This window comes from Eretmochelys imbricata, chromosome 2 (genome assembly GCF_965152235.1).
Source record: "Eretmochelys imbricata isolate rEreImb1 chromosome 2, rEreImb1.hap1, whole genome shotgun sequence".
NCBI classification, from domain to species: domain Eukaryota; kingdom Metazoa; phylum Chordata; order Testudines; family Cheloniidae; genus Eretmochelys; species Eretmochelys imbricata.
In genome coordinates, this window is record NC_135573.1 from 233,048,749 (window position 1) to 233,329,293 (window position 280,545).

The following is a 280,545-nucleotide window of genomic DNA, read 5'->3' on the forward strand; positions in this document are numbered from 1 at the left end:
GGAGGATTTTAGGGATCCAAACTCAGAAATGAGCTCCCCAAAACCTTCTTTGGTGACAGGTATTCCTCTCTCCTGCTCCCTTCCTCCTCTGTGGAGTATGGGCCTGGGCCTGGGCCCAGCAATCACTATCTTTGATTTCTCCAGCTCAGCCTGCTCTGCAATCTTGCTGCCTTGTGAGTTCCTTTTGTGGAAATAATTCTTCATAGTGGTCTCTTCATATGCAGCACCAACCTAAAAATTAGGGCACGTCTTCACAGGCAATGTTAAAGCGCTGCCATGGCAACGCTTTAATGTGGCTTGTGTGGTCACAGCATAGCGCTGGGAGAGAGCTCTCCCAGCACGCTGAAAAACCCACCTCCACGAAGGGCATAGCTACTGGGAGCGCGGCTCCTAGGGCTGGTGCACTGTCTACACTGGCACTTTGCAGCGCTCATGGGGGTGTTTTTTCACACCCCTGAGCGAGACAGTTGCATTGCTGTAACGTGGCTGTGCAGACCAGCCCTGAGATGTTTTTGTGGGAGTTGCCGGGAGCTGGGGTTTGGTTGTGCCAGCTTCAACGCAATGCTAAAGGCTCAAGCAGCTGTTCAGCTCTGGTGATGTGAGTTCCCACAGTGCTTCTTTTAAAATCCTCTGCATTCTGTAAGTATGCAATTGAATTCTTCTTGACGGAAAATAGGTTTAAAGTTGGGAAGATTTTATTGAAAAGAAATCTGAACTGAGCAGCAATCTCTTGGAAACCAGGTGTTACTGAATGGAGAGAAAAAAAGAAACAGTTCTGACTGAGGTAGACTTTCACTGGGGGGGCTACACTTCTGCTCTGTGTGCTGCCTGCCACACACAGAGAGAGAGAGGGATTTCCCAAAAGGCCCCATCTCCTGTCTGCTCTACCAGGTATCTCTGAAAATAAACCCCAATAAAGTACTATATCGCTTTTTATCTAACAGCAACCTATGTTTTTTTTGCACCAACATATTTTATAAATGCAGTTGGATAATGGCACAATGTTTGAAAGGGGAGACATGCTTGAAAACTATTAAGAGGAAGTGAGAAGTGGAAAAGGAGCTGGAGACTTGAGTCTGGACTAGAGCTCTGTTTGATGGACTGACTTGGGTCCTTTTGGCTGGGTCTCCCTAGAATTTTGCCCAACATATCTGACTCCTGTCCACCAGGAGCCTGGAAAGTATGCACGGTGGGGTAGCTAGCATAAAGACTTCTGGGGAGGCTGAGCAAGACTATTCTTTGACAGCCTATCTGTCCCCAAACTTAACCGACCCTTATAAACAGAGCGAGTGCAGTCTTTACATCCTCCTCACCCTCCTGTTAACATTGGGGGCTGGGAATAGTTGCTTAGATTTAAAAGTCTGGCAAGAGACAATTATCCAAATGAACTCTGAGCTGGTAGAGTCCCATCTGCTAAAGGCTTTTACAAATGGTCACTACTATGGGTTCAGTTTATATTGGTATTTGTTAATTTCTATACATGTTTAGGTGTGGGATAGGGGTGACTGTAAAACAAGCCTTGTTCATTCATGATGGGAAGATGAATACTTTGTTCTATACAACTGAATTTGTGATTTAACCAGATGGTTTCACTGAAACCATCTTCAGTATATTTTCTATCTGGTCTAGTAATTGCACTTAGAGTAAACCTATTACTGGGGTATCTGAACACCTCTGTAACTCTCTATAGATTCAATCACCGCACTTTGTCAACTCCTCCCTCCTGGCTGTGAAAGTTGAGAGTCCTGGATGTGGTTTGGTATTTATTTGTGCTGAAAATTGTGTGTTGCCATTTCTTAAATTTTATTCCGAGTCTCATATTTATTGGGATTTTTTTCCGCTTAAAGCCCTGGCTCCTGCCGTACCGTGATTCTGCAAGAATCTGTTCTCACTTCTTTTTTTCTAGTCCTTGTGATTGGGGACAAAAGTCTGAACACTAAAGGCTCAAAACTAACTTGAAAACAGAAGGCAAACTATAAAGAAATCCCTAAAATTTATTTGGAGAAAGAAAAACATCATAATTTTAAAGCTAATCTCTGAACTTTTTTTTGGTTTTGGGGGTCCTGACTCAAATGCCTGGAGCTGGCAAAACTGAATGAATAAGCTACCTTTGACTGCCAGTATGTAGTATGCATCTTTTATTCTTGAGGACATTCTGCACCAAAAAATTCTGCAAATTTTATTTGTCAAATAAACGTGGAGACTCCAGCATGGCGTTGAGGAGCACAGGCCACTGGCTGCACAGAGGTGGGAGATCACGGTGCAGCTCCCCCCGGGACACGGACTCAGCAGGGAGGCTATACCCAACCCTGACACAGTGCAAGGACGGGGCCTGCCCCAGAACCACTCCGGGGCCCATGCCAGGTGCGGTCAGGCAGGCTCAGCAAGGCAGGATCCAAGTGTGGAGGGGCTTAGTGTGTGTGATCCAGGGGTGGGTTAAGAGGGTTCTGTGGGGGCACTCTGTGTGGAAGGCTTAGTGGGGGATCTAGGTGTGTGGGGGATCTGGATGTACAGGGGCAATGGTAATGGGACTCTGTTGGGGGTCCATGTGAAAGTGGTTGGGGCTCTATAGGGGGATGACAACTGTGTGTGTGAGGATAGAGCTTGGCAGGAGGGTCTGGATGTGAGGGACTGATGCTGGGAGGGTGGGGATCCAGGTGCAGATGGCTGGGGCTTGGTAGGGTGGGGATCTGGGTGGCTTATGGGTGTGTGTGTGCAGGGGGAATAGGTACTAGGGGATCTGGATGCATGGGGGTTGGGTGGGTGGATAAGCACCTCCCTGTATAGGGATCCCTTCCCCTGCAGCTGAGGAGCAATGGGTGCAGGAAGCAGGGGAGAGGGGGGAAGAGTTTGCAGAGCTTTCTGCAGCTGGGGGAGAAATCTGGGTGTGGGTCAGACCTGTCCCCAGATGCCGTGCAGGGGAAGAGGAAGTCCCCTCCTCCCCAGCCCAGCCGGGACTAGCAGCTGAGCCTGGTGCAGTGTAGGAGCCACCAGCCAGGTCTTCCTCAGTCCTGCCCCACAGTGATTTACCTTTCTACTGACTGCACAGGGCACCCGAACAATACTGCTGGGGAGGGTTGCATGACTCTTATGGCTTCCCTGTCAGTCATTTTTCTGCAGGGAAGCAAACAAATCTGCAGGGGACGCACAGTGGTGCAGAATTCCCCCAGAAATAGAATCCCTTAACATTACTTTAACATAGACAGATAACAGTGTTAGTTTCTCTTGCTTGTGCTTCAGAGCTGTCTATTTTAGGCTGGGGAAATCCAGTTAAAAAGGTAACTTAAAAAGAGAGATTGTACATAGAATATCAAGGTTGGGAGGGACCTCCGGAGGTCATTTAGTCCAACCCCCTGCTCAAAGCAGGACAATCCCCAACTATCAGTCTTAATACCAGATCTTTCTTGTCCTTGGTGTCTGACATGAATCCTGTGAGAAAATGGATTGGGGTAATTTGATAAGAGGGTGAATGGATTCTTTAAGACTTTTTCTAACTTTTTTTATTAAAAGGGCTAACCCTCTAATTTGTTTAACGCTTAAAGAGAGAAGTTCTTGTCTGCATAGTAGTTTCCTCTGAAACTTTACATTCAAACTGTCCTGCCACAGGGTTTAAAGGGCTAGTATAATCTCGCAAATACTATATTCAAAATGCAGATTGGATGCTCTTACACAAATTTATGCCAACAGAAGTCATTTCAGGTTTTTGGTGTGGCAGTCAGGGAGGAGAGAGGTATTAAAATGCATAGAACACCTTTGAATAAGTCATAAGAAAGCTCTCATTGTTTACAGAATATAACTTCCACGACACAATGAAGGGAAGAGAAATCACACACTGGCATTTACAGTAACATAGACCTGTCCTGACTGACAGCCATGTTTTTAAGCAGTGACATGAACTACAGATTCAGAACCATTCAGTTAGATAAAGGCCATTCTAAAGCATTGCACATTTGGGCTGGGAGGATGCTTTTGTTTAGCACGTCTGTTTTTTGGACAAAGAACTCTGTCATAAATGAAAATGTGTCCTCTTTCTTCATTACAGAAAGTGACCTTTATCAAAAGATAGGAAGGGAAATGCATCCCTTTCATGGATGTCATTTATTACACTAATTATTACTTATTTAGGTTCTATATTAAAAACAGAGAAACAACCCATTACTCAGATGTGCCATCCAGCAGCTGCACCCTTATCATACATACTCTCTAAAGGGTGGCACTGTTGTTTAGGGGATAGAGTCCTGGATTGGAACTCAGGACACTAAGTTCTGTTCTTGGCTCCACCACAGACCTCTTGTCTGACCTTGGGCACGTCACCAAACTACACCATAGTGTTAGTTGACAGAGCTCAAAGTATGTTAGTGTGTGGCAAACTCATATACTGTAGACTTTGTGTATAGGAAAACATAACCTTCTGGTAGCAGATTATGAGATCAAGAAAAATGATTTTTAATTTTTTGTAAATATGGCTGTACATTGCCTTGTAATTCGCTGTCTGACAATTATGTATGCAGCCGGTTGTAGAATATTTAGACAGGCAGCACTACCATGAAGATGTCTGGGGCAGTGCAGCCCAAGTATGATTCTGAACGTGCACATCCTATGTATTAAGCAGTTATAAAAAAAAAAGTGCAGTTAAAAACAAAACAGATAACAGATCTTATTTTTAACTGATTGGGAAATGCTTTTTCCACTTTTGAATCTTCTACTACTCTTAAAATTAAGATGCTCTATCTCCAGAGGCTTTCCTAATTAAATAACCTAAACTGGCACAGAAAGAGGCTGCAGAGTAATAGCCTGATGCAGCATGTTCTCATTCCAGGTCTCACTACTGTATATTCCAGAGTAGTGACAGAAATGGGAAACACTGTACAAACGTTTACTCCTATTATAGAGCTATAGATCTGTTTCCTGCCTGCTGTATGTCTAAATGTGGTTTCAAATGCTACATTCCAAATTATGTGCCATAGGACACTTAAATTACATTACCTTCTAGGGGACAGCGTGGGTTGTAACTCTATGTAGGTTTTGACTCTACAGATAATTCACATATTTTGCATGTAGAAGCCCAGGATTCCAAAAGCAGCCCAGCCTGAAGGCCAGCGAGCCTGAAGAGGACAGGATGAGATCTGACTATGGCCTCAGCACCACGCTGAAGATTGGGCTAAAACACAGTTAAAAACAAGAGAGTGGAAAGAACGCCACCAAGCAGTGATAGCCTTATAGTGGTGCTGCAGGCAATTCATACATAATATCTGGTAGCTGTTCCAGGACAAATGCAATCCCTGCTGTTGCCCTACAAAAAGCTCATCCTAGAGTGATGGACTTGCCCCTGTAGTAAGATGAGGCCCTGAAACATAAACCCTTGTATCAGAGGCCTGGTATGAGGCCTAAGGCCTGAGCTAAAGTAATGGTCAAGACTTTGCTTTATATTAGCAAAGTTAAGCTGTGAGCCAGAAGCAGGCCCTGCTCAGCAAGGAAAGAACGGATGTTGCAAAAATATACATACTTTAAAGGTACCGGACACGAGATATCAGAACACTCCAATACACACATAACAAGGAACAAGCTGACCCATCCTAAAGACGGGCAAAAGGGTAATATGGTGGCTAGAGTTGTTTTGTTTGAACTAACGTGTACAAGGTGAGAGGCAGCACCTTGTTACATAGAGGGGTTACGCCTCAATATGTCAGGAGTGATGTGTAACTTGTTTGTACCCGTGTATAAGAATGCATCCCTGGGGCAGTGTCTCTGTCCAGCCTAGGGGGCAGTGGTAAATCCCGCCACTGACTGAGCTGTGTCCATTGTCAGGGAGCACATATGTACTAGCAGAACTGTCAATGTCTGATCCAGGGAGCTAGAGACTGTGTTTTGTTTGGCAATAAACCTGGCCGGGTGCCTTCATACCTTATCAAAGTCTGTGGCCATTGGGGGTTCTCTCGGGATCTGCTGTGTCAGCTATCTGTGCAGAGCTGGGGCAGCACACAGAGGGAAAACGCACGCAGCCGACTGTTATCAACATTGGATAGAGCAGAGCACCACACCAGTGGCATCTGACAACATTGGTGACCCCAACTGTTGATGTGGTAAGTAAGTGAGCTGTCCTCTGTAGAAATCGCTATTTAACATGACAAAATCACGAGCTAGAAAACCCCCTTATCTCCTCCCTTCAAATCCCCACAGAGTTTGATAACTCATAGACCTGCTGCATTGCTAGTTAAGACTGGTAATGGACCCCTAATTTGCTTGCCCTTCCCTTACCAGGGATCACAAAGTTTTGGTTTTTTTTTTAACAATTCAGTATATCTCAAATTTGTATCATGGTTTCTCCTTAGAGGAGGTGCTTCTGAATAGGGCAGTGCAGGAAGAGTGAATAAAGGCATGTCAGATTGATAGGTTTCAAACTGCAGCCTTGGCTTGATGCAGAAAAAGTACAATGTGGGGATTCCTCCCCACCACCCCATTCCCCAGGCTTCAGAGCCCAAGTTCAAGCCTGAATGTCTGCACATCTGTTAGCACCAGAACATGGACCCAGGTTGGGAGATTCGCTGCCATGGGTTTTGAAACACAGCATAGGCATACCCTTTGAGACTATAGATTTTAACATTGAGTGGGAAGAAAATGAATTAAGAAAGGATACAGCTGTGGGTAGGAAAATGGACATAAGGAGGAAGGGCAGTGTGGATACCAATAATAGATTATACTGGCTGTAGAATGACCGTGCCTAAATCAGGTGAAGAAAACGCTTGAGGCCAAACAGCAAAAATTAAGATGTTTGTACACCAGTGCGAGGAGCCTACGTAACAAAACGGAGGAACAAGAGCTACTGGTGCAGGAAGTGAAACCAGATGTTATAAGGATAACAGAAACATGGTGGAATAGTAGTCACGACTGGAGTACAGGTATTGAAGGGTATGTGCTGTTTAGGAAAGACGGAAATAAAGGTAAAGGTGGTGGAGTAGCATTGTATATCAATGATGAGGTAGAATGTAAAGAAATAAGAAGTGACGGAATGGATAAGACAGAGTCTGTCTGGGCAAAAATCACGAGGAAGAAAGCTACTAGAGCCTCCCCTGGGATAGTGCTTGGGGTGTGCTATAGACTGCCAGGATCTAATTTGGATATGGATAGAGACCTCTTTAATGTTTTTAATGAAGTAAATACTAATGGGAACTGCATGATCATGGGAGATTAATTTCCCAGATATAGACTGGAGGACAAGTGCTAGTAATAATCCTAGGGCTCAGATTTTTCTAGATGCGATAGCTGATGGATTCCTTCACCAAGTAGTTGCTGAACCAACTAGAAGGGATGCCATTTTAGATTTGGTTTTGGTGAGTAGTGAGGACCTCATAGAAGAAATGGTTGTAGGGGACAGCCTTGGCTCGAGTGATCATGAGCTAATTCAGTTCAGACTGAATGGAAGGATAAACAAAAATAAATCTGCGACTAGGGTTTTTGATTTCAAAAGGGCTGACTTTCAAAAATTAAGGAAATTGGTTAGGGAAGTGGATTGGACTGAAGTACTTATGGATCTAAAGGTGGAGGAGGCCTGGGATTACTTCAAGTCAAAGTTGCAGACGCTATCGGAAGCCTGCATCCCAAAAAAAAGGGGAAAAAATTCATAGGCAGGAGTTGTAAGCCAAGCTGGATGAGCAGGAATCTCAGAGAGGTGATTAAGAAAAAGCAGAAAACATACAAGGAGTGGAAGATGGGAGGGATCAGCAAGGAAAAGTATTTTACTGAGGTCAGAACATGTAGGGATAAAGTGAGAAAGGCCAGAAGTCATGTAGAGTTGAACCTTGCAAAGGGAATTAAAACCAATAGTAAAAGGTTCTATAGCCATATAAATAAGAAGGAAAAAAAGGAAAGAAGAGGTGGGACCACTAAACACAGAGGATGGAGTGGAGGTTAAGGATAATCTAGGCATGGCCCAATATCTAAACAAATACTTTGCCTCAGTCTTTAATGAGGCTAATGAGGAGCTTAGGGATAATGGTAGGATGACAAATGGGAATGAGGATATGGAGGTAGATATTATCATATCCGAGGTAGAAGCTAAACTTGAACAGCTTAATGGGACTAAATCGGGGGGCCCAGATAATCTTCATCCAAGAATATTAAAGGAACTGGCACATGAAATTGCAAGCCCATTAGCAAGAATTTTTAATGAATCTGTAAACTCAGGGGTTGTACCGCATGACTGAAGAATTGCTAACATAGTTCCTATTTTTAAGAAAGGGGAAAAAAAAGCGAGCCGGGTAACTACAGGCCTGTTAGTTTGACATCTGTAGTATGCAAGGTCTTGGAAAAAATTTTGAAGGAGAAAGTAGTTAAGGACATTGAGGTCAATGGTAATTGGGACAAAATACAACATGGTTTTACAAAAGGTAGATTGTGCCAAACCAACCTGATCTCCTTCTTTGAGAAAGGAACAGATTTTTTTAGACAAAGGAAACACAGTGGATCTAATTTACCTTAATTTTAGTAAGGCATTTGATACGGTGCCACATGGGGAATTAGTTAAATTGGAAAAGATGGGGATCAATATGAAAAATGAAAGGTGGATAAGGAACTGGTTAAAGGGGAGACTACAGTGGGTCATACTGAAAGGTGAACTGTCAGGCTAGAGGGAGGTTACCAGTGGAGTTCCTCAGGGATCGGTTTTGGAACCAATCTTTTATTACTGACATAGGCACAAAGAGTGGGAGTGTGCTAATAAAGTTTGCGGATGACACAAAGTTAGGAGGTATTGCCAACTCAGAGTAGGACCGGGATATCATACAGGATGACCTTGTAAACTGGAGTAATAGTAATAGAATGAAATTTAATAGTGAGAATTGTAGGGTCATGCATTTAGGGATTAACAACAAGAATTTTAGTTATAAGCTTGGGACGCATCAATTGGAAGTAACAGAGGAGGAGAAGGACCTTGGAGTATTGGTTGATCACAGGATGACTATGAGCCGCCAATAAAGCTAATGCGGTCTTGGGATGCATCAGGTGAGGAATTTCCAGTAAAGATAAGGAGGTGTTAATACCGTTCTACAAGGCACTGGTGAGACCTCATCTGGAATACTGTGTGCAGTTCTGGTCTCCTATGTTTAAGAAGGAAGAATTCAAATTGGAACAGGTACAGAGAAGAGCTACTAGGATGAGCCGAGGAATGGAAAACCTGTCTTATGAAAGGAGACTCAAGGAGTTTGGCTTGTTTAGCCTAACCAAAAGAAGGGTGAGGGGAGATATGATTGCTCTCTATAAATATATCGGAGGGATAAATACCAGGGAGGGAGAGGAATTATTTAAGCTCAGTACCAATATGGACACAAGAACATATGGATATAAACTGGCCATCAGGAAGTCTAGACTTGAAATTAGATGAAGGTTTCTAACCATCAGAGGAGTGAAGTTCTGGAACAGCCTTCCAAGGGAAGCAGTGGGGGCAAAAGACCTATCTGGCTTCAAGATTAAGCTCAATAAGTTTATGGAGGAGATGGTATGATGGGATAACATGATTTTGGCAATTAATTGATCTTTAAACTATTAGTGGTAAATAGGCCCAATGGCCTATGATGGGATGTTAGATGGGGTGGGATCTAAGTTACTACAGATAATTCTTTCCTGGATATCTGGCTGGTGAATCTTGCCTACATGCTCAGGGTTCAGCTGATCACCATATTTGGGGTCGGGAAGGAATTTTCCTCCAGGACAGATTGGCAGAGGCCCTGGGGGTTTTACGCCTTCCCCTGCTGCGTGGGGCACAGATCACTTGCTGGAGGATTCTCTGCACCTTGAAGTCTTTAAACCACGATTTGAGGACTTCAATAGCTCAGACATAGGTTAGGGGTTTGTTACAGGAGTGGGTGGGTGAGATTCTGTTGCCTGCGTTGTGCAGGAGGTCAGACTAGATTATCATAATGGTCCCTTCTGAAGTCTATGAGTCTATAGAAGGGTAGACTCTGTGCACTGCACAGGCGTCCCTCAGTTCCCCCTCACCACCCGTGGCCTGAGTTGGCTCTCCCCATGTAGTTTATCTCAGGTTTGGTTTTGTTTCTACTTCATAGTGAGTCTAGCTTCTGCCTATTTTTTCAATAGTTAACATTTAGCACCCAGCAGTTAGGCCTCCTTTTGTTTTATTTTTTTTCGAGTCCAGTTGTGTTTTCTAGCTGGTTTTCGATGCTGACCTCTGGTGGTCTGTATGACTCCTGGGCTTTAACAATGGCCTGTTGCGTGGGGTCGCTAACCGAAGAAGTGACCCCCACACAGGCTGCTTGTTGTCTCTCAGCAAAGCACACAGTGTCGACTGTTCCTTCAGGAAAAGAATGCAGATAGCTAGAGATCTGTACCCAAAGCAAAACCTCATGCAGTGGGCAATGCCTTGGCCCCAGGGCCCTCCACCAAATGCCCTGCTGTCTCATGCCATCAGCAGCTGAGGCTGCAGGGGTTTCTAACATACCCTTAGACTCAGACTCTTCTCCCTGGAGAAAGAGGGATCTTTGTCTCTGGGGGTTTCCTGTAAAAGAACCCATAAAATGGACTGGAGCCGCTCAAAGTCAATGAGAGGTGATTCTTCTTCTTCAAGAAGAACTTATCACTGGGATTCTTCAGGTACACAGGGTAGAGCTGGGCTGTTGACCTGTGTCTCTCTGGTACTGCACTGGGAAGATTCTGGTACGATGCCACTGAATCCAGTACCATCTGTAGGACGGCTGTTGAGACTGGTACCAACAGATGCTGTTTCAGTGCTGACTTTATTGGTACTGACAATCCCACAAGCTTATGACACGGCAAAGGATGTGCTTTGCCTCTCCATTCTGGACATTCCTATGCAGCAGGAATTTTGCTAGCAATGCTTCCAGCAGTTCCTGGCCCCTCCAGCCCTTCTCAGCTCCGGTGCAGAGACAGTTGGCTGGCACCAAGGCTGGTACCATTAAAATACATGGTAGAAACTCGACCTGGCACTGTCTTTGATACTTGTGGATACTCTGTCAGTACCAGAATGTCCTTCAGCCTTCACACCAATTGTGCCTCCTATCTCGTTGCCTATGGCATTGGTACCAATATGATTGTCAGAGTGGGGGACAATCCCAGCTTATACCTCAGCACCAGCTATAAAATCTTTCCTGGTACCGAATCTCAATGTGACACTGTCTATAGGTTTGCAGTACTGAGTACCATGCCTGAATTGCTACCAATATTGCCCTCTTTGAGGTGGGCTACAGATAAGTCAGGTCACCTAGTGGCCTCATCAGGCTTTGCACCCCCAATCCTACTGATTAGGCAGATGGCTCCTTGAAGTTTGGTTCCAGGTCCTCCAGCTCGTCACCATCTCCTCCTAGGCAAAGTCAGTCTAGAAAAAATTTCAGACCGTACAAAGAGGAGAGCATAGGTCCCAGGAGAGGGGCTGATTATACAGCAGAGAAGATCCTTGTGGCCTGATCTGTATTGACTGTCTATGCCCTATCCATCCCTCAGTGGCCTTCTTGGAACCCCTAAGGTGTTTTCCAGTCCTCCAGATCTCAATCTCCAGCCCAGTCGAGAGGAAGGTCACCAGACAAATCCACAAAGCCACTTCCAGAGCCATGTGAATTGGAGGCGTGCACAGATACTGGTCTCACTGAGTAACCAGTCTGTCAGGATGACCTCTTGGTAGAGGAGTGGGGTTTACCTCAGGAGGATACATTGGCTCCTGTTAACCTGTTGTTCTCCTCACCTGATGATTCTATGATCCTAAACTCCTCCTGTCTGTTTCCAGAAGATTTTGAATCGTATCTGTGGCTTTAGGCATACAAACTGAGCTTGTGTAAGAGAATACCTACAAGCTGTTGGACATTCTTCCAGGCACTGGCCCATGGCAGGGTAGCCCTTCCTTTTAACGAGGCTCTTTTGGATGTTAAATGCATGGATGAATAATGCCATGTCTCAGTGCAAGACTTTGAGGCTTTTATTTCCATCCTGCCCCAAACTCCCTAGTGGCTACAACTGCCAATGAGAGATCTCATCAGATCTCATATATATAAACTTCTTCCAAAGAATAAGGGCGTAAGAGACTTGATTTATTGGGGGGAAAATCTGATGGTTCAATATATCTGTAGCTAAATATGCTTTTTGTGAACTGGGATATGATGGACAAATTGTCTGAAGATGCAAGGGAAGAGTTTAAGGCTTTCCTGAGAGAAGATTGTTTGGTGGCCAAGACATCACTCCAGTCTGAGCTTGATGTGTCAGATACTTCTAGGGTGATGGCCTCTGCAATAAAAATGAGGACGGCCTTATGGTAAAATAACTCAGGTATAGAATTAGACATATAGCAAACCATAAAAGATCTCCCTCCTTGGGAGGTCAACTTCCTCATTTGTGAAAACCAGACACTGAGTGCAGGAACCTTCCCTGCCCCCTGCTCTGCCTCTTCCCCCGAGGCCCAGGGATTCAACTGTTTTCCATCCACTGAGGGATGGATAGGGCATAGACGGTCAATACAGATCAGGCCACAAGGATCTTCTCTGCTGTATAATCAGCCCCTCTCCTGGGACCTATGCTCTCCTCTTTGTACAGTCTAATTCAAGTGTTTCCTATTCTGCTCATTCCTCAAGTCATACTCACATTGAAACGAGATTGTGCCAAGATAATAATCACACTAGCATGGTTGAAACTGTGCAGGTCCTCTGAACTTCACAGTCTCTCGATTCAAATCCCGTGGCCTCTGCCTCCCCTTTCAGACCTGCCATGCCAGCAGCATAGACAAATGTGGCACCCAGATCAGAGCAGCCTGCACCTAATGGCATGGCTGTTAAGTGGTTAGATCAAGTGGACACCAATTGCTCAATGGTGGTTCAGGAGATACTACGTAATAGTAGGAAACAGTCTACCTACTTAGCTAGATGGAAGTGTTTCTGGATCTGGCCCACCAGTTTGAAAAGGTAGCCAACAGATGCTAAGTTGGACTCGGGAACCAGGGGTCAGAGCCAAAGTTAGGAACCAAGCAGGGGAGTTGGGCTGGAGCACGGCAGGAACAAGACAGACACAGAAATGATCATCGCTGTGGGCATAAGCACTGAGCAGCCACGGGCTTAGTGCTGCTGCTGGAGTTAGGAGCTGGTCTTAGGATGCCTCTCAGCCAGTTGGGTGGTTTGATCAATTGGTGTTCATCTGCATGGCAGTTAGCTGGTCCCAGGCTCAGCTGCAGGTCCTGACTCTTGACATTCCCCTCTCCCTTCTTTGACGGCTCCGCGGCCTGGCTTCTTGGGATACATTTGATGGAAGTCCCATAGCAGGTCCGGCGTGTGAATGTTTTCCTCTGGCTCCCAGGACTAGTCATCTGGGCTGTAGCCACCCAGTCCACCAGGTACTGGAGTTTCCACCTAACTCACCAGGAGTCAAGAATTCATCAGGGGAAACCAGTTGTCCTGGTGGTAGTTAAAAAAAATGAAGATACTGTTCCAGAATCTGGTTGACTCGTTCTATTTGCCAATTGGTTTGCAGGTGATAGGTGGACGAGGTCGGGGACTGTAACAGGGTCACTGTGAGTGTGCCTTCTTGTGTCTAGCTCTACCTATCACTGCATTGGGTGCTCCCTTGTAGCTTGTTGCTTGCTCTGCAATAATTTTTTGTTTGGTAACTTGGCTCTCCACCCCCTTTTGGGGTTACAAAGTTCAACTGGACCCGTGTCCAAATACTATCTCCAGATGATGTTCATCCCCATCTTGGGGCTCTATGCCACTGTTACCAGTGGCTAGCAGGGAACCCAAGCCTGCCTGGTACATTGGGTTGCAGCTCAAGGACCCTATAACCTACAATCTAGGCTTGCTCAGTTCCCATTCCTGTTGCTGTTTCCCTGGGCTCCTTCCTACCAATCCTCTCTCTTTCTTGCCTGCTTCTGGATTTATCACTGGTGGTTACTTTATTCCCCATGGCTATTTCACTCCCTTCTAGCCTCTTGCCAGACTTCTTATTCCAGGGTTGGATCCTAGGGTTTACTCTCCCCCTGGACTTCCTCCTTGTTTCTGATGGTCTCTCTCCTCTCATGAAGCAAGTGTAGACTCCATCCCCCGAAGCCCCCTTCTACTCTCAACTTCTTGGTTTTATAGTGCTGTTCCAGACCTTCCCCAGCTGGGCTTCATTCTCAATTAACATCTCTCTCTCCTGTGACACCAGGTAACCCAATTGGCTTCTCAGGCCCTCGTTAACCCTATTAGGGCTGGTGTGGGATACACCCCCCATCCTAGGGACTCTACATTGAGTCATCGTAGAAACTCCCACCAAAAATAGGAGATGAACTGGACACCCTGGTCCCACACAATGGTTGGTAACTCATGGTAACAGAAGACATACTCTAGGAAAAAGAGTGCTGTTTCTGGGGAAGGAGGGATGGTATGACATGGAACAAAATGCGCCATCATAGTTGAAAGATCAACCATGACTAGATTGTCATATACCCGAGAGTGGGGCAGATCCATGAAGAAGTCTATAGATCTGGTAGACCAAGACTGGGTGGAACAGGCAAGGGCCGGAGAAAGCGGAGTGGCTCCGAGCATGGGCTCTTGGGTTGAGAGCAGAGATTGTATGACTTTACATATTCCTTGACATAAGCACATAGACCCAGCCACCAGAAACTCTGCAAAACCAGTCTTGGCCAAAGTGACCTGCAAGTGGCATATTGAGACATAACTTGAAGTACAGACTGCCCCTCTAGAAAATAAATGCAATCCCCATGATAGCGGATAGTATCCATTTACTCACAAAGAAAATCCCAGCCCCAGTCAGGGATGTAGCAGCTAATGCCTTTTTGCAGGTTTTCTTGGAGTTAGCCCCAGATAGCCTGTAATTCAGTTTCTGAGAGGGAACAAACAAAGAAACCCAAAAGGGACTTCTGCTCCAGGCTGGAGGTTGCTGGGGCAGTCACAGTTACGATAGGAAAGCAAGATGTTGGCTTTCTTTTTGTAGAATACATTGGTGAAGTTTTGGTATTTTGTGAGCACCACTGAGGGTATTTGGGAGGCTGCTGGGGTTGCTGAGGGTCTCTTTAGGTTAACTCTTCTGTCTTGGACTCCCCTGTGAGGCAAGCAGAGCTGCAGAGGACTTCTGGTCTTTGGTTGGAATTTAGGAGGCAAGATTGCTGGCAGTATGACAAACTAAAAGGCATTGAGCCTGTCTGCCATAGCATATGTTATTCCTGAGGGCATTCTGCGCCAAAAAATTAAAAATTCTGTGCATAATATTTTAAAATTCTGCAAATGGTATTTGTCAAATAAATGTGGAGGCTCCAGCATGGCATTGGGGAGCACAGGCCACTGGCTGCACAAAGGTGGGAGATCATTGTGCAGCTCTCCCCTCCCCTCTCCAGGGACACAGACTCAGCAGTGAGGGTGCACCCAACCCTGACACAGCAAAAGGACTGGGCCTGCCCCAGAAACACCCCAGGGCCCTGCTCCTTCATGCCAGGTGCACCAGGTGTGGGCAGGCAGGTTCAACAAGGCAGGATCCAAGTGTGGAGGGGCTTAGTGTGTGGGGGGATCCAGGTGTGGGTTGAGAGGGTTCTGGGTTGGGTAATCTGGCTGCAAGGGTCTCAGTGGGGGATCCGGGTGTGGGGGCTTGTTGGGGGGTTCTGGGTGCAATGACAATGGGACTCTGAAGGGGGGTCCAGGTGAAGGTGGTTAGGGCTCAGCAGGGGGGGTCTGGGTGGGGGGATAGAGCTTGGCAGGGGAGTCTGAGTGTGGGGGGGGTTCAGTGGGGGGGTCCAGATGCTGGGGGAGTAGGGCTCAGGTGGGTGGGGATACAGGTGTGGATGGCTCGTCAGGGTGGTCTGGGTGCAGAGGGAGTGGGGCTCATCAGGGAGGTGGTTCTGCGTATGTGTGTGGGGGGGATGAGGCTCACCAGGAGGGTCTGGGTATGAGGGGGTCTGGATGCACGGGGGTTGGGTGGATGGGGAAGCAACTCCCTGTACAGGGATCCTTCCCCCTGCAGCTAAGGAGCAATGGGAGCAAGAAGCTGTGGGGGGAGGGGGGAGATTTGCAGATCTTCCTGCAGCTGGGGGAGAAATCTGGGGGTGGGTTTGACCCAGTCCTAGATGCCATACAGGGGAAGAGGAAGTCCTGTTCTCCCCAGCCCAGCTGGGACTAGCAGCTGAGCCCGCCACAGGATAGGAGCTACCAGCTGGGTCTTCCTCAGTCCTGCCCCCCCGCACCCACAGTGATCTACCTCTCTGCCGGCTGCCCAGGGCACCTGTAACATACTGGTGGAGAGGGTCACCTGACCGTTCTTGTGGCTTCTCTGTCAGAAAGTCATTTTTCTGCAGGGAAGCAAAGAAATCTGCAGGGGACATAAATTCTGTGCATGTGTAGTGACACAGAATTCCCCAAGGAATAATATGTGGGTTGTGGGCAATGAATGAGGGAATACAGAGGACAGCTGGAGAACGTGTTGTGTGGATCAATCCGAACTGAAGGATTTCTTGATGACTTTGGTGGGTAGCAACTTCTAAAGCATCAAGTTGGTGAGTGACCAGGCCAGAAGAGAGGAGTGATCTGCCAATGGACTCTACCAAATTGGGATAAATCTTGCGTTGGGTGGAGACATCATACTACCAAGCAAAGTCCAAATCCATGAAATCCATGAAATTACCTGATGTACCAGAGTCCTCTAGTTCTTATCACAAACTTATCAATGGTTGTTTCTGGATGATGGAGATTTTTTTTCTTCTTGCTACAGGTGATATACTGTGGCTACATGACATACATGATGTGACTGAAACACTATCATTGGCAGATAACTCAAACTATGAAAATGATGGTGATATTGAAGGTGGAAAGTCTTCAGAATCCTTATGTTGAGAATGGATTCTCCTAAACAAAATAAGTCAATGCAGTTATTTAATTATTACCATACTGCTCATTTAGTATTACTCATTGCATTCACTGACAGTACTATTTTAAAGGTGAAATTTTAAAAGGAAGATCTGCCTGTTTTAGCTATTTATTTTTTATCACAGCTATATCTAAAATGATACCACCATAGTGTAACAACTATATTTTTTGCTCAAACATGAGAATTCAAGAATAGTCCAGAAGGAAGATAGGTAGTCCTTAAGAAAGAAGTATGAAATAAAAAAGTTTACCAACCTGAAAATCCTGCATGTTCAGACATGTTCTGTTCATCATCTTCAACGCAGCTTCCTCCTGAGAAGGAACACTTCTCATGATGTTATTTCATTCAGGCAACCAGGCCTTGCATTTTTTGTTGCGCTGTTTGCATTTTGCACACATGCCTTTCTTACCCAGAGGTAGAGGAACTTCATTAAAATATTCCCAAACTGGGTCTCTTTTATGGCCTGCTGCCACTATAGGCTTTCCCTTTTAGTGAGAGAATAGTGTGGTAGATCCCAAATCAATGAAGGCTACATTCAGAAAGACCTCAAGACTTCTGGAATATGCTGCTCAAACAGTTTCACTTTTGTTTCTACAGCCTGTCCCTCCCTTCTCACATTTATCTCCAGACTTCTTCTCCTTGTCCAGATCTATTCCACCCCTAACAATCTTCTATTCACTGAACTTTTTGAAACTTTGCACTTTTAGAGAGAGGTAAGGGATTGACTCTGTGTACACAAATTTGCAGAGGGACAATAGGGTTGAGGTCTATTATTTCTCACCTCTATATATTATTTACTTAAAAACATTTTTGCTGTTAACAAGCATAATCCACAGTTTGAGAACTGCAAAACTAAGCATCTCCGATGGTATCTTCTAGACTGAGCACTGAATCCCATTGGGTTGATAGAAAGATTAACCTAAAAAAAAAAAAAAATCTATACAGAAGCCCCTGGAGCCTCATCAGATTGGGTCCCTAATCCACTAACTATTGGAACTCATTTTCAAAATTTTTCTTAAACATTACATGAATACATGGTCTCATACTATAGAATTAGAATTTATAATCCCTATTCCATGATGAGATATCTTTGAGCTATAATGTATCTTTAAATGTTTTTTTTTCCTCAAAAAGCATTTTATCAAAAAATCCGATTTAAAAAAAATAACTGATTTTTATCCACCCTGGTTCCCACTTTGGATGTTAGTAGGGCTGCCACCTTGTTCTCCTTACATACTTCACTCACCATTAGGCTATCACAACTGCTTCAAGATGGGATGCAAATTTTGGGAAAGCAATCCAGCAGTCTCCATTTAAATAGACTCTGACTCCCACCTCCTAATGATACTACTTGTATGTTCCACTCAAGTGACTCACATGTGAACCACTCTAAGAAAAAAAAAGTTCCTTTTCCGGTTTCACATGTGTATTCCCTGATCCACCTTCTGCATCGGAGTCTTGAGTCACATTTCTGGTGAGAGAGGTGGTTGGGGCAGAGGTGCCGTTATATAGCCTCTGGAGTGTCCCTGAGGAGGCACAAGGTGTGTGCCCCAGCCTGATGGCTACTGCTACAGAAAGCTCTCTAGCTCTGATGTGCTGCGTGCACACACATCTGAGCAGAATACACACGTGAGCCACATCTCAAAGATCAACAGTTATAATACAGGTAAATCATCATTTTTTCCTCTGACAATACACAGCAAACCAATTACTAGAGCAGCTCCACTTGGCACTAACAACCCTGGGATATACCCCGACAAGTCGTAGAGCTGGGCACGTGCAACTGTAGAGCCAGTGTGGCTATGAATGTGTGTGGCATGGATTCTCGGAGGTGGGTTTCGCTAATACATGAGAGTCAGAACGCTGATACACACTGCTGTATAGACATAGCCTAAGGGTATGAGACAACCTGACCAGTGCTCCCCAGTATCACGCACGAGAAACATCTCTCATTCTGTTACTTTTGTGACACTGATTCTCCCACACCCTCCTCTTTCTTTGTCATCCCCTTCTGCATCAGGTCCAAAGCAGATTGTAAGTTTCTGGTTTCAGGGACCTCACTTCTTACTGGTGTATAAAAGCACCATGCACACCTATGGCTCATACAAATAATGACACATTAATAACCCATACTTGGCCATCTTTTAAATTTTGCTTCCAAATTCATGTGAACAGAATGAAACATTCAACTTTGGCAATGCAAAGCTCATGACTTTAAGACCAGTCATGAGTTTTGAGGGGAATAGGGGGTTTTCTTTGCTTTCTCTTGATGTATTTGAACTGCAAAGTTTGTCACTGCTGCAAAAATGGCAGTTAATTATCACTTTCTTCCTCTCTCCAGCCCAGAAGATTGTATTATCAAAAGGTAAATCAACAACTGTCATAGTTTCCTTTTGTCTTCTCTGTATTCTCCCCTCCCACTTAATTAATTTACATGCTGCAACTTTGTGGGTTAAAATGTTTAACTCTGATCCAATTTATCTTTATTTTCAGTTTGTAAAAGGTTATTCTTGCATGTCTGTTGAAAAATATTCCACTGGCACTGCACTAAATTGCACTGGATCAGGACCATGGATTTGACTCAAAGCAGTTAAGCACATGCTGAAATCCACCTCTGTTCAGCACACTATCTGAACATGTGTTTAAATGCGTAAATAATGAAGAGGACAGGTCACTGATTCAGTGCAATCTGGCTTGCTCGGTAAACTGGGTGCAAGCAAACAACGTGTGTTTAATATGGCTACATGTATACATCAAGAAACAGAATGTAGGCCATACTTACTGTTATAGCCACCAGGAATGCAGTCTTTTGACACAGACTAGGAAGAGAAGATGCCAAAAGCTCAAACGGAGGCCCCATCAGATCCATTAAGACCATATTGAAGTCCCACAAAGGAACCGGTTCTCTTGCTGGAAGGTGGAGGTGGATTCCCTTCAAGAACCTTGCTACCATGGCACTCGAAAATGCCAACCTCTCCTGGATGGGTGGATGACATGCTAAAACAAACTGAGTGCAAGACCTGAAGATGTAACAAGTTCTCCAAGATGTCCTGAATCTCAATCAATGTCGGTTGAAGCCCGAGCTGAGTGTGGGATGTAAGATCTGACTGTGATACTGGGTTGGGATGAAGAGGAAGAGATATGGGAGGCTGAATTGATAACTCCAGAAGGTTGGAGAACCATCATGCTCTTGGCTATCCTGGAGCAATGAGGATGACCTTGGCATGGCCCAAGTTGAGTTTGAAGATTACTTATGGGATGATTGAAATCGGAGGGAAAGCATTCAGAAGTGTGGATTCCTAACCTAAGTGAAAGCAAAACAGATGGTATTTCTTATGGCAAACAGATTGTAGGGATGCCCCCATTGCAAAGATGGACTGTGGGACTCTGGGCTTCAGAGACCCGTTGTGACTCGGACAAATTCCTGCAGAGGTGATCCATAAGTTGATTCTGGGCTGCAGGTAAGTGATTGGCCACCAGAATCACCAGTTCTGATGCAAAACTGCGAAAGCTTGATTACTTCCTGACAGAGCACTCTTGAGTGTGCTCCTCTTTGTCTGTTCACAGTTTGTAAGAATGTGAACTCCTGATGCGATCTTGAAAGGCATGACATGCATTGTAAATGGACCGGAGCTCCAGAATTTCAATATGAAATATAGATTCCTGTTCTGACCATAGACCCTGAACTCTCAGCAACCCCAGATGCGCGCCCCAGCCTCTCAAGGAGGTTGGTGACAACAGTCCTGGTCAGTGGGGGCCGAGCAAAGGGAAGGCTCTGGCATATATTGCCCTTAACTGTCACCACCGTAAGGAGTCCAGGATCAGTGGAGGGAGCCAAACCAATCTGTCCAAGGGGTGATGGGTTGGATTATAAACTATACTTCTCCACATTTGGAGGACAAAAGATGCAACCTGTCATATTAGAGCCTCTGTGTGCACGTAGCCAGGTGACCCAACAGCCTTAGGGATACTCAAGCTGTAGATGAAGGCTGAGAGTGCAGCTCCAGGCACAGATGACAAATTGCCTGAAAATGGTCTGTTGGCAGAAGTGCTCTCAAACGTATAGTGTGTCTGAGAATGAGAGCTAGGCGACCGAGTAAGCATAATGAGACAAGTCACCATTGGTATAGTGGGGACTGCGACTCAAAGAATCAAATTAATTGGGACCCTAATAGATACTATACTTACCTGACATAAGAGTTCCACAAAGTCAATCAATTCCTAGACGTAATAAAAAACCAAATAAAATGAGTCCGTGCAAGCCATTTGACTCTAGCAGAATGGAAGAGAAAGAAATTTGGGGTATTTTATCCATTCATAGCAGGTTAGAAGACAATAACCCTGGAGTGTGGACAAATAAGTCTGTCTTCAAAATGTAGGGAACAAAACTGTGTTCTAGACACCTGTTAAATTCATGCCAAAAATCACTGACAAGCATTTCTGATACAGTGACTGCCTACCAGAAAATTAATTCATACCATATTAGTGGTTCTACAATGAAAAAACAAGCCACAAACTGGAAATGTAATTCAAAATGTTAGAGGTTAGAGCATTTACTTCAGGAAAGGAGAAAACCGAATAGAGTCAAAAAGAAAAGGAGTACTAGTGGCACTTTAGAGATTAACAAATTTATTTGAGCTGTAGCTCATGAAAGCTTATGCTCAAATAAATGGGTTAGTCTCTAAGATGCCACTAGTACTCCTTTTCTTTTTGCGGATACAGACTAACACGGCTGCTACTCTGAAATCAACCGAATAGAGTCAGAAACAGCACTCAAAAAAGATTGTGGCATGCCTGGAAATGCAACTACAATTAAGCAGGAATTAGCACTCCTATTTTAAAATCACATTCTGCTCATCTATTCATTTTGCACTTGTTTAAAATCTCTTAGTACATGAATTTGACTCTGAGAAATTATTTAATTAAATGTTGTGTAAATCCATGTATAAATGTGCTAGAGAGACAAGAAACACCATTTTAATAGGTTTAATAGGTTTTCATCTGTGCTTTCAGAAAAGCAAAGGTTACTTAGCTGTAACCGGAGTTCTTTGAGACACTGCAATTCTATCCAGATCAACCATTTTGATGTCAAATAATGTGTTTGAAAATGAACACTTTGGTTTGCACAAAAGCAAATGTTTACACTGTTCAGTACATACAGTAAGATCAATTACTGGAAGTTTTCACAGTCCTTTTCTCCATCCATCAGGAAAAAAAATGTAAACCCTACCATAGGAGGTAAAAAGATAACTCCTCCCACTTGAGTCAGCAGCTCCCTTCCCCCCACCCTCAAACTTAAGTAAACTTCAGAAGAATCCAGAAAAAAGGAGGGAAAGAACAGATAAGGGAAGAATGTGAGAGGTACCATTACCAGAAAGTAACTGTTCTTTTTGGTACAGGCGCCTGCTCACTCATCTTGTATTTGGAAAAGAGGTAAATGCTAGAGTTGAGCTGAATTTCAGATAATAAACTTGGATTAAGTTTGGCACTATTGGTTTCCAATAACCTCTTGTGACTTGGAAAACATATTTCTGTTCCTTTGGCTGTAGAACTTGCATTCATGTGGCAAATACAAACATAAATTTTGGATATAATCAACATTCACACAGGTTCAGATCAGCAAATTAAAGTCAAAACAAAAAATGTAATTGAAAATCTATAGATATGACTTTCTGCCCCTCCCCATATGATACAGTACCATGTGGGCATGTACTGATGATCCATGCCTTCTTCAGATGCTAGAAGAAGTTAGCGGCAGCTGCCAGCCAGGGGTCTAGATGGTGGAGCCCTCCATACCCATAAGGGTTAGTCACCCTCAGACTGTGAGGATCTGTTAGAGACGGTGGGGTCAAGGACTGGTCCATGGGTGGGGGTGAGACAGATTAGTGGGGTGCACTTTGTTCAGAGTTTGTGGTGGCAGCCTAGAGGGGACTGAAGAAAGGAGGTTTGACCAGAGAGATTGCAGTGTGGTCATTAAAATACTAAATGCAGACTGGTGTCCTTGGGGCCTGCTGGAGTAACTGGACTGAGCCCTCTATTCTATAGGCAACCCTTCTAGGGACCTATAAAGGGCTTGAATGCATGATACTTCTTGGAAAGACCAGCTGGATGAAGTCCAGAAGCTCTGGAGAAAGTGTAAAGCACCACTTAGAAGTAATGGAAGAGGCCCTGACTGTTCAGTATTTAATTGAAAAGTCTGCTGAAGTAACCTCATTGAGGCAAGGACTGTTTCTTTCTGTGTAGTTGGACAGCCAGTACCTTCCTCACTGTAGATGCTAGTACTATAAGAAACTAGTGCCTTTCACCATTGGGTGCAAATCTTATTGCATGTTGCCAGTGAAATTACATTTGGAGGTCTCCTCCCACAGAACAGCTATGAGTCCACTTTCGAAAACTAGCACACAATTTGGCCCAGCTGGCACCCTGCTCAAGAGATGGCTGTTAAAATACAGGTTAGAACTGAGGCACAATCTCAGAGCTGGCTGGGGACACTTGCATACCACCTTCCCATACTAGTTGGGCTCTAGCCTGTGCTGAGCTTCTTTGAGCACCAAATTCACATTAAAAACCAAACACTTGTAGGAGTGACTATGTCAAGGGCATGTGCAGAGGTGCTAGTGGGGACCCAGCAGGGCCTGTGATGACTGGAGAGTACATTAAGACGCTCACTGGATCACTAGAGAGATGATCCTCTCCTCTCTCTCCCCTCCTGCTTTTAAGATGACTATGTTACAAGAGTTGTTCCCTATGAAGAAAATGAACAACTTCTACCATGTACATTCTTTGGGTAAAAGGCTCATTATATTGTTATAGTTCCACGATAAAATAAGGAAATTCAAACAGAAAATAATATTGAAACAACACTAAGACTCCCAGTCAAAATGGAAGAAAGGACAGCATGAATTAGACTTGGGCTCTGGCATTGTCATCCCAAGAGTATTGTTAAAGAAACACAGCACAGGCAACATCATGTGCGGACAGCGCTGACAATCAAAGCACTGTAATGCCAGAACACAAAGGGTTTTTTGGTCTACAAACTCCAGAATTATTCTATCCTGCTTCTGAGTACTTTTTAATAACTGATTTGGTTGGGGGTGTTATATTATTTGTCAATCCCCTCTTTCAGTAAGCCACTGTGGAGGAAGTTTCAATTTTGTACTAAACCTTAATGTTACTCCATAGAATTGCTACTAACAAATCTTCATATCTGCTCTCAGAGCACAGGTTGAGTTACCTAAGAAATTACATTCAAGCACGAAGAGACAAAGGCAAAAACTTTCAAGCCACTTGGAGCAAATATGGAAAAAAAAGAGGCTGTAAGTCTAATGAAAAATCTTCAGTTTCATATTTTTCTTTGATACACACATATGAATTACACTTTCGCTTTAGTATCCAAAATTCAATCTACAGGTGATCAAACGTGCGGTGGAAATACAGGGACAAAGGATTTACCTAGTGAGTCATCAAAGTGCTTTATTTTATAAAGCCCTGCTCATGTCTGGAGTGTAGTCTTAGCACTAGGAGATACAATGTGAATCTTCCTTACCCTGGCCAGATAAACAGTTTATCAGAAATAAGGAGTGACAAAGACTGTTACAGACAAAAAGAACGCTTTGAGGTAAGCTTCTAAAAAGCAAACGCTAATTAGCCACAATTAAGTATTTACTCAGATCATGTATGTGTACCTTGTTTTACTTCAGGGCCTCTCTGCAGTCTCATAACTTTAGGAGCCACAGTATACTTCAGAAAAGGAACATTCATGAGATGCCACAGTTAACTGGGGTCATGAAGAGGGGACAAAAAAAAAACCAAGCCACAGTATCAATGTATTTAAATACAATACAGAAGTGCACACATACATTATTACAGTGCTGTTAACATCCCTAAGTTAAGGGTAACAAAACCATGTTTTTAAAAAAAAATCAGTACACAGCAATAGGGATGGTATTGCCTTTGGCTGCCGAAGATTCAGTTCTGCTGCTTTTTTAATAGGTTTTTCTGAAGTAAACACTACATACATTATGCATGGTTGCAGTCTTAACAGCACTGACATTAAGTTATTGGAGAAGGCATCCTGGCACTCCTGGGTTTGTTAAGTTATAAGTTACGGTGGGAGGGTGGGAGTTTGTTTTCTAAATTGCCTATAAAAACAACTGTTTCAATGAAGAGCTTTAAAGGCACAGCTTTAGCACAGTGTATAAGTAGATAAACTTTAAGCACGTCTAATTTTGTGTCTCACTTTTTAAGCTTGGAACCTGTCAGAAAAAAATACAGGAAAGAAGGAAAATAAATACAGTATCATTGTTTAAAATTTTTAACAGGTTAAACATGATCAGCACAGTTTTAGGCAATGTTTTATACAACCAAATTTGGGAAGTACTAAAACAAGTCATTTAAGATGATATAGAACTTTTGAAAAAAAACCCCTCAAAAACAACCTTTCTCCGTTTATTGTAAAGGAGACTCTACCGTGGAGGTGAATGAGACATTACTTTAGTACACTTCTGCAAGTTACACCTCGAGAGATGACAAAGATTACTTCATCTGTACTGCAAAATAACTTTACATGTAAACTTCAAAATCACATACTGTACACAAACACTGAAATTCAAAAGTATCCCTGTTTTCCTAATAATGTAAACAGTAAAATTCAGGATTGATTTTTAGGGGGATAATTTATAATAAAATACCACTGTTTAAACAGTACAATATAAGCATTTAAAATTCGGTCCTCATTAGATTACAGGAGAATGGAGATTTCTATCACTTTGCTCACCTTCCTGGGCTGGAAGATGTAGCTACTATTGCCCAAAACTATGCACTTCTTCAAATAAGCTTTTTTTCCCCCTTGTAGCATTATTAGCTCATATATTGCAAGAATATAACAGTATAACAATGAAAAAAAATTCAGGTAATAAAAGTGAAATAAACAGGTTTTCCTCCTGACAAATTCGCTATAGCAAAAACATATATGCAGCATGAATATGGCATTAGCTCTTTGTAAAACAAGAGACATTAGCTGTTGGACTCTTGGGAGTCTGGACTTCCTGATGCAATGTGTGGATGGGGAAAGAAAAAAAAAAAAGCAATGGAGCTAACAGAAAAGCTTCCAGCACCAAGGGTTTAATGTTGCTGCTATTTTTAAGGAGTGCCAGCGTGCAGGGTATAAGTGTAACATTCGCAGTAAAGGTTTTTTTATTATTATTATTATCATCATCATGAATACTGTCTTGCATCCTTTCATTCAAAAAATAAACTGATCCACAGTTTACAATTTGATACCAATATTGTAGATTTAACATGCATTTACTCCTCTCCCACCCTCACACCTCTGCTCATTCATTCCATTTCAGCTAGTAGCATCGGAGTGTTGCCATTGCAATGCACTCTGAGTAAAGCTGATCTTTTCAATTAATTTATATATATATTTTTGCACACACAAAAAAAGTCAGAAATAGCTAGAACTATGCTGGGAATATCAGGCAGCTGTTAAAGCGAGTATTCCACCCCAAATTATTCATCTTTGCCAGCAGATGTAAACAAGGGGGTTGCTTTCTGCAAGATGAGCACTTCTCTGAGTTCCTTTCTTTTCCCTACACTTGTAGCCACCGATGCTGTCCCCAGGTCTTGTGTCTGTCCTATGTCACATGATAGGTTACGTCAAGATGTTGGCAATAAAGTCCAAGAAGCGCTTTGAATACTGTTCAGGGTTAACGGTTGAAATCTCTGCACCTGCCTATACAGGGAAGAAGTAAAAAGGGGAGGAAAAGCAGCTTTAATTGAATATTTTTGTCTGGAAACCATTCCTTAAAACTCCCTTGCCATTTTCAGTCCCAGGTCCCAATCCTGCAAACAGGATAGCAGACAAAGGTAGTAAATCCCATGCAGAATCCCATGCGGTTTGACACTGGAGTAACTGTACTCACTGGCGTAACGACAGGAGCAGTCTCCTCCTTTTAAAAATGTAACATTCTCTCTACCCTAACTACCCCTCTGAAACCTTTAAGCTCCCTTGTAATTTCTAGCATTTAATTACCATGATACAGACAGAATCATCAGGTTTTCTTCAAACAGGTATCTTCAGATGGAAGATGACTCCAGATTAGAACGAACATCTAGTAATCACTGTTTGTTAATATATGGCAATCTGATAGGGTTTTTTATCTTGAAAAGGCAAATCAGACTATTTTTGGATTGGGTGATAATAACTAATAATTTTGCACTTCTACATAAGCTTAAATCCTGACTAAATTGAAGTCAATGGCAAAACTCCCATTGACTTCAATGGAACCAAGATTTCACCCACAGTAGTTTTCATCTCAGGTTTTCAAAGCCCTTGACATAGATGGGGAAAACTTGAGGCAGTGAATGGAAAGAGTCCCATTGACTTCAATAAAAGCTGGATCAGGACTTGAGCAGTGAAATTGAATACACATTAACTGTTGTCCAATGAAGAAAGTAAAAAAAAAAACACCTTCCAAAAGAGAAAAATACATTTCCTAATCTTTCAGTTTTTGTAATCCTAGGCATTGCTTGCAATGATAGTAGATAAAATATTTCTGAGAGAAGCAAGTGGGTATTTTAAAAGATGATTCAATTTAAATCTTGTTAGTAATCATCAGCTGATGACTGTACAAAGGCTGCCTCCACTTTCAGATGCGTTTATAGTGTATGACAGAAATGATCTTTATAAATTCATAACTGGGATTTATTGCTGAGAATTTAAAGCAACTGATACTATCAACAATGATGTTCTTCAGTTTTTGTTTTTTATAAAAAGGATAGCTAAGGGCCCGATATGGCAAATACTTACTGTATGTGTGCATTTTTACTGACATGAGCAATCTCGCTGAGTATTCAACAGGACCGCTCAGCTGGACAAAGTTACTCATGTTTACAGGATCAAGACCTAAAATGGTGGCCCACAGTGACAGAATCATAGAGATGTAGGGCTGGAAGGGACCTTGGGAAGTCATCAAGTCCAGCTTCCTGTGCTGTGGCAGGACCAAGTAAACATAGACTATCCTTCACAGGAGTTTGTCCAACCTGTTTTTAAAAACTTCCCGTGGTGGGGATTCCACAACCTCCCTTGAAAGTTTATTCCAGAGCTTAACTACCTTTATAGTCAAATAGTGATAGTCATATTGCCTTGTCTGTATTTACAACAACACATATCCTTCAGACAAGGGATTTTAAGGTAGTAAAGCAATACATTTGAGTTTTGATGCTTCCCCCCACCCCAACTGTATTTTACTAAAAGCCTTACAGAGTAAGCCATATTATACATTTTGGAGTAAACTCTCAGCGGATTGGGCCAACAAATGCACAACATAGTCATTACGTTCTTTATCATTCAATCTAATTCATAAGTGACTTCTGTGGCGCTGCATATGAGCATAAGGGTCTTCCATACAGATGTTTGTAGGATCAAGGCCTAAATGAAGACTTCCGCACTCAGAGTTCTCTTTATATTGAACCATTTAAAAAAAAAAAGAGAGATGAATGACTTCTAGGTAAAACCACTGCTCAAATCAACAAAATATTAAAGGGTTCAGCTATTTTTTGTTAAAGATGTGCCTTGCTCTGTGGATCATTTGCAATGGTAAGAGGCTATTTCGCTCCTGAGATTTGCTCTTTAACTTGGTTACAAAGTTTTAAGTGTTGGCTATTTTGAAAAATAATTCAGTACACTATAAATTATGTATTTATCTGCATCTGGCATAGTATTTTTAAGATTCTTTCCTAATACAATCACAGGGTGAAAGAGTTTTCACTTTGTGGGACTTTGAGACTACGGGGTGGGGGGGGAGGCTATTTAAAGTGCAACAATCACTTTCTAGTTTTGTATCACAGTTATTTAAAGATTTAATTAACAAAATTAAAAAGAAAACTTTACTTATTCTGCATCCTTCCATAAATCCCAAAAACTATGCTACAGCTAGGCATTAAATAGCAAATATTCAGAAGCAGCAATGGAATTAGAGAAAAACAGATACTTACACCATGTTTAACAGTTTTTGCAGCATGGGCAGCTTTCTTTTTTGCATCATAATGAGTAAGAATGTCAATAATGGCCATAAAGTATACCTCCTTCCTAGGTGCATCTGCAGAATGACAAATGTATTGCAGTCAGAATGACTTTACAAGTATTTTTATCAAGATTCTTTCTTTTGACATGTGACTAAAATGAAGTCAAACTTCAGGAAAGGGAGAGAGCTCAGTCAGAGCTTTAGGTGTTTAAAGAGTGTAGGCTCAGGCCCTTTTCATTTCTAGTTTAGCTGCATTCATACATATGAAATAAAAGATAATGCAAAGTGCAACATTAGTAGACATAAGCCAATATTCCTTGTTAAAACCAACATGTATTTTCATTTCATCCACAATTATTTCTGAGATATAAATATGGAAAAATGGCCAAGTACACCTCTACCCCGATATAACACGGGTTCGCATACAATGCAGTAAAGCAGGCCTCCCCCTGGCCAGGGTCTGGGAGGCAGGAGCTGTGTGGGGGCACTTTTGGGGGGCCCACAGGCCCAGAGTGGCTCAGGTGATTAGCGGGGGGGCAGGAGCAGCCCGCTCTGCTTCCCTCACCCCAGCCCCAGCCGTGTCGCTCGGGGGAGGGGGGTTGGGGGAAGGGAACTCCTCCTGCACTCACCGGCAGCAGCGGAAGCGGAGCAACTTGGCCCCAGCCCACTCCACTCTGCCAGCTCTCAGCTGCAGCGCTCTGCTTCCCGCCACCGGTGAGCGTCCTTTCCCCAGCCTCCCTGCACTCACCGGTGGCAGGAAGTGGAGCGCTGCGGCTGGGAGCTGGCGGAGTGGAGCGGGCTGGGGCCACGTGGCTCTGCTTCCTGCCACTGTCAGTGAGTGCCTGTCAGAGGGTAGGGGTGTGGATAGCGGTTGGGGCAGTCAGGGGACAGGGATTGGGTAGGGGGTGGGGTCCTGGGGCTGATTAGGGACAGGGGTCTCTGCAGGGGGCGGTCAGGGGACAAGGAGCAGAGGGACCAAAGCAAGTTCAATATAACACAGTTTCACTTATAACGCGGTAAGATTTTTTGGCTCCCGTGGACCGCGTTACATTGGGGTAGAGGTGTATATACAGTATATATTTTGTGGACAGTGCTTGTGTTTCAACAATTAAGATCACATTTCATTTATGAATGGTAGAAAAATGGATTTACCAATATGTTTACAAAGCAGGGACTCGATGTTCAAAGCAGACAAAGTATCTGCTTTCCAATCCATGGTAACTTTAAATAGAAAGCATGCCTGCTCAGTGCTATGGACTACCCTAAAGCTCACTTGCTTCTTGTACAGAACAGTCTTCCTGATGAGATTTTCTTATAAGTAGTACAAAACTGGGATCAAAGTCTACAAATATTTTTTAGAAGTAAAGAAGTCTTTGAGATATAGGTCAAAGCAGTGATTTGCTCCTTTTTCTGAACCACTGCTAACAGTACTGGCTTATCTATCAGCGTAAAAAACAGTTATGTACAGCAAATAGATTTCCACCCCTCCTCACAAAGGAGCTTTTCTCCTGGATTCTAAGACACACAGGATGCAGCAGTGTAAATAGCTGAGCAAGTACATTAGCTGCTTGGGCTGTACATAAACTGTTTTACTGTGTTTCCAGACATTACAATAGCCAAGAAATAAATTATATTAAGTATCATAGCCAAGCAATATAGGTGCCTTCAACTTTCTGTTGCACCAAAAATGAACTAATTTCCTTTTTTACAGAATGGATTATACTGTGCAATATAATTTTGCCTTTATGTGGTTATGAAGGCTTTGAGATTTTGATGCAAAAATAAAAACATCTCATACATAAAAAATATTCACAGCAATACTGCTTACTTTCATGGCATTTTATTCCATAAACATCAATGGCTGGATCAAATTCCCCTGGAGCCAAAGGCTGTGAGCTGTTCAGTGTATTTCCTGGACTGTCTGGAGGTGTTCCAACAGGGTGGGTCCCATCACTTTCCCCTTCATCTTCTCCATCGTTTTCCTCACACTCTACCTCTTCCTGTTCAGCTCTCTCAACATCATGAATTCCAAGCAGCAAGCTGTAGTCCATGAGTTTTAACTGAGCAAGGAACTAGAAGGTGATAATAAGCAATGTCAATATCACAGTGAAGTCAGATCTGACTGTGAACATAGGAAAGTATGTAAAGATAAATGTCTATAAAGAAGAGCAAATATCTCTAATAGAGGGTGGCTGGGATAGGGGCTAAGACTGGATTTAAAATAAGGGATATCTTCAGGATTGTTGTGCCAGGTACAGAGGGAACAACCTGAAGTGTGGGAAGAGGCAGTGGGAGTAGACGAAAATGTCCATTTTAAATGTATTTTATTATTTTGCTATCTGAAACTCACTATTACACATTATAACATCATTAGCATTGAGGGCTCCAGGGAGGTCAGGGACACAGATGCTATAGATCAACACTAAGATGCACAAGCAGAGTCGTTCTGGGCACCTTGCACAATGCCTGTATCATGCTTTTCTGTAGTCACTCTCATAAGCACCCACAATTATTAGCCGTCAGGAACAGTAACCCCGATAATGTCACGGCAAACCTGGTGGCTGAACTTTGTGACTTTGTCCTCACCCATAACTATTTCACATTTGGGGACAATTTATACCTTCAAATCAGCGGCACTGCTATGGGTACCCACATGGCCCCACAGTATGCCAACATTTTTACGGCTGACTTAGAACAACGCTTCCTCAGCTCTTGTCCCCTAATGTCCCTATTCTACTTGCGCTACATTGATGACATCATCATCATCTGGACCCATGGAAGAGAAGCCCTTGAGGAATTCCACCATGATTTCAATAATTTCCATCCCACCATCAACCTCAGCCTGGAGCAGACCACACAAGAGATCCACTTCCTGGACACTACGGTGCTAATAACCGATGGTCACATAAACACCACCCTATACCGGAAACCTACTGACCGCTATTCCTACCTACATGCCTCCAACTTTCATCCAGACTACACCACACGATCCATTGTCCACAGCCAAGCTCTACGATACCACTGCATTTGCTCCAACCTCTGAGACAGAGACAAACACCTACAAGATCTCTATCAAGCTTTTTTACAACTAAAATACCCACCTGCTGAAGTGAAGGAACAGATGGACAGAGCCAGAAGAGTAGCCAGAAGTTACCTACTACAGGACAGGCCCAACAAAGGAAGTAACAGAACGCCACTAGCCATCACCTTCAGCCCCCAACTAAAACCTCTCCAACGCATCATCAAGGATCTACAACCTATCCTGAAGGACGACCCATCACTCTCACAGATCTTGGGAGACAGGCCAGGCCTTGCTTATAGACAGCTCCCCCAACCTGAAGCAAATACTCACCAGGAACCACACACCACACAACAGAACCACTAACCCAGGAACCTATCCTTGCAACAAAGCCCGTTGCCAACTGTATCCACATATCTATTCAGGGGACACCATCATAGGGCCTAATCACATCAGTCACACTATCAGAGGCTCCTTCACCTGCACATCTACCAATGTGATATATGCCATCATGTGCCAGCAATGCCCCTCTGCCATGTACATTGGTCAAACTGGACAGTCTCTATGTAAAAGAATAAATGGACACAAATCAGACATCAAGAATTATGACATTCAAAAACCAGTTGGAAAACACTTCAGTCTCTTTGGTCACTCGATTACAGACCTAAAAGTTGCAATTCTTCAACAAAAAAACTTCAAAAACAGACTCCAACGAGAGACTACTGAATTGGAATTAATTTGCAAACTGGATACAATTAACTTAGGCTTGAATAGAGACTGGGAGTGGATGGGTCATTACACAAAGTAAACTATTTCCCCCGTTTATTCCCCCCCCTCCAGCCCCCCACTGTTCCTCACACGTTCTTGTCAACTGCTGGAAATGGCCCACCTTGATTACCACTACAAAAGGTCAACCCCCCCCCCCCGCCCGCTCCCCTGCTGGTAATTGCTCACCTTAAGTGATCACTCTCATTACAGTGTGTATGGTAACACCCATTGTTTCATGTTCTCTATGTATATAAATCTCCCCACTGTATTTTCCACTGCATGCATACGATGAAGTGAGCTGTAGCTCACGAAAGCTTATGCTCAAATAAATTTGTTAGTCTCTAAGGTGCCACAAGTACTCCTTGTCTTTTTAGATAATACCATGTTATCAGCTGTACTTTTGTTTCATAGGATAGTTCATTAAGGCCTGACCACAACATTCCTTTCTCTTTGGACTTCAGGCACAATTCAAGAATCACACAGAGAGAAATGTGTTAAATGCTGTGTCCACTGAAAGTGGACAATGTAGCTTTTGGACCTACAGTTTGCTAAGTTCTACACAGCGTAGGACTAGAACCAGGTCACATTCTCTTCATGACCACCAACCTGAGTGGCTCACAATCTAAATGAAACATTAACATACTAGTTTTTGTATTTTTCAGTAGAGATGGAGAATGAGAGGCATATGTTGCATGGAAGAGGAAGTCAACAGTGGAAAGCAAGGTGAAAAAAATGGGTTTGAGGAAAAAATTGAAAGAGAACGAAAACACCTGCCATACAGGAAGATATGAGGGTATCTTGGTAGAGGCAGACCCACCATGACTCCAGCTCCCTCTCAACTGCCTGTGGCTTGAGATGGCGCATCACAGCATTCTGTTAGCTGAGCCATGCAGCTTGCTACACCTCACTTTCTTGTACCGTTTTTTCTTTTAGTTTGTTCTTTGTTATATATATATATATATTAGCATGAGTTCATGCTTTGAGCAAGTTTTCTGCCCTCTTTTCTTGTTTGCCCATTTTGGACTCTTGGTTTTTTTCCCCCCCAGGCCACATTCCTGGCCTCAAGTGCAGGTTATGCCCTATATCCTGGGCTTCAATCCTTGCCAGACCTGCCACAGATCCTTTTCCCTCAGCCACGGACATTCAAGCTGCCTCTGCTGTTTGGGAGAAACCCATATTCCCTTTAAATGTAAAATATGTTTAGGATTTAAAAACAGATCTGAAAAATTGAGGGAGGACAGATGAACTCCTACTCATGGAGCACTCTCTGAGCTCCACAGGGTCCAAGTCTCCACCTAGTACATTGGGTCTACCAATCACCTCTGCTTCTGCAGTGAGCAAAGATCCTGGAGGCTCAGGGATATTCCCCAGACCTTCCAAGAAGAAAATACTTCATTCTCTGAAACAAGAAAAGAAAAGAAACTAAAAGAAACAAAATGAAACGAAAAGACATCTCCTTGATCTTGGTCTCAGGAGACCATGACCCAATATGGAGCTGAGGCTCCCATCCCTCTGGTACTATGGCCACAGTATCCGACTAAGACCACCACATCACATACCAAAAAGCCATCTAGCACAGCACTGACATCGGCACCTGACTTAGTACCTCCAAAAGCCAGAACCCAGGGCAAAGTCCTTATTGGTACCAACTTCCATAGCCAGAAGCAAAAAACATACTGTACCTATTTAGGTGCAATCTCCGGGACCACCTAATATTTTACTGCATCCAGGCTCTCATCTCATGAGAACCTCCAAATCCTCAAAGATCCCAATCACCATTATGAAGAGGTAATGAGAAGTACTCCCTGCTGATACTGACCCAACTTCATGAAACCTACTTACCCTCTGTCCATTTCTTCAACAGTGACTCACCCTTCAGTACCAACACAGTCCCTCTGCAGACTTTCTGAGGACTCCAAGAGATACTTCCAGCTGTTACTGTAACGACTTTCTCTAACATGGCTTCACAAGCCTCCCTTTCTAACCTCAGTACCATTCAACTGCAGGTCTCTTCCCAGGGCTAGGTACTGACCTATCCACCAATACAGACTCACCTCTGCCCCAAAGGTGTAAGGGATGACACCTCATCTGACTCAGAGGTATCTGTACTTGGTTCCTCCACCTTCCAACCTCCTCCCTAGAAATTCACACTGAAGAAGGAGCTCATAGCAGGAAATATGCCCTGATACCATGGCAAGGACAATCTTGCACCATTCCCTTATGCCCCACCAGAATGGGCGTGCTGCAATGGTGTTCAACCTGTGGTCAGACTATGTCTAAAGGGTCCACAAAAGACTGTCATTACCATAAAACAGTGGTTTTCAATCTGTGGTTTGTGGACCCTTCGAGGTCTGCAGACTATGTGTGAGATTCCAAAGGAGTCTGCACCTCCATTCAAAATTTTTTAGGGGTCTGCAATCAAAGAAGGTTCAAAACAACAGGCTTACTGGAATCGCTTTCTACAGGGAGCCATCTCGAAAGAGGTCATTCATGTCAGGAACATCAACCAACACCCATAGATCTTGCCCCATGGATACATCCTCCAGAGCAGGAACTAGTGGAAGAGGAAAAAACTCCATCTTCTAAAAAAAACCTCATCAACAGACAAGGCTGTCATGCCTCCCCTGCCATTCTATCCCGATTACTTCGAGGCCTTTCAAGAACTCATAAAAAGGGTAACAGACACCTTACAAGTCCCATTAGAGGAGATTCAGGGAACACAACACACCTTGTTCAATATCCTTCATTCACTTCCTCGGGGCAAGATTGCCTTGCCTATCAATGACTCTGCTTATTCCAACACACACAATGTGGCAAACTCCGACCACTGTCCCACATATGTGTAAATGAGCTAACTTCCCCCCCACCAGAGGCTCAGTATTTCTTCCCTCACACCCTACTCCCAACTCTCTGATAGTGGAGGCTGTTTGAACAGAACAGGTAACGTCAGTCCCGTTCAACACCATCTGATAAGGAGTGAAAACAGTTGGACCTTCTGGGCTGTAAAATCATCTCTCCCATTTCCTGCCTTCCTGGGAGCTCATCACCTCAGACAGATGGTTCCTAGAAGTAATTTCCACTGGCTATTCCATCCCGTTCAGTTCCTTACCATCTACCAGCACCTTTCATGCCCCTCTTCAGGGACCCCTCTCTTGAAGACCTATAGAAACACTGAAAAGGGAGAAATGACAAGATTTGTCAAGATCCTGGTTGTGAGGAGAGAAGGAAAAGGAGGAATCAAAGATAATACCATGATTGCATGCTCAAGTGACAGGGAGGAGGATAAAGTTGTCAATGTTGCCGAAGAAAGGGAGCAGGAGGAAGGACTAGGGGGAAGTTTAAGGAAGTGACAGAACATCCATGAGGTGATGCTAGCAACAGGAAGAGATGTGAGCCTGGAGAGAGGGGGAGAAGTGGATTTGAGTGTTAACACAGAGGTGATGAGATACCACAGGAGTGGATGAGGTCAGTTGCAGGAGGAGGGGACCAAGGACAGATCTTTGAGAAACCCCAGCAAAGAAAAAGGATTGAGCTATTGATGGTCAGGCTGAAAGAGCAACCAGGAAGGTAACAGTAGAATCAGGAAAGGACAGTTTTAATGGACACTCACAGAGGGTCTCAATAAGAAGTGTAAAAAGGCAGTAGAAATTGAAGAAACTCAGTATGGAGAAGAGATCCTCATACATTTAAGGGAAGAAGAGTTCCTTAGTGTCTTTTGTGGGGACAGTTTCAGTAGAGTGAGAAGCCAAATAGGCGGGAATTTAATAGGGAGCTTGATTAGAGGACATCAGTACAATGGGAACAAACAGCTGGCTCAAGGAGTTTGGAAATTAAGGGGAGGTGGGATGTAAACTCAGAGTTACAGAGAAGTGGGGTCAGTACTCACTGAGAAAGGGGGAAAGCTAAACTGTACAGCCTGAAGACTGTTACACTTTGTGTATTTAACTGTAAATATTGTGGAATAAAATTTTATTATACATTATTCATTTGTTTAAAATATATTCTCAAACTTGAGAGTTTATGCATTGGGTAGAAATTGCACTCACTTTTTTTGAGCAGTTAAGCAGAACTGCCTATCTAAATAAGAACAGGGTAACTGATAAAAGAAAAATAAGGTTAAATTTTGTTCTCCCATTATTGGGATCAGATGTCAAGTCACTTCACCATAGTTGTCTGCATACAAATTTAATGATCCTTCTGTATGGATTTCAAAACTGTGTAAACAGTATAAAAGTCACTCAGAATATGACTAAGACTGACCTTCTAAAGTCTGCCATCATATTTAAAATCTAGTAAATGAAAGCTATGTAGCAGACCACACTCAGTCCATATTTTAGAGATAAAACAGCTACTGTATTCATTGCATTTCTTTATATCTTGTGTGCAAAATTTAGTCAGCGAAAATGTTACGTTCTTAAAGAAAGGCTCAAGAATTTAAGTCTAAAATTTGACCTATCCTAAAGATGCTAAAAATTGGAGGACAAATCCTTTGGATTAATATATTTTATAGAAAATTATATATACACATGACTATAGGAACGTGCATGAATTATAACAAAATCTACCACTCCACTGATGAGAAATTAACCTCCAGACCATTCTGTAAATGTTACACAAAAAATATTCTGTGCTGCTTTGCAACAGCTTTTAACTGGTATTAGCACAGCTCTGGGATTTGTGTTTATCAGACAATTATGTCAATATAAAAAGCTGAAGGCCCGATTAAACCTGAGTTATCAGTTCTATTCTAAAGATGTGGAAATACCTCTTAACTTTATTTCCTGAATAGATAGCTATGATAAAATTATTTTACTCTGAGCCAAATCAGTATTTTAAGAATTAGGATTAAAAAAATAGCACAAACCAGTATTTTTGTATTGAATGTTGACTATGTGTTCAATATAACAGAAGCACACAGTATGAGAATAATGAAAGGAAGTTTATACAAATACCTAAGGTACTCATACTACTGTAATCAGGATGGTATAAAACTACATGATTGACAGATAAACAGAACAACAAGGAATAAGCACAGGAATGGGAGTTGGGAGACGTGCGTTCTCTGCCGCTGACTCAATGTATGGCCTTGGGTAAGCCACAACTTCTCTGTGACTCAAGTTTCCCCATCTGTAAAATATAACTAACGATACTTAGCTCACTCCATGTGCTATTATGCCTGTAAAGCATTTTAAGTACAAGCACATCATCAGGACATGGGCAATGTATGACAACCATCTATGGCAGAAGGGATCTTTATTAAGTGATCACTCCTGAAAGCTTAGATAGTGTGTCATTTAAAGAAGTCTGTGCTGACAAGTTTATTTTTACCTAATTAATTTATGATTTATGAACTACAAAATTTTTTTGCACAGCTGTACATATGACTTGCTGCACAGTGTGGTATAATTATATAAAAATTGAGCAGATTACATTCTTACCTCCACATCCTTTTTGAGCTTTTCAAGGAACACCTTTTTGTTGTTTTCATCAATATAAATCTTTTGGCCATCATTAATAAAATCATTGTCTTTGAATGTTGGCAGCTCTTTGGCCTAAAACAAATGCAAAACCCAAAACCAATTAATAAGAACCAGAACACAAATATGAGTACATTGAAATTGCTTCTTAAATCTGGATCCATAGAAAAAGGTTGCTCAGATCACACACAGCAGGACTGAATATACACAGCATCCCAAATGCAAGATGTCACTAATGACCAAAAGAGGGCACTAGTGAGCTATGACAATTGAAAGCACTGACACATCAAATGCAGATATGTAAAGCTTCATTCAGTGTATCAAATACACCTGCATCATATTCACTTGTTCACAAATTGAACAGAATTCTAATTTGCTTTCACAATTCACCAATGTTTAGCTAATTACCAAACTCACTCTCAGTAAATTTAACTACGAAGGAACTATTATCCATCCAGTGGAACAGCTTCAATGGGAGGGGGAGCCCCACATCAGAATTCCATTACCCAAGTGGTTCGAGCACTCTCCTGATAGGTGTGGGAGACCCCAGTTCAAAACCTCTCCCCCCCTTCAGGCAGAGGGGGGAACTGAACCCAACTCTTCCATATCCCAGGTGAGTGCACTAACAACTAGTCTAAATATTATAAGGTGGGCAGTGGGAACAGCAGCACCGCCTCCTTCTCTGATCACATTTTGAATCAGACTCAATCTAACAGGTAGCCCCGAGTGTGCCTAGTTGATTGGGCACCCTTCTACTTATCTTTCCCCAGTTTGTGGTCTGCCCTGGTGCTTAGATGAGAAGTAGCTGTTTGGACAGTGGAGTGAGGCAGCAATGTGCATGCCCAGAGGCTGAAGCTTAGACACCAAGAAAAAACTTTTACTGAGAAAATTTAGGCACTGAGTGAGTTTAGGCATCTACAGGGTTAGGAGTCAGCCTAGCATGAGTTTTGTGGATTGCACTGGTGCCTAAAACAGTAACTTAGACACCTAAGTCTGGCATTTAGGTTCCTAAGCAACTTTGTGGATCTGAGCCTTTGTGACTAACTTCAGTAGAGCCAAGATTTCACCCCCAGTCTGCAAGTCTTTCTAGTGAGAGTAAATAAAGGGGGGGAACACCCCCCAATTTCCTAAAAAGCAAACAGAAACGCCCCCCCCAGTAATTAACAATGGCCAACTGGAATGTTTCCTGTAGCTTCAAGAAAAATATGCCAACACATTGCTTATAAACCTTATTGAATACAGTACTTTCCAATGTACCACTTTATTTTGTTCTTCATAAACCCAAGAAGGAAAAGGTGACCTTGAGGTTCTTTTCCTCTATTCCCCCCTCCCACCGATACACAAAAAGGAAAGGATTCAAAGGGACAGTGTCATAGCAGACAGGCACCAAAATTTAACCTACACACATATTTTTATATACCCCTCTAATATTGAAAAACTCTTTTGCCTCCAAACAAAAGAGGGGATGGGATGCTGATTCCACAATAGCAACAAACTCCTTTCCTTGGGTTTGTTCATGTGGATTGTGTGTTATTCACCCTGGTGTGAATTACATAGTTGCCCTTGTACAGAAAATGACTCCCCCTTTCTGCATACCAAGAGTATATTAAAAAAAACAAAGATTTTATATAGAGATAGGCCCAAACTGAACCCTTAGATCCCGACAACCGTGAACTTTGGGAAAGTTGAGCTTTGAACTTGGCAGCCTTTGGATACATTACTTTCTGCCTTGTTAAAATGTCCTATAACTTTGTTCTAAGAGTCCCTCCCATTTTGTTTGTTTTTTTTTTAAAAAAAGACATTTGAGAAGGAATTATAGGTTCCCATCCATCCATCACCAGATTTCAGAGAGGAAAAATTCAGTCTGACGCACTCTGGTGTTTAACCCAAAGGCGTTAGGGTAGTATCTGGAAGGTTTCTTAGAAGCAAATAGTGGGTTGCTGTTTACTATAATGTGACAGCATACATCAATTATCTCCTTGGCCAGCTTGGATAAGTAGTTTGGGATGGAAAAGAAGAAGAAAAAGCAGATAAAATATTCAGGACTAGCAGCTGTAAAGCTTATTGCTCTCCATCTAGGAAATTATCACATAACTCTGTAGGCTGACTTGGCAGATGGGGATGGAGGGACGCTGCCAAAGCCAGAAGGATCCAGTGAGTGGGATGTTTAAGACTGGAGGAAGGAGACTGATATAGAATTAGATGAAGACTTGAGACAAAGCAATGAAAAAATAAAAGCAACCAAACTCCCTTTCCTTCTAGCACAGAAGTCACTATAAAATTCTGATTTTAGAATATTGTTATATTTAGAAAGCCATAGCTAATTTAGAATGACACTTAACAAACAGGGACTATTAACACATTAAATAAATGCTACGGAAGCAGAGGAAGGATGGCCTTACAGTTAAGACCAAACTCAGTTCTGTGCTGTGCCACAGACTTCCTGAATGACACTGGGGGAGTCATTTAGGCCTAGTCTTGATGGGTTAAAAGGGGTGGGTCTTTCACTCAAGTTTTAGCTTACCGTGACAGACAAGCCTTCAGAATGCTTATTTAAATACAGGCTAAAACATTTGAAGACATATTAGCTATCCATGTCGTAGCCTAGGCATCCCTCCCCCTACTACAACACTGCCAATTCAATCATGTTTAAAGACATATTGGCTAACACAAATGAAAAACATACCCTTTTAGCCTTCAATACAAGGCCTTAGGGGGAGATTTTCAAAGGCACATAGTGCAGGGAACAGTCCAACTCTCAGAGACTTTCAGTGGGAGTTGGGTGTCTAGCTTCTCTTTGTGCCTTTGAACGTCTCTCCTTAACCATTCTGTGCCTCAGTCCCCATCTTTAAATGTGGGATAACAACACTTCCCTACCTTACAGGGTTGCTGTTAAATCATTAATGCTTGTGAAGCACTGAGATGCTATGGTGATGAAAGCCATATAAATAACTAAATTCATAGATTAAACACCAAATAAAACTATAAATGAGGTATTTAAAAAATAAGCAAAAAAAACAAACAAACCCCAAACCCTAACAATGGCTAGGAAGAGGAATAGCTGAGCACAATTTATAGGCACTTCAAATAAACCTGGAACAAATATCTTCATGCCAGTTGTCACATTGACCATGTTTGCGGTTTCTCTTGCCTGAACACTTAATTTCCTGATCTTGGTATTTTTAAACCATAAGCTTTTTTAGCTGGGCCATGTCTTCCTATAGGTTTGTACAGAACTTGGCAAGATGGGGTACTGTTGTAATACAAAATTAGTATTAACCACCATTACCCCATCGACAAAGTTACTGAATTAATGTCCGTGAAAGTGATGGGTCATTACAGATTTAGGAATTTAAACAAAACAGATTAATTACTGGAATGGGGTTTTAATCATTATTTAAAAACCTATACTGTATGAAGTGATAGGCAAAGATTTAGGGATATGTGTGTTCTACCAGTGCACAATGGCAATTGAAGTGGGTACCATTTAGACATGGGAAAAAGCACCTCCTCCTTTCATGTGACCATTTAAAACTCTATTCACGTGAAAAATTACAGAGACTTTGCTTTAGTGAAATAATTGACAATTTTTGATGAAGTCTCAAATATTTCCAGTGAAGAAAAACCCTTGGTAGAGAAAGAACCACTGTAATTCATTATAATGAACATTCACTATCATTAAAGAACTAAATATTTGAAAAGCTGCACAGGAGATGAACACAACTACTCCTACTTAATTAATAATGGATTTCACTCTGAGCCTTTGCTCTCATTTTAATCCTCCGTTTAAGAATGCAAGAAGAGCATAGTGGATTTTACAAATAAATGTATGTGTTTCTAAAAGACACATACTCATCCTTTCCACAATTCAAGTTGAATTTCTAAAGCCTTTGTTACATTTTCAGCAAAAACCTGAAGTTTTACCATGAGTGGGTCATTGTGGCACAGAGTTTCTCAGTGCAAAGGATAAAAAGCTTTTCCTGGCTAATCTTCACCTTTTCAGGAATATTAATTAAGTAGGTACATTGTTTAGAAATTAAGGCTACCAAATGATTAAAAAACAACATTAATTGCGGTTAATCACGAGATTAAAAAAGTCACGATTAATCGCAGTTTTAATTGCACTGTTAAACAATAACAGAATACCATTTATTTAAATATTTTGGATGTTTTCTACATTTTTATATATATTGATTTCAGTTACAACACAGACTACAAAATGTACAGTGCTCACTTTATATTATTTTTATTACAAATATTTGCACCATAAAAAAATAAAAGAAATAGTGTTTTTCAATTAACCTCATTCAAGTACTGTAGTGCAATCTCTATCGTGAAAGTGCAACTTAGAAAAGTAGTTTTCCATAACTACACTTAAAAATAAAACAATGTAAAACTTTAGAGTCTACAGGTCCACCCAGTCCTACTTCTTGTTCAGCCAATTGCTAAGACACACAAGTTTGTTTACTTTTACAGGAGATAATGCTGCCCATTTCTTATTTACAATGTCACTTGAAAGTAAGAACAGGCGTTCGCATGGCACTGGTATAGCTGGTGTTTCAAGGTATTTACATGCCAGATATGCTAAACATTGTTATGCCCTTTCATGCTTTGACCACCATTCCAGAGAACATGCTGATTATGATCCAAAGCAGTGAGGACTGACAGACATTCATTTTCATCATCCGAGTCAGACGCCATGGACAGAAGGCTAATTTTCTTTTTTGGTGGTTCATGTTCTGTAATTTCAGAATCGGAGTGTTGCTATTTTAAGATTTCTGGCAGATATGTTCCACACCTCGTCCCTCTCAGATTCTGGAAGGCACTTCAGATTCTTAAACCTTGGGTCTCGTGCTGTAGCTATTTTTAGAAATCTCATATTGGGACCTTCTTTGCATTTTGTCAAATCGGCAGTGGAAGTGTTCTTAAATTGAACAACATGTGCTGAGTCATCATCCGAGACTGCTATAACATGAAATATATGGCAGAATGCGGGTAAAACCATGGAGCAGGAGACATACAATTCTCCCCCAAGGAGTTCAGTCACAAATTTAATTAACGCACACTGAAATGTTAATTTATGCTGGTTTTATAATAAACAATGTTCCTGGTCCATTTCTCATTGAAAGCTCATTAAATTTGCTGAAATTACAGAAGAAAATGTAAAAAGTGAATTCTGGCAATTAACAAAACTTACCCAGATCTTTAATAAAAATCATTGTGTACTGAGTAATAAAACAATTGTACAATTATTAAAATAACGACAGGTTAATTCAATACCACTTGTACTTTTATGTAACATCAGTCTCTGATTTTATAATATGCTTTCACAGTATCAATTTTAAAATACATTAGGGCCTTTTATAATATCCAGGTAAAGCTCAAGAGAAATGACTTAGCTGACCACATAATATATCAGATTCCTATTAACTATGAAAGTAGCAAATATGCAAGAAGTTTAATCTATAGTGCTTAAGATAATAGGTTTCAAATAAAATCTATTAATTCAGATATTAGAGGTTTTATATACCAAGATGCAAACATGTTTAGGTCTTAGAGGGCTTGATCCTGCCAAGTGATGTACATCCACAATTCCAATCAAAGGAACCAGGAACTGAAGGTGCTCTGTACTTTGCAGGATAGGGCCAAAGTGCATTTCTACTGGGAAGAGTGATTACTTAAAAATGGAATTGTGGAAACAGAGCTAAGCTGAATTTTTCATTCTCTTGCATCACCACGAATAATGAGAGCTCTGTAGGCCAAAATAGGAGTTGAAGTACTCTAGTGCCACCCCATTCTCTTCAAATTATGGGCTCAGTGGTACAAGTCTAACATTGAAATATAGTAAGCAATTCTGCTTGTGATGAACACAAGGGAAAAGAATCCAATTCACACTCCTTTTAGCTGTGTGAACTGTAATGCTAAGAGGTGGAAAAAATACTGAAATCTAAATTTTGTCATTAAAGTTAAAGTTATGACTCTAAATACACATAGGAGAAGATCTACCAAATATGAAGGTGCCATTTTTACATAATCACTTTTCAGAGTTGAGCAATAAAAAGAAAATTAAAAGATCACTTATTCGTATAATTTTGTGCTAATAACTGCAGTATTTTTCACATGCATATGCAACAGAATTAGATAGTCAATGCCAGAATCTGGATAACTTGTGAGTCATTTTCATTGCAATTCCTATTTAATTTCCTAAAAAGTACATTTTCTGAGTTAAAAAAAACTATATACTTAAGGATATAAACAATGACTTGTGCCTCTTACCAACCCCAATGCTTGAGATCATTTAATTGTTTCTATATAGCCTTTTTGCATTTAATCAGAGAAAAATAATACAACATTTCCACGGTACTTTCTGAATGAACAAGAGTTTGTACCTAGGTGCAACAGGCCAAACTTTACCCTCTCTTTATTGCTGTTAAGTGCGCTGTCTGACAATTAGTTGTTGCCTTCCACTCCAAAGGGGGCTGGATTTCAATGCGCTGTATGCATATAGGGCCTCATGTTGCCCACACTTAGGCATGTGAGTAATTTTACTGACTTTGTGGACTATTAAAATGAGCAAAGTTACTCTCATGTCTAAATGTTTGCAGGATTGGGCCCATAGTTCATCAACTGCTTTGGTTTCCAAGTTGTTATAAATATGCCTGTTATCAGAAGGTATGCATCAGTTTCATTTGCACATAATTTTCTTGTTCTATACATTAATTATAAATGTTATAAACTTCAGCCTTTGTTACTTTTGGCTGCTTTGCTACATTGTGTTCACTAAGGACAGAAGATTGTATCCTGAAAAAGAAATGCTGGGTATTAATTAAATATATTTTGAATGGTTTGGAGTGTCTTGGATGGGTTCTGCAGCTGGACAGAAGGGTCTGCACCAAACAATCATCATAGAGGAAAGTGGAATCATTTGGGCATTTGTCTGGGCTTTTTTTCAGGCTATTGGTTGTCTCCACCAGCTGTGAATATGGGAAGTTGAATTTAAGATCTTGTCTGCATTGCTCTGTCTAAGAGGAGGGCTTTAGCAGCTGGGACAGGAAGTTGCAGACAGGTAAGGAAGTTGGGAGGCAACGATGGGCACTGCACGAATGAGTGCACTCCTTTTCAATACTCAGAGAAGTTAATTCAGGATGAGTTCTAATGGTTAACGTCTTCCTGCAAGTTGAACGTGCAGGACTGAACATAGAAGTGCCCCTGTTTTATCAATTTTTAACTGAGCTGGACACCTGGAATAAATTAAAAGCCACACTTGAATCCTTCTGATTTAACTGAGAATTATTTATTTGAGGTAACTATTAACTGAAAAGCAACCACATCATAAGAAATTTCAAAATACAGTTTACCACAAGCATACCTGACATCAATTATAATTATGTGACACATCAAAGAAATATTTTAGGGAGATGAGGAAAAGACTATAAGCACCAATTTTAATGGAAAGTGATTGCATGGGTGGAAAAGAAAACGTACTTCCCTTACAATAACTGGAGGTTCTTCAATATGTGTAGTCCCAATCTATATTCCACTGTGCATATGCGTGTGCTCCATGCACCCGGAGTTGGAGAATTCTCACAAGCAGCGACTGTTGGTCCTCTCACGTGCCCTTGCCCTCCTTGCATTTCTGACTGAGGGCATAAAGGGTGGAGAGGACCAAACACCTCTCCTGTTCCTTCTCTACCACAAATCCAGTAAAGATCTGAAGCAGAGGGGAAAGAGGGCAGGTAGTAGAATACAGATAGGGACCATAAGTCTCAAAAAGCCTCCAGTTACTACAAGGTAAGTAACTTTCTCTTCTTCCATGCTGATCCCTGGGTGTATTCCAATATAGGTGACTGACAAGCCGTACTCAAGGAGGAGGAGGGTGCAGGGATGCTGACAGCAGAGCCATTTGGAGGACCATTGTCCCAAAGAATGTGTCAGCAAAGGAGTTCTGCCCCTGAGCATACCGTCTCCTGAACATGTGGATGGAACTCCACATAGCTGCTCTGCAAATGTCAAGTACAAGCACTTTCTAAAGTGATGCCACTGAAGTTGCTTGTGCTCTTGTAAACTCCTGGAGGGATTCTGCGTGACTGCGCACGCACAGAAAACACCCCTGCACCCCTCGAATTTCGGTGATTCTCTACAGAAAATGGCAGGGAAGTAAAGGGAAGCCACTTGCGGGGGCTGGGGGGGAGGGAGATGGGCGACCATGCCCCAGTGTTTTGTGGGGGACCGCCTCCTCCAAACAGAGGCAAGGCATGGGGGGCACATGGGGTTACGTGCAACTGCCCCCCCCCTCATTTCTGCAAGCACACAGCTGCCCAACTGAAGGAGGCTGCCTATTAGCTCCGTTGACCCTGCAGCTGAATGCTGCCTTCTGGGTCCTAGTGCCAGTTGTTCTCCCCTTCTGTGTGCTGGGAGCCTTCCTATTTTCTGTGCAACAGTGAGTGCCCGTGGTGGGGCTGGGGAAATGAGGGAAGAGGGGGTGGGGGAAAGAGGCAGTGGGGAAGGAAGGGGGGTGGAATAGGGCAGGGAAAGGGGAATGGAGAAAAGGGGATAAGGGAATCATGGGTGGAAGCGGGAGCCCGGCATGTGGCATCCCCTTGGCAGCAGCTGGGGCTCCTCTGTTAAGCAGACCTCTTAAACCCTCACGCTGACAAGCCCTACTCTCTCCCACACCTGGAGCCCTCTGATGAGCCCCACACCCCGAGACCCCAACCCCACTGATTCTCAACCAGTTGCACCTGGACCCCCATTCCATCAAGCCCCATTCCCCAAGCACCCAGAGCCCCCACTGGGCCTCCCCCGAGCCCCAACCACCTTCACCTGGATCCCCTGCAGAGTCCCATTGCCCCTGCATCCAGAACTCCCCTAACGAGCCCCTGTGCAGTCAGATTTCCCACTGAGCTACTCACATGCAGCTTGCCCCACACAGAAACCTTTCAGCCAACACCTGGATCCCCCACACTAAGCCCTTCCACACTTGGATTCTGCTGGGCTGAGCCTGTACACCCACACCTGGTGCACCTGGCACAGAGCCCCAGAGTGTTTCTGGTGCAGGCCTGGCCCTTGCACTGTGTCAGGGTCAGATGCAGGTTCACAGCCGAGTCCCTGTACCAGGGGAGCTGGGGGCTTCAGGGTGATCTCCCACCTCAATGCAGCCAGTGGCCTGCACTCCCCACTGCCAGCTGGAGCCACATTTATTTATTGATAAATAAAATTTGCAGAATTTTGCAGAGTTTTAAAATATTGTGTGCATAATTTTTTGGTACAGAATTCCCTCAGGAGTATCTTGTAGAATAAGCCCTTACCCCATGAAAGGAAGAAAGATGCGACAACTGGCAAGAGAGAAGGATACAGTCTGAGCTTCATTTAGAGATAGTCTGGGAGGATATAGTTTGATCTTGGACTCATTCTACTATATCGAGAAGCAGTCTATGTTATTTTCTGACTGGTATTGTACTTTGCAGTTAGAAGGAAAGAGCACCTCATATGTCAAGGGAATGAAGTCTCAGTTTCAGAAAAACACTGGTAAGTGGTTTATGGGAAATTCTGAAACTACCTTGGGAGTGAATTTTGAATGTAGTCATGAAGAGACTGGCCTTATGGAATACAGTGTATGGCAGATCCTTCATTAGTGCTCTCAACTGACATACTCTGCTGGTTGAGGTGATGGCCACAAGGAATGCAACTTTCATCGATAGATGAGACAGGGTGCAGCTAGTGGTTTGAAGGAACACTTAGTGAGTGCTGAAAGTACAAGGTTCAAATCCAACGAGGAGTAGGCTTCTTTCTTGGTGGGAAGATTCTGATTAGGCCCTTCAAGAATCTGTTAGTCAATGGGCGAGTGAAAACTGAATAACCATCTGATGGTGGATGGTTCGCACTGATTGCTGCCAATTGGACTCATATAAAACTAAGGGAGAACCCAGTCATTTTGAGAGAAAGAAGACAGTCCAAAATAAGAGGAATATCTACTGACTCAGGAGATGTAAGTTTCTGCTGTGCCCAAATGGAAAAACGTTTCCACCTGGCTGAATAGCATTTCCTAGTAGAGTCTTTTATGCTATTATTAAGAATGCTTTGTATGTCCTCAGAGCAGGAGCCTTCTAGGGTTGATGTCTATCCAAAAACCAAGCCAGAAGTGTTTTGGGGTTGGGAGGCTCCATCCTGTTCTTCTGGGTCAAGATAATCGGGAAAGGACTGGGTGCTGATTGGGGGACAAGATGACATTTGCGAACCAAAATTGTCTGGGCCTATTGGGGGCAATGAGGATGATTCATGACTTGTCATGATGAATCTTCTGTAAGACCAGAGGTAGGAAGAGAATGCCCATACATACCTGATGAGGATCCTTCCATCGTATTAGAGATGTTACTCAAGAAGGAACTGTCCCTATGGTATTCATGCTTTTTTGGTTGGTGAGTATGCTGTTTAGATCCATGCCTGAAGGTAACAAAGGTGGCATCTGGTGAAAGGGTAATGTAAGTGCATGAAGCCATGTGCCCCAGGAAGGAAAGACAAGTTCTGACTGAAGCTTGAGGGTTGCGCATAACTTGGTCTATCAGGTCATTTTTTGTTGTGACTGAATGTAGGGTGGTGCCTATGAAGTCTATAGTCTGCATCAGAGTGAGGATGCACTCTATAGTCTGCATAGAGTGAGGATAGACTTTTCCAAGTTCACACTGACACAGAGAGGAAAGTAGCTGAAGCATTAGTGAGGTTGACACACATGCTTCTTAATGTGTCGTTGCAATGAGAAGCCATTTGTTGAGATAGGAGAAGACGGTGAAGCCATTCCGCCTGAAATGAGTTGTTACTACCAGAAGGACCTTGGTAAAGACCCTGGGCAAGGCCAACTGGGAGCACCCTGTATTCGAAGTGGCCATGAATCTGAGAAAATGCCTGTGGGAGGGGTGAATATCCATGAAAGTAAGTGTGCTTCATATCGAGAGCTGTAAACCAAATGTCCTTTTCCAAGGATGGGATTATTGATGCCAGAGTGACCATGCAAAATTTTAGCCTGCAAATAGAAGTGTTGGAGATTGCAGAGATTGAGACTAGGTCTCCAATCGCCTTACTTTTTCAGGACTAGGAAGTATCTTGAGTAAAAAAAATTTTCCTTGGTATTGCACAGGTACTTGCTTTATAGCTTCTCACTGGAGGATGGATTCCACTTCCTGCCTGTGAATCCCTTCAAAAAGATGGTCCCTGAAAAGGGACCGGGATGGGGTTATGGAGGAGGTAGGGAAAGAAACTCGATCACATGGCCAGATTAGATGATATCGGATACCCTCTGTGGGGCATATTGAACTTCAAAATAGTACCCTGAAACCCACATATTCACCACTGTCATATAATTATGATATGTTTTGTACAAAGTATGCCTTGTAAGGTATCATTTTAAAAGTCTTGATCTGTTGAACACTAATATCCTGTTGTATTGTATATGCTATTATATGATGACATTATGAAGCACTGCTATATGTGTTACTGAAATAATTTGTGAGGTTGAGGATGCCCACAGGCAACATTTCAGCTGCAACAAAGGACCAGCCACACATGTGCTGATGGCCATTAAAGGGAATGCACTCTTCCAGCAGCCACCCCAGAGACCTCAGAGAGAGCATGTATGCAATGTACCATCCGTCAGGGTAAGACATTGTTTGATTCAACTCTTACTTAGACTACAAGTTTAGGATTTAGAATGCATGTTTACTTTTCATTTTCTTAAGTAACTATCTCTGACATTTATGCTTACCATTTATAAACACTTAAAATCTATTTTTCTGTATTTAATAAATCTGTTTTATATTTTACCTAAAACAGTGTTTTGGTTGAAGTGCTTGGGAAATCTCAGCTCAGTTTACATAGGTTAGTGTGTGTCCACTCCACATTGGGGGCGTGGCAATCTACTTAATAAACTTGCACTGCCCAAGGGAGTCTTGAATAATGTAAGTTGGTACAGTTCTGGGGTGCAAGACTGGGGAGCTGGAGTGAATTGGCTGGAGCTTCTCTATTGTTGGTTCATGAGAGGCTAGGAGGTCATTCATGTAACTCAGTTCGGTGTGTCCCTGCCTGTAGATGTTGCTGTAAGTGAAGTACCTGCCAGAGGTTTGTAGCTTGACATCAGCATCAGTGTGATAGGCAACCTAGGTTGGTCGGTTTTGGAGGGCTCAGGATCCCACAGTTCAGGTTGCACCCTGGGAACCCCATCACACTGTACAGAAATTTAGTTGTGGAAACAGAGTGTAAACAACGCCTGAAGTGTATGTGGTGATCGGATAGAGATGGCACCATCACTGGTTTTCACGTCTCAAACTTCTATTAAAAATATCTTTTAGCCAGGGGTTGGACTTGAGATGGGCTGAGGACATGGGAGGTGGAGAGAAATTATGCTTCTCTACACTTTGTCTCTTATGAGGAAGATCGTAAGATTGTTGGTGATAAAACTGTAGTCGCCAGTCTAGGTTTGTAAGGCTACCTGTGATATTTCCTCGTTGGGACAAGTGTACATATTCCCAGTGAGTGGAAGGTGGTCCTGGAGTCCTTTAAAGTATCTAACGACTCATCTATCTTCTCACTGAAAAGATGGGTTTCACTGAAGGGCAAGTCCTCCTATTTTGGACCTCTTTGGGAAATCCCATGTAGCCATGACCCAGTGGCCATTGCTGCTGCCTTAGATGATGTATCTGATGCATCAATCACTGATTGATGTAGTTCTGGGCACCAGCTTGTCCTCTTGAATAAGAGTCTGGAAGTAAGCTCTATCCTGCTGTGGTAGCTTGTCTACAAAGTCTGTGAATTTGAAATAGTTTAGATAGTTGTACTTCGCCAACAGCACTTGACAATTCACTATACAAAACTGAAGACAGTTAGATGTGAAGACCTTTCTTCCTAATAAGTCTTCCTTGTCAGAAGGAATGGATTTAGGAGACTTGTCTAGATCTGTCTCATGACAGCCAAGATGACCAGAGTTCAGCACAGGGTGGTTTGAGAGAAATTCCATTCCCTTGGCTGAAATGCAGTAGCATTTCTTTGCCCTCCTGGGGGTAAGGGCACATGTGTATGCCACTCACTCTAGCAGATTCTAGAATAGCTTCATTAACTGGAAGTGCTATTTGACTGGACCCAGTGGACTGCAGGATTGAGGGGCCTGGATCTCCTCTAGGGAGATCTGGAGTTCCTCTGGCACCCTGAGCAATACATCTTGAAATTGTTTATGGTCGTCAGGGTGACTGGTTCATCAGGAGATGAAGACTATCTTGTCGGTACTGGCAAAACCAGTTCGTAGTCCTCCTCTTCCATGAGGTCAGGAGGAAATTCTGACAGCTCTCTCAGAGGGAAATGGAGTGACTCCCTAGCAGTCCCTTTATACCTGGCATAGGGGTCCCATGTTCCCCAGTATGGTCAGTAAGCAGGGTCAGGAGCGCGTTGTGGAGGTCTGCGAAACATGCTGTACCACTAGTCCTGAGATAAATATTGAGGTGGAAGTTGGTATTAAGAGGCTCGATCTCCTGTGTGGACTAACATTTCTTGGAGGCGGAGATGATGGCGGTTTGAATTCTCCTAAGAAAGAGAAAAAAGGGTCTGGATCCAATGGTGGTATGATGGTTCCGATGGAGGAAAGGTTCAGTGGTAGATGGAAGAGGGGCTAGGCTTCTGTCACAGGTAACATCCCATGGGGTGTCAAAATCTCTGTAGTGAAAGAAAGTCCTGATGATGGGGGAAACTGAGGCTCAGGAAGAGGCAGGATGTCTTCCTGTGTAGCATAAGTATCTGAACTCCTGTTCATGCTGAAGGGACTGGAGGAGAGAAGATGTGTGGCTGGTGCATGAGACACTGACGGTACCACCATCGGTTCAAATTTTGATTGTGCTGGAACCGACAGATCCCCGACTTTTTGATTTGGACAGTACCAGTGGAACTGGCAGATAGAGCCCTAGTTTTATAGGCTCAAGAGTCATGGCCCTGGGACTTAGTATATCCTAAGTCCTATGGGTTGAATGAGCAGGTGTTTTTAATTAAGGCAGAGCTGTATCAGTCATTTTCAAAGCAGACTTAAAGGGAGACCTGCTTTTATGCTTGTGAGAGTGTTCTCTGCCTTCCCAACGAGACCCTGATGGGGGGTTTGTGGGTATGGACTCCCTTACACCAGAGTCGGACCTTGTGGTGGTAGGTGCATGCTGTATCGCTTCATGCTGATGTACTGTGCGGGGTCCCTGGGCGTGACTCCGACTTCATGGCCTTCTCCATTAGGTGCTTTCTAAGCTACAGTGCTGATGGTTGTCACAGACTGAGAAGGAATGGGGGCAGGACACACAATTTTTGAAACCTAGAGTTCTGGGCATAGTCCAGTACCCATAACAGGGTATGTGTGTGTGTGGGGAGGGGGGAAGATAAGGGTAAGGGAATTCCCTAGGGCAGGGAATATAACTAGAAAAAACTGCTAAAAAGAGACGTTACTCACCCTGTGCAGTAACTGAGGTTCTTTGAGATGGAGGGAAGTTGTTTGGGCCTTCGACCAAACCCTCAAAATTGTTGTTTTGCTGAGGGTTATTGGGACACAGACAACTGAGGTGGAGGTGGTTGATGCCTTGGAGATCTCTGCCTCTGCCATTGTGTATCATATTGCCTCAGCTGTGTGTAGGGGGAAGATATTGTGCCCTGGGAAGAACAGTATCTATCCTGTTCTCTTCTCGTTGCAGGTGTATATATACCCAAAGTACAAAGGGTTGCCCAAGATTCCCTCCAGGTGTGGAGGGTCTCATCCCTCTTTGTGGCGAACAGCTCAAAGGGGAGGTCCTCCATCATAGATTGCACCTCCCTGGGGAAGCCAGAGAGGTGGAACCATGATGCTTAGCGCACAACTAGAACAGTGGCGGTGGAGCAAGCAGCCATGTCTGCTGCATTTAAGGATGCCTGTAAGGTTGTTCTGGCAAGAAGATGACCCTCAGACATGATGGTTTTGAATTGTTCCCTTTTGTCTTCTGGGACGTAATCAATAAAGTCCATGAATTTAGAATAATCTGAGTGGTCATATTTAGCCATCAACGCAGCGTAATTGGAAATCCAGAATTGCAGAGTTGCTTCTGAGTAGGCCTTGTGGCCAAAAAGGTCGAGTCACTTCCATTCTTTGTCATATGGCGTGGATCAGAAACGATGTTGTTTACCATGCTGACTGACTGCATCAACAACGAGAAAGTTTGGTGCTGGGTGAGAAAATAAAAAGTTCATTCCCTTTGAGGGGACACAGTACTTTTTATCCACTCTCTTACAGATGAGGAGTATAGTTGCCGGGGTCTGCCTTACGTCTTTGACTGGTTCCATCAGCACGTCGTTTACAGGAAGTGCTATTTTTGAAGCAGATGAGGTATGTAGAATACCTAGTAGTTTACGTTGTGACTCTGGGATGTCTTCTATAGGGCTCTCTAGGGAATCTGTGATTCTCTTGAACAGCTCCTGGAAGTGTTTGAAATGAGCAGCAGCTCTGGGCACTGGAGGCATTACGGTCTCATTCGGGGAGAAGAGGAAATGTTGGCTGGGGGCCATCGTCTCCTGTTCCAAGGCTTCCTCATGTACCTCAAAGTTCTCCTCAGGGGGCTCTGATGGTGCTGCCACTGAGCATGGTGGGGAAGACCTGATCCTCTCCCTGTAGGAATTAAAGGGCCTAGGGTATTGTCCCCTGTATGCTGCCCAGGGGGTCCCAGTAAGGCCACTGCGTGGGAAAGGGCATAGGTGGTGATAGACAAGGGTGACCATACCAGGAATGGGTGCCCATCCTGTGTAAAGATTTAGTTCGCACAGCGGAGCCTAATGTGTAGTAGTTTGAATGGGAAACTAGAATGGGAATGGTCTCCTGGCCAGGATCAGATGCTGGGCGCAGAGATTTCTCCATGAAAATAGGTTTCAGATGCAACTCTCTGTCCCTTCTGGCTCGAGCTTTTAGGTTGCTGTAGTGAGAACACTTCTGAGGTATGTTTCTCTCACCTAAGCAGTGGACACATTGAGAGTGTCTGTTTAACATCAGCATTGCCTCCCAGCAGGAATGGCAACACTGGAAGCCCGGTGAAGCGGGCATACTGGAACTATGGCGGTTCAACCATATGGGTGAATGATAACTATTCTAACAGGCAAAAACAGAGGTATAAAAAGAATTTTTTTCTAACAGAAAATAAACGGGGAAAGAAAGGGAAAGTAACCATAACTAATCTACTAAAACTATTCTAAGAAATTATTCTAAGCACTTAGAAAGTATCTGTTTTTGCACTGCTTGGAGCTCTGTCTCAGGCCAAGGACAGTTGAGAAGGAACTGAGAGGGGTCAGGTCATACATGCTAAATAGGTGCTGACAACAGCGTGAGACAGGGATCGTGCATGCACAACCCAGATGAGCACTGCTGCTGAAACTCTCTGATCAAAGGTGCAGGGGCGGACATTCACCTGAAGTGGAGCACCCACAGAGACACGCCTCAAAGAAGAACTATTAACTATGAAGAACTATAAACAAAATGCATTAACGGCAATCTTTGAAATATTTATAGATTCAAGGAAACCAAAGGACAGCTACAGACACTGGAGGTTCTGATCCAAGCCATGCAGCAATAAGCAGTAACTGGAAAGCTGGCCGATTTCCTCCGCCCTTTATGCCCTCGGCTGGAAATGCAAGGAGGGCAAGGGCGTATGCATGGACCAATGGACACTGCTTGCAAGAATGTCTGACTCTGTGTGCATGGAGAGCATGCATACCCCATAGTGAAATACAGATAAGGACCAGCACTCAAAGAACACCTGTTTGATTCCATTTTATATTAAATTTAATTTTTAAATCAATATGGGTGTCAGTAATTTTACACCCCTGGGGAAAAAATAACATCAAATTAATAAATTCATAGATATTAAGGCCAGAAGGGACCATTATGATCATCTAGTCTGACCTCCTGCACAACACAGGCCACAGAATCTCACCCACCCACTCCTGCGATAATAAACCTCTCACCTATGTCTGAGCTATTGAAGTCCTCAAACCATGGTTTAAAGACTTCAAAGTGCAGAGAATTCTCCAACTAAATTGCTAGATAGGGACACTTTTTTCCTGAAAAAATGCTGCTAAAATTAACAGGAAAGATTCTTTCTGCACAGCCTGGCCCCTGGAAGCAGCTGTGGCAGCGTAAAAGGACAGGAGAATCCCTGGATCTGGATAGGGGAGAATTCTCCTGGCACAAACACTGCAAAAGCAGGGCTCTCACAGGTGGGGCCAATGGTGGGAAAGATGGGGCTCCAAGACATAGCACTACCAAGTTTTTGGGCAGGATTGCCAGCCATATGCAGTTTACTTTGGATTGACATAATGTAGGCAAGTTTAACTTGTTTAACTTTACTGTGATTAGTCCCACTGAAGTCCCACAATGCATAAAGTCAAGTAGGTCCATAAGTCTTAGCTGGATCAGGCTCTGAGGTTATTCATTTTTAATTCAAAGAATTAGTCATTAGAACATTTTACAGGTATTAGATTTAGTAAATCATATACTACATTCTAATTACTTCAGAATTTCTGAAGCCACGAGTAACCATTTAATTACCTGGGATTTTCATCTTTACAATCATCTGGTGTTTTAAAAATAAGCACTACCTCTTTTGTGGTATGAAAATGAAGGCATAGTTCCGGAGATTCTGCATATCCAGACTTACTTCAAATCTTTGCTCTATATAGTCTCCCTTTACTATTTTTTACTTTTTTAAACAAATGACTGAAGTGCAGTGGCATGGATACGTAATTGTCATAATAGCAATTTCTAGTTTTTCTTTTCCTTTTCTACATTTTATAATCAAGATATAATTCAAATTTTTTTAGTCATTTTTTACTTAAGAAAACAGTTTCTTGATATTGGACTTGATTTTTCTTGCTATTTTGTCCCTTCATTTTGTGCACAGGTACATGTACACACACACACACAAAATGAGTGCTGGGCTCCCAGCATAGTCTTTAAAAAAAACTGTCTAAGCAAAAAGCTTTTAAAATAATTTGCTTTGTAAAGAATCATAGGATAGTGTAATCTAGTTTTTGGAGTAGGGGAATGGGACTCATTTTAATTGTAACTTTGCCACTGCTTTGCTGTGTGACCCTGGGCAAATTACAACCTTACTGTGCCTCAGTTTGGTACCCATCTATAAAATGGGTCTAAGACATACTTCAGAGGTATGTTGAGAGGCTTAATTAATGTCTGTAAAGCACTTTGAAATCCTCAGATGAAATAAGTAATGTTACTATGGAATTACAAAGACTTTGAATTGAAATAATGAAAAAGTAGGTCAAATTTTGGAACTTGATGAAGTCCCTTTAACTAAAAAAAAAAAGGAGTACTTGTGGCACCTTAGAGACTAACCAATTTATTTTAGCATGAGCTTTCGTGAGCTACAGCTCAAAGTGAGCTGTAGCTCACGAAAGCTCATGCTAAAATAAATTGGTTAGTCTCTAAGGTGCCACAAGTACTCCTTTTCTTTTTGCGAATACAGACTAACACGGCTGTTACTCTGAAACCTCCCTTTAACTATTCATCTACTGACCGCAAAAGACAAAAATACCCTTTAATTGAAGAGTTATTGCTGAGCTATTGTGCTAAAATGATCTGATATTACAATCCCTCCTACCTCATTTATAACTGTGGCCTCAGGAACCAGATAAAAATAGTAATTAATTATAATATGCTGTAATTTAAAGGGTGCAAAAGAAATGCTGGAAAGCAGGTACAGAAGGTATTTCTAGATGTAATAACTTAACTGTAATACCGAGACATTAATTCTCATGTAACCCTCAAATTGTCATAGGTAAAGTGCCCAGCCTCAGAGAATTGCTTGTGCATGGGTGCCATGTACAATTCCCCGAGAATCACCAGATCTTTTGTGTACTGAGTTAGAACTGTCAACAGTAATAATAGCTGAGAAACATCCACAACTGCCAACAGCACCTTTGTTTTTTTCAAAACCAGCATCAATGGAAAAGTTTAGGTTAAAGCAAACCCATAGTCATTTTAATTAGTACATTTATGCTTTCATGATCTAGTTACTGTATTATGAATAAAAGTATATATTAGTTCAAGCAGTGATACAGTGATTTTAGAAGATTAAGCATAAAAATGCATATTAACCTCTAGTTCTAATATTGTTTGAAGGTTGTCTAGCAAGAATGGAACATAGGATGTTAAGATAATCACTTCAACCTCCTTAGGAAAAAAAAAGACAGTCCAGTTATGTTTTCTTTTTCTTCTCCAAATTCCCTGCTGAGCCGCTCACTTGCTGGCAGTGTGCTCAGACTGCCAGAAGAACTACACTCAGCTATAATTACTAATTTAATGTCATACTGGAAGTGCAGCACAGCTGTGAAAAAGAGAGACCACCAGGGAGTTCCACATTATCCCTTTCTCACTTAGAGAGGGCAAAACTGTTCAAGGCATGAATAGGAAATGCCCTCTATTAAAAAAAGGACGAATTAAGGAATAAAAAAGTAAAGAAGCAGCTGTCAGAATCTGACAACTATTGAAATGTACTGTTCTTTAAAAATTCAAGACATCTATAAATGTATGTTATGATACCTGTTGCCATGAAAGCAATGATGTTATTGTTAAAATATGTCTCCTAATATAAATCACAAGAATTGTGTGTCAAGGTGAAATCTAAGGGGTGGGATTGGATCACCAAAATATTTAAAATGACAACTTCAGAGCTTATCATTAACATATCAGGAGATTAAACAGGTGTGACAAGTCAAATGAAAGAAAAATTGAGAATGGTGCAGAACAATAAAATTCTCAAAAATTAGTCATTCCAGTTGGCCCCTCTTCCAGAAAAAAATAATTTTTGACTCATGATGACTATTTTATAGTAGAAAATCAGAGACAGAGGCAGAGATTGAATATGCTTTTCTTACTGATTTATTAATTTCCTGGTGCATTAAAGTTCTTGGCATAAAATTACCTCTTACTTAAGGCATTGTAATTGCTGAAGAAAGATGTACAGAAAAAGATATTGAGCATCACCACCATTTTGGTCAACATTTTTGAGGTAGGATGTCTAAAATTTTGAATCCCCAGTAAGATCTAGCTCTCCTGATTTTCAGAGGTGCTGAACACACCCAGTTCTGAATGATGTTGACCTAGAGTTCCCATTGAAATTGCATTTGAAATTATTTCAATTGGAGCTGTTAGTACTCAGCAACTCTCAAAATCAGACTCCTCATTTGAGTGCCTCAAATGTGAATTTAGGAGCCTATTTTTAGTCATCAACATTTGAAAATTTTAGTTTCCTAAAGATCACATAATAAATCTGTAGCAAGGCCTGATTTCTTTGTCCTAAGTCTTCATCATAAAAAACTCTTGCCTCTCTCTAATACTTCCCTGTTCCTCAGATACAATACCTATGGATGGATTAAAAATACATTATTAATTGTGAGTCTTTCATTCTGAATGTAGTTTCAGGGCTTTATTACTGCAGAAGGTGATTTTAATTAGCATCAGGATAAAACTTGACAAATAAGTTAGCACACCAGATAAGGGTGTGAGATACTTTTATTTTTTGGTTGAATCAGTTAAGCAACTTCTTTAAAGATACTTAACAGGAGAGGGCGACACATTTTGGTGATGTCAGAGGCTTCCATGAGAACTAACTAAAAATGGCTCACTTTTATTTTTAAACTATAATTTTTCAGACACTTCTACATTTTTCAAGAGTGGTTTGAGACTCTGCTCCCACCGAAGATGCAACCTTTGAAAATGTGGATGTAAATTTAGTTTTTAAAAAGGTATCATTTTTAGTTAAACTCTCTTGAAGAAGCATCTGACATCACCAAACATTTGTTTTCTTCCCCACTCAGCATCATTACAATTTTTCTAACATACCTTCTATTTTGTGGCAAAACAGAAAATAAGTAATGTTGTGTAATGTTTGCATTTTTCACTCATGAGTAATGTAGCCTTCACAAACTCATGCCAATATAATCTTTATACTACACCCAGGCTTTGATCCTGCAATAATATCCACATAGGTCAACCTTATAATCCTGCTGGGTTCCATACACACGTGGGGTTCACCCACATATAATCCAGATTCTACTACTCTACTTAAAGATACAGCACAAATATTTTGTGTAAAACACAGAGATTTAAAAGATTGCTCTTTAAATAGTAACCTTCAAGTATGACTAAAATTACTTTGGGTTAAAACACTGCAGGACGTTAATGCATGAAGCAGAAGATACTGTCATTTAGATACCACAGTGATTGGATCCTATAAGAATCTATGGTAAAGATCAATAGAAGATTGCAGTATACTCTCCTGGCCCTTTTAATTGATACAGCTCAGGCAGACTCTGGTGTTCATAGAAAAAAGGGTAACAGAATTTTCCCATTGATCAGAATAGTTTGCAAAACTTGGATCCATTTTAAAAAAAAGTTTAAGAAATGCTGTTCTTTCTGCGAAGCTTGGATTCTGCCTGAGCCATGCCAATTATTTTTTAAAATGTACACAGAGTGCTAATCTGACATTTTATCAGTGCATCACATTGCCTTTGAGGGTGTTGTAGCTGCAGAATATTTGGTCTCAGGCCCTGATGCTGCAGGTGCTCTCTGCTCACAACACCCACTGAATTGGCTGAAACACGAGGCCTGCTTTGATCTATAAATCGACAAATCAAATTTCCTTTTGTGTTTTCCAAAAATACCATTTCAGCCATTCAAATGGTAACTGCAGGTTTTTTGGGCAGCATTTTTATTTGTATTTTTCAGGTTATCATCAAAGAAGGAAAAACTATTAGAAATCAATGGTGAAATCCTAGTGTTACTGAAATCAATGAGAGTTTTACGACAAACTTCAATGGGGCCAGGATTTCACCCTACATTAAAATAAGGATTATGGGCGGGATTTTTGAAAGTGCTCAGCATTGGTCTAATTCCACTCCCATTAATATCAATTACCATGGACTTCAGTGGGAGCAGAGTGAGGTCAATGCTTAGTGTTTTTGAGAGTCCTAACAGATACTAACTGTATTTGTACCAACAGGATATAGTATACATCACATGGGGGAATAAGACTCTCTACAACATGAGGGCACTCAGACTCCACTGAAATCTGAATATCCTTGATATTGTCTGATTTTATATTATCTCAGGTGTTATTTTAACACGCTGGGATGTTGTGTTTTTTTGCATTTATATTAAATTATCACAGTGCTGACAGCAGATGTCTTCAATGTGCACTAGCTGCCATTCCAAAACAGCGGAGGGTTAATCACTCAGGTTTGAAAACACGAGTGGTTGTGCTATAAAAATAAAAATAGACCAGAAAAATGAAGATAGTTCAAGCTGTGGTCTTGAGCGATCTCCTGCAGAAGAGAGATAAATGCAGATATTGGCTGTCATGATCATTCCAATTCACATTTGGGAGCTGCTAGATGGATGATGCTGAAAGAAAATGCATGAGGATCTGAACTGTCCAGTCATTTCCTCTTGGAAGGAAGAGAAAAATAATACTTAGCAGGGAGTTTCTCATGGGTCTAAAACAAAAGCCCCTATTTGAGTCATGACATGCCATTAGTAGCTTTCACCGCTACAGCAGCTGATCATGTCTGTCTCCAACTCATCAGTGCTGTCAGTGTGATTTACACAGGAGGGCTCCAAAGCCCAGAGAGGACACTGTAACTAATGCTCCATTTAAACAAAATACCTAAGTGGGTCCTGGGACAAAGAAAAACAAGGTCTTTGACCCCATGCTGCTATGTGATCCCACACAATGATATAATTCAGGAATTCCTTACAACTGGGGGAAGGGGAAGTTTAGAGCTTAAGTATGAAAACAAGAAAATAAGCAGATTGTATTCTTAATCTTTTCCAGTATTTTGAAATTCAAATGGCTAGGAATCAATTTACTAGGTCATAGATAATATATAGCACAATATTCAGTTTCCTGTATATACCTGCAGCAATTGCGCCTATATCTATTCTATTCTATTCAATCAAGGCATTTGATTATAGATGTGAAACCATTAACAAAATGTGGATCAAAAATTTGTTTTGTAATTTAAAAAAGATATGAATTAAGTTTATTTTAAAACCAATAAGACTGAAGTGCCCAAATGAATTGAGAAGACACTGATGGGGAGAGAGAATAGAAGGTGGAGATCTTACTTTTAGAGAAACTTTTTCAGTAGCTGATGCCTAACTTGTACCCACAAAAAAATGAGTGGGAACCTGTCCTGTGGGTAACGGCTATAATTGTATATGCATACAAGTCTGTCATAGGATCACAGTTATCCACCTTGAACACAGAAATACAGGCTTTACTTGTAATGCTGAGGTGCCCACATTTAGTCTCTTAATGTTACAGTCACACGAGAAAGGATGTCATTTCCATCAAATGGATTATCCATAAGGCTACAGCATGAAAAGTGGCAAGAAAAAGACAGGGGAAGAAGCAAGAGAAAACTTTCTGATACCACAGTCACAACAATAAGCTTTTCACATGGCAGGAACAGAAGGAGCTGGGAAAAGGAGAGGAAAAAGGGAGGATAGGTGGAGAAGAGTAGGTGGGTTAGTTCACTTACCTCTGATGTCATAATCTCACCACAGAACACTGAACTGTTTGTATGGCTTCAGTAGATGAAACAGAGTTGAGAAAAGAGGAGGAAAGAGCAGTAGAACAACAGAAGGGAAAGAAAGGTTAGGTGCACAAGAGCACCAATCATACTCGTCCTAAAATTGGTTAGCAGCTAGGTAACTGGACAAGAAATGCAAATTCACCATACCTTTTCTTTGTCACTGGCTTCTCTAGCCACAGTAGAGCCCTGAAACAGAAAGACTGGATCTAAAAATGTGCACATTACAGGAAATAAATTTAAAACTTTTAAGATAATGGACAAGAACTGGACACAGAATGGGTTGGCAACACTATGTCCTGAACTTGAGGACTATTTGGCAGAGACGTAGTAAAGTGGTAGTTTGGTAGTTCAGATAGTTTGGCCTGCTGCAATATTTTGAAGAGGATAGAGGAGGACACATATGAAGGGGAGGAAGTACGTTTAAATCACTGAGTGTTCTACAGCCATTCTCTTCCTCCTGTTGTGTTTTCTCTCCTCAGATCTCATCCTACTGCATCTTAGCAGGACAACATCTGGGAGGCTCATTTTCTCTGATAGATTTCTAATAGATTTCTAATTTTCTCTGATAGATTTTTGTATGCCTATATTGCCGTGTTGCCATGGGATGGAGAATATGTGATAACTATACTATTTTAAACACACTTTGTTAAGACATGCAGGATGCTGTACAAAGTGAATTACCGTGTAGTATTTAAAATATTAGAAAGTACAAACAAAAGCAAGAAAAGCACCCTACAGCAGTACTATGAAATATAAAACTAGAGGGGCTCTAAAACTAAAAAGAAAAGCAAAAAAATATGGGATCAGCAGTGGTTTTACCAGGACTTTACCAGTGGGATTTAACTATGTATGATGAAAGGGTTTTGAATGCTGTTTTAAAATTGTCTTTGCTCAAACTAATGAGCAAAAATGCTTGTGCATTCTGAGTAAGCAGCAAGTGACAAAAAAGGGATGTTCCCTGAATTGTGAGCTCCTTGGATCAAGGATTGTCCTTCTGTAGTGTTTTGAATGTACCTCCCACACAGAAGGCAATGCTGGAAATAATGATAAGGATAACAAAGAATGAATGTGTTGCTATAGCAGGCAAAAAACAGCCCCACAAGATCTATAAAGCGTACACTGGCTATATTTTTGTTGCATTGTGTATACAGCGTGGAGAAATGCTGAAAAGGAGGATACTATCTCCAGTGATCCTAAAAATTCATAGCCTTACCTTTCTCTACACACATTTTAAATCCAAATGTTTTATCTGAGAGATATCTGGGGCGCTGGATGCACAAAACAGATGTATGGACAGTGGCCATTAGCTATATTATATGGCAACTCAGCAGGGATTTCATTATACTACATCATAAGCTGCCAAAATAGTGAAAAAAGGCCCTTTGAATTAGTTACACACATTTTATTTTGTGTCATATCACTCCCACCCATTTCCAGGGGCTACTTGTCAGAAAGAAAGGTCAGTTAAGAACCAAACAAATAAAAAAGGAAAATTGTAAAAGCTAAAGTTAGAGGGACACTTGAAATCAAGCTAATTGCAACAATATCAATTAAATGTAGTTTTAGATACTGCCCTTGCCCCTTAATCTTGCCATTTTTTGTGATTTTACAATCACACTTTCGTACTTATAAAAAATATTTGTCTTTTCCCTCTTGCTGTGCAAAAGGCATTCACAAACAACTGGGGACACTGACTATATGCTGAATGTGGTCAAATGCATGAAGCAATCAAACTGGAAAAAATTTTACACCAAATTTTTGGGTTCAGTTTTCAAAAGCACTCAGTGTTGGCCTAACTGCTCCAACAGATGTCAATGGGAGTCACGAATTAGATGTCACTAATTTCAACAGGAGCAGAATTAGGCCAATGCTGAGTACTTTTGAAAATCCCACCCCTTGTCTCTAAGCTCTTTTAGCTATAGTAATCTTAGACGTCCCTTGTAACCCCAGGCAGAAAAATAGAAGTGTAAATTCTAAATTGACGTGTCTTGAAAGCTTTCAGCTACTACAGTGGACTCTGCTCCCATAGACACTGCAGGCATTGTAACATTAAACGAAGATAGAAAACAATGATTATTTTCTCTCTACTACTACTATGTCCAATGTTGCTATAAATCTGTCTGGAGAAAATTCATCCTGACAAATAAACCTAGCCTCTGAAACAAGAATTTTCCCATCACCACCAAGGCACTTTTGGCCTCTCCTCTTTCAACTGGACAAATTAATAGAAATACAGAGGTAACTGGAAAGATAACTAGCAACAAATGCTATTTATAGAAATGCTAAATGTGACTGATTTTTCTTTAGATTTCTTTTTGTTGTGTGTGTTTGTATATTGAGTTTGTATAAAACTAGGGTGCCCACATGCTCCTGCAATACAAATAAACAACACATTTATACAATAATAGGAGGTTCCTATCGGAGCACTCTAGGTAACTCTACAAACACTTAAAAAATGCAATAAATCAAAGAAGAAACACCAGTCCCATAATACATATACATAATATTAAATAACCAAGCAGCACACAAACAAACCAAATTCCCCATCTATGGAACAAAGCTGATTATGGCACGTTGACTGCATGTCAACCCTAACCCTTACCCATAACTGAGATTGTTTTGTCTAAAATTAGACAAACTTGGTGAGTCATGAGAGAGGGAGGCATTCCAACTACTTGTTTGACAAGGAAGGTGATAGTTACAGATGAGCAAACCAGCTCAAATAGAATAAGTAATGACCTCAAACTTGAAATGCCTCTGTATTTCCAAGTTTTGACCAAGACAAGAATATAAAATGAGGAGAGCATTTCTCTTGGTATTTCCAACATGGACAAGCCAACAAGTATTGGAAATCTTATGATAAAATCTACTTTGAACTGATCAAAGATCATTGGTTAAGCATCTGGACTTTTGCATGTTTCTCTAAATTGAATCCTCCCCTAAATCTTTTATAAATCATCCATCTCTAATTCAGCCAATAGATTACTGACTCATTCTTTAAAATATCTTTGGAGGGCTCCCAGAACATGTGCGCTTTTGGTTAAGTACAAACTCCCATACCTCTGCTGATCAAGATATGGCATGTGTTGGTTGGTTAACTTAAGATGGGCTAAAGGGCAGCATGAATGTGCATCTCCATTAGAGAGAGAGCACGAGTGCATCCATAGCACAATTAAGAAGTATTCCCATTCTCCCCTTGTAATCTCCTCTCATGTTTTACTCTCTCCCACAGAGACCATAATGCTAGACACTGATAAGTCTTCAACAACTGTTAGTTCTGAGAAATCAGCTTGGACGAAACATCTGAAGGCCACCTTTTCTAGGTAGCTATTTGTCTGCAGTAGGTCTGGGCGTAAGGTATAATGCATTATGCAATATGACACTTCTCTCAGTAATATATAGTACTAAGTAACAATCTTTGAATAAGCTTGCAGACATACTTACGTAGTCAAATGTGTGGGGAAAAAAAAGTTACCCACCTTTTGTAACTCCTGTTCTTCGAGGTGTGTTGCTCATGTCCATTCCATTCTAGGTGTGTGCACACCCACGGGTGCAGTCATTGGAAATTTTTGCCTTAACGGTATCTGTCGGGTCGGCTATGGTGCCCCCTTGAGTGCTGCACCCATGCGCTGGTATATCAGGCGCTGCTGGCCCTACACCCTCTTGGTTCCTTCTTGGCCTTCTTCTTCGGTACCGGCGACAGTGAATGCTGTAGAATGGAACTCGGTGCTGGGGGTGCACTTTGCTCCAATGCTGAAGTGCTTGGCAAATCATGCCGGGATGACTTGGAGGCCGGGTGGAGGGCAGACTCCATCAGGAAGGCCCTAAGTCAAATGTCCCGCTCCTTCTGTGTGAGGGGCCGAAAGCTTTTGCAGATACAGCCCTTGTCTTTTACATGTACCTCCCCCAAGCACTTGAGACAGCTGCCGTGGGGGTCATTAAGAGGGACTGGTCTGTTACAGTCTGTGCAGGGCTTAAACCCCAGAGACTGGGGCATGCCCCGCTAGGGGCAAAGTTCCTGCTGGGACTCTAACTACTAACAACTAAACACTGAACAGGTACTTAACACTAACTACTGAAGAATCAACTATATACAAGGCCTAAGGCACCAAGTCCAAAGAAGGAAAAAACAGCTGTCCCTTACTAAGCAAGGAAAGGTGCGCGGACTAAACATCACGGGCGATAAGGAGGAACTGAGAGGGCATACGGCCAGCGGCGCCTGATATACCAGTGCATGGGCATGGCACTCAAGGAGGTGCCACAGCCAGCCCTAGGGATACCACTAAGGCAAAAATCTCTGATGACTGCGCACATGGGCGTCCGCACACCTAGAATGGAATGGACATAAGCAAGCACTCAAGGAAGAATGACATTTACTACAAATAATGTTTAGAAATATAAGGGGAGACTTTGGGAAGGGAATTAAAATAAAAATCCCTTAAGATATTGAAAAATATATTAGGGGAATTCATTTTAAGTATTATATATTAAATATTGGCTGAATTAGCAATAGTAGCCAAACATTTTAGAAAACAGGCGAAACATATCTGGTAGAGGTACCAGGCACCAAAAATTATGTACTGTAGCATTCAGTCCAACTCTTCTACCTTAATTTCTTTTAAATATCAAAAGAACTATCACAGTGAAAACTATGTAAGTGATAGAGATTTCAATTTGAAAAGTATTAAAGTGGTGCTAGCCAATTACATCTCTTAAAATGTTACAAAAAGCCCTATACAAAATAAGCAGTGGTCCCCCACAAAGTTGATCAAGGGAGTACAGGAAACAGAGATTTCAATTTGAAAAGTATTAAAGTGGTGCTAGTCAATTACATCTCTTAAAATGTTACAAAAAGCCCTATACAAAATAAGCAGTGGTCCCCCACAAAGTTGATCAAGGGAGTATAGGAAACAGAAGGACTACATTATTATTATTACATTTTCACAGTGGTTTTTAAGTTCAGCCATTAACAATTAGTTACATTTAGCAAACACTCTGTTAAACCACTTCCCTTAAAGCACATATGATACAGCTTAAATAGCGTTACTTGTATAAAAATGTTTTCCGGTTTAGCTAACCACACATTTTCTTTATTTTAGAAGTAACCAACATAACTGATGAATAATATTCATTTAATAGATTGGATTGTTCTTTGCAACAACCGACGTCTAAAACACTCAACAGAATAGTTAACATTTACTTTAGTGATTTTAATTATTTTAACAATTATTTAGAACCAAAGTTATTTCTTACCTTTAAATCGTATTTTCTATAAACAGACAAACGATGGCTAAACACATTTCTTGTTACAATCATATACATCTCAACTCCATCAACGGTAAGCCGGTACATGCCAAAAAACTGGGGAAGAAGCGTAATCCCATGACACTCTACAATATACTGCGAAGGACAGAAGAAAAAAAAAATTAATAAAGCTTTTAAAAAACTCAGATCCAGAGAGACAAATACATATACAGCATGTGTGTCGTGGGTGGATACACAAACCATTGAAAAACCAAAGTCTCCAAACACAATGCATCCCCACAAAAACCACTGTCATTGGCAAACCTTTCAAAAGGTTATTATACTTTCAGACCAGTGTCAAAAACAAAATCCTTTTTGTATTAACAGCATTCCTTATAACATTCAGTTTCCTTGGCTTTTCAGAATAGGGTAGACTCTCTTTGTGTTTGTTGACAACACTGTGTGTTTTATTAGTCCAAAGGACACCAAAATCAGCACAATTTGATCTCACACAAAGGAGAAATTGTCCTTTCAAACACTACCCCACTTTGTTTTATTCTCTTGTACTGGATTTTGCCTTTAGTCTGTAGATACTTTGGTACAATTTTCCCAATACTTGTTTAGTATAGTGTATACTTACAGTGTATATAAAAAACAAATAATATCTGTCAATTCCTTTGTGCTAGTTCTCATGTTAAGTCGGCACCTCAGGATTACACAATCCACTTCCAGCAGGCAGAAAAAAAAATGTAGAATACATGTGCTTTTTATTTAGAGAACATTTCATCTCCCCACGTTCCTTCACAGATGGGATATTACCCCTGAAGAGAATCTGTCACCCTATGGACATAGGGTGCTCCACCACAGTTCTGATATCACCTGCCTTCCAACTAGTAATTAAGAAATATTGTAGAAACAGTATTAAAGGAAGCATAAAAAATACAGAATTCATCAAGAAAAAAAGTTATTTAAGAAGGAATGATAATTTATTGTGAAAATATATTATCAAGTATCCAAACTAGAATAATCCAAACATTAATTCAAATACCTCCACCCTATTGCGTAGGAAAAAAGATATGAAGAAAGTTAGGCCAGTCTGGTATGAGACAACAAAAAAGGAGCTGTTCACGTTCCTCTATCTTATTCCCATATAAGTCTCAATCAGAGGGGCCTAAAAAATAAATAAATAAAAAAATCCCTTATAGATGGGGAACCAGAGTGCTACCAAAAGCTTCTACTAAAAGCAGAAACAGCTACAGAATAATGAGTAACTTTCACCAAATACTAAAGCCTCTGCTTTTTGCAACAAAATAATCATCGTTGTCGGAGCATGGTCTTTTGAAATGTATGTGATTTTACACCAAGTTTCTATGGCCATGTCTACACTAGCGAGCTTACAGGTTACCAATGTAAGATAGCTCATATAGCTGTTTTATGCCAACGGGAGAGAGTTCTACCGTCGACATAATAAAACCACCTCAATAAGCAGCGGTAGCTACACCAGTTGGAGAAGCTCTCTCATCAACATAGCACTCCGCACACTACCACCTATGCTGGCAAAACTTATGTCGTTCAGGGGAGTGTTTTTTCACATCCCTGAGCAATATAAGTTTTGCCAACATAAGTGATAATTTAGACATAGCCTAAAACATTGCAGTTTAAGCCATTTGACAATTCTAAAATTCAGACTACAATTAGATTTGAAATTATGTCAAATATGCTTCTTATTAGAAATATGCTAAGTGCAGTTTTCTAGGAAAGTTCTTATCAGATTTCAAATCAATAAGGCCAAACAGATTGGTGCCTTTCTCGTGGAGCTCTGCAGATTTTCCAATTCATGAGTGCTCTGCTAAAATCTAGGGAATGTCTCTCACTCATTCTCACTAATTTGATATTAGGTTTTGGAGACACTGAAGAAAGAAACAAAGAGTACTTGTGGCACCTTAGAGACTAACAAATGTATTTGAGCACAAGCTTTCATGAGCTAAAGAAAAATTCTGTTTACATTAAAATTTTAGTTAACTTTTAGGAAAAATTTCAAATGGTTCTGAAAACAATCCTATCCATCAAAAACTGAAGAAAAATAAGGAAACAGCAGAGCTGGAAACTTACTATGAGCTGAACAAATTATGTCTTAGAAACTGAATCACTTTACGTGCCAGACACTACAAGGAGACTGAAGATAAAGGCTCAAAAGATGATTTAATCAGTGCACAGTGTCTAATATCTCAAATTCTGTATCCACTTGATCAAAGGTCCTGAGTTATAGAGGAAAAATTGTTGATTACAGGATTGTCATTAGCCTTGTAAGCATGCTACACCTATTATTGGGCATATCACTCATTTTAGCCACAAATATATCTGTTACACACAAACCTAGTATTATCTTCCAGATTTTAACACCACAAATCAACATTAGAAATACTAAAATTGAGGTAATAGAAAACTTTAGCCTATTTAAAAGTCAAGTCCACATCATCAAGCAGCATCTTCTATTATTATGTTATGTTCATCATTATGTGCCCAATATATATTGTAAAGGCTAATGTCATATTTGTGCTTTATCAAGTTGGGAGTTGTGCTCATAAAAACATTTTCTAGATGCTGCCTCCACTGGGATGATTGTTTTCCATGATGAACCTAAAAATGAAATATCCACTTGCAGAAGAATTTCTGTGCTGGAGAAACTGTTCATGGGCTGTTCAACTGTTTAAAGGGAGAGTGGTCAATCCATCTGAAGTACTTATGGCCCATATTACTATGGTATCTGAGAGCCTGTGTGGTAGGGAAGTGCTATTATCCACAGTTTACAGATGGGGAATTGACAATTAAGGGCTATATCCACAAAGGTATTTAGGCACCACTGATGTTCCCAAAATACCTGTTCAGCTGCCGCCTATCACTGCAGACACACCTAAGTTTCTGCTGATAAAGTCCCAGAGGCACCCAAGTTTCCACTGGTGGGCATGCACAAAACTGCTTAAGTTCTGACTGTGCAGAGCATGCCCCAGTACTGGTGGGATTCTCAGGTCAGGTAAATGCCTAGTTTATCTAACATGAGGGACATGATCCTCTAGGCATATGCTGAGCAGGCCTAGTCCGTATGTAAGACAACAAAGGACTTTTTGGGGCATGCTGGCTAGCAAATGTCCCCAAATAGCCCAGTTGTTAAAGCAGTCACCTAAGATGTGGGACACCCAGGTTCAAATCCCTACTCTGCCTAATTTGAAGCAGGGACTTGTACCCAAGTCAACCATCTCATGGTGAGTTCCCTAACCACGGGGCTACTGAGTCAACCTCTCACTTTTGTTCTCTCTCTGGCCAAATTAATATTTAATTATTTATACAAAGTGGAACTGCTTCAGTAGAAGAGACTGAGAAAGACTACCCACGAATATCCAATAGTCTGGTCGTTATGCTACTCAACTGGACTGTGGGAAATCTGAGTTCAAGTCCCTGCTTCAAATCAGGTGGAGATTTGAAAACAGGTCTCCTCACCGCCCAGGTGAGTGCCATAACCTCTGGGCTACTGGCACAACGGGGTCTTTCTCCCATATAGTCTGAGCTTCTGTATAACACAGGGCATTGAACTTCCCCCTAATAATTCCTATAGATACATTTTAGAAAAACATCCAGTCTTGATTTTTAAGTGCCATTGCCAGCAATAGAGAATCCACCATGACCCTTAACAAATTGTTCTAATGGTTAGGGCTGTCATGGATTCTCTATTACCAGCAATCTTTAAATCAAGATTGGATGATTTCTAGAAGATGCACTGTAGGAATTATTTTGTGGAAGATCTATAGCCTGTGTTATGCAAAACATCAGATTAGATTATCACAGTGGTCTCTTCTGGCCTTGGACTCTATTGAGAAAGGGCTGACCTGATTTAGGTACCTAAATCCAGGAAAGGATTAACAGTTGTGAATCCCAAGTGGTGATCGGTACCTTCCTCCAGCCTGGAGTTAGGGGCCTAACTTCCTCTGAGAGGCTGAGTGTAGACCACACCCCTTTCCTCAGCATTTCCTACTAGCTAGTTTAGGTAGCTCCCCACTCAGCTTCCCAACTTCCGTGAATCCTTTTAGAAACCTAACTTTCTCCAAACAACGTATGTGGAGCATGGGTGCCTAGCTCAGGGCTGTCAATTCTACTGGGAGGAAGGGTACCTAGGAATGAGGTGTTGCAGCACCTAATCCCTTTGTGTACCTTGCCCTAAGTGATTTGCCCAAGGTCATACAAGAAGTCCACAACAGAACAGGGACTTGAACCTGGGTATCTGGAGTCCCAGGCTACTGCTCTAACCACTGGAAAATCCTTCCTCTCCTAGCTGTTAGGGCATGGTTTGAGAGTCAAGAGACCTGTGTTCAAGCCCAGCTCTGTTACTCGCTGTGTGACCTGAACAAGTCACAAACTTTCTGTGCCTTAGCAACCCCATCTGTAAAATAAAGTTAACACTGCCTACATGCAAAGTATTCATGGTAGGACTGCTTAATTTCAGTGAAACAGAAGACCTTCACTCCTTTAACAATAAAGGCTAATTCTTTTTTTAAAGAACATTAAAAAAATTACATCAAGTAGCCTTGCTAAAATATTGATAATACTTAGCTAATAACACAATTACAAGTCCTTATGTGTATAAAATCCATTTTCTTATATGGATGTTGCATGAAACAACCTACTATCCATTTTTCTTATTACTTTGGATAGATGATTTTTCTCCTAGACTTTCTTCACAGCAGAAGGGTTGTATTACATTTAACAAAATAAAGTACCATCAACATAGGGGCACCTTTGATCTTCAACTTTGAACTTCCAAGTATAGTTTTCAAATAAGCAATTATATGACCTTTTTCTTGAACACAAATCTTAAAGGTGAAATGAGTAGCAAATGTTTGTGATCTTAAATTCTCCTTTCTGAGCTATATAAACTAAGTCTCTACGTTCTTCTCGATCTAAAATCTTTCTCTGACTCTTTTTGCATTAGAAAAAAAAAAGAGATCCTGGCTCTCACCCTTCTTTAAGGATGACTTTGGTGAGCTCTTAGGTGGACTGGAGTGGTGACACAGGATATATAATTGCAACGGTGACACAGGAAGAATAAATCGAGCCCTTTCCAGATCTTTTCTAATATATAAAGAATGCCTCAAAAAAAAAAAGTTTTCTGCAGGACGACTTTGGCAAAACCAGCCTGATATCACAGGTGGCTGAATCCTGATCCCTCAGTGCCTGAGTGGGGAAGAGCTGTTGATTCCTCCGCAATCTAAGATTCAACATCCCCTTCTCACTTAATTATGTATTCTGCAAATGCTAATTCTGAATGTACTCTGTATTTTCTATTTCTACCTTGTTATCCCTTTAAAATAATTATATTTACAAAAAGGCAGTCAGCAAAATGACCAAAGTTATAGTGGTCTTAAATTATAAATTGCTTAAATAGCAATAGTGCAGATTAAAGCAGCCATAGGAGGATAGGGGGAGGTGTAAGTTGATTAATGATGTAACTTAAAAAATATTTTGAAAACATTAAAGAAGCAACGGTAGACATTGCTCCTTTGTGCTCATCCTTCGCTTTCATTTCCTGTTCCTAGACAGCAGAAAACAGATCATTGTATGGGGGGGAAAACAGGTTAAAAATCCTAATCTTGGAAAATTTAGATCAGAAAATTATGTTATAACAAATTACTGTCTCTAAATTAAAAAAGGAACCTTACACAAGTTTACAGATTTGCTCAGGATACAGTTGAGTACTATTCTTTTATCAAGCCCTAGTGTGATAGAATTTATTCCACTGATGAACTATTTAACAGGAAAATTATCTGATGGGCATGTAGCTGAGCCAGGGAAGGGTTTCATTAGCTGAATTACAAGACAAACACAGAAAGCAATGAAAAGTTAAATGCAAGAGTTATCTGCTATTCATCATGGGTCTTGTAAAAGCTGTGAAAGATGCTTCTCACTGCTAAATCATTTGAGATTTAAATGAAATTGCACTCATTTAACTCAATTTTTCATGAACAGTTCTGAGGCACAAGTCCATGACTCTCAGTCCTAAATCTCAGGTTGTTACAGATACGAGGCCTCAAGAGAACACAATATTTAGTTTTACATATCAATTTGAAAGTCTGGCTAGAGAACCATCAACTTTTGTGTCTGTCCAGGACTCAGATCTGATAGCAGGAGCCTACACCCTAACATAAAACACTGATTTATGATAAATGAGCTGCAGGTTTAATACCTCTGGAATGTACAACATTCAGGGTAAATATTTAACTACGGGTGAAATCCCGGTCCTGTGGAAGTTAATGGGAATTTAGCCATTGACTTCAATGGGGCCATGATAGAATCCCAAGTATTTAAACTAAATGAAGTAACATAACAGATGTTAACTGTTCAAATGTTCTTTAAAGCTCTTCTGTGGTCTTTTTTTTCCTTCCCTCTCAGAAACAAGAATTCCAGTCCAGTAAGTAGTAATTAGGCTTAGCCTTACTTTTCTGGTTCTCCTGATTTTCTGTAGCAAGGCCATTTTTACAGAACAGGAATTTTAGTGTAAGCACAAAGGGCCACATTTTATGTGGAAAACATCCTGTGCAACCTCATGATTTGCATGGTGTTCAGGCAGCACAGAATTTGGTCCAAAGTCTTTAGTCTTTTCTCTACTTCATGCAAAGCCCCCACCAATGGTCCTTCATGGCAGAACACCTATGAACCGTTTCCCTTTGAAAGATTATAAAACACACACAGAATCACACTAATATTCTAAAGAATTTAAGATTCTTGACTTAAATTTTGGATATAAGTAACTCAGCACATTGTATTCCTCATTTTACTATTTTGCTCCAAAAATTACCCTTATCTGCTCTGTGCTTCTCCAATATGTTGGTTACTCCGTCAAGAACTACCCATCTTGGGTTTGTCGAATAGTGGGGTAATTCACTCTATGGGGAGTGACTTCTAAAGTGCACTAACATGTTGCACATTAACTGGTCAGCATAGATGCTACAAGTGCACTCTGAATGTTCCCTAGTATGCTTTACTGAAGTGCTGTTTGAAATAGTACTATGTTAAGCGCACTAAGGAATTTTTAGTGTGCACCAACAGGGTCTACATTGACGAATTCATGTGCAACACATCAGTGCACTTTAGAAAGCACACACTACAGTGCACATTAAATCCTCATTGTGTTGACAAGCCCTCAGAGTGATATCAGAATACCCTTTTTACACTTACAGTAGGACATACACAAAAATCAAGTACAATTTGAATGAAGATTTCTCTTTTCTTTTCCAGCCTCCTATTTTACAAGTGGCTTATCCCAATTCCTTGGCTGCTAATCATCATCATCCTTTAGTTGAAAAATTTTCTCCATCTCCAGTTTCCCTCATCTGTGCTAAAAAATTCCTCCTCCATCACCACCAGCAATGCCTCTCAAGCTTGGACTCAAATCCTCGATTCCACCTCCAACACAATGAATTCATGCTAGCTCCTGAACTCCAAACAATCTTGCACCATGCCCTGGTGTGGTTTGCCTTCTCTCACCTATTTTCTTTCACCTACCTTTCTATCATCTTTTTTCTTTTCTAACCTCTGTCTGACTTTGTGCATGTTTCTGCTTTTATTTTCTATTTTTTTTGCTGTTGCTTTTTATCTGGTTTCTTTGTTCTCCTTCCACCCACATCCAGTCTTTTCCACTCTTCCATACCACTGCTGCTGGGCATTCTCCCTCCCTCTCCACTGCACTGCACAGTGCTGTTCACTACAGGCTGTCTGTTGCCATAGAGACATCAGGCAGTGTAGCAGGTACCACTGGTATGTACAGTTACCTGGGGAAAGAGAGAAAATATGCAGTCAGCAGAGGCAGCTACTCATGACGAGGCCAGAAGGGTGGGTATACCATAGAGTAATCTTGTGCGCCTTTATCCCAGAGGCTTGGAATCCCTATCCATAAGATATCTTATCTGCTTCTTGTGCTCTGAGCTGGCTTCTAAGTTTCTGTCATAGTGACTTCACTAAAATCTCCTCCATTCTTAGCACCAGCTGTCATTAGGTCCCTTCATGGACCTCATTTTATAGAAAATCTCAATGTACAAGCAGTGTTAGTTCACCTTACACACTCCAGTGTCACTCCTGACCTACTTCTGCAATTATGTCATCACCCCAGTCCTTCATTCACCCTCACGGAGCCTGGGTGTTTACTACTCCTACACCACTGGCCGGTAGCAATTTAATCTTTGGAGTAATCCTGGTACATCTGGAGGAAGATGATGTCTGGGTTCAGTCATATTTAGAAAACTGCCTCTGGTAGGTCCAGTCCTAGCAATTTATTCCACTTGACACTGTCTATCTGCCCTTGGAAACTATGGTCATTGCTATATCACTTGATAAACCCAGCCAACTGCTCCCTCTCTCAATCTCACAGAACTTAAAATACTGCAATCAACTCCAAGTCTCTCTTCTAGTTATGGAGCCATCTCTTTTTATGTCATCACAATGCTTCCAGAAGCTTCTCATGTGTTCCTCCGGCCTTCCTTCTTATTCAGCCAATCTACAGTCACATTCCCAAGTAACATTTTTTCCTCCTTGTACTTTTTATTCTGTGTTGGCTTTTGAATGAGCCTCAGGGATCATTCTGAATCTATGTGCTGAGCTAGTTAATGACTCACACTATGCACAAGTTTAACAAACTATTTTTAAAAAAAGATTCTATGCTAATACATTCAATTAGAATTTGACCATCTTTTGTTCTGTGTTCCTACAGAACCTAGCACAATGGGATCATGGTCCACAACTAGGGCTCCTCGGTTCTACAGTAATACAAATAATAAACTATTGTTTTTCAGTACTCCGACAGAGGGGCAGAAGGGAAGGTAATGGAATGGACATGAGCAACACATCTCGAAGAACAACAGTTATGAAAAGGTAGGTAACCATTTTTTCTTCCAGTGCTTGCTCACGTTGATTCCATTCTAGGTGACTCGGAAGCAGCATCCTCAGAGATGGGCTCAGAGTTCATAGTCTAGTGGCTTGCAGTACTGCTCTACCAAAGCCAGCATTGTCCCGGGCCTGCTGGGTAAGTGCGTAATGGGACATGAATGTGTGGATGGACGACCAAGGGGCCACTCTACAGATGTTTGATAGGCACTTGAGCTAGGAAAGCTGCCGAAGAGGCTTACACCCTGGTTGAGTGCGCAGTGACAATCACTGAAGGTGGCACCTTTGCCTGATCGTAGCAACAGTGAATGCAGCCAGTGATCCACGAAGAAATTATTTGAGCGGACACTGGACGACCTTTAATCCTGTCGGCAACCGTGACGAACAATTGCGTTGACTTGCAGAATGGCTTGGTCCTTTCAATGTAGAAGGCTAGCACCCTCCTGACATCTAGGTAATGCAAGCTATGCTCCTCCTCCGACTTATGCGGCTTTGGAGAAAAGACAGGCAAGTAAATGTCCTGGCCCTGTATGAAACTGTGGGACCACCTTGGGCAGGAAAGCTGGGTGAGGCCACAGCTGGACCCTGTCTTTGTAAAAGACTGTATAGGGTAGTTCCAAGGTAAACGCCCTCAGCCGGCAGGCAGATGTTATTGCAACCAAGAACACGACCTTCCAGGAAAGGAGAAGGAGAGAGCAGGAGGCCAGAGTCTCGAAGGGGGACCCCATGAGCTGCGACAGAACAAGATTCAGGTCCCACAGAAGGACGGGGTCCCTAACATATGGATAGAGGCGCTCAAGGCCCTTGAGGAACCTGGCAGCCATGTCCTGGGCGAAAACTGACCTACTCTCAAGAGGTGGATGGAAGGCTGAGAGAGCAGCCAAGTGGACCTTGATAGATAAAAGGGACAGACCTTGGAGCTTGAGATGCAGAAGGTAGTCCAGGATTAACTGCAGCAAGGCCCATTTGGGCCAAATACCTTTATCCGAGGTCCAACAAGTGAACCGTTTCCATTTGGCCAGGTAGGTCACTCTGGTGGAGGGGTTTCAGCTGCCCAACAGGACCTGTTGGACACCGGCTGAGCACTCCTGCTCCTCCACATTTACCCATGCAGCAGCCAAGCCATCAGGTGTGGCGCTGCCAGGTTCAGATGCAGAAGACTGCCATGGTTTTCGGACAGCAGGTCCGGCCTGACAGATAGCTGTAACGGAGCAGCCACCGAGAGGTCCAGAAACATGCTGAACCAGTGCTGGCACAGCCAAGTAGGCCATGTCTTGCTTGATCTTCATAAGGACGCTGTGAATTAATGACACAGGGGGAAGTCATACAACAGAGCCCCCGATCACGGGAGTAGAAGAGCATCTGACAGGGAGCCTCTGTCGATCCTCCAAATCGAACAGAAAATTGGGCATTTCCTGTTCTGCTTGGACACAAATAGGTCCACCTGGGGCGTCCCCCATCTCTGGAAGATGATGCTGACCACTTGCGGATGGAGGGATCAGTTGTGGAGAGACAAGACTGTCCTGCTGAGGCCATCGTCCAAAGTGTTCCTGGCCCTGGCTATGAGATGGATGTCATGTTGTACATAGAAGTCTCAGAGCCTGAGGGCTTCTTGGCAAAGGGCAGACTATCTGGCTCCACCTTGCTTGTTGATATAGAACATAGCCGCTGTATTCTCTGTCAGGACCTGGACCACCCTGCTTTCTATGTGAGGGAGGAAGGCTCGGCAGGCCAGACGAACCACCCTGAGCTCCCTGACGTTGATGCGTAGGGAGCAATCATGACTCGACCAATGGCCTTGCGTGCTGAAATCGCCCACGTGGGCTCCCCACCCCAGGTCCGAAGCATTGGAGACTAGGGTCACTGATGGGGACAGAGCCGTGAAGGGAACGCCCTTTAACACCCATGCAGGATTCTGCCACCAGGTGAGTGACGACAGCACTTGGTCTGGGACCCTGATCACCTGGTCCATGCTGTGTCTGTTGGGGACGTAGACCGAGGCCAGCCATGCCTGCAGGGGCCTCAGAGTGAGCTGCACATGTTGGACCACATAAGTGCAGGCCGCCATATGGCCCAACAATCACAAGCACATGTGAGCGGTGGTGAGAGGGTGGCTTTGCATGCAAGAGATGAGGTCCGCCATGGCTTGGAACTGAGCCTCAGGGAAGAAGGCTCTGGCCTGAGTAGAGTCGAAGACTGCTCTAATGAACGCTATGCATTGCACTGGACTGTTCCCTCCACCTGGCTACGTGGCTGCTTCTAGGTTCAGACACTGGGCAGCTATATGCCCTATCTCACCACATGCATAACATCTGTACCCTGCTCAGGGAAGCCCCCTATTTTTTGGGCTGTTGGGCCTTACCCCCCAGTCCCCAACTCTCCCTGCAATCTCTGGCCGCTCTTCAGCCTCCTTCCTCCCCTCCATAGTTCTGCCCGGGTCTATGGCAACTCGGGCCCTCGGCACAGAGGCTTGCCTCCTATTTCAGCGCATTCCTTCCCTGGTGGTCTGAGAAAGTTCTTGGGCCGCTAGGTGTCTCTCTACAAGGGCAACTAGCTCATCATAGGAGGAGGAATCATTTTCACTGACCCACCCTTATATGTCAGGTGGTAGCCCTATCATGTACCTGTCCAAAACTATGGACTTCCACAATTTTCTCCTGGCCATGGGTCTCGGGGCACAGCCACTTTCAGGTTAGGTGGATCAGGTCAAACAGCTGGGACCTCAGTGCTTTGCTGTCCCGGTATTCTCACTCGTGGAATCGCTCGGCCCTTATAGCTGTCATCATGCCAGACCTCGCCAGGATCTCCTCCTTCAGCTAGGGGTAATCTGTAGCTGCTTCTGTTGTCATGTCAAAATACGCCTTTTGGGCCTCCCCACACAGAAAAGGAGCCAGAATACTGGCCCAGTAGTCTTGGGGCTAAGCCTCCTGCAGGGCTGTTCTCTCAAACATGAGGAGATACGCCTCTATATCATCGTCCATCATCATCTTCTGCAAGTAGCTGCTGACCAGCAGGGGCTGGGTCCCATGGGACCCATGCGTCAGGGTGGTCAGGGCCTTTAGCTGGTTCACAACCTTATGCAGGATGGCTCGATCCTGGGCCGCCTGGCTCACCAGTAATTGATTAGTCTCCTGCTGTATTTGCACTGACTCCTGCTGGGTAGCCATCTGAATCCTGGTAGCCTCTTGTTGGGCTGCGGTGGCCTGCACCAATGCCTTCAATACATCCTCCATTTTTTCCTTCTAGTTGGGGTTGATTTACTCTGCCGTGAGATGGTTCGCCAAGAAGTCTCACTCAGAGGATCCCACCCCTGGCACCACGTGTGGCACAGCACCTTCTCGGTCTCACCAGCCTCAGCTGTTTTTAGCCTTGGTGAGATGGCCTTGGGGTAAAAAGTCCCACTTGGCTGCCCAGGGGCAGTCTGCTCCTTCTCTCAGCCAGTCTTTTAGGGTGTTTTTTCTCCCTTATGGGAGGGAATGCAGCCTCCCTTCCTGGTGAGGCTTGCTGTTTTGCTGCTCTTCACCTCCTGGCAGCTTGACCCAACCCCCCCAAAACAGGGGAGGGTTAAAAAAGGTCTCATGAAGACCTTAGTTGGAATCAGCTGATCCTAATTGCCCTCAGGTAACTAACTCTCTCTCAGCTGAGCCTAACTGATCTCTGGTAACCCCTTCTCAGCTGAACCTGTAGTCACCCCTCTTCAGTTGATAAGGAGGAGGGACTTTTACCCTTCTGGGACTTTTCTACCCCACCCTTGCAGCAGTCTGTCCTGAGTTTATCACAGTACATTTTGATTGAGGGTTTGCATTTTCCTGCAAGCTCTAAAGTTTTTTCTATACTAGAAAAATTACACTTTTAACTAAAATGATTTAAAAAATGATCAAGTTAAACTGGTGTAACCCTCTAATGAGACACACAAACTAAATCAATTTAAAAATAAATACGGTGCAACTTTTCTAGACTAGATGAGGCTTAACACCTCATGGCTGCTGCAGCGTCTCGTGTTTTTTTAAACTCTGAAGTTCTTGCTACCCCACAAATAAAATGCGTGTTTACCTTTTCCTTACTCACTTGGTATTTTTTCACTTTTAAAATTAACAGAACATCAAATTGCCTTTTTGTAGAATTATACCGCAGTGATAAATGAGAATGCTGGAACTTACACTGCATCTTTTGAAAATGGATGAACTGTAGCCATCACAAGACTTCAGCTTTAATGTGCTTAGTCATGAAAGAGTGACTTCTACTGAAAAGCATCAGTTCTCTACATTTTCCACAAGTACACCTTAGTTTTTTAAAATCCTATCCCAAGGAGGTTTAAAACAGGAGACTGCATTTACACAATGCATTATATTAAGGAACCTTTTTCTTTTGTAGTACAGTATTGTGAAAATTCTGCTATAATTAGGAGGTGGAATTTTCAGACGCTTCTCAAACATTTAAAATTATGACAAACTAGAAAATTTGACATACATGTCTTGCTAAATGTACCCCTAAAATAGTTTATCCTCAATGAAAAATAAAAACCTTATAGTTAAAATGACTCTTTAAATTTAGGTTAAAGCCTAATGTCAATATAAATGTTTTCCTTTACAATTTTAAAAAATTCAGACTAAGGGCTTGTCTAGACAGTTACTGTGCAGCAAGACGGATTGTACATCTATAGATCTCACGCATTCTGCGCACTAATTTTCCACTGGACCCTGATGCTGTGCACTAAATGCTCCCTAGTGTATTTGCATACTGCTCTTATTCTCCATTCTCCTGATACAAAACAGAATTTTAAATGTTGACAGTATGCACTTAACCAACTGCCACTTGAGGTGGCAAAGTCCAACACTTAGACACCATTGAGAGCTTCAAAACTGCCTAAAAGTCCTGATGCTGCTGAGCTTCTTGGAGCTCTAGCACACACCTACGTCCTGGCAGGATCCTCAAATTAGGTATTTCTACTGGATCAGGCCCTCCACAAAATATAATCAGTGAGGAGCAGGCTGGGAATTTTTGGGCCAGGCTATTGGGTATTCTGGGGTGAGTCTCTCTCAGTCTCTCCTGTTGGAGGTATTCCACTTCATATAAATAAACATTTCTTAGAGCAAAGACATAAACCTAATTCTCCCATATCCCAGGTGAGTGCTCTCACCACTGGGCTACCGGGTTTTTGTTGTTGTTGTTTTATAGGAAACAAAGCAAAGTCCCAGGCTCATCTGATCAGTTGACTAGAGGCTTTAGTAAGTCAGATTAAAGCTTCAATCACCCCCCCCCCTTTTTTTTTTTTTTTTTTTTTTTTTTACAGTGACCCTTCTTGTTTTTATAGTAATTTTTCATGTAATACTTTCAAGACTAGTTCAGTTTAACTTTTTAATTGTGGATACTTGTATATAACTAGTTTCTAATATTAGAGTCTAATTAAATTTGATCTTTTCATCTATTTCCTGCTACTTTATGGAAAGTCTTATGTAAAATAGCAATAATAAGCTTGTAAATGGGGAAAAGTCTAACATGACAGGTTTTGAAAAATGCTACTCAACACTATATTAGAAATACACCATCCAGGGAGACCGCTGTGAGCCCTGGAAAATTTAAACACAAAAGGATATTTATCTGGTAGAAGTGAAAACCTAGTTTTATCTTCTATGTATTGGAAAAATCCACCAACATGCATTGTGTAGAAGATTAACTGGTTAGGGACTAGTGGTCATCATACACTATATGAATATTGATTGTCCCATTGACAAATTACTAAAAAGCAGTCCAAGACCAGCCACAGTACTTCTAAAGACTTTGATTGTTTTTTTTCTAGTGGCAGTTTCATATAGTATATGTGCACTGATATAACCACTCCAATACAAATGCCATTGCAACAAGGTTTATTTTAGTTATCGGGATTTAACTTTTTCTTTCAGCTTTATCACAATCACTTTGTTCTTTTAACAGCAGGTTGTCAAAAACACCTAAGGAAAAATACCATACATTGAAACTGCTCTGTTCATCTGGTTTATGAAGCTTAGTTAACATTTGTTAAGTGCATTGAAATTCTCCAGCAGAAAGTATTTTTATATCTACTTCTTAATACTATATCCAAAGATTATACCAGCCCACACCTGACTCAAGTTACTAAAGAATCAACAATATTAAGGACAGAATACATATTAATAATAACTAATTCACTGGAGCAGAGACTTGAACTTGCATCTCCCACCTCCAGGTGAGTACCTAAACAACCAGGCTAAAATCATTCTCAAGTATGTATAGTACATGTTCCCCATTCTTATGATATTTGGTTCTCTTTAATTGGTGTAAAGTCCACCGATGTACCCCTGGTGCAGACATCTTATTAATTACTATTACTGTAGGTATTAACTTAGAGCTTGACATTTTAAAAATGCCATAGAAGCATTAAACACCATCAAGGATTTTTCATTCATGTTAGACTCGTCCTTCAGTCAAACTCTTGAAAGGAGTGATTGTTTATTCTGAAAGTTAACCTGAATTTTAACTAGTTCAACCATCTCAAAATTTGTATAATTAACTTCACAGATAATAAGGATTACCATTAATTACCTGGACAAATAAACTGGGTAACACTGTTTGCTGCACTGATTTACAGATCAAATGCCTTTGAGATCAAAGCTATGATTCAAAGATTGGAAACTTTATCAACTAAGAAAAGCTCAAGTTACAATTAGAGAATAATTTTAACTGCTAAATTGTCACTAAGAAGTTTTCAAAGTATCGTCTTTTTACTAAAATGACAGCGTATATCTCCAGCAAAATAAAAATACATTAATCTTATATTGCATTTATACAGAGGGAGAGAAACAAAGAAAATATAGCCAGGTAACTGTGAAGTAATACACAAACCAACAGATTGTGATGACATGAAAGTAATGTATGAGTGGTTTGTGATGTCAGATCCTGAGATATGTGACAGCCTTCCTAGTTTGCTTGTGCTGTGTTTGAAGGAAGATTTTCACAAGTATGAATATTTTGACTAAAACAGTAAGTAAAACTGTTCATTTCATCTGACCTCTCCTGCATTCTATTTTTTGTAAGTTTATGTTTCTCTAAGAAACAGAATATCAGAAGGAACAGGTTTTTTAGATGTTACATAAACTTACAGTTTGATTTCAAGTGAAGACCAGTAATAAGAGGCAGGGCCTGCAAATCAGATATTTACTAGTCAGAAGAATAAATCTACTAGCTAAAAGCAGCAATGAGGGTCTTTGAGTGGGGTTTGATGAGGGTACCCAAGTGAGCAGCACTCCCAAATGCTTGGAAATGGGGTACTCGGTACTTCTCAGAGTGCTGACCCTGGAATCTGCTACAGGACCCAAATGCTCCTATGGCCTTGGCTTACAGATGTGATAAATCTGAAAGGTGGGGGAGTAGCACTGTATGTAAGGGAGCAGTACGACTGCTCAGAGCTCCGGTACGAAACTGCAGAAAAACCTGAGTGTCTCTGGATTAAGTTTAGAAGTGTGAGCAACAGGAGTGATGTAGTGGTGGGAGTCTGCTATAGACCACCGGACCAGGGGGATGAGGTGGATGAGGCTTTCTTCCGGCAGCTCGCGGAAGCTACTAGGTCTCATGCCCTGGTTCTCATGGGTGACTTTAATCTTCCTGATATCTGCTGGGAGAGCAATACAGCGGTGCATAGACAATCCAGGAAGTTTTTGGAAAGTGTAGGGGACAATTTCCTGGTGCAAGTGCTAGAGGAGCCAACTGGGGGGTGGGGGGAGCTTTTCTTGACCTGCTGCTCACAAACCGGGAAGAATTAGTAGGGGAAGCAAAAGTGGATGGGAATCTAGGAGGCAGTGACCATGAGTTGGTTGAGTTCAGGATCCTGACACAGGGAAGAAAGGTAAGCAGCAGGATACGGACCCTGGACTTCAGGAAAGCAGACTTCGACTCCCTCAGGGAACGGATGGGTAGGATCCCCTGGGGGTCTAACATGAAGGGGAAAGGAGTCCAGGAGAGCTGGCTGTATTTCAAGGAATCCCTGTTGAGGTTAAAGGGACAAACCATCCCGATGTGTCGAAAGAATAGTAAATATGGCAGGCGACCAGCTTGGCTTAATGGTGAAATCCTAGCGGATCTTAAGCATAAAAAAGAAGCTTACAAGAAGTGAAAGGTTGGACATATGACCAGGGAAGAGTATAAAAATATTGCTCGGGCATGTAGGAATGAAATTAGGAGGGCCAAATCGCACCTGGAGCTGCAGCTAGCGAGAGATGTTAAGAGTAATAAGAAGGGTTTCTTCAGGTATGTTGGCAACAAGAAGAAAGCCAAGGAAAGTGTGGGCCCCTTAATGAATGAGGGAAGCAACCTAGTGACAGAGGATGTGGAAAAAGCTAATGTACTCAATGCTTTTTTTGCCTCTGTCTTCACGAACAAGGTCAGCTCCAAGACTGCTGTGCTGGGCATCACAACATGGGGAATAGATGGCCAGCCCTCTGTGGAGAAAGAGGTGGTTAGGGACTATTTAGAAAAGCTGGACGTGCACAAGTCCATGGGGCCGGACGAGTTGCATCCGAGAGTGCTAAAGGAACTGGCAGCTGTGATTGCAGAGCCATTGGCCATTATCTTTGAAAACTCGTGGCGAACGGGGGAAGTCCCGGATGACTGGAAAAAGGCTAATGTAGTGCCAATCTTTAAAAAAGGGAAGAAGGAGGATCCTGGGAACTACAGGCCAGTGAGCCTCACTTCAGTCCCCGGAAAAATCATGGAGCAGGTCCTCAAAGAATTAATCCTGAAGCACTTACATGAGAGGAAAGTGATCAGGAACAGTCAGCATGGATTCACCAAGGGAAGGTCATGCCTGACTAATCTAATCGCCTTCCATGATGAGATTACTGGTTCTGTGGATGAAGGGAAAGCAGTGGATGTATTGTTTCTTGACTTTAGCAAAGCTTTTGACACGGTCTCCCACAGTATTCTTGTCAGCAAGTTAAAGAAGTATGGGCTGGATGAATGCACTATAAGGTGGGTAGAAAGTTGGCTAGATTGTCGGGCTCAATGGGTAGTGATCAATGGCTCCATGTCTAGTTGGCAGCCGGTGTCAAGTGGAGTGCCCCAGGGGTCGGTCCTGGGGCAGGTTTTGTTCAATATCTTCATAAATGATCTGGAGGATGGTGTGGATTGCACTCTCAGCAAATTTGCGGATGATACTAAACTGGGAGGAGTGGTAGATACGCTGGAGGGCAGGGATAGGATACAGAGGGACCTAGACAAATTGGAGGATTGGGCCAAAAGAAATTTGATGAGGTTCAATAAGGATAAGTGCAGGGTCCTGCACTTAGGACGGAAGAACCCAATGCACAGCTATAGACTAGGGACCGAATGGCTAGGCAGCAGTTCTGCGGAAAAGGACCTAGGGGTGACAGTGGACGAGAAGCTGGATATGAGTCAACAGTGTGTCCTTGTTGCCAAGAAGGCCAATGGCATTTTGGGATGTATAAGTAGGGGCATAGCGAGCAGATCGAGGGACGTGATCGTCCCCCTCTATTCGACATTGGTGAGGCCTCATCTGGAGTACTGTGTCCAGTTTGGGGCCCCACACTACAAGAAGGATGTGGATAAATTGGAGAGAGTCCAGCGAAGGGCAACAAAAATGATTAGGGGTCTGGAACACATGAGTTATGAGGAGAGGCTGAGGGAACTGGGATTGTTTAGTCTGCGGAAGAGAAGAATGAGGGGGGATTTGATAGCTGCTTTCAACTACCTGAGAGGTAGTTCCAGAGAGGATGGTTCTAGACTATTCTCAGTGGTGGAAGAGGACAGGACAAGGAGTAATGGTCTCAAGTTGCAGTGGGGGAGGTTTAGGTTGGATATTAGGAAAAACTTTTTCACTAGGAGGGTGGTGAAACACTGGAATGCGTTGCCTAGGGAGGTGGTGGAATCTCCTTCCTTAGAAGTTTTTAAGGTCAGGCTTGACAAAGCCCTGGCTGGGATGATTTAATTGGGGATGGGTCCTGCTTTTGAGCAGGGGTTGGACTAGATGACCTCCTGAGGTCCCTTCCAACCCTGATATTCTATGATTCTATGAAGCCTCCTCTCCCACATACCAAAGGTTGGGGGGACTGAGCAAAAGCCTTGTTCTCTTTCCTCCTCTTTCCCTGCCCCAAGCTGCTAAGAGCGAGGGGGAGCTTCATTCTTTCTTTCAGCCTCTCCTCTACACCCCTCTGGCTGCTGGAAGGAAGGAGCATCACTCTTTCCCTATTTTCCCTCAGATGCTGCAAAGCAGAAACTTTTCTCTTTTCTTCCTAATGAGAAAGGAGTTTAAACATTCCTCTCCACTCCCATTCCTAGAAGTTGAAAAAAAGGACAAAGCTCTGCATTCTCTTCATTTGCTCCCTCCCTGACACAAAGTCACCTGCATACCACTGCAGTTGCTCACACCTTTTATTTTGAGCTTCAGGATTAATAAAATTATCATAATCTCACACACCATCACTGGTATTATGTAATAAGCACCATAAACATGCTTGGCACTAAAGAAACAGAGGAAAATGCTGTCTTCTTGCAGCATCAATCAATATAGCAAGGAAGTTCAAATAAATGATATCAGGCCTGACTTCCAGTAACTTTGTAGGTCTGCACTGTGTGTCAGATCCAGCAGTACATACACACAGTACTCTTGCATTTGTGCATAGTTATGCATATCTATAAACATTTGAAAAGAAGGCCCATAAACCAGTGTTTGAAGGGTCAATTGTGAAGCAAGAAAAGATTTTTGGTTTTTTGTAAGTGACCTATATTTGATGAATTGTCACTGATATACTTTGCAGAAGTTTTAAGGAGGCTATGAATCAAGAAAGAGAGATCATGATACCTTTATCCTGTTGCTCAGCATCATCGTTTGCCTTCTTCTGTCTGTGCCTCTGATTCTGTATCTCCTTTGCTGCCTCACCCAACCTCTTCTATTCCTGCTCCCTGGTCTCTCTTTCCTTTCCTATGTAATACTCTCCTCACTGTGTCCCACTTCACTGATACTATATAAGGCTCTTCTACTCCAATTTCAGGAATTTCCAATTCATAACACATGCCTATTCTCATAGTGTAACACTGACAGACCCCAGTCATCAGGAGGCAGGATCGAATCTGGGACTTCTGAAGCTTAGTGTATGAGCCTCTATAGCAAGAGCTAAAGTCACATGGCTCTTTTAGATAAGGTTGTAGCTGACTCAAACTCTAGATCAGGTGTTCTCAAACTGGGGGTCGGGACCCCTTAGGGGGGTTGCAAGGTAATTACATGGGGGGGGGGGGAGAGGATTGCAAACTGTCAGCCTCCACTACAAACCCCGATTTGCCTCTAGCATTTATAATGGTGTTAAATATATTAAAAATTTTTTTTTTTTTTATTTTTTATTTTTTTTTTGTTTTTAATTTATAGGGGGGGTGTCACACTCAGAGGCTTGCTATGTGAAAGAAGTCACCAGCATACAAGTTTGAGAATCACTGCTCTAGATGGTCTAGGTGCCACTAGAGGGGGGACACAGCACCACACCAAGTAAGCATTGGTTACATACCTCATCTAGCTGTGGAAGCGTGTTCTGAGCTCAAGAGACTTCCCAGTTTGCAACCCCACTTGTAACACTGACAGAGTCTGGTCGTCAACAGTTGGGATCAAACCTAGAACCTCCAGAGTTAAATGCATGAGCCTCTACTGCATGATCTAAAAGCCACATGGCTCTTAGCTAAGACTGTAGCAGACTCATTAATCTCTAGATGGTCTAGGTGCTACTGGATGGGGATAGAGTGCCACACCAAGCAGGCAGGGGTTACAAAAGCACAACATTTACATTTATCAGCACTCATCTGAGATGACTTATATTACCCGCTCATGGCTTTGTCACACGAGTAGCAAAAATTTGAGAAGTACCTCAAATTCATACTGATAAAACCTATTTATCCAGCAGTATTCTCCATATGCGTGCACACACACACACACACTTTATTTTCATTTTTATATATAAATGCGATATTCATCACTTGCAATCAGTATTACTAAAATATATAAGCAGCATTTAGTCAATGACAGTAAGTGACACACAAAAGGAAAATGAACTAAATGATCTGAACTGATCCTATTTTCACAATCACTTACCAAGATCTTTTGCCATACCAAAGAAAAAATAACCTGAAATTAACTGACAACACATTAATAATGCAGCATCTCTATAGCCAAAATAGCACACATTTAAAACGCTTCCTTTATCACAGAGGATTTCATTTAAATTTTTCCAAATTAAATTTAATACTTTTCATATCCTGATAGTAACGAAAATATTACCTGATGATATTTCTTCAGAATGTTGTGCATTTCTGCTACATCTTCACTTGTTATAGTTTTGATAACATATCTTTTGTCATATGAGGTGTGAAAACGGGCACCACATCGTGCTTGAGAATCATTAGCAAGTGGAGCACTTCTTGTCAAGGAATTCTGCCACATTAATTACAAAAAGGAAAACATGTCAGACAAAAATACACAGTGTAGTTGAAATGCGTGCAGTACATTAAAATTTGTTTTCTAGTCTCTTACAAAACATTTGCACCTTGCTCAATTCTACCAAAATAACTGTCTGCTGCTAGCTTGGCTGAATGGTCAATTTACTTCACAAAATATTTTGCAAAGATAAAAATATCAGCATCCACCAATGTTTAAATGATCTTTCTGAAGTTAATTTACATTGATCTCGTACTCTATTTTAAGAACAGTTTTTGGAAGAAAATTAAATAGGGAATAAAACAGTTGAAATACAATAGTACACCACAATAATTGCACATACAAGATGAATCAGATAGAGCAGTGTCATATTAATATTAATTAATGCCTGAGTCAGTGTAATCTAGCACACAAAGCATGAGATGAGAGTCAGAATTCCTTGGTTCTAATCCCACCTCTACCACTGATTTGATGCATGGCCTTGGGCAAGTTATGTGCAGTCTGTTTCCTCTTCTGTAAAATGAGGGTACCTACCTACCTCAAAGGGGGACTCAGAGAATTAGTTAATTTTGTATAATGCTTTGACGATACAAAGTGCGACAGGATTAGCAGGTGTTAGATTGATGCTTGTGTGACCTCAAGCTACTTCTCTTGCATTTTAGGGAAAACCAATGAGTACTCAGATCAGCATTACTTTTACCATTAAGACTGGCAAAATGAAAATTACATAGTAAAGTTCAACAAATATAGCGTACCATTGGCTGAAAATAACTTTAATTAGATATAAATGTTTACACCGGTTGGTATACACCAGGCATAGTACCTAACAATTTTTAACAGTTATGTAAATAATGATAATAGTGATAATGAAATTGAAACATGTAGTAAGAACATACAATACCACTCTTACACCCTATTTAAATCTCCACAAAATTAGACTTTACTCCAAAAAGACTAATCAAGTTAGGTATGAATTCTTGGAATATATTCAGAGACTATAACACTTCTGGTTTTATAGAGCCTTCAGTCCAGTCCCCACTTTGCTTACCATTGGCTACAATGGAAAGTAATCCAACCTCTACCTCACCGCACATAATGCCATTCTACTCAAACAAATGCTGCTACAAACAAAACCCCCATTCCCTTTAAATATATGATGAATTCTTACAATATATTGTTTTTCTGGGGGAAAAAAGCCATTTACATAGAAAATTATATTAAAACTTCGTATACAATATAAATTTATGCTTTGCAACTTTCAACTGCAAATCCTTAAATGGTGATAGTCCCAGCAAATATCTTGCCCTAGTACTCTTAAAACAAGCAGAATAATTACAGTAGCAACACAGTACAATGTACTTTAATCTTTCAATATAGCACATTGTTGAAAGAGTCAGAGATAGATGCAGAATCACACTGCAAGCATAAGAACATTTTCAGAAAGTTATTATAAACATATTCATTCCATGCGAACAAGGGGCCAGAACCACAAAGGTTTATTTTAACAGAATCATCTTCTATTTGGCACGGAGGTCCCTTTAGTGGGGCAATTATCTCTGCTTCTTTCTTCATTAAATACACAATATACTGTGTGCCAGAAATAATATATCAATTGCTCAGCACAGCAAAATACAACTACTGGTAGAAATATAACAGCTGTTTATGCCAGACCTATTGTTGAAGCTGTACACAGCAATGACAATGCAAATGAAAGACATTTCTTTTTCTAATTTACTGCAGAAACCACCAAAAAGGAACAAACTTTCCAGTCTTACTGAAACACTGAGGAATATGTACTGTACATTTTAGTGAAACTGTGATTTATATATCAGTGTGTTTAAGCACTGCAAGGATCCAAATCTGCTCTTAGGAGAAACACATACAAGTCCCTTGGACCTTGGAGCCATGCATATTCTGCATGGCTCCAGAGGTAGTATTTGGCTCCCAAGTTAGAAGTGCTCAGTGAAGACGGCATATGTTAGCCAGGTTATGTAACTTGTAATGAGGCATGGGAATTATGATGGTGCTGATTCAGGACAGCACTTGAGCACATGCTTAACTTTAAGAAGGGTGCATAAATCCCATTGACTTCAATGGGCCTTAAACGCACACTTAAATTCTGTCCTGAACTGAGGTGGCTTTCCTGAATCAGGGCCTAAATACTAAGTGAAAAGGTTTTCCACAAGGTTTCTTTATTCAGCCCAGTAAGGACCAGCAAGAACAGTGAGATACCAAATATACATGTAATGCTCAACTGGAATGAAAAGTACTTATAACATGGAGTGTGGGAGAAAAATAGAAAAACTTTGCGGGGTTCTGGGTTTTACTTTTTTTTTTTTAAAAATAGGCAGACACGGTCAGCTGGGGTTATCCTGACATATGTGATGAAACAGCTGTATGGTGATTCCTTCTACTGTCTTCTTCATACATATTTAGGATGCTTATGATATGCTAGGGCATTGAATGTCCCTTTCTCTCCTGTGATCCAAAGAGACCTTTGGGGCAGCCACTGATGGTTCAGTTCCTTCTCTGCAGTGGGAAGGATCTCGAAGACCCACTTCCCCAAGAGGAGATTCCTCAGAACAGGCAGGATAGGCTTTGCACACCATGTTCTGAGTCACTATTTTAAATAGAACGGAAGCCTGCAAGTTTATGTATCATCATCCACTTTCAGATGTTCCATCCTCTGCACTTCCCTCCCTGTTCCTCGCTCCACACTGGAAAGATGACCAAGGGAATGTACTCCGTTCTGCCACTGGGGTGTTACTTTTTGTTTACAATTGTGGTCTTTATTTGTGAGACACTGGACCAACCACCTTAACACTACATTTGATGCTCAGCATTCAATTCATTTTATAATTAAAGATTAATTTTCAACTAAGTTGATGATCTTAGAAATTCTCAGTACAACTCCACTCCTCCCCCAAAACGCTGCAGTGTAACGGTTTTGTTTCCATAGCTCTTTGTAATGGGTTAAAATGTAGCTTTATATAATAGAAGCTTTTCAGATCCTGGAGACAGTAGCAGTCAGCTTCATTACCACCTCCAGAAAAATGTTAGGACTTAAAAATGTCAAAGATTAAATATTTAATATAATAAATTATTTCTTAGAAAAGTAAATTACAGGTTATTGTTGCATGTACAGTAGTCACATGAACGCTTGCTCAGTTATTAGGATATAATTTAGTTAGCAACAACAGGAGTTACTGGGTAATTAATTACAACTGTTCCCAGAAGAAAAAGGTGTCTTATTCTCTGGTAACTATATAAATAAAACTAGGTTATTTGTCAATAACTGCAGTTCTCTGAATACATTACTCCTGATGAACCCTAACCTTGGACTTGCGAGCCACGTGGCATAAATCTTGAAAACAATTAACTGAGGAGCAGGACATGAGTTGTTACGCATTCATATTTTTTATGAAGAACTGCAAAGAGGTGTGGTCCACACCGCCACTACTGAAACAGGGAAGAGGAAAGGTGAGTGAAGGTGAATGCGTGAAGGCATATTCTGAAATTTTCAGTTCCTACTAAGTAATCTACAGCATCATTTTCCATCACAATATTTGGAGATTAAGGGCCAGATTCAGATTACTTTCCTACACTGAGGGCCACTTATTACAGCAGAGTCACATTAAAGGGAGAAGGGTCTACTTGCAAAGAAAGGTGCTACTACAACACTTGAGTAAGGATATCAGAATTTGTCCCCACATACAAAACGTACAAGGCTCTTCATCACTGAAACTTCTTGCTAGTGTTTCTGAAACTCTATTGTTTTTGTAGGTGCTTTTGTATAAAAAAAGAGACATTAAATGTACCAGGGAAAAAAAAAGGGCAAATCAGCAATCAAAGAGGTTTGTGGCCCATGTTTACGCCAGAACCTTTCACAAAAGATCATTTTGAACAAGGATTTTCAAACCTAATCAAAGTAGGTTTTTTGTTGTTGATTAATTTCAGCCCATGAAGAAAGCTTCTAAGATGGCCTCTTTTCCCGCAATCAAAGTGCTTGAGAGAGAAATCCTGTGTGAAACTCACAGATTTGGCTGGTCTTCCTTTGTTGAAAATAAATAAGGACACTTACAATTTCCATAAACATTTGCTCACTTAGACTCTGATCCTGCCACTGGATTCATGCAGAAAGACCCTTGTGCATCATGTAGGTCCCTTTGCGAGACTGGGGCCTTGCTTTTCAGGAAACAGTTGGCTCTGTAAATGTGAACTACAGATTTTGCAGAATTCCCTTATTTTTATTTCCAGCCATAAAGGCATTGCACAATAATATCTTCACATATTTTCTTCCCCTTTCTTGTTTTTTTAAAATTGAGGTCCTCACAAGAAAACATCACGATTAATCAGGGTTAAATGAACACTAAATAAAGTGAGAAGCCAGAGGAAGATGAAAGTGCCTTTAAAGTAAAATGCCTTCACTGGATTGTGCGGAAAATATATATATATATATATTTGGCGTGTGTGGGGAAAAAAATATATCTATATATACACACACACGTATACACACGCCAAATTTCTCAATGTACAGAATATTAATATTTATCCCCCCCACTTACTCTACTCCAGCTACTATTCTAATTCCTTTGCACAACTCAACAGGATTCTGCAAGGCTCATAGCCAATATGTGTGAAAACTATCCTCTGATCCCCAGTCAAAACTCACATGCTAAGGAATTAGAAAGTTTGATGTGAATGAAAAATTCCAAATACTTCAGTCCATAAGTATTGAAGAAAAGGAACCTTAAAATCCCTCCAACCCAAAACAGACAAAGTGAGAGGATGTTTGGTTTTGGAGTTTTTTAAAAACCTCAGTTGAGAGTTAACTATTGCTCACGGGCTTTCACACTGGGTTCAAAGACCACTGGTGGTCTGCAAGGCTCTGGAGAGTTGCCTGGGTCAAATGGTGCTGGGTTTCCCTGTTTCTAGCTGCTGAAATGCATTAAGAGATAGCTAAAAATATATTAAACACTTTCTTGGCATTAACTTTCTATGTAAGAAACTGCTGTGGTTGCCACTGGTATGCTATGTGATTGCAAATGGGAGAGGATATGGTCCACACAATTGTGAATGGAAGGGGACAAGATCCAGGAATTAATTATCTCTCAAGATATGGGTCACATTATGCAAATGAATCCTTGCTAGAGCTAGTTGTGAGGAGCAATAGCCACCCTTTGGGAGCCACATCCTGTAGTTACAAGGCCTGGTCTACACTACACAGTTAGGTCAATGTAAGGCAGCTTATGTCGACCTATGTCAGTGTACACGCTACAGCCTTGCTCCCGCCGATGTAAGTGCCCTACTACACCGACATAACTCCACCTCTATGAAAGGCGTAGGGCTTATGTTGCTGTAGTTAGGATGACGCAGCATCCATGTCTCTGCAGAGCCATGAAATTAACAAGGAAGTCCTCCCTGCTCCCAGCTGGGGTACTTCCCATTACCCTAACTCCCCTCAGAGCCAAACTGCCCCTGGCTTCCAGCCAGGCTGCTGCCCAGGCTCCCAGCTCAACTGCCCCCAGGGTCCTGGCTTCCCACTCCCAGCCGGGCTGCTGCCCAGGCTGCCCACTTTCAGATGGACTGTGCCTGCCTGGCTCCGCACTGGGAGACCAGCTGCACTGAGGTTCATGCTCCCTGCTGAGAATCAGGGCAGCTGGCTCACTCCTGGTAGGTAGTGCAGAGTTCAGAGCCTGGGTGGCTGCCCTGCTCTTGGTGAGGAGCAGGGAGCTCAGAGCTGGGGGGCAGCCCTGATCCCAGAAGAGAGCTGGGAGCCTGGGGGGCAGTTGTGCTCCCCGAGGGGTACAGGGAGCCAGGAAACCAGGCAGAGCCAGGCTCCTAGCGGGGAGCTACATGGAACTGAGAGCCTAGGGTCTCACCTCCCCCCCACCCCACCAGCTCTCTTAAGTTGGTGGAAGCGTTCCTGGTGAGGATGTGCACCACCAACAGAAGGAGAGCAATGTGGACATGAACCACTGCAGTAATTACAGTCTGTAAGTCGACCTACCTCTAGTATTGTAGACATATCCTAGGTAAGACACGTTTTGATCACAAATGTAGTTTGAAATAATGGCAGGCACTGAAGAATACAATTCCCCTTAAGCCTTAGAAGAAGGGCTACAAGTAAAGAGTATTATTTAATTCTAATACTACTAGCAAATTGTTTACTGTGATTTTTCTTTGTATTTGGATTAGGAGATCATTCAAACAAATTAATTTGTTTTTCAGTTTATAGAAAGTTCTGTCTTCGTATTGTGCCGATTACAATATTTGCTTGGAAAAGGCTACCACTTTCTGGTCGTTCCAATGTAGTACTGAGTTTTGTACTGGTAGATGTTTGCAGACAATTTAATCTCCCTGGTCCTTTCAAGCAGAAACAAAGGATTTACTAAGGGAAAACTTCCACACAGCATGTGAAATTTTTCATTTCACAACTATACTAGCTACATTTATCACCCAGTTACAAATTTTCAAAGCTAGGCTTCATTAGAACATGTAGCCCTGTTGCCTGGACATCAGAGCAATCATCTTTAAATAAAGGGAGGAAAACTTGTCCAAATGTGCCAACATTTGTAAATGATAGGGTACACAAACTGGAAATATACTGGACTAGAAAAGTTTTAGGGAGCCACATAGTGAAAACAGCTGTTTTGCTCAACATTAAATGCATTTTAAAAATAAGAAACCTTCCCACCTAGAGGCAGTTAGCATATATGCTTTGCCTGATTCATGGTTTAATAACAGACACCATCAACCAAAACCTTTGTGCCCCTGCATTTCCAAATTATACTAAAGATATGTAGCACGTGTATTGATGATGCAGAAGGAAGAGACTGTTGGGTAGGAAAGGGAAGTAAAGAATAGTTTAAATGGGGCAATTGGCATTTTTGTGTTTCGTGTCAGTTTCACACAAGTCCTTGCCAATTTTCATTAAGGAATTGTACAGAATAGACAAGGGGATCCTGATAGAAGCTGGGTCTGGTACAGTAACTGATGAACTGACAGCTGGTAAGAGAAGACCCAGACATGAAAATAACAGTAAAATAATGTGGCATTCAGTGCACAGCATGTGTCACAAAATGGGTGCAATTTTTTGGACTTCTCTTTAGATTAGATACTAACCTCAGGGGATAAGTCTAGACTAGAACAAACATTTTTTTTAAAAGCACCATCTTATTTCAGTGTAGATGGACCCAAAAAGGTGTATACGTTACAGTGATTAACAGGCAGACTGAAAAATACTGTTGTACTCCCTGAACTGTGTTGCACTTTAGCAGTCAGCTTAAAAACAGCCCTAATTCTGATTTTCTGAGATAAAATGTATCACACTGCTTTCTGTGATGGAAAGTGGTAAAACAGCAGTGCTGTATCTAGACTTTGGTGGCAACATTGAGTACCTGGATGATTTTTATTATAGCATGCTAGTGAAAGTGAACAAACAGGACATAAGATAAACTGAATATGTATCAATATACATAAAGATAACTGGATTTGACCTCCTTAAAGAAAGCAGCATAGGTCTCTTCAGCTCATCTCTCTTCTAGATCTAGCTGCAATCATTGCCAGGGCCTTGTATATATGGGCACTAGCACACCCTAATTGTCATAACTCTTCCTGTACATGGGATTTTATAAATAGATTGTCAGTCTTTTCTTATTTCTTTCCCAATCTCAGAGGTAACCCAGATAAAAGGAGCTCCCAGACACGAGGTAACTTAAAAAAAAAAAAAAAAAAGAGAAAGAGAAAGAATAGTGGAAGGGAAGGAACAGACAGAAAGGGATGAGCGATGGCAAGTGCCGGACAGTGTGCACCCCTTCTCAAAACTGCTCATTCTCTAAACAAGAAAAAAAAATTAGAGTAAGAAAAGGGAAAGAAACCAAACCAGTTGCATTTTAGAAATGTATAGACTGGGAAGGGGAGGTCAAGGATTTATCCTTTAAATGCATTTAAGAGTGGCCCTATAAAGCAGCTGTGTTCTGCCCTTGCAAGGGGATAGATTAAATGTTTTAATAGCCCTTTCATGTCTATCACTACGAACCAAAAGCACACTCCTATTATGCAGCTACTGTACACAGTGACATGTTGACATAACAGTGAAGCATTAGTCATACTAACCACAAACAAGTCATTTTATTAACTCTGTTGTCAGTAAAAGCAGTACTGGTATGTAGTCTCCAAAGAGTATTACAGAACAAGGAAAGATCACATGAGGTCACAAAACCCTGTCCCCTTTAGAAAAAAGAAAAGGAGTACTTGTGGCATCTTAGAGACTAACAAATTTATTTGAGCATAACCTTTTGTGAGCTACAGCTCACTTCATCAGATGCATGCAGTGGAAAATACAGTGGACAGATTTTATATACACAGAGAACATGAAACAATGGGTGTTACCATACACACTGTAATGAGAGTGATCAGGTAAGGTGAGCTATTATCAGCAGGAGAGGAAAAAAACCTTTTGTAGTGATAAGCAAGGTGGGCCATTTCCAGCAGTTGACAAGAACATGTGAGGAACAGTAAGGGGGGAAAATAAACATGGGGAAATAGTTTTGTGTAATGACACATCTACTCACAGTCTTTATTCAAGCCTAAGTTAATGGTGTCCAGTTTGCAAATTAATTCCAATTCAGCAGTCTCTCACTGGAGTCTGTTTTTGAAGTTTTTTTGTTGAAGACTTGCCACTTTTAGGTCTGTAATCGAGTGACCAGAGAGGTTGAAGTGTTCTCCGACTGGTTTTTTAATGTTTTAATTCTTGACATCTGATTTGTGTCCATTTTATTCTTTTATGTAGAGACTGTCCAGTTTGGCCAATGTACATGGTAGAGGGGCACTGCTGGCACATAATGGCATATATCACATTGGTAGATGTGAAGGTTAACAAGCCTCTGATAGTGTGGCTGATGTGATTAGGCCCTATGATGGTGTCCCCTGAATAGATGTGCGGACATAGTTTGCAACGGGCTTTGTTGCAAGGATAAGTTCCTGGGTTAGTATTTTTGTTGTGTCGTGTGTGGTTGCTGACAAGTTGGAGCAACCGCATTTGCTCCAACCCCTCAGACAGAGACAAACACCTACAAGATCTCGATCAAGCGTTCTTACAACTACAATACCCACCTGCTGAAGTGAAGAAACAGATAGACAGAGCCCGAAGAGTACCCAGAAGTGACCTACTACAGGACAGGCCCAACAAAGAAAATAACAGAACGCCACTAGCCATCACCTTCAGCCCCCAACTAAAACCTCTCCAATGCATCATCAAGGATCTACAACCTATCCTGAAGGACGACCCATCACTCTCACAGATCTTGGGAGACAGGCCAGTCCTTGCTTACAGACAGCCCTCTCAACCTGAAGCAAATACTCACCAGGAACCACACAACAAAAACACTAACCCAGGAACCTATCCTTGCAACAAAGCCCCTTGCCAATTGTGTCCACAAATCTATTCGGGGACACCATCATAGGGCCTAATCACATCAGCCACACTATCAGAGGCTCGTTCACCTGCATATCTACCAATGTGATATATGCCATCATGTGCCAGCAATGCCCCTCTACCATGCACATTGGCCAAACTGGACAGTCTCTACATAAAAGAATAAAATGGACACATCAGACGTATAGAATTATAACATTCAAAAACCAGTCGGAGAACACTTCAACCTCTCTGGTCACTCGATTACAGACCTAAAAGTGGCAAGTCTTCAACAAAAAAACTTCAAAAACAGACTCCAATGAGAGACTGCTGAATTGGAATTAATTTGCAAACTGGACACCATTAACTTAGGCTTGAATAAAGACTGCGAGTGGATGTGTCATTACACAAAGTAAAACTATTTCCCCACGTTTATTTTCCCCCCTTACTGTTCCTCACACGTTCTTGTCAACTGCTGGAAATGGCCCACCTTGCTTAACACTACAAAAGGTTTTTTTCTCTCTCCTGCTGGTAATAGCTCACCTTACCTGATAACTCTCGTTACAGTGTGTATGGTAACACCCATTGTTTCATGTTCTCTGTGTATATAAAATCTGTCCACTGTATTTTCCACTGCATGCATCCGATGAAGTGAGCTGTAGCTCACGAAAGACTATGCTTCAATAAATTTGTTAGTCTCTAAGATGCCACAAGTACTCCTTTTCTTTTTGCAGATACAGACTAACACAGCTGCTACTCTGAAACCTGTGCCCTTTAGGTTTATCCCAGCTTTCTCTATTTTATTACCATGTGCCTCAATCCCCTCTCTCATGATTAAAATGTCTGTCAACCTCATGTATACTACTCCACTTAATAGCTTGATTTAGCAACTTATTCCATGTCTATTATTCTGAGTGAAATAGTCCTGCATGAATTCCCTGTTCACTTTTAATTTGTGAAATTTTAAGCCTGTGCATACTGGGTTTTGATCTCAGGAGAGTGAACAGCTTTTCGACTGTGTAAATGTGAATACTTATGAGGTCACCTTAAGAATACGCTGAACTTCTGTACAGTAATTACTTAAACAAATAAAGCCATTTAGTATGACAAGCTTGAAGAGGCTTCTAATAACATCTTTTCATTTACGCACAGTCCACAGCATAGTTTTCTTGCGAGGAATCTTGGTTGAAATGTCATATTGCCTTTGCACAGGTCAATAAAAAGATCACCTACATGTGCACTGAGTAACAGATTTCATTTAAGGTCATGACATTAATCTGACCTTCAACATCTAAAGGTTACAATCATAGCCAATGTGTCTCATACCGCAGAACTACTTGATAGTTAAATATGAGTTCATTAATTCTACAGTATTAAATATAACCTGCTGAAAGCCGTACTGATTTTTATTAGTAATTCATTCCCTAAAGCGTTCTTGATGCAGATTAACTTTATCTGCAAAACTACATTACATATATTTGTTTCATCTGCACTGCAATAGGCAGTGCAAGCACTTTAGTAAATGAAAGGTCGTTCCGTTCTACTACAGCTTAGAGTCCAGTGAAATAATATATACTTTTTCATCTTATTTTTAGGGAATTTCTTATTTCATTTTATTAATTCTGACCACGTTGGGATGTAGGAGAAAGTGGATCAGGTTCTGCCCCTAAGGGGCAGGAAGACCCACGAGGGTGAGCTGCAGATGGAACACACCCTGCACTCATCCCACAGAGGCGACTCCCATGGCTCCTGTTCTATGGGGCTGAGGCCGGCTCTCTGCTCCAATTTTTGCCTCGGTTTGGCCCAGATACCCCCCCTCCCATCACGTACTAGGTGCTGTACAAACACAGAACAAAAAGACAGGCCCTGCCCAAAAGTGCTTACAATCTAAGTACAAGATAAGAGATGGCTACAGAGACAGGGGAGTACAAGGAAACAATGAGACAATATTGTCTAAATAGACACACGTTGGGAAAGGGGAACAGCACGTAAGGAGAGTGAACAATGTGATTGCAGCAAATGCCATGTAAGTTCCAAAATTTTTTGAGGTATATGTGCACACCTCCTGGGTCCTAGTGCCCCCAGAGTGGGGGCCCTCCCCCTACATAGTTCTAGGTCCAGAGAGGTGCACTGGGACCGAAGCCCATTTTAAACTGTTACCAACAGGTCCTGCATTTGGGGCCTGATTCAATACCCAGTGAAGTCCATTGGAGCCTCTCTTTGGACTTCAGTGAGTTTTTTCATAGAGTTTAAGGCCATAAGGGACCATTACACAGGCCCACCAACAGCAATTCTGGGCCCGAGGGCAGAACAGTCAATGGACCACCACGCCCATGTGGATGTGGTCTGCCTGACATTTGAGCAGTGCTGCATCATTTCCAGTTTTTCAACATCTTCTCTAAAATTTAGATACCAGAATTATATGCAGTATTCCACTATCGGTATCACCAATGCCATATATAGAGGTGAAATCACCTCCATGCTCTTACTTACTACATCCTCTATATCCAAGGAATGTAATACCTCTTTTTGTCACAGCATCACACTAGCAGCTAATATTGAGTTGTTTGTCCACTATGACACGTAAATCCTTTTCAGAGATACTGCTTTCCAGGATATCGTCTCCCATTCTGTACATGCGGCCTGCATTCTTTGTTTCTATATATCTACTTTTGCATTTGGCTGTATTAAAACACATTTTGCTTGAATCGGCCCAGATTACTACGTGATCCAAATCACTCTGTATGACAGCCTTGTCCTTATTAGTTACCACTCTGCCAATCTTTGTCTCATTCACAAATTTTATCAGCAGTGATTTTATATTTTCTTCCAGATCATTGATGAAAATGTCGAATAGCATCAGGCCTAATACCAATCCTTGCGGAACAGACTATGAACATCCCCATTCAAAGACGATTCCTCATTGACAAATACTTTTTGAGATCTGTCAGTTCTCAAGCCATTTAATACACTCTATTGTATACTGCTAAATTTTTAATCAGAATGCCATGTGGTACAGAAAATAGCCTTACAAAAGCCTAAGTATATTACATCTATGGAGTTACTTTTATCTACCAAATTTATTACCTCATCAAGAATGAAATTAGGTTTGACAAGATCAACTTTCCATCAAACCATGTCTACTGGCATTAATTATATTCTTATCCTTTATCAACTGAAGCCAGTATCAACTTTTACATTATTTTGCCCAGGGTGGCAACACTGGCATTATTTTGCCTTCTTAAAATGGTTTTGAATTAGGCTCTAAAAACACAGATACACTACCACATAGTTCTTGAAAACCCTGTTAAATACGGCAACAAGCAGGTCTCTGAAGCACTCATTTTACCTTTTGCAGCTTTCATACAATATCAGGGTTGGAAGGGACCACAGGAGGTCATCTAGTCAACCCCCTGCTCAAAGCAGAACCAATCCCCAACTAAATCATCCCAGCCAGGGCTTTGTTAAGCCTGACCTTAAAAACCTCTAAGGAAGGAGATTCCACCACCTCCCTAGGTAACCCATTCCAGTGTTTCACCACGCTTCCAATGAAAAAGTTTTTCCTAATATCCAACCTAAACCCCACCCCACTGCAACTTGAGATCATTACTCCTCGTTCTGTCATCTGCTACAACTGAGAACAGTGTAGATCCATCCTCTTTGGAACCCCCTTTCAGGTAGTTGAAAGCCGCTATCAAATCCCCCCTCATTCTTCTCTTCTGCAGACTAAACAATCCCAGTTCCCTCAGCCTCTCCCCGTAAGTCATGTGTTCCAGTCCCCTAATCATTTTTGTTGCCCTCCGCTGGACATTTTCCAATTTTTCCACATCCTTCTTGTAGTGTGGGACCCAAAACTGGACACAGTACTCCAGATGAGGCCTCACCAATGTTGAATAGAGGGGAACGATCACGTTCCTCGATCTGCTGGCAATGCCCCTATACATCCCAAAATGCCATTGGCTTTCTTGGCAACAACGGCACACTACTGACTGTTGACTCATATCCAGCTTCTCGTCCACTGTAACCCCTAGGTCCTTTTCTGCAGAACTGCTGCCGAGCCATTCGGTCCCTAGTCTGTAGCAGTGCATGGGATTGTTCCGTCTTAAGTGCAGGACTCTGCACTTGTCCTTTAATTCTCTACTCCTATATTTTACATTAGTAAGGCTTTCAAATACAGCAGGTGCCACAAGAGTTAGTCAATAAATGGAAGCAGCAGATACTTCCTTCTTTATTATCTGGAATTAACTCTTCAACACCTCAAAAAACGTTTTGGTTCTGTTGCCTACACTGAAGAATTTTAGGCCACACGAGTTAGATATTTCTTTGGAGTCACTTGTTCAGAATAAAGTTCTTATTCTTGTGGGGGGGGGGGGAGAGAATGGAACCCCTATTCCCTCCCCCATAAAAGGATAGGAGAGCTGAGGTTTACTCTACACGGGAAAGTTACATTTATAACTGGCAAAATGCTATCTTAATTGTCTTTTTTAAATGGAACTGCCAGTACAGCTCCCACTACCCCTAAAGTTCACAGTGAGGATGTTTAACTCCACATTGGGAGGTCTAGGATTAGCCAGAGACTCAAAGTGAGGCAATTTAAAGGTCAATTTAATTAGCTCATTCTAATCTTTAATCTTTTATACATCTCATGTAAATGTCATTGTTTAATAATTGCTACTTCCGTAACAGACTCAAGATTATGTATCTCAACACTTAAATGTTTAAAGCTACATTCTGGATACAGTACAAATACTTTATTAATTTCCTCTAAAAGTCAAAAATTATCACAGAAAAGCAGCTTTTTCTACAAAGAGAAAAGGTCACAAAATTCTAGTTTGTTGTGATAAAACATGGAGAGATTTAGAAAAATAGTAAGACATTAATCTTTCAAACAGAATTGACTGAATGGCACTGTACTCACTAGGATCTAAATCTCACTTTCAGTGGAATTTCACACGAGGTGTGGCAAGAAGTAAGTGTACTGAGAAGAAATGCTCGTCTCTATAGTTTAATCTCATTCAAGCACACGTTATGCTAAACTGAATAAACAGGAAAACTAACTTTACAAGATATTCTGTGATATGCAGCTATGTATCTGAAATAAAAATCAAGGCATGAGAGTTTGTATATTGTTTTTGGAGTCCATATGGGTCAGCTTTGCTCAGGAAATGTACCTGCAATTACCCACTGTTGTACTCAAAACATGACGACTAAAACTGAAGCTCACTGTGTCAGCCTAGTGATTTAACAGCATTATAGTTCATGGGCATGAGGAGAATCAGGCATGGGTTCTGAGATCAGTCCTTTGCTCCCTATCAGTCAGCACTCTGAATGCTGCAGGATCAGTGTGTGCAAGACTGGCCCCATTTAAGTCAATAGGATTTTTGCCATTGACTTTAGTGGAGCCAGAATTTTACCCAATGTGTTTATCTTATAAGTAAACTTCCTATCTCCTTTGGCAGATGTCTTCAGCACTCATTGCCTATGAAGATGACAAAATGAAGCTCACTGTAATGGCGAGAGAAGGATGGAAATGAAGGAGGAAAATGGGAGAAAGTTCAGTGATTTAGAGGATGGCACTGACAATAAATTACATTATTAGATGTAGGTTCGGTAATTCAGAGGTGGAATTCCTTTTCAATTCAGCGAGGCTCAGAGGGTACTGAGCTGCTGAAAGAGCAGGTCTATTATGCATGAGCTAGGAATAGTGACTAAATAGTCTATCGTCTGTTGCAGCTTGTATTGGAGACTGAGCACTGAAAGCCATCATAGGGTGCTCTCTGAGCAAAGATGCAGGCTGCCTGCTTGCTTCTGCTCCAGATCTTCCTTTGCTGTGAAGCCTAGACTCTGGCTTCTCACCCCAGTTCATCCCTGACTCCGCTATTTGTCTCCTGTCTGCATCCTGGTGCCCGACCCTGACTTCCTGGTATCCTGACCTGGCTCGACCCTGATCCCACTGTGTGTCTCCTGACCGTAACTTGGTAATCAACTGGTACACAAAGGCCACGACAACCATATTTGTCAAGTGTCATCTCACTTCACGCTCTGTAGTTATTGTTCTCATTCTGGTATTAGTGAAATAAGGATGAAGTCTGAGGGCAAAGGAGGAGACGGTGACAAGCTCAACCTCTATCTTCCTCCAAAATAACACTAATATCGCTGGACTGCCAGACCCACTGATGATGTCGGGAACACAGCACCACCACTCAGAAATTAAACACTGTGCTGTGGTCCAGAGTTGAGTACTTCCTATTCTACTACAGGAGGCTCTTGGAGTACAGCCGCACTGCCTCAGAGGGAACAGACAATGAGGACAGTACTTGAACTGACAGTTGCAAAGGGGACAAGAGAAGAAAAACAGGAGAATCCATTTGTGGTGCTGACGGAGAGAGAGGAGAAGTGAAAGCCAATTATTAAGATTCAGAGAAAATCACATTCCTTTATTGCTCATATTTCTCCATTATCCCGACGAGTTAGGAATAAGTACTTCAGATGCTCCCTTTCAGAGATATGGCAACACCAGCTGAAATTAAATCATTATTTAAGCTTCCAAATAGGAAAAAAAAATCAGCCACTAAAGCATAAATTGTAATCTGAAGTAGCAGGAGGCAGAGTTAGTCAAAAAGGAGAGGAGCAGGGCATAATTATATTTATACATTTAAAGTTATGTTGAAAATTTCTAATAAAATATCTCTCAATAGTTATCTTAACTGAGCCAAAAAGCTACACAGTAATTACATACCAACATAATTCAAGTTTCTTATCCTAGGGTAGACAACTTCATTCATCATAACAGCTCCACATATTCATTATGCCTTTTTCTTAAGGTCTTGACAATTTCATCCAATATTTCATATTGTTTTTCCCCAAAGGTCAAGGAAGTATCAATCTGACAAGTTCACTTACACAGTGAGGAGGGTATCAAAAGTGTGTACCAATGATCCATGATACAAAGTGTGACTATGTAGAATGCAACTCCTAGAAACTTTCTCTGATACCTTAATTTGGATAAGTAATTCAAAAGACATATCTGAAGCAGCATTAAAGTCCTCACTTTCCGTATCCCCCCAACTGACGTGAGACTGTGCTCCAGAACAGTTGGACTTTTCTATATTCTGTTTTCCTTCCATTTAGTTTTAGTTCTCCTCTCTAGGCCTTTGTTTATAATAAATTAATAACTTTTTAAAAACTAGAACCATCAGCTATGGAACTATGGGTTAAAATTTTGGCTCATCAGAAAACGTGGAATTCATCTCTTCCATATTAAAATGTCTAAGTTGGAGAAACCTGTGAAAAAGATCTAGGGACATGATAGTTGGCTTTGGTTGCCTCAAGGAAAGAGAAGTCTGTTATACAGATCCTGAACTGTCATAATTCCAAGCTCATCCTACTGCCAAAAATAACTGCCTTCAGGATTTACACACACATGGGGATTGTGAACCAGGATCCACAGGGGAGACACTCCCTGAGACTTTAAGGCTTTAAATTCAGATAGACTGGGTTGTGTGAATAGCACTGTATTTTATGAGGCTTCAATTCTTCCTTAGGGATCAAATAAAAAGATATGTCTCAGTGCCTATGGGTTAATCAGTTCACAAACTATTTTATGAAGTGGAGAATCCTTGTTCTTCTGAAGCCACATTGTCACAAGCATTATAATTTGGCCACAGTAAGCGTAAGAGATGGCACTTCCAAACCCCTCTTGTCATGAGGTACAAAATTTATTTTTAAGACTTACTCTGGGTGTTTTATCTTTCCTTATGAATAAATTCTATCTATCCTCTGGATATCAAGGATATCTGCAGAAGACTGAAAACAAAGACATTTGGGAAGAACATTCATTTTAATTACCCTGATATCTGATTAATGAAAGAGGTAAGTGGGACAATTTGTCTATATTAGTCCTATCTTGCTCTGTAATGGGGATGACATTGTTCAAAGTTAATTGGGATTCCTTTCTTGTGACTCATATTCCAAATATTTAAACTTATCTACTGTAAATTACTCATCTGTTCCATAATCCTCTCTCTCAATGAAAATACTAGACTTCTCTAAATTTATTCTCAGACCTGAATACAGGACACTCATTATAAGCAAAAATGCTCATTGGAGCACTTTGCTGAAGCATAAAGCAGAAAATCTGCAAAAAGATATTACATCCCTTTCTTTATCAAGTTGGAATTACCCTTTCAATGGGACATTTCACATTAAGTGAGCCAAGGAACAGAAGGGGTGAAACAGAATGACCCTGGAGTGTAGCCTTAAGAGAGAAAATGCCTCTAATACTAATGAACTAGTAGACGCTTGCTTGTCTTCATTGTACAATTTCCTCAGCTAGTGAACAGGACCACACCAACAAGATGAAACAGCCTTTTCAAATTCTCAGCCCTGGACAAATCCTGATAGGTCACAGTGGATTATTCCTGAAAGAAGTCTCTTAACCTACCAGGATTTTAGCTACTTTTGGAAGCCATTATTTAGAAGAGAAAACAGGTAATAAAATGACAAAGTGGAGATCTCTCTCAGGTTTAAAAACAAATTATATGGATCCCCTTAGGAAGTGAATCTTTCTCAAAGGCTTCACAATATGTTTCTGAAAGTAAAAGTGTCAGTTTGTGTTTTAAAAACAATTCAATCATGTCAGCTTAGGCCTGAGGCTTTTTCTCCTTCCATTGGGAATATGGTATCCCTGAACTCACTTTCTTTGGCTGGCCAAAGCCTCTTATTGCCTAGCTAATTAGGTGGGGACAATTTAATTAGTTAATATATATTTGAATTCCTAGCACTGCAATTGTTCAAGCTCACAGATCATTATAACAAACAATAATATTGCATACATCTTGGTGGGATCTGCGGTCAGTATTTTAAATTTGAAGTATTAGCTTAGCTACTTTATCTCTATTTATGAAACACTTTGGCCAGGACCAAACTTTATTTCTGTATTCATATACCTTCTACCTCATGATCCTTCCCAACCCTTCAGGTTAACATGAGATTTAATTCTGTCCTGGTTTTACAGAATTCTCTCATACTCTGCATTGACCCAATTTAGATTTAAAGTACAAAGAAGCTTCGCAAATATTTTTAAATTGGTTAGTCTCTAAGGTGCCACTGGTAGTACTCTTCTTTTTGCGAATACAGACTAACACGGCTGCTACTCTGAAAACTCAATAGTGATTCTCCTACAGAAAACTTAAATACCTCCTAGCATATGCCCCTGGTACAAATCTCCTAAGTAGTTTGCCTGCATGAAGATTTCACTATGCTTCTTTAATGATGTAAGGAAATTCTCCTTCTTTAAAAAAGTTGTACCCCACTGCAGAAAAGTTTGGGGAACATTTAGATTACCATCATTTATCATTTGTTTAGCACCAATTATGTGTTCAGTTCTGGACAGTACAATAAAAATTCTGCCCTGAAAAACCTAGGATCTGAAAAATCTCAATCGAAAATGATTTGAAATAATACTATAGTATACTGGACAGTTTATTGGGACTATTCACCCTGTACATTTCCTTTTGGATTATCATAAGCAATTTATGTGCTGGAGAAAAAACCCAACAACCTATATTCTCTTACAGTGGGATCTTATATTAGGACACAACAGACACCAGACACCCATGACAGTAAGCTCTGAGGGGCAGGTACAGTCTCTTTGTTATGTGTTTGCAGAGCGAGTAGCACAACGGGTAGTCCATGACTGGTGCTCTTAGGTGCAAATAATACAAAAATAAGAATAAGTAAATAAGCCAATCTCCTCTGCATTCAATTTGAGGGCGTTACCTTTCTTTGAAGTTCTATATATTTTATTATTGTGTCTTATACAATTAAAATCTCCAGTGTACAAATGATGATTCTGAAGAGTGACTAAAGTGAAGATTTTCTATATAAAAATCACAATTCAGCATATAAATGCCAGCAAAGTCTTTTCTCAATACAAATGTCATAGGTTATAACCCTCAAACATCTACTATCAATTCTAGTTTGTTTTCACACACTGTGAGCAATACAGTAACTCCTCTCGAAGAAAGAGACATACAGGCGCCATCCAAGACTCTTTGAAGGAGGAAGTCTCATGGTCAAATAGATGAGTTTCCCAGAGGACAATAACCTTCTCTTGTTTAGTATATATTTTTTAACTCATCTGGGTTGAAGCATTAAAACCATCACATCCTCATTTTACTGCAACTGGCCCAGTGTTCCATATGATGTCCTGGTGTCCCGGGAAATTCCTGCAGCACACCTGAAATGTCCTGGGCTTTTATTTTATCAAAAATATTTTAACTGCCAACTGTTTGTTCAATATGAACGGTTATATTGAGTAAGCCCTTCTCTGCGTTTACTAGGAACAAACAATCCAATGGAATGAATGTTCAGTGTGATAAACTGTGTTTGGAGTGGAGTGAAAAAAAAAAGTTGAGTAAGTGTATATACCATTAAAGCTCTTCTTTTGATCAAAGTGAATGTTAATGACACTTGTTCAGTGTTTCACTATAAATGCATTCAGAGCACTTAGAGAGAAGTTGGGCCAACAAAAGATATTACTTCACCCACCTTGTCTCTCAAATATCCTGGGACTGACATGGCTACAACAACACTGCATACACTAAGTAAAAGGAAAAAGGTCTTCCATTTCAAGTAATATGCTTGTCAGAAGCTGGCATACTGACACTAGTTGCATTTTTTAAAAAGACTTTTGTACAACTATTTTGCAACTCTAAAAAATGTTGCCACAAAAGCATCCTGGTTTTTGATTTTGAAAATTTGGTCATTTTGCACCTTGTTAAATCTTTTGTTATCATTACATACATATTGCTATGACAACTTTGTCACCTTGAATACCCATAGATTTCATCTCAATTTTCCAAAGCATTTCAAACATTAGTCTATGCCATTTATTAAACTGTAACAACCATCCCACCTTTTTTTCCTGGCACACCAACCTCTCTCCATCTCTGCTGAAGAGCAAGGGGAAAAAAAACCCCAAATTCTCCAAAACCTTAATTTAAAGGGGCCAAATATCTTCCCAAATGGAGCCTGCATTAAGTCGTCCCCTATCTACTCTCCTATGATAGAAATGTCACACTTAGGAGTGGAATTTGCCGTTTTGGTCTCAAGTTTATTAGCTAGTGACTTGGAACTTAATGATCATGATGGTCAATTTACTTCCTCTCTCCATTAAGAATGATAGCTCATAACTTTGCATAACCATATAATAAATATGCCAAAAAACGATACTTGTGAAGCATTTAGGATTGTCACATACACAGTATACATGACAAAAAGCCATAACATCAAAGAAATAAATTCACACAGCTAACAGGACATACCTTCTTCTCCTTCATCCACTGGCACAAACCTTAACAATATCACTAAACTACTGTTCACCACCACAGACTGCATACCACAACCTCAGTCTGACCTCTTGCACACATGCCTTTAACAAACTATTCCCTCCCAACACTATGAGTTGTGGATGTTTGGTGTAGTAGTAGTTGTATTAGGAGGGGGTAGTTTGGCAAAGGGAGTAATAGAAAGCTGGCAACCCAAGAGAGCAGAGTGAAGGCTGCAGTGCATAGTATGTGGTGCATGGGAGTTATGGTAACGTTAAGGTGTGTGCATTTTCTCAGGTGGGAGGGAGAAAGGATGACGTTTCTAAGTAATATACAGCTTGACTGGCATTTGTGAACACACCTTCCCCTTCAATATCAATTGGAAATTGTCAAAAACATGGTGAATATATCCTCTCTTATAATCTATTTCCATTAAGGGTTTTCAATTTTTTTTTTTTTAAACTTCCACATAGAAGTCAGAGGTTATGGGGCACAGTGGAAAAGCCATGTGGGACTGATTCTGTAGTAGGAGGAAGCTATTAAAACCAATTCCCAAAGCTATGAACATTTCCAGTGACTTCAATGTTGCTGCTTCCGCTGCACAAACAAGTAGTAAATGAAATGAAGCTGTCTCAGTGTGAGCTTCTTTGTGGATGAGGGACAGGATAACCATATTTGAAAATGAAATGTGAGAAGGGCACAATCAGCAGAGAGAACTTTCTATCTTTAAAATTCTAAGAATGCAGTTATTTGATAATTTAATACAAACAAGTAGCACTATATGAATAATTCACAGTACATAACTTGACTCAGCCTTTCTGTTCAAGAATCCTCCAAAAGCATCTTATAATTTTATTGATTTTATTAATTGCTTGAAATTATACACCAAATACTTTCTAACGTTTCCTCTTCTATAGATTGCTGGCGATCAGTTAATTGCATGAGTTCAAAATACTAAATGCAGCATGTTCTGGTTAATTTGGACTGGACCCTAGGTTGCACATAGTAATGTTTCACCTGGGTCATAGAACAGAGGCTGTACGTTTTGTGATGGCTGATTATCTTTAGTAATGATCAAGACAAGGTCAGCTTTGCTCCAAAACTAGTGAACGAGGTGACTAAGTAGAATATCTCATTTCAAGCACATGATACAGGTGCTCCATGATCTACATCGACTGTCTACCGCCTTCAAGTGAGTTTAAGATGTAGCTTTTAACTTATAAAGTCTTAAATGGCCTGGGACCTGCCTAATTAATAAATCACCTCTGTCCTGTAGAATGTACATAGCTGTGGTCACTGGAGGTGTATGAGCTAGATTCCTTCCAATTTAAATGTGAGAGAGCTCCTGGCAGAGTATTTTCCATGCAAGTCCCTCAGCCACAGAATCCACTTTCCTCTTGGTTAAGAGGAACATCATTAGTCCATCTTCCCTGTTGAAGGAAAAGGCCCAGGTAGGGACCATGAAATTGTGGAGGTAAATGCATGGTTACGCAGGTAGAGTTGGAGAGAGGGCTTTGGATTCTTCGACCATGTGATGTTGTTCCACGAAGAAGGATTGCTTGGAAGAGATGGAATCCACCTAACAAAGAGAGGGAAGAGCATCTTCACAGGGAGGCTTGCTAACCTAGAGAGGAGGGCTTTAAACTAGGTTTGCCGGGGGATGGTGACCTAAGCCTGGAGGTAAATGGGGAACAGGATATTGGGAGGAAACACAAGGAGGAGGGTGCCACAGGGGAGGCCTCTTGAGTCATACTGAGAAAGTAGGGCAATCGGCTAGTTATCTCAGGTGCCTGTACACAAACGCAAGAAGCCTGTGAAAGAAGCAGGAAGAAATGGAAGCCGTGGCAGAGTCAAGGAACTTTCATGTGACTGGAACAACAGAGACTTGGTGGGGTAACTCACATGACTGGAGAGCTGTCATGGATGGGTACAAACTGTTCAGGAAGGACAGGTCGGGGAGAAAAGGTGGATGAGTTGCACTGTATGTAAGGGTGCAGTATGATTGCTCAAAGCTACAATATGAAACTGGAGAAAAGCCTGTTGAGTGTCTTTGGGTTAAGTTTAGAGGCAAGAGCAACAAGGGTGATGTCAAAGTGGGTGTCTGCTATAGACCACCAGGCCAGGAAGATGAGGTAGACCAGGCTCTCTTTGGACAACTAACAGAAGTTTCCAGATCACAGGCCTTGGTTCTCATGGGGGACTTCAATCACCCTGACATCTGCTGGGAGAGCAATACAGCAGTGCACAGACAATCGAGGAAGCTTTTGGAGAGTGCTGGGGACAATTTCCTGGTGCAAGCGTTGGGGCCATGATCCTCTTGACCTGCTGCTCACAAACAGGGAAGAACTGGTAGGGGAAGTAGAAGTGGGTGGCAACCTGGGTAGCAGTGATCATGAGATGGTCGAGTTCAGGATCCTGACAAAAGGAAGAAAGGAGAGCAACAGAATATGGACCCTGTACTTTCGAAAAGCAGGCTGACTCCCTCAGGGAACTGATGGGCAGGATCCCGTGGGAGGCTAATATGAGGGGGAAAGGAGTCCAGGAGAGCTGGCTGTATTTTAAAGAAGCCTTATTGAGGGTGCAGGAACAAACCATCCCGATGTGCAGAAAGAATAGCAAATACGGCAGACAACCAGCTTGGCTTAACAGAGAAATCTTTGGTGAGCTTAAACACAAAAAGGAAGCTTACAAGAAGTGGAAACTTGGACAGATGACTAGGGAGGAGTATAAAAATATTGCTCAAGCATGCAAGGGTGTAATCAGGAAGGCCAAGGCAAAATTAGAGTCGCAGCTAGCAAGAGATGTAAAGGGTAACAAGAAGGTTTCTACAGGTATGTTAGCAACAAGGTGGTCAGGGAAAGTGTGGAACCCTTACTGAATGGGGGAGGCAACCTAGTAACTGATGATGTGGAAAAAGCTGAAGTACTCAATGCTTTTTTTGCCTCAGTCTTCACAGACAAGATCAGCTCCCAAACTGCTGCACTGGGCAGTATGGGGAGAAGGTAAGCAGCCCTCAGTGGTGAAAGAACAGGTTAAGGACCATTTAAAAAAGCTAGACATGCACAAGTCCATGGGTCCGGATCTAATGCATCCGAGGGTGCTGATGGAGTTGGCTGACTTGATTGCAGAGCCATTGGCCATTATCTTTGAAAACTTGTGGTAATCGGGGGAGATCCCGGACGATTGGAAAAGGACAAATATAGTGCCCCTCTTTAAAAAAGGGAAGAAGGAGAATCCGGGGAACTACAGACCAGTCAGCCTCACCTCAGTTCTCGGAAAAATCACAGAGCAGGTCCTCAAGCACTTGGAGGAGAGGAAGGTGATCAGGAACAGTCAACATGGATTCACCAAGGGCAAGTCATGCATGACTAACCTGACTGCCTTCTATGATGAGATAACTGGCTCTGTGAATATGGGGAAAGCGGTGGACATGATATATCTTTACTTTAGCAAAGCTTTTGATACAGTCTCCCAAAGTATTCTTGCCAGTAAGTTAAAAATGTATGGATTGGATGAATGGGCTATAAGGTGGATAGAAAGCTGGCTAGATCGTTGGGGTCAACAGGTAGTGATCAACTGCTTGATGTGTAGTTGGCACCCGGTATCAAGCGGGTCTGTCCCTGGGCCGGTTTTGTTCAATATCTTCATTAATGATCTGGATGATGGGATGGATTGCACCCTCAGCAAGTTCGTGGATGACACTAAGCTGCGGGGAGAGGTAGATAGGCTGGAGGGTAGGGATAGGGTCCAGAGTGACCTAGATAAATTGGAAGATTGGGCCAAAAGAAATCTGATGAGGTTCAACAAGGACAAGTGCAGAATCCTGCACTTAGGACGGACGAATCCCATGCACTGCTACAGGCTGGGGACCTACTGGCTAAGCGGCAGTTCTGCAGAAAATGACCTGGGGATTATAGTGGATGAGAAGCTGGATATGAGTCAAACAGTGTGCTCTTTTTGCCAAGAAGGCTAACGGCATATTGGGCTGATTAGTAGGAGCACTGCCAGCAGATCAAGGGATGTGATTATTTGCCTCTATTCTGCACTGGTAGGGCAACATCTGGAGTACTGTGTCCAGTTTTGGGCCCCCCCACTACAGAAAGAATGTGGACAAAGGTGGAGAGAGTTCAATGGAGGTGGAGGGCAACGGAAATGATTAGGGGACTGGGGCACATGATTTATGAGAAGAGGCTGATGGAACTGGGCTTATTTAATCTGCAGAAGAGAAGAATGAGGGGAGATTTGATAGCAGCCTTCAACTACCTGAAGGGGTGTTCCAAAGAGGATGGAGCTTGGTTGTTCTCAGTGGTGGCAGATGACAGAATAAGGAGCAATGGTCTCAAGTTGCTGTGGGGGAGGTCTAGGTTGGATATTAGGAAAAAACTATTTCACTAGGAGGGTGGTGAAGCACTGGAATGGGTTAAGTAGGGAGGTGGTGGAATCTCCATCCTTAGAGGTTTTTAAGGCCCTGATTCACAAAGCCCCGGCTGGGATGATTTAACTGGGGTTGGTCCTGCTTTGAGAAGGAGGTTGGACTAGATCAGGAGTTGGCAACCTTTCAGAATTGGTGTTCCGAGTCTTCATTTATTCACCCTAATTTAAGGTTTCGCATGCCAGTAATACACTTTAACATTTTTAGAAGGTCTCTTTCTATAAAAGTCTATAATATATACCTAAACTATTTTTGCATGTAAAGTAAATAAGGTTTTTAAAATGTTTAAGAAGCTTAATTTAATATTAAATTAAAATGCAGAGCCCCCCGGAACTGTCGCCAGGACCCGGGCAGTGTGAGTGCCACTGAAAATCAGCTCCCGAGCCGCCTTTGGCACGCGTGCCATACGTTGCCTACCCCTGGACCAGACGACCTCCTGAGGTCTCTTCCAACCCTAATCTTCTATGATTAGTCAAATTTGATCCAGAAACCTACAGGTGGAAGGATCTGTTAAAATTTTGAGGAAACATTCTGAACGTAAATGTTAACTCAAATATGTTATAGAATATCTTCCTCCTTCGGGAGCTGGTTGAAAAATGGGAAGTTTGTTTTGATTCTTTTAAAATCAGAATTCAGAAAAATTTGACAAGCTCTGGAGCAGATTGAGAAACAGGCTGAATTTTTTGAGAAAATGCTTGCAAAAACGTTATCCCAATCTTCTCGTTTAAATTTCAAGTTTCAATGAAAAGTTTTGCTTAAAAACAAATTCAGAAAGTGTCAATCAGTTCTGCTTTCTTAATTTCAATCAGCAATTCTAAAACAAGGTGCAGAAGTTTAGCAGGCCCCAAATAGACGGGAATGGCTTGTATCATCATTTCACCAGGCTACAAATCTAAGGTCCAGGTCTGGCGAGTGGAAGTTCAGCAGGATACGTCAGAGTATGTCAGATGAGATGAAAAATGCAGCTGAATGATGTTGGGGTGGTAACAGTGAAGGGGAGAAAAAAACGATAATCTCTATTGGAAGAGTGCAAAATAAGAGGACAGGACTGGGACACCATCAGGGAAGGTGAAAATATTGGGTTCACAATAAGTATTGGATAGAAAAAGGATAGAACCATTTGTAGTGTCATGGCAGAAGGAGGTGGGTAGCTGGAACAGCGTGTGGAGGAAACACAGCCATAAGTGATGATGAGGGGAATGGCAATAGATAAGAGTAAGGTTACGCTGGAACAGAATGCAGCTACTTTCTTTTCCTATAGTGGTACAGTACTCTGGCCATTCTTTTTTGTGAGGACAGAAAGCCAAGCAGCCAGAGTTATCAGGCTGGGAGAGCTTCTTCTAATGCTACCAGGCCCTGCAGTGTTCGCTTAGCTTGCCAAATCAGCTTTTTCTTCTGTTCCAATGCTCTGCATGTGTTTCTGTTCTCAGATCATGACAATTGAAAGATCAGAAAGAGTACTAGGGTGGTACTCTTTCTGGTTAGTAAAACAGGGGGTGAGAAGGAAAAAGAGACAGAAGTACTGACACACGCAGCGAGACTATGTTCAAGCAACACTTTTGTTACTGATGTGCCTTGCTAAAGTGGCTCAGTGTATACAGCATCTCCCATCGGTACTGTCCAGACATACCTCTTTCCTTTTACTGCAAGAGGCACTATACCCAGCCTCAACAACTTAACTGTGGCAGGTATGTGCACCACTAGGAAACAGAATAAGTAGAAAGAGTCATGGACCGTGAAACAAGCCATTCTTCTGTGCTGCTGGGAGGGCTCCAGGCAGGGGCTCCAAGCTGTAAGTCCCAGTTGGGCTGGGGAGGGACAGGAATTGTTTTTCCCCTGCATGGCTGCTCGGGGGGGGTGGGCAGGGAGGGCGGAAGAGACCAGACCCACCTGCGGGTACCTTTTGGATTGGACCCCCACGGTTACAGCACGTGAAATTTCAGATGTAAGCATCTGAAAACCTGAAATTGACCAATTTTAAAACCCTCTGGCCATGAAATTAATCAAAATGGACTATGAATTTGATAGGGCCCTAGTGATGCAACAATAGGAGGAGAACACACAGACAAGTATTGAGGACACAGAGACAAGAAAAAGCTAAGGACAGAGATACTGAAAATTGCAAGAAATAAGAAAAAATAGGAAAGAGGCAGAAAACTCTCTTGCTGCCTCAACATAGTCTACATCAGATGAAGAGCCAGGAGGCATCTCCCTACTAGGGCTTCCTGGATCCCTTATTAAATGCCTAAGCAGACTCCAAACCCCTCCCCCAGTTTATAATTAAAAAACCACCCCCTCCGAAAACAAAAAACCCACCTTCATGTGGGTCTACAGCTCCTGCACAATCTCAACTACACCACTGACAATCTTAGAATCAGTATACTCCTGTCCTGTTCCTTCTTTATCATAACTAAGGGTGGGAGAAGCCCATTTTCTCACTGAATGAGTAGACAGACTCTCGAAGTATAAGCCAATGATGATTGTTGGCAGACTTCTACACAAACTGAGATTTTCCTGCTTATAGCCAGAGGAGCTATGAATAGTTCTTCACATGTATTTTGATAGTGAACCTACCTGAAAGTCCTGATCATCTATGCCAAATCTCTCTCTCAGATTGCGGAATACCATTGGACAATATTCCTTAAATTTGAAATGACTTGGCATGTTTTCTCTGAAATAGAATGAAAAACAGTGAAAATCACATGCATGTTCAATTAAATAACTCAGGACAATAACATCTTAAAAACTTTTGTACAAAATAGAGACAAAGCAGACTTAGAGTCCATCTACTCCAATCTCTATCAGGTCAGGATTGACCACAAACTATTTTCTCTCTTTTATAAACATACACATAGGGGTTGGTAATCAGCTATATAAGAACTGGATGAAGTCCTTACATACTAAATTTTGACAAGTCTTCACATCTAGACTCAAAAAACAGTGAAATAATTTTCCCTTTGCCCTACTAATGCTCTGAAGGAGAAACCTTAAATTGGATTATACAAGGGTTCAACGATGACACCAAAAAACTCCAAAAAACATCAAAGCTTTTATAAAACATGGACTCCTTTAATGATGGATTAGTTTTAAAATCCTATAATTAACCTCACTGTTATACTCAGAAACAGTAATTGCTACGTCTTCTACTTGAACTTTGCCACAGATTAGAAAGTACAAAATAATGGAATCATTCCATTTTCTAGAATATTTTAACCTTCATTTTATCTTTATAAAAGTGCACGTTATTGTTTTGTACCTGAAACACTACGACTAATGTACATTGTTGAAAATAAATGCCTGAAGTCATTATTTTGCTAAATCATTCTAATATATGATAAACTATGGAATTAGTTGGAAATTTAACATAATGGGGTAATACTGTCAACATTTTATATGATTTCATATCAGAGATTATGAAAAGGTGTACATTCCTTATTTGGCTTTGAAATACTCCTTATCCCACTGTTTATTCTGATTTATAACTTTTTTTTTGTTTAAGATATCAAAAATAACTGTACGAAGATGTATGCATTTAAAATACCTAAACAAAAATTTCCATCATAAACAGAACAATCATTTTCTATGTAAAAGATATTCATGGGTAATAATATACCATATGGCCAAAGAGTACTACCCAGTAGGCCCTGCTGTTGCTTTTTAGAATGTAACAGATGGTTATGTTTATCACAGGATTAACTTAATCAGAAAAACTACTCCTATTCATTGAAAAATACCAGAGAGTTTACAGAATTTTGTAAAATATCACTGCCAGAAGCTTTATCCCCCTCTACAAAGGGTTGTTACTTGCACTTACTTGTTGAAAAGGTGATTGTCCACTTTTATCTTTGAATATGCTTTGAAATCATCTGGCATCAACATAATAGGGATTTGAACATGGCTCAGTTCATTGATCTAGAGGAGAGGAAAAAAAACATTTAACAATTTAGCTTTGCTGACACTTTACAAATACCCTCTACACATGACTTAAAGGCAAAGATGGTATGTTTAGTTTGTTTTAAAACTTGTTAAATTCAGGGGAACAAATCCTAAAGCAATTTCAATTTTTCTGGATGAAAAATGCAATGACATTTTAAAGTTACTAGTCCAGTTTTATCAGTAAATGTGGCACATTTACTTTGAATTATTGTTAGAATGACCGATGTCATCAGTTGCCACTTCAGTAATTTTTTTAAAATGTTGCTTTGGTCAGGGGGCTGGCTATGATGGAGAGAGTAGGAAAAGCATTCCTAATCTATATTGTAGTAAGTGCCAAGAACCTCCAAAGTACTCTTGGAAAGTACTTCTCAGGAATGTTAATCAGGATGTGAAATCAGAGTAGAAATTGTGTTTTACCCTGAAAATGCTGCTCCTGTTTATTGGACAGAGTTACTTTTCTACTCCAGATCATTTGTCAAAATTTTGCCACATTTCATACACTAATTACTACTTGCCCTTACAGCCTATGAACCAGAGTCTCTTCCCTCTCCTCTCGGTCGGTATGTGCTTGAGTCCTACTACTGCAACTGTACTGAAAATAGATGCCTTGATTTAAACATTTCTTCATACACATCTTCTCACACTCCACCTTTTAAACACCTCAGAGTAAGTATTATTTGCAATGATTTTAAGGACTGTAACAGATTAATGGGAATTGCATTCAAACCATTGTCTGATGGGTGCAGTACTATCACCACCATAGTGGATGAGGAGTTGAAAGAGCTAAGAACACAGATAATTAGATGGCAATAATATTGATTTGAGCTGAGGGCATGGCCTAGCAATAGCACATCAAGCTGCCATGGAGGTAACTTGGCCCTGTGCTTCTGGGTTAACAGAGCCTGGAAATGCCATGGAGGCAACGTGCTCAGCTATGGACCTGAAGAAAAGTAGGACAGAGAAGTGTTTTGAGTAGCTTCCTGAAGTCATCTTCAGTCATATCAGGAGTGACAGAGATTGAATAGGTACCATACTAAAAAGTGACCCCTTAAGTTCTAAGGGTATCCAGGGATCCGGAAAGTCTTTAAAAACAAAACAAAAAAAACCCACTTGTATTTAGATTTTGCTTTTGTTTCAACGATAATGGTTACTTATAGGGCAGCTATAAAATGTAATTCAATGAAAGCCCTTGTTACAATGAAGAATTGTATCTGGCTGATGAATCTTGCCCATATGCTCAGGGTTTAGCTATTCGCCATATTTGGGGTCGGGAAGGAATTTTCCTCCAGGGCAGATTGGAAGAGGCCCTGGAGATTTTTCACCTTCCTCTGTAGCATGGGGCACGGGTCACTTGCTGGAGGATTCTCTGCTCCTTGAAGTCTTTAAACTACAATTTGAGGACTTCAATAGCACAGACATAGATGAGAGGTTTTTTACAGGAGTGGTGGGTGAAATTCTGTGGCCTGCATTGTGCAGGAGGTCAGACTAGATGATCATAATGGTCCCTTCTGACCTAAATATCTATGAATCTATGAATTTCATGGTAATGTATCACATTAAATGAGTGTAATATAATAATGATTACAATTAGGTCCCAGTTTAATTCCTGTATTAAATCTGCATTGGCAGATTCATTAACAATTAACAATTCTACCAGATTTTATTGTCAGATTTCAGAGGAGTAACCTACTGATGGTAGTAATAATAATTCCAAGTAAAAATAAAATGTGTAATATTTTTCACATAAAATCATAGTAATAACGGAACCAGACATATTACCAATGAATAATATCACTAATGATCTCATTTACATTTCTTGCACTTTTTAACTGAGAAGACATTTGGTTTTTATGAGGTATAATGTGTCTCACTGATACGTCTTTTTTTGTCGAAAGCTGTGGTAGAAGGGAAAAGTGCAGAGAAACTAGGGACAGATAAGATACTTTTTGATACTAGCCAAACAGATTTAAAAGAGCAACTGCTTAGAAGAACATTGTCAGGTTAAAAGTGTTAGAAACAAAACAAAAAACAATGAATTTCTTTGCCCATGTTCCATTTATTATTAAAACATAGAATTTTAATTTTTATATATATTTCATTTAGGCTCCTATCCTGCACAGGACATATGCAATATATGTAACTTAGGCCTTGATTAACATGAGGGCAAATACTTGAATCTGCATGGAGCCTCACTAACTTGGGGTAAATTGGAGAATTAGGGCTTTACTTTTTGCACTGCCTATCTGGACAACAAAAATCAATTAGTTTCTAGTTAATTTCAAGTTCTTGTTCATGCACAATGCTGCTATGTCTGGGATGCAAACACTGAGGAAGAATGTTTGGGTTATCCTGTTTCCACCGGAATTTTATTTCTTAAATTAATAGAAAGATTTACTCGCCTTAATTTTGGAATACTGTAAGCTTGTTTTAATAAAGCCTAAATTCTGGGCAAACCTGACTTGACAGTATCCCTTTAAACTATGGAATGTTTTAGGATATTTAAAATTTCAAAAATGACCACTTACGTCACACCTTTAAGTTCATTACTAATATTATGTTAAAAAAAATGCAATTGTTTTCATACGCCACAAAGAAACTTCATAGGTACTTCACCTCTTTTGCAAACAAACACATTTTTGTTGTTGTATTTATTAATCTCTTAAATTTTCCAGCACAGGACTTGAACCACAGTTTAACAAACACAATAATTAGCACTGGTTGCTCTCAGTGGACTACAGCAAGTTTTAACTTGGTAACAGTGGAAAAACAATTTCAATCTCTAATGACTGCTCGGCATAAACTACTACCTGAAAATGGGCTATTTTTGTTTAGGAATCAAGTGCTCAATCCTTTCAAACCATTAGTGAAAAATCCATGAGAAAGACCACCAAATACCCAGGAAGTATTTTTAGTCATGGCTCTTGCAGGCTTCTGGATCCTGGTCCTGAAATTGATTTGCACTGGCAGATCTTTGTGCTCATGCAGAGAACCCTGTGAGCTTCAGTGAGGTTTTAAACATGGGAAAGCTTCCCTCTATGTGGAGCCAAATGCAGAGTGAGAGCTTTAGTTTGCCCACCAGGGAAGAGTCCTGCACTGGCAAGGATATGGGGTAGAGATGACCTAATATGTAGGATTCTAATTTCCTGAAGTTTCATTGTAAATATTACACAGACAGAGAGGTACAGGAAGGTTTCACTGAGTCAGAGTAGTGGTTTGTGAGTGGTTTGAAAAATCTACTTACCATGAACTTTTGGAGAAACCGATCTTTCTCTCGAAATAAAAATTAAGACTGTAGCCCTTACAAATGTGAAGTGAGTGTAAACCAATGCAATGCTGCCTTCCTAAATCTGCAGCCAGACAGCTCCATTGCCATCTCTGCTACTTACAACTTTCCCCAGTGACAGCAGGGCTCCTCAAAGTTTCATTGCAGTTACTCAGATCCTTACAGGGAGCAGTGAAATTGATAAGAATCAATCAATTTTACTTCAGTGCTGTTTTGGAAAGCTCTGAGCAACTACAGACAGAGGCACTGGAGTTATTTAACAGGGCCCAAAAGCAAAGTCTTAGGGGATGGGCAAAGTGGTGCACCGTTCTGCATATATCACAGTATCCAAACAGTTCTAGGAAGAATGCTCCTTCCTCCCAGAAGTCCAAGCAGCCTTAGAATCTCTGGATTAGTAGGTGTTTGATAATTTTTTCAAGACCTACTTGTAAAAGCATCTACAGAACCTAATAAATCACTGACACATTCTCATTAAATACAATGAACAGTAAAAGCAGCAAGAACTGTTCACTGAGCACTCACTACCATCTAAAATATGCAGTCTTTGGTTGATTGCACTGTACTTCATAAATTCATACTGGAACAACCTGCACTGATGATTCAGTAATGATATAGGACCATATTTAACCATCATACAAAAAGCTGAATGATATAAGAGAGAAGCATATTGATATCTTATAGTATAACAGTTTGTTATAACAGATAAACATGGATGTTTAGATTTTCTTGCATAAAATTACCTACTCTTTTAGGTAGCTTTAATTATATTTAAAAGTGTCCTGTGCTTTCAAGTAGCGGACAGGCACTCTACACATCAAATTCTGGCTGCTTCCTGGAATGAAGGAGAACAGATCTTCAAGTAGGCACAACCACATGTTGCCAAAGCAACACCAATGTGTGTCTGTATTCTGGTCACAAGCAATCTCAAACACACACTCAATTTTTCTTGATACTTGTGTGTTTTAAGTATTAAAATAAAAACTACTAATTATGTTTAATTCACACATCTTAAAAAGGTAACCCATTTAATGTAAATTAAATTTATTCAGCAAATTTAGGATTTTATATGCATTAATATCTGAACACCAGATTTTCTTAAATCTGTTTACTGTTGTTGTCATAAATATAAAGGGAAGGGTAAACCCCTTTGAAATCCCTCCTGGCCAGGGGAAAGCTCCTCTCACCTGTAAAGGGTTAAGAAGCTAAAGGTAACCTCGCTGGCACCTGACCAAAATGACCAATGAGGAGACAAGATACTTTCAAAAGCTGGGAGGAGGGAGAGAAACAAAGGGTCTGTGTCTGTCTGTATGCTGGTCTTGGCCGGGGATAGACCAGGAATGGAGTCTTAGAACTTTTAGTAAGTAATCTAGCTAGGTATGTGTTAGATTATGATTTCTTTACATGGCTGAGAAAAGAATTGTGATGAATAGAATAACTATTTCTGTCTGTGTATCTTTTTTGTAACTTAAGGTTTTGCCTAGAGGGGTTCTCTATGTTTTTGAATCTAATTACCCTGTAAGATATCTACCATCCTGATTTTACAGGGGGGATTTCTTTATTTCTATTTACTTCTATTTTTATTAAAAGTCTTCTTGTAAAAAACTGAATGCTTTTTCATTGTTCTCAGATCCAAGGGTTTGGGTCTGTGGTCACCTATGCAAATTGGTGAGGCTTTTTATCCAACATTTCCCAGGAAAGGGGGGGTGCAAGTGTTGGGAGGATTGGTCATTGTTCTTAAGATCCAAGGGTCTGGGTCTGTAGTCACCTAGGCAAATTGGTGAGGCTTTTTACCAAACCTTGTCCAGGAAGTGGGGTGCAAGGTTTTGGGAAGTATTTTGGGGGGAAGGACGCGTCCAAACAGCTCTTCCCCAGTAACCAGTATTAGTTTGGTGGTGGTAGCGGCCAGTCCAAGGACAACGGGGGGAATATTTTGTACCTTGGGGAAGTTTTGACCTAAGCTGGTAAAGATAAGCTTAGGAGGTTTTTCATGCAGGTCCCCACATCTGTACCCTAGAGTTCAGAGTGTGGGAGGAACCTTGACAGTTGTAATTTGCTGAAAAATTTCTATGGCTATAGATTGTCCATGAGCAGTATGGTGTGAATTTAATAACTGAAGTTCAAGCTGTGTTGCTTAGTTTTAATTGGACCCATAGTCATGTGCTATCATTTTTGTTCCCTGATTGAATAAATGTAACTAAGAATCAGATGTATGGTGGAAATATTTGTATTTACATATCCAAAATTTGCTTTCTCCAGAATTCACATAAAATTCACTGTTTTCCACAAACATTCCTTCCAGCAAGCTCTTTTGCTAGAGTATGAAGAAGAATACATCAGAAAGGAAAGGAGTACTTGTGGCACCTTAGAGACTAACAAATTTATTTGAACGTAAGCTTTCATGAGCTACAGCTCACTTCATCGGATGCATGCAGTGGAAAATACAGTAGGGGGATTTTATATATACAGAGAACATGAAACAATGGGTGTTACCATACATACTGTAACAAGAGTGATCAGGTAAGGTGAGCTATTACCAGCAAGAGAGAAAAAAACCTTTTGTAGTGCTAATCACAAAAGCTTATGCTAAAATAAATTTGTTAGTCTCTAAGGTGCCACAAGTACTCCTTTTCTTTTTGCGGATACAGACTAACACAGCTGCTACTCTGAAACCTGACATCAGAAAGAGGCATGAATGCATCCTAATGGGATTTAACTTTTCGTTCGAGAAAAAACAGATTGTTTTAAGGTATTCACTCAGTCTTAGACTATATGACAGTCAGTTCTCAATCTTTGTCTCTTCTAGAACAAAAAAATACCACATAAAACTAAATGTGACCTTTAATGCCTCAGCTGAGGAATGACACCTCCTAGCAGTACAGACCATCAATTAACTTAAACCTTTCAAACACAAGGTCTAATTCTTCAGACACTGCTACAAAAACCTTCTAGCTCCAGCATGGTGTTCATGCATACCATGCTTGGAATATATATAGGGACTGTCACTCAAAGAAGGTTGACTTCATGTGCTAATATTTTCTGTAGGCTAGTTTTAACCTGACTAGTTTTGTAGCTCTTTGCAACAAAGAAAGGGATACCAGGTCATCATCTCACTGTGGAAACTGTAACCATACAGATAAAGCAGCTTTAGATACAAGAGGGGGGGGAGCAGGGGTCAAAGGGCCTGATTCTCCACTTCATTACCCCTGTTTTATGCTGATGTAATTCACTTCAGAGGCCAAAATAAAACCAGTGCTATGGAATGGAGAATCAGGCCAGGTCTACACCAGAAATGTTTTGCTGGTATAACTATGTCCGTATACTGTACCAGCAAAACATTCCTAGCATGGATGTTGTTGTACGAGCAAAACTGCACTTTTACTGGTATAGCTTATTCCACCACCACCAGCCCCCACCCTGTGAAACAAGCTACACTAGCAAAAGAACAGTTTTGCTAGTATAACTGCATCTACTCTCTGGGCTTTTACTGGCAGAGCTTCAGGGATTACATGTCATCATATCCCTGACCAACAGAGCGATCCTGGCAGAAAGCTGTGGTGTAGTGTAACCTCAGGCTCATATGAACACATAATCATCATATCTCAAACATTAACACTGTAATTTTTAGTCTTATGTCACAATGAGGGCTGTTAACTTTTTCACTTACTACCAATAAGTAAATAAAACAAGTAATCTTTTAAAGAGTAAGCCACATATCAGATATTTTATACCTTTTAAGTGTTTTAAACCAATGACAAATCTGTGCTTTGGGATAACATTCATCCTCATGCTCTTTGTTTTAAGGCCTCCTCTGACACAGAACTTAAAGTACGTAATATTTATATGAAATCTGACAAAGTATTTTGTGCATGCCTTCACACAGAAGTTAAGCATACATGCCTCTCAGAATAGCGCTTATACCAATGCTGCTTGTTCACAAGAGTAAAGAAAAGTTATTGATTTAAATTCCATTAGAGAAAGGGAGGAGGGAAAACAAAACAAAATTGTTAATAAATGGAATGTCATTTTCAAGGTTAAGAGTGTAACACCAACAGCTATAAATGAAAACTGCATTACAACAGCTATAACTCAAAAGTTTAAAAAAATAGTTGAACTGTTTTATTGGCAAAACTCATGAAATAAAACTGCTGAAACATTCATTTTCTTCTTAGCTGTTGCTCTTGAGTGCAATGAAGTCTATAATGATTTCCCACAATAGCTGATTAATATGCACCAAGTATAAGGCTTCATGCATGGAGAAAAATAAAGAAGTGATTCCTGTTTGCAAAGGACTCGAAACCAAGTATATTAATTTAATTACAATTAGTCAAGAGAATTATCACTTACAGCATAAATGAAATAAAATTATACCCATTTGCAGTGAAATGGGAAAGGTACTTTCAGTGCAATCTCTGGTACCAGCCCCTCTCTCTCAAAATTAAGCACGTCCGGACTTTTTTTTTTTAGTCACATAAGGGTGGATTTGTCATCTTTCAATTCATGATTTAAAATAGGACACTATTAACCTACTCAGTAACAAAGAGGTACTTTCTTTAGGGAAAATAAGTCCACATTTGTTATATGTCAGTAATAGTTTGCAAAAGAAAAACTCTACAGCAGGGGTCCCCAACGCGGTGCCTGCAGGCACCATGGCGCCCGTCGGGGCATTTTGTGCGCCCGCAGGACACCTCCCCGCTGCCATCTCCCGGCAGCATTTCGGTGGCGACACTTCTTGCCGCCTTTTGGTGGCGGCATTTCGGTGGCAGGGTGTGAAGTGTGCTATTGCCACAAGAAAGGTTGGGAACACTGGCCTACAGGAATCCTCTCACCTGGAATTTGAAACAGTGAAAAAGTTTGGAAAGGGAGCTGAGGACATTTTGTGCTGTAAACCCGAAATATAGAGAAAGACAAATCATAATGCTGAACATCTCAACAGTAAGTCTCACCTGAAATTAAAAGAAAGTCAAGGAAAGGTACCAGGTTTGTAAAACAGTTTGGGAAGAAAGAGACAAAAGCAGCAGCTGTGGATTTTCCATTTTCTGTGTTTTGAAGAGATTCCAAATAATGTTGTCTGTGGTTCGAACTTATCAGCTCTGCTTCATGTGTATGTACATCAGATGCATATTCCATATATTGCTCATCTTTTGCACGTAGCCATTGACTATGCAATCAAAACTGATGCGTTGTGTGGTCAACACATTTGTGCTACATTTTCCAGTAATATATAAATATGAAAACAAGCAAAAAAAAAAAAAGCTCGCCTTAAGTCTGATGGCAACAATGTGAGCCTAAGAAATCTACATGTGCTCCCTTGTGTTGTGCCATCATTCTGGTTTTCCTGGATCCAGGCAGCAAGATTCATTCCTGGCCACTGGGACAGCATAACAGACTTTCTCTTTAAAGAAGATGATGCAGTACCTCAAAGAAGACAATGAAACTAAAATGGATGATAGAGGACAATGGAAACCAGTGAGAACGGTAATGCAAGTTATCTTTTCTGTGTGTATTTTTTGGAAAAATCTATGGGGTTCATTTGCAATTAGAAACAAATCTACCTCAGACATCAAAATAATATGCTGCTTTACTGCAATTTACAAGTTGCTGCTTATGTACATGGTACCTTAAAAGAAGTGAAACCTCAAGTCAGTGGGCTCCAAAAGGCAACTCCTTTCATCTGCAATGCATGCTTTCACACCAGAATTTCAAAGCAAACTAAAGCAAACTATACCCCACAATATATTTGATGGACGCTATGGATCAGGATCTCTTTTTGCCAACTGTAAAGCGTTTGATCCATTTGTCAAGCTCCAATGTCACACAATTTTAGCAACTATGAAAATATGCTGTGTATTTTCCCATGAAAGACAGAAGAGTTCAAGAACGATTCTGATTATACATGGCATGTGAAGTACCCTGTAATGACAGTGTACTAGTACTTTAATATTGGAGAAGTAAAAAAAAAAAAAATTAAAAAAAATCATTGCCTGTCATGTGCACTGCGGAATTTTGTGCATTTGGAGTATCAGTAACTTCAGAGTCTGCGGAAAGATTATTCAGTCTGTTCAGACAGCCAAGTGCTGCAATGCGTCTCCTAAGACCAACTTGGGAAGCTAAATGTTTTGTACTACAATAATTACATGAGTTCAAAATTGGACAGTCCTCTCAATTTCCCGCAACTGTGAAAACTCAATAGATAAAAACAGGAAAAAATGTTTAAATCTCATAATTTCATGCAACCAAGAAAATTAAAAGATTTTAAAAAAATGCTTAATGTAAAATACGTATCTGCCAAAATGACCATTTAAAAAAAAAACCCACCACCAGCACCACCTAATTCTGCCAAACCAAAGTATAAACATATGCACTACAACCTTGAGTTTCTGAACTTTAGCTATCCAGAACACTCTATGATCTGGAGCAGTCCTGCAGCAAAGGTTGTCTATTAATTACTAACGCTATAAATTAATCACAGTTAACTAAAGCAATTAACTCAGAACAAATTAACTTGATTTAAAAAATTAATCCCGAATAATGGCAGTTTTAATTTCACTTAAACAATAGAACAGATCAGGGATTCTCAAACTTCACTGCACTGTGACCCCTTTCTGACAATAAAAATTACTACACAACCCCAGGAGGGGGGACTGAAGCCTGAGCCCCACTGCCCCTGGTGCAGAGGGCCCCCACCCCCAAGCCCAAAGGCTTCAGAGTGGCACTGTCAATCTAAAGTACCAAAATTTGCCTCTCTTAAAAAGATAAATGCTTGAGTGTGCCTTTTACATACAGCATATATGCAGTACAACCTTGCTTAGGTAAATACCTTGGGAGATGAACTAAGGGAACGTTTCCTGGGCCACTTGTCACTATGTGCAGATATATTATTTTTTATTACAAATATTTCCTCTGTAAAAAAGATAAAAGTGCAATCTACAAGTCAAAGCATGAAGAGGGATACGAATGTTTAGCATTTCTGGCACGTAAATATCTTCGGCCCTGGGCAATGGGGCTCAGGTTTTGGCTTCAGCCCTGGGCCACAGCAAATATAAGTCAGCTTTGGCGACCCCATTAAAACAGGGTCATGACCCACTTTGGGGTTCTGCCCCACAGTTTGAGAACCCCTGGAATATATAAACAGAATAGCATTTTTCAATTCACCTCATACAAGTACTGTAGTGAAATCTCTATTGTGAAAGTGCAACTTACGACTGTAGAATTTTTTTTTAAATAATTGCACTCAAAAACAAAACTAAAACTTTAGCGCCTACAAGTCCACTCAGTCCTACTTCCTGTTCAGCCAGTCACTGATACAAACAAGTTTGTTTACATTTACGGGCAATAATGCTGCCCGCTTCTTATTTATGTCACTTGAAAGTGAGAACAAGAGTTTGCATAGCACTGTTAAAGCCAGTGTTGCAAGATATTTACATGCCAGATATGCTAAACATTCGTATCCCTCTTCATGCTTTGACTTGTAGATTGCACTTATCTTTTTTACAGAGGAAATATCTGTAATAAAAATAATATAAAGTAAGCTCTACACTTTGTATTCTGCGTTGTAATTGAAATCAACATATTTGAAAATGTAGAAAAACATCCCAAAGTATTCATAATAAATTTAAATTGGTATTCTATCAATGTTTAATAGTACGATTAAAACTGTGATTAATTGTGATCAATTTTTTTAATCTCGCAATTAATCACAATTAAATTTAATGGTTTGACAGCCCTATTATTACATTAGGTAAATAAATATCTGCACAATAGCGACAAGTGGCCCAGAAAACGTTCCCTTAGTTCATCCCCCATGGTATTTACCTAAGCAAGGTTGTACTGCATAAACACTGTATGTAAAAGGCACACTCAAACATTTATCTTTTTAAGAAAGGCAAATTTTGGCACTTTAGATTGACAGTGCCACGCTAAATAGATGGCTCAGTTTGAAAACATATCAGACTTCCAGTCTCCACAGACCTACAGTTCAGTAGCAGGGAGAGGGGAGCTTGCAGGCAAAATTTGTGTTTGCAACTCATTTTGCTCCTGCAGGTTTAGGAATGACTTCACTCTGGCAGGAAAATAGAGGTCGCAGTTAACTGCAAATAAGGGAATAATAAAAGCCTACTGGACATTGAATAAATAGTAAGGCTTAGCTGGTAATGGTTCTGAAATTAGCACACAGGTTTTCCCAAAAAGCCATCTTACACTGTGACATTTTAAAATAAGCTTAACTAATTTTATATGATTTCAAATCAAGCAATGAATATACTCAAGTTGTTAGGCATTATTAATGGCCCTTATTTAATTCAGATACATTTCCCCCTAAATACTAGATTACCAGTGCAATGCCTAATTAAGCATTAGGTTTCATTCTGTCAGAACACAAGCAGCAATAAATTACTTGTATGCAAAGCAGACAGATATCTAAGCTGCATACAATAAAAGCAGTTGACTGCAGATATTGCATATTTAGCTGGAGTGGACAGAGAACAATTAGTCTGTTCTCTAACAGTCCAGTGTGTATCTTCTTTTTACACTGCAGCTAGGAGCTTGCATAACATGTCACAGAAGTTGTGGCTGGCTAGAAACTTTGAAGAGGAAAGGACCCAAGTCCACTAATGTCTGTGTGTCCACCCCAGTGAAATCACAAAATCACCAAGTGATCCCTAATGGGTGCTTCTGGTGCAAGTTATCTTTCCATTTAAATTCCATTCATTTTATTTGTATATGCAATACATTAAATATCTGATATCTCATCTTTGATAAGAATGTAAGTATTAACAATCACAAAACATTTCTGCCTTCCTTTCAAATGACATGTCCTTTTTCACATCAACCTCCCAGGGCTGAAGCTAGAATGGTACTGGATGTTTTGTGCTAAACGCTGCACAAAGTCCCAATTACAGCCCTTAGTGGTTTCAACAAACTAAACCTAGGTTGCTGTTCTCTTGGCAGATGCAGATGGCTGCGGTTGTACAAGTTGCACTTTATTTCCAGATCTTTGTGAATGGGTAGACATTTCTCTACTATCTGACTACCTGGGCCTAGCAAGGTACAAGTGAACTGATTTGTTTATTATAAGAGGGGTAGCCGTGTTAGTCTGGATCTGTAAAAGTGGTAAAGAGTCCTGTGGCATCTTACAGACTAACAGACTTATTGGAGCACAAGCTTTTGCGGATGAATACCCACTTAGACAGATGCATGTAGTGGAAATTTCCAGAGGCAGGTATAAATATGCAAGCAAGAAACAGGCTATGGATAACAAGCTTAGTTCAATACAGGAGGATGAGGCCCTTTTCTAGCAGTCGAGGTGTGAACACCAAGGGAGGAGAAACTGCTTTTGTAGTTGGCTAGCCATTCATAGTCTTTGTTTGATCCTGAGCTGAGAGAAAGACACGCATGGTCTTTTTTGTTCTTTGCATTTTAAACAAAATTTATGTATTTAAATAGAGTGACCATATTTCCCTATGCTGAATATGGGACAGCTGGTAAAATTACTTATATTCAAGTGCGTTCACTGGCAACAATCAGAACTATGCAGTACAAACGTTCAAATTAATATCAAGTTGACTAAGCCTCCGTTAAAAAGAAATACTGCGTAGTTGGATTATTTTTATTTACCTTCTCATCCTTAAGGTTTTAGGGTTCACAGAGTGAGGGGTGAAACACACATCCCTATCTTTTCACCCCCCTCCCCCCACTCCTGTACACCTCTCTCACACCAGGGTTTGACCAATCAACCAATCCTCCCTGCCCAGCACTCTACGCCCTCCATGCCTGGCTGGGCCCCTGGGCTGGACATGTCTTCCCGAGGCAACACATGGAGGGGAGGCACGCAGGGTCACTTGCCCCCCCCCCCCCCCCACGATTTCTGCCAGGGTTCACACCAGAATGTGGCCAGCATCAGCCTTTTGGCACCGTTCTGGAGAGAAGCGACGGGAGCTGCTTCAAGTGGGGGGAGGGAGGGGGGCAAGAAATGGATGTCCTGGCCCATGTCTTTGCAGAGCTCATCTCTTCTTCTTCCCCCCGCCCCTGTGGCTGGAAGCAGCTTGTCCCTTCTTGCCCGCACAGTGTTGAAAGGCAGCTAACACCTCCAGGCTGCTGCTGGCCACTGACATAACCCAGATGCCTCCTGTCTCCCCTTCACCCCCATCCCGGCTACAGTGTGGGCAGAAAGGAGTTAAGCCCTAAAGACACACTGTGCACCAGGGCCTAGGGAACCTGACTCCGGGGGCTTCAGCTAACTGGCCAGAGAGGTGGCTCAAGAGGGGAGGGTGCCTTGGGGATGGAGCAGCCCCAAGCTCCCTGGGGGCAGGACCTAGGGCAGGGAGGTGCGGGGTGAAGAGGATGCTAAGCCCCTGACCAGGGGGCTGCTGTGGAGCCTCAGGTTCGGGGCATGAACAGGCTGGAAATCACTTCCCCTCATCCCCACTCCAGAGCTTAGCTGAGGGGCAGAGGGGCTTCCCTGTGCCAGTGTTGTGCAGGGCTTTGGCACACACAGGTCCCAGTACCTTATGGTTTTCCCGGGGCACCTGCCCAGCCAGAGACGGGAGGGGAGGGGGAGGGAGGGAAGAAAGGAGCCTGCCGGCTAGGTAGCTGGTGAGCTGAGTGCTCTAACCAGGGATTGGTTCTCCACACAGTGCTGGAAGCAGGACGAGCCCCACCAGTGGGGATATGGAGAAGCAGCAGGGATGGAGGGCGGAGGGGGGGGAGAAAAGCAGGGAGAGGACAGTGAGAGGGGGAGCATGTGAAGGGCTAATGGGTGGACAACAGAGGTGACATGGCCAGAAACGGGACCACGGGGGCAGAAACGGGACCAGTGCTGGCCAGAAACGGGACCACGGGGGCAGGGCCCTGCTGGCCGAGAGCCAGCACACAGCGGGGGCTGAGCTGACGGACCAGCAGGGAGAGCGGCCGGCCCTGCATGCTGCATCTTCACCCCACCACCAGCTTTGAACACCCACCCCCATTGTCGGCCACTGGACCCCCCCGCTGGTGGGAGGGCAGCTGGTAAGCAGGGATCCAGCCAGCAGCAGGACCCACCAATACTGGGAGGAGAGAGAGAGAAAATACAGGACAATTTGCCAGTTTTTAAGAAAAAGTCAGGACACCTGCAAGAGGGCTTAAATATGGGACTGTCCCTTTAAAAATTGGACATTTGATCACCCTATATTTAAACATATTTTAAACATTGGGGCTCATTGAGTTTGGGCTAGAAGGTGGGAGAGACGCAGAGAAGAGACTCCAGAAAAGTAGTGTGTCCTGGTCTAAATACAGGACTGAACACCAGGAATCCCTAAATTCTGACACAGACATTAACACCAATTTTCCCCTGTGGCTTTGTGCAAATAATTTACTCTATCTCAGTTTTCTCTTCCGAAGAATGGGACAGAAATAGTTACCTGCCATTTGGTGTGCTATGAGGATTACTGTTTGAACAGAACTTTGAAGATGAAAAATACAGCCATGAAGAGCAGCTCTGTGTAAGCTCGAGTGCTTGTCTCTCTCACCAACAGAAATTCGTCCAATAAGATAGTTCCTCACCCACCTTGTCTTTTAAGATGAAAAATACTTAGTAGCAGCATTTTTAAGGTGGGAAAGGTGGGTCCAACAGTTTGACCTATTGTCCTTGATAAATCTCTCTTTGAAAGGCACAAAATACAGACACACAGGAAGAGACAAAACAGGCCTGATCTGCAACTGAATAATCCTTATTCAAGCAGCTCATTGACTTCCATAGTGTTAAAGGACGATTACGTCCGAAGAGAGAGAGTGTTTGTGGAAATTCATTATTTGAAGAGTGAAACTGAGAGGAAGTTTCATTATAAATGGGTCTAATAAGTCCTATTTGTTCAACTGATGTGTGTCATTCTTCCAGAGCCTTCTTGGCAAGTCTGGAAACTAGGAAGGTCTGACCAAATAGTAAAAAGAAAAGGAGTACTTGTGGCACCTTAGAGACTAACCAATTTATTTGAGCATAAGCTTTCGTGAGCTACAGCTCACTTCATCGGATGCATACTGTGGAAAATACAGAAGATATTTTTATACACACAGACCATGAAAAAATGGGTGTTTATCACTACAAAAGGTTCTCTCTTCCCCCCACCCCACTCTCCTGCTGGTAATAGCTTATCTAAAGTGATCACTCTCCTTACAATGTGTATGATAATCAAGGTGGGCCATTTCCAGCACAAATCCAGGTTTCTGTATTTTCCACAGTATGCATCCGATGAAGTGAGCTGTAGCTCACAAAAGCTTATGCTCAAATAAATTGGCTAGTCTCTAAGGTGCCACAAGTACTCCTTTTGTTTTTGTGAATACAGACTAACACGGCTGTTACTCTGAAACCTGACCAAATAGTAGTTACACTTGGGTGACAACATTTTCACATGTTAATCACTGGTAATATTCTACTACTATCTTGTACAGTTAGTAAATTCTAGTCCTGTTTTGCTGTGGTTATCAGCTTGTCTTAAAACATAATGGATCTTGCTGGGACAAGGCAGGCCGCTGAGTAGTCTCATTCCCAAATATGGTACAAGCCACAGTATTGCTACTGGGACAGTGTATGTCTCCTATTAAAATACAAAGTGAAAGTGAGGTAATTATTTTGAAACCTTTGCAGTCTCACTTCAAGGGCTTGGAAAAGGTGGAAGAGGTCAGCAGATAATAAATTTTTGTGGAAAACATTTGTTTGTCGCAGACCAACACAGTCATTTTGTAAATATCATTTGACAGTTTAAGACGCACTCAAAAGCATTTTTGCAAGAAAAGGTTCTGTTACTCAGTAGGAAAACCATGAGCTACAAAAATATAAAATAAAGTGTATTATGCTGAAATATGAGACATTCACAATTGCTAGGAGTCAAATATGCTGATCTTTGACGGTCCCGTCCCCCCCGCAAAGCACAAAGTAAAAATAACTATTCACACTTTTGTCAGAAACTACAGAATACAGTAGGAGTTAAAATTCCATAAGAGACAGTTCTGCTGAATAAATAATTCCCTAAATCAGCCTCTAAATTAACACCTACTATTTGACTCTGAGGAAAATATAATGTATTTAATTTTAACTGATATTTTGGGATCTATTTTAATTTAAATGTACGGAGAAAAAACCTTACTTACCTAACAATTTAATATGCTTTGAAGTTTTACCTGTCTGCTAATGCCCACCAGTAACCATAGTTTTAGCCTTATTTTCAGGGCATACCTATCAGTGGACTGGATTACTCAGCTTCATCAAAAGCCACCAATGCTAGAAAAGTTGATCTGGTGAAGCCAAGGATTTCTGAAACTATATGAATATAGAAAGGCATACATTTCACAGAATGCTAGGTCCTCAACATCTTAAACCTTGTTTTATATTGCATCAAATATTTTTACATATTTAGGTATTCTAACTGAAGCATCAATAGAAGGTGACTTATTTTTGAAGGAAAAAAATGTGCTACTTTTTAATTCTTGGGATTGGACCCTGAACTACTGTACAAAATAATCAAATAAAACACCTAATAAAAGATCTATTCATTCATGCTAAGAAACAGATGTTCTCATTAAAGAATTTTTAGTTGTCGTTTTCAGCAGTATGAACGTAATGAAGCATCTCAGAGGTGAAAGAAGTTCATAGTTCATGGATCCATTATGGAAAACAGGATACGGTGACATAAATGGGAGAGAAGGAAAGTGTTCAAAAGAGAATTAGTTGTAACAAATACTGGTTCCTTGTTGTCTTATATACATCCAACTTATCATTTACAGATTTGTCCCAATCTATTTATTGAAGAGACTGCTTTTTACATCATGTGGTCAGATGTATACATATTAAGACATGGAGCTAAAGAGACTATTTGGGTATTTATCAAAACTTACTAATATAACCATCTTTAAATTAAGACTATCCAGACCCAAAAACATCCAACTGAACATTTTATAATTTGGCAATCGTTACTTTTTCATGTAATTTTAAGCTGACGTTCTCTTTCAAGAAAGTTTACAGAGCAAACTATATCAAAATCAAGTCACACTAAACCCTAATGTTAAGAAATGAAATCCAAAAAACCTTTAAGGAATCAAAACACAGGATATTTCCATACTCTAGAAAATCCAGTGCATCTGCTGTACGTAGACAAGTGTAATGCCACATTTTTGCTAATGTAGTTAGTTTTAAAAAAAACCTTCTGTGCATCAGCATGTACCTTTCATTTTAGTGCAAAAATTTACACCTTGTATGTGCCAAATACTCTTAGCTTTTACACAAGTCTACAAAATAGAAACTGAGAAACCCAGATTAAATGTCACCATGCTCTGATACTCTAGAAAAGCTAGAACAGAAACGACATGCATAAATTATACTAATGTCAATGAGGGAATCTGTTCAATAACAAGGATAAATACGTCTGTTAGTCTATAAGGTGCCACCGGACTTTTTGCCGCTTTTCCAATGAATGAAGATTGCATCTCAAGTTTCTCTCATACCTGAATATGCAAAGGTGTTTACAAAGTGCCAAGTGGCTTTTGAAAGCCAAACAATGTCCTTCACAAACAATCTCAGTCTGAAAGAGAAATCGCAAATAGCCAAATCATTGTGGTTTTGGATGAATGGCAATACACACAACAAACATGAGCTCATCTGTTTTTCTAATTTAGCATTTAGAAAGAAAACAGAACATGGAATATAGTTCAAACAACTTAGCACCATTTTCAAGTTATACTCCAATGAACACCCCACAAAACTGATAAAACAGTATTTTACTTTTGGAGCAGAAATAGCTGAACACACAAATTTTCCTTACTGTGGTTTGCATAATAACAAGAAGTTGCATCACTACTATATCTTTCACAACAGCTGATATCTTCATCCTCCATTTGAAACACTTTGCATTATTATTTACACTTGTCAGAAGTGATTATCGATAGCAAATCCAACTTCATTTTTTAAATTACTTTAAAGAAACAAGCTCCTATAGGTTAAAAGGATGTGCTCTAGTTTACCAGTTTTGCCTTGAAAACCTCACAAGAGAACATCTAAAAAGGAGAGGATGTAAAAGGCACCATGATGATAATGCAAATATTCACCTTTGCAAAAAGGAAAAGGCACCCAGTTTAAGAAATACCATATTGCACCAGGTCAGACAGTAGTGAGAACCTCTAAAAAGGTCTCAATTCTTCTCTCAAAATACAGAAATATCTTGCTACTTTCCTAGATATTCTACTGTAGATTCTACAAAAAAAAAAAATCAGTCCAACAGACACATGAACACAATACCAAGGTACAATCACACAAAAAGAGCCGGTGATATGCCAACTACATTCTATAGAGCACTCAGGGGCTGCTCAAGCTTATGCACTGAACCTGTTCTGAGTGCACGTCAGCCTTGATCTGTACCTTGATAGCTCATTCTTCATTCATTCTAAGCAGACTGTCATATAGTGCTTCTCTACCTTTTTTTTTTTTTTTTGGAATTGTGACAACTGCCAACCAGAAACTTAAGATTAAACAACCCATACAGTCAAAGAATTCAAGATCTGAACTGATAATACATTAGATTCACTACACTGCCAGTTCACATCCATAAAGCTTTTTTTAAAAAAAAAATATTTCCCCTAAATCACTGTTATCTGGCTATTCTGATCACTAGTGCTCATCTAATAATGTTTATTGCACACAGACTTAACTGGCAGGTTTGTAACCCCAATTCTGCCATACAATGTATTTATACAATATATCCTGGGTCTCTAAATACTTGAAATGTAATGATAAGCTCAAAAGGTGTGTAAGCATATTGAATAAAAAGCAAACATTAACAAGTCAGCAAAACAAGCTCTGCCTAGAGAAGTAATAAAATAAGTGTTCTGAAAACAATATTTGAAAGCTAATTTACACAGAACAAAAGGATTCTGTTTGTAGCACATTCCACTCTACATTTTTTCTTCACTTCCCATTTTTATTGAAAATGTCTCAAGGCCAGGGATCCACTAAACATACTTGTTAGAGGATTTATCTTTCCACTCATGGGAAAAGTCAATGTATATTATACAGTCTGATTTCCAAAACCTATGTGACCATAGCTAAACAGGCAGCTAGCTGTGACTACTGCTCATAGCATAAAATTCATTCATGTCACTGTTACTACTTTCACCTTCTCCTTCACTTACCATGTGTTTATTTTGTCCACATGTTGTGTTTTGTCGCAAGAGACTGAACTCTTTGGGGCAGGAAATGTCTGAGTGCTTAACATTTTTCACAATGGGACCTTCATTGAGGCCTCTACGTGCAAAAACCATAAATAATAAAAAGTACTATAGGAATTATGTACGCAGTGTTGTTGTAGCTGTGTTGTTCCCAGTACATTAGAGAGAGAATGTGGGTGAGGTAAGGTAATATCTTTTATTGGACCAGCTGTAAAAGATATTACCTCACCCACCTTGTCTCAATAGGAACTATGTACAGTTAACAATGTCATATAATGAGTGTTCAATGTTACTATGCATGCAAGTTATACTGATTGTACACTTAAAAAAAATAAACTAAGGAAGTATACACAGTGCAAGTCTGATGGCAAGCAATATCCCCCTTAAACAAATTTTCTATTGGTTGGGGGTAGAAGGACCTTAATAGTGAAGGGTTCATTTTCATCAGCATTTTAAAAAGTATAAAGGGAGTATTAAGGGATGGAGAAGGATACTGTGGCTCCCAGTGTAATAATGATAATTCTGTTGCATCAAGTACCCTCTTTTCCCTCCAAGGTGCACTGGGCATCTGCTCACACTATTAACATATATTAATAAAGGAGTCATAAAACAATATAAATCCCCACCCAAAATACAATTAGATATAAAATTACAATGAAAAATAATTTTGGGTGGGAGGCAGTTAGCAAAAGAATACCACGACCAACTGAGGACACTTGAAGAATAGGGAGTAAAATCCTGGCCCCACTGAAAGCAAAACTCCCACTGAATTTAATAAAAAGGAGTATTTGGGGCACCTTAGAGACTAACAAATTTATTTGAGCATAAGCTTTCGTGAACTACAGCTCACTTCATCGGATGCATTCAGTGGAAAATACAGTGGGGAGATTTATATACATAGAGAACATGAAACAATGGGTGTTACCATACACACTGTAAGGAGAGTGATCACTTAAGGTGAGCTGTTACCAGCAGGGGGGCGGGAGGGGGAAAACCTTTTGTAGTGATAATCAAGGTGGACCATTTCCAGCAGTTGACAAGAATATGTGAGGAACAGTGGCGGGGGGGGGGGGGGTGGTGGTGGTGGTGGTGGTGAATAAACATGGGGAAATAGTTTTACTTTGTGTAATGACCCATCCACTCCCAGTCTTTATTCAAGCCTAAGTTAATTGTATCCAGTCTGCAAATTAATTCCAATTCAGCAGGTGAACGAGCCTCTGATATTGTGGCTGAATAGGGGACACCATCATAGGGCCTAATCACATCAACCATAATATCAGAGGCTCGTTCACCTGCACATCTACCATCTACCAATGTGATGTATGCCATCATGTGCCAGCAATGCCCCTCTGCCATGTACATTGGTCAAACTGGACAGTCTCAACGTAACAGAATAAATGGACACAAATCAGACGTCAAGAATTATAACATTCAAAAACCAGTTGGAGAACACTTCAGTCTCTCTGGGCACTTGATTACAGACCTAAAAGTTGCAATTCTTCAACAAAAAAACCCTTCAAAACAGACTCCAACGAGAGACTGCTGAACTGGAATTAATTTGCAAAGTGAATACAATTAATTTAGGCTTGAATAGAGACTGGGAGTGGATGGGTCATTACACAAAGTAAAACTATTTCCCCATGTTTATCCCCCCGCCCCTTCCTCAGACGCTCTTGTCAACTGCTGGAAATGGTCCACCTTGATTATCACTACAAAAGGTTTTCCCCCTCCCGCCCCCCTGCTGGTAACAGCTCACCTTAAGTGATCACTCTCCTTACAGTGTGTATGGTAACACCCATTGTTTCATGTTCTCTATGTATATAAATCTCCCCACTGTATTTTCCACTGAATGCATCTGATGAAGTGAGCTGTAGCTCACGAAAGCTTATGCTCAAATAAATTTGTTAGTCTCTAAGGTGCCACAAGTACTCCTTTTCTTTTTGTAAATACAGACTAACACGGCTGCTACTCTGAAAACTGAATTTAATGGGTCCAGGATTTCACCCCAGATCTTTAAAAGACTTAGGCCATGTCTACACGACAAAATTATGTCAACCTAACGTACGTCAACAAACAGCCACTACAGTTTAATTGCTTTGTGTGCACACGCATACTTGGCTCCTTGTATTGGTGGTGCTCGTTCTCACCAGGAGCACTTGTTTTGATTGTATGGGCATTGTGGGATGGCTTCTGAAAGTCAGTAACAGTTGATGCAAGCAACACAATGTCCACCGCTGCGTCAACCTAATTATATCAACCATGACTCTACGCCGCTCGGGGAGGTGGTGTTACTAAATCGGCATAGAGAGGCACTTACATCATCAGTAGCCAAATTTAAGCAAAAACACTTCCACAGCTAGGTTAACACAAAGCAGCTTATGTTGACCCAACCATGTAGTATAGACCAGGCCAAATTTAAAAGGTGGGTATATGGGCCTGAGGTGGTGTAATAAGTGAAAGCACTAGCCCTTGCTTCTGGAGACTTAATATCTGAATCTAAGTCACAGACTAAAGAAGTCTGATGGTTTTATCTGTAGTGGAAGTTTGTATAGCCAGTACATTGTATAGATTCAACATAACATTTCAAAGAAGCTCCTTTCAGAACAACTTTTCTAAGCAATCAGGAAGCAAGACCCATGAAATTTCGCAACAGGTGTCAGAAATTTCTGCCAAACATGATTTTATTGTTTCATACAAATTTCAAGCTGTACCACAGTGAGAGGAAAACATTTGCATCAACTCAGCCATCTTAAAAAGAGATAATTAGTTAAATACAATCTGTGTTAGCTATTGCACCTAATGGGAGCAGATAATTCAAAACTACTCTTGCTTCCTAATTAAAAGGAAATTCTAAATTTGTAGAAATTCTTATTTCTCTCACTCGAGAGTATTTAGAACGCAAATTACTATTTATTTGAGAAAATCAGGGCAAGTACATATTCTGGCACCAGTGTCATACACGAAAAACATTCATGTCTTGATTATCATTATAAACATTTTTCAGATACTAAGTATCCAGAAATAATACCCACTAAGTTAATTTTGCCATTCTGCTACAGGCTAAATATTTGATTCACTTTATGTTGTTTGATAGCTCCAGCAAGTTTTCATGATCTTGTGGAACAGCAGATGCTTTACAGAGTAATCGTGAAGCAGTGAGATGATCTCATGTGTAAAAGGGAAAAGATTAAAAAAAACCTAATGCCTGTAAGAGGGAATGAGCAAACCACTGATTCTAAGGCAATGCTACATTAGCACTTTTGTCAGTAAAACTTATGTTGATCGGGGTGTGAAAAAACACACCCCTAACCAACATAAGTTACAACAACAGAAGCACTGGTGTGGACAGTGCTATGTTGGCAGGAGATGCTCTCCCGTTGGCATAATTAAACCATTAAGCTCTGGAATGAACTCACACAGGAAAATGATAAGAGACAAAGACACCATATCACCTCTGGGTGGACACCTCACAAAGCACTCTGCATTTGACCTATCAGTCCTCATCCTTAAAGGAAACCTGCACAACACTTTCAAAAGATGAGCCTGTGAGCTTAAATTCATAACTTTGCTAGACTCATAAAATCATGGTCTTAATAAAGACACTGGATGATAGCTTATTACAACAATCTAACCCACTAAGCCCACCTTTTGTCCAATAACTACAGGAGCGTTAATGGGCCACTTCACCTTGAATGTCCCTTAGAATACGTGCTAGCTACTTATGCTCGAAACTATCTGTTCAATCTTGTATTTAGCTGTGACATGCTTAGTACCTTTCCCAAACCAGAAGAAGAGCTTTGCATAGCTTGAAACCTTGTCTCTCACCAACAGAAGTTGGTCCAATAAAAAATTATTATCTCACTCACCTTGTCTCAGGAAAAGGGAGAGACACATACACTTTTGTAAAATAAGATATAAATAAACATAGCCACAGAGTATCCTACAAGACCCCTGTCTTAAATACAAAGGGAAGGGTAAGCACCTTTAAATCCCTCCTGGCCAGAGGAAAAACCCTTTCACCTGTAAAGGGTTAAGAAGCTAAGATAACCTCGCTGGCACCTGACCAAAATGACCAATGAGGAGATAAGATACTTTCAAAGCTGTGGGGGGGGGGATGACAAAGGGTCCTCTCTGTCTATGTGATGCTTTTGCTGGGACCAGAGCAGGAATGCAGGTCAGAACTCCTGTAAAGAGTTAATAAGCAATCTAGTTAGATATGTGCTAGATTCTGTTTTGTTTAAATGGCTGATAAAATAAGTTGTGCTGAATGGGAAGCATATTCCTGTTTGTGTGTCTTTTTGTAACTTAAGGTTTTGCTTAGAGGGATTCTCTCTATGTTTTGAATCTGATTACCTTGTAAGGTATTTACCATCCTGATTTTACAGAGGTGATTCTTTTACATTCATTAAAATTCTCTTTTAAGAACCTGATTGTTTTTTCATTGTTCTTAAGATTCAAGGGTTTGGGTCTGTGTTCACCTATGCAAATTGGTGAGGATTTTTATCAAGCCTTCCCCAGGAATGGGGGTGTAGTGCTTGGGGGGATACTGAGGGTGGGGGAGAGACATTTCCAAGTGGGCACTTCTCCTGTTCTTTGTGTAACACTTTGGTGGTGGCAGCATTTAACCTAAGCTGGTAAATATAAGCTTAGGGGGTCTTTCATGCAGGTCTCCACATCTGTACCCTAGAGTTCAGAGTGGGGAAGGAACCTTGACAACCCCTTTCTCATGTGTTAACAGATTTCACAGGTCAGACTTTAATGTCAGAGGATTCCATGGCCTTTATGTAATTAGGCTGACATTCCCAATCATTTGCCTATTAAACGTACATATCATCTAACCCAGGGGCGGGCAAGCTTTTTGGCCCAAGGGTCACATCGGGGAATAGAAATTGTATGGTGGGCAATGAATGCTCACAAAATTGGGGTCGAGGTGTGGGGGGCTGAGAGCTCTGGTTGGGGGTGCGGGCTCTGGGGTGGGGCTGGGAATGAGGAGCTCACCACTCATGCACACCTCTTCATCCCCCCCGCAAGGTCCCCATGAGAGCGGAGTGGGGGAAGTTCGGAGGAAGAGGATGAGCAGGAGTGGAGCCTCAGGGTGGAGCGTGGGCGGAACCTCAGTTGGGGTGCCCACTCTTTCGGTGGCAGCATGGTCCAAAGGCGGTGGGCCAGCTGTTTGGGGGGGCTTAGCCTCCCCTGGCCTCTTATACCCGCCACCTATGAATGCACCTACTAAATTACATGCCATCAACCTGCCAGTAATGAAAACAATGCTGCAGGAGAGGTATGCTGGCACATCTTTACTGACATTGACAAACAGTTTAAGAATTTCCAGGGACAGACAAAGATGAGCTCATTGGTATCACCCTTCTGTTAAATCTGGTTTGTTTTTGTTTAGCATTTTCGCACATGCTCCATCTCATAACAACCAAAAACGCATTGGCTAGAAAATGAAAAGTCACAACCCTTTCCATCACGCAAAAATGGCCTAACAGCACGGTTTAACCTTGTGGGGAAAAAATATACAGATGCTGTCATGGCTGCTTCCCAACTCTGTCAATTTGAGTGCAGAAGGTGCGGGCCTATAAAGATTCTAAAAATTAATACCAGCCACCCCAGGCTTGTATTAAATTCCCAAGGTTACAGCTTTTCTCTGACCTTGGATGGGTAGATGCTGCCACCACCCAAGTGCAAAAACCCCTTTGAGAAACCAGAAAGGTGCACTTGGGAATTTCCTTTCTGTGGGGTACCCTCAAGTCCTTTCACCTCCCCCACTCTGGAGAAGAACTGAGAAAGAAAAAAAAAGGAAATCAGCTGTTGCCACCAGCTAATTAAACAACATATGCACAAACCTCTTCGGATATAAAAATCCAACCCTTTTAAAAAAGGTAAATTTTATTAAAAAACAAAAAGAAAGAAAATACATTTGAAATTTAGGCTTTTTGATAGATTAAAAAAATTCAAGGATTAAGCATCAGGATAGCTCTCTTGAGGTCCAGCTTCAAGGTTACAAGCAAAACAAAAGCACCTGGGGCTAGCACAGCCATAAAGAAATAAAAGAGATAGACCTAATCATATCTTCCTAGACATTTCCTGATCTACTTACATATCTGGGGTTTCAAATGAGTAGTTTCTAGGTATGATCAGATTATTTTTTATACCAGGCCCAAAGCTTTTTACAGCATAGTTCCAGCCCTGTCTCTGCTCCCCGGGAGAACAGACAAAGGGGAAGCTTTTTCCCAATTTTAAAAAGTTCTAGCGTTCTCATTGGCTCTTTTGGTCAGGTGCCCACTCCCTTCCTTTTACCTATGGGCTTCTTAACCCTTTACTGGTAAAGCAAGTAGAGAACAGTTACGAACAGAGATTTTACAACTAACTGGCTCTCCATAAAAAGGAGCTACCTCCTCCCCTTCATTTATCACAGAAGCAGAGACAACAACTATCTTCATTATATTACATGATGGATTGCATTTTGAGAGTATGTGAAGAACAAAGACAAAAGTAATTTCTCATCAATGTCTCTTTTATATTTAGCTGACTGTTCCCTATCTGGAACCATGTCACCCTTGTTTGCATGACTATCTCAACTCAGATGAATCCAAAATACTAACATATGACTCATCCTGGAATAGATCTTGTAATTGTTTATAGCAGGTTTGTTTTCTTGATGTTATTTTATGAATCTCATCAACACCACTGATATTTGAATTTGCATTTTATGCATAAAAGTTGTTCATCTCGTTCAGTTTTGGGCTTGATTATGAAACAACAACCTACATTGCAGGGGAAATTCAATTCGGATTTTCTTTTTTTCTCCCTTTCAAAATCACAGAGCATTCTTTATATCATGTGTCCCTAGTATAATTACGCACTGCAACTTAACAGTTCAACTAATGAAATAAACCAATAAAAATGCTTGACATTATCTTCCTTTACCTCAACTCTCTACTGTGGAGACAGACGAAAGTACACACATTATCAAAGAATCACAAAGCCTTCATGTTAAAGCCACAAATTAAATTACTTTTATCCTTACTTTTCCTAACTCCCCCACATTTTGTCAATTAGTGTTTTTCATGTTATGTCTAAACTTAGACAAAGGTTTTCAAGGCAAGGGTTGAATCCTTTTGTTCTGTAAAATGCTGCAGACCTTTACAGTGCTATATAAATGAACAACATTGGTTTTGGAGTGGGAGAAAGTGAATTTGTTTCAAAGGTAAGATTATTCTTTTCTTTGCAAGGAATTATTTTTACATGTATTCCTTTTCACTTCTTTCCCCATTGTAGAGAAGAGAGACTGAACAGAGAAATATGGGAACTAGCCTACCCCATCCCCCACTGAAGTTTCCCATTCTCTGATGGGCAGTTGACCAGGTCCATCAAGACCATGTTTTCATTTTATTCAGTAATACGGTGTAATTTTTATTATTAATCTTTTGCACTAAAATAGCACCTATAGGCCCCAGCCAGATAAGAGGTCCCACTCTGACAAGCACTGTACAGACAAGAGTAAGAGTCTCTGCTGTAAGAAGCTTATAATTCACCCCCATGACTCCCCCCAAATCATTTCCATATAGCCTCATACTGAGGACTATTCTACATCAGTCACTTGAGACCTGAACCTGCTAACCTCCTCCTCCAAGATGCTGAGCATCCTCAACTCCCCCTGATATCTATGCGAGTTGAGGGCACTCAGCACCTTGCAAGATCAGATACTTGAAGATAATTCCCTTGTGCTATGTTTAACACACATGAAACCATAAACCATAGTATTCAGTTATTAAATAGTGTTTTGTCTAGTTTTGCAATGTGGAAATTAAATTTTATTGCTAGTCTCACTAATGTGACCATTTTACTTTTATCTAGATATTAAGGCCAGTTCTCCATTTGGAAGGCTTTGCCGGTATAGCTATACTGGTATACCACATGAGCAAAGCACTCCCAGTGGGGCCACTGTTAGGATGGCAAAACTACGCTTTAACTGGCATAGCTTATTCCAGCCCCCTTGGGCAAAACAACCTATTCTGGCAAAAACGCATTTTTGCTTATATAACTAACTGTGTCTACACTAGTGGCTTTTGCTGGTATAATTATGTTAGTCAGGGATCACAGCTCATCACATTTCTGACCAACATAACTATGCCAGCAAAAGTTTGTAGTGTAGAACTGTCTTAAGTCCCAATGTTTCAATAGTTGCCAGTGATTTTGGGTACCCAACTGATGACACATTGGAACTGATTTTCAGAGTTGCTGAATCTGCAGCTCCTGCTAGCTTTTGCTGTAGTTGTGGAAACTCAGCTCATCTGAGAACTAGGCCCAAGGTTTCTCAGATTGGGCACCCAAATATAGAGGTTCCCAAAATCATTGGCCATTTTTGAAAATTCTGATCTAAATAAATCTCCTGTTAAAAAAATATTAACTGCTGTTAAGATTATTTTCTAAGTAAACTGTCAATTGCAGTCAGGATAGAAATCCACAGCAGCTTTCTAAGGCAAAGACTTTTGTAAATAAGTCAACATTAAATGATGAATTCATAGTTGACTAGTTTTACCATGTAAGCCCATAATCCTGTTTTCCCATAAAGATATGGGTCACAGGACTGACAGCATGAAAAAGACTATTAAAAGCTGGAGACAGAAAACAGGATGAACTTAACATTAAAGTATGAATTTTGTTATATTTAGACAAACTACTTCTTTGGAAGAGAAATCTCACTAAAAGAAGACCCTGACAATTGTAAAAAGAAAAAGGAGTACTTGTGGCACCTTAGAGACTAACAAATTTATTTGAACATAAGTTTTCATGAGCTACAGCTCACTTCATCGGACGCATTCAGTGGAAAATACAGTGGGGAGATTTATATACACAGAGAACATGAAACAATGGGTGTTACCATACACTCTAACGAGAGTGATCAGGTAAGATGAGCTATTACCAGCAGGAGAGCGGGGGCGGGTGGGGAGGAGAACCTTTTGTAGCGATAATCAAGGTGGGCCATTTCCAGCAGTTGACAAGAATGTGTGAGGAACAGTGGGGGGGGGGAGGGGGGAATAAAACATGGGGAAATAGTTTTACTTTGTGTAATGACCCATCCACTCCCAGTCTTTATTCAAGCCTAAGTTAATTGTATCCAGTTTGCAAATTAATTCCAATTCAGCAGTCTCTCGGAGTCTGTTTTTGGAGTTTTTCTTGTTGAAGAATTGCCACTTTTAGGTCTGTAATCGAGTGACCAGAGAGATTGAAGTGTTCTCCAAGTGGTTTTTGAATGTTATAATTCTTGACGTCTGATTTGTGTCCATTTATTCTTTTACATAGAGACTGTCCAGTTTGGCCAATGTACATGGCAGAGGGGCATTGCTGGCACACGATGGCATATATCACATTGGTAGATGTGCAGGTGAATGAGCCTCTGATAGTGTGGCTGATGTGATTAGGCCCTATGAGGGTGTCCCCTGAATAGATATGTGGACACAGTTGGCAACGGGCTTTGTTGCAAGGATAGGTTCCTGGGTTAGTGGTTCTGTTGTGTGGTTTGTGGTTCCTGGTGAGTATTTGCTTCAGGTTGGGGGGCTGTCTGTAAGCAAGGACTGGCCTGTCTCCCAAGATCTGGGAGAGTGATGGGTCGTCCTTCAGGACAGGTTGTAGATCCTTGATGATGCATTGGAGAGGTTTCAGTTGGGGGCTGAAGGTGATGGCTAGTGGCGTTCTGTTATTTTCTTTGTTGGGCCTGTCCTGTAGTAGATCACTTCTGGGTACTCTTCTGGCTCTGTCAAGTGTGTTTGTTAAAATAAAAATACTGCTGCCCAGTTTCTTTTTCATCCCGTAATTTGAAAATTGTACTCAACTCTATAAATTAAGTCTGTGAGACTGCTTAAAAAAACCAAAACCACCAACCAACCAAAAAAAACACTTAAAACTATCACCACCACAATAATCCCTGTCTTCCATTCATGAGACTATCTCAGCAAGCTTAAGACTTTGAACTCTGATCTAACCAGTGCCCTGGAAGAAATGAAAAGTCCAAACTCAGCAGGCTTTAAAAAAAAATTTTAAAAAAAATTACAAATTGTTATGTTTTAACTGAAAAGTATCAAAATTCTCCTCATATCCTGCAGCACATATTTCTAAAATTGCTGGTATTAAATGTTTTTCTCAGGTCACCTTCAAAAGGGGAGTATTTTAAACACATGAATTACTATCTGAATACAATAATTCCATAAAACTAGAGACTTAGAAACACAAATCCAATTTACCCTTAAAAGATTAGTTTTATGTTAACATTTAAAAAGTATATTGCAGATTTGGTGCAATGACAAGAGCAATAATATCCAGAACACACTAAATTTATTGCTTCAATAGAGTAGATTTATTTTTACATGTCTTTAATTCGTCTGAGGGAACCGATCTCTCCTGCATAAAAAATGGTTACTCACCTTCTTTAACTGTTGTTCTTCGAGATGTGTTGCTCATATCGATTCCAATTAGGTGTGCAAGCCCTGGAAACCAGGGGAAGGGATCGGGGGTGACCCCCCACTCCCAATATCTACAACTACGTACACAAACTAAACAACTAACTTCAACTACAGGTAACAGCTACTAAGCACGCTGAGAGAAGCACTTGCTACGCAAGCAACCACATTTCCAATTACCTGTCACTGGTGGTAAGAAGGAATTGGGGAAGGGTCGGGTCAGCAGGGTCCTATATTCAGTGCCATAAAGGCGCCACTCCAAGGGGCTCCACAGTCAACCCAACGGGAGCTGTTAAAGGAAAATCTTTCCGACGACTGTGCACACAGTACACGCACACCTAATTGGAACGGATATGAGCGATCACTCAAAGAAAAACTTACTGTCTCAGAGGAAATCAACACATCATATTATAATTTGGCTACAACGTGCTCTCCTCACTGTAAACATTAATGTATTGTACACATCATATCACTTTTGCAAAGAACTGCCAAATTATGCACAGAAAGTTGATTTGATATAGCTGAAAATTTTAGGCCTGATCTACACTAAGAAATTAGGTCGGTATAACTACATAGCTCAGGGGTGTGAAAAATACACACCCTGAGCGATGCAGTCAAACTTACCTAATTTCCGAGCATAGACAGCGCTTGGTCGATGGGAGAGCTCTCAAGAAGCCCTCGGCGGCTTAGGTAATTTAAGTGTAAACAAGACCAAAGAGTTGTTCAATACTGTTTAAACGAAGTGGAAACTTGAATTCCATTAAATATATATATGAACAAACATACATAAATATAAAAGTGTGTAGGGGATAGTGAGGGGTGGGGTTAGGTATCAGGGCTTGACAGATCCGCAAGCAGAGCAATTTCCAAGGCAAGTGCCCTCTCCTAGGCATCAATAAACCCACACATGAGTAATCTGAACTGGTGGTGGCACTGGTGGGGGAGAGAGAGAAGCTTAGCCTTAATTACGTCCTGTGGAATTATTTAAATGTCTCTTTTTCAACATAGGTGTGTGAACACCTGTGATTTCAGTAAAAATAATTTTATATTTTAAAATGTTAAAATTTGTATGATGACAGCAAAAAGTATACTAAAATGGTGCTAACCAATGAATTTAATAGCAAAAGGTTTTGAAAACGTACAAGTGTATTAAACATGTATACTAATTTTTAATCATAATTACTAGGGATGCCAATTAATCGCATCAGTTAACTGCGATTAACTCAAAAAAGTTAACTAGGATTAAAAAAATTTATCGCAATTAATCGCACTGTTGAACAATAGAATACCAATTGAAATTTATTAAGTATTTTTGGATGTTTTTCTACATTTTCAAATATATTGATTTCTATTACAACACAGAATACAAAGTGTACAGTGTTTATTTTATATTATTTTGATTACAAACATTTTCACTGTAAAAATGATAAACAAAAGAAACTATTTTTCAGTTCACCTCATACAAGTACTGTAGTGCAATCTCTTTATTGTGAAAGTGTAACTTACAAATGTAGATTTTTTGTTATATAACTGCACTCAAAAACAAAACAATGTAAAACTTTAGAGCCTACAAGTCCACTCAGTCCTACTTCTTGTTCAGCCAATTGCTAAGACAAACAAGTTTGTTTACCTTTATGGGAGATACTACTGACTGCTTCTTATTTACAATGGCGCCTGAAAAGTCAGAACAGGCATTCACATGGCACTTTTGTAGCCAGCATTGCAAGGTATTTAGGTGCCAGATATGGTAAACATTCATATGTCCCTTCATGCTTTGGCCACCATTCCAGAGGACATGCTTCCATGCTGATGATGCTTGTTAAAAAATAATGCATTAATTACGTTTGTGACTGAACTCCTTGGGGGAGAACTGTATGTCTCCTGTTCTGTTTTACCTGCATTCTGCCATATATTTCATGTTATAGCAGTCTCAGATGATGACCCAGCACACGTTCGTCTTAAGAACACTTTCACAGCAGATCTGACAAAACGCGAAGAATGTAAATCTGAAGTGCCTTCCAAAATCTGAGAGGGACGAGGTGTGGAGAATGCTTTCAGAAGTCTTAAAAGAGCAATACTCCGATGCAGAAACTACAGAACCCGAACCACCAAAAAAGAAAATCAACCTTCTGCTAGTGGCATCTGATTCAGATTATGAAAGTGAACATGCATCGGTCTGCACTGCTTTGGATTGTTATCAAGTAGAACATGTCATTATCATCGATGCATGTTTTCTGGAATGGTGGTTGAAGCATGAAGGGACATATGAATCTTTAGCCCATCTGGCACATAAATATCTTGCGATGTCGGCTACAACAGGGCCATGAGAACGCCTGTTCTCACATTTCAGAGTGGTAGCCGTGTTAGTCTGTATCAGCACAAAAAAAAAAAAAAAAGAATACTTGTGGCACCTTAGAGACAAATTTATTTGGGCATATGTTTTCGTGGGCTAAACCCCACCTCATCGGATGCATGCAGTGGAAAATACAGTAGGAAGATGAGACCAATCCATTAAGGTGAGCTATAATCAGCAGGAGGGGGGATGGGGGAAAACCCCCCCACCTTTTGTAGTTTCTCACATTGTAAACAAGATGTTGGCAGCATTATCTCCTGCAAATTGTAACCAAATTTGTTTGTCTGAGCAATTGGCTGAAGCAGGACTGAGTGGACTTCTGGGTTCTAAAATTTTACACTGTTTTATTTTTGAATGCAGTCATTTTTTGTACATAACTACATTGTAAGTTCAACTTTCATTATAAAGAGATTGCACTACAGTACTTGTTTTAGGTGAATATAATATTTCTTTTGTTTTTTACAGTGCAAATATTTGTAATAAATAATAAATATGAAGTGAGCACTGTACACTTTGTATTCTGTGTTGTAATTTAAATTAACATATTTGAAAATGTAGAAAACATCCAAAAACATTTAACGTGGTATTCTATTATTGTAAAAAGAAAAGGAGTACTTGTGGCACCTTAGAGACTAACCAATTTATTTGAGCATGAGCTTTCGTGAGCTGTGCCACAAGTACTCCTTTTCTTTTTGCGAATACAGACTAACACGGCTGTTACTCTGAAACCTTCTATTATTGTGTAATCGCACAATTAATCAAGATTAAAAAAATTAATCCCTTGACAACCCTAATTACTGAATTACTCCTGGCAGAAAACTTTTCCCCTGGTCATTACATATGCATTTAATTGATTTATTTACCAGTTGTTTATGTTGAAGTTATCTTGAGATATAAAATCTGCTTTAAAAGTAAAGGTATGAGGTTCTCTGATATATTTTGGAAGCTAGCTTACAGCTCCATCTGTTAATATACTAATTAATTTTTTTAAAACGCTGAAGTGAGAAACTAAAAAACACATTTATACTATTGATAAAGATTTCTTCACTTTAGAAATCTTAACAGACTCAAAATATTTGCCTGCCTGAATTGAAAAGAAATTTCTGCTTCTTTGCAAAGCCAGTAACAATATTCCTACAAAACATGCTTGGATGTATAAACAAAGGACTATCAAATAGGAGTACGGAGGTCATATTACCTCTGTATTTGGCACTGGTGTGACCACTACTTGAATACTGTGTCTAGTTCTGGTGTCCATGCTTCAAAAAGGATATTGATAAATTGGAGAGGGTTCAGAGAAGAACCACAAGAATGATTAAAGAATTGGAAAATATGCCTCATAGTGCAACACTCCAGGAGCTGAATCTATTTTGTTTATGAAAGAGAAGATTAAGGAGTAACTTGATCATAGTCCATGAGCATCTACATGGGGAACAGAGATTTGATAACCATCTACCAGAAAATGGTACAGTAGAACAAAAATTAATACCTGGAAGCTGAAAGTAGACAATTCAGACTAGAAGTAAGTACCTTTTTAACCTTGAGGCTAATCAATCATTGGAACAATTTATCAAGGTTGTGGTGGATTTTCCATCGTTTGGATTTTTTTTTTTTTTTAATATGTGCTCTAGTCCAAGCACAGAAATTGTACTTCAAGCAGTAATTAATTCAGGGAAGTCTTATCACCAGTGCTGTGCAGCAGATGAGACTAGAAGATCAAACTATTCCCTTCTGGCCTTAAACAACTATGAATCTATGAATGCTTAAGGGGGAACTTTTTTGATTCATGCGCTAACAAACATGTTCTCCCCCCCACCCCCATAGGAGGGAGTTCTTCTGGGTATTCTGAGTATAAGGAGCTGTAGGAGTGCAGTTAATCCTAGAACCTAGTCAACAACTGGATTTACATAAGTGAGAGCTGATGCAAGAATTTACTAGTGAGGAAAGCTGAGCTACTGAAAAATAAAGAATGCTGCCATTTTATAAGGAGCCAAACTTTGTTTATTTCTACCTGTGTGTGTGTCTAGATGAAAACAAGTTTACTTGCAATGAAAATGTAGCAGTGTGAAAAGACTACTACTTCGTACTGAAAGCACCTTCAGAACCTCTTCATCAGAGAAACTTGATGTGCCTCATATCAACTCCTATGCAAGAGAGCCAACCTCACTAGGCTAACAGCGTATGGTTTGCTGCTACATATGTGAGAAAACACTGAAAAGAGACGGAGGTGGAGAGGCAGGGAGAGAAAGTTGTTGAAAAAAAGAGCTAATATTCCACTACACCAAAAACACACACACTCTAGAAGAAAACCTTTGTTGGAACCAGTTTCTTAGTTAATATGTATTTGTGAGTGAGTGTTGGTGAGGGGAATCCAAAGAATATTTATAGTGTAACATGAACAAGTAAGTCTGATTCTGAATTGAATTTACTCTTGTGAAAGACAAGAGCGACCCTGAGAGAGAGAATAAGAGGTCATTCATAAGTTGTGAATGAACTTAGTTTCCACTTTGGGCCCCACAGGTGTCAAGTTTAGCATAGAGCAACAACTGAAGTAAATGTTACATGCTGAGAAACCACTCCAAAATTTGCCCCTCCCCCAAGCTCTGGACCTAGCTGTGTTGCAAAAATTGTCTTGGATATTGAGCAAATAATCAGGATCACAGTGTGTGAATAGTGTGAGGAAATGTGTAGTCAGAGGAAAAATTCTTAAATTCCACAATGATCCCTGATTTCTCAGGTAACCAGCCCTTACAGTACATCTTTTATGGTATGTCAGGGTTTCCTTCTCAGATATTTTTTGATGTTCTAATAAAACACCACAAGACATGTGAGTAAGTGAGAGAGAGAGATGTAAATTAAACAAAATGTCAGAACAATTTTTATGGGTAATCTTTCCTCCACATATACACACACTCCAACAAATATTCTGATGAAGACAAAGTAAGTTAGAAATTGTTTTATATATATATATATATATATATATAAGAAAAAAAAAGTAAATGCCTTTGTCTGTAGGAAATCACTTTTTTCTTTGTGAAGTATGGAATAAAAGTTGATTTCTATGTTGAATTTTAAGAAAAACTTTCAGTAGCACGCAAGCAGTATAAAAGGAACATATCTGTCTGAAACTTTAAAGTCAGGATGTCCCAGTAAAGGACAGAAGTTATGAGCTCAAGCTTGTGATTTCATTACTACTTTTATTAAAAAATAAACAATCCTTTATATGATATTCTTTAAAGTTTTTTATTGGCTCGAGCACATTAAAGAAAGTGTTTAAAGTAATTAATGCTCATAGGTACCATAATCAAAATAGACAGGCATCCACGTTGGAGACGTGACGGAGGAAAGCATTTTAAATATCAGCTATACAACAGCGCAATCTTTGTAAAAATATATATAAATAAGCAATGGACAGAAACAAATTATCTATAAATAGAGTACGTCTTTTGTTTAATATTTCACCATGGAAATATGTGAAATAAGATTAGCTCAGAAGAGGTTTTTACAGCTTTTTAAAAATAGGAATTATTTCAATATAGGTGGAATGTAACATCATATTATGATAGGAATTACGGAATATTGGAGTGGACCAGAAGAACAGACGCTGTATAACAATGCTAATATCTCGTGCCTGACTGTTCTCTCACTTATGACGTTGAGAATCATGAGTATCAGCACTGATGTCTATGGAGTTGCATCACTGTAAAACCAGCATAACTGAGAGGAGAATGAGTTTTTCTTCCCTTCATCCAAGAGAATGAGGTCCAGGCTGAGTTATGGTATCACTTCTCTAACTGGTAATTCCAACTGAGATAGGTAACAGAAAAGGAAGCCAAGTATCACAAAGATAAAGATTAAAGGAGAGTGAGAGAAGTACTCTAATATTCAAGGTAAGAGGAACTGTAGCCAGGTGAAATCTAGAAAAACAAGAAGTCAGAGGGATACCAACAACTTGAAATATCAATTGTAGAAGAGAATTAAACTATTTTGGATATTATGCCTACCCGAATACCTGCACCAATCTTTGTGACTGCACACATTTTCCCAATTTTTAAAATGGTTTCTCTTCTGTGTTGCTGTATAAAAGACCCACACTCACAAAAGAGAAACTGACTGACTAAACAGGTAAAATAGTGAACCTAATAAAACATCAAGAACTGTCAAATTAAACTGAGAGGAACTTTATTTTTCCTTCCCTCTTTTTATAGTTGTTGTAATCTTAGGTGTTCCTTGCAATAACAATAGATAAAAAAAAGTTTAGAAAGAAGCATTATTCAAATGGACGGTGTTCCTATAAGTTGAACAAGCAAATTCTGGAAGCCTAAATGGGAGGAAAATACAGAGGGCATTCACAGCAGCTTACTTCTAATATTCAAACAAGCAATCAATTACATATTGACTGATCAGTCCACACCATAGCTACGTAAGCTGCCAAGCCTAAAACTAGATCCTAGTTACCAGGGTGGATTTGATTTAAATCACTAGTCAGGAAGACTCAATTTAATCATGGTTTTCTACAAAAAGGTGTATTCTTGTTGGTTATTATAACCTTAATACATATTCTTCACAACTCAGAGATAGATGTAAGTTTCATTTTTAGAAGGTACACACTATAAATTTTTAAACAGTGATTTATTTTGAAAAACTTTTCAGATTAGTTTTACAGCTATATCAGAAAATGAATGATTGGTTATTTTATTTACCAAAGGTAATTGAAGCAGATATTTATGAAGTCATTGGGAGGTGAACTATCTCCAATTCAACAGGTTAATCATTAATATTTGGAGGATTTTCTTGCCATGCTGTATTAGGAGGCGATCACCACCAGAGAGACATTTAAATTGTTTTAGTTAACTAAAACAACATTATGTATTCTGGATTTTTTTCTTCAACAGCAAACATAATAATTTAACAAAACGAGCATGTGTCTCTCGCTTCTCACGTTTATCTCCAGACTTCTTCTCCTTGTCTAGATCTATTCCACCCCCAACAATCTTCTGTTCATTGAACTTTTTGAAACTTTGCACTTTTAGAGAGAGGTAAGGGATTGACTGTGTACACAATTTGCAGAGGGACAACAGAGTTGAGGTCTGTTATTTCTCATCTCTATATATTATTTATTTATTTTAAAACATTTTTGCTGTTAACAAGCATGTTACCTCTGGAGACACAAATCCAGAGTTTGAGAACTGCAAAAACTAAGCAGTTGATGATGATATCTTCTAGACTGATGATATCTTCTAGACTGAGCATTGAGTCCCATTGGGTAGATAGAAAGAGTTACCTAAATAATCTATACAGAAGCCTGTGGAACCCCGTAAGATTGGGTCCCTAATGCATGAACTATTGGAACTCGTTTACAAAACTTTTCTTAAACATTACATGAATATATTGTCTCATACTATAGAATTAGAATTTATAATCCCTATTCCATGATGAAATAGCTTTGAGCTATAATGTATCTTAATTAAAACTATCTTTAGATAGGTTTTTCCCCTCAAAAAGCATTTTATTAAAAAAATCAGATTTAAATAAAAATCCGATTTTTAAATTTTTTTTTAAAAAGTCATTGATTTTTATGCACCCTGCTAGCTATCTAAGGCCCTGAGCCTGCAACTGGATCCAGGTAGACAGCCTCTTACCTTGAAGTCAATGGGGCTCCCCAAGAGGTGAAAGGGGCTGCATGCGCAGATACTATTGTATTATAAGGGCCCAAATGCACAAGTGATTTTAAGTGGAATTCATGCACTTTCTGAAGGCCAGAACTTTGCTTGGATTTGTAGTTTTAGGTTCCAATCACTGAATCTGACTGTGAACTTCATTCCTCTTACAAGACCTGACAATTTTATCTGAAAACCGAACAGGATCAGTAGCAGATATTTTTGACTTAATGAAATGACATTCTCAGATGCTTTCTGTGAACCAGGAAGTACCAAGAGGATTTTCCCTTAAAAAATACATAAAAACAATAGTTAATTAATTTTTCCATGAAATGCCTCCCCACAACCTGCTCAGCAGGGGCATTCAATACTCATACCTGGGCTTTATTCGATTTTTGACTTTTGCTTTGTCTCTCACCATGAAGATAATATATTTTGTCATTTTCCCCAAACTCATTTTGAAATTAAATGCAAAAAAAAAAATTCCCTGTGTGCAATCTGCAATATAACTGAAGCACTCATAGTATTAAGTGGAAATTATTATGTTAATATACAAACAGTTTATTGCGTTAAAGTGCAGCATAAGAAGTTATATATTTTAAGACAATATACATCTGACCACTATATGAATTTCAAACTTATCTATCCACCACTTCCCTGGAAAATTCTTGAAAAACCACCCAGTGTCAGTTGGAAACTTAGTAATTTAATTATGGCACTAACCTTCCTGAAAACTTTAAAAAATATGGAAAAACTAAAAAGCTGCTGTACGAGGATATTTTTAGACCAGAAAATGTCCCAGCAGACTCTGAGATATTATGTACATCAATTCAAAGCAAATAGGCTAGTTCATATAGAGTCCTGAGCCAGCTATATAGAACAAGAAACTTCACATTGTGATATTCCTCTCTGGTGTTACCTGGAACGGTGACATGCTAGATCACTCCAATCCTTGACTCTAGGAGCCAGCCTTACCCTGCTCTGCTGTGAGAACCCCCACTCCTGGGCTGTTCACACACAGTCTCCAGCATGTAAGCTGCTCCCAGCTACTTGCAACCGAATGACACTAGCCAAATATCTCCAGTCCCAAACACAACCCTAGGAACCTCCATCTTGCAATGTCCAGTTATTCCTGTTGGATGCTGCAAGCTTATATGAGTTCGTCAATTTAACAAAGAAATGGATATGTACCAGGCTTGTTATCCCAAAGGGAGTCTCTGACATGCACCAAAACAAATGCACTGCTTCAGGTAGAACAAACAAACAGATTTATTAACTACAAAGATAAATTAAGTGATTATAAGTCAAAGCATAAACAAATCAGACTTGGTCAAATGAAATAAAAGCAAAACGCATTCTAAGCTGAACTTAACACTTTCAATACCCGTACAAACTTAGATGCTTCTCACCACAGGATGGCTGGTTGCTCTTCAGCCAGACTCTCCCCTTTGTTCAGCACTTCAGTCGCTTGGTGTAGTGTCTGTAGATGTAGGTGGGAGAGAGAGAGAGCACGGCAAATGCCTCTCCTGGCTGGGATGATTTAACTGGGAATTGGTCCTGCTTCGAGCAGGGGGTTGGACTAGATGACCTTCAGGGGTCCCTTCCAACCCTGATATTCTATGATTCTATGATTCCTTTTTATCATGTTCTTTCTTCCCTCTTGGCTTTGTGGCCCCCCCGCCCCCGCCCCTTTCAGAGTCAGGTGAGCATTACCTCATCACAGCCCCATACTGACCAAAGGAAGGAGTGTGACTCACTGAAACAGACTCTTTTGTTGCTGCCTAGGCCAGTGTCCTTTGTTCCTGTAAGGCTGGGAGTGTCCCATGATGAGGTGTGAACTGCCTCTCTGCTCTTGGAGAGTTTTTGCCTGGGCTTATTTTAAAGCCACGAGGATACATTTTCAGCCTCATAACTACATACATGAAATTATAACCTACAACAACGCTCAGTGCATCATGAGCCTTCCGAAGACACCCAACATAACAAACTTTGCATTGGATGCCACACAATCATTTTACAAGGATGAACATGGGGGTGCTGGGTGTTCCCCCGAGGTACAGCGCATCACACATACAACGATGAATTCCCAAACAGGCTTCAGTGTCTAGGAACCAGCCCAGTGTGGGAAGAACATACTTGAAGATGACCTTAATCTTTATTAGCATAGGTGATCAAGTCTCATCAAACCCCATGCTTATACCAAGACATCCTTAAACAGGGAAGAAATGCATCCAGCACTCTGACCTAAAGATTACACATTTCTACTACTGCTGCAGTCAATGGAAGGTAAAACCAGAATAAACTGAGGGGACAGGAAATCTCATTTCACTAGTGATGTTTATATACTTTTAGCAAAACAAAACAAAAACAAAAACCCAAAACAGATGTCCTTTTAAATATAGCATCTGTTCCCATATCAGCATACAAGACCTTATAATAACCTTAACAAGCTCATTTAATATTTCACTTAATATTCCTTGTATTCATCCAATAGGCTTTTTTTCATAGTAACATGGATGTGTTACAAATACCACTGACCTATTTGGAGGCCAGCAAAGGTTTAGCTTGAATAGCAAGAATTCAAGACCACTCCTACTTCCTGTTCAGAATTACCGGAGAAGATACCAATCCTCATTTGTCATTCTAAAGGACTGTGGGAGAGTACATTGTACACAATTTTTAAACGCAACACTCTTCCCTGTCCATGATTCACAGGGCCTCTATAGGGATTTAGAGAACTACAGAGTACTACCACTACATGTTCACAATTGACAATTTTAAGAACATTCTAGGACAAATACCAAGTTTTATCATTTGTTTTCCCAACAGTTTCAAATTTAACCTTACAAAAGATCTACCAAAATAAACAGAGATTCATCATACCAAAAAGATATTGTCTTGTGTCCATGTCCACCAACCAAAAAAAAAAAAAAAAAATTGAAACATTACTGGGAGAAGCAATGGAAAAAAAATAATAGTTCTGTATGTCATTTGACCCTATTTCACCAAATGAATTCTGATAAGCTAAATTCCAATAAAAATGAGAAATGATAACTCTGAAGAACCTATTTCACATTGTAACAGAGTGGCTCACCCCTTAAAGGCTGGGGCTAGCAGCCCAGATTACAGAATAAGGTACACACAAGGGAAGATCAGGAAATTCCCTATAAAGGACAGCAGTTGGCTGCAGCGAAGGGGGAAGCTGTGGAAGTATAGCAGAGTCAGCAGAGAGTAAAGAAAGGCTCCTGCAGAGAATGACCCTGAGATCAGGCAGAGAGGTCTGGGAGAGACTGTATATCTCTCTGGGCAGGGAGATCTGGAAGGAGGAAGACATTTGTTTTGGACAGATCTGTGAATGGACTGTTTGGGATTCTGTTTTATATTTGAAGTTTATTTTATATTAATAAACACAGCCCTTAAGTAGAGGAATTTTTCACTAAGAAAAACCTGACGTGAAGTTTTATTTGAACACTACAAGAGTGAAAACTGAGTCAGGCTGCCAGTAGCATGACCCTAGGCCACAAGGGAGCCAGCCACACAGGAGATGGCTGGCCTGTTTAAACAGACTTTTTAGGAATTAATTTCCCCTATTTCATGAACTGCAACAAATATAGTAAATCTCCAGGTACATTTTCCCTGCTTTGTCTTTGTATTACCAACTGCTTAATGAAACTCCACCTTTAGTGCTATAACTAAGCAATGAACCTCATTACAGGAAGGAAATTTCCCTCTGAGGCTTTGAATTGTGCTTCCTCCCAAAAACACAGGAACAGTATAGTTGATGCAATGCAACTTGATAGGCTGGTGGAGCTGCTGAAACACTCAACTAAAGTTTCATAGATTCTGAGGCCAGATCATCTAGTCTGAGCTCCTATATACACAGGCCATCAGCCCATAAAACTTCCCCAAAAACTATTCCTAGAGTACATTTTTTTAGAAAATCATCCAATCTGGATTTTAAAATGGTCAATGATGGAGAATCTACCATGACTGATGATCAATTATTCCAATGGTTAATCACTCTCAATGTTAAAAATTTTCACCTTATTTTTATTCTGAATTTGTCTAGTTTCAACTTTCAGCCATTGAACCTTGTTATACCTTTCTCTGCTAGAGTGAAGAGTCCATTATGAAATATTTGTTTCTCATGTAGATACTTATAGACTGTAATCAAGTCATCCCTTAACCTTCTTTTTGTTAAATTAAATAGATTGAGTTCCTTGAATCTATCACTATGAGGCATGTTTTCTAATCCTTTAATCATTCTCGTGGTTCTTCTTTGAACCCCCTCCAATTTGTCAACATCCTTCTTGAATTGTGAACACCAGAACTGGTCAGGATCCCAGCAGTGGTCACACCAGTACCAGATACAGAGGTAAAATAACCTCTCTGATCCTACTTGGGATGCATAAACAGGGGAATACAAGGAGTGCATCAGCCCTTTTGGCCACAGCGTCATACTGGGAGCTAATGTTCAGCTGATTATTCACCATGACCCCTAGATCTTTTTCAGAGTCACTGGTTCCTAGGATAGAGTACCCCAGCCTGTAAGTATGGCCTACATTCTTTGTTCCTAGATGTAAGACTTGCTTTTAACCATATTAAAACACACACAGTTTGCTTGAGCCCAGCTTACCATGCGATCCAGATTCCTTGGTATCAGAGACCCTTCCTCTACATTATTTACCCCTCTTCCAAACTTTGGGTTATCTGAAAACTCTATCAGTGATGATTTTATGTTTTCTTCAAGGCCATTCATAAAAAAAGGTTGAATAGCACAGGCCCAAGAAGGAATTGTGGGAGGACCCCGCTTCCCCACTAGAAACACACCCATTCAATTATGATTCCCCATTTACGATTACATTTTGAAACAACTAGTCAGCTTTTAAGCCATTTAATGTGTGCCATATTAATCGTATATCTTTGTAATCAAAATACCGTTCAATACCAAGTCAAATATCTTACAGAAGTCTATTACATCAACACTAATACCTTTTATCAACCAAACTTGTAATCTCAAAAAAAATCAAGTTAATTTGACAGGTTCTATTTTCCTGTAAACCCATGTTTATTTTCATTAATTATATTACTTTCCTTTCATTTTTTATTATACGAGTCCTGTATCAGCTGCACCATTATCTTACTCGGGATCAATGTTAGACTGATAGGCCTATAATTACCCAAGTCATCCCATTTATCCTTTTTAAATATTGCAAGAAAGCTAATGTGCCAGTCTTCTGGAACTTCCCTGGTGTTCCAAGTCTTATAGAAATGTACAGTCTACATAGTATAAACCACTGCTTAGGGAAAAGAGACATCTTTAAGTAAAGAACAGACTGCCAGGGAGGTGATGGAGTCTAAAAATCTCTTCCTCTATTAGATTAGAACTGCAGAAATTGATTCATACACAAAACGAGCTCTGATTTTTGCCTTTTCAACAGTTTCCAAACATGAAGCAACAAAATGTAAAAATACTGTTGGTTGTTTTTTGACAACCAAATGCTCACTGTTTCACCTTCCATAGAGAACATGCTCTAGGCCTGACCCTTGTCTGAATATTGCTGAAGGAAGACTAGTCCATCTCAACTGTGTTTTTCCTTTTGCTTCATCGGGGCCTTTGGAATGTTTAATCAGGCAAGGTGGGAAGGAGGAGGGACATTTTTCCCTCAGTTCTTCTGACCCCCGTGCCACCTCCAGCCATGCCAGCTTGTTTTTTAACAAGGTTTGTGAGACAATAACCAAATATTATGGCTCTCTGATTCATTTGGATGGGAGAAGGGTAATTCAAAACCACTTATTTCTGTAGCTGTTTCATACCATTAAAACAATGTGGATCAAATATTGGATACTTAAATTAAAAAAAGGTGATTTTCTAAAACAAAATTGCAGTACGGAAGGAACCAACTAAATAAATGAAGAGCATATTGTGTCATGGAAATGAAAGGGGGATTGTGTCAATGAATAATACATGATAACTTATGTGGGGGGCAAGGGAGAAGAGTTGGAGGGTTACGATTAGCTGATTTATCTTTAATCTCAGGCCCAGCACCCAATACTGACTCTTAATAGACCACTAGCAGAGGGATGGGCAGAGGAGAGGATGGTGCAGAAACAGTTGAGCAGCACAGATCTTGCCCTTTCCGGTACAAGCTATTAAATAAATTAGTATGCAAATGAACTTAGGACAACTGTGGAAGACCATGGGCTGAATTATGGCTAACGTAAGTGCAGAAATAATCAAACTCTCCTTGGATCAACAGCAGAGGGTTGGAATCAGGAGAGGAGAGAAAAGAGAAGAGAACAAAGCTGTACAGGTCATGCTACTCTTGGGATATACTACCGCATAGCAGAAATAGCCAATACAATTAATCTTTAAACAAATACAGACCAAATGGGAATTAGATATTTTAAATAAGAAACAAAAACCATGTAGTTAGAACTTTTTTCCAACTGTTCTAAAGGCTCTTAGCTCACAGTGTCTTTATCATCAAAGTCTGACTTTAGAACCCTTTGTGAAAAACCCACCTATTAATGATTCATAAATGAAAAAATAAGTTTTACTTTGAAAAGTTACCCTCACTTAACCACGGATAGCAACAACACAGCCATCACTTTTTACTTGCAATGCACATTTAGGGCTCAATTGCGCAAACCTTGACTCTAGGGAGGAGTCCTTTCTCACACAAGTAGTTCCACTGACTTTAAATGGGACTCCTCATGTGAGTAAAGACTACTCTTCTCATGAAACGGTTTGCAAAGTGAGGCCCTTAATTGGCAACAGCTTGTTCTTTTTACTTGGAAAGATCACTAACAGCTGTAGTTTTCAGAGTCTGCTTCCCCACAGTTGTCATTATCCAGTACCTATTGTACAAGTCAGAAACCTTACAGTATTCCCATATGCACTTGTCACAGCAATTTCATTTTCTGCTGTGAGATTCCACACTTTTGCACTACAAAAACTGCATCTTATTTACCATTCAATTCTAGTGGGGATGAAATCCATTCTTCAAAACAATCAATATGAAATGCTCCATTCCAGTCCTTTCAGCAGACAACAAATCTTTGTTGTCTATTACTTTAAGGGATTATCCATAGATGGCTTTAGCCCTAGATCTAAGAATTTTATCATCTCTTGTTTTTAGTCAGTTTCCATAAAACTTTGGAATATATTCATTCTTCACATCTGTGATAATTAAATTATCCACTAAATATTCTACTGCGCTGCTTCTCTATCATTTATTCTCCGGCCCTGATTTGATCATTTTAAATCAAATTTCAGTCAAGACTATTGGCTGTTTGACTTCCCATGTGAACAGCTTTAATTACCTCCCTCCACAAGGAGGTTTTATCATTGTAACCGGATCTGCGCCAGTCATTCCTGGCTCTGGAAGAACATGTTATTAGTAACTCTCTCACACAGCACTTGGAAGCTTTAAAAAATAAAATAATAAAAAAAAGCCATGCTTGTCCAGTTCCTGCTCCCCCTCCACTCTACCCCAATCACTGCAGAGCAACTCAGTCATTTAGGCTAATTTGAGTCTCTGAAGAAGAAATCTCTCAGAATAGTTTTCTTCAGATCAAATCCCTTAAACCAAAAATTATCTGGTTACCCCACCAAAAGAAGATACTGCTCAAAATACTCATTGGTTTCACAAAAGCACTAGACCTGAACACTGACCAGCCTAGAGTTTTTAATATTTTCCCTTTTTCAACAGCTGAATTCCTTCCTCCTGCTCAGTATTTTGGGGGTTATTACAATCTGGGCCATGATGTTATTTTAATCCAGGGGTTCTCAAACTGGGGGTCAGGACCCCTCAGTGGGTCACAAGGTTATTTCATGGGGGGGTCACGAGCGGTCAGCCTCCACCCCAAACTCCGCTTTGCCTCCAGCATTTATAACAGTGTTAAATATATTAAGAAGTGTTTTTAATTTGTAAGGGGGTTGCACTCAGAGACTTGCTAAGTGAAAGGGGACACCAGTACAAAAGTTTGATAACTAATTTGTCTATCTATAGAAAATATGCCTAGATCAACATTTTATTTGGCTCACAAAACATGAAAGGTAAACAATGCAGAGGAATCACTAACAAAATACAAAAATGTTAAAATGCTTTAAGAGCAAATATAAAGCACCCACATTCATCAGTTTAGAAGGGTAAATTCGCAGTATAAAGTAGCTGTAATCTGCCATAGAACAATGGTACATTCTGACCTTTTATCGCCTAAGAAAACAAGCAACACAAAGTCACATGTCAGAAAAACTGTCTCATATGGACACAAACTTCCTTGTAAGACCAGCTCAGAGAACAAAACAGAATATGATGCTGACATTACAGTATAACCCTGTTCAGGATTATCTTCTGTTTTTAGGCCATTAGACTCCTAAATAGTAATTTGCATTTTTCATAATTATTTTATTATTTTAGGCCCTGGTCTTAAACTAGCTCTAGAAGAGCAGACTCTGTGGGGTATGTGGTCCACCCAATGAAAGCCAGTTGCAGGATCAGGGCTTATATGTTCCTTTTGTAGCAACCACAATGAATCCATTCTATCGGTTGGTGAGTTTATGTTTATGAGTCACAAGACAGAAACGCAAGCTACACCAAGGAAATTTTTTGTACAAGTTTCATTTTATGGAGCACACACCATTGTTAAGAATTACTAGAATTTCTCCTCCTAGAAATCTTTGTTGAAATGGCACATTCTGTGGAATTACTGCATCCTCAACTAAGCCATGTAGGCTTCCCTCATTTGGAAGTGTGTAAGGCAGTCATCTGGCCCACCACGGCACAAGAACAATCTTTTTAACTGATCTACTTCTGAAGCTGCAGCTTGTGATTCACATGGGCTGTTAGCCGATAATTTTATGGTTTTCTTGCAATACATTGTTGATATAGTAACGGTCTTGTCAATCAACATTTTGTACAGCTGTTATTTAAGGTCTCAACTATCCTCATATTTTTAAGAGAAAATCAGGTAAAGTTTTATTAACTGTAATGATCATCTTCTAGGACAGCAGGATGGAGAATTAGTTTTTAAATTTCAAGTAATCAGTTCTGATGAAATAAAATTAATACACATTTTAATTCACTGTATGCTGATTTTCTCTTCAGTCACAATTGTCATCAGGTCTTGAAAGCTTCTTTAATGGACTAGCATTTATGATTCAAAAATGTAACATGCACCACAATATTTGTTTAAGCGAACTCAGTATTAGGTAGAGAAGAGATTATATGCACTTTCTTCTATGTTAAATAGATTTGAAAAGAAAAATATATTAACAAATTTCACCCTATCTCCCAGAAACTTGACTTGAGTGTCACAGTAGTATAGCATACCAGTAATTTTTCCTTCTGACATAGTGTTCTCCAGATTCTCCATTTGACCAGATCAGAAACCCAGCTACACCTTCAGCAGCAGTTTGTGAGCCAATAGCCACTCTGAACTCATTTTCTTTACCTTTTTAAGAAAGAAAAATCAGATAGTTCCTAGTTAGGTTTTACCCCCTAAATTAGTTGAAAGTGGCCCAAAGGGTCACAATCTTTCTGAAATGGCAGCCTGGTACTTTGAAGGAGACTAGGCAGTTTAACAATTAGCACTTTTCCTCCTTCAACTCACTTCCCCCTTTCCAGCTTCCCCAACTGCCTCTTTTCATCCCTCTCATCCTCAATTTGCCTTACCTTACTGCCTTAACAATTCCCACACCTAATTAACAGAGACTGGGATTTTATGTGAATGTTTTTAAATTTAAGTAAGAGATCCAAGTCATGCACAACTGCATTATGACACTCCTAAAAAGGCCCAATTGGCCCATCAGAATATGACTTTGGACAATCAGCAGCCCCAGCCATATTCTATTTATCCCCAGACTAGATACTTATGTTTAATAGCAACAGAACCTTCCATGCACTATCAGGTCAACCTGCCCCAACCTCCATCTGGAGAAGCCATATGCAAGTGCCTGTTCATTTTCTGGCTTCTTTGCTGAGATTGCTAGTAAAGTGTTTACAGCAGGCTGAGAGCATTCGTCTCATGCAAACATGCGTTGATTCTCATGGTAAAGAGCTAAGTGAATTCTGATGACTCACTACGGGCTGGTCTACACTGAAAAGTTAGGACAACCCAGCCATGTCACTCAGGGGTGTGAAAAAAACAACCACACCCCGAACGACATAATTAAGTCGACCTAACCTCTGGTATAGACAGCACTAAGTCGACAGAAGAATTCATCTGTCTACCTAGCTACCACCTCTCAGGGAGGTGGATTAACTATAGCAACACGAGAACCCCCTCCCATTGCTGAAGTGTTTACACAGAAGCGCTACAGTGGTGTTTTAAGTGTAGACATAGCCTTAGGCAGGTCTACTGTTACCATCACCAGCCCCACCCCCCAGACACACCCATAATGGAGGTGAAACTGCCTCGCTAGAGAAAACCCTACGTGAGGATTGAGCAGTCCTGTTAAAAATCTAGTAACAGTTACCTACCCTGGGTTAAAAGTTTGAGCTGAATTTTTTTATTATGTTAGTGATTTCTTTGTTAATAACCCACACCCTGAGAAATAATTGAATTTTTAAACTTCATTGGAGGTGGACTATGTAATCAGCATCAATTCTAATGCTATTTATTATGATCACTTCTGTTCAGTAGGAATAAAACTGTTCAACTCATTTCACATATGCCACATATGTGCCAGATCTCTGAGTCTGGCCTGGTTTTGAAGTAGGAGGTAAAAGTTTCTATATGCCATTATTAGCCACTAGCATGACCCAGGCTCAATAAAATAATTTAGAAATGAACCAAATGCAGCTTTAAGTGAAAATGTTCAACGAACAACATGTGGCTATTTTTAAATGCAGTTTTTGTTTTATGGGTGATGGTGTAAACAAGAGTCAAGCTATTCTGATTGCAAACAGCAGTCAACTGTTTATACCCATTTATTTAAACACTGGCAAACATCCACATTATACTTCACTAGTTTTTTTCCCCCCAGTAATTATTCTCAATTTTTTTTGGTTAAAATATGACTGCTATTAAATGAGTCTTCTATTTGAAGAAAGAATAGTGATGCAAGATGCTGATATACTATTATTCAAATTACCTTATCAATTATGTGAGGTTTTTTTGTAGCACTATAATAACTGGTTCAGTTAAATATTGCAGTCAGAATAGTTGCTAACACAAGAGGTGATGTCACAGTTATTTTAAAGTGCCTAATAATGGAGTCATTGCACTGTTCTGGTGATAACTGCATAATTGACACCACCTACACTAACTACAAGTTGGTCAGTACTAAAGCCTAGTTGCTGCTTTTGTAAGTTTAAAGAGACTTTGTTGAAGAAAACGGATTTGTTCCCCTGGTTAATTCAGTTTGTGTGTCTAATCCCTGGAATAACTGTCTTTAAATATACTGCACGTGATGATGGTGGAGGAGCCTAGGTACAAAATTCTGTCAGCTGCCCACTAGCCGTGTGGCAGGTGGTTCCTCTATCACACTTAACAGCCTAATGACACAGTGTTTGCTCTTAGGCATTAACCCAAACTTTAGATTTATTAAAGAAAATAAATAAAAAGGTAGTACAATCCAAATGTTTAAATTTATGTTCTAACAATATTCTTTATGGGTTTCTTTTGTTTGCTTTAATTAAGTATTTTACAGTTAAAGTTGGCAGTTTCATACACTGCAGTACATCTGGCATCTCTTTATTATGCCTTTTGATGTTTAACTTTGTGGTTGTAACATTACTCAAGCCTCCTAAAAGCAAAGCCAGAAACACTCCACTTAGGGAAGATGCAAAGAGCCCTCAAATGTTTTACTGCAAAATTACTCCCTGGTGGTCTTTGAGATCTAACATGATCCGCCAATAATTCAGCTGTTTTTAACCTAAACCTTGCCTTTAACTGGTCATTTTGAATGCTTCTCAGTCACAATTTTGAAAGTTCAGCAAGATAGCTTCACTAGAAACACTAGAGCAGCCTGTCTCTAAACTAGAAAGGAAGGGAAAATGCGATGTGAAGGATGAAGGTTATGAATTATTAAAACTCTGATAGCAATATAAAGTATCACAAGAAATTCCAAGGGAATCTCAGCCTGGCCCATAGGATGTGTACTTCTCTCTCATATATTACGAGATATCTATTGCAGAATATACCAAACATGAAGCACTTTTAAACCCTTTCTTATGTGTGGTTTGCTGGAGTTGCAGACATTCTTCTAGTTACGAATAACTTTGCTTCTAGAGAATTGTCTTCTTTTCTAAATATTAAAATGGACATATCTGGATAAAGGAATTACATTCCCTTTGGAGACCTGGAGCTACTCTGAGTCTGAGAAATATTTCTTGGCAAATGAAGCTTCATTTTGAACTTAATCTGTCAATAAATGTTAGTAAATGTACAAGGCATGCATGCAAACTTCCTAGTGGAAGAAGACACTTCCACAGCTACTGCTAGTAGGTTTGACAGTCTAGCCTAAAGTAAGTGAATTGCCTACAAAGGTGAGATTACCGAGTCCCACATAAGAGCACAAGAACTGACATACTGGGTGAGGCCAAAGGTCCATCTAGCCCAGTATCCTGTCTTCTGACCGTGGTCAATGCCAGGTGTCCCAGAGGGAATGAACAGATCATGTAATCATTAAGAGATCCACCCTATCACCCATTCTCAACTTCATAAACATACCAAGGAAGGGTGCCAGACAGGAGGTCTGCACACAGGGATGTGCTTTCGAGGCTCAGAGCTAGAAAGAGTGACTGGTGAGGACATGAAAAGTTTCAGCCCTCTTGCAAATATGAGCCCTCTGACTGGCTGCTTGCCCAACTTGCACTGACTGTATCTTTAGCTTGCACTGTTGCAAGTAGGGCCTGGTATACATAAAATATTAAGTTGACCCAGCTATGTCAGTTGTGAGTGTGAAAAATCTACACCCCTGGGCGATGTAGTTTAGCCACCCTAAACCCTTGATGGAAACAGAACTAGGTCAAAGAAAGAATTCGTCCGTTAACCTAGCTACCGCCTCTTGAAAAGGTGGATTACTTATGCTGATGGAAGAACCCCTTCCATCGGCGTAGGTAGTGTCTACACCAGTGGTTTTCAAACCGTGGGTCGCGACCCAGAACTGGGTCATGGAATGGAAGGGACTAGGTCGTGGTAGCTCTAGTCAGCACCGCCGACCAGGCCGTTAAAAGTCCCATTGGCGGTGATGCCCAGCTAAGGCAGGCTAGTCCCTACCTGTTCTAACACCGCGCTGCGCCCCGGAAGCAACCAGCAGCAGGGCCGGTTTCTAGGCGGTGGGGCCATGGAGCTCAGCTTGCTGTCCCCGCCCCGAGCACTGGCTCCACACTCCAATTGGCCAGGAACCAGCCAATGGGAGCAGGGCTGTGCCGGCACGTCTCCACCTAGGAACTGGACCTGCTGCTGGTGGCTTCCGGAGCGCAGCGTGGTCTGCAGTGCCAGGACAGGAAGGAAGCCTGCCTCTGCACCCCAGCTGTGCTGCTGACTGGGAGCCGCCGGAGGTAAGTCTGCGCCCCAATCCCCTGCCCCAGCCCTGAGACCCCCCTAATACCCAGAGCCCCTTCCTGCACCCCAAATCCCTCATCCCTGGCACCACCCCAGAGCCCCTGAGCCCAGAGCGCTGACACCCTCCCGCACCCCAACCCCCTACCACAGCCCTGAGCCCCCCCCAAACCCACAGCCCCCTCCTGCACCCCAAGCCCCTCATCCCTGGGCCCACCCCAGAGCCTGCACCCCCCAGCCCAGAGCACTGACCCCCTCCTGCACCCCAACCCCCTGCCCCAGCCCAGAGCCCTCTCACCCTGAACCTCTCATTCACAGCCCCATCCCACAGCCCTCACCCCCACACCCCAAACCTCTGCCCCAGCCCTGAACCCCCCCACCACACACACCCCTCATCCCCAGCCCCACTGAGTCACGGGCATCAACAAAAATTTTCAACTGGGTCATCAGAAAAAGTCTGAAAATCACTGAAGTATACAGCAGCACAGCTGCAGAGCTGCAGCTGTTGCTGTAGCATTTCAAGTGTAGAAAAGCTCTAGGTATTGCATGTAGTGCATATTACAGCACTTAAAGGACATGTTCTCTCTTTAAATTCCTACAATACTGGAGAAGAATTTCCTTGCTTTTTTGTCTGAAGAGAAAAGCAGTTGCTTCGTTCTGAAGTGTTACAGATTTGGAAAGTACGTGACAGGAAAAAAGTTTAAATTTTGTTTTTGCAACTATGCCTGTAGGTGTTCATTTATCAAGAAAAGGTGCAAAAAAATGGAAACCATGATGGTGGAAGTGGTCACAGCAAAATAAGATGCCAGGAAATTGAAATGCAGCAAGTGACTTAAAGAAACCACAATTTTCAGTTTGTTTTTGCAGTGCTGAATAGTGTGTTCTTTTTACTTTCATTTCGCTAATGTTTTTTGGCAGAACGAGCACAGCTTTGTGCATACAGTTGCCTATATATTTTCTGAGATTCTTATATGAATGTTTTACTACAACTTCTTATCTAATCATCTTCTTATCTAATATTAAAGTACAGTATCTCAACTGTTGTATTCCAGAACAGTTTCTGTATGTCTATCTTAAAAACAAATCTGTTCTAGAATATTAACTGTCTAATGACAGGAAAATGAATCAAAGTTTTCTTGTGTGTGCATGTACAGTTACAATTTCAGTGTAATTTGGTAGTTCACATGCAACCAAAGTTACATGTAACATTTACATCAGTGCAGAGTATTAGCACTCTGCTTTTTTTCCTCTGAAAGGAGGGGCATGGGGGAAGAGAGCAGAAATAGTCTTTACTTCCTCTATTGGATTTATACTTTTCTTCCTACCTCTTATGTTAACTTAATACAGCCAATAATGCAAAGGACAACACGTAAGGAGTAGCTGTATTGTTGCTCTTATTTAAAAATATGCTTAAAGTGAAATTTAGCAGAGCTTGGGACATAAATGGTAGAATGCAGGGGCTGACAATAAGTGTCTAAAGGGACTGATCCAACTCCCATTAAAATCAACAATACATTAAGGGCCTGTCCAAATTCCATTAAAATCAATCACACTTGTAGAGGAGTGTAGGTATTCAGCAATCTGACTCTCCTCCTACCTCAGTGTAAATCTGGAGTTAACGCCTCTTTTGTACTGCAGACCTGGCTGAGTCCCCCTTGCCAATGGTCACTAGTCTGTAACTGCATCCAAAGTTAGGGTCCTACATGCAGTATTGCCAACCTCAAGAGATCAAAAATCATGAATCAGACCACCAAGAAGACAAGATTTTTTTTAAAGTTATACAGTGTTTTTGATCTGTCTTTTGTTTTAGCTCCCCCAATCATAGCCCTTTGTTGCCAACTCTCCCAAATGTATTGGATAGAGTAAATTTTGGCCTTCGTTGCAGGTGTTCTCACACCTGCCCCATCTCTTCAGCAATCCTCTCTCTCCAGTTGCTGCTATCAGTTCAGGCTCTAGCCTCATCTCTGCTCCTCCTGCAGTTCTTCACTCCCTTCCCCCAGGCTGGGCAGGGGAATGGGGGCCTGCAGTGGTGTCCCCTTCTCTTCCCCTTTTGCTCCTTCCCAGGCTGGGTATTGCTCGAAAGGAGTGGGGAGGAGACAAGGAGCCCCCAGAAGGAGGAACATGTGGAGCTGCCAAGTAACTTCTGCTCCTTCCACCCCCTCCTGCAAAAATGTGTTCCATTTGTTTTCACTGTATCTTTAACTTGTCAGGTTACAAGAGAACCCAATTTTTTAAGCTTTTAAGAAGTCTCATGATTTTGGGGGGGGGCCTGATTTTCTGAACACGTGGGATTGGCATTAGTTTATACTGCTTACTTTCTGCAGTCTTCTGGTCCAGCCGCACCAGCCGCTGTGGGGGCAGACTCAGGCCACACCCCCTCAAGCAGCAGCAGGAGTTTGGGTGTGGGAGGGGGTGAGGGCTCTGGGTGGTGCTTACCTTGGGGGGCTCCCCGAAATGGCAACATGTCCCTCCCTCAGCTCCTAGCTCCATGTGCTGCCTCTGCCCACAGACACTGCCCCCACAGCTCCCACTGGCCACGGTTCCAAGCCAATGAGAGCTGCGGGGCCAGCGATTGGGACAGGGACAGCACGCAGAGCTAGGAGCTGAGGGAGGGACATGTTGTTGCTTCCAGGGAGCCGCGAGGAGCCATGTAGGTGTAGGGAGCCTGCCAGCCCCCACCCCCAGCACCAGAAGAGGTCCTGGGCTGCTCTCCCAGAGCTCCTGCAGTGCACCCTGGACCCCTCCACCCCCCACCTGCAGCACTCCCCCCGGCTGCCTCCACCCCAAGATTTAGTCAGGGGTATATAGTACAAGTCGTGGACAGGTCATGGGCCGTGAATTTTTTGGTTACTGCCCATGACCTGTCCATAACTTACTAAAAATACCCATGACTAAAACGTAGCCTTAGTCATGGGATATGAGGGAAGGTCCTCTCATGGATCACTAACTGGTTAAAAGATAGGAAATGAAGGCTAGGAATAAACAGTCTGCTTTAACGGTGGAGAGAGCTAAATAGCTGGGCCCCCATGGATCTGTGCTGGGATCAGTGCTGTTCAACATATTTTTATAAATGATCCGGAAAAAGGTGTAAACAGTGAGGTGCCAAAGTTTGCAGACAAGAGTAAATTACTCAGCTTAGTTAAGTCCAAAGAAGACTGTGAAGAGTTACAAAGGGATCTCTCAAAACTGAGTGACTGGGCAACAAAATAGCAGATGAAATTCAATGTTAATAAATGCAAAGTAATGCACTGGAAAACATAATCCCAGCTATACATATAAGATGATGGGGTCTAAATTAGCTGTTACCAATAAAGAAAGATCTTGGAGTCATTGTGCATAATTCTCTGAAAACATTTCCTCAATGTGCAGTGGCAGTCTAAAAAGCTAACAATGTTAGGAACCATTAAGAAAGGGATAGATAAGACAGAAAATAACAATGTCACTATATAAAGCAATAGTACACCAATACCTTGAATACTGCATGCAATTGTGGTCACCCCATCTCAACAAGTATATTAAAATAGGAAAAAGTACAGAGAAGGACAACAAAAGTGATTAGGGGGGATGAACAGTTTCCATGAGGATAAATTAGAAAGACTGGGACTGTTCAGCTTGGACAAGAGACGACTGAAGAAAGATATGACAGAGGTCTATAAAATCTTGACTGGTGTGGAGAAAGTGAATAAGAAAGTGTTATTTACCTCTTCACATAACATACAAACCAGGGGTTATCCTGAAATTAACAGGCAGCAGACTTAAAACTGACATAAGGAAGTACCTGTTCACACAACCTACAATCTACTTGTGGAACTTGTTTCCAGGGGATATTGAGAAGGCCAGTCCTAGCATATGGTTCTGAAACTTGGAGACTTAAGACCTTACTATCTGAACTTAAAGATTTCATGAACAGTGGCCTTAGAAAAATCCTCAGTATCAGATGGCCAGAAAAAAAAATTCTGGAGGAAGACAACAGAAACTAGGAGGACATGAAATTACAGAACAAAAATCAATATGGTTAGGGCATAGATGGAGGAAAAACCCAAACATAAGACAGGCATTGAACCAGAACCCCCAGGGCAAGAGATGAAGAATAGGCCAAGAGTAATATTGAAATACACAATAAAAACAGAAGTGAAAGCTATCAAAAAGACACAGGAAGAAGCTAAGATTGCATCAAGAGACTGGGAAAGACAGAAGACAGTGGTTAAGACTATGTTCTGCATAGAACAGAGAGGCATAAGAGAGATCTGTATAGATTACGTACTAAATTTGTTTATTCAACTTTTCATTTAAGAGTAGAGGCTTATCTTAGTTAACAACATTTTTCCTTTGGAGAATGTGAACTAGAATCCACTGTACTACTTTGGGGTCTCTCCTTTGGCTTTGAGATCAGGAGATGGGGTTAGTCCATATCACAACAGAAAAATTCAAAGGAATAAAAGAGCAGAAGTTGTAACTACTGATGCCATGACATGTGGCTTTAGTAACACTAGTATGTCCACCTAAGTGATAATTAAGTTTTCATTCTATTAGGATCCTCTGCCACACCTACCACAGACAAAACAAATACAACTGATGAGCATCTGGGTCCTTTCACCTTGACATTTCAGTGCACTATAAAGGTAAGTCACCTCAGGACCCATATATAAATATGCGGTAGCGCTCATCCTCAAATCGAGGGAATCAATCACTGATGATGAAAGATACAGTAGAAGAATAAAATGGGGATTACTCTTGGTTGGTAGTGTTTTAAATATTTCACTTTTTAAAATGGTCTCTTTACACTGACAGCCTAATTGTACTTATGTATGTGAAGAACAGGCACTGTAATTGATTCAGAGTACTGATTAGAGAAGTCTTATGAGCAACATGGCTGGAAGGGTTGTTTATATCTTTGCACTCTTCTGTTTACTTGCTGTCCTATATTTCTAACAAATATTTACTTCCCCAAAAATAAAGGTAAGTTTTCACTGGAATACGTAGTAATTACATTGTAATTACATTGTTTTTGGTTCCAATCAGGTCAGTGAACTAGTTAGCTTTAAAAATTGAGATTAATGGCACAGAACTATAAATATGGATGTCAAAGTTTATCTGTGCTGGGAGTGACCTTGTTAACAGTTTAAACAGAGCAGGACCATGTATAAAAATAATTAGTCCTGGATATGCTAGTCTACATGATTGTGTGGAAATAACAGCAACCACCACTGTGGAGCAATCAAACTGAATACGTACAGTAGTGTATTCTACCTTATGACACAGTGCCAAGACATGGACTTGTAACCAACATCATATAAAAGGACTTGTAAACTTCAGTTTCAGGCACCATAGCACACCTAACGAGGCTGGTGTTCTAGTCCTTCCTCAAGCTTGGAAAAGTGTGTTTTAAAGAGACAAGGTAAATGCTTCTACAAAATTTCCTTACTATTATTACAAAACTAGAAATGATTGTAAAAGATGAAGCCTTAAGAAATTTGAATGCACTTTTCTGTTTTTTAAAATTCACACTTTTGCTTTTCACAAGGGTGTATAAGCTAGTGATTTCTTAACTAGTTTCCAGACAGTTTCATTTTCAGGTGCATGCACTACTCAGTACTGCAGTGTTTGGACTGAAAACGCTGCTGGGAAAGTGTTTAAACTGCCAACAAAACTGCTTTCATAATCAATTTCTTGAAAATATTTCCATTAGTATTGCAATGGGTTTTGTAAAATATTTTTACACTTTTTTAGAACTAAGCTACCTGACTGTGTCCTTCACTTGTTTCCTCTCTGACACTTCCATCATTATTTGGTTGGTTCCCTTTATAGGTGAGCAATGAGATCCTTCCTTTCTTGCCCCATTTAATCATGCTTCGTGATAGCACAAAGATTCTGGTCTCTCCAGAGGCTCACTGGTTGCAGGTCTTCCTTGGCTTTATTTGTATTTCCTGATGCACTACACAGTGAGCAATAAAACGTGTCAGAGCTCTCATTTTCCAAGTCTCTAGCTTCCCTTGACAATAGGAAAAACCTAGTTTGACTACAGTTTTATTAACTTATTTAATGTGCTGAGGTCATATTGAGAAAAAAAGCTTAGCACCATTTTAAAGACTTACATGGGAGTTGAGGGCATTCAGCACCCCACAGGACTGGGACATTGGTTTTGGATATCATATTTACAAAGAGAGAACACTTCCCCTCAGCCCCCAGCATTATTTACCTATCACTCAAACCTAAAACATATCTTAGTGTGAAAGAAATACTGAAGCACAGCATGGATTTTATTTTTAAAATTAAGTACTACTGCAACCTTCTCTCCTCCCTCTCTTACTAGATACACTTCATACCAACTTGGTTTGAAATTGATGCTATATAATCAATACATTATGATTACGGCTACGATTGTGTCACGGAGATCGTAGAAGTCATGGAATCTGTGACTTCCAAAGACCTCAGTGACTTCAGGACTGGTGGCTGGGAGCTGCACGGTCCCGCTGCCTCCCGCAGCGGCAGGGAGTTGTGAGGTACCCCAGCAACCTGAGGCAGCGGGCCCCCAAGCTCCCAGCCGCAATGGGCAATGGGGGTACCCCGCAGCTCCCCACTAGCCACCACAGTGGGGCAGGGGAGCCACCGCAGTGGTTGGGGCCACAGGGGAACCCTGGCAGCTTTCCACTGCCGTGGCAGCATGGGGATTCCCGCAGCTCCCTACTGCTGGGGAGGGGCCTAGGGGATCCTGCAGCTCCCCTCCACCATGGGAGGTCCCAGGGGGACCTGGAGTTCTGAGTCCACATGGGTGGTGGGGGCCTCAGAGCTCCCAGCCACCCCGCAGCTGCCCAGTCCCTTCCCATTTTATCATGGATTTTTTTTTATTAAAAGTCTGGGACTGGTCACGGGCTTCCATGAATTTTTCTTTATTGCCCATGACCGGTCTGTGACTTTTACTAAAAAAATATCCATGACAAAATAGCCTTAATTATGATTTATTTGTTTAGCTGCCAAAACTTTTCTTCATCTTTAATTTCTTGAAAATCAAGTGCAAATTTAATCCTATTAATGAAGGCTGTGTCATACTTCATAGGATCGATCAAACTAATGTAATGATAAACTGAGCGGTTAGTCCATTATTTCCTTTAATAAAATATGTATAATATGAAAAAAATCACATCCTCACTAACTTTAGCACAGTCAAACAGAAGCAGTAAAGATGAAAAATTTTTCAACAATTATTAGGTCTCAGAGGTGCCATACACTTGTCAGGAGGAGACGCCCAATCAACCAAACTGGCTCCATTAAATACTGTAAGCGCTGCTAAGGCACATTTTCACAGCTTCTCAGGCACAGGGTACAAAATAACCCCACTAACACTGAAGTTGGATAACAAGTCACTTAATACAGTGGTGTTCCAATGCTGTGGGCTGCAAAGAACCAATATAAATAAAATAAGCTGAGCTGCCGCTAAAAGCAAGCTCAGATTTGTCTAACTGAGGCAATAATGCCACTTTAAATTATATAAAGTAAACTCCTGTTTCTTTCTCAAGTGTTTTTATAAGCTCAGAAAAATAGGACTTTACTTTTTATATATTTTTTTTTAATTTTTGTTGCTTTTGAGTGGTTCTCACTGGTGATCAGCAGTTGGTAAGACTGCCAGTGACTTCAATGGGCTTTTGCTCAGACCCATTCTGCAAGGCTAAAAATATTGAACTGACAGGACACAAACATTTGGTTCAGCTAAAAATTGATTTGCTGGGGTAAGGTGTGAAGTCTAGGAGCCTGTAAGTAGTTTGGTGCTTTAGCAGACCAGTCACATCTCCAGCCTGGAGACAGTGATTTAGGACAATGATCGCCAGAGAGTTAAGTATAAAATGTTATACTGACTTGTAGTCTTATCCAGGAAAATACAGCTATACAGCACAGCAAAGACAAAAGAATTTCATAGCACACTTTCCTATTTTCACGTGGAAGTCTGGAGGCTCCAAAACAAGATGTATAATAGAGTGGATGGCAATGAGGTTCAATCAGAAGAGGGTTGTTTTACTGCCTTTGCTGTTGGCTTGTGAGGATTATCAGGCTACCTGCAGTTTCTCAGCTGGGCAGAGGTAGGGTTTCTTTTTCTTAAATTAATGAGTCTCCTTTTTATTTTCACAAAGCATTCAAAGCAAAACTGGAGAACTTTATTTTTTGCTCATTTGACAAGTTGTTAAATTTTCTTGCTGTGCTAGCAAAACAAAATCTAACTGCTATTGCTTAGTTAAAAAAAAAAATCTTTTCTCCCCATGAAAAAGCAAAATAAAGGGGGTGGGGAAGATACTGCCTGAAATGCAGTTCCCTTCTTAATTCTGTATATAGATGAAAGATTGGAGGAATTGGGCATCTTATTTTTATATTATTCTTAAGAGCAGTCATTGACTAATTAGCAACGTTTAACACGTAAATACTATACACTTACTGTACAGATTACAGATATACTGGCCGAGAAACAGCAGTAGGTTATCCTCTAAGCAAAACATCTCTAGGGTTAGAGTTCTTTACATTTGTTGAACTGCTTGAGTTCATCTCTAAGTCCAAATGAAATAAATACTGCAAGTAGTAGAGACTGAAGATTTAATTACCAATATGATTATTCTTGAGGCTATTCTCCAACATAGTTTAGTCCATGAGTCTTCCTGGCTTCCCTTTTACAGAATATAGTAAAAACAACGAGGAGTCCTGTCATAAATATAAAGGGAAGGGTAACCACCTTTCTGTATACAGTGCTATAAAATCCCTCCTGGCCAGAGGCAACATCCTGTTACCTGTAAAGGGTTAAGAAGCTCAGCTAACCTGGCTGACACCTGACCCAAAGGACCAATAAGGGGACAAGATACTTTCAAATCTTGTGGGGGAGGGGAGGGGGAGGAAAGGCTTTTGTTTGTGCTCTTTGTTTAGGTGGTTCTCCTCTCTTGGGACAGAGAGGCCAGACAGAAATCCATCTTCTCCAACCCATCCTAATCCAAGTCTCCAATATTGCAACCAGTATAAGTAAGCCAGGCAAGGCGGATTAGTTTATCTTTTGTTTTATGTGAATTTTCCCTGTGTTAAGAGGGAGGTTTATTCCTGTTTTCTGTAACTAAGGTTTTTCCCAGAGAGGGAGCCTCTGTGTTTTGAATCTGAATACCTGTAAAGTATTTTCCATCCTGATTTTACAGAGATGATTTTTACCTTTATTTTTTTTTTTAAATAAAATCCTTCTTTTAAGAACCTAACTGGTTTTTCCATTGTTCCAAGATCCGGGGTTTGGGTCTTTGATGATTTTGTAACAAATTGGTTAGGATATTATTCTCAAGCCTCCCCAGGAAAGGGTGTGTGAAAGGCTTAGGGGGATATTTTGGGAGAAGACGTCTCTAAGTGGTCTCTTTCCCTGTTCTTTGTTTAAAACACTTAGTGGTGGCAGCATACTGTTCAAGGACAAGGCAAAGTCTGTACCTTGGGGAAGTTTTTAACCTAAGCTGGTAAAAATAAGCTTAGGGGGTCTTTCATGCGGGTCCCCACATCTGTACCCTAGAATTCAGAGTGGGGAAGGAACCCTGACAAGTCCTTGTGGACTCCTCATTGTTTTTGCTGATACAGACTAACACAGTTACCACTCTGAAACAGAATATAGTACTACCCAGAAGTTGTTGCATGTGTATTCAGCTAGCTTTCAGTAGAGCTGAATGAATTTCTCAATTTGATGAATTTTCACAGGTTTCCACTTTTTTAGGTTCTGAGCTAAGGCCAAGCTCTTGCTGGCTCAGGTAATACTCCATGGTGTAGGTTCCCATTGTCGATCTCAATTTCTTGGACACATTTTTCTTCAAGTTTTAAAAGTGATTTTTTTTCCCTTAAGACTGGAGGAAAGAAATTTAACAGAGTTTGGCTGAAGTCAGACTGCAAGTGCTCTCTGCACCTTTGAAAATATCAAGCCAACAAGCTCAATATATTAGAAGTTTATTTCCCCCACCATATGAAACTTTGCTAAACAATGACAGTACAATATAGTCCTGTGAACAAAGGATAAACAAGCCCCCAAAAGCACTCCAATTATGTCAAATTTTGCACATCTTCGGTGGTGAGCTCTACTCTGAGCATCAACAGCCTATTAATACACAGCTTGTTCCAGCCTATTTCTATACTAGTTACAAGATGCTGCAATTGACCTATATGTAAACTTTGTTAGTATGTCAACTCAGCTACTCCCCTTCACAACAACAAGTAACAGAACAGGTAATCTAAGACTAGTTCATCTGTCTCATAGTAAATACCTAGATGCTCTTATCCATCTCACTTCAAACTCAATTTTATTTCCATCTCAAGAAATCTTGACAAATTTATTGTATTAAAGAATTGTTTTTACTGATGTGGCCAATCAACTGATGAAATCTGATGAGGTTCAATAAGGATAAGTGCAGGGTCCTGCACTTAGGACGGAAGAATCCAATGCACAGCTACAGAATAGGGACCGAATGGCTAGGCAGCAGTTCTGCGGAAAAGGACCTAGGGGTGACAGTGGATGAGAAGCTGGATATGAGTCAGCAGTGTGCCCTTGTTGCCAAGAAGGCCAATGGCATTTTGGGATGTATAAGTAGGGGCATAGCGAGCAGATCGAGGGACGTGATCGTTCCCCTCTATTCGACATTGGTGAGGCCTCATCTGGAGTACTGTGGCCAGTTTTGGGCCCCACACTACAAGAAGGATGTGAATAAATTGGAGAGAGTCCAGCGAAGGGCAACAAAAATGATTAGGGGTCTAGAACACATGACTTATGAGGAGAGGCTGAGGGAGCTGGGATTGTTTAGTCTGCAGAAGAGAAGAATGAGGGGGGATTTGATAGCTGCTTTCAACTACCTGAAAGGGGGTTCCAAAGAGGATGGCTCTAGACTGTTCTCCATGGTAGCAGATGACAGAACGAGGAGTAATGGTCTCAAGTTGCAGTGGGGGAGGTTTAGATTGGATATTAGGAAAAACTTTTTCACTAGGAGGGTGGTGAAACACTGGAATGCGTTACCTAGGGAGGTGGTAGAATCTCCTTCCTTAGAGGTTTTTAAGGTCAGGCTTGACAAAGCCCTGGCTGGGATGATTTAACTGGGAATTGGTCCTGCTTCGAGCAGGGGGTTGGACTAGATGACCTTCTGGGGTCCCTTCCAACCCTGATATTCTATGATTCTAACTCATTTTGTTTTTATGCTGTACATTATACATAACCTGACAGCATATCATCTATTTAGTGGCTCTCCTTTTAGACACTTATATATTTGCCTTTAAAGCCATTACTATTATAAAATACTCACTTAAGTTACCTTGTGAGGCCAAGTAATCCCAGAGCTTTATACTTTATTATGATTTATAGCAGGTGTCAAGGTTCCTCCCCCACTCTGAACTCTAGGGTACAGATGTGGGGACCTGCACGAAAAACCTCCTAAGCTTATCTTTACCAGCTTAGGTCAAAACTTCCCCAAGGTACAAAATATTCCACCCGTCGTCCTTGGATTGGCCGCTACCACCAAACTAATACTGGTTACTGGGGAAGAGCTGTTTGGACGCGTCTTTCCCCCCAAAATACTTCCCAAAACCTTGCACCCCACTTCCTGGACAAGGTTTGGTAAAAAGCCTCACCAATTTGCCTAGGTGACTACAGACCCAGACCCTTGGATCTTAAGAACAATGAACAATCCTCCCAACACTTGCACCCCCCCTTTCCTGGGAAATGTTGGATAAAAAGCCTCACCAATTTGCATAGGTGACCACAGACCCAAATCCTTGGATCTGAGAACAGTGAAAAAGCATTCAGTTTTCTTACAAGAAGACTTTTAATAAAAATAGAATTAAATAGAAATAAAGAAATCCCCCCTGTAAAATCAGGATGGTAGATATCTTACAGGGTAATTAGATTCAAAACATAGAGAACCCCTCTAGGCAAAACCTTAAGTTACAAAAAAGATACACAGACAGAAATAGTTATTCTATTCAGCACAATTCTTTTCTCAGCCATTTAAAGAAATCATAATCTAACACATACCTAGCTAGATTACTTACTAAAAGTTCTAAGACTCCATTCCTGGTCTATCCCCGACAAAGACAGACTATAGACAGACACACAGACCCTTTGTTTCTCTCCCTCCTCCCAGCTTTTGAAAGTATCTTGTCTCCTCATTGGTCATTTTGGTCAGGTGCCAGCGAGGTTACCTTTAGCTTCTTAACCCTTTACAGGTGAGAGGAGCTTTCCCCTGGCCAGGAGGGATTTCAAAGGGGTTTACCCTTCCCTTTATATTTATGACAGCAGGGGTGACAAACACGCAGCCTGCGGAGCTATTTCCTGCAGCCAGCCAGCTCCCCGCGGTCCCCCCGCTCCCCAGCATTTACCTAGAGCGGCTCCCCGCCCAGTGCAGTTCCCGTTCCTGGCCAATGGGAGCTGCTGGGGACGGTGCCTGGAAGCAACAGCAACACACAGACCCCTGACGCCCACCCCCCCAGGTCCCAGCCGCTTCCCGAAGTGGCACAGGGGCACGGCGGGCGGGCAGGCAGGGACCCTACCCTGCCCCTGGTGCGCACCGGGCCAGAGCCCACCCCCCAAACCCTTTCTGCAGCTGAACCCCCTGCCCTAAGCCCCCTGTCGCACCCCGACCCCAAGCTCCCTGCACTCTGACCCCGTCGCACCCCTCACCTCTCCTGCACCCCACACTCCAACTCCCTGCCCTGAGCCCCCGCCACACTCCACACCCCTTCTGCAGCTGGTGGTGGGGGGGTGGAGATTTCAGCAAAGGGGTTGGAATGGGGGCAGGGGAGGGGTGGGAAGAGGCAGGCCAGGGGCAGGGCCCATGAAAGGGGTTGAGTGGGGGAGGGGCCGAGGGCAGAGGGGGTGTCAGTAATGTGGCATTCAGGCCAATGTACTAGTCCTCCTGTGGCCGTCGTGGTCATTTGAGTTTGAGACTCCTGATTTATAGGTTCCAGTGCCAAGCTTAAAAAAGGGGGGAAAATAGTGTTATTTACAAGCTGGGAGAACGTGTCTCTGAGCCAGGATTTCTAGAGAAGGACTAAATAGCTGAAACTAAAGCCATTCCATGTAGGATATTAAGACATATATTGTACAGTGCAGCAGTACTGACCCAGGCCTAAAGTAAGAGCTACAAGAAAAACAGTTGCAAGATTTAAAATGATTTGGGCTTAATCTCTTAAACTTAAACAACTGTTTAGCTCAATTTTTTATTTCTAAGATAAACAATTTGAAGATCATCAAGTATCCCCTACCTCTTTTTGGATTTGTAAATCAAGGTCAGAAAGGGACCATTATAATCTAGAACATGGGTCGGCAACCTTTCAGAAGTGGTGCACCGAGTCTTCATTTATTCACATGCCAGTAATACATTTTAATGTTTTTTAGAAGGTCTCTCTCTACAAGTCTATATATTATATAACTAAACTATTGTCGTATGTAAAGTAAACAAGGTTTTCAAAATGTTTAAGAAGCTTCATTTAAAGTTAAATTAAAATGCTGACCTTACGCCACCAGCCCGCTCAGCCCGCTCCCAGCCTGGGGTTCCGTTCACCTAGGCTGGCAGCAGGCTGAGCAGGGCCTGCGGCCGGAATCCCGGCTGGCAGCCAGAACCCCAGACCGGCAGTGAGCTAAGCGGGGCCAGCGGCTGGGACCCCAGACCGGCAGTGGGCTGAGCAGCTTAGCCCACTGTCACTCAGTCCGCTGCCGGTCTGGGGTTCCGTCCACCGGCTCCTGCCAGCCAGGGTCCCGGCTGCTGGCCCTGCTCAGCCCACTGCCGGTCTGGGGTCTCGGCCCTGCCCACATAGAGTGGGTACTACCTTCTCCCTGGTTCTAGCCCATTCTCTTCCTCTCTCTCTGCACTGAGCTGAGGGTGAAGGAGCAGGCTGGGGGTTGGGGTGCAGGGTCTGGCCAGGAGCTAGAATGAGGGAGGGGACTCAGGGTTTGGGTAGGAAGTTTGGGTGTGGAATGCTTACCTGGGCAGCTCCCATTTGGTGCGATAGGTGCAGGTTGGAATGAGGGGCGGGGGTGCAGGAGCTCCCGTTTGGTGCTCAGGGTGGGGTTGAGAATGTGGGGGATGCAAGAGTCAGGGCATGAGGTGTGGGGCAGCTGGGTATGTGTGGGGGTGCTGGAGTCAAGGCTGGGGTTGTGGGGGGGGGTGCCGGGGTCAGGACAGAGGGCTGGAGGTGTGGGCTACGGTCATGGGGGTGCCCCCAGCTCCCTGCCCAGAGCGGCTCATGGCAGGGGGCTGGAGGGGATAGGTCCCGATTCCATCCCCATTCCACAAGGCCCCTTCCCCACCTCATCCCCGGAGGAGCGAACTCACTGCGGCTCTGCTTCTCCCCTCCCTCGCAAGGGACGTCAGCTGATTGGCGGCAGGGAGGGATAGGAGGAGGGGCAGGACCCCAGCACTGCAGGGGAGGGGGAACTTGCCTGCCCTGCAGCAGCAGCCAGCAGGACCAAGCTTCTTCACCCTGCCCCCTGGGGGGCAGAGAAGAGCAGGCCAGGGCAGGCAGCATTTTTAATGGCTCGCTGCTGCCTGCTGGGGTCCCGGCCTGGGTTCAGCAGTGGTCTGAGCAGGGCCAGCGGCTGGGACCCAGCAGGCAGCAGTGTACCATTAAAAATCTGCTTGCGTGCCATAGGTTGCCGACCCCTGATCTAGTCTAACTTCTTGCATGACAAGGTTCTAGAATTTCACCCAGTAATTCCTATATCGATCCCATAACTTCTGATTTGAAAAATTAATTGGTATTTATATAGCATGTACCAAGATAGTATCCAAAGGTTAGTTGTTACAAATGTAAGTTCACACATTCAAACACAAAAAGCTGGTGATGACCTCAAAATTTACTCCATCCCTTTTAAAAAACAAACTAAAGAACTACTCTTCTTGCTGTAACACTAGTTTCTCAGGGCCAACAATGGCAATGACTCCTACTTGTTTCATAGGCTAATGTCAGTCCCTTAATAGTTATATAGTACACAAAAACAAGTCACTTTACATTAATGAACTCAGCACTGTTTATGATTAACACAAGTAACTAATGCCTTTTTCTTAAGTCAAGAAGTACCAGGAATATACCAGCCACAGCTGTAGCTAATCCAAGCTTGTGCTAACCAACCCTTAATTTTCTATCATTTGTTAATGACATGGCCTGGCACACTGGGGTAAAAAGAAAAACAAGATTACTGATTGACTAGAAAGTAAAAGAAACTAGTCTCTCTCTCTGCTAGCAATAGAGGATTATTTGCAGTGCAGTGCTTTACAAACATGAAGCAAGGCACAGTTCCCTCCTCAGAAGAGTTTCCACTCCAAGGTGGTCTTTCATTGCATTTTGTTTTGTTAGAACACTAGACCAGGAAAGGGAGAGATTATTGAGTGAGGAGGGGGCTGACTTAGACATATTTCAAACATAAGGATAGCATGACAGACAGATGATCGGCACATTCACCATGGCCCTATGCCTTGCACAAAAGTGGTAGTAAAGCACTGCTATAATTTGATAGCATTCTATACCCACCTCCCACTAGTGGGAGAGACTGTGACCTTGTCTAAACACAAAGTTACACCACTGAAATCAAGTTCTGTTTTTAAATATAGATTTAAACTGGCATAAATCCATGTGGACACACTTACAACACTTTAAATCCATCTGATATTGACGTAGCTTACCTTGCTTCCCAAACAAATCTAGTTAAAGCAGTACAACATTGTGAGCAGACAAAAACCTACACAAGATCCACAGAGGGTTGCCAGGCATCTGGTTTTCGACTGGAACGGTTTCTGGCTGGCTGCAGCAGCTGGCTCCGCGCAGCTCCCAGAAGCGTCCGGCATGACCCTCCGGCTCCTAGCTGCAAGTGTGGCCAGCGGGGCTCCGCGCATATAGTCAAGCATATATTGGTGAAGAACACAACCTGAGTTGCACTTCAACAGTTCTCAATCCACAAGTGGTGGAAACTTTGGGGTTATGCAAATATACAAACGCACACACCACAGAACTAGGAATCTTGTACAATACAAGTTATCGTAGGATAGTAATATACAAGATCACATGCAAAAGTTTCACTAACCCTACTGACCATATACTTGTTTCTAGGTCAGCTGCCCTTCAAGAAACCAAATAAGATAAAGTATTCATGGAAAAAACCTTATTTTTTTATTGCAAATCCATCAATTCATGGAATACAAATTAAAGCAGATTTTAAAGGAAAATCTGAACTGGAAAAAAATCTGAAAAAAAATTATGTAGGTTTATATTGATGTCCTCCTACTCAGAAGTTTTAAGTCCACCAGAAGAATTTTAAGATTGCAGTGTGTGTCAGAGTTATTCTGCTTGCAGCGTGAAGTTCAATGCAGCTTTGTTTCACGTATTAATATATTATCTAAATCCAGGAAATTGAATAAGACTTCAGTGTGAACAAAATAACCAGGAAGCCTTAACATGTGATACTTTGTGCAGTCATAAAGGAACATCTTAGTAAACATTAGTTATTTCCCATTTTCTAATGTTTGGATGTCCTATGCCCCAGAGATTAGATTAGTAGCTCCACTGACGCTGTCATAGCACACAAAAGTAAAAACATCAAAAGCAGTTTAAGTGTTTGTTAGATGTCCATCTCTGAGCACACATAGTAATACCCTTATTTCACTTAAGCCTCACATTCTTTCCATTAGCCTCAAATGGAACAAGTGGCATGAGTTTTGAACTCATTACTATATTAAAGAGCATACTACTCAGACCAAAAGGTCACCTTTCATAACTTTGCAATTTATCCATCCCCTTCAGCTAAAAGCTTTGGAGCAGAAAATTAAAATTATAATCCATTCTTCTACATATCTTAACAAGGTATGTAGTAAATTTAAGTGGTAATATCACTCCCAGAGAGAATGGATTTTAGTATCCACATAGAAACGGAAAGGGAAATGGAGCTAACAGCAGGAACATAAGCACATAAATACCAAAACATACCAATAGTCCATTAAAACCAGGTATCCAGTCATTGTTAGACACAGTACTTTAGACAAAAGGTGTGAAGCTCCCATAGTGCCCCAAACTGCAGAGTTCTACATCAACGGTAAGCTTGTCAACACAGCTGATCATATTCCCTGAAGCACAAGAACTAATAACCTTTAATTTTATCCTAGATAATGTCAGAGGCTAATCTAATTCATAAGTACTACTACTACAACACTTCCACAGTGCTTTTCATCATTTCCATTTTACAAATAAAGAAACGGAGACAGAGGTTAAGTAGTAGAACTGGGACTAAAACACAAACTCGCAGTCCTGCCTTAACCCACTGGAACATAATTTGGTCCAATCTTTGTGAGTCTTGATAGACTATATGCTTCCACTTCCTGTAGCTAGTGGAAAATAACACTCTAATCTCATTTTCATCACCATATACAGTATCACTCTTCTGCTGTACTTGTTCAATAAACATCCAAAACAAGGACATGTCTAATGATGAGCAATACAATGGAAACGACAATCAACTCTAGAAATTGCATGTACATGGGGGTTTCTCATTTCACTTTGAAGATGAAGTACATGTGCAAATGTAGAAGCAAAACAAGAACTTAGTGCCCTCAAATTTATATCAATTAAGCTCATCTTAAATATATTTTAGACTATACTTTTAGCATAATTTTCAAGAATAATGTAAGCTTTGATCTTCCAGTATTTAAGATATAGTAATTAAAAGTAAATTAATTTTCTCAATCCTCCACACTGTATAAAAGAGCTACTTTTTTGTTGTCCACATACAGGTGGGTGACTGTTCTTAATCCCAAATAGTTCAGAGCCTTCCCAGTCTCTCTATACCTCAGATAAAGTGAATGAATTTCATATTATTCAGGTCATAAACATACACAAGCTGCTTTCATTCCAGTATATAAATCACTGGTCTATCCTGTGTATTATTCCTTAAAGTCGAAATTGCAATGGCATTTCTAAAGCACAGTGGACTCCCACTTGAACAACAATGGTTCTTATGAACAGTGCTCTTGGTGAATACCAGATGAATTTAAGTGTAGCATCCTGTAGATTTTTACCATATTTCTTGGTTTTTGTTGTAAACATTTCCCTAAAAGTTTTTCCCTAAAAAGTTTTAAGTCTGAGCCATTCTTGGCACTTAATTTTGTTGTTCTTCATGGTATTCAAGCATCTTATTAGATAGCTTCATTTTGCCGTCATAAGTAAACTACTTTAAAAAAACATCACAAAGAAGAGAATTTTTTCATATCTTTCTGTGGCCCCACACATGGACAAGAGACTATACACAAAGTATAGTCAGAGATACAAAATGTATTTAATCTATTAAAACCAATTAAAAAATTGATCAGTACATGCTGCCAAATTCTAAAGAAAGTCAAACCACTCAACTGGTGAAGTCACTGACTACGCACCTTGAACCAACAGAGACAGTATTTTGCTCATTTCAGTATATGAACTGAATTAGTTGAAATGACTAATTTCATTTAGTTGAAATGACAGTCATTCCGTTTTGAATGAACTAAATTTCATTTAGTTGAAATTACTAGTTCATTCAAAGTTAAGAAACCACCTGGGAGTTGAAAAACCTGGAAAGCTTGTTTTACTCTCCAATCAATGAATAAAAATACTCGAGGAAGAGACCACTTGTTCAAAAACCTTGAAGGACACAGCTGTGACAGGTTGGATTCCCCTGTCCGGGATGCCACCTGATCTACTGGGGTTTCACTGACCCTGCCTGCTCCACTAGCCTGTGCTCCCTCTCCCTGTTTTGCTGAATCAGGTTCTCCAGCCTCTGGCAGCACATACACACAGGTAGGGATGCACCAGCTGTAGAATCACAGAGTCTGCAAACAGCTCTCTATGGGAAGACTCAGCTAGAAAATTGCCAGGCACTCAAGTGCAGCTCCCCTCTGGAAGGTACACAATAAAATAATACTGTCTTGCACAGTAGAGAAATCTATACAACGTAAACTCATGAATTCGTCCCCTCCTTCAATGTGGAGGAAGATATGCACAACTTCTTCCCCCGCCCCCAGTTATACATTGCACAAACTAGGTTTTATAATAAATAAAAACAAGTTTATTAACTATAAGAGGCAGATTTTAAGTGTTTATAAGGGATAGCAAACAGAACAAAGCAGATTACTAAGCAATTAAAACAAAACATGCATACTAAGCTTAAGATCTTAAAGAGACTGATTTTGAGTAATTTCTCACCCTAAATGTTGCTTTTGGGCCGGTTGCAGAAATTCTTGGAGATTAGCTATCCTGCTTGCAGCTTAAATCTTCAGACACCATATTCACAGACCAGATCCCTTTTCCAGCCTGGGCGCATCTCTTCCCCCTTTACCTTTGTCCTTGTTCCTTAGGTGCTTCCAGCAGTCCTCCTGGGTGGGGATTCAGTGAAGAGTGAACCCAGATCAACTTACTCCCCAGCTTTAAATAAGACTTACATAAGGAGTGAATCTTTTGTTTCCCAGTCTTGACCTCCCCACTCCTTTTAGTGCCAAATTACTAGAAGTCCAAGATGGTGTTTAGTACCAAGGGACATGACCACCTGACTTCGCTGTGTCAGAGCAACGACCCAGGACGCCTCTCAGAAAGGAGAGAGGAGATTAGTATCTTCAAAGTTTTATTGTTTCTTCCTAATGGCCCATCAGAGCTGATGGCCTGTTGTCTGGTGGGTGTTTCCCAAGTAGACACCCAGTTCTAATTGTTACATAGTCAATATTCCTAACTTTAGATACAGAAATTATACATGCATACAAATTGGATAATAATATTCATTAAATTATAACCTTTTCAATGATACCTTGAAAGACCCATCTTGCATAAGATATCTCTCCATTATGGCATATCCATATCATAAGCATATTTCCATAAAGAATATGGGGTGTAATGTCAAAACAGCGACCAGAAAAGAGAGGTTACTTGCCTGTACGCTAACTGATTGCATATGGACGGTAACTCGAAAAACAGTTATTGTAGAAGTAAGCACCCTCTTTGTTCAAATGCTAGTCTGTATACATATTCCACAGCTGATGGCTCTCAAGCATTAGCCCTCATTGGGAAAGGTACAAGGAGTCTGAGTATTGACTGTAACAAGGATCTTCCAAATCTTGCATCATCCCTGGTTGCATAGTGCTTTGTGAATGTGTGTACGGACAACCACGTTGCTGTTTTGCAAATATCCTAAACTAACCGGTCCGCTAGGGAGGCCATGGAGTACGCTTGTACTCTGCCAGGTAACTGCCTGCCCATTAGCCGGTAAAAATGTCCTGATGCACTGGGCAATCTAATTCAATGTCTTCTATGTAGACATAGGCCTCTGCCTTTATTCACTCAATTTAAAGACAGAAACAGCATGGGAGACTTCTGGAAGTATTTTGTTCTGTCCAGGTAGAACAAATATGGCTCTGCGCACATCTCGTGCATGCAGCCTCTGTTCCACTCTTCTTGCATGAGGCCTGAGGAACAACATAGTTAAGTGGATGATATTGTTGTGGAATTATGACACCATCTTAGGGAAAAAACTGGGATGCAGTCTTATGGATACTTTGGCCCCATGGATGGCCATATAAGGTGGCTCTGCCATCAGAGCCTCCAGCTCCCAAACTCTTCTGGTAGACAAGAATGCCAAGAAAAAGGACTCTTTCATGGAGAGGGAGAGGTATAGGAACACGAATGTTTCCTTTGAGCCAACGGCTATCAGTTGTGAGAGGACCAAGTTAAAGGTGCCACGCTGAAGCTGGATCCCTGACTGGCAGGTACTTCTTCCTTTTACAGCAGTAGATGGACCTAGTGGAGTCCTTCCTGCTTCTAACAAAAACCTACTGGACATCTCACAAACAGACCCGCTCCACAGATGTCAAGCAGTGAGCATCCATGCTCACAAGTAGAGGGAGCTCAGGCTTGGATGCAAAAACAAAGCCCCCGTTCTGAAGTAGGAGGTCAGGAATCAAAAGTAGAATGATTAGCAGTGCTATAAAGAGGTGGTGATGATTCCTGAACCACATTTGCCTCAGCCAGGCTAAGGCTCTGAGAATTTCTCTGGCTTTCTGATATCTGATCTTCTGGAGAACCCTGAGAAGCAGAGAAACAGGAGGAACACACATCTGGCCACAAAAGGAGAAATGTATCAGAAACCCCAAACCATGGCTCACTCCTCCCACTCCCTACCCCCGAACATAAGAGGTGATACTTGCTGTTCTCCATTGTCACAAAAAGGTCCATATGTGGGACCTTCCCCAACCCCTCGCCTCCATCATTGCACGTCTTAGAGGACCTGTTGGTGCACAGATCACTTATGATTGTCAGCTCAAGACGACCGTCTTCACATTGCCCCCTCCCCACGACAGCATAACAGTGTCCTTTGGCAAAGTGCCAAAGCCAGACTGCCTCATGGCACAAGGCCTGCAACTGGCTTGTTTAGGTAGAAAATTACTGCTCTATTGTCTAACATTACCAGGATTGTCCAGCTACAAATGACCAAGGGAAAGGACACACATGCCCTACATATGGGCCTTAATTCTAGAACACTGATGTATAAGATTTTGCATTGGAAAACAAGCCCTGCACTGCAAGATCATCCACGTAAACCCTCATCTGAACATTGAGGTGTCTGGGATTGGAGTTCTTGAGGGAAAACTGAGGAAGTATGGGAGCCCCTTGTGAATGTTGCAACTGAAGGAGTCCCAGAGGGGGCCACACCACTTTACTTAGATGTTATATTGAAAATAATCATGCCTGAAGTAGATGGAAGCAGGACTTCATGCACAGGATAAACATACATTCTACCGTAAGACACAACAGCCTGAAATAGAATCTTACTCATGTCAGGGGATGGGACTATACAGCTGTCAACCCTCCTGGATAGTTTGGAGTCTTCAGCAATTAAAGCTTAATCTTTAATTAAACTGTCATCTAATTAAACCTCCAGGAATATGTCCAACCAGAGTTGGCAACCCTAGACTGCGGGCAGGAACAAAAACTGCAGAGTCTGAAACCTCTTAGTAGGTAGGCAGTCACCATTTCTGCACTGAGCAAGAACTCTGGTGTTAATGTGGATTTCTTCTTCCTCACCAGCACGCCCAGACGAATGAACAGCTGGATAATAGATATGATGCTAATCCCAGACCTGAGATTCTGTGACCCCTAGCCAGCCAGTCATCCAAGAACTGGATGCTTATCTGAACCAAGCAGCCACCACAGTAAGGTAGAAAGAAAAGGAGTATTTGTGGCACCTTAGAAACTGATGCATTCAGTGGAAAATACAGTGGGGAGATTTATATACATAGAGAACATGAAACAATGGGTGTCACCATGCACACTCTAATGAGAGTGATCAGGTAAGGTGAGCTATTACCAGCAGGAGAGCGGGGGGCGGGTGGGACGGGGGTGGGAACCTTTTGTAGTGATAATCAAGGTGGGCCATTTCCAGCAGTTGACAAGAACGTGTGAGGAACAGTGGCGGGGGGGGGGGGGGGGGAAGGGAAATAAAATTGGGGAAATAGTTTTACTTTGTGTAATGACCCATCCACTCCCAGTCTTTATTCAAGCCTAAGTTAATTGTATCCAGTTTGCAAATTAATTCCAATTCAGCAGTCTCTCATTGGAGTCTGTTTTTGAAGGTTTTTTGTTGAAGAATTGCAACTTTTAGGTCTGTAATCAAGTGACCAAAGAGATTGAAGTGTTCTCCGACTGGTTTTTGAATGTTATAATTCTTGACGTCTGATTTGTGTCCATTTATTCTTTTACATAGAGACTGTCCAGTTTGGCCAATGTACATGGCAGAGGGGCATTGCTGGCACATGATGGCATATATCACATTGGTAGATGTGCAGGTGAATGAGCCTCTGATAGTGTGGCTGATGTGATTAGGCCCTATGAGGGTGTCCCCTGAATAGATATGTGGACACAGTTGACAACGGGCTTTGTTGCAAGGATAGGTTCCTGGGTTAGTGGTTCTGTTGTGTGGTTGCTGGCGAGTATTTGCTTCAGGTTGGGGGGCTGTCTGTAAGCAAGGACTGGCCTGTCTCCCAAGATCTGGGAGTGTGATGGGTCGTCCTTCAGGACAGGTTGTAGATCCTTGATGATGCGTTGGAGAGGTTTCAGTTGGGGGCTGAAGGTGATGGCTAGTGGCGTTCTGTTATTTTCTTTGTTGGGCCTGTCCTGTAGTACGTCACTTCTGGGTACTCTTCTGGCTCTGTCCATCTGTTTCTTCACTTCAGCAGGTGGGTATTGTAGTTGTAAGAACGCTTGATAGAGATCTTGTAGGTGTTTGTCTCTGTCTGAGGGGTTGGAGCAAATGCGATTGTATTGTAGAGCTTGGCTGTAGACAATGGATTGTGTGGTGTGGTCTGGATGAAAGCTGGAGGCATGTATGTAGGCATAGCGGTCAGTAGGTTTCCGGTATAGGGTGGTGTTTATGTGACCATCACTTATTAGTACCGTAGTGTCCAGGAAGTGGATCTCTTGTGTGGACTGCTCCAGGCTGAGGTTGATGGCGGGATAGAAATTGTTGAAATCATGGTGGAATTCCTCAAGGGCTTCTTTTCCATGGGTCTAGATGATGAAGATGTCATCAATGTAGCGCAAGTAGAGTAGGGGCATTAGGGGACGAGAGCGGAGGAAGCGTTGTTCTAAGTCAGCCATAAAAGTGTTGGCATACTGTGGGGCCATGTGAGTGTGTATATACACATCTCCCCACTGTATTTTCCACTGAATGCATCCGAAGAAGTGAGCTGTAGCTCACGAAAGCTTATGCTCAAATAAATTTGTAAGTCTCTAAGGTGCCACAAGTCCTCCATTTCTTTTTGCAGACACAGACTAACATGGCTGCTACTCTGAAACACAACAAGGTAGTTTCATAAATATATGGGGCACCTTGGAGAGTGCAAAATGCAAAACCTGATATGGGTAGTGATTGTTGTCCAAAATAAGCCTCAAGAAGCAATTGTGTGCCAGGTGTACCGCAATGTGGAAAATATGCATCCTTGAGGGTAAGGGCAGCAAATCTGTCTTTTTGACCAGGAAGGGGAAGGGAGAAGGATGATAATAGACAAGCACACATCTTGAGCCTGAGATTCTTGACATAGGTTTTAGATCTCTGAGGTTTAGTATTGGCCAAAGCCCCTGTCTTCTTGGGAGTGAGGAAGTACTTTGACTAGAACCCCCTTTCCCTGCTGACAGGGAACCTCCTCTAGAGCATCCAAAGCAAGGAAGTACTATATTTCTTGTTGACTCAGGCTCTCATGGTAATGGTCTCTGAATAAAGACTGGGAAGGCAGGGGGTGGGAGGGAGAGGAACCAAGTAACATACATAGCCTCTCTGGCCCGCCTCCAATACTCAGTGGTCTGAGGTAATGCTGGACCAGGCCTGCTGGAACAGAGCAAGATAGTTGTGGAATTAATGGTATGCTCTCCCAGGGCACTGAATCAAGCCTGCTGCTTGGTTGTGTGGAAGTATAACATTGTATAAGTATAGGGTTGTACAAGGGGACATGCTGGATACATTGTATATGAGAGGGCATGCCAAAACATGTTACAAAGTATCTGAGGGAGCACATGTAGGGACAGTTAGCTTTTGAATGAAGAAGCAATTAAGATAGAGCCAGCATGTCTAAGAAGCAGGCATCAGAATGGAAGGTGTGAAGGGCAATTAGTTAACTGGAAGCTGTTAAAGGAGATTGTTAAGGGTGGCAGGTAATTGAAGATACGTGACTGGTCTCAGGGATCTCGAAGGGTGGTGACTAAAATCTTTTTTCTTCTTTTGTCTGTAACTTCTCTTTAACTTGTTCTCCAAAAACTGTATAAATTAAGAGACACAAGCCCCATTCGGGGGGCTCATTTCTAAATGTATTAGCAGAGCAGCTTTGCTAATAAAACAGAGTGGTCTGATAAATTGTGAGTGAGTCAAACTTTGACAGTTGGCACCAAAAGCAGGGTGGTGACACAGAGATAGGCCCCCTGGTGGACTTTCTCAAGGACCTCTGCCTACAGCAGGGGCTCATGCAGCCTGTATTGGAAGAACAGAACAGCAGCAGTTGCTGGAAAAGCTGGTGTTTGAAGTGCCTTCGTTTGGAGGCTGGGATATACATTCTGTGAATCTGAGGGTGGCCCTAGAATATTTAAGGGATCTCACTGCCTTGTCAGCCTTCTCACGGAAGAGCAAGCAGACCTCGAGTAGCAGGCCCTCAACGGTTGTTTGTAATTTCTTAGGTATGCCTGCTGGGGCCAGTCAGGAAGAGCAGCACACTGTTGCCATTACTCTGGAGGAAGTATCCACTTCACCCAAGGCTGCCAGCAGCATGGTTCAGGCCAAATACCCTTCTACTAGGATAGTCTGGAAATCACCCCTGCAATCTTACAGCAGCTTGTCAATAAGCTGTTGTAAAGCACACTAGTTAACAAAATGACTATCTCAAGGCCGCCTGGTAGTTAGAGATCCTCCTCTGGAGGCTTGAAATGGAGTAGGATTTCCAATTCAAGAGACTGAGGTGCTTCGACTCTGTCTTTGAGGGACTGGAAGGCCCAGAGTTGGATACAAGAGGTCGTGATGCTTCAGCCACAGGTTTTCGCCTCTTGACATAAAACAAACTAAGGCCTACACTTATTGTTACCTTTCCTATCTCATAAAGTAGGTTTTCCCCCTAAAGTTCAGTCTGTTGCAGAGCAGGTAGGCTTCACAGGAACCAAGATCCAAATTTCCATGAGATCACCCCTGCTTTACAAGATGTTTCCTCAGGGAGTAGATATAGAGTGCCTCTCCCCACTCTGCTGTTATACTCGAAGAATCTTATGCCTACTTATAAGCAGGACAATCCCCCATCTATTGTAATGTTCCTTTTCTACCTCCAAGTGGTTTCAATTGTTTGCAATTGTGTCTAATGGTTTTCCATTAATACTTTTGGAATGGAGCAAGGCTAGACAACCGAATCTTGCATTACATTCCCAGCTAATGGGTCCATTCCCTCCTGCTTGAATGGAACATCAAGAATTTATCCTCTAGCGACTAACTTTTACTCCAAGACCATAAAGTATATTTTCAAAATAGTTACATTATTCCTTAAATATTATCCATACATAATCACTGTGAGATTATGAGTCTTGATCAGTTACGAGCTTTCTGTATATACCTTATGGATAAATACTCTGCAAGACACGTGCTTGGTTTAATGAGTTTGTCAGGCCTGGAATGAAAGTTGTTTGTACAGACCAGGGTACCTTTTGCCAAGGGGTCTCTGTGTCACATCACCTTTTAGGAAAATAAGTACACGTGCATGGTCTGATAAATAGGGTAGTGGACTAGGGCTCAGGAGACCCAACTTAATTCCTAGGACTGTGTCTGATCTGCTGTGTGACCCTGTGCAAGTCACTTCACTTCTGTGCCTGTTTCCATATCTACCCTCTGTCTTGTCTATGGGACCCTGATCTCAGTTGCATCCTCTAGGCACTACTGTAATACAAATAAGCCATAAATAGGACACCTGCTACCTAACCAGAGACTTGTTTTGACACCAGTTCAGAAGAGCCTGAAATCCATTTAGGATCAGTATGCTAACTGCCAAGAAAGCGCATTAGATATCAATGTTTGCCCTCAATCAGAAGCCTGTACAGTATAAGGTTATACCCATATGGCACATACAGAACTAAGAGCACTGTGTCCAAATTTCTACACAGGTATAAAAAGACTGGACAAGGTGGAAAAAGTAAAGTGGATTTTAAACACACACTTTGCACAGGTATAAAGCACTATAGCAGCTGCAAGGCAATAGAGATTTGGACCCCTTGAGTCAAGAAAACTATTTTACAGGATGAGCCTTATAGTAACAGAAATCTCCCCACTATCAGGATCGTTATCAATTATCCACAAACTAAAGAAAAATCAATCAGAGTAGCACAGCAGTTTAAGTAAAATATGAACACAACACACTTTGTAAATCCACTGTAGAAAAATTGCTATTGGCAATGAATGCTGCTCAAGTAACTCCATGAACCATTCTATTTGAATTTTAGTAACTAACTGCACCACTCTGAGCCACTGTCCAACATGACCTCAGAGACCACAAGAATTTCTGATGTTTATGGGACACTGCAAGCAGGGTTTCATGAAGGGTATACCATACTGCCAGAAAGGCATTTTTTGCATGTTATTGGTAACTGTTCTCAATTCAGAAGTGAATGTAACAGGTTTGCTTCCAAGCAGCTGATTCAACACTGGAGCTGTTCCAGTCTACCAACTCAACGATCTATGAACAAAAAGGATTTACATGACATATCATAACAGCTCCACAAGGGCACGTTCTGGTCTATCAAGTAGTTAAAGTCTACTTTCAAAATTAATACATGTGCCAGGTAGCAGAATGGTTGTTCCTTTCCATCCATTTCCAGCCATCACCAATTTAGTTATATTGTTTGTCTATATGTTGAACGTATTATTTTACAAAGCACTGGAGATGCTTGCCATTATGCCGCTCTGCATTTGTAAGATCCTTCCTTTTGGGTAAGGGTGCACATGTGGGGGCTGTGGAGACAGACAATATTTAAAGAGGGAGGAAGTAGAAAACTATATATTATATGGCCTAGTAAAGATTGGGGCCAAATTATGGCTGCATAGGCAACCTTAATTTCTCATTTCCTAACCTGAGTGCTTGACTTTGCAAACTTCATATTCTTTTAATGTAGTTACATTGTATGCAATTTCCCACATTTTTTAAAAAACTAAAAAGATTCTAGCACATGGAACCATATTACCCCTCATATGGGTCATTGGCAGAGCTGGAACCTTTAGACCACATAACAAATTTATCACTTGAGCAGAGTAACTGGTAGAAGTATTAGGTACCAGCCACCTGAAAGGAGAAGATATTTTGCCAGTGGATGTCAGCTATTTACTAAATAGTAGAGGAATTTTGATACTTAGAATCTGGGTTCAATTCCAAGTTCTGGAAAGGAGTATTCTCAGTAGTTAGACCAGGGGCGGGCAAACTTTTTGGCCTGAGGGCCACATTGGGTTTCTGAAATTGTATGGAGGGCCAGTTAGGGTAGGCTGTGCCTCCCCAAACAGCCAGGCATGGCCCAGCCCCCACCCCCTATCCGACCCCCCGGCTTCTCGCCCCCTGACAGCCTCCCCCCCCCCCCCCCCGCCCTGGGACTCCTGTCCCATTCAACCCACCCTGTTCCCTGATGGCCCCCCGGGGACCCCTGCCCCATCCACTCCTCCACCCTGTCCCCTGACTGCCCCCGGACCTCCCCCACCGTTGACTGCCCCCGCTGCCCCATCCAACCCCCCTGTCTCCCTGACTGCCCCTGGACCTCCCCACCCCTAACTGCCCCCGCCACCCCATTCAACCCCCCTCTCCTTCTTGACTGTCCCCCCAGGACCCCTGCCCCGATTCAACCCCTCTGTTCCCCGCCCTCTGACCACCCCGACCTCTATCCACCCCCCAAACTCCCCTGCCCTCTATTAAACCCCGCCCCTTTACCACGCTGCCTGGAACACCGGTGGCTGGCAGCACGGCAGCACCAGGACAGGCAGCCACGCCGCGAAGCACAGAGCACTGGGTCAGGCTGGGCTCTGCAGCTGCGCTGCCCCAGGAGCTCACAGCCCTGCCACCCAGAGCATTACGCTGCCGTCACAGTGAGCTGAGGCTGCAGGGGAGTGGGGAACAGCAGGGGAGGGGCCGCGGGCTAGCCTCCAGGGCCAGGAGCTCAGGGGCCAGGCAGGACGGTCCTGCAGGCCAGATGTGGCCCACGGGCCGAAGTTTGCCCACCTCTAAGTTAAACCCTTCTGCCCCTCCCATTCATTTCGTTCCTGGTTCCCATCTGTCTCGTCATCATCACACATTCCAGCATTCCTGTCAGAACGCTTCCTTCTCCATGATGCCCAGGCAGCAGCAGTGGGGAACACAGAGCAAAGAAGACTGTCTCCCCACTCTTAGTTTCAGTGCCCATCACTACAGCTGCCTTCAGCTTATGGGAGGAGCAATTGCAGGGAAAGTACTGCTCATCTCCAGGATAGGACATGCTCGGTTGCTCTGTGGGGAAGGCACATGAACAATACAGCCAGAATACAGGCGCTGCGTCAGGATGGTGAATGCTGCGTGCAGAGGCACTCCGATGAAGTGAGCTGTAGCTCACGAAAGCTTATGCTCAAATAAATTGGTTAGTCTCTAAGGTGCCACAAGTCCTCCTTTTCTTTTTGCGAATACAGACTAACACGGCTGTTACTCTGAAACTCTTCAGAGACTTCAGCTGCCAGCCTCCGACAAACTTCTAATGATCATGTGCATAGCAAAACGCACATTTTACACCTGATACCAAGGCAAATCCCTTAACAAATTTACAAAAATAAAGGAGTACTAGTGGCACCTTAGAGACTTGAGCTGTAGCTTGAGCTGTAGCTCACGAAAGCTCATGCTCAAATAAATTGGTTAGTCTCTAAGGTGCCACAAGTCCTCCTTTTCTTTTTGCGAATACAGACTAACACAGCTGCTACTCTGAAACTTAACAAATTTAGCATCCCTGTTCAAAGACATAGAGGGGCTAGAGTTTCTCAGTTAAATAGCTATACTTCCCCCCTCCCACACCCCCTGATGAACTGCTCAAAAAAATTCATCCTGAGGCAGACACTTGCGGCATGGAAAAATTCAACCTATACAGCCTATAAGATTGGCAAAGCTATAAGCAAGCGAAAACAGGATCTTAGAGAGAAAATCATTAAATAGCCTTAACTCAAGCAGCTTTACCAGTTTCACTTACAATAAACTTAAGGTTATGACTTGTCCATTTAAGGAAATGGAGTATCAACCTCAATTTTCAATCTTGTAATGGAAAAAAAAAATCAGATTTTTAATTTGTTTTAGCAAATTACTATGGTTTGTCCAGAAAGGCTTTAGGAGTCAATCTATATTTCCAGTTTTGTTAGTTTCAACAAAATTTTACTCCTGGGGGCATTCTACACCAAAAAATTAAAAATTCTGCGAAGTTCTGTATATTTTATTCGTAAAAATAACACTATATAATCACACCAGCTTCAATTATTTTGGTAATTTATTTCAAAATATCTGTCAGCAACTATGTCTGTAACTATACAAACAACAAAAAAATCCCCTTAGGAGCAGAGTTAAATAAACCCCTATGACAACCTAGTTCCTGTTTCTCTGCCCCCTGCTCTCCAGAGCCCTGCCAAGGGGACAGATAACTGAATCTCCTACCCCCCAGAGCCCAGCTGCAGGGCCCCCCCAGCCTAGACCCTTGCATCCCCTACCCCAAAGCCTAGCTGTGAGCACCTCCCAGCCCAGACACCCACATGCCCTACCTTCCCGGAGTCCAGCGATCCAGAGGAAGAAACAGCCTAATGCTGGGTCCCAGGCTTGTACGGAGTTTCCTGCACGCAGCCTCCTTCCTTCAGGGCATGCTGGGAACCCTCCAACAGTTCCCAGGGCATGCTGGGAACCCTCTCTCCCCAGCAGTGTCTTCTATTTGCGAGCTGGGGAGCTGAGCTCTGCTGGGTCCAGGGGCCCCTAATGGCGGCCAGCAGCTCTGCAGCCCATTTTTGCAGTAGAAAAGGAAATTCTGCACAAATTCTGCATTGGCACAGAATTCCCCCAGGAGTAAGTCAAAACCCTATATTAGCATTTTTAAGTACACACAATACAAACAACTTATGGCAGAATCTTAGTCAACAGAGACAAGCCCTAATCATACAGAGATTGCATGCAATATAAATGGACACCACACAGAGTTCAGGTAACATTTGATCCACCTGCAAAAAAGTTAAGCTTTTTTCCAAAAACTTCCTGTTTATCACAAGAGTTAGCTTACTACAGATGTGTCAATAGCTTCAAAGGCATAGTGCATAAGTATTATCACTCCCACATCCCAAATAAAACTACAAAGATCCTGTCAGGTTTCTGTTTGAACTTTCAAAAAGAGAATTTTGCTATACATAAGTAGGCTCCAGTTCAGGAGTTTCAACACTGAAATGAATTGTCCTTAATGAGGATTCAGTCCATCTTACTTAGGCACATGAACTTATTTAGTGATGTCAAAACCAGTCATAAAAATAAGACCAAAGAGGTTAATGCAATAATGAATCACAACCAGAGAAGAGAATTTCTTCATGAACAGAATACAATTATCAATGTAGTACGGAGGCTTATATAACAAAATGACAGCATCAATACACATCCTTTCAGCAACAGTGCACTGACAGTGATGTGACTTATTAGGGGATTTAATGCAAGGTTGAAGCAATGACAAGACCAGGTCACTGAAAACTAAACCCTACCTCAAGCCTTAATATAATATAGTACACAAGTAAATGATGCCATTGTTGCCAACACTATAGCTATATGTAGTTTACACATGAAACATTCTGGTTGATTTAAGAGAATTTTAAATAAAGATTTTTCAAGTTATTTTCATTTAGGACACAAAATCCAAGTTCTACATCCTTACCTGAAAAAGTCTTGCATGTAACTAGCTGTGATATTTATTTTAACCGTTGTTTACAATAAATATTCCTTCACTTTTTCTAATTTGTTGCAATCATGTTGCTACATTAGTCACCAACTTTTATTTTTAAATAGGGAAAGACTTCAAAAGGCAACATTACCTCACTTCTTAGATTACTCCTGAAGTCCATGCAGGTGTCAGCAGATTTTAAATGTCATATAGTATGATTTGATTGTAATTTCACTGACTTATTTATGACAAATAAGGTCTCTAGTAGAAAATAGCAATATACACTGTTGTATGATACATAGTACAAAATGCTCATATCAAAAATATCTAATGTTCGGACAAACTAACTTGGTTATGAATACAAGTGGTACAAAACGAAAATGTCCATGTCTCTACCTAGAAAGCTGATCTAATCCATTATACGTACATCTCATCCAATCAGCATGATTCAGGCTCGATCTTGTTGAGAACCTTTAACAGCAACTATGTTGGTGAGATACACAGAGAAGTCTTAATCCATGAGACGAGGAATGCATCTCCTATGAATTAGGGACCAAGACCCCCTCTGTAGCAATACCCAATGCATTTTTACATTGGCTGGTGAGACAAACAGATCAACCTTCAGGTCCAACCCCAAGATAAGAATATATTGTGAAGGACTCTGGAGTTCAGTTCCCATTTGTAATTTAGGGGAAAAAATGGTCTTCTGAAGTTATCTGCCACGATGGTCTAAATGTGTGTGCGGTAAGAAGCTGAGACGACTATGAGGTTAGCTATGTACCAACTCCAGAGTTTTATTGCTTTGGCACAGAGAAATGATCAATATGTGCCTCCCTGACAGTTGATATAATACTTACATGCCACATTGTCTGTCACTATCTTTACTGTCTTCTATTTGGTTAGCAGTATAAAGCGTAGATAAGGATTTTGGACAGTTCTCAATTCCAAAAGATTGATGTGGAGAAGCTGCTCTTATAGTGAGCATTTTCCCTGTATCTTGGGAGGTCTCAGATATAAAAGTAGAACATCTGATGTTATCACTACAGGAGAGGGAAACTGCAAAAACGGAATACTTGTGAAAGTTTGGTCATGTCCTTTAACCGGAGATTGCAGAACTCCTTGGGGAACAGACAGTAACCTGCTAGACTGTGTTCGCTTGGTTTGTAAACCGTTCAAAGCCATCTCTGTAGACCCTGGAAAGTGCAAACTGGCATGCTGCACTACAAAGATGCAAGCTGATGTATCCTAGCAGTTGAAGACAATCTCCTACTGTTACTTGAGGACTGCCCTGAATCTTTGAGATGAGATTCTCTGGTGAGAAAAATCTGCTGGATGGGACACTTTGCCTGTTACTGCATCCAGGGAAGCTCCTATGAAATCTAGATGCTGTACTGGAGTCAAAATGGACTTTGAGGTAGATTTGAAGTCCCAGGCTGTGAAAAGAGAACACATGACCTTTACTGACATTAACACTTCCTGATTCAATCTGTCCCTGATCAACCAGTTGTCTATGAATGGGAAAACAATTATACCCAATGTGTGTGAGCAGCAACTACTGCCAGAATCTTTGAAAATACCCTCAGTGCTGAAGATAGGCTGAAAGGGAGCAGCGCACTGTATTGGCAGTGCTTGTTTATTAGAAAACGAAGAAATCTCTTGTGTGAAGGGTGAATAGTGACATGAAAGCGTTTCTTGTAGGTCAAGAGTTGCGAACCAACTTCTAATGAAGGAATCATTGCTGCAGGGTTTACCATTCTGAATTTCTGTTGCTTTACATATTTGTTTAGAGACCTGAGGTCTAAAATTGGCCTTCTGGGGAATCAGTAAATACTCTGAATAGAATCCCTTTCCCATGCTGCACAGGAAATGGTTCTATTGCTCCTAAACGTAAAAGAGAGATCACCTCTTGCTCTAGCAATTGATTGAGAGAGGGTCCTGAAGAGGGACAAGGAGGGGGAACATACAGGAGGAACAGATTTGAAATGGATAGTGTTACCAGATGTTATGGCTTCCAAAACTTATTTGTCTGATGTTATATGCTCCCATGCATCCTGAAAATGGGAGAGGTGGCATCCAAAAGGAGGGAGGAGGGTATGAGGTTGCACCCATAAGACCTTGTTGGTTGGATAGTTGAGACTCTCAACCAGGGGTTTCTAAAAACTGTGGTACGCATACCCCTGGGGGGACACAAGACATCCCTGAGGACTATGAGGCAGAAATTGTGTAATGGTGGATTTTATTAATTATATTTTCATAATACGCTACTCAGATGAAGCTTTAAAACTAGGTGGACATTTGTTATATAAAATACAGTAGTTAATTTACTTCAAGATGTACCAATGAGAGACAGATACACAGTGACAAGGACGTACAGAGCCCTCACCTCCAATCACTGTACAGTGTGGGTTCAGTTGCTTAGGAAATGTCCAGTTTAACTGAGCTCAGAACTTGCGGGGAGGAGGGGGCTGTTTGGTTGTATACGTCGCACTATAACTATATCTGTACAGAACAGTGAAATATGGACAGATGGCTAAAGACAGGTACCATTAAGAAGAAAACACAAAGTATCAGTGATGAGAAGGGTCAGGGTACACAGGAAGCTGGTAGATCTGGAAGACTGTATGCAATAAGAAAAGTTTGGGAACCTCTGCTCTAGACCAAGCCATCAAAACTAGGATAGGTAGGGGAACCCCACACTGAAATTTGAGAGTCTAATGAGTCCTCTTCCGCATTGTCTAAAGAGGGAAGATAGCTGTTCGGCTTACAGATTAGATGAGGGCAAGTGTAGTGCTCTAGGTGACAGAAGGATCAGTGTCCGAGACCGTCTTGACACTGAGAAACCCTCAGCCCTAGTTAACAGAGAATACTCCAGCTCAGAAGATGATATCAGATCCTTAGGGTATCTTGAAATACCGATAGTATCAAAGATTGGGCTGAGTGGGAACATGTGGAGGATAGCTTTGGTACCGATGCAGTTGGTACCAAGTACTTGGTATGGGATTCCCTCAGTACTGTAGGTAGGTGAGCAGTCTTTGGTACCATTGTTATTCTTGTTATCAGTACCGAGTGTTATTCAGCGATGGGATTGGTCTGTTCAACCCTGTCTCTGCCACTCTGCATACAGGTATCCAAACTCGGTACCGAATGCGTCTTAGGCCTGGTCTACACTGGGGGGGGGATCAATCTAAGATACGCAACTTCAGCTATGAGAATAGCGTAGCTGAAGTCGCCATATCTTAGATTGACTTAGAATCACTTACTTCGTGTCCTCACAGCACAGGATCGATGGCTGCCACTCCCCCATCGACTCCGCTTCCGCCTCTCACCATGGAGGAGTTCCAGAATCAACGGCAGAGTGATCAGGGATCGATTTATCGTGTCTACACTAGACGCGATAAATTGATCACTACCCGCCGATCCGGAGGATAGTGTAGACATGGCCTTAGATAACTGACTCCTCTTCACCTCTGTGGTACCAGCCTCACTCAGAGCCTGGGAACCTGGTCTCCTTGGGACCTGAGGTTCCATAGCCTTCTTGTGAAACTGACCGAGAGCTTCTCGGAGATTTACTCCTTACCTCCTTCTGCTTAGAGGCAAATGTAGATGAGGACTTTGGTACCGTAGATCAGTAGCTCTCAACTTTTCCAGACTACCTTACCCTTTTCAGGAGTCTGATTTCACCACACTAAGAAACTACTTGCTTACAAAATCAGACAAAAATACAAAAGCATCACAGCACACTATTATTGAAAAATTTGCTTACTGTCTCATTTTTACCATATAATTAAAAAATACATCAATTGGAATATAAATATTGTACTTACATTTAGTGTATAGTACATAGAGCAGTATAAACAGGTCACTGTCTATATGAAATTTTGCTAGTGCTGACTTTGCTAGTGTTTTTTATGTAGCCTGTTATAAAAGTAGGCAAATATCTAGACGAGTTGAAGCACCCCCTGGAAGACATACGCACACCCCTGGTTGAGAACCACTTCTGTAGATGTACTTGGTGCTGCAGTACTGCCTACCTCTCTAACAGTCCCTAGAGTCCTGTCCACATTGACATATCGGTCACTTGAAAGTGCAGATCTTGCACTTACAGGGGATATGCATATTACCAAGAGAGCAGAAGTGCTTGGAGTGTCCATCACCTATCGGAATAATGTCCTGACAGAGAGGCACCTCTTGAATCCTGAGAGCCCTGGCATTCCCGAACAAAAACAAATAAAAATTTAAGCCTTGAAGGGGAAATCTCCTAACTACATAAATATCGCTATGAACAAAAAGGTGGTTTTTTAAGAAAAGGAAAACCAAAAGGAAAATTGTTTGAACAATTGCAGTACTATAAGGTAGAGAAAAAGCTAAATATTAGAGAACAGGCACACAGCAGACTCCATCTTGGGCCAAAGGCAGCTGAGAAGAAACTGAGGGCAGTTTGCCTGTGCAGCCTCAGATATCCTAGGCAAAGGGCATGAAGAAGTGTGGGCTGCATGCATGGGCTGAACGGGCACTGCTGCAAAAAAAAATCTCCAGTCAAAGACACAGGGCACAAGCACAACTGAAGTGGAACACCCACAGGGCGCTACTTGAAGAACAAAGACTTTGCTCCCAAGTGCAGTGCTCAGTGAATGCAGCAAGCCATGTGGTGGTACCTTTTAGGATTTCACAGATCAAGACACTTCAAAAACATACCTGAAAAGCCCTCCATAAAGCTGGTATACTATGGCAGCATGTCATCTAGTACTGAGACAATCCCACAAAAATACGAAGTCTAATTCATTTAAAACAATATCAGAGATTACTCCCCCATTGAACCTGTCACTAGATACCTTAAATGACCTTGGAAACTTGCAGACAGATGAACTCCTTGCTCCCTCACCTTAGGTGTGCTGCCCCAATGGAGCTGTAGAAAAAACAGAAATAGAGCACCTCGTATTGTTTGTGCTTGTTGCCCATAAAAAGTGCTGTAGCCATGTTCTATATTTAAAAACATACGTTTCAACATGAGCCCCTATACCAGAAGCTCAGAATTAGATATTATCTTTCTTCAGTCCCATGGTTAACATGGTGGTGCATAAATAGACACATATCCAAGGTATAAACATTGTTGGTAGCAACATCTGTAGTTAATATTGCCCAACACTTTCTACTGTAGGCAATTTTTCTAAGTTTCTTATAAAACTTTACCAAATTTTAACTATTTGTACTGAAGTTTTCCCATGCTTGTGCTCTAAAAGAAAAAAATAAATTCAGCTGAGGGTACGAAGTGTTTGCAGAAAAAACAGTTCAGAAGGTTCTTCTGATAAGGAGGTGTGGTTGGGTGTGCTGTCTAACCCTTATCGCATTCTCATTCAGAGGAATAGATAGAAACTAATTCCCAATTCCTAACATTCCTCTGCTGCCTAATAAGTAGGCAAAACATTACACTCCCCTCTACTGGTTGGTCTATGTATAGGATAACAGCCTACTACTGTGACCATTTACTCCATTCAAGAAGTATAGGTTTGTGGCATACATCTAGAAGTTCTGGTTTCTAATCTTATTGATGACCCGGATCTATATTGTTTCACACGACGTAATCTGTTTTCTCAGTTTTCCTTTTTAAAGGGGAACTAGGAAATAACTTTCTTCTGTATTTTTTGTACGTAAAGTTTGAAAAACAAGCACTCAAAGGTAGGAAATACCAGAATGAATGTTGCTTGTGCAACGCTAATTCAGCCCCCTTATGCAAGTGACTTCTGAGGCAGTCTTTAATTACATGACCACACACAATTTGTTCTACAGGACCCCAACTTCACTCAGTGCATCTGGACAGTGAATGAGGCAGAGAGTAACAAGAACAGAAAGGACATCCCAGTGCCAGAAGTAGAGCCCTGAGCGGATACAAAATTTGTATCCGCATCCATTCCGTGAGCAGCAAACATGGCCTGCAGATATAAAGCAGATATCCACAGATTTGCAGGGCTCCAGTCACAAGAGACTAGGACCCAAGGGAGCCGTGTTCTATTCCTGACTCTGCCACAGACTTTTTTAAGTGGCTAAGACTGCCAATGCATTTGCAAAAAGGGGGACAAGTTAAGGTTTCATGGACAACGTTGCTTCTGGCATTTCTTAACTTTTGAATACTAGACTTTAGATATCCTTTGTATTTAATATCTTGAATGATAAGACCTGTAGACTCAATAAGAGACATTTCCATGGTATTATACATAGAGATCTTCATTGATACTTTTGTAGGATGCTAGGTCAAAGAAGTGGGTTTTGTATTTTAGCCCTTGCTCATAAAAGCAGTGATTTAAATATTATGCCTTAGTAGAAATGCTACCTATATAGTTTTACTAGCCTCAGCTGAACTTTCAGCCCAGAGTCCACCTATCATAACTGAAGGATGTTTTGTGCAATATATTTCCCTGTATAGAGGCTCTAGGCATGTGCATAAACATTAAAAACCAGTTAATACACAAGTGTTGTAAAACCATTAGGGCTGCTACACAACACACCTGACAAACCCAAGTAAGGAAGTGAAAAGTTAAGGTGCCAAGGAGTACTTGCCCTCTACTCCTCCAACCACAAGCACATACCTTACCACTACTACAGCCACTGTACACCAGACTAAGCACAACAAGTTTAAATCTGTTCCCCTTTCAGACACACCACTTTATCAAATTATTCACTCCTCACTCTCAGACCATTACTAGTTGTAGATGGTTGATGTAGTATTTGGCTGTGTTGGGATAGGGTAGTTTGGTAAAGGCTTTTGTGAAAAAAGTCTGTCATGGAGAGTAACCCTAGGGGGCAGAGTCCTTTACAGTTATAATTCAAGGCATATCTTACTGAAGAAAGTTTACACATTTCAGCCTCAGAATAGAAATATTGTCCAACAGCTAATAAATATTTTGGCCTGCAGTATAAATATCCATTACACAACTATTAAGTGAATTATATGCCAATGATACACTGTACATAAACAGTTACAGTTATGCTGTGGCTGTACTGCAACACTCATTAACACAATATGGCAACATTGTTTCTGAAAAAGTGAATTAAGTCCATATGCTAAGCTTCATGTGCATTGTGAGCACAACTAAAGAGAACAATAATCAAAACAACTGAACATAGAGGGTCCCAATGCAAGACAAAGAGGCTTTGTCTGTCACCTTTCAAACTCTTTCGTTAGCGATATGCAGATGAAAATTTTGCTTCTAATACTGAAATAAGCTCCCTGCAAAAGGATTGTTCTGTTTTATTTTATTTTTTGTCACCATACATACACAGGAGCATTGTGGATGCAATTCTACCCTATAACTATGGAATAGTGAAATTTAGTTATACATTAGAGCCATTTCACAGCAACTTAGTTTTGAATGCCTTTGAAATTGAAATATTTTGTATTGATATTGAATATCTATCAACTGCAGACATATACCTAAATTTCAGCACACTAAGTGGACAGTAGAGACAAAATTTCAGACACAACACTTAATATTAATACTTCTTGCAATTCACCTGTGAAAGATTCAGTGGCTCTCTAAGAAGCATAACAAGGAGACAGAGTGTGCATTTTTTAAATACAAAGATTCTGCCCTATGATTGGTGTATCTGCATCCTATTAATATTTAACCTGATCCAGGCAGAAAGCAAATGTGTTATATGCCTTGCTCATCATTGAGATGCTGTAAACTCATTGGTAGGGCCCCATCAAATTTACAGTCCATTTTGGTCAATTTCATGGTCATAGGATTTTAAAAATAATAAATTTCATTATTTCAGCCATTTAAATCAGAAATTTCATGGTGTTGTCATTGTAGGGGTCCTGACTGAAAAAGGAGTTGGGAGGGGTGTCACAGGATTATTGTAGGGGGCTTGCAGTACTGCTACACTTACTTCTGCATTGCTGCTGGCAGCGGTGTTGCCTTCAGAGCTGGGCAGCTGGATTGCAGTGTCTGCTGGCTGGGAGCCCATCTCCGAAGGCAGAGCCGCGCCAGCAGCAGCGCAGAAGGATGGCATGGTATGGTATGGTATTGCCACGCTTACTTCTGTGCTGCTGCTGGTGGGGTGCTGCCTTCAGAGCTGGGCACCTGGCGAACAGCCGTTGCTCTCTAATCACCCAGCTCTGAAGGCAGCACAGAAGTAAGAGTAGCAATACCATGACCCCACTAAAATAACCTGCGACCCACCCACCCCCCGCAACTGCCTTTTGGGTAAGAACCCTCAATTTGTGAAACATTGGTCTCCCCCGTGAAATCACAGAATATCAGGGTTGAAAGGGACCTCAGGAGGTCAGCTAGTCAATCCCCTGCTCAAAGCAGGACCAATCCCCAACTAAATCATCCCAGCCAGGGCTTTGTCAAGCCTCACCTTAAAAACCTCTAAGGAAGGAGATTCCACCACCTCCCTAGGTAACCCATTCCAGTGCTTCACCACCCTCCTAGTGAAAAAGTTTTTCCTAATATCCAACCTAAACCTCCCCCACTGCAACCTGAGACCATTACTCCTTGTTCTGTCATCTGCTACCACTGAGAACACTCTAGATCCATCCTCTTTGGAACCCCCTTTCAGGTAGTTGAAAGCAGCTATCAAATCCCCCCTCATTCTTCTCTTCCGCAGACTAAACAATCCCATCTGTATAGTATAGGGTAAAAGCACACAAAAGACCAGATTTCACAGGGGGAGAGCAGATTTCATAGTCTGGGATGTGTTTTTCCTGGCCATGAATTTTGTAGGGCCCTAGTCATTGAGCAGTTTCTAGTCACAATAATCTGAAGCAGGTCAGTAAAATAAATAGCTCTGCCAGGTGTGCCAGTATGAGGGTCATCAAAGTTTCCGGAGCTCAAGTTTTCCAAGATATATCATAAGGATCTGTGATATTTCTCCCTGCAAGAGACCTAGGGTTTGCTCATTTATATCTTTGATTTAGCTGACATGTATGCAAAGCCTCCCAGTAACCATACCCCTTGTTGGCTATAAGTCAAGTGGCTCAAAAGTATGAATTAAGACTTCTGTAAGAAGTGCACACCCATTTCAAGGCAATCTGAGTAACTGTGTGGTTTTTAGAGCACTTAGAAGAGCCAAGCTTTACCCAGAAACCTATCCTGAACATTAACTATACCAGAACTGCTACAATTATTGTTATATAAGAGATGTAGATTTTAACATCCTCTTCAGGATTCATGAAGAGCTAAATATCTTTAGATTGTGTGCCAAACAGATGTTTTATGTGGTATGCAGAAAACATAAGATACTTAATGAAAAGGGAAGTCCTCTTGTAAATGGGTATAAGATTTAGAATTGATTCCTTATACATACATGACCACTCTCTGCTTTTAGGCACCTCACATGCACAGGAAAAGGTGTTCCATTGTCCACGAGCAGCTCTTAACACTATAAAAGGTGACATGAGGTGGTCCAAAGCTTTATGAACTTAATTAGCACTGCTCACCATAATGGTGAAGCATGAATCCATTTTAAAGATTGACATATTTTGCAACTTGCAATCCAGGAATGGCCTTAATTTTAGATCAAGCTATAGGCAATTGTGAAGTTTGAGGGAAGTCTCTGAAATGCCTGCAGAAAGTTAGGCTTTGTTTTTGTTGTGCTTGTTGCATCCACTAACAGGTCTGTAGTCAGCAAGGATAGGAAACATAGGGGGGTGAAGACAGACTGGATGAGGAGCCAGAAAAGGGGGAACTGGAACTGGCTGGGCAAAGAGAATGGAATTAGGTCTAGGGGGAAGGGACAAGGCAGAAGGGGGTCAAGCTTGGGAAGAGTGGGAAGAAGAGTCTGTCTGCTCATTAGAGCACACTCCCCTCCAGAGCTTTAAACGGAACCCCAAGAAGAAAAGAATCCCAAGCCTTATGATTTCAATAAGTATCACGAAAACCCCAGCAAAGCGTATCTCATCTTTCTCTAGTGTTGGTCTACAGATAGGGGAAAACTATTGCATTCAGTTACTCTGTCAGATCACACGGCTGAGGTCTGTTTGGTGGATCTAAAGACTAACCCTGCTGAAGACTCATGCAAGTGCTAATATGATGCCACCTTGATAGAATTTCTGCTTTTGCCATTTGCTTTTTTAAAAGTCTAGCAAATTACCCTGAAAAAAAACTGAACACGAATTTTCAAAATTCAAGAACTGAAAAGTTAAGAAATGCCAGAATTAAGGTGCCTGTGCAATCTTAATTTGCCCCCCTAGTGCATATGAATGATATAGTCTTTAGTTTTTCTACAGGACCTCTGCCCATACAGTGAACAGGATGGATCTACTCTGAGATGCCAAGCACTTACCCCTGCAACTGAAGTCACTGGGAGCTGTACTTTGAATATATGAAGTGATATATAATGCTAAGTATGCTGAAAAAATCAGATCCTAGGTGTCTGAATGGGGCATCCAGAATTAGTTGGTTCTTTTGACTATAATCTCAGTGCCTCTGCTTCCCATCTGTAAAATAAGGATATTACCACCCCTTCACTCCACATGGACTCAGGTGCTATTGTAATAAACACTGCAGAAAAGCCAATGCAGAAAATAATAATTCCATCTTCAGAGCACGGTTTTAATAGTGTTCAATAAATAAGGCCTAGGGCCACACACTGAACAATGAAAAGATACAAATATTGAATAACCCTTCCTCCACCCTATAGTTGGCACAAAAGGTGTTACCCAGAGTTCATTAGGTCAGGAATATGAACAAGGCAGCTAGGAAGGGCACATGAGAGAAGTTAGAGTCCTTTCTCCCTCTCAGAAAGGCAACAGGAAGCAGAAGCTCCCAGGCTCAGACAATAAGCAAAACCTGGGCCTGCGCATAAGCGAGTACTTTGTAAGCATGCCTACACTGCTTCCGAGTCTTTGTAACTTAACTACCTCTGCTGAAACAAGCCACTTAGCATTTCTGAACCAAACTAAAGAAAGTTCAATTCTTATTTCCAGTATGTTGGGCCATGCCAGAGAAGTGATCCAGACAGAGGTATCTGAGTCTTATAGTAGCATGCCATGTTTTATTTTTGTCGTTCCCACTCCATTTTTCATGTGGCTATAAGCCAAGTCACACTTGTGCACGCAGCTCTGTTTATATATAACAGAAGTTTACAAACAACCATTTTAAAATATAAACCAACCTGCAGCTGATTCCAGGCTGGGCTACTGCTGGACTGAACAAGACATGGATGATAGGCAGCAGAAGAGACTGGGGAAGAAATGCAGGACATAAGTCAGGGAAGAGTCATGACGCTGGGGCAAGGACCAACAAGAGATTGAGTGACACATGGGAGTATTATCCAAAATGAATAAGCCCACAAGAGAGGGCTGGAATGAGAGAGTTATACTTGGGTTGGACATCGGCTAGTGCAGGAAACTTAGTCATGAAGACTAACTAATGTCTGCAATGGGGAGCCCCGCTTTGGCAGACTTCAAAAGGACAGTTAGAGCAAGTCTCACAACCTGCAGGACTTCGATAAACTGATTTTTTTAAAGGGGGGGTGGGGTGGGTGGAGGAACCTAGGGAAAGATTCTCAGACTGTTAGAGAGAACTGAAGTTGAAAACATGTTTCAAGAGACTCCAGCTAAAACTCCAGAGACATTCCTTACAAGAATTCTGTACTTTTAAGAACCAACACTGAAGATCCACAAGGGACAAATAAGAGATTTATTCAGTTCTCCTCTACCATATAATCCTTCATCCATTACGACTCTATGAAACACACACAGCCCACACAACTATCCAACCTTAACTTTGCCCCTTGAAGTCTGGCATATAGTATGGAGATAAACATCTCAAGTTTGAGGCAGCTCTCAGATTATTTACTGAGTCACAGTCTGCATGGCATACATTTAAAAAACTAAATTTAAACAAAGCCCACACAAACTTCTAGGTACCGAATCAACTAGATTTACTGTAAGTTACAGGGCAACCTCTGCTGGAATACAGTGAAGTGAGGGAGTAGAAAATTTAATGGTTGCTTTGTTAGAGGGGGCATCTAAAAGTACATGACTGGTTTAGAAAGAAGCCAGAGTACAAAGCAAAAACAGGTGGCGATAAGAATTAAAAAGTTAATATAAGGCACTAAATTCACACACATTACTTTTTCCCCCTTAGAGACTATAGGCCACCCTTAAAAGCCAGGAGAAAGCCACACAATTATAGAAATTAGACTGTAAGTCCCTCAGGACCAATAGTGTATATATAGCTTATAGCTTAACTTTATAACAATCTTTCCACAACTTCCCCATTAACCACTCTGGAAACATCTCTACTGACAATTCTACCCCTAGCTTACAAGTAACTCTTGCTGGTAAACAAAATATAAATTCATCTAACATTAAAACAGCAAGCATATAGTAACTCTATGCGTAAGCAGCCTGTGGGACTCAGTCCCACAAGATATTTGAGGCCAAAAAGATAACAGGATTAGACACTTACATGGACAGTGAGAAAAGCCAGTTATATTATATAGGATATAAAGAGCCACCCAAATGAATAGGAGGGATATAAACCCTTCTGCCTCAGAGTATAAGACAGCCTCTTACTGATGGACCTTAAGTAGTTTCTTCCTCTGGGCTGTTAATTCTGTACCCTGCCACTTTGGGCCTTCTTCTACCTTCTCTACAGCATCTGGTATTTCCCTCTATCAGAGAGTGGATTACAAAACTAGATGAAGCACAAGCATGAACCTGTAAGACAATTCTTATGTTCCTTATTAACTTGTTTGCTCTGCTAAATCCTGCCTCTCCCTGTGAAGGTTAATAAACCTGTTAAATTTAGAAAATTGTTCTCTATTTCCGATGTCAAGTGGAAAAAGATCAGCCTTCGCAACATCCTAGTTCATAAACTCAAATTATTACAGACTGAAACAGCTTTCCCAGTGATCTACTTTAAGACCGACTTTGCTAACTCTTCCTGTTTCACACTTACTGTGCATCTTAATCTGTGTGTGTTATCAAAGATGTATTTGGATTTTGGAGGAGATTATTAACTGCACAACATTTTTGCAACAAGAAAGTCATGTATACGTGGTCCCCCTTTCATTACCTTATGCTGGTTATCCTTTACTGAATTATCAATCCTGTCCGTATTCCTTCAAGAGTTTTAAATACCTTTCACACAGCAGAAGTCAAGTTTCCAGGTATGTATTTTCCTGGTGTCCCCCTGGGACATAAGAGCCAAACACTCTCCAAGTCTCTTGTGGCACCTACAGCATAGTGAACTAGATTTCCAGTAAAGGCTTTCCTGTTTCCTTTGCGATTTTCTTCAGCATTCTAGGATTTAGTGTATCTGGGCGTGATGCCCAGTTGACTTTTTTTTATAGTTCTAATTGCTTTATTAGCTGCTCTATTACCTACATCTGCTGGTGTAATAAACCACATTTTATTTCCTCCTGTCTCCCCTTGGAAAGTCTTCTCCTAGTGTCTTCTAATGTCTGCTTCTTTCAAAAAAATACTACAGTATTTTTATTCAAGTCTATCGTTAATATATTTTGAATTCGCATCGACTCCTTCAACTTCTAGTCTTGCCATTTCCTTCTCTTGAGAAAGCTACTATTTTGACAACTGCAACAACAGCATTCATCGCTGCTATGAATAATAGCTACGCAGTTGCTAGTACAGTTGGTATGCCTGGCCCCTCCCCCCCTGAACAGATATTTCTTGAGTAATCTGTGGTGCAGACAGCTGATGCTACAAGACAAAAAGCTGCGGATTTAAACCATCAGGTGTTAAACAGTCTTAATTATTACTTTAAAATGTATAAGAAAAGGGAAAGAGGGTCTCTCTACTCAAAACTGGATACAAAAATATCAGCTCAAGAAGCAAAGGGATCAGAAGCATAGTGAACCATGATAGCAGCTGTACTGCTCATCTCACAGTCACTCCTATAGCTTGTTTGGAATTGAGTGGCAACTGCTGCTACTACTGTGTGTAGATGAGTCCTTTAAAACCCCATCTAACAAAGTGTTTGAATAAAGACTGCAATTGAGTTTTAGTATTTTCTCAATCTTCCTATCATCCTTCCTGATATTGTAGAGATCCAATAATCTCGTTTCTATGTTATTTTCCTAATGTCTAGAAACCAAAGGGGGAAGGGAAAAGATTTTATGAAACAAACTGCAATTCACCTTATAAACCTATTTACTCAAAATAAGGTATACATTAAACCAAAATAAGGAGCTTACAATTAAGTAACACCACCGTTGCCCATTGCCTATATGCCAAGTGGGGCAAAGGAGTTCTAATGTAGCTCAGGATTTTCTGTCTGAAAAGAAAACTGCATATTGCTCCATCCAAGTTCTTAAACATGCAATCAAGACAGCAGACTGAAGTAGGGCAGTCAGCTGAAAAGTACCTGGGAGTGCTATCGGGGATCATCAAATCCCAACTGGCAAAAACAACCACCTAGTACAGCGGTTCTCAAATTGTGGGTTGGGACCCCAAAGTGGGTCACGACTGATTTAATGGGGTTGCCACAGCTATCTTAGACTTGTTGTGGCCTGGGGCTGTAGCTCTTGGGCTTCGGCTTCGGTCCCCCACACCTGGAGTGGGCTCGGGTTTCGGTCCCCCCCTCCTGAGGTCATGTAATAATTTTTGTTGTCAGGGCAATGAAGTTTGAGAACCCCTGTTCTAGGGGATACCAGCATAAACAACAGTAGACACAGGGTCATTCTAACTTCATCCTGGTACCAAACCAACCCCTTGCAGCTCTGGGGGAAGATATAAAGGTGGCATATGATCACCTTGGCCCTCCACCCTTCTCTCCCATTTCAAGGATAGAGCCCTATTTGTTTTAATAGCATAACCAAAGTCATCTTTGCCATTTTCAAGTGTCCAACTCCAATAGATAAGGTTATTCCTAAATTATGCACATGTGGAGAACTGCTTGAATACATGAAACAAGGACTTAAGTTATCATTGAGGTTACTATGATTGCAACATGAAAAATCTCTCACCTGGAGAATCAAACTCCATGTTCTACTCTTCTACTTCAATAGGCCAAGTTTCATTCAATAGCATATTTAATCTGCAATACTCCAAATAAATCAGTTTTGGCATTTTAAAATGAGCACAAGTGCTCTGTCTTTCTTGCTACTTGAGTATTCTGGGCAATGTTTACATTAACTTTAGAAAAACTGTTTACATTACTTCAGTTACAATACTTGTAATATAGTCAACTGCTAGTTTCCCATCACATCCTTCAAGTACAGGCATGTTGAGTCAAATCAGTCTCTAGTCATGCATTTGCACTATTGAGTAGCAACTTTTATATTTACTTTGATTAGAATGGAAGAACCACCTAGTGAATTCACCTATAAAGACTAAAACAGATTTGCTAGCCAGCTTTAAAAAATAATTTAAAAAAATCACATGATATTTGCCTACTTTCCAGAAGTTCCCCCTCCTTAACAATTCATATCTCCATCAAGCAGCCCTGCTTATCTCTCCAGTCACCACCAACTACGTATTCTTTCCCTCTAGGCTTCTAGACAGCTCTAGAACTTTGTTTTCCAATAGGCACTAGAACCTGAGTGCTCTCAATTTCCTTTTTTTACTTTAGATCAATTTTCATTTACAGATTCAGATTAAACCTTGATGTTTCTAGCATCAAGAGATTTTCAGAACATACTGTGGTTTTACCAGTTCAAAATGACAGAAGACCAAAAAAAAAAAGCAAGCACAGATCCCGGTGGGGGTGTGTGTGTGTGTGTGTGAAGAAATCCTGCTTGATTTCACCCCTTCTCCCCAAGGGAATGGGAATTCACAACAATACCTTAGTAAGGCAGTTTGAACCTTGTTAATAATTAGAACTCATCACTATTCACAAGTACCAGAGGGGTAGCCATGTTTGCCGCTTTTCCAGATCCAGACTAAGAGCTCTGTGGCACCTTATAGACTAACAGACATATTGGAGCATAAGCTTTCATGGATGAATACCCACTTCGTCGGACATGCATCTGACGAAGTGGGTATTCACCCACGAAAGCTTATGCTCCAATACGTCTGTTAGTCTATAAGGTGCCACAGGACTCTTTGCCGCCTATGCACAAGTAGTATTTCAGAGCTTTTCTTATAACACCCCTCCCCAGTTCACTACCCTCACTGAATCTGATTTCATTCAATATACTCCAAATTGTCAATTTCCTTCCCCTTTCAGTGTTTTCTTGTCTCATTTATATTTCAAATACAGGATACAGTGACTGCTTCACATATTCTCTCCTTTCTTTTTGTCTTCCATTATACTTTCTGTATTACAAAATCTCAAAATCTGGCATTATTCCTTTCTTTATTGGTTGATGTATATACGTAGTATTAGAAAGCAGATCTAAGACTGCCACCACTTACTGTCAGTCTTATTTCCTCTAATGAACGTAATCTATTCTGTGTCTGGTTAATTAGTCTCATTACTATCATTATGGACTTCACATTCTTTTATTTTTATAGCCACACTCATTTAATAGTCCAAGTCTTTCGTGGCTTCCAGTTTATTCTGTTACTGACTCTGAAGTATCTCCAACCTCTGTCCTTGATGAATCCAGATATCCCCCCCGTTTCTTCCAGATCTCTTATGAGCTGCCAAATTGTCATAATCTTGGCACTGTAACACAATTGCTGAAAGCTACTTTGTTACTTTTCTGTTGCAGGATAAACCTCAGAGTTCCCCTCTTCAGATGTCCTTTTGCTTCAATATTGTCCAAGATGAGAAGTCATTTAAAAATTCTTCCTCCTCCATTGACATAAAATGCAACAGGCTAGTGTGGATATAAATTCATTTTATTCACTCTAATCTTTATAAGTTTATCCTTTTTTGACCATGGGAAGATTTGTATATCACACATTCATGCTCAGAACCACTTCCTGCCAACAAAGAATCAAACACTTCTCACATGAAACTGACTATTTTAAGTAAGTTTACTGCTAAAACACTGATATTTCACTTGAGTCCTAGCCAAGTTTTTAGTTTGTTATTTTCAACTCAAAGTGTAGGGAACAATGTGTTACTCTGTATCCTCTTGTCCAGAATGCCTCATACACAAAAAAATAGTTTTCACAATGGAAGGAAGCTTCTCATCTTTTCTGCATTTCATACAATAGTTCCATATTTTGCTCTAAAGTCTTGCATCATACATACCAGATTTGTCTTACACGTTCTACAGCGTCACAGAAATTTGTTTCTCATCACTAGAGGCACAGCTCCCTACACGCCACCTCACTCTTGTATCTAGCCAACTGACAGCACCTCTGCTCTCCCGTCTCTTCAGAGCATGTGAAACAAAGGACACAGCTAGGAAGTGAACTGTTCATTTCCACACAGTTGCAGAATTCATCCTACTATATACCTTAATGTTCAAGTTATTTGTGGTTGTGGAGCAGTAGGGAAGAGAAAGAATGTGAAGAACCTGACAGGACTGCAACAGGGGAGAAAGGATTCAACCTTCTTTCCCCAATGTTGCACCTTAGGAAGAAAAATGACACAGGTGGTGAATGAGAAACAGCAAGAAGGAGAGGCTGTTTTTCCCCCCAGAAGGAAAAGAGGGCAATGAACAGAATGAGAAAGATATGTGGGACAGAATGCATTTTAGAGATATGAAAGAAATGAAGAAAGAGGGAGAAAGACAGGAAATTAGCAAGATTTACTAACCCATAAATTATTTACACTTAGATTTTGCTATATTTCCTTAACCGATATGCAGAAGCTTTAAGCTTGAAGGAAACATAATTCAAACTGCTCTATAACAGCATTTGATAAGTGTCATACATGAAGTTGTCTTGTTTGCTACTTACTTTACCATTAGGGTGGGAGACACATTTTGGTCTTTTCTGCTAGGACTAGTAATAGTGACAAAAGGTAATAGATACTTACTCCTCCCTTACCTGTCCAGTATACAAGATGCCACCAAATACAATTGTCCCTTGGGAGATCTGCAATCTATTTTGAGATCTGCCACCAATTTCTTCTGTTATCTTAAGTAAGTCACATAGCCTCTGTGAGTTAGTTACTTTATCTGTCTCCATGGAGATAATGAAGCTTGCCCACCATTGTAAAGAAATCTGAACCTACAGATTTTCTTTAAAAAAATCATCAAGTTTGTCAAGTCTGTTAAATGGTGTATGATCGAATGATTAGATTGTTGACTGAGGACTACAGGTTTGGGATGAGGTTATTGACCTTTTCATAATTTTCTTTAAAAATCCTTTTGTTGAACATTACAAAAAAAGCAGGACCAGAGGGGTTGGGTGGCATGGCAAGGAGAGTCTGATTTTTGGTAGTAAGACCACCTTTATTGTTGTACTGAAATGTCTGCTTTTATCCAGTGATCTCAAGCTAGATCTCCTATTAACTAGTTGCAAGAATTCCAAAGTATCAATTGTGTGTGCCTCCATGAATAGAAAATATCATGTGTGACAGTACAGAGCTAACACTACCAATAAAAAACTAACATAAGAGACCAAAAAGCTTTTGACTTTACTCCCCAATGTCTGGATTTAGGTGATCTTTAGACTCTACATCATTAGCCTTCTGCATTAGCTATTTAAAGATGCAAAGCTGTGTCTTGAGTCACATAATGCCCCATGCATGTGACATCCTCATTATTAGGCTCCCAATTTTAAACCCTCAAGCCACCATTAGTTTTTATGTATCTGGCTACATTAAATTCCTTGAGAGCATGTAGTTATAACAGCATATCAACTGCAGAGTGATATGACACTTGGCAAGTGTTGCCATTTGGCAGTTTTACCATCTCAAGAGCACACAAAAAAAACTTTCTCAACCCCAGCAAAAAACAGAAACATTTGCTTAAACTGTTTTTGAGGTACCAGAACTCAAGAAGTTAAAAGCTTATAATTGCTTTTATTACCATAGTACATCCAATATGCCCGCTTCTTAAGAACAGATCTTGTTGGGAAGGTAGAACAGCCCAAATCATAATGAGAAATATTGTGACTTAATGGACTCCTCTGTTATGTATTTTGCCCACTGCTTAATAAATTGCATCACTGATCAATAGGACACAGACTACCCCAGGCACTCAAGATCAGCTATGCAGTCACCTTTCCTTATCTGGAGAAAGATTTAATGCAGACATTAGACCCCAGTAGTCTCACGTTTTAACAATCGTCACAGTTACACAAAGGGGGAGGGGTGGGAAGGTGAGACATGTACATAACACACACACACACACACCCCTAGCTACTGAAGACCTCAAAGCCATGAGAAGCGAAATAGTTTTCTCCCACCCGGCTGCTGCAGCAGTACGGCAGATCAGGGACAATATGCATGTAGATATGCAAACTTTTATGGCTCTGCCCAGACCCAGTGGTCATGTCTCAGCTTTCCTCCTCATAATCAGATTACCATCGCACGGGTTCCGCTCCACGACCGCTATCGCTGATTCAGAGACAGGGGACTGCAGCACTGCAAGCCGGCGGCGCTTCTCCGACTTCCCCAGCTCGCTCTCTGGCTCAGACAACTAAAACACCCGTGCTTTCGAGGCGGGGGAGGGAGGCAGGCTGCACTAGCTGCGGCTAGCGAGCCTCCCTCGCCCCCTCCCTTTACAGCAACCGCTTCTCTGCTGCTGCTGGACACTCACCGCGACTCCGCCAACCGCGTCCGTCCCCAGCAGCGGCGGCGAAGCCAAGCGGGCTGGCGGCAGAGCACGAGCCGATCCCCGCCACCGCGCTGCCCTGCGCCACGGCCGGTCACGGCAACTGCTGCGAGCCAGCAGCCCCAGGGCGAGCGGCGCAGCCCGGCCACGAGAACGGCCCCGGCAGCGCCAAGACGCCCGGAGCCCCCCGCCAGCCCGGCCCGGGGCGCCGCGCACCCGCTGTCACCCCCGAGAGGCGCCCCCCACACGCGGGAAGAGGCGCTGCCCCCCACGCAGGAGGGGGATGGATGCCCCGGTCCCCGGCTGCCTGGGCGGTCGGGGGGCTGCGGAGGGGGCGGGCGCTGGGGGAGCCCGGCGCAGGGAGGGAGGCCGGGGAGCCCCGCACTTACCGAGTGGTTGACCCCCCACATGAGGACGCTGAGCAGCGGGTCGCTGGCCCGGAACAGCTTCACTTTTTGCGCCACGAAGTGCTTCTTCTTGGTCTTGGTCTTACTCGCCATAACGGACACGATGTTGCCGGGGGCCGCCATGGCGCAGCCGAGGGGAGGGGGCGGCTCAGCGCCCCGGGCCCGGGCGGAGGAGAGGCGGCTGGCGCTGCACGGGGGTGGCGGGCTGCCTGCCGCGGGATGCCAGGCGCATCCTGGCCTGGCCGCCTGCGCCGCTCGCTGAAAGGGCCCCGCCTCCTCCCCAGGGCTTCCTCCGCCTGCCGCGCTCCGCGTCCGGCGACCCCGCCCCTGGGCGGGAACGGCTCAGGGGGCAGCGTGAGATTCGGCTCCCTCCTTACCAATACGCATGCCCGAGAGAGCCGAGCATGCGCACTGGCAGCAACGAAGCCTCTCTGCCTTCACTGTGCCCTCCGGGTCCGCTCCCGGAGCGGAGCGGGGCGGAGGCGGTAACATTGGGGTAAGTGGGGGGCGGAGGGAAAACCCCGTTTAATAAAAGAGGGAGGGGACAGGCTGGGGAAAGCCAGCTGCCTTCCCTGGGCGGAGAGGGGTCACGGGGGGCGTGTAGGGAGCCAGCCCGTCCCCCAGCCTAGCGAAGACTCGTCCCGCCACCTGCCTGAGCTCGGCGAGCCCGCGGAGCGCGAGCTTGTCACCGCACCGCGCTCCCCTTTGCCTCCACCCGCCTGCGTAGGAGGGGCCCGCTGGCCTCTGGAGCGGGCATCAGCCCTGGGCGAGCGGTACAGCGGTACCCCGCTGCTGCCCTGAGGCACCGGGGCGTGCAGTCCCCCAGCCCCAGGCTTTCGGTCACGGTGCGCTGCCGTGACTGGCAGCCCCATGGCGCTTCACGGGGAAGATCCATCATCTCTCTCGTGCCTACTTTGAAGATCCTTATCCTGTGGGAACATCAGTTTGCCTTGCCCATATTTTAAAAAAAGATATTTCCCTGTAGTATGTATTCTATAATATTCCGTTTTAAAAGCTTCATTTGAAAAGGGATTACGGTTAGTTAAGTGATTTTACCCATGCCCTAAGGAGCAAGGAAATAACAGGTTACAAAATACTTCATAACCATGCCAGAGCATCCACACTGACAAACTGGCATCTTCACAAGGCACTTCCTTCTGTCTCAGACTCTGACTGATAAGGAAATACCACCTACATCCCACACATCTCCCTCAGTAATCACAACTCTAGCAAGTGTTCACGTTCCACATACTTGTACAGGTTAAGCATGCACTGTCAATGTATCCACCACCTTCTGAACTGCACATATTGATCCGGAATGTTGCAGATCTCGCTTTGTTGGTGGGCTGATCACTCAGCAAAAAAGATCAGATTTACATGTAAGCTCATATATCTAGAGGAATTTGCACACACAACCACCCATTGTTGAGTCTCTCACCCTCTCCAATTCCCTATAACTTCCATCTTTTATGTGAAAGTTTAACCAAGATGAAAGCCAGATAACTCAGTGGTGCTTGTTCTCCATCCCACTTGCATCCAAACAGGTGTTAGAATTTATTGTGTTCTAATCTTTGCAGTTTCTGGTAGAAGAGAGGGTGGGATGGAAGGAGGAAGAGCAAGGACTTCACAGCTTATTCTCCATAGTTCTTTTTTAAATTATAAAGTTATGTAGGAGTATATGGAGAGGTGTTCTGACTGTTTCCTTTTTGTTCCTAAAACAAGATTCACCAAAAAAAAAATAAAAATAATAGGTGCTTGAAGTTGCTATTGCAGACACGGAAGCTGCTGTATGTTCAGCACTTTTGGGAAAAAAAGCAGATCACTTACTTATGTGCCCAAAAATAAAGTTAGAGCCAGTTTTTAAAAGAGTTCAGCACCCAATGGCTATTCTATACTCTGTAGGTTCTGATACGACACTCATCACCATAGTATATGAGATATGGTCTACACTACAAAGTTTGGTCAGTGTAAGTCACCTCATGTCAACCTATTTGTCCATAAGTCTACACTCATATTTATCTCTGGCCAACAGAAGCATGCAGTTAACACAACATAACTGCCTCCCTGAATGGCAATCAGCCATGGTTGATCTATAGAGGGGACACAGTGCAAGTGTAGACACTGTGTGACCTATGTCAACCCTTATGAAGAGCTCTGTGTGGCCCAAAAGCTTGTCTCTCTCACCAACAGAAGTTGGTCCAATAAAAGATATTGTGTCACCCAGGTTATCTCTCTATGTCAACCCTAACACACCTCCCACAATGCCTGACAGTGACTATTCTGATCACAATTGTGAACTCCACTGCCTAAGGGTCATGGAGGCCAGAAGCCCCCACCCTTTAAACACCCCACAAGCTCACCTAGCAACTCTCTCTTTTTATGCACAGCTGACCACACTGGCTCCATGTACTAGATGCACTCCTGCCTGGAGTAGACAAGAGATTTTGGATCTCCTGGACCTACAGAGGGAAGAGGCTGTCCAGGCACAGCTATGGATCAGTTGTAGAAATGTGGACATCTACGAAAAGATTCCACAGGGTATGCAGGCAAAGGGGTATGACAGGGATCAGCAGCAGTACTGCATGAAAGCAAAGGAACTGCACCAGACATACCACAAGGCCAAGGAGGCCAACTCTCATTCTCATGCTGAGCCATAGACCTGCCACTTTTACAACAAGTTGTATGCCATACTTGGTGGAGACCCCATCAGCGCCCCACAGAACCCCATTGCTGCAAATCCATCCACTATGTCCTGCTCATTGCCAGGAGTCACAGTCCTGTGTACCAGGACATAATTAATGGTCCCAAACACTTGCATGACAATGTCCCTCCCTCCCATGGGCTTTCCAATTCCAAAATGATTTCCCACTGACAGGTAGGAATCCGGCATTGCAAGCTACCAGAGCGTGATCCCCACTCACTGCTCAGTTGTCAATACAGCTCTCATTCTCGTGTCCCTGCACACGAAGGCTGAGGTGAGCTCAGCTCACAGATCCAAAAATCTGGCCTTTTGCATCATAAAGTTCTGCAGCCACTGTTCATCGTCCCAAACCTGCATGATGATGTGATCCCACCAATCAGTGCTCATTTCCTTGGCCCAGAAGGAGTTCTCTACCAGCTGCAGCTGCTCCATGAACACCACCAATAACCTTGAATTGTTCTTTGCTATGTCTTTTTAATAGTCTGTCCTTGAAGAAATAATCATGTTTCCCACTGTTGCGGTTCTTCCTGTGGGTCTGAAAGTACTGGAGGATTGTTTGTACTATATTTGCAATGTTCATGAAAATAGTGCAGCACTGTGCAGGCTCCATGCTATGGTCAAAGATGGTGGACACCAAAGAGGGCTGCACAGGTTTGCAGGATTTAAAAAAAAGGCAAGAATATTTATGCGATATGGATTGCATTATGGGCTGCAGAAAGTTGCATACGAATGTGACCCCTAGCTTCCAGAGATCCCTAGACAAGTCATTTCTGTCCCACAACACATTGTGAAACCTTCCCAGAAGGCACTGTGCCATACAGCAGCACGCAGCACACTGGGATGCCTACCCATGGTGTACAACACTTTACATTGACACAGGCACTCCTAGTTAATAGGTGCAGTGCCAATGCAAGCAGTAAGCTATGCACAAATGGCAGATATAATAACTTTGTCGGCTTTACACCAACGTTACTTTCATTGACAAAAGTGCCTTTCAATACTGTATTAAGTAATGTAACTAATATCTGTCACACGAATCATCCTCTCCCCAGCAGGAGAAGTGTGCGCAGTGGAATGTTAAAGTCACATAATACTATACACATACCCCTATACATTGATGAGAGAGAACAAAAGGTAAAAGAAATGTGCATTGCACTTGGAACAGAAGGTGGTAAGATTTGTGATGGTCCTTGTTTTCTGTGGGAGTTCGTTCCACAGTTTGGGACTAGTTCCCAAGAAAGCCGTGTTTCCTGGACAGATGAGCTTTATCCTTATTGTAGAAAGTTCCCTCATCCAAAGGAACAGAGTTGTTAACCACAATCTTCATTTCCATTGTTTCTTTTAGATATCCTGGGCCCGGGCCATGTAACACCTTGAAGATAATGACCAAGACCTTGAACTTGATTCAAAATTCTATAGCAAGCCAGTGTAGAGAGTGGAGGACAGGTCATATGTGTTTTCAGTAGCCTTTGTTGCTGAGGAGACACACTGCCGTATTCTGTAACAGTTGGAGTTTCCTAAGCACTAAAGCCTTCATGGCTAGGTATATGGCATTGCTGTAGTCTAGACAAGAGGTGATAAAGGTATAATTGAGGCCATCATTTGTCAGGATGGGATAGCTAACCGGAGATGCCAGAAAGCCTTTCTTATGGATGCTGCTAAGTGACAGCTTAGTGTCAGCAAGGAATCCAGGAGCACTCCTAAGCTATGGACTGAACTGACCTGTTGTGGGTGTGTACCTTCAACTGTGCCATAGCTGCAGACTCTTCAGAATGTTTTCCTATGTCCACCAGCATATGCTCTGTCCCATTCAGCTTCAACCAGCTCTTCAAACATGAACTGATCTCATCCAAGTACTGGCTCCTCTTGGTCGTGGTGAGGTCATATGTGATGAAAGATAGGTAGAGCTGTGTTTCTTCTGCATATTGCTGGCAATTGAGGCCATGTCATCTGACTAGTTCACCTAGTAGCTGCATGGAGATGTTAAATAGGACCAAGGAGAGAATTGATCCTTTTTGGACTCCACAAGTGATCAGTCTAGTGGCAGAGGTAGTTTCCCATTGCTACTAGTTGGATGCATCCCTTCAGTAAGGACTCAAAGCACTTTAGTGCATTGCCCTGGAGCTCTGCCACCTCCCTCAGGTGAGATAGCAGTATCTTATGGTCAACAGAGTCAAATGCTGCAGAAAGGTCTAAGAGAATATGAATGGATGTCTGCCCTCTATCCATTGATAGCAGATCATCAGTGCCACTAAAGTGGTTTCAGTTCCTTGTCTCATACTGAATCCAGATTGTACTTGGTCTTGTACAAGATGGGATTGTAGTTGGCCTTTGGCTAGCTTCTCTTTGAGCTTGCTAAGGAACTGAAGGTTTGACATGGGCAGTAGTTGGCTAGAACCAATGTATCCATGGTGGGTTTCTTTTGTGTTGGTCATACAATTATGTGTTTGAAGGAAGAAGATAAGATTCCTCCCTTGAAGGAGGCATTTGCTGATTTCATCATGAGTGGCACCAATTATCCATGATTCTTTCGCAAACCAGGAAGGGCATGGATCAGATTCAAAAGTCTTGGGCTGAAACTCCTTTAGGGTTCTCTTATAGTCCAGAATTTCATGTTGAGTGAATATACTGAACTCTTGGAATGCATGCTGTTGGTTGGTGGGTGCAGGTGGAGTGGATCCAGATTGTTTGAGAAGCCTTCCCAAATGTGCATTTTCTTTTCAGTGAAGTAGGATGATAGTTCTTTGCAGCTGTTAGTAGTTGGTTCTGATGCAGACTGTAGACACTCAGGATTAGTGTAGTGGTTTACCACCCTGGATAGCGCCTTGGGCTGGGATTTGGGAGCTTCAATGGAGGCTGAAAGGAAGATTCTCTTGGCCTGTAATACAGCCTCAGCATAGGCTTGGAAGAATTCATTGTTTCATCCTGTCTGTATCAGTCTTTGTTTCACTCTTCATCTGGCACAGGATATTCTCAGTTGGAGTTTCTGGGCAGTTGTCTCTTCTCCTCGCCAATACTGTACTAATGTTTGGCTGTCCCTGACTAACTTCAATAGTGATTAGAGTAGATTGAAACAGGAGGAGCGCTGTCATCTCACCAGCCAAAGAGAAGCTGATATTAACCATGACCTGCTAACCAGCTTTTAAACGTGACTTGTTCCTGGTGACATTAGTTGCTAAGTTATGTTTAGCATCACAGTGGAGCATGTTAGCATGTTTTCTAACATGGTATTTTCCCAATATGCATATGGTCTAAGACAAGCTTTATTTGTCAATAAGGACAATTGTGATGGGTGAGTTAAGGACTCTATCTTTAAGAAGGGGAAATCACAGAATTCTTAAGTGACTCAAGTGATTATTTGCTTGGCTACTGGAAGGTGATAATTCCTCTTAAGACTTGCAATTATCTTCTGCAGCTGCAAAGCACAGAAGGCCCACAGAGTTTCCCTGGGCCAATTGCCATAGAGACTAATTTCAGCTGGAGCATGCTTATAAATTGTTCTATTTCTTTATAAATTGGTCCGAGCACGTCATTTTTAGCCAAGCTGGGGTACTTTAAAGCTTGACTATAGTTCTAGAATCTCTTTGTGATTCTTTAAAAACACATTATAATGTGGTGAAAACAAACTGTATATTAATTGTCTTCTAAAGAAAGGAAAATTAAACCTACAAGAGTGTGAAACAATTCAATATTTTAAAGAAAGCTGCTTTAACAGAATAAGACAAGATGTTTTGAAAACAGGGCATCTCTGTTCCCTTCATCTAATGAATACAAAAAGAGAGGTAATCACTTTGCTTTTAGGAGGCCGGTGGCACCTTAAAGACTAACAGATTTATTTGGACATAAACTTTCGTGGGTAAAAAACCCACTTCTTCAGATGCATGGGTTTTTTACCCATGAAGGCTTATGCCCAAATAAATCTGCTAGTCTTTAAGGTGCCACCGGACTCCTCTTTGTTTTTGTGGATACAGACTAACATGGCTACCCCTCTGATCCTTTACTTTCAGGAATGGAAGAAACAAAATGTATGTAGCCAGTAATAATTTCCATATAAGTTTACAAGCATAAGCATTTTACTTATCCTGACTATCTAGCATCTTTCTCAGATATGTTTTTAAGTTACTGAATTCCCAGCATCCTACAGCACTGGAAGAATTTTCAAATGGCCCTGGAACATGGATAAGCATAATTTCAAAGACCAATGACTTAGATAGCAAAATTAATATTTTCTGAAGATATAGACATATTAAAAACTGATTTATAGAAAAAATAGTATTAATAACTCTACAAGCATATGTAACTCTGATGCTTCAACTTGAGCACTGCTAGTTTTCTTTTCTTCTCCAGCAGGAAACCCAATCTGCTACTATGAAGCCAGTAACAAGAACGCCAGCTACCACTATGGGTTAGGGTCACATTAAATTATATTAAAAACAAAAAATAGAAAATCCATTCCACTCCCATCCTTGGGAAAATAACATAGTGATGGGGCAGTTCTCTTGGTTATAATCGTAAATGTAATAGAACACAGGGCAGCTTCTTTCCATCTACTTCAACTAACAAGCAAATAAAAACAGTCTTATTGGGGTCACTTTGGCAGTAGCATAGGCCTCCTTAGTTCAAGCAGGAAGTTAATTTCCCTAGTTACTCTTTCCCCCTAGTCAGGATGAAGCTAGAGAGCAGCTAGCTAATTCCCTCTGGGGCCTTCTGCTTCCTTTTTATAACTTCCCCCACTTAGGCAGCACAGCTGTCAGTTACAGCTCCTAGAAGCTTAATAATCCACAACTGCCCATCTTGCAGCTTGTGCAATCTAAAAGGGCTAACCTCCTCCTTTCTGCCCAGTGAAGTGGTTAACCCCTTCTGGGTTCACAAGGAGTAGAGCCCAAACCCACAAGCCTTCCATGTGTAGAACTCACAGAGTAGCCAGTGGGTCTGCAAAGTATTATCCATTAACCAAAATGCCAACTTTGCATGGAATGGCTATGCAGCTACGACATATCTTTGCTCCAGGCTGAAGGATGGAAAGCTTCACCTCACCCAGTTCATACATCAATATCCCATGAAAAGCCTGTTTATTCATGCTTGGTGCACGGGATGAGTAGTTGGCCTCAAATTAATGTGTGATATCAACCTATATACATTGTTAGATATTTGTTTTTAGCAATGTCTCCTGGGAAATGGATCTAAATTGGAATATTACACTAGAAACATAGAGAAGTTTATTTTTTAAATTTTAATTAAGACTAAGTTACAATAAAACGTTAACTTATAATATCATACATTATTTATTTAGGATCAGGTTAATATTCGAAGAATCTGGCTAAAGTTTCTGGCTTGCTGGCAGTTTTTTACCCACAAAAGCTTATGCCCAAATAAACCTGTTAGTCTTTAAGGTGGCACTGGACTCCTTGTTGTTTTTGTGGATACAGACTAACATGGCTACCCCCTGATACTCCTCCTCTAAGTACTCTAGAACAAAAAGAAAAGGAGTACTTGTGGCACCTTAGAGACTAACACATTTATTTGAGCATAAGCTTTCGAGCTTATTTGAGCATAAGCTGTAGCTCACAAAAGCTTATGCTCAAATAAATGTGTTAGTCTCTAAGGTGCCACAAGTACTACTTTTCTTTTTGTGAATACAGACTAACACGGCTGCTACTCTGAAACCTGTCATTACTCTAGAACAGTGGTTCTCAAAGCCAGTCCACCACTTGTTCAGGAAAAGCCCCTGGAGGGCCAGACCGGTTTGTTTACCTGCCACGTCCGCAAGTTCGGCCGATTGCGGCTCCCACTGGCTGCGGATCGCTGCTCCAGGCCAGTGGGGGCTGCGGGAAGCGGCGCGGGCCAAGGGACGTGCTGGACGCCCTTCCCGCAGCCCCCATTGGCCTGGAGCGGCAAACCGCAGCCAGTGGGAGCCGCGATCGGCCGAACCTGCGGACGCGGCAGGTAAACAAACTGGTCTGGCCCGCCAGGGGCTTTCCCTGAACAAGCAGAGGACTGGCTTTGAGAACCACTGCTCTAGAAAGGGTGACCAAATATCTATCCTCCATTTCTGGTGTTTTTGTTGTGTATGTACTTGGTTAGAAAGCTTTTCTAGTACAAGGTCAGTCCATATTTTACTATACCACAATTCCATAGGAGGAGGGAGTTACATACTTCGAATAACATCCAATACAATGTCTAGCTGCTAACAGTAAAAAATAAATTCATTTGTTATTCTGTTTAAAATTAGATCCATGACTGGAGCATTAAGTAAGTAGGTATGGGAAGCTATATGAATAATAATTTTGCATCTCAAGAAGGAGCCTGTCTATAATTCATCTTTATTTTTATCCTTTAGTCTTGAGGATGTTTTCATCCACACCACTTTTCTTCATCATGTAATTCATGTCACATCATTGAATTATCTGGTTTTTAATTACTTTTGTGCTTATCCAGAAGTTTGTTTCTGTTAGAAAGATGTTCTTTTTCATATGTCAAAAATATTTAGGAGGATATTCTCCTAAATCTGGTTTTAGCAACCTTTGAAACATACAGAGATAAGCATTTTGATAAACAGATTGAGAAATAAAATGCATTATTAACTTGCTTTACTTGCATATTTTTTGAGAAAATTTCTGTTTGATGGAGATCTAATCTACTTTGGTAAAAATAGCTATTCAATTCAATCTTCCTCTAACTACTTTTTCATTAGTCATAAGATTTTGGGAGAGATTTTCCATCACACCATGGCACTTGCACATCATATGTAAGTCCTGGTATAGAGGCCAGTAGAGGAGCTCTCATAGCATGCTCTATGGCTCACTGCTGAGCAGCCCATGGGCCGCCCTGGAAGTGTGTGTGTACAGGGATGCTATACAGTTTACCTTTGTTATCATGATGTATCGTTTTAATATAAGTTACACTTGTATTTAACCTCATTCAGTGTTACTATAAACAAAGTTTGCCTTTCTATATTATTCCTTCTGAAGGAATCTACACTTCACAAATATGAATGAATTTAGCCTCTTGACAGTTCTATGCGGATGGTATTTTAGGAATGGGGAAAATGAGACACAGAGGGCTAGATTCACAAAGGAAACTTAAGTTCAGCATTGCAACACCTGACTTTGATGCCTTGTCACCTAATGGAATCCACAATCACGAGTGAGGTGCCCAAGCTCCTATACAATGTGTGGGGAGAGTTAGGCACCTAAGAATGGGATTCACAAAAGCCAACAAGGTGAATGGGGAGTCACCTATGCTAGCCAACAGGAAATGCTGAGGAGAGGCTTGTGGCCTAAGCCCCACTTCTTAAAGGGACTTTACGTGCAAAACGCTGAATCTTCAAGAGGTGCTTATCTCCATTAACAGCTATGAACTCTCTCCTGCAGTTAGGCACCTAAGCCCTTTCTCATAAAATACGAAGGAAGAGCAGGACCCTTATAACCTTTAGGCAAGTGGTTAGAGCACGCACCCATGACTTAGGAGATCCAGGTTCAACGTCCCCTCACCCTACCTAATTTGAACCCTCATTATCACTATTACTCATGAAATGGCCCTTGAATGCCTCTGTGACGTTAATGTCTTGCAGCCTCATATGAATTTTATCTATTACAGTGAGTTTAATATGTTGTGTTCAGTAAATTATGATTCTCTTAAGGAGATTTTGCAATAACTACTCTATGTCAAAGGCTCCCTCTATCTGCATGGTAATGAATAGGGCTCTACCAAATTCCTATTTAAATCTGAAATTTCATGGTGTTGTAACTGTAGGGGTCCTGACCTAAGTTCCCTCTAAGCTGCGCTCCCGCGTGGCTGCACAGCAGCCTATTAAGCACTGCGCAGGCACTCAGGGCTGTGGTGGGGAGAGATGCGTCTCCCCCAGCCCCGGACCCAACCCAGGCCAGCCACAGACCTGCCGCGGCCATGGGGAGACTCGCCCCTTCCCTGGCCCCAACCCAGCATGACCTGGATCTGCTGCGGCCGTGGGAGAGGCACCTCAACCCAGCCCCTGCATGGACCTGCCATGGCCATGGGAGAGGCCCCCCAACCCAGCTCCGGCATGGACCTGCCGTGGCATGGGGAGATGCACCCCTTCCCCAGCCCAGCCCCAGCACGGACCTGCTGCAGCCATGGGAGAGGTGCCCCAACCTGGCCCTGGCCCACCATGTCACACATCACCTCCATACTGGTGCACATAACAAAATTAATTCATACATGGGTGGGAAAAATTAGAGGGGACACTGGTCCTGACCCAAAAGAGGATTGTGGGGGAGTCGCAGGGTCATTGTAGGAGGGTTGCAGTATTGCCACTCTTACTTCTGTGCTACTGCTGACGGCAGCGCTGCCTTCAGAGCTGGGCTGCCAGAGAGTGGTGGCTGCTGGCCGGGCACCCAGTTCTGAAGGCAGCGCTGCCACCAGCAGCCATGCAGAAGTAAGGATGGCATGGTATGGTATTGCCACCCTTACTTCTGCACTATTGCCTTCAAAGTTGGGCAGCCAGAGAGTGGCAGCTGCTGGCCGAGGGCCCAGCTCTGAAGACAGAAGCGCAAAAGTAAGGGTGGCAATACCATACCACGGCATCCTTATTTCTGCCCGGCTGCTGGTGGCAGCACCGCCTTCAGAACTGGGCGCCTGGCCAGCAGCTACCGCTCTCTGGCCACCGGGCTCTGAAGGCAGCGCAGAAGTAAAGGTGGCAATACTGTGACCCCCTTACAATAACCTTGCAACTCCCCCGCCTCTTCTTTTTAGGTTAGGACCCCCAGTTTGGGAAACGTTGGTCTCCCTTGTGAAATCTGTATAGTATATGGTAAAAGTACACAAAAGACCAGATTTCACAGGGAGAGACCAGATTTCATGGTCTGTGAGGCGTTTTTTACGGCCATGAATTTGGTAGGGCGCTAGTAATGAACTATTTTCTTCAGAGAATTGTCAAATACAATCAGTGAGAAAATGACTCTTTAGGGAAACTGCTTAAGACCCACTCCTTAGATCCCATGTAATCTGTTGGAGGAAGGAAAAAACATTTATTAAATGCAAATAATTATTGAGATAAAAATTGGACTAGGAAAGGAGAAACTTAAACAATATAAAGAACACACAGCTTTTATTCAAAGTTACCCTAGATGGAAAGAGAAATAATGTAGTTTTATTGTATTTTGGCCCTGAATTGGGTTATTATCACATCAAAGGAGGAAAAGGACAATATTCAGGGATTTCTTCAACAGCCTTCCATGAATACTTGCTGGTACTCTAGTTGATAGTCTGACAGACTAGTAGTTTGGGAGAGACTTCAGTAATATGTACAGTCTTCAGAGACTTCAGAGAAAAGGAAACTGACATCGCATCTTAAGAGAGGCAGAGGCAGGAATGATCTAATAACCTGGGTACAGCTAAGGGTAAAAGGGGTTCCTAACCCCTTCCCCAAAGGTGTTGAAAGAAAGCTGGCATAAGCCACTGTGAATGCTAACAGAACGAATGAGCTGAGAGAATGGGCTTATGCAATGTACCTACATGTGTATAAGGCCTGGTTCTACACACAGTTTTTATACCAATATAACTATTTTGGTTAGGGGTGTGATTAATAAAATAGTTATACTGGTACAACCCCGAGGGTGGCACAGTTATACTAATTTAAAGGTGCCATATATGCTTATAGCTTATTATTCCCTCATGGGGATAAACTATCCTGTATGAGTGCTTTTATACTGGTTTAATTGAATCTAGACTAGGGCTATTGTACTATTACTAGACCAGTATAAAAATAGAAATTTAGGGTAGACAAAAATAGCTGTTGCACATATTTAACATCATTCCAAAGCTGGTCAGACTTCTCCCCACTCACCCCTTTTTCCCTAATAAGTGTTGGCACTGGGTGGTGGTACTTCTTGGTGATCCTGGTGATGATGTAATTATGCTAGGAGTCGGCATATATGGTTTGGTGTCAGAATATCTGAGTTCTGGTGAGAGATGAATCAGTGAGGAGCACCAGTATAGTTAAAACAATACAGTATGTATGTGTATTGTGTCTTAGGCCTTGGACAAAGGCTCCAGGTTCACACCTGTATTGATTGTGTATCATTTTATGCATTTATGAATTAATTTCCATGCCTATTCTGTTAGAAATCATATACCAGATCCTCTGCTGGTGTAAATAACTATAGCTCCAGTGACTTTAATAGAACTATGCCATTTTACACCAAAGGAAGATGTTGCCCCACATCTGTAGGTGTTTATGCACATAACTGTCTTTGAAATCAGTGGCAGTCTTGCATGTGCAAGAACTGCAGAAACAGTAACAGAAATTTGATGTAAAAGAACTGTCATATTTGGCTGTGCATACTTCTTGTACTTCTGCTGTTTCTTTGTTTGCAGATGAAGTTGCTGCTAACACTTCCTCTGTAAGTCAGACTATCAGGTCAGCTGTCAAAGTTTGCAAACTGCAGAGGAAGTACATTTTCATTGCTATAGAAATTGCAGCACCAATGTAAATAGCAATCCTGCAATGTCATTTGCTGCACATTCCTGCAATACCTGAAGCAGAGGTCAAATACTAAATGGGAGAGTGAGATGATGAGAAGAAAGCCAAAAGGTTTCATTCTGCTTTGAAACCAAGATTAAGAAGAAAAGACAGTCCAGGGCTGTTTGAGACATGCAATCCAATGTGCTTTTCAGTTCCTCAGACAAGTACTTCTTCATTTGACACTATGTTCAACTCAGCCGCTAGGCATCTGAAGTCCTGCCAGATAAGTGGTAACTGTTTAAACTCAGCCTCAGCATACTGGAGGCTTTGAATCAGCCATGAACTACTACTAAGGATTCAGCTGTTCAGATTAAACTAATATTTACCTATAAAAGCATGCACAGACACCACCCCCAAACCTCAAACCACCTCAAAAACAAATTTAAATATTTGTGATAGGGAAAGGAAAAAACGTCCATGCTGCTTACAGATTGCAGACCAGAGCTATTGTCTTCATATTGTTCTGGTCAGTTTCTTGCAGGGAGACCAGCGCTGCAAGGCAGGCCTAGGGCATACTGTGCTGTCACCTCTTCCAATTTCAGTTCAGGGGAGTTTCCAGCAAATGAAACTGTACATGACATTTTTGTCTCCTGATCTTTTTGGCTGCTAAATATTTTAAGTAAAAAGTTTTAATTATGTTTATATAGGGCAGAGAGTCCAGTTTATTTTCCTACTTGGCAAGCTGCATTCCCTTTTCAGTTTAATTAAGCTGGCAGGGAGACACCGATTATTTTAAAAAACATGGTCCCAGTTATTTGCTACTTATGCACATGCACATACAAACATACTAGGATGACCAGATAGCAAGTGTGAAAAATTGGGACAGGGCATGGGGCGGGGGGGTAATAGGTGCCTATGCAAGAAAAAGCCCCAAATATCAGGACTGTCCCTATAAAATCGGGACATCTGGTCACCCTAAAACATACACACAAGAAAGAAAACGGATGGTGAGGGGAAGGATGGGCAAAGAAGGGTATGGAAGAGAGGTATTAAAAGAAAGAAAGAAAGACATGATAGAAGAGGAAGAAGAGGGTGTTCTCTTCCCTTTTTTACACCTACTTTGTTACAAGGAAATTACATTGCATGGTTACAAATGTTATAGGCAGGAAAGAGGAAGATCAGTCAAAATACAAGATTAACTAAAACAACATGATTATCTCCTAAGGCAAATCCAAAAACTTCTGCTACAACAGCAGAGTTCTATATACTGTTCCATCCAAGTAATCTATGCTAGCAGATAAGTCAGGTTTTGTTCCCCTCCTTTCTCAAAAATGAGAACAAAGGAATAGCTAGTATGAATTCATGTTTAATTATTTTACCCACTTGCTTCTTCATCCGTCATAGGGATTGTTCCCTGTCAGTTACCAGCTCTCTTCTGTCTCTGTCCACAATCTTGTGCATTGGTGGAAGGCAGCATGAAGACAAATATTTAAAGGAAACATAAATACATTTCTCAGAGCATTACAGAGGCAACAATCGAGGATTAAAAGATGTAAGAACCCCTTTTGCTACAGATCCTCCATTTCTGTCTGTTTCTCTCCCAGTTTCACCTGTCCTCTCTCTCTTCTTTCATCTTCTTACTCCACATTTCTTCTAGTGTTTATTCTGCCTCTAATCAGTTCCAAGTTGTCATAAATATAAAGGGAAGGGTAACCACCTTTCTGTATACAGTGCTATAAAATCCCTCCTGGCCAGAGGCAAAAGCCTTTACAGGTTAAGAAGCTAAGGTAACCTCACTGGCACCTGAACCAAAATGACCAATGAGGAGTCAAGATACTTTCAAATCTGGAGGGGGGTGGGGAACAAAGGGTTCTGTCTGTCTGTGTGATGCTTTTGCCAGGAACAGATCAGAAATGCAAGCCTTCCAACTCTGTTAAGTTAGTAAGTAATCTACCTAGAAATGCATTAGATTTTCTTTTCTTTAATGGCTGGTAAAATAAGTTGTGCTGGAGGGAATGTATATTCCTGGTTTTGTGTCTTTTTGTAACTTAAGGTTTTGCCTAGAGGGATTCTCTATGTTTTGAATCTGATTACCCTGTAAGGTATTTACCATCCTGATTTTACAGAGGTGATTCTTTTACCTTTTCTTTAATTAAAATTCTTCTTTTAAGAACCTGATTGCTTTTTCATTGTTCTTAAGATCCAAGGGTTTGGGTCTGTGTTCACCCCTACCAATTGGTGAGGATTGTTATCAAGCCTTCCCCACGAAATGGGGTGTAGGGCTTGGGGGGATATTTTGGGGGAAGATGTCTCCAAGTGGTCTCTTTCCCTGTTCTTTGTTTAAAATGCTTGGTGGTGGCGGCATACTGTTCAAGGACAAGGCAAAGTTTGTACCTTGGGGAAGTTTTTAACCTAAGCTGGTAAGAATAAGTTTAGAGGGTCTTGCATGCAGGTCCCCACATCTGTACCCTAAAGTTCAGTGTGAGGAAGGAACCTTGACATGTTTTTATAAATATTGGAATTGTGAGGACTATTTAAGTCTTCCCATCAGTTTCCTCTCTTCTGTTTTTCTTCTTTTCCTACCATTTTTGAATACCATAACTCAAAATTAAAATATATCACTCTCTTCTGATCTCCTTCAATAATTATACTTCCCTCCCTATTCTGTTTTTACAAAGCTTTCTATGACAAATCTGTGTGCTGCATCAGGACAGAGAGTGGAGACACGGGGTGGTTTAAGATTGTTACTGCGTAAGGCTAGGATTGAAAATGATTCCATTTCTCTTTTACACTGACATAGACTTTGTAATGAAAACAGCAATGGGCTGCTCCCAAGGATACTGGTATTGTTTGGGCAGGAGACTTAGATTTTGCAGATGATATAGTCATATTGGATGACTTGGATGGAATGAAAAGACTCTTTATGAGCATAAAAGCAGAAGCTGATAACGTGAGACTTTGTATCAGTACTCCAAGACTATGGAGATAGGAGAGAATGCTGTCAACACTGGCAGATATGTGATTGATGGAGAGCAGTATGAAAAAGTTGATGACTTCATCTGCCCTGGAAGTGTAATATCTGCTAACGGCCAGCTCACTAAAGAAGTGAAGGCAAGAACTGGTAAAGCCAGTGGATCGTTTTCCTGTTTATCAAATATCTGGAAGATTAAGAGGATATCTCTACACACTAAAATGTGATTATACAATGCTATTGTCCTTCCAACACTATTGTACGCCTAAGAAACATGGCAGATGGTGGATGTACGTGACAGAAGCTGAACGCATTCCACCAGAATTGTTTAAGAAGAATCTTGGGAATTCTTTGGAGAGATTGTGTAACCAATGTGGAAATGCTGCACCACATGGGTCACCAGACTGTGGACTTAATAATTAGACAGAGATGGTTACGATGGTTTAGCCATGTCACCAGGCCATAGGCGCCGACTCTGTGGGTGCTCTGGGGCTGGAGTATCCACAAGAAAAAAATGGTGGTGCTGAGCACCCCCCAATCAGCTCCTCCCCCTCCTCCCAGTGCCTCCTACCTGCTGGTGGCCCCACTGATCAGCTCCTCCCCCTCTCTCCAAGCACTTCCTGCCCACCATCATCAGCTGTTCTGCAGTGTGCAGCAGGTACCAGGAGGGAGGAGGAGGAGCAAGGGTGGGGTGTGCTCAGGAGAGGGGGCAGAACAGGACTGGAAGAGGCAGGGCCAGGGTGGAGTGGGGGCAGGAAGAAGCAAGGCATGGGGCAGAGCCGGGGGTTGAGCACTCCCTGGCACATTAGAAACTCGGTGTCTCTGCATCAGGCTACCCATGTTGCAGGGAAAAGACAACACAGAAGAGGCAGCAGCAGAGAGGTTCCCCACTACCCAGTGAAATCACTAAAGAGACAACAAATCATGAGTGGGATGCAATGGATGGAAATTCATCCATTGGATTTTCACACCATGAAGTGGGAAAATAAGGCAAAGGATACTGCCAAGATACTGTGGGACAAGTGTTTCACTTATTGGTTGCATATTTTCATGTAATTGTTCTCAAATTAACGCTGTGCTTTTTCTTTAATAAAATTTTTCTTTTATTGTACCTAGATTCAGTGCTTACAAGTGGGGAAATATTGCTTTTTAGGGTGTGTCCACACGTCAATTAGACACCTGTGGCTTGCCTGTGTCAGTTCACTCAGGCTCGCGAGGCTGAAAAATTTCAGTGTAGATGCCAGGGCTGGAGCCCTGGCTCCGGGACCCTCCTGCCTCGTGGGGTTCCATTACTCAGGCTCCAGTCCAAGCCAAACATCTCCACTGCAGTTTTACAGCCCCACAACCCGAGTCAGCTGAACTGGGCCAGCCATGCCAGGGGTGGTGTTTAGTTTTCCCAGATTATTGGGTGGTGACTCAAGCTGATTCTGTGTTCTATTTTTAAGAGGAACCCCTGGATATTGAACCCGGCCCTTGTTGCTGCCCACTCCACCTGGCAGAAGGATTACAGGTACACCTTAGATTGGATTTCACGTGCAGGAAAGAGAAGGTGTGGAGAACAAGGAATGACCTATCACAGGATGATTAAAAAGGTTAGTGCCATCATGGCAACAACTTATGATGAAGTCAAACATCTTGCTCTAGATAGACAGAATGCAGACATCTTGCTCTAGATAGTCGGAAAAATGGGTTGTCTCATGTGCCACTAGGCACAAGAGATTCTAAGTATCCCCTTTTTAACCTCTCTCGCCACCCTCTGCTACATCAATTTTTATTTAACATGATATTCCTGCTCCTTTTCAGTTTCCATGATATGTCCTGCTCCCACATGAATTAACTTACACTCAGGGGACTTTTCTACATCCATCTCTGGCTGCTGAAGGGTTCCATTAATGTAGCATAAGGCCTGATTCATTTCTGTGTTACTCTAGTGTTACACCAACATAACTCCATCGAAATCTGGAATAATGTAAAAGTGAATCAGTCCCACAGTGCTTGGTGGACACTGGTTTTGTCTTCACTGGAGATTTAACTTCTGAATCACAATTTTTTTTTAATATGCTCCATGTTCAGACACCAACACTCTTACTCAAGCAACCCTGCTCTGAGGCACAGGGCAAACCACAAGTTAGTTTGTCTAGCATTTTGCTAAGTTGAGATGCCTGCAGTGAGAACACATGGCCACAGCCAGTCACTATTATTGATAGATTGTGGTCCACCAATCCGTTCCCACAAGGCCCCAGGGCACCTATTCCTGTGTCCTGTCTTACCCATGATCTGTCCCTCCTGGAAGTTGCCAACATTCTTATGGTTCTGCTCAGTATTCTCAGATCCATGTTGCTTGCAATACCTTCCCCAGTGTCTGATGCAGGAGTGAGAAGAATGCCAGCCAGAAGCCCATGTGTCAGCATGCAGCCACCTGGCCAGGGGCCAATACCAAAGCTTTGGTTGATCTTTGGGAAGAAGCAAACAAAATTCATAACTTTGGGACTCAAAAGAGGAATGCCCAGCAGTATAATGGCATACCTCAGAAACTGCTGGATGATAATGGGATCAACCTGACTAGAACATAGTGTGGGGAAAAGATAAAAGGGCTCAAGGCGAGCTATCAGAGGGCCAAGGATAACAATTCCACTGAAGCTGGTGAGTTTCTACCATTACCCTGGTGAGCTGCCCATTTACAAGGAGCTGGACTGTGTGCTGAGCAGTGCCACAAGCACAGATTCCCATGTCAGCCTGGACTCAACAGTGGAGCTGGGATGGGTGCACATTTGAAACTTGGATGTCTGCAAGTGACTATTTTATGTGAATTCTTTATTGGCAATTCAGGCCCATTAAAGAGAGTTATAAAAGTTATGAAACTAGTGGCTTCAAGCAGTGTCTCTTAGCAGCCAAAATGAGCCAGATTTAACCCTGTTCGATGCATAGGCACCTGAACTGCTGGTGTCCAAACCCTGGAATCAGCTTCACAAACATCATATTCTGATCTCAGTTATATTGATGTAAAACCAGAGTATCTGAATAAGCTGGATTTACACCAGTGTTACCTGGTCCAGAATCAGACCCATAGAGACAAAGAGGACCTTTCCTTCTCCGTTTTCCTGAGATAATGCAAAAAATAATATATTATACAGTATAATAAAACTGTAAAAAATATGCAGTGTGTAATACAATACCCCTGAGTTGGTCACTGGTATTGAACCGGAGACCTCTGAATCACAAAGCATGAGTTGCTATTACCTGAGCTAGAAGGCTCACACTTGTTAAACTAAAGGCTGCAGCACTCATAATTCCACTCTGTGTATCCTAGCACTAGAGGGGGACAGAGTACCACATTGTGTAAGCATGGGTTACAAAAGCATTTCAATACACAGTGAAGCATCTTTGGAGATCAAGGAAGAAAATGGTTATTGTTGTTGTTTTGTTATTATTTGTATTACAGTAATACCCAAATACCGCAACTGAGATCAGGGCTCTTTGTCCCTTTGTTCCATTTGTCTGTTTAGTTTGTAAGCTCTTTGGGACAGATATTTTCTTTTACTGTATGTTGTGCAACATCTTGCATATTGGGGGCCTGATCCTGGTAGGGGTTGTTAGGTGCTGCTGCAATAGAAATAAGTAAATAAATAAATACAAATAAGAATAATAATCCTTGTGTCACCTTTATATTGAGCCCAGCCTGAACCTGCACAGTCCCTGGCATAAATTACAGCATTCTTCACTATAATTTACATTATACTGCCTACAGTTCCAATGGACTGCTCTAGAGTGCTCAGGCTCTCCAGCCACGTCATTGACCTCTCCACTATGAAAAGGGCTAAAAGGAAAGGGGTGCATAATGCTGCTACTCTGGCTCCAAATCATCCAGGCACTACCCCAATACCATGGGGTATTCCCTGATAGCTGGATCTGCTGACTTTAGAACTCTTTCGTGCCCCTGGTGTGGCACAAAAGGGCAGTAACCTAATTGAAATTAGGCTATTGGAATCATGTGCTGGGGCCCAGCCTTGAAGTCAAGAGGGTTGATCTATAGGGCAGATCCTCAGCTAGTGTAAATTGTCATAACCCAACTCTTTTGCTGAAGCTGTTCCACTTTGTTAAATAACTCAATATTCATTGGGCCAGAGAAAGAGTGAGATGGACTCTGTTAGGGGGCTTATTCCTTCACCCACTTACTTCCCTGGTCCTTCTCGCATGAACAGAGAGCAACAATACCCGAAGTCCAAAGGTGCAAACAATTCGATGTTTATTGGGGTGAACTTCCAGCAAGCATGATTCCAGTTTCCTTCCTTAGTGTCCCCCTTCCCAGCTCTGACACCACAGAGACTTACCTGTGTCCCTGTTCCCATTTCCCCCTTTAGCTAAACATGATTCCAATTTCCCCACCCCCATTCCCTGTTCCCATTTCCCCCACACGCACACACCCACCCACTTCCTGATTGACTGCGGACTATATAGTAAAACTTGAGTTCTGCTTAGCTATACCTTAACCATTCATTTTCCTGAAATTTAACTAACCAACCCTAACATATTGTAACATGATTATGTAACCAATTGTATCCCACCACCTTAATTAGTTTACACCCAGCAAAATTAATTATACAGCAGACAGAAACAATCACAGAACCAGACAGAGATTATACAGACAAACAATGGGGAAATGGGGACTACAGTGATAGAACAAACACAGAAATGAGGATTTCACATCCCAGCTATTGATAAATGAGTTCTTGCCAGACAGGATGCTATCAAACTAAGTTTCCTTTTACATCTTCTAGGCACTTCCCTTTCTCTGGAGGCGATAGGCATTATCAGGACAGGATTGTATTCCTAACAGCCCAAGAGCACCTTATTTCAGTGTGACTAGTTTGGAATGTGAGGATGTGACCAGTCGCTTCCCAGCTTATGGCTACCTCTGTTGCTTAGACCAAAAGCCTTAGCCTAAGAACAGGGCCTCAGACTGTCACAGTAAGAGAAGAACCTTACACTGGCAGACAGTGATTTTGATTCTTTCTTTTATACCTCTATCACTAGCCAAGTGATAAGAATACACCTAAATTCTTAGAGTATAGGCCTTTACAGACAGGCCTGAATATCTATATCCTAACAAGAAAAGGAGTACTTGTGGCACCTTAGAGACTAACCAATTTATTTGAGCATAAGCTTTCGTGAGCTACAGCGAATACAGACTAACATGGCTGTTACTCTGAAATATATCCTAACAGACTCCATTGCCTAGGGTTAGGGCATTCAGCTGGGACACCCCTGTTCCAAAGAATATTTACAAAGTGGAACAGTTTCAGCAGTAGAGATTGAGGAAGATCCCACCTTAGAATACATATGTGCTGACTCCATGGATGCTCCAGGGCTGGAGCACCCACGGAAAAAAATGAGTGGGTGTTTAGCACCCACCAGCAGCCAGCTTTTCCCTCCCCCCAGTGCCTAACACCTACCACGGATCAGCTGTTCTGTGGCATGCAGGAGGTGCTGGGAGGGAGGGGGAGGAGCAGGGACAGGGCACGCTCAGGGGCAGCGAGGTGGGGTGGGGCCTTGGGCTGTGGAGTGGGAGTGGGGCGGGTCGGAAGAGAAGCGGCAGGGATAGGGTATTGGGGGAAGGAGTGGAGTGGGGATGGGGTCTGGGGCTGAGCAGTGGTTGAGCACCCCTGGGGAAATTGGAAGCCAGCGCCTGTGCTAGAATACACCATAGACCAGCAATTAGGGCACTTACCTGGGAATTTGGAGACCAGACTTCAAGCCCCTGCGCCACAATAAACAGAGAAGGGAGTTGAAGTTGTGTCTCCCACATCCTGGGCGAGTGCTCTAGCCACTGGGTTAAAGGTTATAAGGGGGAGGCAGCACTACCAACATTCCTCTTCCTTGTGAGAAAGGTCTTAGGCCCTAAATCCAGGGAGGGTTCATAGCTATGAATCCCAAACACAGAGAGGCACTCCCCTCTGGCCCACATTAGGCATCTAATCCCTTTGAAGGGTGGGGTTTAGGCCTTGCCTCAGCATTTCTTATTGGCTAACTGAGGCAGCTCCCCATTCAGCCTTTTGTGAATCCCATGGTTAGGCACCTAATTCTTCCCATTCATTGCACAAGGAGCCTGGGCACCTAACTCAGGGTAGTGTATTGCATTAGGTGGCAGGATACCTAAACATCAGGCCTTGCAATGTTGAGACTAAGTCCCCAGTGTGGATTTACCCCAATTAATTCCATTCTGTGCTTTGCTAACAGTTACTTCAGTGATATTTTAAAGTAGCTTATTTAACAAAAGCAAAAAAAATTACTAAAGCATTTATCACCTGTTAGCAGCGAGGTTTTATAATTCTTCTACAAGACAACTCATATACATATGCTCATATACAACTGTTTTCAGAATATGACTTAATTTAGAACAATAACAATGATCTAGTTCTGTTGGAATAGATAACATTTATGTTAAATATAGAATGTGGATGAAATTAATTATTGGAATGTGCAGCTTGATTCCTACCCCTCAGGTGTTTTACCCAACTAACTGAAAAGTACTTGAGATGTTTACCACAGTCCTAATGCCAACACTTGATGGTGGTGAAATATTCTTCTCCAGCCTGTCAATTTGTTATTCAGTCAAATTTTAGAGAGAGAGCTCTTCTGTGCAGTAAAAGCAAATGGTCAATAAGTATTTTGATAGGCATACATATCTTATCCCCTCATGTAATGAAATATTACAAACTATTTGAAAAGTACTATGTAGGTATCAGGATAGGGGGAAGTTTTCTAACATCTGCTTCCTCCCACAATGGACTTTTCACATTGAGGGCTTTGCTCCTGGGCTGATGCAAATCCTGTGCTTTAGCCATAAGGCCATCTTTCTCCCTTGTTAGATGCTAAGCTCTGGGTGGCAAGGATCTATTACCTATTTGGCACAACTTTTCTATTTTATAGCACCATATACGTTAATGCTACTGTACAGACCAGTGGCTCTCCACCTCTCCAGACTACTGTATCCCTTTCAGGAGTCTGATTTGTCTTGCATATCCCAAGTTTCACCTCACTTTAAAAGTACTTCCTTACAAAATCAGACATAAAAATAGAAAAGTGTTAGAGCACACTATTACTGAAAAATTGCTTACTTTCTCATTCTTACTATATAATTATAAAATAAATCAATTGGAATATAAATATTGTACTTACATTTCAGTGTATAGTATATAGAGCAGTATAAACAAGTCATTGTCTGTATGAAATTTTAGTTTGTACTGACTTCACTCGTGCTTTTTATGTAGCCTGTTGTAAAACTAGGCAAATATCTAGATGAGTTGATGTACCCCATGGAAGACCTGTGCGTACCTCAAGGGGTATGCATACCCCTGGTTGAGAACCACTGGTACAAATGATAAACTCTGAATACAATTGCTGGTCATGTAATCAAACAGCAATTAAACCTCCTCAGAGCCATTAGGTATAGCATATCACCAGCAAACATATACTTTTCCTGAAACGTCACAGAAAAGAAGTAATAATTACTTAGCACTTATGTAGCATGTTACATTTTCAATGCACTGTACAAATAGCAAAAGATTGTTAATTCACACATGTCACTGGCAGTCAGGAATATTGCTCAGGAGCTTCTGACTCTTATTTTTCTAGTCCTCATTGCCTTTTAGCAGTTACAGAGGCTTGAATGAGATGAGTGCCAAGTCACAAAGGGCCAGATTCTAACACCCTTACCTTGAGTAGAACCTTACTCATCAAACATTGCTATTGAAATCAAAGGGATTAGTTGTCAAACAAAGCACTGCACAACAGCAGCAAAGAGATTAGAGGCTAGACCCAACCTTTTTCAGCATAGGATCCTACAACTATTTTAAGCTGCAAAGTAGTAAATATATATATTTACTGGAAAAGGTTGGGTCTAGCCTCTAACCTCTTTGCTCATATATATATATATATATATATATATATATATATATATATATATAATATATATATATATATATATATATAATTAATCGCAATCCCACAGAGCCACAGCAAAACACAACCAGGTCTTTTCAAGTCTTCCTGTAAAAGAGAGATTCTAAAAGAAATGGTAGACAGGACCGTAGAAAATGAAAACACTGTGTTGTATGTTGCAGCCTCTTCCCTCTATAGCTTTTGCAAAGAGATCAAAAGATCAGGTAGTAACTGCTGTGCTGGCATGTATTGTTGTTGTAGTGTCAACTTACACTAAAGATGTTTAGACAAGTAGATAGTGACAGCATTGCAGCTGAGGACTAACATCAAGGATATGCATATACTATCAGTATTTTACAGTGCCCATTATTTTCTATGCCAGTATTTAGCACACTCACGTCAGGACCGTATATCTCACCAAACATTTGGCTCTTACTCAGTTCTGATCCTATTTTTAAAGTGATAAAATATATGAAGGGATTCCTAGTCATAATATTCCCTCTGCTTTAATTAGCATTGCAGAAGGTCTGTGTCTCATACAGTATACCCAACTGAATTAAGATGCTAAATTGTTGTCTGCAATTCCTGGATTTCATTATAATCTAATTCAACACACTGGAACAAATGCCTACAAATGTGCCAGTGAAGTAAAAATATCACCACCCCCACAGACACATGCAATACAGTTTTATGCCAACTGGCTCTGCTTGACTTGTATCAGCATGGGCATAGAGTCTTTAGGAATTGCATTAATAAATAAAGAAAACACTGAATTTGGAATAGGAGGCGTTGTTACAAGTGGACAAATTTAGTCATGGTACATAACTACTCAAAGCATTACTAGAGTAAAAAGAATGATGTACAAATGTGAAAAAGTTCCAAACAACCATTTTCATGCTGGGTTTCTTGAAATTAATCCTGCAACATCTAAAAACTGTACGTCATCAGTTTTATCCGTGTGCACATGTAAGATGATACACTGTTGAGCTGTGATTGTCCCACTGTGGATCGAAGCCATGTTTCAGTACAACACAGAGCACTCAAACGACCTTCACTTACAGCATTGCTTACTGGTTCCACCAAAATAATTTTTATCAGCTTCACCAGTTCAGAAAAAGATGAAGTTCAGTTTGATGGAGCAAGCTAAGGTATTTCTGAACTGCCTTCAACAATCTTTTTGTATGCTGACAGCTGGTTTGCAGCAGAAGCTGAGTAATCAGTCAATCATGGTTGAAACTGGAATTGTACAACTCAGACAGGTCTTGAACTTATATTTCTGTTACATTTAGAAGTGTTATGAGTGTTTCAAATTTTTAAATAATTGTGTAGCCTTTGTGTTCAAATTTTGATTGAATACTGGACATTGTAAAATCAATTACTTCAAAGCAGATGCATTTATAAAATTCCTTTGCTCAGTTTGGGTAGCTGGGTCCACCTCTCCTAGCTGTATTTTCTTGGAAACTGCTCTTCTTTGGAAGCTCAGGCATTCTAACTATCTCCAACTTTAAACTCTTCTGGTGGATTTGCTCTCAGAATAAGTTGTAGCTTTCATCTGATCTGATGGACTACTGTGAATTAAATGCCATTTTCATAAAAGATTGGCCTTCTGTTACTGAAGAGTCCATTCCTTGCAGAGTTTTAGTAAGATTCTCTCCTATGTTTAGGACTTTTAGACCTAGTTCAATACCAAAGTGTAAGTTAATCTTCTCCATTTGAGCAGCTGTGCCACCAGTTCAAGCTCTCATTTCAGCATCTTTCACTGCATCCTGCACAACTTCCCAAATTGCACACAGTGCAAGGTAGGTCTCAGAAACTGAAGCTAATGCTTCTTCATAGAGAGCCTATTTTGTTGGATAGAGGACACGGATCCTTGGGTGATGCACTTAAAACTACACATTTAATGTCCTGAAATGTAGCAACTCATTTGGGTAATTTTAAAATTAATTTTGTGATTTGGTAAAGTTTCAAGAGTATCTCTTAGGAGAGTATTATTTTTAATAGCATCCTGGCATGTCAAAATCAAAGCATGACCACAACCATGAGTATATGTAGCTCATGATTATTCCTGTTGCAATCTGGCTGCTACAACTGATACTCAGACTTCCATATTAGTGGCACCATCATAACATTGTCCATTGCTTTCATGGATATTTGCTGACAGCAGAGGAATGGTGAGACTGAGGAATCTTGGGTTCCATTCCAGACCCTGAAAGGGAGAGTGCTCCACCAGACACAGACTTTTCCCCAAGCTTGGCCCCTTCTGCCCTGTCTCCTCCAGCCTGTCCCTGTGACAGTCCCTGTCTCTTCTGCACCCTGGCTCCTTGCCTATCCAGTCCCAGACTTCACTCCTCAGGCTTCTTGTCCCAGTCCCAATCTCCTTGCCTAGATAGTCCCAGTTCCCCGCTCCCAACTTCTCATCTGATCTGTCTCTTCTCTCCTCCCGCTGGTTCTTAATCCAGTCTGCCTCCCCAGGCTCCTCATCCAATCTTAGTTACTCCCCCAACCCCTCCCTGGCTTCGTGTCCCAGTCTCTTTGCCCACCCAGTCCCAGTTTGCCCTCACATCCCTGCTCCTTGTCAGATCTGTCTCCGTCCTCCCCACACCCATTCTCCTGACATTTGGTTGCTAATGCAACTCCACTCATCCAGCCACTCAAGATTATCCCAATCTCCTCACTTCCTACTCAAATCTCTGTGTCCTCCCCCAATCCAACTGGCTCCCAGACCTCCTGTTTTCCTTACTGACTCACAGTCCAGTCTCCCCACAGTGCCCAGTCTACTTGCTCAACCAATTCCAGTCTTCCCTTCCCCACCCTGACTCCCATTTCCAGTCTCCCCCAGTTCCAGTCCCCTTCTCCTTGTCCAATCAATCCCAACCTCCACACACCCAGGTCTCCTAGTCCAAGCCTCCCCTCTCCCCCAGTCCTAGTCTCATTGTCCCACCAATGGCAGCCCCACCTATAATTATCTTATCCCATATTCTCTAGACACTTGTAGCACAGTGACTGACTAACATAAACTTCCATGTTCCCTGTGAGCTAGAATCTTGAGATCGGATAAACTCATTCACTATAGGCAACAATAACAATAACATATTGTGTAGGCAACACAGGAATAATTATCCTATCAACTGTTAACAAATTTATCATACCCTCCCCTTTTTGATTTTGTCAATTCTGGATGCACATACTGGCTAGCTTCTTTTCTGTGATCCAGGCTCTTTCTGCTGTTCCACTGATGCAGAGGGGCTGGAATGCCAGTGAATCTCTCCAGCTGGAGACTGCTGGCTCTTATGCCAGCTCCCACTGTGCATTCCCTGATGTAGGAGGAGCATGTTGGGGTCATAAAGGATAGGACAGCATGTGGCCAGAGCACGACCATACTCTGCTATTCTTGGCCAATGTTCTGGCCCTTGGAGACCAGAGCTAGCCACGGACTCCTGTAAATCATGGTACACTAAATCTAATATGGAAACAGCCCCAGGATCAGGGAGCTGCAGCCAATTCCTTTATAGTCGCTCTCCTTCCCTGTCCACAGGCAGGTTAGGGGTTTGTGGGGCCCTGGGCCAGAGCAAGTGGGTGCCCTTCCCCACCACTTCTGCCTGCAGTCTCCCCCACCCTCCCCAGCGCTCCTGCTGGGGAAATGGGTTGCCACTATTTATTGTAATATATAAGTTGAAAACATACAGCTAATACTTGCTGTTACCCCTCCTCCCACACACTCATGATTGTATCGCCTGTGGAGAAGCAATAACCTAGGGACACAATGGATTTTTGTCCACTTTTACAGCAGTATTGACAGCTAGTTAATCAACTAAAAACTTTAATCCATGCGTCTGATTTGTTTACATGCATCATTCATTCTGCCAATCTTTTGAGTGTACATTTATCTTTAAGTAAATCAAAATAAAATGATGTGGAATTGCTAACAGTAGGAAACCCTGTTTGTATTCTGCATTCTGCAAATATTTTGTTTAGTTGGAAAGGAAAATCTCCAAAAGACTGGACCAAATTCATTCAATATCTCAGTAGGCCCCAGATTCAAACCATACAATCAATGGAGTTACATCAGTGAAGAATTTGGCCTACTGCTCTAATTTTGACTGATGCCAGCATTTCGTCAGAATAGCAATCTATATATGAATACATTGTTTACACACACGAGAGAGAGAGAGAATGATGTGCTGAAGCACAGTAGCTCAGCCTGAGATTATCAGAGAGGAGCAATCTTCCTGAGAGGGAGAGATTAGGAAAAATAAGAACCAGAATATGTGGGCTCTGAGAGAGAGATCCAGTGATGAGTGACCAAGCTGATGAATAATTCCTTACACTTCTATATCACCTTCCATCTAAAAAGCTCCAATTAGTTTTTACAAATATTAATTTATTCAGCCCCAGTACACTCCTATATGGTAGAGAAGCATTATTAACTCAATTTTACAGATAGGGAAACTGAGTCAGGAGAGATATAGCTATTAGCCCCACTCCCGTAAGCATTAAGATCTAGGAACAGAGCCTACATCTCTCAGATTGATGTCTTAACCACAAAATAATTTAAAACGAGACAAAGTGAAATTTTACTTAGGATGAGAACCTCTGAAATTCATCTTGTACTGGCCATCCAAACCATTGTTCTCTTTTGTCCCCAGAACATTGGGTGCTATATACTGTTTTGCATGTGCTGAAACTCCTTTCTCATTTCAATAAATCTAAAAACTAACAGTTCTATAGCACATGTACATGGAGAAAAGACTGACTCTTCAATATGAACAATCTTTACATTACACAGCTGCACAATGGATTATTATATTTTATTTTGAGTAATCATTGGGAAAATGTGCATGAATAAGGTGAATGGGATTTGGACCTTTGAGAGCACATGACTGATTTACACTAAAACAAACACCTTCTTGTTTCTGTATTCATTTATGGTTGTTGCCTGATAAAGCCTTTTGGCCTGCATTACTTACAGCAGAACCTCAGAGTTCCGAACACCTCAGGAATGGAGGTTGTTCATAATTCTGAAATGTTTGTAACTATGAACAAAACATTATGGTTGTTCTTTCAAAAGTTTACAACTGAACATTGACTTAATACAGCTCTGAAACTTTACTATGTAGAAGAAAAATGCTGCTTTTAACCATCTTAATTTAAATGCTATGAGCACAGAAAGTTTCCTTACCTTGTCAAATCCTTTTTAAAATTTCTCTTTTTTTTTTTAGTAGTTTACATTTAACACAGTACTGTGCTGCATTTGTTTGTTTTGGTTTTTGTGGTCTCTGCTGCTGCCTGATTGCATACTGCTGGTTCCAAATGAGGTGTGTGGTTGACCAGTCAATTCGTAACTCTAGTGTTCGTAACTCTGAGGTGCTACTGTATTTTCTATTATATTTCAAAATAATCTATATTTACCTTCTTGCTCTTTAGACATATATTTAGAAAAAAGCTCCCATCTAACAGCCCACAAGAGTAAGTTAACGATTTCAGCCATTACAGCTCTGCATAATGTGTTTGGCTAAACTAATTAAAGTATTTTGTTAGCTGTCTGCTATAAAAGTGTGAGATGGTTAAACAGATAATGACCATAGTAAATTATCCAAATGATGTCGAATTTTCTTTCCATAGCTTCAAGTAGTGTCCTCTTGTCTATAATTATCTCATGCCTTGAGTCTAGTCTTACGCCTACTGAAGTAAGGGGAAGTTTTGCTGTTGAGATCAGCAGGAGAAGAGTCAGGCTCTTTATGAAAAATGTTGTGTAAGCACGATGCAGTAGCAAACACAGTTACCTATAAAATCTGATTTAAACAACTTCAGTTCTTGGCTTCAGTATTTCTGCACCATCTCTGGTGCCAGTGGGGTAATTTGCCGCATTTCTAATAGAGTAATCAAGGCCCCTAAAACTTTTCAGTCTGTGGGACAGGTCTATGTGACTCCAAAAGATAATAGCGGAAGTAGCTACACAGCAAGCATTGTGGCAAATGTGCAGATTCATCCAAAAACAAAACGTATGGAAGAGGCAGCATAATCAAGCAAAAAATCTTCCTATAACTGCAAATATTTGTGTCATTAGAAACTGTTGATTTTACTAACCTATTTAAGAGGCTTTTAGACAGGTATCATTGTCTGGCAGGGTGGCTCAAAACATCAGTTTTGTTTTAAAATATGCTTTTACAGAATATTAATTAATTCAATATCAATAGAATATTTTTAAAATACAGTTTTTATGTTGTTTGGATTAGTTCCATTAATGTTAATGGAGAATTGTTTGAGTAACAATTGCATAAAAGATGAGTAAAGTCTTCCATTTGGGTTGGGCCCAAAGTTTGAAAAAAATTGAAATTGACAACCAGACCCTGGAGCTTGGGGAAACTTGAAATGCAGCGGAATGCAATGAAAACAGAAACACACACTGTGATAATTATTGACTGCATTACTGTCATTGCTGTCCCATTTTTTAAAGAGCTATAACTTTACTCCTGTTCTTACTGATTTCTCCTACACAATTCACAACATTGATGTCCTGTAATTTGCACCTGGCTCCCCATGACTAAAAGCCATATCAAACATAACCATTTGAATACAAAATTACTGTATTGTATTTGATTTAGGTAAGAGACAAATAATTCTGTTTGTTCTGTTTGTGTATGGGATGCTGCTCTCGTTTGGTTGGTTTTTATGGCTACTGTATTTTTATTCAAACAAAAATTTACTGTGTGAAAAATTATAACTCAGATGGATATCTGAAAAATGGCCAGATTATTGCCAAACTCCTTGTCATTCAAAACCAAAACAAAATGAGCTAAAAAATTTCAATCTAAAACACAATTTTTTGTAGGTCTCTGAAAAATAGGGATTCATGATGAAAGCATTGTACTTTGTCAATGGTAGTACGGTTTCTTTTCTGAAACACAGGGCTGCATTCATACTGAAGTAGTATCATTATTGTGGCTTGATCCTATGAGTTGCTGAAAACTTCCCAAAGGTGTCATCTGTCCTCAATTCCTGTGGAAGAATGTTCACTTCTTGCGGCTGCTTTAACTTACACTCAGCTTCCTGTGGCCCTGAAGGTCATTGTGGCAATCAAAAATAATGGAGCTCAGCAGTGCTCTGGCTGTGGCCACTCCCCCTGGCCACTTCCCTTATACTACTCCCCAACCTGGGGCTTAAGGAGGCGTTGTGGTTCCATGCCACCCAGGAAAGCTGTAATGGAAGGGGTATTATACAGTGGCCGGATTTGCTGACTTTATGACTAGGGCCCTACCAAATGTATGGTCCATTTTGGTCAATTTCACAGTCATAGGATTTTAATACAAAACAACTCAAGATAGTTAAGTCCCAAGCAGACTGTGAAGAGCTACAAAGGGATTTCTGAAAACTAGGTGACTGAGCAACAAAATGGCAGATGAAATTCAATGTTGATAAATGCAAAGTAACGCACATTGGAAAACATAATCCCAACTATACATATAAAATGATGGGGTCTAAATTTAGCTGTTACCATTCAAGAAAGATCTTGGAGTATTGTGGATAGTTCTCTGAAAACATCCACTCAATGTGCAGCGGCAATCAAAAAAGCAAACAGAATGTTGGGCATCATTAAGAAAGGGTTCAGAGTAGCAGCGTGTTAGTCTGTATCCACAAAAAGAACAGGAGTACTTGTGACACCTTAGAGACTAACAAATGTATTTGAGCATAAGCTTTCGTGAGCTACAGCCCTCTTCACCGGATGCATGGAATGGAATCTATAGTAAGAAAATATATATATACATACAAAGAACGTTAAAAGGTGGAGTAAGAGGCTAATTAATTAGTGTTTTTGTTGTGTGGTGTGTGGCATTTGCTCCAGTCCCTCAGACAGAGACAAACACCTACAAGATCTCTATCAAGCATTCTTAAAACTACAATACCCACCTGCTGAAGTGAAAAAACAGACTGACAGAGCCAGAAGAGTACCCAGAAATGACCTACTACAGGACAGGCCCAACAAAGAAAATAACAGAACGCCACTAGCCATCACCTTCAGCCCCCAACTAAAACCTTTCCAACGCATCATCAAGGATCTACAACCTATCCTGAAGGACGGCCCATCACTCTCACAGATCTTGGGAGACAGGCCAGGCCTTGCTTATAGATAGCCCCCCAACCTGAAGCAAATACTCACCAGCAACCGCACACCACACAACAGAACCAGTAACCCAGGAACCTATCCTTGCAACAAAGCCTGTTGCCAACTGTGTCCACATATCTATTCAAGGGACACCATCATAGGACATAATCACATCAGCCACACTATCAGAGGCTTGTTCACCTGCACATCTACCAGTGTGATATATGCCATCATGTGCCAGCATTGCCCCTCTGCCATGTACATTGGCCAAACTGGACAGTCTCTACATAAAAGAATAAATGGACACAAATCTGACATCAGGAATCATAACATTCAAAAACCGGTAGGAGAACACTTTAACCTCTCTGGCCACTCAGTATCAGACTTAAAGGTGGCAATTTTGCAGTAGAAAAGCTTCAAAAACAGACTCCAATGAGAAACTGCTGAGCTTGAATTAATGTGCAAACTAGATACCATTAACCTGGGTTTGAATAGAGACTGGGAGTGGCTGGGTCATTACACATATTGAATCTATTTTCCCATGTCCTCACACCTTCTTGTCAACTGTCTAAATGGGCCATCTTGATTATCACTACAAAAGTTTTTTTATCCTGCTGATAATAGCTCATCTTAATTAATTAGCCTCTTACTCCACATTTTCATATTCTCTGTATGTATATATATATATATATATATATATATATATATATCTTCTTACTATAGGTTCCATTCCATGCATCCAATGAAGTGGGCTGTAGCCCACAAAAGCTTATGCTCAAATAAATTTGTTAGTCTCTAAGGTGCCACAAGTACTCCTGTTCTTTTTATTAAGAAAGGGACAGATGATAAGACAGAAAATATCATATTGCCTCTATACAAATACATGGTATGCCCACATCTTGAATATTGTGTGCAGATGTGATTGTCCCATCTCAAAAATGATATATTGGAATTGGAAAAGGTTCAAGAAAGGGCAACAAAAATTATTAGGAGTATGGAATGGCTGCCATATGAGGAGAGATTAATAAGACTGGGACTTTTCAGCTTGGAAAAAAGATGACTAAGGGGGAATATGATAGAGGTCTATAAAATCATGACTGGTATGGAGAAAGTAAATAAGGAGGTGTTATTTACTCCTTCTCATAACACAAGAACTAGGAGTCACCAAATTAAATTAATAGGCAGCAGGCTTAAAACAAACAAATGGAAATATTTTTTCACACAATGCACAGTCAACCTCTGGAACTTCTTGCTAGAGGATGTTGTGAAGGCCAAGACTGTAACAGGGTTCCAAAAAGAATTAGATACATTAATGGAAGATAGGTCCATCAATGGCTATTAGCCAGGATGGGCAGGGACGGTGTTGGGAGCCTCTGTGTGCCAGAAGCTGGGAATGGGTGACAAGGAATGGATCACTTGATGATTACCTGTTCTGTTCATTCCCTCTGGGGCACCTGGCATTGGCCACTGTCGGAAGACAGAATACTGGACTAGATGGAATTTTGGTCTGACCCAGTATGGCCATTCTTGTGTTCATATTTCAGGTATTTAAATCTGAAATTTCCCTGTGTTGTAACTATACTGGTCCTGATCCAAAAGAGGGCAGTGGGGGCATTGTAAGGTTATTGTAGGGGGATCATGGCACTGCCAACCTTACTTCTGCATTGCTGCTGGTGGAGGCACTGCCTTCAGGGCTGAGTGGCCGGAGAGCGAGAGTTGCTGACCAGGAGCCCAGCAGCAGCACAGAAGTAAGGATGGCATAGTATGGTATTGCCACCCTTACTTTTGTGCTGCTGTCTTCAGAGCAGCCCTCAGCCAGCAGCTGCCACTCTCTGGCCACCCATTGCCACCCTTACTTCTGCACTGCTGCTGGCAGTGCTGCCTTCAAACCTGGGCGCCTGGCGAGCAGCTGCCGTTTTTTGGCCACCCAGCTCTGAAGGCAGCACAGCTGTAAGGGTGGCAACACCATGACCCCCCTACAATAACCTGGCAACCTCCCGAAGACCCCTTTTAGGTTGGGATCCCCAGTTTGAAAAACGCTGGTCTCTCCTGTGAAATCTGTATAGTATAGGGTAAAAGTACACAAAAGACCAGATATCATGGTGGAGACCAGATTTCATGGTCCATGATGCGTTTTTCGTGGCTGAGAATTTGGTAGGTTCCTATTTATGACCCCTTTATGTATCTTGAGTAAGGTAAAGGGGCTGACTGTGTCAGACATTCAGGCCCCAGGTTTGCACACGGTGTAATTTACAATGCCACCATTGATCAGTTCTTCTCATAAGCTACTCCCTTTCTGAAATCTAGTTTAGACACAATGGTGATTTTGAGTCACATTTGAGCGGCTAAGAAGAACAAGAAACTAACTCATTTTGCCATTATATAGTACACATTGATAGGGTGATTAGGCATGGTTGGGTAAGATGACAAAAATAACTATAGCTCTTTTACAAAAAGTTTTATCAAATGTCTTGACAAGCCAACACTTAAATGCATTACCCATCTTTTAAAGTTACTGTGACTCTGTACAATACTGATGGCGAGATTGCAAAGTCTCTGGACTACATTCTTTTCTCAGTTGCACTGGTTTGGAAAGGACATCTGGAATTTGCTTCCTGCCTCAGTTTGCCAGAGCCTGTAGTTGGTGACTTTCAGAACCCACCCCTAGACTCACCTGTTCTCCCAAGCTTTCCTGAAGAGGAAAGGAGAGGTGGGAGGTTGTAATAGATGCCAGGTTGGAGACCTAAAAGCTGGCTAAGAAGAGTTGTTTTTTAGGCGCTCTGCTTAAGATTTATAGATCGTTTATGTCAGTTCTGTTGATACAATTTTATTAATGCATTTTGTATTTTGATTGAAGTTTGTGTTTTTTGATCTAGGTATTGCGCCTAGCTTTATAATAGATGCACTTGAAATATAAGTGAATAAATAAAAATCCAGAATAACTTCAGTGGGCCCGATTCTGCTCTCACAGTGGTGTTAATCAGAAATAACTATTGAAGTCAGTGGAATTGCACTTGTGTAAAGTCATTGTAAATGAGGGCGGAATTAGCCCCATTTATTTCAATTGCTTTATCTCAGGGCAATTCAGATCAGAATCTAGCCCTCTGAGCTCCAAGATTGCATCCCAATTCCCAAACATCGTACTGCAGCTTCTGCTGTTGCAGCCAAAAGACCACTCCAACAAAAAAATGAGGTAACAGATTGCAAAATTAATCTAACACTGAGCCAGTCATGTATCCTATATGGTCCTTGTCAAAAGGCAATACAAAGGGTTAGTCCAAATGTTACTGGTCACAAGGAGACTGAAAACACAATGGAAATGTAGGTTCTCTCATAACTCTAAAGTCTGCCTCGTGATTTTAGCCTGTAATGGAATTAAACTACAAAAGAAAGTAAATTGTGTCTGGACTATAGTAGATATGGATCAAGGCTGTTTTAGATTAAGTTCTCTGTATACATTATGATTACTGTGCCATCTGTTTTGTGTTGAAGGGAAATAGTATTTTAATGCATGTGTTTATTATAATACACTAAGAATCTTTTTTTAAAAAAAGAGCTCACAAAGGCTTTTCAAAATATATTGAAAGAGGGAGGCTAAAAGTGGGAACTGACAATCAGCAACTTGTATGATTGAGCCCTAAAAGAACCCAGTGTTCCTAATATACAGAATCCCACCTGCATCCTGTAAAAAGATACATATCACCATGAGTTTTACGTCACCATTATTTACACTGAATCATTAAAATTTCTTTTTAAAAATACATGTATGATAAATTACACAGAATAAGGTGTTACCAGAATATACAGTGAAATACTTCCCAGGTAAAAGTGTGCCCCTAAGTGGATTTTGTAACTAGAATTTGGATATCATTATCTGTCTAAATATATACCTTTATAGACAGCACTGTATTTGTTTTTTACATATCATAGTTCAGTAAGACTGGACTTAACACAGATAAATATAGCTTTTTGTTTTAATGATGTACTTCAACTGCTTCAGTGCTGCCTAAAGTCTTCAGCAAATAGATTAAAATGAATAAAAATATATCTAGGGACTTATTTGTGTGCTTTGGGTGCCTTTAGGGTTTGAGCAATGTGGTTCTCATTTTGTCTCTTATCTTCTTGTCAGGTTTCCTGATGAAAGGGATCTTAGCACTGCATAGCTCAGTGATTTAAATCAATGGGAGTTAGGTGCCTGTCTGGTTTAGGCACTTTCGAAAATCCCACTGGGCAACTCTTGGCATCTTTAGGTGCCTAAAAACATTTGGAAATCTGCCCCTTAGCAACTTAATGGGAACAACAGCAGCAATAGTGATAATACACAGGGCCCTATTTAGTCTTCAAATAGTGATGCATCCCACTAGTTGTATCCCAATCCAGGATTCTGTAGGGTTTCTACAGGCTTTCTGGGTCCATTTATTGGACATATGAAAAATAAGTCTCTCTGCACCTTGCATGGCCTCTGTGTGTCTTTCTTTGCTGCTTGCTTCTCTGATGTAAGTTCAGCTGTGATGAAATTTGCATATAACACCAAAATCAGAGGGATAACGAACTCAATACAGGAAGAGAGAACCAAACTGGAAAGTGACCAAGAGACATAAGAGCAGTAGGAGTTGCGGGCAATCGGGGTAAATTCACTACTAATAAATGTGAAGTCCTACACCCCAAGAAAACAAGTAAACAGCACAGGTATACAACAGGCAGATGTAACCAAGACGGTGCACCCACCATATTAACATGCGCTTATTTTTCTTGGGATAACTACAGTGAGTACAATGGAATTACCCATGTACAGTGGAGGAATGTGAGGCAGTTTAGTCCCTGGTATCACCCCACTGACTTCACGGGAGTTACAGAAGGATGAATGTGGCCCACTAAGACAAATAATGCCTTCAGCTGAGGGACTACATATCACCGTGAGCAGCTGCATTTTAGTGTCTACTTTGTGTGTAACCGCAGACCAATATAATAACAACAGTAGAGAAATTAGCCCAATAAAATGTATATTATAACAAAGAAAACATAGTTATCATAAACCCACAAAATAAGACATTTACTGTTAAGGATTAAACTTCAGCTGTTGAGACAAATCAGTTTTCCATTGTGCTTAGCTACTGGGGGTATAATCTGCAAAAACATCCTCAATTTTGGTGATTTGTCGTAACAGTAACGTTTTCTTAGAACTTGTCTAGACTATGCTTTTAAGATGTTATGTTAGTGAACACGTGTTAATAAACATGTTTTAAATACCTAATCTAGCCAAGGCAGTGCACCACGTTAAGTGGCTTGAAGTAAAGATGAGGGGAGCTTAGGCTTTAATAAACCAGTTTAACATGTATTAAAAGCACATTGCCTTGTCTAGATTAGATGCTTAAAACAAACACTTTAACATTTAGTCTAGTCAAGCCTTTATTATATTCTTTGAGTTTTAGATTATGTGTCTAGGGACTAGCAGTTCATCCTCTATTACTGGTGACCAATTGTAGCTGTGTTCTTTCTGGTCAAGTTGCAAATTACAGGATATCAGTCATATCAGTAGATCTTTTAAGAGACTAAACGGAAGCACTTATTAGACAATTGCTTTCTGTGGACTACAAGTAGACTATTAGGAACAAGCCTTGTAGATAAGACATCACATTTTGCACCTGCTTGTGTAAATTTTGTTATTACCATTGGCGCTTGATGGAGGTGGCGCCTAGTGGTTAGAAGATGGTAGGGGAACCCACTCCAATGGGCCGTGGGCCAGGGCCCTGTGAGGGTAGCCAAGGTCAGGCACCCAGGAGCACCTTAAGAGAGTCCTCCCTGGGCCACTTCCTACCCCCCTCTCCCACCACCACCACTCTATAGTTCAAGCTTTTCGCATCTGCAATCAAGGTAATGCAGAATGAAAACAGGGTGCCTTTTGTCTGTCTGGGTTCTAGTGGGTCAGTTACACTCTTCTCAAAGGAGCAGTTTTCATGTCCTTCCTCAGGAGCTCCGAAGGCCAGCGCCTCTTAAGCCCCACCACCAAGTGGAGCATGCCCTGCAGGAACGGCTGGGTGGGGTTGTCTGTGCCTAGAGTTGTGCCTTAACCTTTTCACTACCAATGAGGTGTTTATACACGCTGTCATATTTGTATTGGCAATTAGCAATTCAAAGACTAAAGTTATGTACCACTGTGATGGGGTATGGAAACCCCACACTGGCCAAGAAAGGGTTGGCTCAGTCAGCCCTGTCCTGCTACACCTGCAGTAGGTATCTGGCTTGGAGAGAGGAGCTAAAAAGGAAGAGCCCAATTCAGTTTGGTGCTGATTGGAAAGGAGAAGCCTGGCGGGGTCAGGAACTGCTTGAGAGACTGCTGCCTGTGGCTGGGAAAGACTGCTGCAGGTGGTGCCCTGCTTGAAGAGGGTGACAGCTGAATAAAAAACTTTGCTTGTCCACCTAATCAGGGACCTACCAGTGGTTGGCTGAGAGTGCAGGAGTGATCCTGTCACAACCACCTAATGCCAAATAAACAGTGTTGAACCAAAATTCAAGATCCATAGAACAATACTGTGACAAAATGAACCTATCTTTGAAGTGCCCTGACAATCTCTAACAGAGGGAGATTTTAAGCTATGTGTCCAAAAACACTAGCTCTGGATTTGCTTGTCTGCATGACTGGATGTGAAAGAAACATGGCACTGCTCTCTGTCTGGACCTTAAACCGTACAGTGCGGTAGAGCTCACCACACTGCTATATAGTATAGAGTCATGGATTTGGTTCTAATAGCCAATGAAAATGAGTTAAAAAGTCCATATCTTCAGTCACTCCTGGGTGGTAGCTCATTTCTGTGGATATTCAAAGAAAGACAGCAAAAAAGGATTATGAACACTGTCTGAAGTGAATTTATTTAAAATTTCAGTGGAATATTTATGGGAAAATGAATGTAGTATGCCCCGTATTTAAAAGACAAACAAAAAACTTATGCTGCCAGTTGACTTAAGAGATGCTGAATGATAAATGATAAAGTGAACCTGTTTGAAAATAGCCACTGATTATTTGCTGTCCATGCTGTCTATGTCAGTCAAAATATACAGGATACCAACCTCATCAGGAGTAGCAACACATCTGCATAACCTGTGGCACAACATAATCATCACCAGTTGAAGATGTCAGCTATGACCATTCTCATAAAAGCACGCAAGTGCAGAATTTAACCCTTAATCAAAATCAAGCTTATCATTTTCTTCCCTCTTCAAGCCACATATTGTCATGGGATCCCTCTTTTTGGAACCCAACATTTGTGCCCTCTCCCCTATTAGTAAAGCCTTTAAGAAAATGCTCCTTGCCTAGTCATTGCAAAGTGGGTGTAATACTCTACCCTTCTCACTTGAAAGGTGTAAATGACTGCACAAGATGCAAGGCAGTGGAGAATCAGATCCACTGAGTCCCTGATTCATATTGGTAAGAGACCCTACAGTGCACAGAATTTGCAATTTATAATAAAGTAGATAATACAAGAATTTTATTTTTATATTACATTTAATAATAGTATCATTTGTAAAAAGAAAAGGAGTACTTGTGGCACCCTAGAGACGAACAAATTTATTTATTTATTTTATAATGAATAAATTTGTTAGTCTCTAAGGTGCCACAAGTACTCCTTTTCTTTTTGCAGAATCAGACTAACACGGCTGCTACTCTGAAAAGTATCATTTGTGTGATTTAGAAAAGAGAGTTGATACAATTATAAAACCTCATGGCTTTGAATAAATTTCTCCCATAGAGAAGTATTGGATAGATGATTAACTAAACTATCCTAGAGTTAGAAAATAATTCAGAATGTGAAGACAACAGGTTTAGAGCATGAGAAACAATTAGTCATAGAGAAACCAGAAAGAACAGCATGTACCAGAAACCAAAGGACAATTGTCACTATCCCTGGGTATTGACAATAACAACAGGTGCTAAAACACACAATACCTCTATACTACTATCCAATTTCCTAAACTGGCAAAAAGCTCAGTCAAGTCAAATACTCGATAGGCAAAGGAGTCTCACTAACAGAAGCACATGAGTTATAAAAAAAATGGTAGAATGTGTGCCTTGCAATGCCCCATTATGGCCTACCACTGAAGTACTGGAGGTCTTTAGGTTTTGTGAAAGCTTTGTCTTGTTCTGGATCCTATATCCATCTGATCCCTTTATACACCAATTTATACAATGGCTGTGATATGGAAAAACAAACAGTCCTTAATTATAGTGGTCTAAGGATCTCAAGTCTTTTTAATTTCTTTCCTCCTTTCTCATTAATGGGATGAATTCCTGTGTCACCTAGCACAGTGCCCAATTAGTCTACCCTTTTCTTGTGAAAGAGACATTTATCCTTTCTTATCTGGACCCCTGTCATAGCTTGTTATCACTTCTTGTAGCAGTCTGAGATGCTTTTGTTCTGTTTAATCTGTCACAATAATAATGTCAATATAGGTTTCAGAGTAACAGCCGTGTTAGTCTGTATTCGCAAAAAGAAAAGGAGTACTTGTGGCACCTTAGAGACTAACCAATTTATTTGAGCATAAATTGGTTAATGTCAATATACAGAGCCAATTAGCCAAACTGTCAGATGGTTTCCACAATGTGCTCAGAATGACAGAATTGAGTAACACTCTAAATGGTAACTTATATAAAGAAATAAACCCTTACTGGTGTTTATGGTTACTAACGATCTTGAACCCTCATCAAGGACTAATTGTTGGTTTTCCATGACTCAGGCCATGTCTACACTACAAACTTTGGTTGATAGAAGTTACATCAGATAAAGCCGCCATACTTAGTATATCATTTGTGTATGTATACGCTTGGCTCCTTACGTCGGCGCTGTGCATACTCACCAGGAATGTGTCAGTGTACAGTGTGGTGCACGATGGGTAGGAATCCCAGCGTGCAACCCGCCACCTTCTGGTGCACTGTGCTTTGGGAAGTTTTTGGCAATGTATGGTGGGGTAAAAACGAGTCACGCAGGGCTGACTGGGAGCAAAAGGTCAATTTCCCAGTATGCAACTGTCCACATCCAATAATGTCACTTGTATCCCATAATTTTTGCATCTTTTAAAAAAATCCCATGAACCCGTGCAGCCTTCTTGCTGTCCACCATCTCTGACAGAAGCACGGAGCTTGCACAACTCTGCACTATTTTCATAAGAGTTGCAAGAACCTCCAGCACTTGCAGAGCTGTAAGGAGAACCAAATCAGGGTGGAATATAACAATTTCTTGGAGGAGAGATTGTTGTGGGACATAGCGAGAACCAATTCAAGGTTATTGGTGATGTTCACAGAGCAGTTGCAAATGGTGGAGCACCACTTCTGGGCCCAAGAAACAAGCAATGACTGGTGGGATTGCATCATAATACTGTTTTGGGATGACAATCAGCAGTTGCAGAGCATTCAGATGCAAAAGACCACATTCCTGGATCTGTGTACAAGCTCACTCCAGCCCTCCAGCACAGAGGCACCACTATAAGAACTGCACTGACATTAGAGAAAAGAGTAGTGATCGCACTGTGGAAACGTGCGGCACCAGAATGCTACCAGTCAGAGGACAATCATTTTGGAGTTGGAAAATCCACTGTGGGGGCGGTTGTCATGTAAGCGTGCAGGGCCATTAATTGTATCCTGCTACGCAGGACTGTGACTCTCAATAATGTGCCGGATATAGTGGATGGATTGGCAGTAATGGGGTTCCTGAACAGTGGTGGAGCAGTAGATGGTGTCATATCTCTATTATGGCATCAGCCCATCTTGCACAGAGTGCCTCAATTGAAAGGGCTAATTTTCTGTGGTTATGCAGGCACTGGAGGATTACCAGGATTCTTCACCAATATGAATGTTGGCTGGTCAGGGAAAATGCATGACTCTCGCATCTTTAAGAACACAGGACTGCTCAGAAAGCTCTAAGTAGGGACTTCCTTTCCCAGCTGGCGGATTACCATTGGCAATGTTGAAATGCCATTAGTGATCCTGGGTACCAAACCCACCCCTTGCTCCCTTGGCTCATGAAGCTGTACACCGGCCACTTCTACAGCACCAAGGAAAGATTCAGCTACTGGCTCAGCAGGTGCAGAATGACAGTTGAATGCACGTTTGGTAGATTGATGAGACACTGGCATTGTTTACTCACAAGACTGGATCTCAGTCAAAAAAAAACAGCCCAATGGTTATAGCTGCCTGCTCTGTCCTGCATAATAGCTCTGAAGCAAAGGGGAACAGTTGCCAGGACGGAAGGTGGCTGTCTGAACAGCCGGACATGATTGCTATTAGAAGAGTTCAATGCAGAGCTATACGGCTCAGGAAGGCTTTGAAAGATCACTTTAACAGTGAGCCACAGTAATGCAATGTGGTAGACTGTGCTCTTCCTGGTTTGGGGGCCTGTTAGGAATTCTGTGGCACTTGGTATAGATGTATGATGATGGTGTAGATGACACCGTCAATGCACCTATTAATTTGCTGTGTTTGCTATACTTTTATGATTATTACATTGTCTTTGTCACTGATCCTATTAATTATGTCACATTGTACATTAACATGTAAGCAGGTGCTTTCAGAACTGCTGCATACTCTGCAGCATATGTTGGGAACTAAGAAAGATGAATTATTTTCCAAATAATAGAATTCTGTTCAGTAACAAAACCAGTGCAAAGAAAAATCTGTGCAATTTAAAAGCAACTACATAAAAACTTAATAAATTAATGGAACAGAACTTAACAAGGGGAAGGGACAGTCACGTCTATTTTACCTACACATACAGCAACTGTGACTTTCACAGGTCACTGTATGTGGAGCTGTGGTTGTCCCTAATGTCCTCCGAGGTAGAGTGGAAGGGGTAGCAATATGGCCCCTGATACCATGTGGAATGTTGGGGGGGTGGGCGTAGAGAGGTGCTGTAATGGAGTTCTCTATGGACTGCAAAGGGAGGGGAGACCATGATTTTGGAACCTGAAGGTACACAAGAGTCTGCAGCATCTGTGTTTGCTGTTGGAGAAGCCTCATTATGTGCTGGTGCATCTCCCTTTCCTTTTTCTGCTGGGACTCCAGGGCCTCTCTCCTATCTGCTCTGTCCTTCTCCAGGCTATCTGCAACACTCATCCTCCAGGTCCTTTGCTCATGGTCTGATGCAGCACTGACTTGCAGGATCTCACTGAACATTCTCTTCCTTATCTGGCTCAGGTATGCCATGGGTGTGGTGGGGAGACCCCTAAAGGCTGCAACAGCAGCAGCTGCAGATAGAACACAGAGGTGCCATTCAGCCATTGTCAATGTGGCCACAAGGGAAAGTGAAAGTTTCAGAAAGATTCAGAACTCCCTTCCCTTGCTCCCCGTAAGTTTTAAACAAGACATGCTTATTGACACTTCTGCTTCGGAGCATGGCAACACTCACAGCACCAGCCATGGTGAGTAGGCCCACTGGGATGAGGGAAATGAGGAGGGAATTGCTCAGTTGCATGAAACTGAGTATAGGGCAATGGCACTGCATATGGCACTGCTATTGTCACCATTTTCCCCAGGCGATGGTGATTTTAGCTGATATCTCACTCCTGAGGGTAACAAAGGCACTGAAAGCACAGCTGCTGCTGATGTCCCGAATCTGCCCAGCCCCAGCACAGCTGCTGCTAACCTGTTTACTGCAATGGAGCCTGCTGAAGTTATCACTGACTGGCCTGGGAAACTGTCCTACTGTGGAGGAAGAAATAATGCTACCATCCCTAGAAACCTTCGGAAGAGGACTGCAGAGTACCTCCAGGAGTGTTTCATAGAGATCTCTCAGGAGGATTCAAGAAACATCCTTGTGTACATAAACAAACTGCTCCACATGTCCCCCTTGCCTAACTCTACAGGGCAATGAAAAGCAGATAACAACACTACCTCTTTTTGTTGTACTGCTATCTCTTCTGGTATGAGTAAAGAAGGAAAAGTTGATAGCTGTGTCCTGTTAAGTTGGAGGCACCATCAGTACGTTATTTGAATGGGAAATACAATTACACACTTGCCTGAGGTTCCTTCCCCTGCATTGGGCTTGCCTGTGCTTGACCTGGGACTGACTGGATTGCGATGGAGTCTCAAATAGGTCCCCGCTTGTGGCGTGGCTGGACCCTTCCCTGCCCCGTTCGCATGTTCTCCATCCTCCTCCTCCAACTCCTACTCATCCTCATGGTTCACAACAGGGGCCCGTGACTTGGGCTTCTTGGAGGTATCCGCAGAAGTTGTGGGGTGCTGGTGGTGGGGTCTCTGATAAATATGGCATGCAGCTCTTTGTAAAAGTGGCAGGTCTATGGCTCAGCACCAGATCAATTGTTGGCCTCCCTGGCCTTCTGATATGCTTGACACAGTTCCTTTCCTTTCACACAACACCACTGCTGGTCCGTATTATACCTCATCCCACATCCCCAGGCAATCTGCTTGTTGAGGACTGCATTTCTGTGGCTGCTCTGTAGATTTGCTTGCACAGCCTCTTCTCCCTAGAGGCACAGGAGATCCAATATCGCCTGTGTACTTCAAGCCAGAGCATGTAGGCAGCATGGCTAGCTGAGCAGTTGCACACAACAGTGGAGAGCTGCTAGGTGTGCTCGCCAAGCTGGACAATCTGGAAAAGGAATATCAAAAAATTGTGGGCCTTTAAATGGGAGGGGGGCTTTTGGCAGTGGAGTTCACAATTGTGACCAGAGTGGTCAGTGTCGGGCATTCTGGCTCAGCTGCTAGAGGACCGTTAGGGTTGACATAAGTAACAATGTTTACACTTGCACTGCGTCAACCTCAGTAAATCTACCATGGCTCAACACTGCTCAGGCATGTGGTGTTACTATGTTGGGGCAACGGGGCATTTACTTCAGTGGGAGACAAATTTAAGTGTAGACAAATGCAAGGTGGCTTATGTTGACCTAACTTTGTAGTTTAGACCATGCCTGAGTCTAAGCCCTGGTCTATACCTGAAAATTAGATTAACCTAGCTACATCACTCAGGGCTGTGAAAAATTCTGTGCCCTGTGCAATTTAGTTAGGTTGACCTAACCCCCAATGTAGACACAGCTAGTTGACAGAGGAATTCTGTAGCATTGTAGTGTAGACTCTTCCTATAGAGATGGAAAGAGTTTTTCCATTAGTAAATCCACCCCCTCAAGTGGCAGTAGCTTTGTTGACGGAAGAACCTAGCAGTGTCTTCATCAGGGTTTAGGTCAGCTTAACTCCATCTCCCAGGGTTGTAAATTTTCACCCCCTTTGTGCTAGGGGGACCTAAATTTTAAGTGTAGATCAGGCCTAAATTACTGTAGTGAAAGTTATTCCTGACAATGGAGTAACCAAGTTCTCAATCCTGGGAATTTGGTACTGTTGTAAAAGACCAATGATTTAAATTATAAACCCCGCAAATATGAATAATATTAACTGGCTTAAAAGAGGTACTACTGGGACAGGCCATTCTGGAGCAAGAATGCCACTGACTCTCAACTTGATGTCTTGGCTCTCATGGCATGTGGCACCGATTCAGATTTGTAAAAGATAACCTCTGTTTTTGTGTTTTATTTTTTCTGGATCCATTTTAGCAACCGCCACCCCCACTCCTCTTAGAAAACATACTGTTTTCCTCCAGGATTTTTGAGACCCTTTCCAGTGTCTCAGTCATTTCATGATAGTGTTACAGTTGTTCAAGGTTCTTTGGAATGTATGCCACTGTCTAAAAAAAAGGGGGCGGGATATAACTTTGTCACTCTTCCTCAGCCAAGAAGATTCCGTCTCTGTACTGATCTTGGACTGTGTGCAATACTACCTTTGGGCCTTTCACCAGTGGGGCACATTCTCATGATGGATGGTTTCCTTCTTACTTGATAGGCTCATTTTCTTAAGATGTTCCTATTCCCTGCAACAATGGCAGATTGCTGTCTTGAGCATTCTGAAACCTTGTCTACACTGGGGGTTTTTTACACTGATGTAACTATACGAATGTAGCGGCACGAGTGCAGCCCCCTAGCACAGATGCATGGCACACGTGCAAAAAGTGACGTACACCTGTACTGTGTAAGACACTCTTTATGCCACTGCAGTGTGTCTGCACTAAGACTACGTCTGCACTGCACACCTCTTTCAGTGGCGTATAAGGTATGTGTGCAATGAAGAGCAGGCTGAGTCCATGCTGTGGTGTGCAGCTACCCGTGACAGTGAAAGGCTCTGGCAGTGGGGAGGCAGCGAGGAAAAGCATGGCAGTGAGGAACTGATAGAGCTTGTCACTGCTGCCTCCCTCAGCCAGAGCCTTTCCCTGCTGCCAGAGTCTTTCACTGTGGTGGGGAAAGGCTCCAGCAGCTTCCCATTGTCAGAGTCTTTCTCTGCCACAGGGAGCTGTTGGAGCCTTTCCCTGCCAAAGGGAAAGTCTCCCTCAGCAATAAGCTGCCACCAGCAGCCGGGAGTTGCCAGACAGAGCCTTTCCCAGCTCCAGGGAAATGCTCCAGCACATCTCCATTGTAGGCGCCTTTCCCTGTGGCTGGGAAAGGCTCCAGCAGCAGAGAGATGCTGGAGTCTTTCTCCACTGCCAGAGTCTTACCCTGCTGCCAGAGTTTTTCCTGTGGCAGAGAAAGACTCCAGCAATAGGGAGACAGGGGGACACTACACTGCTAAAAATAGCAGTGTAGACAGGGGAGGCACTGCTTGGGTGAGTTCATGCCCATAGAGTTCAGGAGTAACTTTACTCACCTAACCAATGCCTCACCATCTACTTGCTAATTATACCCATGCTAGGGGGGCATATAATGTGTGTACGCTACACACTGCTGAAAGGAATGTGTAGTGGACATAGCCATAGGGTATGTATAGATCACAGGAGTGGCTCTCCATCTTTGCATACTACTGTACCCCTTCCAGGAGTCTGAGCTGCCTTGCGTATCCCCAAGTTACATCTCACTTAAAAACTACTTGCTTACAACATCAGACAAAAATACAAAAGTGTTGCAGCCCACTGTTACTGACAAATTGCTTACTTTCTCATTTTTACCAAATAATTATAAAATAAATCATGGAAATATAAATTTTATACTTACATTTCAGTGTACAGTATAAAGAACAAAACAAACAAGGCATTGTTTGTATGAAATTTTAGTTTGTACTGACTTTGCTGGTGCTTTTTATGTAGCCTGTGGTAGCACTAGGCAAATGCCTAGATGAGTTGATGTACCTCTGGTTGAGAACCACTGCACGACAGAACCTATACCAGCATAGCCCCCTAGTGTACATGCCGCATACACTAAGGAGTTTTACTGCTCGTACAGTAATATCGCCTCTCTGAACAACATTAGCTATGCCCAGGGCCGTCCCTGGGGGGGTGCAGGGCCCAGGGCGGAGGTGCTGGATTAGTCTCTTTCGGGACTGACCGTGCCAGCCAATTGCACCAGCTCGTGGGGCCCCCAAAAATGTGGGGCCCAGAGTGGGGGGGGGGCTCAGGGCACAAGTGACGGATTCGTCTCTTACAGGACTGACCAAGTCGGCCAATTGCACTGGCCTGCAGGGCTCCGCCAAGCGTGGGGCCCGGAGCGGTAGCCCTGATTCGCCCTACCCAAGGGATGGCTCTGGTTATGCCAACAGAAGCACTTTTCTGACAGCAGAGCTATGTCTACACTGCAGTTTTTTCACATTCCTGACTGACATAACTATGCTGGTAAAAGTTGTAAGTGTAGACCAAACCTAAGAGTTTGCATTGGTGCAAATACATCAGTGCAGCTGTAAAACCCACACAACATTTAAGGAGTTTCTGTGGCCTCCACCATATCTAGCACTATCCTAGTCCACTTTTTTGTTGTTGCTACTCATGGGATTAGCTCACTACCTAAATGAGCCAGTTTTCTCTTACAGAATATATTCTTGTGGATGACAGAGATCCCCTTGCAGTGACCCAGAATTGCTGCCAGTTTTGTTAACTACCTTTGTGGCCGCACAATATGAAGACAGATTTCTAAGTTAAGTCTTCTTCTAACTCTTTGTCTTTGATCCTGGAGTACTTGTTTCCACACCACTGTATCTCTCACCATTTTAAGCAAGTTACTTCCAAAGCCACAGTGCCTGGACACTATATGCAGAACTGTAATCACCGATTCCCCATCTGCTGGTTATAGGAGCTAAATCTGAAGCATTCTATGCTTTCATTAGGCATGGGGGTGAAATGTTCCTTCAGGATTGCAACCAGTTCAGCAGACACTGTTGCCTCTCATAAGCATGGGTACCACATATCTCTCACTATATTGTAAATGTAGGCAGCGAATAGGATTTTTAGTAGTTTCAAAGAAATATCAAGTTTGTCATAGGCCAGGGAAGGAATTTCATAAAATCACTGGTTTGAGAACATTTGTTTAAATACATTTATAATGTCTTGACTTCTGTTTAGGGGATCAAGGATTTCTCTTTTAGCATTAGACAGCAGAAGCAGAGTGGATACCAAAATGAAGGGGTGTAGATTTGCCACTTGGGGATACTGCATCACCTGTTTAGGGCATAGCCAGAGATAGACCCAACAGGAGAATCTTGCATGATGACACTTGCCTGCGGGCCAGTGGTAATATTGTTAATCCAAGAGTTCAGAAGAAAAGCCAAAATAAGTCCACTGATTTCTAACTTGAGATGAACATAAACTCTATTCCCAATGTATATGTCCCTGCCCCCTTAATGACAGGTTTCAGAGTAACAGCCGTGTTAGTCTGTATTCGCAAAAAGAAAAGGAGTACTTGTGGCACCTTAGAGACTAACCAATTTATTTGAGCATAAGCTTTCGTGAGCTACAGCTCACTTCATCGGATGCATACTGTGGAAAGTGTAGAAGATCTTTTTATATACACACAAAGCATGAAAAATACCTCCTCCCACCCCACTCTCCTGCTGGTAATAGCTTATCTAAAGTGACCACTCTCCTTACAATGTGTATGATAATCAAGGTGGGCCATTTCCAGCACGAATCCAGGGTTTAACAAGAACGTCCGGGGGGGGGGGGGGTTTAGGAAAAAACAAGGGGAAATAGTTACCTTGCATAATGACTTAGCCACTCCCAGTCTCTATTCAAGGCTAAGTTAATTGTATCCAATTTGCAAATGAATTCCAATTCAACAGTTTCTCGCTGGAGTCTGGATTTGAAGTTGAATATTCAGGGGACACCATCACAGGGCTTAATAACATCAGCCACACTATCAGAGGCTCGTTCACCTGCACATCCACTAGTGTGATATATGCCATCATGTGCCAGCAATGCCCCTCTGCCATGTACATTGGTCAAACTGGACAGTCTCTACATAAAAGAATAAATGGACACAAATCAGATATCAAGAATTATAACATTCATAAACCAGTCGGAGAACACTTCAATCTCTCTGGTCACGCGATTACAGACATGAAAGTTGCTATATTACAACAAAAAACCTTCAAATCCAGACTTGAGCGAGAAACTGTTGATTGGAATTCATTTGCAAATTGGATACAATTAACTTAGGCTTGAATAGAGACTGGGAGTGGCTAAGTCATTATGCAAGGTAACCTATTTCCCCTTGTTTTTTCCTAACCCCCCCCCCCCCCAGACGTTCTTGTTAAACCCTGGATTTGTGCTGGAAGTGGCCCACCTTGATTATCATACACATTGTAAGGAGAGTGGTCACTTTAGATAAGCTATTACCAGCAGGAGAGTGGGGTGGGAGGAGGTATTTTTTCATGCTTTGTGTGTATATAAAAAGATCTTCTACATTTTCCACAGTATGCATCCGATGAAGTGAGCTGTAGCTCACGAAAGCTTATGCTCAAATAAATTGGTTAGTCTCTAAGGTGCCACAAGTACTCCTTTTCTTTTTGCCCCCTTAATGTGTACTCATTCATAGCTTCAGGAAAATACTACGGGACAATCAATGTTTTTTCTCTTTTTCTTTTTGTTGTTCTCATTTCCGTGGCTGCTACTACTACCACCTCCTTGGTCATTGCTCAACAGACAGATGTAGCAATGCACATCCAATAACAGAGGCCTTAAAAGAGTGTAGATCAATTTTTCAAAATGGTTCATCTTTAGATGGTAGCATGCAGTACCAAACCACGTATTACTTCAGAGAGTCAGTGGAGCAAGATCAAAAGTGAGAAATAGAATTCATTATTATGCTTTCACAATCAAAAGCATTGTGTAAAGTTATCCTGCTAATGGAGTAAGTTTATTTAATACTCAAGGGACCAAATCATTAGCTGGTGGCAATGGAAGTAGCTCCATTGAAGTCAGCGAGGCCAGTTCACAACAGCTGAATATCTGACCTAAGCACAGTGGGTTTCATGAATAGCTTTTCATGATTGGAAGTTTGAACTCTAAACTTGGACTGGTCATGAGAGAAATGAATGCAGTGGTCTCTGTTTAGTCCTCTCTGAAAGACTATCAAAAAATACCCATTTTGGTATCAAAGGCAGTTGCTGGCTGAGATCCATTAGGGCTTGATGCAGGTCAGGAGTAAGGCGCACTGGAAGAACTGCAAGAGGAAACTTGCCATGACTATCCAGCTGCCTTTCAACAGGTTTTCTTTCTCTTCCTCCCAAGAAAGAGAGTGTTTCTTTATCCCAAGTTTCATAACTAGTTAGATCTGTCAGTAAACTAAAGAAATCCCAGATTTCTAACTAGTAGGTTAAAATATTTAGGAATAAAACAACTCCAAACCCAACTCTTGTTCAAATCAGGCTTTTATAAAAGAAAAGGGAGTTAGAATAAAGTATATGTCTACCTGCCGCTTTTAAAATCCTGGCACAGTGGATGGAAAAAAAAAACAAGCAATCAACTCAACTGGCTTCCAATAATAGCAAATTATATACAGCTTTAAGCCAAGGTTCTGTTAAACACATCACATCAACTTGATTAGCAACAGCAAAATTACATGTAAGTAAAGCTTTCTGAGCTAAAAGTGCACATTAAAAAATGAACAATGTAATTTAGACAGAGATTAAAGAATAACTGCAAATGTAAATACAAAAATTCTGTTTACTTGAGCAGCATGTACTGATTGTCTCCACAAGCTCCACTAGCCACGCTAAGAGAAACACTCCCCTATATAAACAGCTCCAGCAAAAACTCACTTTTTCCTACCACATTTGTGGGTTGCTGGTGTCTGGGACATCTCAGGGGCAACCCAGCTACAATGGAATATTAATCGTATATGGAGCTGTCAGGCAGAGGGTTAATTAAGTAAGGCCCAATTTTTTAGATATACTATATTCTTTGTAAAATATCTTTTTATTATTATTTACCATTTGGGGTATTTTATATCCTTTTGCTTGAATTACTGTAACTCTTCTGATCAACACCTCTATCCATTACCTCTACCTCTTCTTTATGCATCCTTTGGGATATAAAATAGACACAGAACACTGAAAAAAGCTATACTGTTATGATGGAGGCTGGGTGAAATCTCATTGAAGCTGGTGGGTGCAATTCATGCCCTTCACTCAGGATAAATGTAAGAAGCAGGTAAACTCCTTTTTGGAGTCAGAGAGCTGAAACAGTAAGGAACACCCCAAAACACAGGCCATAGGCAGGGCTGATCAAAAGCTGAGCTGTGTGGCCGGAGGGGTTTTGCTAGGACCTGAATGAAAATGCAGGGTGCTGGGTATTGTTTAGTGGAGGTGTGTGTGTCTGTGAGCAGAAACTGACAGAGAAGGCAGCAGGAAACCCAATAGGAGAACAAAAAACACTTGTAATGTGGCCAAGAGAAAGCCAAGATCGAGAGAGAGAGAGAGTTTTTTGGGCAGAGTGCTGCTGGAAAGAGCCTTGGAAAGGTCAGCAAAGAAAATGCCTTCTGTTGGAGTCCTACTGTGTTCAGGGAAACAGGACTTTGTTTACATTCGTTGTAAATAAACAGAGTTGCAGGAGAGAAATACCTGACTCATCATCAATTTCTCTACTTAACAGACACAACTCGTAAGACCCCAAATATTGGCTAATTGCTCTGGTCAAAAGGAGCAACAATACAATATTCTAAAGAACTGGACTTACTTATAGACAGGGTACAAGCTCCAATGGAGCTCTACAGGGGCTGTGACATCACAACAGCACACATGTAGGGTTATCACAATAGAATAGGAGCTAGCAATCCTTGACCTAAAGGAAAGTTTAAAAAAAAAAAAAAGAAGAATTTTAGTTGTTCATTTGCTAACAGCTTCTCTTAGCTTAGTTAGTGGGGACATTCAGTGCATATTATTGAAATGCTAAGGATTTTTGCATTTACATTTGCACTTCACCTTTAACAACTCAGAAAAGTTCAGAAGATGGTGCCTCACTGATAATGTGGTCTTAAAAGAAATAATTTATTAGACTAGAGAATAGATGTAATGTAAAGGTAAATTAGAAACAGAGGACCATATTTCCCATTTAATGGAAAAAGAGGCAGAAGGAGCAGACATATTCAAAATTAAGCACAAAATATAGACATAGTATGTAGCTATGTAGCATGTCATGGGATCTGTGGGCAACTAAACAAATCACAGGCTGTATAACTACAAAACAACATTGACAGAGCCAAACCCCATGGATAGCACTGAGCTTCTACAGGTGTGTCTGTCTGCCGATAAAAAAGGGGAACAGGGCATAATTATATACATCATAAGTTTTGCCAAAACCCTTGTACTCTGCAATGAAAGCCAGACACCATGGTATTTTCCAGAGGCCTATGTGTGCTTGGAACGCCACTAGCATGTTTATATTATACAACGAGGTACATATAGCAGCTGAATGCAAATTACTGCTGTTTTGGTCAACGTTACTTTTTTATCACTATGTAGTATTTAGCACTGTTCTGATTCCACTGTGACCAAGGCCATAGCATCCACTATCTAGTACTCAGAAAATAAGATAGAGAAAGCACAAAAAGTAGATCTTTACTGTAGATTGACTGCCTGCAGGACCAACAGTCTCAAGAAGAGAAAAAAGCAGTGGCAGGTTCTAGAAAATCCTGTACACAGAACTATGCCCTAATAAGCTGTCTGTAGAGAGCAGTAATGCAAGTGAATCCACTGACCATGGAAAAGAGAGAGAGAAGAAAAGGCAGCCCACAGCAGCATAACCCACTGGGAGGGAAAAACAATCCTAGTTCAACAATTACACAACCTCAATCAATAACAGGAGAAACAGCCTTAAAATATCTCAGCAGGCCAATGGAGTGGAAAGAAGATAAAATAGCAGAAGAAAAGAGAATCTAATTCAGCAGAACAAACAGAGCTCCAAATGAATTCAGGACAGCTGCACCACAGAACTTCCTGACTGCACTCTGGCAAGACACCTAAAACTACTATCTCCAATTTCTTCATAGCCAATGAACAGGTAACAAACATTTCAATAGGCTGAAAACATACTCAACACAAGTAAATCAAAAATAAGAAATGAACAAACAAGCTGGAAAAAAATAGCTAAAATCAAGAGCTATGTAAAGTTAAAACATATACTAGCCAATTCTGATACAATTTCAGGGTAACCACACTAAAACGAACCTCATCTGTTTTATGCGCTCACCTTCCTCTTTGTCTAGCTTTTCTAGGAGCACAGATGTGAGGTGTGCTTGCTTGATAGCTCAGGGCCAATATTCAAATTGTGAAAGATAGTTTTCCAACCGCAGGATTTGGCACCATAACGCACTTCAGAGATAGCGGTGCCAGCATCTTTGAAATCACCTCTGGATTTATTAAGTGGTTGGCAAGCAAGAGGCTGGATGAATGGCCTTCTCATACTTAATCTGAATCATGTAATGTTCCAAAACAAGTGTGTCCTTAAGAGTCATTAGGATCCATGGGGAAAATAGGTGCAATATATTGGTTTGTGCTCTAAATTTGAAAATGCCTGTAGAAAGGCCATAAAGACATAGGATCCATGGGGAAACTGTTACATAAGGTGCTTCTGTTGCACATCACAACACGCCTACTGGATTTAGAAACTTTTCAGTCATACAGGATCATTGCATGAGCTTACTAGTTAAACAATAGAAACTACAGCAGACAATTGAAGAATACATTGTATCAGGATAAGAAAATATTGTGGCAAAAAAGCAAACAATTCTATATAAGAAATACTTAGATTAATAACTTTTTTATACTGCCTTTCCTGCCGAAGAAACTCAAAGTGCTTTATGGGAGCTGGTCAAAAATTTTTCAATCAAAAAATTTCCCAACAAAAAATTGGGTTTCATCTTAACCAAATTTATTTGCACTGAAAATGTCATTTTTATGACCTTTTTAGATGGAAAATTTCAAACTGAAATGTCATAGATCTTTCCTATTGAATTTTTTTTTGATTTTCAAAAACCAAAACAATTCCAAAATTTTGGATTTTTGTTTTTTCTACCTTTTCTCTTTTTTGCCACCCAATATAACAGACTGGCTGATTGTGAGGCGTTTTCCACTTTTTTTTTTCTTTTTCTTCTCCATAACTTTTCAAAATCTTTGTAACTTTCGAAAAGTTACAGAGTGGCAAAAGAAAAAATGAAACTCTAACTCTAGCACTCTAACTTTTCCAAATCAGAGGGGGTTTTGAAAAGTTATATAGCAGGAAAAGGAAAAAGAAAAAAAGAAATCAGTGCCAGCCATTGAATCAACACCACTTCTGTCTATCTTAAGTGCTTACACAACCCCCAATTCTTTAGTATCTGAGCATCTTTAATGTCTTCAGCCTCACACCACTCCCATAAGATAGGGCAGTAATACAATTTGCTTTTTACAGACAGTGAATTAAGACTTAGAGCAGTGGTTCCCAAACCTTTTCCGCCGCTTGTGCAAGGAAAGCCCCTAGCGGGTCAGCCGGTTTGTTTGCCTGCCGCGTCCGCAGGTTCGGCCGATTGCAGCTCCCAGGGGCCACGGTTCGCTGCTCCAGGCCAATGGGAGATGCTGGAAGTGGCGGTCCGCCAGGGGCTTTCCTTGCACAAGTGGCGGAACAAGTTTGGGAACCACTGACTAAGAGAAAGTAAGTGACTTGCCCTAGGTTGCACAACAAAGTCCATTGGGGCAGATGAGAACTGAACCCAAATCTCCACTATCACAGGGTTGCACCCTCACCACCAGACCATCTGTTTTCTCCTAATTTTCCTTGGAGATCTCCTATACAACTATTGATGACTCCGCTTCACTTATGTGGTCTTAGACCAAAAGGTTGCAGCTCAATCACCAAATCCCAAATGTTCATGGTGTAAAATTTGTCATCTGCAAACTATGACCAAATACATACATTACTTTAGCTTTTATATTTGTACTATATCCATTATATAAATAGAAGAGAATAATACTACAGTGGAAAGAAATGTTTCAATAATCCCAGCACAGATGCCTGGTGAATGTACAGCCAGGGAGCCTGCAAGGAATGAATATGTGGAAATCTTATTTTGCACAGCAAAAGAATAAAGGGACTGTTTGTTAATCTGATTTTTATTTCTTTTTGGGAGAAAGAGGGCCATTTACATTGATATTGGCTATTTTAATGCATGAAATAATATGCCCAGCTGGAGTGCCCAAATGAGGAGATGTAAATTCATTATTCCATAATTCAGCTTCTTCCTGTCAGAACAGAAAAAATCCTTTTAACAGTCTTTTCAGACTGATATAAAACAAGTAAATGAGAGGATTATTTGTACAACATGTCAGCAACTATATTCTTAAAGCATAAAATATGACTGATACCGCAGAAAAATATGGGAGAATTATTTCAGACACACCATCAGCAAATAATAATTCCAATACAGATGATTCAGGAAATGAAAAATGGCTCCCTCACCTCTATGCTCTCAGTATATTTAGAAAGATAATTTCATAAACCTAAACATGCAAATTTTCTAAGATTTACCATTCTTCAGATGATTTGAGATTTGGTTTAGCAGTAGCCTATGCACTTAAAAAATCCTTTCAAAATTAAATATCAACTATGTTGTTCCACAATATTCATTTCAAAGGTTTTTTTTAAGTCACACTTGATTTGGTTCACTGACGCCTGAATTTAATCAAATTCGGCAGGATGTTTGCTCAGGTCATTTGTGACCATTCTTAGAATGTATGCAAATTATATTGTAGCTTTGTTCAAGCCTAGATCATCAAAAGGAATTCTATTAAAATGTATATTGAACAAACACATTATTACCTATATTGAGTTGTTGCTCTCTAGAAACGTCTCTATCTTGTAGACATGCAATCTTCTTCTGTTTTCTAATATATTTGTATTGTTTTTGTTGCCTAAGTATCTTTATGAATCTTAAGAGTAAATTACTCCTAAATACAAAATTTCTGTCATTCACAAATATGTCACAATTGTGAGTTTTGATTAACTATTGTAAATCTTCTGCACACTACCTTTAGTCATAGAATTATAGAATATTAGGGTTGAAAGAGACCTCAGGAGGTCATCTAGTCCAATCCCCTGCTCAAAGCAGGACCAACACCAACTAAATCATCCCAGCCAAGGCTTTGTCAGACGGGCCTTAAAAACCTCTAAGAATGGAGATTCCACCACCTCCCTAGGTAACCCATTCCAATGCTTCACCACCCTCCTAGTGAAATAGTTTTTTCCTAATATCCAGCCTAGACCTCCCCCACTGCAACTTGGGATCATTGCTGCTTGTTCTGTCATCTCCACCACTGAGAACAGCCTAGCTCCATCCTCTTTGGAACGCCCCTTAAAGTAATTGAAGGCTGCTATCACATCCCCCTTCACTCTTCTCTTTTGCAGACTAAATAACCCAAGTTCCCTCAGCCTCTCCTTGTAAGTCATGTGCCCCAACCCCCTAATCATTTTCATTGCCCTCCACAGGACTCTCTCCAATTTGTCTAAATCCCGTCTGTAGTGGGGGGACCAAAACTGGATGCAGTACTCCAAGTGTGGCCTCACCAGTGCCAAATAGAGGGAAATAATCACTTCCCTCGATCTGCTGGCAATGCTCCCGCTAACACATCCCAATATGCCATTGGCTTTCTTGGCAACAAGGGCACACTGCTGACTCATATCCAGCTTCTCATCCATTGTAATCCCCAGAACCTTTTCTGCAGAGCTGCTGTTTAGCCAGTCGGCCCCCAGCCTGTAGCAGTGCATGGGATTCTTACTTCCTAAGTGTAGAACTCTGCACTTGTCCTTGTTGAACCTCATCAGATTTCGTTTGGCCCAATCCTCCAATTTGTCTAGGTCACTCTGGACCCTATCCCTACCCTGCATCATATCTACATCTCCCTCCAGCTTAGTGTCATCTGCGAACTTGCTGAGGGTGCAATTAATCCCATCATTAATAAAGATGTTGAACAAAACTAGCCCCAGGACTGACCCCTGGGGCACGCCGCTTGATACCGGCTGCCAACTAGACATTGAGCTGCTGATCATTAACCGTTGAGCCTGACAATCTAGCCAGCTTTCTATCCACCTTATAGTCCATTCATCCATTCCATACTTTTTTAACTTGCCGGCAAGAATACTGTGGGAGACCATATCAAAAGCTTTGCTAAAGTCAAGATATATCATATCCACCGCTTTCCCCATATCCACAGAGCCTGTTATCTCATCACAGAAGGCAATCAGGTTGGTCAGGCAAGTAGTCCCTTCTTCTCTCTTTTGCAGACTTATTAGTTCTTTGCTAATTTAAAAACTCCTTGCAAGAATCTTTTTACAAGGTTCAATTTAAAATATTTTTCTTGCAATATTTTGTTTTGCCCTGCAAATGTATATAAAAATCACTAAAACTCTTGTGAAAAGTGTATATGCACAGCACACTGAGTCTTATTGCCCCTTCCTGTTGCAAACGCACAGAGGGGGTAGACATAAGAGAAAAAAATCTGCAAAATTCACAAGCATGCAGCATGGGCACTGCATAACACAGCCTAGGATCGTATTAACTGTCGGGGGGGAGGGGGGTGGAAATCTCTGCTGTGCCTGTGAGGAGTATACAATGTACTTCTGTTTCCAGACCACCTATTATTGTCCCAGTTTCCCATTGCCTGCCTGGCCATACTTATGCAAATTCTTCATACTTGAAAAGTGTCCCCCACAAAGTCTGTGGAAAGGGGGAGAAACTGCTGTGGAGAAGATTTATCCCCTCTTATGCCTGTAGAGGGCACCTGGAGCTTTGGGGGTGTGATCAAACCCAGTGTTCTGAGAACACACAAATATATAGAAACATTCCATCTCCATTCATATGTTCACCATGCTATCAGAACTCTTTACAGCTTGTGCTTACTTATTAAAGAAATTACTGATTAAATAAACAAACTGGAAATTAAATAAGCTGAAGATGACTGAAGAAGGTTATAAATGTCCATAAAACAATAATAATAGTGAATAGCTCTGTGTAAACTGTAACGCTTGTCTCTTTCACCAACAGAGGTTGGTCCAATAAAAGGTATTACCTCACCCACTTTGTCTCCATAAAAAATAAAGACTGCCCAGCCCTGAAGATAAAAAAAGTAATTGCCATGGTAATTATTCAGTTCACAAACAAACACCCCAAAGCCATCTCCTTCAATAATTTAGTCTATTTATTTCATTTCTGCCATGCCCATCACTGCAGTATCTAAGTGCGGTACAGGATAATACAGCTCTACACAGGATTGTCCATAGAGGTTTTCAAAGTGGATTATATCCTTTGCCCCTCCCAGGTTCTTGGAAGCTCCTTTAAGTTTTTTTCCTGATAATCTGGATCTTCAATTAGTTAGAGAATTTCGTGAAGTGTAAGTGTAGGATCTGGCCCCAAAAGTTCAGTATGATCTCCCTTTTCTACTGAAGCGTAGACTGGTTCTGACTTGTCATCATAGTTCAGTTTGGATAATGCTATAGAAGATGATAATAAAGTGAGCTGTAGCTCACGAAAGCTTATGCTCAAATAAATTGGTTAGTCTCTAAGGTGCCACAAGTACTCCTTTTCTTTTTGCGAATACAGACTAACATGGCTGCTACTCCGAAAGCTCCTTTTTGTTTACCATGTAACTGACTGTAATGTTAAAAGTTGAATAAGACACAATATCATCACTTGCCTTTTTACATTTAAAGAAGACCAACCTTTTGTGACAAAAACAGTTATTATTAATCATGTTTATTACGGTTGGGACCAAATGAGATCAGAATCCAATTGTGCTAGGATCTGTACAATCTGATGAGGGCCATGAATGTGGAACTTAGTTTTTACCTGCAGTCAGATGCTATAAGAAATGTGGAGAAAGACAAACTGAAGTCTGTGCTAAAAGATGGAAGGTAGTCACAGAAGGGTAAATAGCACCTACATTTCTGTCTCAGTCAATATCTGTTTTTGTGTATAGGTCAACAAAAGCAACACTATTGTATTGACCTATTACTATTTCCTAGTGTTAGATTTGCTGATAAGTATTAAATTGTTTTGAAGCAAAACAGTGATAATTCTGAATTTTCTCTTAATATTTGTGCCCTTCCCGGGGAACAAATTAAAAATCAATCTGTGATGCTCTGTATCTTGGGGGAACACCCTATATCCCCACATTCTTCTTTATAAAATGATTGTGTTGTATCCAATGCAAAGTTCGTTATATTGGGTGTCTTCGGAAGGCTCATGATTGTTATAGTGATGTTATAGTAATTGTTACAGCAATGTTATAGTAAGTGTGATAGATTCGGTCACAGAGACCCCCTTGGGACTGTCACCTGACATGACGTTACCTCTGAGCCCGTTTTCCCTGCCAGCTTGGGACTCCAGAACCCTGCCTTGTTCAGCCAGACACGCTAGCCTGCTGCAACACAAACCCAGGTCTGGTCCATGCCCCCAAAGCTGCAGACTTTAACCAAAAACTGCTCAGCAGGTCACCTATCTCCAGCACCCAGACACCCAGTTCCCAATGGGATCCAAACCCCAAATAAATCCATTTTACTCTGTATAAAGCTTATACAGAGTAAACTCATAAATTGTCCACCCTCTGTAACACTGATAGAGAGATATGCACAGCTGTTTGCTCCTCCAGGTATTAATCACTT

The 280,545-nt window shown here is 41.5% G+C and overlaps 1 protein-coding gene across 3 annotated transcripts; it reads right to left on the bottom strand.

The window, feature by feature from the left end:
* Positions 1-24,667: 24,667 nt before the first annotated feature.
* On the bottom strand, positions 24,668-220,714 carry PIP4K2A (phosphatidylinositol-5-phosphate 4-kinase type 2 alpha). 3 transcript variants are annotated; one of them, XM_077808209.1, is made up of 11 exons: positions 220,426-220,714; positions 205,329-205,352; positions 117,411-117,508; positions 116,171-116,267; positions 88,261-88,413; positions 67,050-67,196; positions 61,944-61,982; positions 38,115-38,228; positions 30,718-30,961; positions 28,861-28,964; positions 24,668-26,596 (listed from the first exon to the last, which is right to left on the bottom strand). In XM_077808209.1, exons 1-11 carry the CDS (start codon positions 220,564-220,566, stop codon positions 26,516-26,518), a joined length of 1,242 nt encoding a protein of 413 aa, XP_077664335.1. In that variant the 5' UTR covers positions 220,567-220,714; the 3' UTR covers positions 24,668-26,515. The 3 variants fall into 3 exon arrangements, with proteins under 3 accessions (XP_077664335.1, XP_077664337.1, XP_077664336.1); XM_077808211.1 differs by having other exon boundaries at positions 205,279-205,352; positions 220,426-220,456; XM_077808210.1 differs by lacking the exon at positions 205,329-205,352.
* Positions 220,715-280,545: the final 59,831 nt, after the last annotated feature.

Coding starts and splice junctions, on each gene's coding strand:
- PIP4K2A (XM_077808209.1), bottom strand. CDS start 220,566: ATGGCGGCCCCCGGCAACATCGTGTCCGTTATGGCGAGTAAGACCAAG. Junction 88,414..116,170: donor TAGATGATCAGGACTTTCAG/GTAGGTTCACTA, acceptor TTAATGTGGCAG/AATTCCTTGACAAGAAGTGC. Junction 28,965..30,717: donor TGGAATAAAATGCCATGAAA/GTAAGCAGTATT, acceptor GTCATTCTGCAG/ATGCACCTAGGAAGGAGGTA.